The sequence below is a fragment of the Rattus norvegicus genome, chromosome 8 (assembly GCF_021556685.1).
Source record: "Rattus norvegicus strain SHRSP/BbbUtx chromosome 8, alternate assembly SHRSP_T2T, whole genome shotgun sequence".
In the NCBI taxonomy this organism is placed as follows: Eukaryota; Metazoa; Chordata; class Mammalia; order Rodentia; family Muridae; genus Rattus; species Rattus norvegicus.
Genome location: NC_141541.1, coordinates 66055437 through 66339759, shown reverse-complemented (window position 1 = coordinate 66339759; position 284323 = coordinate 66055437). Strand labels below are relative to the sequence as shown.

The following is a 284323-nucleotide window of genomic DNA, read 5'->3' as shown; positions in this document are numbered from 1 at the left end:
TTGTTAATCATTTAGACTGGATAGTCTAGCGATCACTACCTACTATTAGCACTAATAATAACAATACCATTAATAGCCAAAGTCGGTTGACTATTTACCATATTCTCATATTCCAGGACCACATTAGGCTTTACAGTAATCATTTCATTAATCCTTATGTCAATCCTGTGACTGACATTCCAACAGACATGAGAAGAAGCCAGAGAACAGAGAGGGTTAGTAACTTGTTGAAGGTCACACAGCTGGTGATTTTCAGAGTGGAGGTTTGTCTGGTTCTTTGAGTCAGGCTGAACCCCTCCTATTTCCCCATTAATCTGATTTTACAAAGATACAGTATTTTATATGTTTTAAATTTACCAATAATGATAATTATGGAGTTTAAAAAGAGATTTATCTTGCTGTCTTTTATTTCTCAAAAGAACATTCTATCCACGGCAATAAAAGTGATGCCCACTTAAGTCCAAGACAGGAGGGTTATGAATCTGAGACCATCCTGGGGTATGGACAAAATTAAGTTTTGGCCTATTCTGAGTGACATAGCAAGACCTTGTCCAAACAAACAAATAAAAACTTCAAAGTTTAAATTTAAATTTAAAAATTCTTGCTCAGGCTCTTGTCATTGCTCTGGACTCCCGTGTGACCCTGTGACTGAAGACAGGACACACTTTGGTTGTGACACGTAAGGAAATAAAACTGGAATTAACCTGGAAATTCTTTTCCTTCTGACTGCTCTCATACCAACAGGTGATATTCTGACCAATGGGGAGAAAAGCCACCAGTGGGCTTACCCAGTGTTAGACCCTGCATGATACAATACCAACCACAATGTGCCCATGGGTACAACAGGGGCATGACTGTTATGGGGTAGCCAGCTAGTTTCTGGTTGGAGTTGAGTTCTGCTCCACAGAGGGAAATTTGTGCTTAGTACCTCAAACCTGCCCAAAATCTCGTGGCTACAGAAATCGTAGGCCTTGTCATTTTGCTCAATAGACAGGTTGTCAAGCTGTCTCCTAATACTTAGGTTTGATCCCATAGATTAGCGCGGCTCTCACCCTTGGTCAGAGAAACTGAAGTGACCAGTGATCAAGACAGAGTCAAACTATAGAGAAAAATGTGACTATTGGGTGCTTAGCCCCAGTGAGACATCTGTTTCAAACCCCAAGGCTCAGAGAACATTCCAGAAGAGGGGGCAGAGAGGACGTAAGAACCAGAGGATGGGAGGAGTGTTCCAAAATGCTGTCTCGTGGACAGGACGTGGCTGTTGCCCTTAAGAATCTACTACAGCTGTGGTAACCCACACACGCTCTAGTTAACATCAAACCAGTCGATAATTCCAGAATGGCTTGGGAAGGGATTCACGAGGCTCCATCCGTAGCCAAGGAATTATTGGCATTTGATGGCTGCTGAGGGAAGGGGAATTATTTTTATTCAGGAGTGTGGCAACTGGTAAGTTGTCCACATTTATGCATACAGCACTTGCTGGACTCAACGTATGATAAGGATGATGAAGAGGAGGAGGGAGAGGGAGAGGAGGAGGGGGAGGAGGAGGAGGGAGAGGGAGAGGAGGAGGAGGGGGAGGAAGAAGAGGGAGAGGAGGAGGAAGAGGAGGAGGAGGGAGAGGAGGGGGAGAGGAGGAGGGAAAGGAGGGGGAGAGGAGGAGGGAGAAGAGGAGGAGGGAGGGGGAGAGGAGGGAGGAGATGTTGAAGAAAGTTCAGGGAAAAGGAAAGGGGGACTTGGAACAGATAGTACCAATGAATAAATGCAAAATATTCTTTAAAAATTAAACATGAAGTTCCTGCTTAAACTAGTTCCCTTATGTTGTTACTGAAAACTGGAGAGTCACCTCTTAGGAAAATTCTTGGCAATATACAGAAGTCAAAGGAACTTTAGGACTTGCCAGTTTCACTCTTGGATATATACCCAACAGATAGGGCCTCTTAGACCTATCGAGTCTTTTCATAGACATAAGCACACAAATGCTCACAGTATATGTCTTTGAAATAGTTCCAACAGTAAAGCAGAGAAAATAACCTGTAGTCTATAATGGAATACTACTCAGACATGAAAAAGACCAATTGCGACTGTGCACAGTGTCAATGGCAAAGTGCTGAACGAAGGAGCCAGCCACAGAGGAGAAAGCAATGCATGGAGTCACTCACAGCAAACTTCAAGGCGAGTAAGGATGGTGGGAGGACACTGGGGGACACTATGCAGTAGGCGGGGCTCGGAGGACTTCTGAGGCCCAGAAATGTTGCAGATCTCCATCTAAGTGACAGTCACCTACCAAGCTGCACTTAAGGTTTATGTCACCCATTACATTTATTACGCTATAATTTTCAGCTTGTGTATGTGTGTATGCATGTTTGTATGTATGTGTATGGCCCGTGTGCACATGCAGAGGGCCAGAGCTGATGTCCGGTGTCTTCCTCCTTCACTCTGCTTTGTTTGCTGAGGCAGGGTCTTCTGGCTGAGCCCTGAGTTTGCAGATCAGCTAGACTAGCTAGCCAGGTCACTCTAGTTAGCCCCGTCTTTCTGTTAGCTGGGGTTACCGGTGGCCACCACTCCTGCCCAGACATCTATGTGAGTTCTAGATCTTGATCTCCAGTCCTCATGCTTCTGTGTAGCAAATGCTCTATCCACTGAGCCACCTCCCCACACCCTACACCTTTAAATAATGGAAAGATAGCGTTTGGGACTGGATGGAGTTGTTGGCTTTTGATTAATCCCAGCACTCCGGATGCAGAGGCAGGCAGATCTTGGTGGCTGTGAGGCCAGCTTTGGTCTTGACAGCAAGTTCTAGGCTATCCAGGGATACATAGTGAGGCTCATCTCAACACCAATGAAACAAATTAAAACAAAACAAAATCCTTGGGGATGAGCAACATTAATTGTGCTTATTTTTCATCCAGCCTATCCAAGACAGCACCGCCAGCCACTTGTGGCTGTCTTTAGCTTTAGTTCATTAAAATTAAGTACAATCAAAACATCAGTCCCTCAATGTCAGATGCATCTCACCTGAGCAACAGCCACATGCAGCCAATGGCTTCTGTGGTTTGGGCAGAAGGGATAGAGAAAACTCATGAAATAAAAAAAAAAAGAAGTATTAAGAATAAATTATTTATAATTTCTCCAGCCAATAAAAACTGTAGTTAACACTTTACATTTCTTCTAGAACCCTCCTAAGGTATTTTATTATATCACGTGAATGGCATATGGATATATCCATGTAATAAAATAGTTAACGCCACTACCCCAACTCCATTCAGTCTCCCCAAGTGCACCCAAAAGCATCCTCACCCCACCATGTTTCTAGGATTTCTCTCTTCCTCATCTCTAGCTACAGTGGCCCTAGGATACTGTGAGACAAATCAGATGGGGACCAACACAGAACTGACGCCCTTGCTGGGTGTCCCAGAGCAAGGTACCAGCTGTAAATCTAGCAGAATTGTTTTCGTGTTATTTAGATCTCACTAGGTAGTCTAGCCAAGTTCTCTATGCCCTGCTTCCTGAACGCTGACACCTCAGGCGTGCGCAACTGTTGCCCGGCAAACTCTGCTCTGCGAAGAGTCTGTGGAGAGTTACCTTGCAGCTCAAGCTCAGACTGAAGGAGACTCCAAAGAGGTGGAGTGTAGGAGGCTCGACTGGCTCCTGCTGGGTGAGCATAGAGGCCTTTGGCTGCCTCCATGGATGCCTCAGGAGAGTGCTGGAGGTTGCTGGCTCCTTTTGTACCCACGTGGCAGCTCTCTCTGAGGTTGGTACTGCAGAGATATGGGACAAGGACTGCCTGGCCAGTTCATCCTCTTCTCCATGTTTACCTTCTGAGTTAGGTTTTTAATTCATTAATTTTTAAGCTTTCTTCATCGTAATAGACACACATAGAACTATTAATGCCCTCTTAAGCATACTCCTTCAGGCCCCACCCGAAGTTTTGAAAGCTACTGTTTGCACTGTCGTTCAGTCTTAAATATTTCATTCCTGTAAGATTTGTTCTTGGGCCCATGAATAATTTAGACACATGCTTTTACCTTTTCAAATGTACAGTTTTCCTGTCATTTTAAAATCATGTCTTTAATACTAATTTCAATGCATTGCTGTCAGAGGATAGAGGTGGCGTCTCTCATTATTTGATTGGTGATTGCTAGAACCTATTCCAAAGAGTAATATATAGCCGTTCTATAAATGATCATTCGAGTTTGAAAAGGATGTTTGTCTTGCCCCCAAGAAGAGAGCCAAGTCACTAAAATGTTTGGCATGCAAATATGAACACTTGAGTTCAGTTCCAGAGCCCACATACAAAAGCCAGGCATGGTAGTGTGCCTTTCTGATCCTAATGCTGGGAAGGCAGACACCACCCTGTCACTAACCCCTAGCCCTTGGAGAGCTAGCCTATGACTTTGTGTTATTTTGCAATGTATGTTCTCGAGGTCCTATTACAAGGTGCATTGTTCCTTAGACTAGCATAATGTGCAAAACAAACAAACAAAAACAAACAAAACATTGCCACAAATAGAAAAACATGCCAGTCCTGCACCCAGATCAACAGAGATAAATTGACCAGCCCTGGCTGCTGTCTCATCTTTGATCTATTTCCCTCCCCGACTCCCTAATTCTGCCCCCAGGCCCTTTGCCCGTACTGGAACTTTATGTAATGCAATCACACTCCGTCCAGCTTCCTCCACTGCACGGCCCTCAGTCTGTGGGATTCACACAGCTCTTCACTCTAGCTGTGGTGATCTTCTAAGAACACACTGCACCTCACCTCCCCGTCCCATTGTTGATGGGCATTTGGGCTGTTTCCTGTCTGGGTTATTACACATAACACTGCCATTCATGTTCTCTTTGTGTCTTTTGGGAAATCTATGCATTTCTGTAGGTCTAAACTGTCAAAGGTAAAGGATTCGCCTATGCTCAGCTTTGGTAGAAATTCCTAGTTTTTCCAGATTATACCATTTATTTACAGCAGCCTTGAGGGTCCTCACTGCGGCTCCGATCTGCTTGGAGCTTTAGACATTCTGTGGGGTTGGTATCAGTACTATGCTGTAGCTTTACCTGGCATTAACCAATGACTGATGAAGTGTGAGACCTCTGTTTCCTGCCTGTCCTGTTATGCAGTGTCCAGTGTTAGTAACGTCAAGGCCAGCCAGAACACTATTTTGCAAGAATCTGTCTCAAAACAACCAAATATTTTAAAAAGTTTTAAAAGTATCTTTCTTCCTTCGTTACTGGATTGTATCTGTCTTCTCCTTTTCATTTTTTACACTTATTTATCATCTGCATGATGCACATAAGGGTGAGTAACAGAGGACAACTTGTGGGAGGCTCTTCTTCTTCCGTGGGAGTTCTGGAGACCAAACTCGTGTCAGTAGGCATGGCTACAAACTCTTTGTCCGATGAGCCGTCTTTCTAATCCCATCTTTGTTTTTCTTCTTAGACAGGGTTTCATGTATTATAGGCTGGCTTCACGCTCCCTATCAGCCTTGCAGTTCTGATCCACCTGCCTCCAGCTCACTCCACCTCTCAAGTACTAGGATTGCAGGCATGGACCACCACACCATGCTGGGTACTGAAGAGAAAACTGGCTTTCATTCACAGGGCTTTGTACACTCTGGGCAGACACTCTACGGACTTGGCTACATCTCCACCCTGGGTTATCTCTTTCTTACTGTAGGAGTCAGTTACATGCTCTGGCTCTGGTTATAAATCCTTTGAATTTAAAATGCCCCTTTCCTGTCTCTGGTTTCTCTTCCCTTCCCTTCCCTTCCCTTCCCTTCCCTTCCCTTCCCTTCCCTTCCCTTCCCTTCCCTTCCCTTCCCTTCCCTTCCCTTCCCTTCCCTTCTCTTCTCTCCTCGTCTCTCTTTCTCTTTTTCTGTATTTTTAAAATACGATTTATTTATTTTTATTTTAAGGGTGTTTGCCTATATGAATATCTATGTGAAGTATGTCTGGTGAAGGTGTCCCCTGGAACTGGAGTTACAGACAGTTGTGAGCTGCCATGTGGGTACTTGGAATTGAACTCCCGTCCTCTGGAAGACCAGCCAGTGCTCTTAACCACCGGGCCATCTCTCCAGCCCCTCTTTTCACTCTCTTAATGATGACATTTTATGAATTTGGTTTTATATTAATACATTCCAATTTAACAATATTTCTTCCTGTGATTAATGCTTTTTCAGCCTGTATTTAGGAAATCTTTGCCTAAGGTCTTTAAAATATTCTCTTATTTTATCCTAAAAGCATTACTAGACACTCATATTTGCAGCCCACCTGGGAGTTGCTTAGTGTTCCCTGATGAGAATATCAAGGTGACCCAACCATTTTCTAATCACAAAGATGACATTTTCCTCACTCTGAACGCTTTACAAGTTTTGGGGATTCTGCTACACATCTTTGCTTGTTCGCTTGCTGATTTTTGAGAAAGAATCTCCTGTACCACTTTTAAGCTGAGGATGGCTTTGAACTCCTGATTCTCTTGCTTCTACCTCCCGAGTGCTGAGATCAGAGCATGTGCCATCATGCTTGCTGGTTTGTGTTTAATTTTTTTTTTTTGAAACAGGATCTTATTGTGTAGCCTAGGCTGACCTGAAACTCACTGTGTATGTAGCTCAGGCTGGCCGCAGACTTGTGATCTTCCTGAATTCTGATCACACACATGTGAGCCACTACACCTGGTGAGGACATGCATCTCTTTGGAGGGTCATTGTCACACCCACTACAGTGAATGTGGACCAATTTCTCTGCACCATTGCCAGCATTTGAGATCGTCACTTTTTAGTATCAGGCTTTTCAGTAGATGTGTACCAGTACCTTGTGGTTTTAGCTTTCATTGACCAGTGGCTCAAACTGTTAGGTATCTCTTTAGTGTTGTGGTATGTGTTCACAATCCCAGTGCTCAGGAGGATCGTGAGTTCAGGGCCAGCCTAGGCTATGAAACAAACAAGATCCCACCATTTTATTAAAAAGAATCTTGTGTGTGTGATTTGCGTGCATGCATGCATGTGTGTGTGTGTGTGTGATTTGCGTGCATGCATGCGTGTGTGTGTGTGTGTGTGTGTGTGTGTGTGTGTGTGTGAGAGAGAGAGAGAGAGAGAGAGTGCATGCATGTGCTGTGGCATGGACATGTAAGACACAGGAGAACTTTCAGGAACTCACTCTGTCTTTCTGCAGTTGGCTTGTCAGGCTTGCTGCACAGAGCTGTACTCAGAGAGCTACCTCGCTGGCCCCAAAGACAGATCCTAAAATAAACTGATCTTAAACCTGTGGTCATTTTCTAGTGGGATTGTTTGTAATGCATTCATCCCAATACTTGGAGAGCACTTTACAAATGCTAACCGCACACCAAGGTTTGCACACGGCTTCTCCCATTCAGTAGTTTGTCTTTTGATCTCCTTTGCCCAGTCTTACACAGGATAAGCCCTTTATGTCTTATGAGATCAAACTGACCAAGTTTCCTTATTTTTGTGGTTAAATCCGAGAAGTCTTTGCGCAGCTCTAGATAGTAAAGATTTCCTTTCTATGGTGTGTGTGTGTGTGTGTGTGTGTGTGTGTGTGTGTGTGTGTGTGTGTGTTTAGAAAAGCTTTAATGTTATAGATTGTATCTGCCTCCCTGATCTGTTTTGTGTAAGGCTTGCAGTGTGGCAGAGAGCACTGCTGTTGAAAAGCTATCTTTCCACCATAGACTGCTTTGTGGTCTTCGTTAGAAATCAGTTGGGCAGATGTGGGTGGGCCTGCTTCCGGTTCCCCAGTCTGTGCCACCGAGTTCTGTATATAGTCCTCCACACTGTATTGATTGCTGTAGAAAGTAAACCCAAATGTCAGGTGCAGCGATGCCTCCCACTTTATTTTGCCTGCCGCGAGGCTATTTTAGCCATCCTGAAGGCTGCGTCTGCCTTCATACACTGCAGAATAAGCAGTCTGTTTACAGAGGCCTGGCTGAGATCCGCATAGAACCGCACTAGCCCACAGACACCTTCACTAGCGTGAACCTTGGACCCACAAGCATGGCCTTGTCTTTCCATTTATTGAAGTCAGCTTGGATTTTGCAATTTTTCATTACAGACTCTGAATATGGTTTCAGTTGCGTACATTCATAGATACATACATACATAATTTCTTTTGGTAGGTGATTGTAAAATGCATTGTCAGAAATTTTAATCTCTGCATGTTTATAATTAGTATATAAAAGGTACAATTATTTTGCACATCGATCCTATATCCTACAACTTTTGTTGAACTCACTGTTAGTTCCAAAAAATGGTTGCCTTTTCCTTGATTTTCCACAATATTTTAATTCTACCACACTGGTTTTGATTATTATTATTATTACTGTTTTGCTTTTGAGACAGCATCACAATATGTAGCCCAGGCTAGCCTTGAACTCTGTTCCCCAGTGCTGGGGTTAAAGGCATGTGTCCCCATGCTCGGCTTTTGCTTTATTTTTCATTTCCGAGGCAGAACCTCAGCTATACTTCTTTCTAGAGACAGAGTCTCACTCTGTAGCCCAGGTTAGCCTTGGATTCACTCACCATGTGGCCCATACGGATCTCAAACTCATGGAAGTCCACCTGCTTCAGCCCTCCAAGTGCTGTGGTTATAGGGAGGAGACACTGTTCTCAATATTAGTTTTAGAGACAACCCTCATTTAGCTTTTGAGACAAGATCTTAAAATGTAGACAAGTTCAGCACAGTAACCCTTCTGTCTCAGCTTCCTGAGAGATTGAGCTGTCTCGCCATGCCTGGACTAATTCTTGTTTGCTTTATCCGTGGGCTCATGAGCTCATTATCTCTCTAACTGTCATTAATTTGTATTCTCTCTCTCTCTCTCTCTCTCTCTCTCTCTCTCTCTCTCGCTCTCTCTCTCTCTCTCTCTCTCATTTTCATTCTTTAATCAAAAGATTCTCATGTTGAACACTATTTGAAAGACCCAACTTTGTATTTGTCAATCAACCCTTATTCCTTACCTAGATTCTCAGTGTCTGCCTCTTATCTTTGTCCTTAATTTCCTTTATATTTCCTTTGAGTTTATTATTATTTTATTCTCTCTCCTTTAGCGTCTTGGTAACACAATTACTTATGAAAACTTTTATTGCTTTGGAGCAGAATGGTCTATGACCTTTGTGTTTATTTTTAAAAACATATTCTGTCATCTCATTTTTAATTGTGTGTGTGTGTGTGTGTGTGTGTGTGTGTACTTGCACCCACATGTGGGTGTGTGCACATGAGAGCAGGTGCCCAAGGAAGTCAGAGACATTAGATGTCCTGATTTCCGGGGTTACAGACAAGTTCCAGCCCCTGGCATAGGTGCTGGGAAGCAAACTCAGGCCCGTTGGAAGAGCAAGCAAGTGCTTTCAACAGTCTGCATATTGTTTTAGTAACTTGTTCGGGTATGTAATGTTTTCAGTGTTCTTTCAAAAGGTCTGTGTTTAGTATGTGGTGACCAATGAAGATGTTCTGGAGGTAGACGGGATGTGTCTATCAAGTTGGTTACAATTCTACTTGATGGGCATTGCTCAGGGCTAAAATTTCTACGAGAACATTTGAACCAATCTGAAGTTAGTGGCTTGGACTCTGACTCTAAATAAAATACAATACCTGAAAATTACTGCAAAATTTTATAATCTTGGTTTGAATCTCCTCCCGAAGCTGAGATTCTTTTCAGTCTGTATTTTATGTTTAATTTTCTGTTTTTCTGTGTGGATCTGTGCATGCGTGTGGATGCCAGGTTAGAGACTTGGGATCCTCCTGGGGTTGGAGCTCCACGTGGCGATGAGCTGCCTGACTTGTGTGCTGGGGACCCGAGCTCTGGTCCTCTGCAAGAGCGGTGTTTGCCTTTTAGAAAACATCATTTCACGAGCGTAGCTGCATGTATGTCTGCACAGCAGAGGGCTCTGGATCCCCCAGAACTGTAGTTAGACAGTTGTTAGCCACGGAGCGGGTGGTGGGAAGTGAATCCAGGTCCTCGGCAGGAGCATAAGTGTTCTTAACCACTGAGCCACCTTTCCAGCCCCACACCTTGCTGTCCTAACCACTGAATCATCTGTCCAGTTTCTAAGCCAAGAACTCTTACAAACATATTTTTTAGTTTTTCAGGTAGATGACTTTGTGAACTGTTGCTTTTGGTATACCTTTAGCTAATCTCCCTTCTAAAATAAGCAAATCAATTAATTAGTTAATTTGTGTATGTTGGAGAGCCAGTTCTCTCCTCCTACTAAGTGGCCCCCTGGAATTGAACTCAGATCATCAAGTTTGGTGGCAACATTTAACTCAGTGAACCATCTTGCTGGCCCTCTTATGGTTTTTTTTTAAAGAAAGTTGTTTTAATTCCATGTGTGTTTAAAGAGAATAAATACTTTCTAACTATTGGATAAAATATATTATATGATCTTTAAGGCCAAGTTAATTATTACTGAATCACTCATATATTTGCTTATTTTTTTTATCTGATCTGTGGACTTGTGGGAAATTTATTTAAAATCTTCCACTTTAGCCAGCCTGGTAGTGCAGACCCCAAATCTTAGCTACTCAGGAGTCTGAGGAAGGAGAATCACAAATTCAAGCCACCTGAGCTACAGAACAAATTCAAAAGCAACGGTTGCTTGTTTGTTTTTGTTGGTGGTGTTGGTTTGGTTTGGTTTTGTAATATTGAGACTGGGAGACAGCTCAATCGGTAAAGCATTTGCTGTACAAACGTAAAGACCTGAGTTTGACCCACAGAACCCTCCAAAGAGGTGGAGTGTTGTAATGTGTGCCTTTCACTCTAACGCAGCCATGTAGCTCACGTCAAGGAGGGACCCTGCAGAGGCGCCTCGTAGGGTGAGAGCTCTGCTCCAGCACAGGACCAAGGGCCGGACTCCAGCACACAAACAGCCACTTATGACAGTCTGTAACTCCAGTCCAAGGGACTCAACACACTCTTCTGGAAACATTAATACAACAAAACAATAAGATAAAAACATTTTATTTAAAAAAAAGCCTTGAAAAGAAAAGATGGTTAGCTTCTCTGAGGTTGTCCTCTGAGCCCTGCACAGAACACCCAGGATCATGTACACACACACCATACAAACACACACACACCACACACAGAGATGTACACATGCACACACATACATGCACACACACATATATACCACATCCACACACAAAATACAAACACACATATAGCACGCATAAACAGACACACATATAAACAAACATGCACAGCACAAACACACATAAGCACACATAAACATTGCATGGAAAAACACACGTAAACACATATGCATACCTTGCACACATACACACAACACACACATCAACACACACACAATACACACAAACACACATGAGCACACACAACACACATGAACACACATGAACACACTCAGAGAAACACACACACCACGTACAAACGCACACACAGACACACATACAAACTCACATGCACACCACACACAGTGTGGTTGCTAGTGTGCTTTTCTCTCTCCTCTCTGTATGGTGAAGCTGTGTTGTGTGATTGCCTGGGTCTGTGACATCCCAGGGTGCCACAGTGTCTGCTCATGTGTCACCACCCTCGGTGTGCGATTTTAGCATAAATCTATTCTTTTTCCCCCAATGTTAAGATTGCAATTCTCATTTCTTTTGTTTTATAATATATGCCTAATATATCCTCTATTATTAAAATTTATTTTTAATCAAATATTTCTCCAAGTAAAAATCCAGCCCTTGTGCCTTTCTTCTGATTTCAGTTCCCCAGGGCAACCATCACAACTTTTTCCACTTCTACTATTTCCTGTCATATTAAAAATGGTATGCTTTCCTGGTCTCTCTCTCTCTCTCTCTCTCTCTCTCTCTCTCTCTCTCTCTCTTTCTCTCTCCTGTCTCCTTCTATCTCTCCTCTCTCCCCCTCTCTCTCCTCTCTCTCTCTCTCTCTCTCTCTCTCTCTCTCTCTCTCTCTTTTTCTGCTTCCCTCCTTTCTTCTGTTGTAATTAAGTCTCAGTGATTGCTTAAATCAGTGTTCAAAGTTGTCATTACGATAATTATGCAAACACTCCCAGCTGGTCCCTGTGCAGACTTACACTGCAGTTTCTTTTCTTTTCTTGCACAACCTTCTGTTCTTGACGTTGGTAGTTACCTTGTTCCTTTTGTTTGCTTATTTTCTTTATTTCTGTTACTGTAACCGACTTAACTATGGAAGTCAACATTTCATGGGCGCTGGGTGTCTGGTGAACTTCAGTCGTCACACTTGCCAGGCAAGTGCCTTACCCACTGAGCCATTCGTCCCTTCAGTTCCCACCCTGTCTTCTAACAAAGCAGGTAAGAACCCTGGGTTTTTAAGGCTTCAAAAGAATGTATGTAACCATTAAACAATCAATAGTAGAAAATTATGCATCACAAAATATGTCCTTATCGTGGATAAAGAAATCACAGCAGATTCTGAGTTTTGAACATGTTCGCAGATTTAAGAAAAGCAACATTAAACTGTGTGATATACCTTTACAATAATTTTTCTCCCCAAATCTTTGTTATATCTCTAATGGCCTCAGTATCAGTCAAGGTTCAACTGACTAGAAGCAGATCCCACTGGGTGGACATAGTTCTGCCTATCTACCTATCTGTTTATCCATCCACGTATCTGTTTCTAGGCTCTTACCTTTCCAAATCTTGGAAAGGGTCTTGTGCTGGAGCCTCGTGTCTGCAGAGAAGCCTGGGTATAAAAGGAGGTGCACATGTAAACTAAATGGAACAACTATTGGCCGGAACCCAAGAGCACACACTGGGATCCATAGGACCGATGGGAACTCTCTCTGTTTTGGATGATGATACAGGCCTCTTGCTGAAGAAGCAGGTGACTATTTCACATAGCTAAATGCACACCTGGCCCAAGTGTCAGGGAAGCTGAAGAAGGATCATAGGAGAGAGTAGAGCCTTTTCAGACCCACTGCTGCCTGCATTGAGGAGGTGACATGGCAAGGAAGCACCCAGACAGCTGCTACCTTTCTTCCGTGGCCTTCTAAAATGTCACTGTGCCCACTCCAACTAAAATTATTCCAGAGGAAGAGCTCTGAGAAACAGCACAGCCTAGTAAGTTGGCAAATTGCAAAGCTGCTTCTTAATGGTAATGACTCTGTCCTGCTCTTTTGTTTTGTTTTTCCTCAAAGTGCTAGGGATCGAACCTGTGACCTTGAACATACTAGCTCAGTGCGTCATCACTGAGCTGCATCTCCAGACTCCACTCTGTGGCACTTTCCATAGCACAAAATAAAAGACTAAAAGACTTAGGCTTTTCCTTAGCACGTTTGATCAAAATCTGGTATTAGCTGAGATTCACAAAGTCTCTGATGTCATGCATGTCAACTTGAAGGGGGTTTCTGTGTGTTCGGTTGATTTTGTTCTTGTTTCATGTAGTCTAACTTGTATAACTAGCATGTAAACTCCCTGTACAACCAAGGATGACCTAGAACTCCTGATCCTGCTGCCTCTAATCCCTGCACACTGAGAACACACGTGCGTGATATTCCACAAGAGTGTTTGCAGACACGATTTCATTGTGTAACCTTGGTTGGTCTGGAATATACTATGTAGACCAGGCTGGCCTCAACTTTCCAATGATCTTTCTTTATCCGCCTCTCAGGTGCTTGAATCTTAGGTTATAGCATTTGTTTTAAGACACGGTTTCACTATGTAGACCAGGCTGGCCTTAAACTCTCAGAGCTCTGCCTGCTTCTACCTCCCAAGTTCTGGGATTAAAGGTTTGCAGCAAAACCAGCACCTGACAAATTGGTAACACTTGGATGATGAGATGACAAATCTTCTCAATAGGTTTTTATCTTTATGTCTCAGACTACATGCATTGATGCCCAGGGAGTTGATCATGGACAGGGGAACACTCTTAGACATCTTTTGTTTTTCAATAGAACAAGGCACTTATTACATCTAAGGCTCTCCGGTGAGCAGACAGCAACCCTATGGGCCAGCCTGACAAGACCAGCAGAATTTCCTAGATGGCCAAAACATACAATTTCAAAAAGCAATAAACCACTTTCATCTGAAATGCCACATTTTGGGAGTGTTTGTCAGGTAGCAGTAAGTAACAGAATACTCCAGAGCGTGTCTAACTGGACTTGAGAGTCCCAGGTGGAATACCGTTCTCTCCGTGGGTCACAATAGAGTTATAATTTACTATGCTTAAAGACATGTGTGGTTGGATTTGAAACACTTTCTATTTTCTCTCTACCGTGTCGCTCTCACCTTTTGCAAAATTTTATTGTGTTTCCCCTCATGATCTGTGTTGGTACAAATCTTCTTTCTCTTATTTCTTCTGGCCCCCTTTTATTCAAGAGACAAAGGAAGAGGTTGGAGTTGGTTTTTCCATTTTTCTCTGGCTATTGGATGTGCTTCAGATATAATTAGGTTCATTTTTCCCCCCCGCCATAAGGGAACTACTGCTGAATGGCCTAGAAAACTATGAAACACAGAATAAAGCAATCAGAATGTCAGCAGGAAGGGAGCCCCATGGGTCTGTCTGTACGTGGGTGTGTGAGAGGACGCTTCCCGGAATGAGGTTGAGGAACGTAATCTATCAGCAGTCACTTTGTCTAATCAGCCACCAATCCACTGAAAGTATCAGTTCCCAAGACTGTTCACAACCTCCTTCCTCAGCCTCTGCCCTGCCTTGCTCTGACTTTGTGCGGCATCCTCTCACCTAAGCCCCCAGGCCCTGCTTTCTCCTAGCCAGGGCAAGCCTGGAGCACAGCGGAATACAACCCCTCATCAGCCTTCTCCCAGGAACTTGGTGCTCCTCTTGCTTCTTCAGCTTCCCTTCAACAAGTTTGCTCCTCTCCACTCACCCCTCCTTCACCCTACAAAACAAACCCCTTTTCTCATTTGATTTTGGGGGAGTTCTCTGATTTCTAAGATAGGAGTGCCCACCATATTGCTACAATCTCTCTTTCTAATAATGCCATCCTGTTTCCACACAGATTTGTTTTTGAGTTGACAAATGGTGTTGCAGTCACCATTTTCTGGGAATGAAAATGTAGATAACTTCAGAAAACAGCAGTGTTCAAGCCTTATGGTTGAAACTACTGATGGGGCCCCATTCTTTCCTAGAACTTAACCATGCCATAGGCACAGCCAGTGTTTAATATGAAACAACAAGGGGGAAGCAAACAATGAAGAAATAGAGAGAGGCAGGCAGGGAGGGAAGGAAGGAAGGAAGGACTTGCTAGATTTCAGAAGCAGAGACTAAAGTTGGGAAAATTTGTTCCTCGTCCATCCTTCCTTGGCCCAGTTCGTAGCTGTCACCACCAAATATTCTAGAAATATATCCTGCTCTATCAGAAATGAATGTAGTCACTAAGTGAGCAAACTGAAGTTACTTCTGAGAGAGTCATGCCCTTATCTCTCTCTCTCTCTCTCTCTCTCTCTCTCTCTCTCTCTCTCTCTCTCTCTCTCGGACTAGGGACTGGGGTGAGTATGACACTCTCACAAATGCTAGACAAGTGCTCTACCACTGAGCTACATCACAATGAACTTGGCTAACTTCTATTTTAAAACAGTGTCCCCATGTCACCCAGGCTCGTGCCCTTGAACACACACTGTAGCCCAGGCGGGTCCTAGAGCTTTGCACCTCTTGCTCTCCCTCCGAGTAGCTGGTGTTGCAGCCTAGCTAAAGTGAAGCTCTAACACTCCGCTGCGGCAGCAGCTGCTGACTGGTTCACAGTAACTGAGTCCATATGGCCGCTGGTGACAGCATCACATGAAGCTAAAATAACTGCTCAGAAATAAAAAAATATATTGCCAGTGACTCGAGTGACTCAAGGTCCCTGCTTTGCTTTCTCATCATGTTTATTACCTCATCCAGCTTCTTGCCACTGTGCCTGTGTGTGTGTGTGTGTGTGTGTATGTGTGTGTGTGTGTGTGTGTGTGAGAGAGAGAGAGAGACAGACAGACAGACAGACAGACAGACAGACAGAGACACACAGACAGAGACAGAGACAGACAGACACACAGAGACTGAGACAGGCGCGCGCACACACAGAGAGAGAGAGAGAGAGAGAGAGAGAGAGAGGCAGACAGGCAGACAGAGACACACAGACAGAGACAGAGACAGACAGACACACAGAGAGAGACAGGCAGAGACAGACAGACAGACACACACACAGAGAGAGACAGGCAAGCAGAGACACACAGACAGAGACAGAGACAGACAGACACAGAGAGAGACACAGAGACAGACAGACAGACAGACAGACACACACACACACACACAGAGAGAGAGAGAGAGAGAGAGAGAGAGAGAGAGAGAGAGAGAGAGAGATTGATTGAGATCCTCAGCCTTTGGCTTATCCTGGTGACAGGCAGGAAGCTGAGCTATAAGCCTCAGCATTCTTGAAAAAGCTAAGTCAACAAAAATCTGAACCCTGCTACCCCCTCCATCCCCTCTCTCCTCCCAGCCCCAGCTCTCAGGCTGTTCCCAACCCTGGCAGCTTAGCTGTATCTTGTTATCTCTTCCACACTCCTGACCAGCTCTGCACTATTTCTGGATCGGTGTCTGTCCTCCGACAAGGCAGATGCCTCTGCTTCCTTCCTGGTATGCCTAATTCTGCTCTAGAAGCATGGAAAAATGACATCGTTCAACAGAACCAACATCCCACTTAGGGCAAAAAGCAAGCAAGCAAACAAACAAAAAACGATGACAAAAACCAGACTGGGCAAAGCAGACGGGACACACATGAATGTTGCTAATCATTGCATCACCTGACCCAGTCCTGATCCTGCCCCTCCAAGTAACCTAGTCTTTTTTTAGAAAGCTTTTGCAAACATGCATGCATCTTGAGTATTGTTATAGTCTGATCTTCTTAATATTGATGGGTGACTCTCCCTTTTGGTTAAGAAATCATTTAAGTCCATTTTTATCTGATTACCCTTCTCTGTCACACCAACAAGCTAGGAACAATGCAATTATCCAGCAGCGGGAAGGAAGCTCATCCCTTTCAGCAGGATGATCTTTGGGGTTTGGGCTTCAGGCCAAATATTACTAATGTCCAACTGGCCTTGCTGTGGCTAGCCTGTGGCTTGGTGGCCCATCTTTCTTAGGAAAATTTTCCTAAGGCTTGCTCTCCCTGCTTGTTCCCCAGGCTGGTGCGTGGTACAGCACCCTTGCAAGCCTAGCAACCAACCAGAACACAGTTTTCCCTGTGGATAGTTGGCAACAGGAGTCATCAGATCTGTGTGCCCAGCTGGTTCCCTCTGCCATAATGCAGGCTCATCATAGGAGCTGTAGCTGCTCGCCTTCCCCACCCCCACCCACCCCCTGCATGGAGTTTTGTGCTAGGAAACCCTGAGGTCACTAATAGCCTCCTGGACCCTTTCTCTCAGTCACGTGTAAAGCCGGGACTGGTAGGGTGATTACATCACCTCCCACTTTCCCATTTGCACAGCTGAATAGCTGTGCATTGGTCTAGGAAAGTCACCCTGAGAGCCAGCTCCCATCTAGGGAGGTGTCACACTCCTGCTTTCCCCCCCGGAGATGCTTGTCTGCCATCCTTGGGGTGGGAGGAATACAACCTGGGCTTGTGCTGTAGCCTTGCCCCTGGCAGGGAGAGGTCTGTTCTCCAACATGGACGTGGGTTTCCATCATCTAGAATGAGATGGTTACATCGAAATCAACGGGCAGGCATTCTAGAATAAATCAAGGGTGTTTGGTTCTGTCATTCAGAAAGGTACTGATGAAGGTCCTGTTGAAAACATCAGATTTTGTGGAGGCCTGTTCTTTTCTGGGGACTGGTGAGGAGAGGGGAAGAGGAAGTCAAGATGCATTCATTGTATGAGAGAAGAAACATTTATAAAAATTTAAAGGAAGGAAACAAATGGCCCTAGTATCTGACGGCATCGCACCGGGGACCTCTCTTTACCTTATTGCATCTTCTTTTTTCTTTTTTTTCGGAGCTGGGGACCGAACCCAGGGCCTTGTGCTTGCTAGGCAAGCGCTCTACCACTGAGCTAAATCCCCAACCCCACCTTATTACGTCTTCGATGCTCTAGAAAATAGAGTATAAGTAGGATTCACAGGTCATAACTAAAACACTGTGAGGGAACTAAACAGGACATTTGGATAATACCTGGGTCCCTCCTCCCCTGGTTTTGTGAGTTATTTCATCAATCACACATGCTCTAGCATAACCAGCAATGGGTTCGACTGCAGCAACATGTTTTTCATAGCTCCTGGTGTTTTCATTTGAAAACTAGTTTCAAGTTTGTGCTAGATTGTTACTAATCCAATACAAACTGAAGTCACCAGAGAAGAAACAAGGTCAGTTAAGGGATTGCCTTCATCAGATTGGCTGATGGGCCTAGCTATGGGGCGTTTCCTTAATTGTTAATTGATGGGAGAGGGTCCAGTTCACGGTGGGTGATGGAAACCCTACAGAAGTGGGCCTGGGTTGTATAAGAAAGCAGGCTGAGCAAGCCCGAGAGCAGGCCAGTGAGCAGCTCCTCCGTGGTCTGCTTTTAGTTCCTGCCTCCAGGTTCCTTCACTGACTTCCTTCAGTGCCTACTATAAAGGGTTCGGTGAAAACCCTTTCTTGCCTCCTGTGGCTTTTGGTCAGTGTTTTATCTCAGCAGGATCTTGCAGCCACTGTGGCAGTCACCTGTCATTCCAGCCCTTGTGAGGTGGAGGCAGGGTCATCGGGAGTTCAAGGTCATCTTTTGCAAGTTTGAGACCAACCTGTTTCAAAAACAAAAAACAAAAAACAAAAAAGAAAAAAAAACTTGATGGCTTACCCTATTGAAGCTAGGATTTGCTCATCTGTCTGTTTTTTTGGCAAGGATATAAATATAAACTGAAAAACGCCACTTAGTCTATGCTACACAAGAAAAATTTAAAACTCACCTGACTCAGTTACATAATACTGAAAAGACTCGTGACTTTGTTACCTGTGAGATGACACTTTCATAACGTGGTCTGGGCTCACTTTTCAGTTTCCCCAAACCATGCAGAAGTACTGGGTGAGGGCTTTTTTTTTTAAATTATTATTTATGGAAATGGAATGAGATAGTTTTCTCAGACATATGCACACAAGATGTCTTGTAGGAAAGCTGTTAAAACACTGGCCTCCCATAAGTCAGCTTTTCAAAGTGTAGGAAAAGGAAAATGTCTTTCTCTAGTGTGGAAATCCATGGGGGATGAGACCAGAGGGAAAGGTCACTGCCAAAGCACATGGAAGCAATGTGCTCTCTTTCAGACTGCTTCATCTGAGAGGCCAGACAAGGGATGAACCAAGAACACATACAAAAACTCATCTGCTGGGGAAGAGGGAGGGGCAGGGAGAGAGAGAGAGGGAGGAGAGGGGAGAGAGAGCAGGAAAGAGGGAGAGAGGGGGAGGGGAGAGAGAGGAAGAGAGGGGGAAAGAGACGGGGAGAGAGAGCATGAGGGAGAGAGAGACAGAGAAGGAGGGAAGGATAGAGGGAGGGGGGAGAAAGAAAGACTGACTCTTAGAAATGACTCCTTTGGAACAAAATAACAAAATCAGAGGAGAAGAGCAGCTAAGTTAAATAGGGCTTTTTCAACTTCTTTAGAAAATCTGTAACTTAATTTTAAAAAAATCAGGATGTAATGTTAGACACATTGTGGCGTCTTTAACAATGTGTTTTGTGAGTCTCCTCCTGCTCCCACCTCCCCCATGCCCTGTCACCTGTTTCTTCCTCATAGTTGATGCCAGATTCTTTCTCCTTTCATGTCCCATGTGTCCTTTTGCTCTCCGTGCATCTTTTCTCACTATCTAATATGGTCTTTCTTTTCACTTTTCTATATTTTTTTAAAAAAGATTTTACCTATACTCACACCTTGTAAAATATTTACATTAAGATCCCCATAAAAGGGAAAACACATAGTTTTTGTCTTTCTGAGTTTGGACCACCTCATGTAGTACTCCCCCAACCTCCAAAGTGAGATGTGCCCCCTCCAAAAAGTCTAGGACATTTGAATACTTGATCCCCAGGTGTTAGAGCTGTTTGGGGATCATTAGGAGGTGTGATCTTATATATAAAATATATTTGAGAAAATGACATTTTTAAAAGGTCCTGGTTTTGGTTCCCAGCACTTACACAGTGGCTCACAATTACTTGTAACTTCAGTCCAGGGATCCAGTGCTCTCTTCTGGCCTCTGAAGGCACCAGGCATGCATAAGGTATGCACATATATGTTCAGGTAACATTCATACACAAAAAACAAGACGTCTCTTTTAAAAAATGGTATTTTCTCAAATATATTATTCAACTGGCTGCATTAATTCCAGCCGACAATCTCTGTCTGGTCCTATGGTTCAGATTAACTAACAGCATGTATACTATATACCATTAATTTATAATCACGTATACATCCTATGGAATAGTTGCTATCACACATTATTCCAAATCAACATCTGTTTTTATGTCTTTATGGTCTCATCCAAAGCTATAGAAGATTATGGCATGGATTGTTATGGATTTTCTCTCTTTGAAGAGAGTTAAGATTTCTAAAACTACATTTAAAAACTTTACGCATGTGTGTGCACATGCAAGAACTTTTCAGAGTTGGCTCTCCACTCATGGTGAGGGTCCCAGGGATCATACTCAGGTCATCAGGCTTGGCAGCAAGTGCTTTACCGGGTGAGCCGTCTTGCTGGTGGCCCTGTGACTGTTGAGACAGGGTTTCACTCTGCAGCTCCCAAGTGCTGGCATTACAGTCATGCGCCCACACAAGACTGTCTCTGGGTTGTCATTCTCGAGAGCCTGCCCTACGCGCCAGGCTCCTGAGAAGCCCTCAAGCTGCTGTACCAGTTGGCAGCTTCCCCATTTCTCCACCGCATCTTTTATCCATTCTGTAGCTGATGGACATTTGTGGTTTCTAGTGTTTGGTAATTAAGAATATGCTATTATGTGCATATGTATACAGGTTTTTATGTATGCAAACATGCGTTTTTATTTTTCTTAAGTTGTAAGATTAGACTTAGTGGATTGCACGCTTAGCGTATGCTTTGCTTTTTACAAATTTCCCTCATTATCTTCTGAGGTAGCTAGGCCACCAGCAACGTACAAGCAGCCCTGGATTTCGTCCATTTCAGAGTTTCAATTTTCCGCAGTTGTTCTTTGGAGCCTTACGTGGTCTTTTTGATGGGCACTCACAACTGTCTGTCTCCCATGAAACTGAGACAGAAAGAAAACAAGAAGAAAATTCTTCCCATGAAACAGAAGAGTAGGAACAGGTGTGGAAAAGACCCAAGGAATGTGCGTGACATTGGGCAGTCAGCTTTGTCTGTGCAACAGTGTGGGTGGTAGACACAGGCTCCCCACTCTTCCCCCCAGAAGCTCCTGCCAGAGCCCTCCAAGTTCCCTTGTGTTTCAGAAGAAACGAAGAAGGGAGTTGCAGGGGTGAGTTCACTGTGTACGGCCCCTCTTCCACACGGCAGAATAAGAGATTAAGAATCAGAGACTCTGGGTTCTGGTCTTGCTTTCTTTTGTTGGAAAAAATGTTTTTTATTTATTCTTTGAGAATTTCACACAAAGTATTTTGTTCATATTCATCTCTCCTCCTGGTTTAGCTGGTGCCTGAGTTACTATTCTATTGCTGTGAGAAGACACCATAACCAAAGCAAAAAGCATTTAAGTAGGAGCTTGCTTACATGGTTATTGTGGCAGGGAGCATAGCTGCAGTCAAGCCTGATGCTGACGCAGTAGCTGAGAGCTCACACCTGATCCATAAGTTTGAGGGAGGGAGGAAGGGAGAGAGGGAGAGAGAGAGAGACTGGGCCTGGTTGTAGGTTTTTGAAACCTCAAAGGAAGCCACCAGTGAAACACCTTCTCCAACAAGGCCACACCTCCTAATCCTTATCAAACAGTTCCACTAATTGGGCACCACTGCATTTTCAAACAAAAGATCCTACAGGGTTGGGGTGGAGCAGATATTCTCATTCAAGTTTCCACATCAGGTGCTACTTCACTGGGGGTAAAAATGGACTTTCCCTCTTCCGGTGACAATCAAATACTGAGAGCCTCTGAGCTGGGGTGAGAGTTCCCTGGCTTGAGGTTTTCAGGTCTGATGCATGTTGCCACAGTCTCTCTGAGTTTGCATGGGCATTTGTCTCCTTGTGGCTAGAAACCACAGTTTTGAAGTCATATGCTCTGGCTCCTATGATTTTTCCACCTTCTCTTATAGATCCATCCATAAGCCACGAGTAGAGGGAGAGATGTGATGTAGATATTGATGTTTTTTGTTCTCTGCACATTGACCAGTTTAGGTTTCTGTATTAATTACCATCTACCACAAGAAGTGTCCCTGATGAGGACTGAGACATGCATTGATTTGTGGGTGCAGCAATAACTCATTAGTAGTTTTATTGTTATGTCTATCTAGTGGAATAACAGTAATAGGTTATTCCTCCTGCTCACTGATGCCTCTTTTCTTTCAAAACACAATGACAGAAATTTTGGGATTTTAGTAGGAGCTTCAGAGGGATAGGGGTTGGTCTGTATAACCCTGAAACACACACGCGCGTGCGCGCGCGCGCACACACACACACACACACACACACACACAGACATACACATTTGTAACAAAAGTTACAAACATGGATGCAACTAGTAAATTGTTCCCTAATCTTCTTCTGTCAAAATCAAATAAAAACGAACAACAAAAAACAATTCTGCAAAGATTCCTAAGGCTGTTAAAGGCACTGCCTGAGTATCACTTAGCCAACCTAGTGGGTCATGACTCTAAATAGACAGTGGACTACATGTGTAGTAGTTTATAATCCTAGGTCTAGAGAGGCAGAAGCAGAAATTCCAAGTGTCCCAAGATCAAAACGTAGTCTGAAGCTACATAAAGGAGAGAGAGAGAGGAGAGAGGACAGAGGAGAGAGGGAGAGGGAGAAAGGGAGAGGGAGAGGGGGAAAGGGAGAGGGAGAGGAAAAGAGGGAGAGGGAGAAGAAGAGGGAGAGGGAGAGGGAGAGAGGGGAGAGGGAGAGAGGGAGAGGGAGAGAGGGAGAGGGAGAGGGAGAGGAGAGAGGACAGAGGAGAGAGGGAGAGGGAGAGGGGGAAAGGGAGAGGGAGAGGGAGAAGGAGAGGGAGAGGGAGAGGGAGAGGGAGAGAGAGAGGAGAGAGGACAGAGGAGAGAGGGAGAGGGAGAGGGGGAAAGGGAGAGGGAGAGGGAGAGGGAGAGGGGAGGAAATGTACATGTGCAGTGTCAATTCGGCAAGCAACTAGATGATTTTTACCCCAGATGAAGTCAGCACAGGGGCTGTGCACAAAGCCAGGTTTATTTTTAGCATCTGGTGAAGGCCCATTCATTATTCTTTTGACAATAAGAATAAAGAAAGCAATTAGGATTTCAGGTAGCTCAGACGCTCTCCCAGAGAAGCCATAGCCCCCAATATAAGGCAAATGAGGCTCTCATACTTCTCGGCGATTGATGGAGCCGAGAAACAGCAGAAAGTATCTGACCTTGATGGTGTCCTGACGCTGGGTCAGGAGAGAAGGAAATGTAAAGCCTGGATAGTCCTCAGCAGTGGCACAGACAGTACTCACATGAACATGAGAATGGAATCTTAAGTTACTGATTAAAAAAAAAACAACTTTTAGGTTCCGAGAACAAAGTGAAACCACTATGTTGCAGAATAGCTGATCACACTGTGAACCTCAAGATTGCGTTGCTGGCTGGAAAAACCTACTTGTAGTTGCGGTGAGGCTCGGCCTTAGCACACAGCTTTAATCCCTCTGGCTGGAGCACAGACATGCCCTTAGTACACACCTGTGGCCCCAAACAACGAAAGAAAAGTTAGGTCTTAGAAGGAAGCACTCATGTTTGAAAATGAAGTCTAATTGAGTGGCAGACAAAGTGACGTCTCAGAGAAAGATTTGACAGAATAGGATCTGCCCAACTCTCAGGAGAGGAAAGGGAAGCAACACAAGAGGGAACAGTGCAGAGGAAGAGAGGAGGCAGCTTTACTGGGACAGTTACAGAGAGACAGGTTGCAGAGAGAGAAAAGTTAGACATGGGTGAAGACAGAATGAGCCATGGAATGAGAAGGAGCCAGAAGATTAGAATATATTGCCAAAGTTAATACAAGGCCAAGCAAGGCCATTTATGAAAAGCCAAGAGAAGCCAGATTGGATCTGTCAGCTTGGAAAGGAATTTTGACCCAGAACAGCTGAGTTGAATCAGCCAGAAAGAGATCAGACAGAACTAAAAAGGGTGAGATTATTCAGCAGCGAGTCTCAGACGCTGGAAACATTCTAGGCCTAGATAAGATTGTACAGAGGCTGGAAGCTTCTAGGATTAGGCCTAGTTTAGCAGACAGAGGCAGCGAGCCTAGAGCAGGAGAATAAAAGTTACTTTTACACCATTGGACTTAGGATTTTTTGAATCATAAAAATATCATCCTTTATAATGTACAGGTAAAACTATGAGAGACTTAATTAGGGAAAAATAAAAGAGAAGAAAGAAATAAAAGCTTCCCCCAGAGTTTCCCACTTACAGCAGAATGTCCTTAGAGTACGTGACACCTCTGTGGAGTGCGAAGTCCTAGTGCGCACATCTGCGTCGTGTAACCAGCAGAACAATTATTTGTTTGTGTGCATGCTGATCCATGTGTGTGCATGTGGACTTACCACGACTCCAGTGTGGAGGTCAGAGGACATCCTGCTGGAGTTCTCTCTCTCTCAGACTCAGGTCATCAAGTTTTTATCTACTGATCCACCTCATCTGCCCCAAGACTACTTTTTACATGTTTAACATTTTTTCATTTTATTTTATGTATATGGGTTGGTTTTTTTGTTTTTTTTTTTTGTTTTTTTTTTTTGCCTACACAACATATGTGTCTATGCAATAGACACTCACCTGGTATGTTCAGAGACCAGAAAAGGGTGTCTGGCCTTCTTGAACTGGAGTTACAGACACTTGTGAGCCACCAGGTCGGGGTGGGTGCTGGGAATTGAACCTGGGTCACCTGGAGGAACAGCCAGTGCTCTTAACCATTGTACCATCTCTCCAGCACCCTGCCCCAAGGATATTTTAGCTAGCAAAATGAGAATGGCTAGAGAAGGAGGAAAGAGGACTATATAAGGGAAATGAAACCATACTTCTTCAAAGAGTGAAGTGATTAGACCCCCCAAACTAGGTGACAGATGTACCATATCACATCACAGGCCAGAATGTGACAGTTGTGAAGGCTAGAAGTCCTCAGGGCTGGTTCCCTCTATGGACTGTGGAGGACTGGGACCTGCTCTCTGCCTTTCCTTGGGCTCTGCAGGCCGATGGCCATTTTAGGGGGTTCCTCTCTAATAGATGCATCCCTCTACAGCTGCCCAGTCTCCACACTGTCTTCCCTTTCCATTCAGATGTCCCCTTTTGCAAAAGCTAAGTTTGAACCTGCTCTTCTAGGTGGCTATGGAAGTGTATTTGTCAAGGAGGAAGAATTGGTAACTGTTGGGCAGCTTGTGGGGGATGGTACATATATGTATCCACAGGGTGTGAGTCTCTCACTGTGGCCTTGCCAGAGCCCTGCAAATGTTCTGAATAGGGTTGTGGCATGTGACCACAATAGAAATAAATACAGACATCATGGGAAGCTAACCCCCTAGGGAGGTGAATCTCAACCCCTTTTTGTGGTCAAATGAACCTTTCACATGTCGCCGAAGACCATTGGAAAACACAGATGTTTACACTATGATTCATGGTAGCACAATTACAGTTATGAAATAGCAGTGAAGATAATTTTATTGTTGAGGTCACCACAACATGAGGAAGTGTATTAAAGAGTACAGCATTAGGAAGGTTGAGAACCACTGCCCTAGGAAATGGTGAGGGGACAGGAAGACTAAGAAGTAAGTCTTGGAATTCAGTTATAAGAATCTCTTGTTTGGTTTCTCTTTTAGCGTCAGCATGCTCCACTTCCCCAACAAGGCCACACCTACCCCAACAAGGACACACACATACCTCCTAATAGTGCCACTCCTGTAGGCCAAGCATGTTCAAACCATTGTGTTACTCGGTAACTATTTATTGAGCATCTTCTAAAAGGCGGGCCCTTGCCATTCCTTGGGGGACAGCAGTAAGCACAATCATGTCCTTGTCCATTCAGGGCTCACTGTTAGATTGGAGAGATAGACAGGAAATGTATAGAGAATAGGTAAAGAAAGGCTGGGAAGGACAGATAAAACACAACGACAAAAGCCTGCCAGGGCCTTTCTGGGAGCTTGCATTCGAACAGATCTCAAAAGATAAGAAAGAAGTAAGCGTTGTAACAGAAGTGTACAACAACTTGGTGGCCAGGGTGGGTGAGTGCTAGCAGTAGCTAGGAGCTGGCCAACCACAGGCTTATGGTTTCTGAGGTCAGAGACCCCGAAACAGAAACCATGAATGGTGGGGAAAGTGAGAAGCGAGGGGGCAGTGGGTAAGGCGGTCTCAGAGTCAGTCAGGTTTAGCTAGGGCAGAGTCAGCAGGAGACAGTGGGTAAGACAGTCTCAGGAGTCAGGCTTGGCTAGGGCAGAGTCAGCGGGAGTCTCCAGGTAGAGGCAGATGCAGTAGAGAAAATTAGGTGTGCCCTGCTATCCCATCCGTAGTCTTGAGTGTGCACACCGTGGGCTCCTCCTGGCTCTAACATGCACTCACACACATGTACTTAGTGAAACAAATCCCTGTGAGAGTCAGCTTCCTCGCAAGGGCTCCTCCAAGCTGTGTGGAGGACACTTGGTATGAGTCAGAGACCAAGGCTGCCCTTTGCTGGGGCAGTTCAGTGTGTATTGTGACAGCACAATGTTTCTATTTCAGACTCCAGACCTTTCTTCATCTCGTTTCAGGCCTGCCTCCTCTTGCTCCTCTTGGCTTCCTTTCTCCACCTGGGTCACCGCCACCCTCCTCCCCAGACATATACTCTATGTCTCACTCTGCAACTCCGTCCTAGCTCAGTGGCTGTTACTTCCTGGGTTTCTTTTCCTTTCCAGCTTTCTTTCCCCGATGAATCTGACCCCCCACTCCCGCACCCCTACCCCTACATACGTACACACACCTCTATGTTTGGGATTTTTTCCCTGCCTTCCAGGAAAAGCTGATGTGGCCTGGCAGGGTGCAGAGGCCCCTTAGGGGCCTCCCTGGGCTGGGGGGCTTCCTGCTGTGCAGCCGAAGCTGGTGTGGGACTGGCCGCCTTAGTTGAAGGTGGTGGGACAGGAGGAAAGAGAAGTGGGGGGGGGGACGCAGGAGAGAAGACTGAGTCTGCAGAATGAGAAAGGAAAAAGAAGAAAAGGCTGGGGAAGGGAGAGTGAGTGCCAGCCCCTCCTAGGGAGACCAACCATCAACTTCTTCTAGGCCTGGTAGATGTAACAGTGAAGATCTTTGAAAGACCAGCAGGCAGAGCAGGGCAGTTGGTTGGCCACTCTGCAAGCTGGCAAAGAACCCTGGGGGCAGGGATGTGGGCTGGCAGGAGGGGTTGCTTTTCCTCTCTCTTTTCCGCAGTACCCCTCCTTTGAGGACTGTTGCAGACTAAGATCGCTCAGAGGGCTTGAGGATCTGAGAAAGGCTCTCCAATCTCCTGCCTGTGGGTGACAGTCAAGGCCTCGCATACCCTCTCAGGGCCTACTCTGACCTGAGCAAGGATGGCCTCAGTGGTGGGCAGGGAGCTAGCAACAGGCTGGGAGGAGATTCCTACCCCTTCTGGCTTGCTACATTGTATCCTCTGGAGTAGCCTTAGCAGGAAAGAGCTTCATCTGGGGTCACCGATGGGACAGGAAACAGTTGCTTGAAGAGGTTGTATCCTGAACAGCTATGAACTGCTCCTAGTGCTCTGCTGGGGGTGATTTACATGTTCCATTGTGAAAGGGGTCATGAAAAGGTCAGATGGCGCCTGCTCTGATCTAGCCCTTGTTTCATCGCCTCCCGGGTGGCAGAGGCCCTGTACCCTGGCAGCCTTAGTGGCAGACCTGGGCTGACACTACACTCTCCTCTGCTTGGGCCACACCCACTTGTTTCTCCTGCCCTCAGCCTCCAGGTATATTTTGAAATGGAATTCTAGGGACTGGGGTTTGGCTGCCATCAAGATCGTTGCTGGTAGGGAATGAGGAGGCCAGGCCTGCTGTTCATGGGACATCCACAAAAAGTTTGGCTCCTTGACCTTGTACACAGACTTCCCTGAAATGTCCTCATTGTAAGGAACTTTCCTTCGGTACACCCCTCCTCCCATCTGGCCTAGAGTCCTCATTTGTGCCCCCCAGGAAGAGAACAGTGACCCTAAAACACTCCTCTGTGGCATCTGATGACCCAACTCATTCATACACCCAAGCACTTCTGGGTATACCTGGTACTTCATATGTGTACTTCATATGTATACTTCATATGTGTACCAGGTTCAACAGCAACCTGCAAGGCAAGGCATCTGTCTACCCATGGAAGAACAAATGACTGCAGATCAGAGCAAGCGTGGGGAAGGGAAGGCTGGGCAGGCAGTGAGATCCATTAGTGAGGAGGACAACCCCAGACTTAGGGACCTCAGAAGGCTGTGTGATGAGGTAGTTTCTTTTTATTTCTTTTTTTATTCTTTTCTTTATTTCTTCCTTCCCTCTTCTTCCTCTTCCTCCCCTCCCCCTCCTCTTCCTCCTTCTTTTAGGGTTTGTCTGTTTTTTGGAAGGTTTTTGTTTTTCCCTGGCTGTCCCGGAACTCTGTGAAACTCACAAAAATCTACCTGCCTCTGCCTCCCAACTGCTGAGAATAAAGACGTGTACCACTTGGCTTCTATCGTCTACGCCAGAAGGAAGCACACATAGCAGAAGGGATTGAGGGGTAGGGAGCTTGGCTGACCTGTTCTTGGGTGGACTTTAGAGAAGTAGGGTAGAGTGGGGACTTTGAGCTCCGTGGAGGGCCCTGCAGGTGGGGCTGATGGCATGGGCTTTGTGCAGTGAATGTGTGTGGCTGTGTTCTGAGAAACCTAGTGAGGCCCTAGTCACAGGTGATTTGCCCCTGACAAACACTGGGCCCAGATTCCCCCTGCTCTGTTGGATCTGGATGTGAAAGCCTCCAGCCTCTGCTTTTCCAACACAAACTCACCCATACAATAAGGAAGGTGCAAATGAAGGCTTCCTGGGGGCAGGAGAGGAGAGAGGGGCACACCTAAAGGAATCTACAATAACTTCCCTAGCTTCAGACTTGGTGTCTGCAGGCAGTACTGTGGGGGGGGGGCGATCTCCAGCAGCTTCCCGACAGGCAGGGGATGTGGGGAACTGGGGAGGGGCTCCTCATAAAGTTCCAGTCATGACAATACCCTTGTCCCCTTGGCCTCACTGAGAGGGTAAGCAGACTCTCTCAGGCTAACAGACAGGAAGAGAAACCATGGGTGAAGGCAGCTAGTGGGAAGCAGACAGGCATATTCTGTGGAGAGCGGAGGGGTCCACACTCGGAAGTTTTTCTGGCTCCCTTGTCTTTCAGTTCTCCCCAGCTCCTTTGACTTGGAGCTCTTCCTTGCTCCATTCCTACCCATGGTCCTTCATGCTCAGAAAGAAAAGTCTCACATCTGCCCCTCAGGATGCAGCTGCCCCTTTCACTCAGTGTGGGATGGTGGCAAAGCTCACCAGATTGTCTAGCAGGTTACAGGACTTCAGCATCAAGGGGATTGAGCCCCAGGGACCATTCCTGAAGTGAGGCCTCTCAAGGTTGCGCTGAGTGCTGGGGCCTACAAGCCAGGGTGTTCAGAATCCCCAGCCAGTGACGCCTCTGCCAAGGCTGACTCCTGCTCTCTGTCAGGCATGCTGTCATCTCTGTCATCTTGCCTGCACACACAGCCCACTCAGTGTGGGGCTGGGCTGCTGCCTTGGGAGCTCCCTGCCCAACAGCCTCAGCCTTCTGGATATATTTACTTAAAAAAAAAAACTAACACTTTGGCTTCTTGCCCAGGGGCTAGAGCCTGGTGGCTGTTTCCTACACTTTGACCCTCACAGTTTTTCATCAAGAAGCCCCCCAAACACACACACACACACACACACACACACACACACACAAAGACACATAGGAATACACACTCACGAAGAAACTAATTCATGTCCGTATACAAACGCACCATCACACAGACACACACAAGCATCCTCACAGTCTCAAACTCTCACAAACACAGCGTCTCCTACTGCAAGCCTCTAATACACAGACTCATCCACACACAGTAACATCCACTCCCCGCCACCACCAAGCCCACAGCACACACTCAGCTGCGCACACAAACACCAGAACAGCCAGGCAGGAGGAAGGGGCCCCTTCTTTTTTCTTCTTGGAAGAGAGGTTAGAAATTTTCCACTTTCCACAAGATCCAGTTTCTTACCCTCCCCCATTTAAAAAACAAAACCAAAAAAACTTTCTGGCCTCATCTTTTTTGGTTCCTGCCCAGATAGTGCTGTGACTTTAAGGAAGTTGGAACTTCAGAGAAGAGAGAGAGAGAGAAACACACACACACATTAACAACCCTAAATTTGGCCTCTTTCCCCGTCCAGTTTCTAGTGTCATTTATGAAGCAGAGTCCCTGTGGCTGAAACTCACTTTTGTTTTGTTGAAAGGAGTCTAGCAGCACAGAACCTTCCCTGTAGCCCCTGCTCAGTGCTGTCCCAGGCACCCAGTTCAACAGGGTGGGCAAACCCTTCCTCCAGCGTCCTGGTCCTGCCCCAGCAATCCTGGTCCTGTGGACTTGCAAACAATCCAGTCCTTAAGTGCTTTGGTTCCGTCTTAAAAACTGCTCAGCTTGACTTCAGAACAGTTTGGAGGTGAGTCAGGAAAGAAAGGGCCCCTGTGGCTGGGGGTGAGGGAGTTGGGGGTGTGTTCTTAGCACATCCCTTTGGGTCTGAGGGACTTGGAACAGGCTCTTACTCAGAGCCGTTTAGAGAGCATCTGCTTGGACAATCTCAACCCCAGAACTCCCAGCTGCATTTGGGCTGAGCCTCTGGCCCCCCTGCCTTAGCTGAGAGGTCCTAGCTGGTTTATTTAGGCAGCTGCCTGGGGTAGTTTGAACAGAACAGGCCACAGAGTGGGAGGGGTGGAGGGTGTGTGTGTGTGCATTGCACAAGGGGCCTTGTCTGGACCAGGGCAGCAAAACATACCTATGGGGGGCTCTAGTGGGAGGGGCTGTAGCCAGGATGTGGGAGGGCAGAAGGGAGGTTCTGTGAAGTGCTAGGGGAGGGGGGTGGCCGGGAAACAGATTTCAAGTCATAAACTCAGCTAAGAACAGGCTGAGGCAGAAAGAGCTGTGTGCAAAGAAGAAGCTGGGGTCCACGTCCATCCTGTCTTCACCCTGCCTGCCTGCACGACCTTGGCAAGTCCCAGCCCTCCTCTGGGCCTCGGTTTCTTCTCCTGTGGGGGCGAGGGTGGCGGGTTAGGCGGTACCAGATTTTGGCTGGGTTATGTGGAACAGGGCCTTCTAATGGGGAGAGTTTGGGCAGGAATCTGAGGAGGGACAAGTCCTTTCTATGAATCCCTAGGCTCACCCGGGTGGCATGCCCTTCCCCATAGGACGTACCATGCAGGCACTGTGCCTGCTTTGCTGGGTTGTTCTCCTGAACCTGGTTCGAGCTTGTCCAGAGGCCTGTGACTGTGGGGAGAAGTATGGCTTCCAGATTGCAGACTGTGCCTATCGTGACCTAGACGGTGTGCCACCGGGCTTCCCAGCCAATGTGACCACACTGAGCCTGTCGGCCAACAGGCTGCCAGTCTTGCTGGAGGGATCCTTCAGAGAAGTGCCCCTATTGCAGTCGCTGTGGCTGGCACACAATGAGATCCGCTCCGTGGCTGTTGGTGCTCTGGCCCCTCTGGGCCACCTCAAGAGTCTGGACCTCAGCCACAACCTCATCTCTGAGTTTGCCTGGAGCGATCTGCACAACCTCAGTGCTCTGCAGCTGCTCAAGATGGACAGCAATGAGTTAGCATTCATCCCCCGGGATGCCTTCCGCAGCCTCCATGCCCTGCGTTCTCTGCAGCTCAATCACAACCGCCTGCACGCGTTAGCGGAGGGCACCTTCGCGCCGCTCACCTCGCTGTCCCACTTGCAGATCAATCACAACCCTTTCGACTGCACCTGTGGCATCGTGTGGTTCAAGACGTGGGCCTTGGCCACAGCCGTGTCTATTCCAGAACAGGACAACATTGCCTGTACGTCACCCCATGTGCTGAAGGGTACCCCATTAAGCCGCCTGCCGCCCCTGCCCTGCTCAGCACCCTCAGTGCAACTAAGCTATCAACCCAGCCAAGATGGAGCAGAGTTACGGCCTGGCTTCGTGCTGGCACTCCACTGTGACGTGGATGGACAGCCAGTCCCCCAGCTTCACTGGCACATTCACACGCCAGGAGGCACGGTGGAGATCGCCAGTCCTAATGTAGGCACTGATGGACGTCCCCTGCCTGGCGCCCTTGCAGCCAGTGGGCAGCCACGCTTCCAGGCCTTTGCCAATGGCAGCCTGCTTATCCCCGACTTTGGCAAACTGGAGGAGGGCACCTATAGCTGCCTGGCCACCAATGAGCTAGGCAGTGCTGAGAGCTCTGTAAATGTGGCGTTGGCCACTCCAGGTGAGGGGGGAGAGGATGCAGTGGGGCGCAAGTTCCATGGCAAAACAGTGGAGGGCAAGGGCTGTTATACGGTTGACAATGAGGTACAGCCGTCTGGACCGGAAGATAATGTGGTTATCATTTACCTCAGCCGTGCTGGGCCCCCAGAGGCTGCAGTAACAGCCGAAGGAAGGCCTGCGCAGCAGCTCTCAGGCGTACTCCTGCTAGGCCAAAGCCTGCTTGTTCTCTTCCTTTCCTGCTTCTAACTACGCCCTGCCCGCCCCCCACGGCCTTCCTAACCCCTCCATGACCACATTCCTGCCTTCTTAGTACCTCGAGGTCTGGAATCGGTGAGGCCTGAGGTTAAGCCGGGAACTTCACATTTTCCTACCACCTTTTCTAAGCTCTTCCAGGCCCCTCATTACTCCATCTTGCAGATCTGCTCGGAATTAGCAACTAGGATAGAACTATATCCCCAAACTCATTGTCTCTAGTGCTAATTGCTGCTAACAGCACTGCCTGTGTTCCTAGCAGGGGCAGCATGCTAGCAGGGCAACAGGGATGCCCTAACCTGACCCGCTTTGAGAGTTCTAGATCACAGAGATAAGGAGTTTGTAGGTAGGCACTGGGGCTGGGCTAGAAGGGGGTCTGGAGTAGTCAGTATAGGATCTGGAAAGGAGGTACCAGAGGCAAGGGAAGAGAAGGCTAAAGCCCTCCCTGTCCTCATGATGTCCTCTGATGAGATATGGAAATCATCCCTGACTGGGCCTTTCTCTCTTCTCACTCCAAGTCCCCAAGTCCCACAGCTTGTGTCTGCCTCTTGAGACACTTGTTCCTCCCGTCCTTCCGAGGATGCACCAGTAGCCTGCCCCTCCAAAGAGGCTAGCCAGTCTGGGTAGCAGAAAAAATAAACAGTATTTCTGATGCCCTGCTTTCGTCTGCTTGGAATTCTGTTGGGACCAAAGAGTCTTGATCAGAGGATGGGATGGCCATATGCAAGAGTTGTGCCAACACAGGACAAGAACCTGAGGACATATGTGGGGAATTTCAGGTGGCATAGGAGGGGAGCCCAGACTCATTACTAAGCCTTAACAAGAGCCAAGCTGCAGATTTCCTGTCTTCAAACTAGCCCGTGAGACGAGGGAGATGGAAATCTGAGCATTGCTTTCTACATTTTGGAAAGGGTTTGTAAGGTGATGGGAAGGCCTGGGCTGTAGCCCCAAGAAGAGCATCAGGAATAGAGAATATGGCTGGGGACAGATTGGGTAAGAGGAAGGAAGGATGGGGAACTAGGGAACAGAGCACAAGGAAGAAACTGAAGACAGGAGGAAGGAGACAAACAACTGCATTCAGGCTCTCTCTCCAGATGGATGCTCCAACGGAATAGAAACCTCCGACCTGAGGTAGGACTGGGAGTTGGGGGCTAACCACAGTGGCAAGATTGTAGCTAGTTCTGCGGGAGGAGATGCTGCAGAACTCCAGGCCTGTGCTGGCTCAGAGGCGTCTTCCTATTTGCTATCTTTAAAGACTGGATGTGAGCTCACAGGGACGATGACCTTCAGGGGAAGGCCTGGCCTTTTCCCAGAGCCCTAGGACTGCTGAGCTCAGCAGAATGAAGGCAGGAGATTGAGTCTGGAGTAGCAGCTGTGAGTTTGGCAGCTGGCCAGCCCCTCCCCCATACTGGGGTCCACATGTGGGGCCTCATTTCTCCCTCATCCTCCTTCAACTTGCAGCTCATGTCGAGTCCTTGTCAGCATCAACCAGCCAGGGCCAAGAATATCTTCACGACTGAGAGAAAGCAGTAGGATAGAGCCAGATCCCATATGCTGTGCTCCTGGGGTAAGTTACTAACCATCTCTGGTTTTCACGTGTGTCAGAACTCAAAGAACAAAGGGTGGGCCAGAAATGGCAGAGTGCTTGCCTGGCATGCACAAGGCCCTGGAGTAGTGGTGAACGCTTCTAACTTCAATGCTCAGAAGGTGGGCACTCAAGAAACATTCAGGAAGATCAGATTCTTATGCTCCACAGCAAATTTGAGTCCAGCCTGGGCTACGCGAGAGTCTATTTTCCCTCAGAGCACAAAGACAAGGTAGTGTTTAAAGGTCCAGTTGACTGACCATTTAGACTTGACAGTTCTGACTTGGAGCCCTGTGTCCATTCCCACTCCACTCACCGCTGAGCAGGCTGGGCATCTGGAAGATTCATTCAGTTCTAGTACCTGGCATCTACCCCTTGAGGCAGAGTGGCATGGGGACTATTGGGTCCCTAGTGAACTAGCCACTCCTTTGCTTTAGTCTTTTGGGGCTCCCACTGTCCATAGCATGAACTTCATCCAGCTATGGATCTTTTCCTGGCTCCCCCACGTGGTCCACTCCTATCTACGCCTTCTTGCGTTGCCTGTGAAGCTGCATCGTCTTTACATACCCTACGCCTGCCCTTCCCCCACTATAACCTTTTCTTCCCGTAGACTCAGTTTTCTACATCACCTCCTCCAGGAGGTTTTCTTGGATCTTCTCCCACCTCCAGAGTGAACCAGGCCCTTTTTTTTGACCCACACTTTCCTAGGTGCCCTAGATAGATTATGTTCTCTTGTGACTGTCTCCTCGTTAAAAGCAGAGACATAGGATCAGAGTGGTCCCCCTGTGACTGCGTGGATTACCGATATCCCACACAGAAGGCATTTTGCAGTCGGCTAAGGGGGACTTAGAGCATGCTTTCTTTGGCCCCTGGGCAGCCCAGATATGGGTTCGAATGGCTAGGAGGCACGTCTGGTGACCCGTGCATGTGTTTGACCTATGGTTGGGACTGAACAGGCATGATTTTGAGGCTCCCTCATCTAAACAGGGGGAACCACATGAAGAGCATCTCTCTGATTCATACATCTTCCGTCTTGTCCAAGACCCCAGTGTGTCTGTGTCTCTGCTGCCCTGTGCAAGCTCACTCCACTCACATTAGCCTCCTCTGCCCTGAGCCCCCTCCAAGCCTTTCTTTATTCCCTAGAGTCTCTGCCATTCCTGAAGTCGCTTCTCCCCAGATCCTGCCCGTTCTTTAAAACCTGAAAGTCCAACATCTATACTGTCTAGGAATGACATTGTAGGGCCCCTAGTCATATTACGCCAACCCAGGGACTCTCCCTACACTTCCCCAGTGTCCAGCCCAGCACACTGCTGGAACACCCAAAGTGCCCCCAACTGTCCCACATGGAGCTCAGAGTAAATTTACAGACAGTGTAGTGGTTCCCCTGAGAGCCCTCCTCCAGTGAGGAGGAGTGTTCCTCAGAGGCACATTTATTACAGAGAGCACACTAACTTCTTTCATGACAACTAACAGCATTAAAACTACAAAAAAAAATCTGGTTTTTGGAGAGGGCAGTTCCGTGGGGCCTCTTGGAGTCTGACTTGGCTGCACAAGAAGGGGTGGGAGTGGAAGAGAGAGGAAGCAGAGAGCTGGGGCAGAGAGGAAACCCACACAGGCTCCACCTTTATGGTGGGAGGCTGAGGTGGGGCGAGCTGGGATAGGAGATATTCTGGATTTTCATTACCAACAGGGAGTAAGAGGGGCCTCACTGAGGCCCAGCAAGCTGATGGCAGAGCCAGTGTGCGGAGGAGAGGCCTAAATGTGCCCACCCTTTCCCTGACTGTTCCAGGACAAAGAACCCACTAGCTGTTTCCTCTAGAGCCCTAGCTGGTAGCCTTGTGGACAAGCACAGACCAAAGTCCTCTGGAAGCTGGTGGTGTAGACACAGTGACTCCAGTCCCCTGATCCCCTGGTTGGCAGAGTTGCTGCTGGGGGAGGGGCTTGCTGACATGAATGAGAGGGAGGATGTAGACAAGAATGTGCCTTAGCACATAAAAGCAGGGTGGTGTGGTTTTCTTCACCCTCAGGGCTGGGTGCCATTGGCCTTGGCACTAGTAAGGGCTGCCTTCCGAAAGGCCTGCAGACTTGGGTTGTGGAGCAATGTGTAGGCCAGACCCCACCGGGCCCTGCTCCGGCTGCCTTTGGGTCCTGCTCCCTTGGCCATCAGGTCCTTGGTCTGTAGCAATTGCATACCTGAGAGAGAGGGGGTTGCAAGGGAGAGAGAAAGGCCTTCTATGAGCCCCAGCCAAGCTTCCTTGGGCCACAGACCTGAGAGGAATCTAAAAGCCCCAGACAAAGCCAGGGTTCCAGCTACCAGCTGGGGCAGAAATCTGGGCTGCAGAAGCATCCTACCCTGCTAGTAGGAGAGCAGGGAGGGGATGAGGTGAAGGAACGTGAGGCTGTCAGACAGACAGCAGAAGGTGAGGGCTGGCCTAGTATCCCCTACCATAGACCTCCTGGGCAGAAGGAGGTATTACCTCACTCCGGAGGAAGTCAGGGAGGAGGATCAAGACAGCCATTCCATTCTCCGTGCACATATAACACATATGTATGTGCAAGCCCATGTTAAAGACAAAAGTACCCTGAGACCCAAGCAGGAGGGTGACAACAGGAAACTGAAGGACAGACAGAGGACAAGAGACTTCCTGGCTCACTAGTTTGGAAGGGGCTTCCCATGACTCCTTCCTGAGAAACTGGGATTCTATCTATGTCCACAGTCAGGGTAAAGAAGTACCTTCTTCTTCTGCTGCTGGTCTGAGGCTGTCCTGGGGGGCCAGTGGGGGCTGGGGCTGTGGACTTGGCACATGAAGGAGCAGGGCACAGAAGGCTATGACTCCTGGGTGTGACTGGCTGGCCTCAATCCTCAGGAAGTTTCGGTATGTGTGATAGCCTAGGATGGGTTGGAGACAGAAGGCTGAGGCATAAGGGGCCCTTGGCAGACTAGAGGTATTCAGAAACAGAAAGAGGCATTCAGGGAGTATGCATACACTCCAGCATCGAGCAAAGCATGGAGCCCACACACTGTACACAAACACTGGCACCCTTGTTAGAATACACCACAGCCACCTCTGCTTCCTTCACATGCTTGTCCTGCACCAAGACGCTCTGGCACATCTCAGCACACACATGCTGCACACACCTGTGAAGCCCTGGCAGCGTGCACACATTGCACACACATGCCTCGCACCACAGAGCCTTATCAGTGCTCACACACCTGCTGCACGTGGACGCAGAAGCCTGCCCCATCAGATCAGCTCAGAGGTCGGGGTGCAGCAGCTGCTTGGACAGCTCAGTCCCTCGGTCCCCGCCTAGTGACCTTACCTGGATCCAGGGAGGCAGCTCTCTGCGGCAGCAGGCTGAGGTCCATCTGGCCGAGGTGAACAGTGTTGTAGAGAGAAGAGAGGAGCACCCGCCAAATAGCCATTATGGCTCCCACCAGCATGTTGATGGGGAAGAGAAGAAAAGTGGCTACGCAGAGCATGCGCCTGGGGATAGGGAAGAGAAAGGCTGAGGTGGGTCTCCCCTACAGTCTTGTGCCAGGCCGGGGTCTTACCTTTCTGCCCTTAGTCTCTTACTGGGTGTGCTTTTGTGCAGCCCAGGAAGAAAAGAGTTTAGTTTCAGGTGTCTGCCTCTGTCACTTGTTTTTGAGACCGGATCTCTCACTCAACTTGGAGCTCACTGATTTAGCAAAACTAAGTTGGCTAACAAGTCCCAGGGATCTTCCAGACATGTGCCACGATGCCCGACTTTTTATGTGTGGGCTGAGAAGCAACATAGGTTCTCGTGCTTGCATAGCAAGCACCTTACCAACGGAGTCATCTCCTCAACCCTCCCCGATATTCCCATCTTCCTCCTCTGGGTCCCCTGTACACAAAGTCCAAGCTCCTCTTGGGAGCCAAGATCTTCCCACACCCTTGCTCCAAAGTGAAACATCTGAGGGAATAGGATGTTAGTGATCCTCAAAGCAAGAAAGACACTTGGCAGAGCTGGGTTAACAGCTCAGTAGTAGACTGTGTGTCTACCATACACAAAGCCCTGGGCTTGCAAGGCTGTGGGTTCTCAGCAGCCCAAAGATCTCCTGGAAGAAGATTAGCTCTGTGACAGGTAAGAAAGAAGCATTTTTAGAGGACAAAAATCTACAGAGAGAGGAGTCTGGGGTCTGAGGGAACCACAAACTCAGAGCCCACCTTACCGGTTGGTCAGCTCCGGGTATCCGTGGTGAGACTCTAGGAAGACCCAATTGGCTGCTATGTTCTGCAGGATTACAGCCAAGACCAGAGTCAGCCAGAAGGGCCTGTATGTGGATGGGATGTGGAGAGGGCTGCGGTTAGTGGGCCCTTCAGAAAATCCCAAAGCCTCTGTTCTTCGCCTCACTCACCATGTGGATTCCAGGGACCGGAGGAGCAAGAGGTTCCTACCATGGAGTAAAGGCACAAACACTAGGAAGGCCAGGATTGTGGTCCCCAGGAAGAAGATGACCTGCTGCACCAGGAGCCCTGCAGGGGGCAGAAGGGACAAGGGGACAGACAAAAGTTTCTCTAGGAGCAAGTTAACTCAAGGAAGCCCAGGGTTTCTGTGCTACTCCCATTCCAGGTCACTGCCTGAGCCTTGGTTTCTTCGTCTATAAAATAAGGATAGTAGTCCCTATCTTGGAAGGATCTTTTAAGATTCCAAGGGCCTCAGAATCCATGTTATTGTCCCCAGCTTGATCCTGAGTTCTTGGGCATAATTACTGTTTAAATAAGCATGTGTGTGACTGTGAGCTTAGCCCCTGTAGGTGCTGAGTGTAGCTATGGAAACCATCGGGCTATAGTCACCTAGGATAGCGTATACAGAAGGACTTGGAAGGCCTAAGGTTGACCAGGGTGAGGAACAAACCTTTTACTTCTACTCTTTCCTCCATCCCCCATCACACTTTGCCTCCTCCCCTGGGTGAGAATAGGAGATCTGAGGACCAGGTCTGGCCTTTGGACTTCCAGGAGGAACCAGGTACTCAAAGTTCAAGTATGTTGCATACCATGAGTCTGAGAGGAGAACTTGAGACATAGTCTAGAAGAGTCCCTGAGGGTCATCTGAGCAGATTATCTCAGGGCAGCACCCCTATGCAACCCTGACATGTCCATGGATCCTTGCTGGCATCTCCCAGAATGAGGAACCCTTCACCCTGAGGCAACTCGCTATGGCCAGCCTTCTCCTACCAGAAGCATCCACGTGCTACCTTAAATGTGCTACATTCAGACCTATGTCCATCATGTACACAATTACCCAAATGTACCTTCCTATGAAGGGTCCCCCTTTCTGGGGGCTCCTTCACCACCCTCCAGAGCAAGCTTCCTGAGAGCAAGAAGGACAGGTGTGTTCCTCCTACTGCCCTGCCCAGCCCAGGAAAGTCTTTGCCAAGTACCCATACTTCCCACCAGGGCTCAGCTCAGGGAACAAACCAAGTGGGCTCACCAAGGCAGCTGAAGGCCGTCTGGTAGGCACTGAAGCTCATCCAGCAGACTATGGCTTGGCGAGAGGGGTGAGTACTCTGAAGAGGGGGACCCAGATCCAGGGCAGCCCCTCGGTGCAGTGCTTTAAGATTGGCCCTGGGTTGAGAACAAATAGTGACCTTGGGGGACAACAACACAGTACCTCTAAATGGTAACCTAGGGTGAGCATATGGCTGGTATCAGGGAACCTCAGGGATTCAGAATCCTGGTGGTTAACTCAATCTGGGGGTGGTCTTCCTGAGGAGGCAAGGTTGGTAGAGTCCTGGAAGACCTCAGACAGAGGGCAGAACCTGAACCACCACTAGAAACAGAACCGGCACCCAGCTGGGCCACCAGGGAGTAAGGCAAGGCAGAGGGCCTCAAATTCCAGGGCAAGTAGGGCCAGCTCTGTGGTCTAGAGTTCTCCAGTAGGAACACTGAGGCCTGGTGAGTGCCCAGAGAAGGTAGACCAGTTCTCTGCACCAGTCATCTGTCAGAACAGACTCTTGAATGGCCCTCTACTCTCCACAGTGCTTGCTCGCATCCCATCCTCTGTGCGCTTTTCTCCTCTGATACTCTTCATGTAGTCACTCCTGCCTTTGGTACCCTTCATCCCTCAGCCTCTTCAACCATTGGAACTGGATTCTTCTTTACCAGTCCTCCCAGGGCCCCTTCTCACAGGCAAACTCTCCAGCAATGTATTGTCCCCTGTACCACTCACAGAACTTGAAGACAACCAGACATGTCCCCGTGGCCCCATGGCCCTGTTTACCCATCCCCAGGGTAAGTGAGCCCCACCTTCTCCTCCCACCACACACAGCCAACTTGGGGACAGGGCATGCACTCTGTGGCAGCCTGACTTACAGTGGCTTGTCCCTCCCTCCTGGATTGGGGTCCCTCAAGTCCTCAGGGCTTAGTTCCCTGCCCTATCTCTGTACCTGAGTGTCAGGTCCTGTAACTGACCTGTGAGTCCTCAGGGAGCGGATCAGAAGCAGGAAGGTTAATGAGCAGGACAAGACCAGAGCTGAGATATAACATGCTGGATGGGAGAGAGCAGAGGAGAGCAGGGGCTAGAGGCTTGTCCAGATCCTCAGACCCCTGCACTTTATTCTAAGAGGAAACCACTAGGGTCTAGCTCCAGTTCTTGGGTGCAACACTGGCCTGACATCGTCTATGGCTCCATCCTGCCCAGTAACATATGATACCCAAGAAAGAGAAAGGGCAGCTTTGAGTCATAGACAGGGCCTTCACCTTGGTTTTGTTGCTTACATTGCTATAACCCCTGTAATGAGAGATTCCTACCTGGCATCTGCCTGCAGCTCCTCTCTTTCTGCTCATGTAGCTGACTTCAAGGGGGCCTTGTGACAAGCACAGGCTTCAATCTGACGGCCATGTTGCTGTGGCCCACTTCCTAGAATGACTCTGGCAGTAAATCCATCTGCCACAGAGAGTTGTGTCTCACTACCTACCATAATGAAGGAGGTGTCAACTGCTACCTATCTCCTCTGAGTGGGGCCTTTCTTCTCAACTCTCTCCACAACCCAGGCCATTCAGTCATATAAAGTCAGGCCCCATCCCCTGTAGTGGTGAATAGAAAACTCTGAACAAATGTATAACAATACTGTGGGTGCAACTGACATACTCCAAACCCACATGCCAGCCAACCTCACTCTAGACCCTCACAGCAATGCACAGGGTCTCTCACAGGAACTGTTCAGGGAGGGCTTGACAGCTCATGCCTCTGCACCCTCCCTGCTCTGCTTTGCACTGCCAGCATGTCCTGGCCTGTGGAACAAGGATGGTGTCAGGAAAATATTTAAAGCAACCACACCTCCATCTGCAACGTTGGCTGCCTAAGCTCCAACCATTGCATGCGAGTCCCCCCCAAAGCCAGAATGGTAATTTCAGTAAGGGAATCTCAAGTGGGCCAATGGAACATGTCCCCATGAGATATGACTCTCAGACTTTGTGACAAGGTGGAAGGAAGCCCAAACTTGGGCTTCAGGGATCTATATTCCATCTACTGTGCCCCGTTGTACAACCTGAGGCCAGTCCCACTCTGTGTGTCTCCCACAAACTTCTGGGAGAGACTAGGGGTGGATAGGAAGGTCACTATAAGGCGTATCAGACCCTGAAGGGGTGACTGGTGGTGAGCCTTGAGGCTCATTTCATAGGAAGCAGGAAGAAGGAGACGGTTCAGACAGACAAGGATTGGGAAGAGAAAGAAGGTATCCTAGCAGGCTGTACCCTGTGCCAAGAGGGATTTATTACCCATAAGTTCCAGCTCCCATCCCACCTACTAGTCTTCTCCTCCTTCTCTACCCTGAGGTCATATAGCCATGGGCTTCTCTTTCACTACAGCTAGAGAGTTAGTCAAAGATACTGGGACTGGGAGAGAGGGAGATGTCACAGAGGTTAAAAAGGATCATAGACTGCACAGATGTGGAAGCTCCAACTGCTCCCATTTTGAGATGAGGAGTGGAGACCCAGAACAGGACTGTGTTCAGGGCAGACTAAAACCACATCCAGTAGCCTGTCTCCCATCCCCACTATGTTAAGGAATATCAAGCGATCTCACCTTCCACGGCCCATAGGTGATGCTTCACCAGCTCTACCACCTCCTGCCTGTCTTCAGAGAGCACAATCCCAAAGCCCGCCAGCAGGTAGGAGACATCTGTGGTGATCCCTGCCCTCACCTTCTGCACAGTAGGCACCACGCTCACCAGCAACAGCAGGGCCACCTGGAAAAGCCCCACTGTGAGGACGAAGGGGACTAGCTGTGTGTACCACCCTGAAAAAGTATTTCCTAGTCTGCTAGAGGAGACTCTAACCAGCTGCAGCCACATATCCCTAAACTGCCCTGAGAGCAGGTTCTCTCTTCAAACAGAATGTGACATGAATGTATGACTTCAGCCCACCACGTCAAAGATAGGCTACACCTATTTATTTACCTCTACTTGTCTATCTAAGCATTTCCATCTTTGGGCTGGGCTGATGGTTCAGTCAATAGGTGCTTGGTGAACCTGAATTCGATTTCCCAGAGCCCATTTAAAAGAGGAGCACAGTGTCTCTTGCTTATAACCCTAGTACTGGGAAAGCAGAGACAGGCAGATCCCTGGTGCTCACTAACCAGGCCACCTAGCCTGCCCGGCAAGCTCCAGGCCAGGCCAGTGAGAGATTCTATCTTTAATGCAAGGTGTACAGCAATCAAAGAATGATCCTGGGAGTTGTCCTTTGGCATGCACGCACGAACACACACACACACGCGCGCGCGCGCACACACACACACACACACACACACCACTCACATAGGTGTGTGAGAGAGAGTCCAAGTTTTCCATGGTAAAGAAAGCAAATGAATATTAACGCTAGACGTTCTTGGGTTCAAATATTGGCTGCCCTAAAATATTAGCTGTGGGAACTTGGCTGAGTCGGGTTCGCTCTGCCTCGTTTTCCCTGATTGTAAAATGGAGATAAACCAGATCTATATCACCTCAGGAGTTTGGGTGGTGTTGTCGTTCTGTTTCTTATTTGTTTGTCTTTTCCAGACAGGGTCTCCTCCAGCCCAAGCCAGCCTCACACTAACTTTGTCACTAGGGACAGTCTTGGACTTCTGAGCCCCCGCCTCACCTCCTAAGTGCTGAGATTACAGGCTTATGTCTAAGCGATGCTGGGGATGAAACCAGGCTTCTGTGTATGCTAGGCACACACTCTACCAACTAAGCCACAGCCTCGGTCCCTGGGTATTTCATTTGTTTTCCGGAATTGCGCTAAAGGTGGTGGTGATTTATCAAACATGGCGACTCACAAAATCCTCCCCATGTAGAAAAGTGATTTTATTTCTTCTATTTTACAGAAGAGCTAATAGGTTCACGGGGGTGGAGAAACTTGGCCAAGGTCACCCAGGAGGTGCACAATGGAGGTACAATTTAAGTCCATGTTTATATGACGTTGAAACTTACGAATCATTATATAAACCTGCTAAGGGCTAGCATCCCTCCCACTGCATAAGCTGTTGTTTCCAAGAAGCAGAACAGCTGGCTGGATAAGGGGGCACACGGGGAGGGGGATCTGATTTGGGCCTGGGTTGTCCCACGTGTGGAGGGCCGAGGACAGGGTTTCGGGGACAATGGGCACTGCAAACAGCAGGACACACCTGGTAAGTGGCTGTTCCTGTCAGGGTGGCCGAGATCACCAGCTTCAAGGGCAGGCAGAATCCTACAGTCGCCGGAAGAAGGCATGTGGAGAACAATGTGACCCAGCCTCTGGCCCCATCCCTTCCAAGCCAGGCCAGTGTGCTCCTTGTCCAAGACTAGCAGCTGTCCTTCTGAGGGTTCTGAGGAATAAGCCGACCCTTCCCACCAGCTTCTCTGGGCAAAGGCTCCTCTTAACTCTGGGCCTCCACTGCATCACATACCTGGCTCTGGAGTGTAGATGGAATGCTGGGAAAAGGCCCAAGCCCGAGACAGAAGGCTACGCTTGGAGGCGGGATGGGAGCTACAGACAGATCAGGGGAGGCTGAGCCTCAGGAGAGAGGCCTTTGCTCAAGGCCACGTTCAAGTTGGGCCCCAGCACCATGACAATAACAGGAACCCCCTCCACAGCACTCGTTCAGCCCTACCCTCCCACATACTGCTCCCTCAGCCCCACTCGGCCTGCTGAGGCATGCCCAGGCCTTACCAGCTGTCCAGCTTCTTTGGACAGAGGAGGGCTCTCAGATACTTCTCGGAGTAGCTGGTCTGTAGCCCCTGTATGAACAAGTGTTGCAATGTCTGAGATCTGCCACCAGCAGTCCCTGGAGCCCTGGCCCAGGACACTGAATGGATGAATGAACGAAAGAACGGGTGAACAAATGAATGGACACCAAGTGGCTTCTGCAATGCCTCCTGATTAGGACAGTGGTGGTAGAGTGTGGGGAGGCTGATCTATGATCTATGGGGACAAGGGTCACACCCTGGAGAGCTACATCCTTCACAAATAAAGAGTCAAACTCCTATCACGGAACCTGAAATACTGGGACGTTCTTCCCAAGATTCCTTCTTAGTCAGATCTTGGCTTTCTGTCCTCCTATGGCCAGGACCAGGGCCAAGGGAAAGCCTTGGCCCCATGGGCTCACTGCTGCTCAGGGCGAAAGATGGTGCCAGTCTAGGGCATATACCCTAGGCTCCCCTCCTGCCGTGGCTTACTCTAGGAAGATCACAGGGTAAGGGCATTTACCCAAGCCACATTCCAGGCCTTAAGCTGCCTGCACAGTGGCAGAGGCACATGGGAAGGTGGGATGAACTTCTGTTTGGATCAGTGGGAGAATACAGGCCAGGGTCACCTGTTACCAGGGCAACCTGGAGCCCAGGGTAGGAGTGGGTCAGCTCAAAGCTTAACTGAGTCCCTTGTGGCTTAAATCTTTCTGACTAATGTCCAAAAGGATTTAATTCTCTTGGAAGTGTGGAGGAAAGAAGGAGGGGCAGACGAAACCCTATCTCTGGGGACATGGCCTCCTGTGTCCTCTGGGGGACCCTAGGCTTTGCAGAGAGAATGTAAATCTCAGGAGAGCAGGTGGTGAGCACTTAGGATCCTGCTATGTATGAATAGCAAATCTGGAGGCAAATCAAGAGGCAAGGGTCTCCTGGACGGGACAAGCCTCCTGAGTCCACAGGCTTCCCCTCTCCATGCCCTTCATTTCTCCTTAACTCCAGTTGGGTGCCTGCCAAGGCCTCTGCCTATCTGTGACCCGAGCAGCATGAACCCCAAAGAACACCACCTTGGGTGGCCCCGCTTCTCAGCTACCTGCCCTAGGTCAGCTGGGGGAGGGGAGCTGTGTTGTTCAAGCCCATGCTTGTGCTCAGAGACATTCAGCCAGGCTGGGTTTGCGGCTGGCAACTCACTCATCTCTTTGCACTTGCTTTCCCCCTCCAGCCTGCCTTACTCACCCCATCTGGGCCCTCTCCTTGGCCCCCCCCCCCTCCCTAGGAGGCCTCATGACCTCTGCACCCACAATCCTATGGCTACAGACTTGTGTCACTGGGTTTATGGTGGTGCCCATCTCCCAGCCGGTACAAGGCACTACCTGCTGGAGGTCCAAGTCAGTGGGTTCTGAAGTCCCAACATCCAGCCAGAGCCTGACATGTGGGAGAAGCTTAGAAGCCTTTCTTGATAAGTTCTTAGTAATTTTCAAGAATTACTAAGCCCTGCCTCTCTTGTCATGAGGCATCCATTTATAGCATCCATTCCTTCAAACAATTCATGATACTTTCTTTTTTTAAAAAAATCATTATCTTTTATATCTTACACTGGCCTTGAACTTCTGGTTCTCCTGCCTCTGCCTCCCAAGTTCTGAAAGGCACGATGCCCAATTTACTTGGTGCTTAGGACCAAAAACCCAGGGTCTTATGAATGCTAGGCAAGCACTCTTCCAACAGATAAAGCCTCTGCCTGTAGAGTATCTGAGCTTCATTCTGCCCAGGGCACAAGTCTGTGTATAAACAGCACAGCCCCACCCCTATGACCAGCTCGTTCCTTCGTCAGCATCTCTCCCACTCCAGCTGCTCTCTGTCCTTGACACTCACTGAATTCTGACTCCAGGAAGCCCCTTCCACCAGCCCACACTCCCCTGCACCTGACATCATCCAACACTTCAGATCAGTTCAGAATGAGCTTCCTGGACCAGCCTGACATCTGCAGAACTCTGCAGACTCGCAGGAAGGACTCTTGGATAGCTCGTTGCTGCAACCCTCAGGGGTTTCAAAGAACTGAATCCCTGAATATAGTTCTGCTTTGCTGAGTCCCCACTCTGCCTACAGCCTGGGTACCCTGGAGATCTTCAAGAACCTGGCTCAGCCCTCAGCCTGGGGAGGGAGGACAATACAAAGCAGTTACTCTGATTTTTTCCTGAGGCTTTCAGTAAGTAAAAGTGCTTGCTGAACCTGACAACCTGAGTTTGAACCCCAGGACCCAGATGGTGGAAAAAGAAAACTCACAAAAGTTGTCCTCTGACCCAGGGTGTCTCTGCCTTTGTCTCTCTCTGTCTCTCTGTCTCTCTCTTTCTCTTTCTCTTTCTCTTTCTCCCCTCCCCACCTCTCTGTTCCTCTGACACACACACACACACACACACACACACACACACACACACACACACACACAGAGGCACCCCTGCCTGCACCTTTACCTGGGAGCCTGCTCCTGTCCGATGACGGATACTCTGCACCACTTGTACTGGATACCAAAGGCTCAGGAATCCAAGACTCAGAAGCAGAGGCAGGGAGGCCAGCAAGGAGTAGTGCTTGTAGATCTGGACAGACAGACAGTCAATTAGACCTGCCTTCTGCCTTCTTTCCAGGATCCATTTCCACCCCACAAGGAACTGGGAATGGCCCAGGAACTATGGTAAGCCCCTAATTCTAGGGCCTCCAGACTAGGTTACCTCCCCATCTTATGCCCCAATGGCCTAAAGAATGTGTCACAAGCTCGTCCTAGACCCCCATGGACTTCAGTGAGACTTGCAACCTGCCATCCGCTTTCTCCGTTTTTGTGCTCCCAGCATGTTAGGGCACATACTGTTAAAAACTAGACAAAAGGGGGTGGTGAAGAGATGGCTCAGCGGTGAAGACTATTGGCTGCTCTTTAGGGGCTTGGGTTTGATGTCCAGCACCTATGTGGCAACTCACAGCTGTCTGCAACTATAGTTCCTAGGATCTGGTGCCCACTTCTGGCTTCCACGGTGCTACATGCATGTGATGTGTATGCTTGTGTATGTCTATGTATATATGCGTACATACAGACACTCATACACATTTTTTTAAAAAAGTTAAATCTAAAAATAAATTAGACAAAGGCCTAATTGTGTCTAGTACAATTGATCTAGTACATGCTCCAGAATCCATGTGAGACCTCCCTAGGTCGTCTCCTTCCATATTCCTTCATTCAACTTTCAATTCTATATGGGATTTATTTTGAGGGCAGAGGGCTTCTTGTATACCAAATTCTAGGTGCTAAACAGTATCCAAGTTCCTTGGCAAAAAAACCTCTTAGATTTTTGTATTGGGGAATGGGGGCATTGTTTTCTATTTTGAGCCAAGGTCTAGCTAGCTATGTAGTTCAAGTTGGCCTCATATTAGTTATCCTCCTGCCTCAGCTTCCCAAGAACTAGGATTACAGTTGGTATCCATGATACTTGACTTTAAAAACAATTCCTAATCTTCATCTTTCTGGAGAGATTGGTGTTACCAACCCCTTTGACAAGTGGGGAAACTGAGTCCCAGGCAAGTGCCACTTCTCTCAGAGCACTCAGCACTAGGTAGTACCACCTTGCTTGTGTATTGTGTCTCTACTTCTGGAAGGACAGCTCCTAGAAAGCTAGGGACTTGCTTTATTTTGTCCACAGGTATATCTCAAAGCCTGGAAATGTTTGTTGACTGAATGAACAAAGTGGTGAAGCTGTGAAACTGGAATTGTCTGGCTAGGAAACTGAAACGCCATTTCTTTTTGGGTCTGGACTGGGGAACTTCATAGTCCCTCGCCAGTGCCAGTGAAGCTAGTTCTAGGGTTCTAGAATTCTCCTTTAGAACTCTGAGGTTATTTCCCCCCACAACACTTGCCTCTCTCTATTCTTCTTGCCCAAAGAAAGACTCAGAAATCAGGGGAGAGCAGCTGTAGGAGTCCTCCACTCTGCCCTCCTAGGCTGAAAACCGCTGGGAACAGGGCACAGATCCCTGCCCCAGGTCTCAACCCCAGAGCAGCCAAGCTTGGTGCTGACGTGGGTCGATGGGCATGAGATCCCGAGAATGACAGGAGAGCAAGGAAGCCCAGTGTGTGGACAGATGTGAGAGTCAGGCAGGCGCACCTTTCTGCGCTAAGCCACTGGGAGCCAGGGTTACCTTGGGGTCCTGAGGACACTCTGCTCTCTGCCAGACCTGAACACTGACGTGAACCCAAGATAGCACAGTACCCAGTAAGTATGCAGCTCGGTGCCCTGCCGTAGCACAGGCAGCCAGAGGGTAGTAGAGGGCTGGGTAGTAGAGCAGAGCCAGGAGCTTCCAGGGCCCTAGAGAGAGGAAACAAATGAGAGACGCTAAGAGAGAGAAGGACTCGGGGCCTAGAACATACCCACGAGAGATGCTTTTTCTGTCTCCATCTTCCAAGCCCCTCAGCTGTCCCAGTGCGTGAGAGCTCACTTTGCTCGGATCTGAGCAAAGGCTCTGCGATCCTAGCCAAGTTACCTCTTGATGTCTCCGGCTCTCCATCTGTAGAAAGGCAAAGGCAAACGGAGAAGTGCTTAGTGCAGTGCCTGAGTAAGTACTGAATAAACTAAGTACTACTTTTCATTGTTTTCTTCTCTGACCCTTAGTTCTCTCTATTGTAAACTAGAGCTATTAATGTTCCCCACCCTTTGTGGAGACTGTTGGTCTAAAGAGGTCATCCTTCGGCCAGCGGTACCCCCTACTGACAGCTGTTCCTGTTGCTGTCACCTCCCCCAGCCAACCTTAATAAACCAGGACCCCACCCTGGCCTGTCCCCATCAGGCCAGCTCCAGGATCTCTTGCTGGATACCTGGACTGGATGCTGCGGTGCGGTTCAGGAAAGGCAGTGGGTTCTCATCAGGGAGCAACAGGCACAGATTGCTGAAGAGGGCCACAAAGACAGCAGTGGGAACTGTCCAGGATCGGTTCCCAGCCAAGAAATCCACAGGGCTGCCATAGACAGGGACAGGATAACAAGAAGGCAGTCAGTCCCTGAGCCTTCGCCCCTCCACAGTGTGCTCCCTGAACGGTCAAGTCTATTGTCCAGAGGGGCGAAGGATCTCTTCACCATCTGTTCATTCACTGCCAGCACGCTTGCTGAGAGCCTAGAACCCATCCTGAGCTGGGCCCTGGGGCACAAGGCGCTGAGAACAAGCTCCAGATACTCCGCCCACCAGGGGAGCTCCAGGAAACAGCCGCCTCCTCCTGAAGAGATCTGTCAGTCTGGGCTGGCAGATCTTCAGAGAACACAGAGTCATAACATCCTTGTGTAAAGACAGCCTCCCTGGGCTGGGTGTGGACCAGAGCAGAGGGCAGACAGAGGGCACAGCAGTCCCAGGCTCGGGTTCTCTGCTTCTCTACTCTAGCTTGTCCTGGTGCTCTGAGAGCCCCAGCCCGCTTCGTCTGCTGCCCACAGCAAAGGAGAATTCTCCCTGCGCCAAGCAGAATCTCGGGGTGCTTTCACAGCAGCCTCCCATTCCCACGGGGCTTGTGGCTGGCACCTTTTCCAATGTTTGCAGTCTTCCTCTCCAGCCAGCCCAGTCCCATGCCCTCAGGATGACACCTAGCTCACTCTCCAGAGTTGCAAAGGAAAGCCAAAGGAAAAAGGAAAAGAAAGTTGTAGCCATAGAGGCCACAGGGCGATTGCTCACTACTCACAATCCCAAGATGCTCTCAAGAGAAATATCTCTGAGAAGCATCAGGGGGTAATGACCACTCTAAGTCTGAGGGCTACATACCAGGACCTACGTTTCTCTAGAATCCTTTCTTCCATGTCCTAAACACTCAAGCAAGTAGATGGAGTAGCCTCTTCACCTCTTGTTATACCTACCAGCCTAAGCCAAGAAAGGGCTCCAGACCGAGAAAGACAGGGCTGTTCCTGAAGTCAGAGTTGGCTTTAAACATCTAAGAAGTCACCCAACTTCCTAGAGGAGCCTTATCAGCTGGGTCTCAAATGCGGCTTTGCAGAGTCTAGTACAAACCTGGGCAGTCCAGGTCTGCAATGAGCACAGTGTGGCCAAAGCCTGCGACGTCTCACCAGTAAGGCCAGCAGCAGCAGAGCCAGGAGCTGGAGGAAGAGAGAAGCACAGGGCTTGGATGTCAGGCTTCCCAGGGATCTGAGTTCCAAGATTTGTCCCTGTCAGTCTCAAAAAACAAACAAACAAAAAAAAACACTTCTCACCCACCCAATTGCATATTCAGTCATGTGACATCTTAGAGACTGGCTAAAAGACAACAGAGTAGGTCAGCACTTCAGGCTTGGGATCCCTGTAGGGAGAGCTCCCAAATAACCTTCCCTGGGGACACTAGGTCTCTAGCACCATCCCAAATGGGAACATAGATCCTTCTGCCTGGACTGGCGGTGGGTGGCAAGGCAGGCTGGACTTACCGACAGTGAGGCCAAGCAGGCATGGTGCAGGGCAGGCGGTACAGTGGGCTGGCAAAGGGGATTCACCCTGTGGAACAAATGATCCACAGGTTTAGCTGTAGGTAGGCTTTAAGGCATTGCCCACAGAGGAGGCCTCACCAGCATCTCCCTCAGTCCCCACCCAAGTCTGTTCAGTTCTGATTTTCAGGGTGAGTCTGGACTCCCAAACCCTGTGCTATGCCGGCCTTGTGTCATGCTATAGGGCTAGAGGAAGGAGAATCTTGGGAGACACAGAGTAAGCAAGCTTGATCTAAATATCTATTCTTGCTCACCCAGACAATCTCTATCCTCCAAGCATCCTCCTCATCCATCTACCTTTAGGGGACCCCAGCTGCTCCTAGCCTCACAGACCCCTTCACAGAGCAGAGGTTGAGCACACTACCGGAATCAAACAATCTAGCATTTAGTCCTGTCTGACTTGCTTCTGGTGCTTGATTGATCCAGGACTGGAAGGAACCTCTCTCTTTTCCCAGTCCATCTCATTAAAAGTGTTAATGTACAGCGAAACAGTTTGCACAAACTGCCCAAGGATGCTTGGCCAAGGAAATAAAAATGGTCAGAAATCGAGGCCATACAGCCCTCCACGTCCTGTACCTGCTGAGCTGAACACACTAAATGAAGTATTCTTTTTCCTAATCACCACAGAGGCTCCCTGGGGGCTGGCAGATGTCCCGCTCTGAAGGTGACTTAAGCACAGAAGGAAAGAGCTCAGTGAGGACCACAAAAGTAACTTCCATGGCTGGCTCCCATGGCAGAGAAAGCTTGAGGCTACAGATGGGTAAGTGAGGAGGCTGGGTTACAGGACTGATGGTTTTCTAGCCTGCAAGGCTTGGGTCTGAGAGGTAGAGGGAGGTGTCCAAGGTGAGTGAGGCCTGAGAAGATGGGACTGTGGCATGTGGGATGGGGTGGGAGGAGTGAAGAGTTGGGGGGAGGGACTAGGGAAAGGCTGAAGTTGAAAGGAGTTGATGCTGTGGCTTGGTTTGCCTTGTCAGAAGGTTAGGATACCCCAACCTGCTAGATCGCAAAGAGAAGTAAAGACCTGTGCAGAGTCCTGGGACCACCTGCACGGTCAGCCTCCTCCATCCATCTTTCTTGCAGGATTTCCTGAGCTCATCATTGAGGTGGAGAAGGTCAAATGGGTCTTTCCTGCACCACTTCTAGCCCCAGCAAATTTGCTCCCAGTGGGAATGTGCCTGCCATGCAGGAGAGTGGGGGATGGGTATCTTGTCTGAGCTTAGGTCTTGCAGTGTGGGGAATGGGTGGAGCTCTGACCAGCCCTAGGGCCTCAGGAGCATCCCTCTAGTCCCTAAATCCTTCTCCGTGTCTAGTTTCTACTCAGCCCAGCACTTCCAGCCTTGCCAGGACAGGGACGCAGCACTCTGACCTTTAAGTAGCTTGGCCACTTTCTCACAAACCCACATCAAACTAGAAGCCACTCCAAGCCTGGGAACCTTATTTAGGGACTTGTCTTCAGAACCTCTGGTCCTTACTAAATGTAAGGTTTCTAGCTGACACCTAGTTTAATGTGTTCGCTGTCCATGGGTGGGGACTCAGCTTTTGTATGATTGGTCAGAGGATAACATAGATATCACCAGGAGGACCACTGAGAATTCCCTCTCAGGAGAATTGTACCTCAGGAGAGATACAAACAGGTACTAAAGAGTGTAGAGGGGAGAGACAGAAAGTTCTATGTGGCTTCTGAGAAGTAGTTGAGAGGGTCAGCAGTCTTCATTGTCAGCTTGACTGCATTAGCAATGCCTAGAAATCAGTGGGGCAGCTCTTGCTATTGTCTTCGAGGGTGTTCCAGAGAAAAGGAACAGAAAGGAGGAGACCCTTCCTGAACATGGACAGTACCACCGCCTGGGCACAGTACTAGCACTCGTCCTGCTGTTTCCTTACTGCCCAGATGCTCGTAAGCACCTTTTGCTATGCCTGTGCTGCCGTGATGGACTGGGTCCTCAAACCACGAGCCACACAATCCCTTCCCCCCTGAAGTGGCTTTTTGTTGGGCACTGGATCACGGCAATGCAAACGTGACCTTTAAGGTGCTTTTGGGCTTCAGTTGGACAGTTCTGCATCTCCCTAGGAAAAGAAGGAAAGAGGTACCCTGGACTATGGAGAGAGCCTGACAACAGAGAAGGCAGTGTGGCTAGCACTAGACAAGTCTCTCGGTTGGTCCAGAGGAAGGCCAGGGCAAGGTTAAAGCTGGCATGAGAGGCACTAAAATACTGTGGAGCCTGCCCGTGCAAGAAGCCTGTGGCTGAGTCTATCCTGACCCTGGGGCCCCACTGCAGCTCCATCCTACGGTACACGCTAAGGTACAGAAAGTCTGCATCCTGGAACTCTTCAAAGCTTTGATGTAGCACACCCCTGGGGTGTCTGACTCACATAGGGAGAGGTGAACTCAAGTTCATCTCTTAGGGAATCCCCTGTACTCCCTCCTGGCCTCCTTTCTCATCTCTGGGGGAGGAGGGAAAGAAGAGGGGGTGGTGTCTAGACTTGTTTTCCCCCTAAAATGGTAAATTCCAGTAATCCCCTTCATTCTATAGACCCTTTTCTCTGAAGACCCAGTCCCCACCATACACTTACTCTATTCTGAGACTATACACAGATATCCCAGCAAGAGCTCGTTACAGGCACCTGGCTTCCAGCCTGTGCCCAGTTGGTCCCTGATACTCACAAGGACACAGTTTCTGATTGGGTCCTTCCTTACCCCAAGTTAAGAGCTTTAGTTTCCTTGGAGAGGCTAGGCCCCTCCTCTAGTCCACCACTGTGTAGCTGAGCTGGGGAGGCTGAGAGAGGGGGAGTCACAGTCTGGCTGACCACAGGCTTCTTCTGCAGGTGGCCAGAACCCTAAGTCCTCCAAACAACAGCTCTTTCCCTCGAGCCTGGGTGGGGCCTCAATCCCTGCTGGGTGACCCCAACCAAGCCAGGCTGCAGTCCTAGCCTCTGGGGAAACACTTGAGCATTTTTTCCTTCTCCAGTTTCAGATTTTAATGGTGAACAGATGTGCACACATCTGGCTTCCTACCACCCCTCCACCCCATCTCACCCCACCCCCCACCTCTCTGCCTCACCTTTCAGGGGAGAGCCAAACTCAGGGTACCCCAGAGGTAGGCAGTCTTAGGGAGAGCAGTACCATGCCACAGAAAACCCCAGCTCCTCTGCCAAGGTGGCCAAACTAAACACAGATAGGAAGGGTCTAGGCCAGGAGTTCTCAGAACAACCATGGGGTGAGGGGAAGCTGACCTACCTGCAGGCCCTCCTTGGACTAGCCTGTACACTTGCTTCAAGAACAAGGCCTCCTCTCTCTCTCCATTCCTTCCCAAACTCCCTCCACTCAGAGTGGTCCAGAGATAACGGTGTGCCCCAGTGTGGCCCCTGGCTTCCCAGGTTTTTTTCTCCTACAGTTCCTGACTTTCCTATGCCTGTAAAGTCCCAGGGACAAACCCTACACCAATCATCACAGAGGTCTGTGACAGCCCCCCCCCACACACACACACACTGCTCCCCATCCACATGGCCTCAAGCCCTTCTTAATAATAGATCAAGAACTGTTGTCCCCAGGTTTTATAGAAAGTCTGAGACCCAAAAAGGCTGCGAGCTGCTGAGAGGTCACACAGCAGATAAATGGGAAAGCCAATCTTAGACACTTGCCCGGGGTCTCGCTGCCTCCATCTTGGCAACCTCTCTACTAGAGCCGGCTCTGATGGCTGCCTGAGCCAACTGCCACACTTACCCCTCTGGCTGCACCTCCTCAGCTCCTAGAGGTTCCTCGATGTACCAGCTGCTGTAGTCATCTGTCACCCCGGAGGAGGTCTGGCTTCCATTCTCAGAGGCCTGGGATTCCATGCTCCAGCTCTTCTTCCTTGACCCCAGACAAGGGGGAGGGAAGGGGGAGGCATACAAATGTGAAAAGAGGCTTAAAAGAAAAAAAAAGAAAGAAACAAACAAAGGAACATTTCTTTTTAATCCTAAAGGTTACTTTCTTGCTTTTAGCTCTCTGGGAAAAGTCGTCTGGGACTTCAGGTCAGGGGAGAGCTGGAGGAGGGGCAGTGGGGTTGTGTGGGGGCACACAGAGTCTCCTCTTGAACTTTCCTACCCAATCTTGCCTGGTCTGACAGAGTATTCTGCACCCCTGGAGGTTCGGGCTCTTGCTGGGAGCGCCTAGTGGACCAAATGACCTGTTACCAGTTGGTTCACTTTCAAAGATTCCTCTTGTGCAAACTGCCCGCAGAGACCCCTTCCTTCCCCGCCCCAAGCCCACCCAGATGGACCCACAGACAGAGTAGAAAGGGGGACCAAGGAGGAAGGAGCCGCAGAGATGAAAGGGTGGGCGGGCTGTGGCCGGCTCCACTTGGTCTGTCCTGCAGCTGGTCTCTCCACCCCTCCTGCTCTGGGGTCCAGCCCAAGCCCTCCCCTCTTCACCAAGGCTCCCTTGAGACCATCCCCCAGTCTCATTTGCCCCTAGCCAGCCTCTTTACCTTTTCAGCCTCAGTGCTGAGAACACACCATAACTCTTGATGAGACCCCGAAGACGAATGGCTGCTGACCGTGCGCAAGTCTACCTCCAGCACCTGCCCCAAGCTCTCTGCCTAGGCATAGCCCCTCTTCAGAACCCAGCATCGTGGCATCTTAAGGCAACACCCTACTGGGGCTGGCCACGGAGACAGGGAGGGAACCTATCCACATGGTCTCCTGAGTATATATGAGGGAGAACACACGTGTTACTCTAGTAAAACCTTTTTGTTCTTACGACTTGATTTCACAAGAAGATAACTCACCCCCACAGGCGGAAATGAGTCCTTCAAACTCAAACCAGACCTGCAAGAAGATGAACTTCGCCTGCCTGCTGCTGTTCTTGTTCCAGCCCCGGTGAAGGGGTGAGGGTTTTCCTATCCTCCCAGAGGAGCTGGACCCCTGGCTGCCCCCTCCCTTCCCTGGCCCAGCCTGTGGGGAGGAGCAAGAGGCAGACAAAGCAGAGAGCTGTTCTCAGCTCGACCTGACAGTCTGAGGCTTTCAATCCTTCAACACTCCACAGGGGATTTGGGCCATGGCCCCGTCCAGATAAGCTTTAAAAGCATTTTTATAGCATTTATTTATTTTGTGAATGTGTAGTTGGGGGGCAGAAACACATGCCATGGCAGAAGACAACTTTATAGAAATCCATCCCCCCTCTCCATCATGTGGGTCCTGGAGAGGACAGAACACAGGTTGCTGGTCTCTGATGGCAAACACCTTTACCCATGGAGCTATCTGACACCTCCCATCCTTATAAAAAAGACATTCATTCATTTATTTATTCTTTGACCAGAAACTTACTGACCACCTACTATGTGCCAGCACTGCTTTGGATGCTAGGACTAGAAAGTGCACAGTTTGGAGGACTAGCCTACCAACATATATTATATAACCTCCAGAGCCTGGGGGCTGCAGGGGGAAGGTTGTCCTGACCAGTCCCGTGGGAATTGTGTTTGCAAAAGAATTCCTGAAAAAAAAATCACCTTTGGGTGGAGCCCTGAAGGACACCAGCTGGTCCCCAGGCCCAGACAACAGAGAGGCGCTTGTTTGTTCACTGTAGAAGGAAGCTCCAGGGTGAACGTTCAGAGTGGGCAGAGCCCCAGTCTCACAGGGCCCCCTTTGCACTGCCAGCCAGGCCCACCAGACTGGATGGAGCCTGAGGCCTACGAACCTTCGTTGCCTCCTTCCCACACATCTTATCTTCCAGGAAGAAGTCTTCCTCTTCCTCCCCATCCCACAGAGGAATTGTGAAGATGGAGCTTTCTCGGACGCAACTCAGAAGCCTACACTGAACCGTCAGCTATCAGGGGTCGGGTAAATCCTGCCCCTCGGGCTCTCTGGAGACAGGGCCCTGCCTTGCCTTCCTCCGCTCTCTTTCTTTCCTTTAGGACTATGCCTGGCTCCAAGATCACGAAGCCGTTATATCCAGTCTGGCAAAAGCACTTATTTTAATGGTCCTTCTTCACTCATGGTCCTTTGTCGTAAGGCTGCCATGTGCCAAGATTGCTGGAGCCCTCTGCGCCAATGCCAGAGCCTAGCATGGCCTTCACCCCTCAAGGGTCACAGGCACTCAGTGTAGAGAGCGATCAACCCATATCTCAACCCTGCCTCTCATGATACCTTTAACAAAGAGAGCTCACCCCTAGACTATGGCCACTGCTTGAACAAGACAATGGCTGGATATCTCTACCTGTCAACTTTATCCTGCCTTAGAGGGGTTCCCTGCTACCTCCCAAGCCTTTCTCACTCATTCATTCCGATTATCTCTGAGCTCTGTCTCACCTACTGATGTCATAAGTCATTCCATGAACTTTAACATTTAGGGAGGTTAGAAAGAGGCAGTCCACCATGAACCATCAGAGCTGAAGAGAAAATACAGTGGGAGAAGGAAAGGGGAGACGGTCAGTTCAGAGCCAGCTATATGCAGCCTAAACCTGAAGGGAGGGAGGGGCCCTATCAGACCACCCAAAGGAGCCTCTGTCCACTCAAGGGCAAACCATGTAGATAGCCCCTTGCCAAGGCCAGGTCTGATCACTACCCCACCTCCCTGTACCAAATCTGCTCCCCAGAGGGGTTCCTATAAATGCTGCCAAAGATTCTGAAATGCCACCTCCTTTTTCCCTAGGGAGATGCACAGCCACCTTGGTGGCAGCCCTACCTCCCTGGCAGGGATAAGGAAAGTGTAAGCTTTGTCTTTCTCTGTTCCCATGGACCCAGAAGCAGCACTGGGGCCAGCGCCTGGGGCAGAGCAAGGAAAGCAGGGCAGGTTCCCACATGGCAGAGGGTAGGAAAATTTAGGGAGAGGCAGACTACCTGTGGTCGAGTGGTGGTTCTGCCCCTGCAGCCTTGAGTGACTCCTTACTCCGGTTGGGTCTTAGCCCTACCTCTGTGGCAACCAGCCTACAGATTCTTCTATTGTGGCTTCTCCCCCAAGACTGTCTTCAGTGACTTCACAGCCGGAGAATGTGGAGGCACCACACCAGACATTGTTGTAGCAAGCATATCAAAGCATATCAAAGCCACAGAAGCCAGGCTGTGGCTGTTCAGCACCCTGCCCCGCCCCCGTGTCCCCCCCCCCACCCCGTGCCTTCTATCTTCCCTCTGGTTCTTCCATCCACTCTGGTGGGAGCAGGGGGAAGAGCCGTAGGTAATGAGTAACCGTGTGGCCCACTTCTTAACCCCAAGGCTCTTCTTCACCCCGAAATAAGAACAGCATGGTCCTCCCACCTGCAGACCAGGGGATTAGCTTGGAGAATGCTAATAAATTGCATTAGCCACATGGGCAAGCTGGTAAGGACAAAGGTTGGGATCCAGGAATGCTAAGAGATGCTGCTGAAGGATTTCTGCAAAGTCCTGGGCCAGAGGACCCAGCCTGCTCCTGGGAGCTGGCTCCATAGTAGCCCGTGTGAGTTCTGCTCTCAGAATGGCGTGCTACAGAGAAGAGGGACTTGGAAGAAAGAACTATAGAGACCAGAGGAAAGTGGAGGCCAAAGGTGAGAAAACAATCTTGGGGGCTTCCTGGCAGAGGGGATATGGAACAGGGCCCTTCGTTCAGTGAGGTCGAACTAGGCATGGTCACAAGAATGATGTGTCGTAGGAAGCTGAGAGAGGAAGGCAAAAAGTACAGCACAAGGGATGGCAGAGCTGCCCTCCCACTACAGTTTGTGTGAGCTCTGGTGACAGAGTGCCAAGACTTCATCCAGCTAAGGCCCTTGGTCACCTGGCCTTGGTAGAGAGAAACCTTGGAATGGAGCTGGTCCTGAAAAGCTTTGGGAGAAGGCTTCCTTCCTCTTGATGTTTTTGTTCAAGTTGATTAAACCTGAGGAATGTTTGTGTCCAGGAATAGAGGCCCACGTGGGTGCCTGTGGTTATCAAAATCTTCAAAGGGCAAAGTGCTAAGTTCAGAGGGAGCCAACAGCAACCTGCAAGAAATGTGGGGGCAGCAGCACCCCAGAACCGCGAAAGCACCTCCTGGAACTCTAAGGCACTGACAGAATCCAGCAGTATCTCCTTTATGTCAGCAACTCCACGAGAACCCCCGGAACACCAGTGCTTTCCCCTGGTCTCCTCAGAGCTTCACATGCACACAAACTCACTTTCAAAAGCCCAGGGCTTCAGCCTGGGGATATGACGAAGGAAGGTCCAAACCCCAGTGAACAGCAGCCATAGCGCACAGACCCCATCGCCCTCTAGCCTCCTATCCCAGCCTGTTCTCTCAACCCAGCAACATACCCCAAGTCTTACAGCACCCAAAACTCAGCTACCCCCCAATCCCACAGAAAGATACCCAGTGGGTGCTTCAGTCTACCCTGGAGCTGGGTGATGGTCCCCCAGAGAGCATGCAAGTAAGCAGAAAGGCTTTTGTGGCCCCAAGAAGACAGGGAATTATGGGTCTTCCCACCTGTACATCACACACACACACACACACACACACACACACACACACACACACACTCAATCATCAACACTAGCACACCCAGCACACACAGGAGCCAAACTATCTTGGCCCCACACAGTGAGCTTGGAAGCAACCTGTTGGCTGCTAAGCTTGAGAGAAAATGAGTGTGGGTGTTTTCTGTCTCTTTCTTCCTTTGCCAAACAGGAGGGTCAGAACATCATGGGATGCCTCCCTGGAACTCTGTGCTTCCTCGCCTATAGCACCACGTGCTGGGTTGAAGGAAGATGCAGTAAGCCGAGCAGGGTAGCTGGCTGGTCCAGGGGAGGGGCATGCTCTTCCTCTCCCAGAGGAGTGGGTTGGGATAGAGCATGGGAGAGATGATGGAGGGCTCAACCTCTGCTCAGGGCAAAGGCAGCATTCTTACTCTCATGGAGTAATGAGTCTCCCTTCTATCGAGGCACTGTTGGTGGCATCTACATGCTGCACAGGCTTCAGATCTGGAGGGCCATAAACCCCATGAAGGTTGCAGGGCTGTAAGGGTCTAGGGGGGTCTCCTTTCCCTTACGTCTTCCCTGGGTGGTACCGCCAAGGTGAGGCCCTGAGACGCAGTTTTGAGCTTTGTGCTGACTACTCGAAGATCTCCCGCCTACCCCAGGACAGGGCTTTCTATGCATCTCTTGTCATAGAACGTGGGTCCTTCTCTGATGTGACTTTTGTAACCTTCCCGTATGTTTTTTTCAAGCTTCCACTCACTTCCCAGCCCCCTGCCATGCCCACGGTTGCAATCTGGTCCTCCGAATAGCCCCTCCCCCTGCTCCCACCCTTCAGGCCTCCACAGTTTGTGTCTGGGTCACAGTCCTACCTAACTCTTCAGGATGGCTCCAGCCCACTTCGCCTTGAAAGCTTCCTTGACTTTCCCCTTCTGGACCTCTTCCTTCACAGATCTGGGGCGATTCGGCCGAGTGCTCCTGACCTGTCAGAGCTGGGATCCCGGAGACTGGCTGGCTGTGAGGCCACAGTAGTTGTCTTAAGCAGGGTGCCCACACCTGTTTTAAGAACTACTGCATGATCTCCTGGAAAGCAGCCTCCTCCCAGCCCTAGACCTCTGGGATCAGCGGGGCCTACCCCCTTTTGTCTGCTCAGCTCCGTGCTCCTGAGCCGCTGGGGCCCCTACACAACAACCGGGCAGGAGCTCGCTTCTGCCCGTGGAGTCTCTCCCGCCCCTAAACCATTTGCCCGAAACTTGATCACCCCCCCCCCGCCCTCAGAATCACCCCCACTGGAGAAGCTAGGGCTTTGATGGCTGAGTTTCCCCAGCTGTGGCTATGGGCAGCTCAGGAACCCCCCTACCTACCCTCGTTTGTCACTATCCACCACTCCCAGGAGGCCGCGGCCTGATGAATTGTACTGAGCCCAGCCACCAGCTCGGCTTTTAATAACTGATCAGCATCCTGCTGCTGCTCAGCTGTGCTGAGGGCCCTGACCACGGGGTAGGGAGGAGGGGGACCACACTGGATGAAGCTGGAATTTCTGGTATGAGCCATTGTAGGAGGAAGCCAAAGAGCCCCTCAGAGACCCTCCTCTTCCACACCTCACGAAGAGGCCGAAGCTCACACTTACTCTCCATCCTAGCACATTTTTGCACAGTCCCAAGGTAATGGGGACAACACCAGATGCCCAGCACTTGTGCCTTGCTCTCTCTCCTCCCCATTCACTCTCCTTAAAAGGGTGCCCTGCGGGGAAGCAGCCACATGGGGAGGAAACTTAAAAGCACTTAAAAGATGCTAAGCCATTTACTGTGGCATGTTGAGTAAGGAGAGAGTGATGAGGGCTAGGCCAAGAAAGGAGTCCTACCTCTCAGGAGCAAGACCTCGGCAGTCTCTCTTGTATGAAAAAGAAAGTTGCTGCAGTCAACCAGTGTGGGCCTCCTGGATCCATAGGCTCTCAGTGGCCCCAGGAGAAGAGAGCAGGAGTGTGGCTCTACCCAGGAGTGAGGTACTGGGCTGCCCCTCAGGAGAGAGGTGGAGAAGGAACACAAACAGCCCAAGGCTGTCACTGGAAAGCTGGCAGTCAGCTGCACGCTGATGGCCCCTTCTTGGGAAGAACTGTTTTTAGGTAGACCTGATTAAGCCAAATGCCAAAAGTCCCTTTCGTAGATACGCAGACAAGAAGCCCAAAGCTGTTTATAATAAGGAAAAAAAATAAACCAGAAAGCAATAAGTGCTGTGCCCATCCATCAAGATGCTCTGATAGTCTACAGCGATGAACCATTTCACTGCAATAAAGAAGGTACTTCCCAACAAGGCAGATTCCAAGACGCACATCCGTGACACACATCCAGTCAATAACAGAGCCATAGAGAAGCCACCGTCCTGTTGTGTGCTTCAGATAAGAAGAGGTGTGTGTGTTTGGGTGAGAGCATGAGGGGTGAATCTGGCAGGCATACAGCGAACCATTCAGAGCGGTCTCGCTGTTGCCATGGGATGCAGGCAACCTTTTGCAGGTCCTGGGTCTCCTGGATCAAGGAATTTTTAAAAAGACACAGAAGGGAACTTGAGGACTACTTGTTGGATTCAGGTGTGGGAGGGGGCAACAAGGCCTGAAAGCCCAAACTTAGCAGCTGCCAGGGGCTGGGGGATGGAGGGAAGAGAGAGTAGAGAGGTTGAGCTTTGAGTTTAGGGGTCAGCCTTGAGTCTGAAGTTCTGCATAGAGGGGCGGGGCTTTGAGGTGTGGAAGGACAGGTCTCCCCTCCCTAAGGGACAGTTCTGCTCTCATTTCCTTCTCTGTTACCTTTAAGCTTACATACCGTCTCCTTTAGGTTACATCTAGGATTTACTCTTTAACACAGGAGAAGCAAACAGCCCCAACCAGGGAGGCACCGGCTGTCCTCCACTGCGTTTGTAAAGAGAGTTAGCAGCCATCAGACATGCCAGCTCAGGTGCCACAGAATGTCCATGTATTGGTGCTGTGTGTCCTAAATGATGTCTGAGAAGCAGATGACTGAGGGGGGCATAGGAGAGGGGTCTTTCTTGATCCCTTTCTTCCTGCCCGCTTCAATCTCAACACATAGGGTGAGGGGCGAACCCAGCAGAAAGGGTTTTCCATCTCGTAAATAAATGCTTCAAACTTGCATCACATGTATGATCCTTGAATAAGTGACAGAAAAGTGTAAGGACATGCTGAAGCTTGACGTAGAGAAGGAGCTGGAAGGCAGCATGGAGCTGCACTGAGTGGGCTCCACTCTCAGGCAGCATTGCTCATCCCCCAGACTCCCTTGCAGCTAGATGCAACCAGAAGACTAAGTATTAGTCAGTGAAATGGAAAACGTATTGAGCATAACTCTTAGGACCCGCTTTTAAGCAGGGGTGCTTTCTTTACCTCTTCCTGTTTCCAGACAGCTAAAATGGAGTTTTGAAGGCCAGATCTCAAGAGCTCTTCTGGGACTATAGGGCAAATGTGTGAGTTGAGTAGAGCAGAATAGTAAGTTAGCTGCAAAGATGGATCCTGAGCTGAGGATAGACCGCAGGGTGAACAGTCTGTCATATGGTTCCATGGTCTATCACAGTCAATTGCTTGATGTGGCAGGGTCAGTAACTAAGGGAAAAGTTAGGTTGGAGATTCCTATCCAATATCTCTCCATCCCATTCCACTCAAGAAACGCTGTTCTGCCCCCAGAAGCCTCCCCTTCCTATAGTTTGAGCTTGCTCTACTAGTTAGGATAGCCATTCTGGGATAAGGTGAAGACCCTTCAGTTCACTAACTCAAGTGGCAGGCCTGGGCCATAGCACTTAACAGCTTCTCTGCCCACTGACCGTGTGCAGCTGTCTGTCCGTCTCCAACACTAAACGTTTTCCATCTCCTTGTCCTGCCTGGCTGTCCATCCCTGTCCATGGGTCCCTCCATCCTGAACATGAGCTTTTCTCCATCTTTCTGTATCCCTTCCTGTACACCTTTCTTTCCTCTGTAAAAAGTGCCAAATATGAATCTTTTCTATCAAATGCTACAAAATGTGTACTTAGGAAAAACAACTCAAACCCTTTTATCTTCCTCCCCTTATAAGACTTCTGTGAGAATGTTTTAATCCCCCATACACGCTATTCAGTAAAACCTTTGCTTACACAAAGGCCAGCTGCTCTATTCCAAGAATTTGATGGCCTGGAGCAAGTGACTTCTTTCCCCTTCGATCATTTTCAGTGTGCCAATTCTTTTCAGACTAGCCAATTGAATTACGACTGTGAGGTCAGACCCCAGCTGAAGGGGAAAGGCGCAGTCATCGCTGATTAGGATAAAACCCAATGCACTCGCCGGTCTCAGTATCTTTGGTCTTCTGAGCTCACCCTCTTGATCAAAAGTAAAATTTGCTTTGTCCAGACATTTCAGTTGGAGTGGTGGTCTCCTTCTTTGTTCCCAAATTTATTTCTAACCCTCCCTTCCTTGCTTTATTTATAAATCCAGTTGCTCATGCTGGCCTTGAACTTGTAGCAATCCTCCTGACTCTGCCTCCTTAGTGCTAGGATTACATTTATAAGCAATTGTGCCCAGTTTAGAATATATGTGTTTTTCCTTTTTTATATATGCATATGCTTGTGTGTCTCTGTGTGTGTGTGCCTCTGTGTGTGCATGCACATCCCATTTGTATATGTGTGTGCCTCCATGTATGTGCATATATGTGTCTGTGTGCCTCTCTACATGTGTGTAATCTGTGCACAGTGCTGCCTCCCTCTTTTGAGATAGTGTCTATCATTGGTCTGAAGCTCAACAACTAAACTACGTTTGCAGGGTTTCTGCCACTTCTATCTCCCCAGTGCTGAGATTACATGGGGATGCTACCACGCCCACTATTTTTATGTGGATTCTAAGGTTCAAATTCCAGTCCTCTCTCTTGCAAGGCAAGCACTTTACCATGCTCTAACCCATCATGCCTCTCTCTCCTAACAGTTGTTATGCCTCATTCTGTCTCTAACACTCTCTCACTCTCTCTCTCTCTCTCTCTCTCTCTCTCTCTCTCTCTCTCTCACACACACACACACACACACACACACACACACACACACACACACACACCTATGAAATTTGCTTCCTCCCAAAGGTTTCAGACAAGACCTTTCTTAGCCCCGATCTTCCTCCATCAGGCCTCTGACCAGGCCAACTTCCCCTGCTACCCATCCCAGTTCTTGCTCAGTTTTACAACTTACCTACTCTGTCTATGGGGAGTTCCTGGACACCTGGAGTCTACAGGAATGAGCCAGCTAGCCACCCCTGGGTATCATGAGCCTGCTGGGAGATCCAACAGTCAACAGACTCCCAAAGGGCAGTGCTGCTGCTGCTGCTGCTGCTGCCAATGAGCCTGCCCTCCTCCTTCTGCTGCCCCTGGAACTTTAGCCTTCAAAGGCAAAGCTGATGGAGGGGTTTGCAGAGGGTGATCCCCAGGATCCCTGTGAGCCCCAGCTCATTCCCACAGCTTCTACCCTGCTAAAGCCAGGTCAGAGGATTTCAGTTATAGCTCTGTCGCTCTTGGCTTGGTCAATGTTGAGCTTGGGGCTTCTGTCTGAGGGGGACAGGCTCAAAAGTACCACAGAGAAGACAGTGTTTTAGGCAGCCAAACCTTCCATGTCTTTGCCACCTATAAGATGAGTGATTATAAGTCCAAATCCTTGAACCTGGGCCTTAATTTCTCGGACTGATGTGGAGACAGATTGGTCACCCTGCTTTACTTTGTAATCCTATCACCCTGTGAGCTGGTGTCACTCAGACCTGAAGGGAATAGGATCGGCTAGAGGAGGGAGGCTTTGGAAGGAGCTGGGTTGGACAGGAGCAGGATGCAGATCTATGGGGAGATGGGGTGATCTAGGGATCCCACAGCCTGGACATCGGGAGACCTGAGCCCACTCCCTCCACCCACCTGTCTTCTCTGACCTGTTTCCTCTGCCGTGGAAGCAATGAGCTCCCAGCTACAGGTCTCAGGAAGTTGCAGAGGACTCTCAGATGCTCCTGCTTTTTGGTGAGAACTCAGCTCTATGCAGAGGCTGGGAGTGGGTGGGTGGAGAGAGAGAGTAGGAGGTAGGTGCCTGGAGATGGGGGCCTAAGAGCCCTCAGGAGCCTAGGGGTGCTGGCAGGCAGGCTGAAAAGAGCCATTGTGAAAAACAGGAAGAGGCCCTCTGGGGCGGCTAATTACAGACCCAGGCTCTTCCAGACCCCAGCAGCCTCTGAGTGGCCATTCTTCTGCAGAAGAAAGGAGAGTCCAGGGCCCCACTAATGTTTCATGCTAGGACTGCAGAAAGTGTCTTGGAAGCCAGCCCTCTGAGAACACTGGCACTCTAGGCCTTCTTACACTGAAGGGGAGCATAGGTTCTGCAACCCAGGAGAGCCTCACCTGAGGATTGAGCCTTTTGAAAGCTGTTAAGAATGGGAGTCCAGACCTTTTTTTCTGTGCTCAACTGGACTCAGTTTCCCTAAGTGTAAAACATGGATGCTGTCCAGTCCTGACATGCTAAGATGCAGGTAGGTCTCTGCAGAATTGAGACCAAGGCTCTTCTGGGAATTCTAAGTAACAAGGGGTCCTGCCTCTGTCCTGCTTCACAGTCTGTCATGGCTTCCCTCCCTTCTGGACTCACCTCAAGTTGAGTTCAAAAGCCCTAAATGCTCTTAACTTCTCACAGATGGAACCAAGAGGAAAGAGTTGTGAATAGAAGCCGAGTTGTGTTCAACTTCTTACTATTATTCAACGTACTTGGGTGCATAACCTGTGTGTATGTCTGTGCATCGTGTGTATGGAGAGCCCACAAAGGCAAGAGAGGGTGTTGGGCTCCCTGGGGCTGGAGTTAGAGAGGATTGGCAGCCATCATGCTCATGCTGGAAGTCAAACCTGGGTCCTCTGGAGACGGAGCCAGTGCTCTTCACAGCTGAGCCTCCTCCAGCCCTGGCTGAGTTGTCTTCATCAATGAATCATTCATCCACTCCATAATCCTTTAACCACCTCCCAGGTCCCTATTACCCGACCTGATCCGGGCCCACAAACCACCCCTCAGCCCCTAAAGAAACTTCAATAAGGAGTAGGTAGATCATCGGTTGCAACAGGACAGGAAAGGATACAAGGTAGCTGAGGAGGGCATCCCTGGAGGGGCTGCAGGAGGAGCAGTCTTGCTTCAGAAAGCAGTGGGGGCAGAGGCAAAGGCAGGCAGTGTGAAGGTGCAGCACAGACCTTGCCTGGTGTAATTTGAGCCTTCCCCAAGATGCTATCCTGTGCGCAGTGAGCCAGTCTGAAAGGACAGTGCTGAGAGTCTCCATTCATAGGAACACCTGGAGAAGGCTGTCCAAAGGGCACGCAGACACAGACGTAGGAAGCGAAAGGTAAGGTTGCCAGGGAATGAGCGCTGGGGGAAGGGAGTTGTTATTTAATGGGGGAACAGTTTCTGTTTTACAAGACAAAAAGTTCTAGAGCTTGATAAAATAGCAGAGAGAAAATGCTCTTGAACTATACTTTAAAAAACATTATCTGCCTATATCTATATATGTAATTTAACAAATAATTGTTGTTTTGGTGTTACTTGTTTTCTTCTTGTAGCCCAAGCTGGCCTCACACTTGATATGTAGTCAAGGATGACCTTGAACTTCTGATCTCCCTGCCTCTGCCTCCTGCATTATACTCATATTTATGCGGTTCTGAAATCACACCTAAGGCTTGGCGTACACTAGGCAAGAATCCTAGCAACTGAGCTACTGCCCCAGACTCAGGGTTTTTGTTGTTGTCTTTAAAATTTTTACATCTATCTGTCTTCTATCTATCATCTATCTATCTATCTATCTATCTATCTATCTATCTATCTATCTATCTATCTATTGTGTACGTGAGTGAACTTTTGTTCCACAGAATTCATGGGGATCAGAAGACAATTTTTTGGGAGTTGGTTCTCTTCTGCCATGTAGGTCCCAGGAATCAAACTCAGGCTGTTGGGCTTGGTAGCAAGAAGTGCTTTTACCCACTGAGAAATCCCATCAACCTAGTTTTCGGGTTTTGCCTAAGGTTTTTTGTTTGTTTTTTAACTACTACATGCGTGTGTACACACACACACACACACACACACACACAGAGAGAGAGAGAGAGAGAGAGAGAGAGTGTCTATCCTAGAGACAGAGTAGAGAAGGGGTATACTTGGAAAGAATGGATGCTAGATAGTGGAGGTCCTAAATGATGGGGAAGCTAAAAAGCCACCTCAGAGGCTTTGTGACAAGATGGAGAGGTCATCAGGAGAACAGCGGTTCTGAAGAGACTGGAAGAACCATCTGGGAAAAACCTTAGTTCCTCTGCACACAGACCTCACCCTCTGGAGCAGCGGGGGAGCAGTGCAGTGTGTAGAGGTCACTGGGTCTTGGAGCAGGTCAGATGGATTCTCATCTATGGCATCTCTGGAGGTGGCTTCAGACATCCAAAGGAAGAGAGCCGGTAAACCAAGCCATTTTGTTTCAGGACAGACAGGCAGAGACAAATCACAGCCTCCAGTCCATGGCTGGCCACATGCAGGCCACCCATCATCCCCCCAAAACAGGCATTCTGTGGCCTTTTCCCTGTGTGACTTACAGGGTTCTGAACCAGTAGGGCTACAGAATGGCTTCTCCATCCCGTAGTTATGTCTACCTTATAGAACCACAAGAGTGTCTGGTGTCCAGAAACTACTCAGGGTAAAAGTTATCACCAAAAAGTGGCAATGATATTAACACCATTAGACAATGAGGATGGCAGTGGTGACGTAGGGGTGACAATGGTGGTGGTCATGGTGCTAATTGTTCAGATCTAGATGGTTTGACATTCCTTCCTCAAGCACAAACCCTGACCCAGGTGTGGGGCCCCATGACTGTGGAAAACCACAGGCAGGAGATAAAGCCAATGCAAATGTCCCCCAGTGGAAGAAAAATTAGGCCACAAATTCAAGGAAGTACAAAAGAAAGAACTCAGATAAGGGAGGGGGGGTCAAAGAGTCTGTGCTTGGGTCTGGAGAAATGTCTCAGTGGTTAAGAGGGCTGGCTGTTCTGAAGGACCTGGGTTCAATTCCCAGCACCCACATGGCAGCTCACAATTGTCTGTAATTCCAGTTCCAGGGCATCTGACATCCTCACACAAATATACATTCAGGAGAACACCAATGCACATAGAATAGAAATAAATAAATTATATATACTTAAAAAGAGACTGCTCAAGATCTGCTTGCAATGCCATCTCTAGCAGCTAGATAATATATAAACAGCAGTGGGAAAAATAAAATTTGTTCCTTTTTTTAAAAGATTTATTTATTTTAGTTATGAGCACACTGTCACTGTCTTCAGACATACCAGAAGAGGGCATCAGATCCAATTACAGATGAGTTGTGAGCACCACGTAGTTGCTGGGAATTGAACTCAGGACCTCTGGAAGAGCAGTCAGTGCTCTTAACTGCTGAGTCTACTATAATCCTCCTTTCCAGGTTCTTGTACTGAACAAAACTATGCTGGACACAGTAGGTGGTGGTGGTGGTGGTGGTGGTAGTGGTGGTGGTGGTGGTGGTGGTGACAGTAGTCTTAGTCTGTTTTGAAGAGTGTCTAGGATCCTCAGATTTCCACTGAAACTCAGAGGAAGAAGCCCAGACTCTAGACTGACAACCTCTCTTTGAGACACCAAGTCCCCTCTAAGCTGTGTCTTGAATAAGGTAAGCTGGCTGCAGAAGCAGATGTGGGTCATTCATTCTCCTACCCTAGAGACCTCTCCACATCCACACTGAGGACTCCTGGGTAGAGACAAGCTCCCCAGAGATGGAGAGTTCTGAACACCACATACCCATGTGCCCCCATACATAGAATGTATATCGTATCTTAGTACACTTGAGAATTTGGATGTAAGTGCATGTGTGTATGTGTGTGTGCACATGCTATGCATATGGTTTAAGAATGTAAATATATTATGAGTACAAATGTGTGTATAGGATATGTGTACATTTGTGTGTTTGTGTGTGTGTGTTTGTATGTACAGGTACATATGTGTGTATATTTGTGTGTACGGGTACACATGTGTGTTTGTGTGTACAAGTATGTGTGTGTACAAGTATGTGTGTGTTTGTGTGTACAAGTATGTGTGTACAAGTATGTGTGTACAAGTATGTGTGTGTTTGTGTGTACAGGTATGTGTGTGTTTGTGTGTACAGGTATGTGTGTGTTTGTGTGTACAGGTAAGTGTGCGTGTTTGTGTGTACAGGTATGTGTGCATGTTTGTGTGTATAGGTATGTGTGCATGTGTGTGTGTGTGTGCACGCACACGAGTGTGTGTTCAGAGAGGCCAGAGCTTAACCTCAGGCATTATTCCTCAGGATCCTTTCACCTTTTTTTTGAGACAGAACTCACTGACTCTCTTAGTCTGACTTTCCAGTTTCAGGGATCTTCCTGCCTGGGCCTTCCCACCACTAAAATGTCAGGCGTGCACCCCCACTCCCAGCTTCCATGGGTTCTGGAATCAACTGAGATTCTCACTCTTGTACAGCAAGTACATTGCTGACGAGCCCCAGCCCTAATCATTTGCTCTCCGTATTTCTTTATATTTTTGCCTTCTCTGCTGCTACCTTCACTAGAAGACAGGCTTCAGGAGGGCAGGGATGTGTCTGGTTCATTGCTATATTCAAAATGTCCAAGACAGCGCCTCATAAACAGTAGGGTCTCAATAAATATTTACTGAGAGATCAAATACTATGTAGGAGGAATCATCGATGCTTTTGTCCCCCAGTTCAGGCTCAGCTTCCTGGCTTGTTGCCTGGATCCTTCTCAAACAAACAGAGAAGGGTGAGGTGTGGCCCCAAGTGCCCAATCTGTCTGCTTTCAGCCTGGACCCAGGATGGGACTGTGAGCACGAGAGGGTAGGGCTCAGCCTGGAGTTCCGACCCTGGCTGAAGCCATGGCCTTCAGAGGTCCCGATCCCTACCTCCCGGCATCCCTGCTGACCCGGAGACTGAAGGCTGGAGAGAAGACACTGGACCTGGAATTTGAGATCTTGAGTGTGGGGTTTAACGAGGAGGGCCGGTATGCCCTGAGGCTGTCAGCTGAGAACCCACTGCAGGCGGGCTCCAGTGCTGGAGTGCAGTTACAAGTCAACGATGGGGACCCCCTTCCAGCCTGCTCAGCTGTCACTGAGGTCATTGAGCAGCAGGATCCTGGCCAGAGCCTCGCCTTCACCAGGAACAAATTTATCTTTACTTTGCCCAAAGGTACAAACTGAAGTCAAGGGTTGGGGGAAGGAGAATCCTTGGGACTTTTGCCCTAGACCTGATCAGAACCCTGGGGGACTGCAAGGGAACTGGGACAGCCAGAGACAGAGCTCTAGCCTCAATTTGAAGCTCTGCCTGTGTGACTATGTGGCCTTGGGCAAATGCTGGTCCTGTCAAAGCTCCTGCTTCCTTCAGTATGACGTGGACACTGAAACTGCTCTCATAGAGGGCAAAGGTGAAGAGGAACTGGGGGGGGCAGGTATGAATTCAATAGAGGCAAGCCCAAAGCACGTTTAGATCTAGGAGGTGAACGATACATGGATGGAATGATGCTAGAAGCTACTGCTGAGCTACTGCTGATTGTAGGCATGAAGACTGGACAGACACGGATAGAGAGAGGATCCTGGTCTTACTTTCTGGGAGTATCCAGATTGGGTACAAAGAGGCAGGAATTGTAAGTCAAAACCAGCTAAGTGATCTCTCAGATTCAGACTTAGAAGGAGGACTTTCCAGGCAACAGTCCTGGTGTATATCCCAGGCTAAGATTGGCCAAACTCCTCTCTGGCCCAGAGTGGTGTCAGCACCCAGAACAATCCCATGGGCCTCCTCTCTCTGGTGGAGTCACATGAGGCACAGGTAAACAAGGAATCTTGGGTGAGGAGAGCTGAGAGGAGTCACCCATAAGGGAACTCTTAGCCAAGCTCACTTGGGTTCAGTTCAAGTTGCCACAGGTCCCTGGCTATCCTTCTCACCCCTTGGAGGAGGGAGGGATATCCTGGAGACCACATTTAAAGCCATGTTTTCCACCCAGGGTTCTGTAAGAATGATGGGCAGAGCGATGCACACCTGCGTGTGGAGGCTCTGAGGCTGGATGGATCCTCAGGACAGGTGGCTCAGAAGGTAGGTGAGGCCATCTTCCCCATCTACCCACGGCCAGATGAGCCCCGAATGAACCTCACAGCGCAGGATCATGAAGATCTGTACCGCTATTGTGGCAACCTGGCTCTTCTCCGGGCCAGTGAGGACCCCACAGCCCGCCACTGTGGGGGCCTGGCGTACAGTGTGGCCTTCCATGTGCACAGGGCCCCTCGGTCCTCTGCCTCAAACTGCCGTCTGGAGCCTGGCCAACCAGAGCTACAGGTGGGTGCTCTTGGGTCCCAGCTCAGGACACCGCCTCTGATGAACCTGGCTGTCAACAGCCCTACAGTCCCTAATCTCAATCTCCCGTGTTCTCAGCAGACTTCGAGGGAGGTCCTGAGTGACAAGGCAGAAGTCTCTTCTGTGAATCCATCCAGCATGGACAGACACCAGGAGGGGCTCAGCTGGGAAGCAGGACCCTGTCAGCATCAGGCTGAGGTGAGGGGTGCCAGCCCTTCGGTGGGAGGATTCCCTACTATGGCCACTCTCTCATCCAGGCATTGTGTCCAATTGAGAACTCCCAGAACAAGCAGCCCATTTCACAGGTGAAGGAGACACACCTCAGGATTCTGGCTTCCACTAAATCTCAACATTTATTGGAAACCTTAGCACGTAGTAGGGTGTGGAAGCCAATGCTAGGACAGCCTCTAAGCAGGGAGTGTCACTAGAGCCAATACAGTTGGATACAATATGGGTATTACACATGATCCTCAGTGCTGTCAGGAAGGCTCTGAAAGTGGGGAGTGTGAGTCAGGAAAGGCTTTCTCAGGAGATGCGCCATTTTGAAAGGGCTCTTTGCTTCCTTCCCCACTCGTCTATGGACTCCTCCATTCCATATTTGGCTGTGCCAGACACTTACTAGGTGAGTGAAGCTTAGGAGTAGCAGTTTGAAGGAGGTTCCAGGAGTGAGGTCTAGGATAAGGTAGCAAAGAGAAGAGGGTGGTTCAGCAGGCAGCAGAGGGACAAGCTGAGATAGAGCACTCTCTCCTCCTCCCTCTCCCTGTCTCCCCCTCTCTCTCCCTGTCTCCCTCTCTCTCTCCCCGTCTCCCTCTCTCTCACCTGGCACTTAGTAGAGGCAGGGAGGGAAACTGAGTTTGATCATGGAGAGGTTCAATGGGGGAAGAAGTGGGAGGAACTGAAATATCCTGGTGAAGAGCAGGGGGAGGTATTCAATTCTGGAGGCAAAAAGTGAGGTGTGGGAGGGGGACTGTGAGGACAGGATTTCAGGCAAAGTAAGCTACCTGCAGCATATGACAGGGCCCCCCAAGCAACTGCTTTCATCCAGACCTCCTGGCTAACTAACGTGGCCCACTCTGACCTTTGTCCATTCATCTGAATCAATGACCACACCTTTCTGACCCGATCCTGTGCTCATCCCCATTCTGTTCTGGACGCTAAGTTGGATGAGATTGGCAGCCTAGGTGAGGCTGAAAGCTCCCTGTGTTCCCGGCCCTGCCCCTCTGTCTAATAGTGTTATCTAGACACAGGACACTCGGGAGGAGACCAAGGATCAGGAACACACTGTCCCTGCTCTTTGGGTCTCCACTCAGCCTGGGCAGCCTGAGCCATGTGGTGGATGGTGAACTCCTGCTACAGTGTAAAATGTGGGTGAAGGAGGTTGGGACCACTGGGGGGAGGGAGGCTGGCGAGATGGCTGCAGCCGACCTTAGCAGCTCTAATTTCTGTTATTTAAAGCTATCATCTCTGTGCCGTACTCCCTCTTAAAGTGTCAGATGTCTGCTTCTACAGAGACAAGAAAATAGCTTTCAAGGGAGAGGAAAATCGTACCCTTTAGAGGGGATGGGGGGGTCAGCAATCACAGCCCTGATGACAGTGCCAGAGCCCACAGACAATGGAGGGTTCCCTGTGAACAAGGGACACGCTTGTAGCTAGACAGACTCAGCCCAGCAGCTCAGCCTAAGGAAAGCAGGCTCCTGTCCCTATAGTCACCTGGAGGCCGTGGCAGGACACAAAGAGCAGTGGGGCCCTATTGCTCTTTGGACCTGTAGCCTGGAACTATAGGGACCCTCGAAATCCGCAAACAGGAGGAATAAAAGGGACAAGAGAGAACTTCATTTTGGGGGTCCAGAAAAATTCAGTGCAAGGCTAAGAACAGATTTCTGGGCTCCAGAAGCAAAAGCTTCAGTACGAAGGCATTTCCTCCAGCCTTTGCCCAGCACAGGGCTCATTCATTCCAACCTGTTCTCAGCCCTGTTAGCACCAAACGTCTCGACAACTTGTTCAATGTAGGACTTCAGTTTCAAGAGTACTTTTTGCTTTAGATAGTGTGTGCCATTTTCCCAAGCATAACAGATGAAGGTCATGGGGCAGGGCAATAGAACAATGAGATGAAGGGTGGGCAGGCATCTAACTGGGGTGCAGGGAAGAGGGCTCTCAGTATCAATGTGTGCTGGCTGAGTCTGACTCCTTTTGCTTTCTGACTATGGTGCTCTTGGTTCTAAATGGGCACACCAAATGTTGTTGCTCCGAGCTAATATTTTCCAGGGGGTGGGGGCGGTTAGCAGGAACTGTTCCCAAGAATATTTCCAACATGAGCAGCCAGAGACTGAGGGTGGAGGTCCCCCAGGGGCGCCCTGACTCACAAAGGAGGACCCTAAGAGCACACTGGCAGGAGCTACCTCAAGTTCCCTGCAGCCACTGACTGTCATCTTCCCTGGGGCACAGGGGCTTCCTTAGATGCCTGCCCTTACATGGTGCTACCTGAATTCACTTCCTGGAAGCTTTGAGATCACATGACTAATCATGACTTTGCCTAAAAGAAGGTTTGATCAGAAGAAGCGGGTTGAGCTGTACAGTGCTGGGCAGAGGGACCCGGGGGAGAAGGGTAGAAAATGCAGGCAAGTCTGAGCTATAACCAGCTACCCCCCCCCCCCAAACCCACTATGCCTCTTGGTAGGGTTGGGGAGAGAAAAGAAGAATGGTAGCTTTGATCCCTGAGTCATTGTGCCCTCAAAGGTCACTAGTTCAGTGACACCTTCCCACAGGCAAGCTGTTGAAGAGGGAAACTTTGAGCTGGAAATTCCCAGGTATGGGGTTTCTGGAAACATGAGTTGAATCCCTTGCTCATAGCTCCAGGGGCCACCTTGGGGATTCCTGCGATTTTGAACCTTGATTTCCTCCCGCAAGATCCTGTGGTCCAGATTCCTGAGGAAGAGGGAGGAGGGTGTGACGAGATCGTCCCGCCCCGCCGCCGTACCTCTTCCAAACAATCACGGTTTTGTTTCATGGAAATGATTCTGTTTCCCTGGAGTCTTTTAAAAGACGCTTTTAATTTTCTTTTTTATTTCTTCCATTTAAAACACCTTTCCATTTATTTATTTATTTATTCATTTTTGCCCCAGAGGAACAGGAAAAGAAAGAAAGAAGCTAATAAAGCAACCACCAAATGAGAAGCACCTGGCTTGAAGCCTGTGGATTCTAATCGTAGCTCCGGCACTAACAAGCTAGGGGCTTTTATTTAAGAAGTGGAGGAGAACCAAGTGGCTATGGAGGGAGCTGAGTGGCTAGCCTCACCTCTTCCCTCTGTCCCTACACCTCGGTGGTAACCTCATTCCTTTCTCTTTGTTCCCTCCCTCTCCCCACCCCCATCCAGCCTGTTTGTTCCCGGTCCCGATTCTGGCTAGAGCTGCGGGTCTGCACTTTCGCTGCCCCAGGAACCCTCCAGCTTCGGGCCAGAGCGCTGCCAGTCTTCTCTCTCTCCTGGCTGCTTTTAAATTCATTATGCCTTTTATTGCTTGCTATTGCCTGCGCTATTCCCATTGCCCTGGAGACTAGAGTGGTTCAAGCGGGAGAGGCGCAGGATGCGGATTTCATTAACTCCACTCTTTACTGCCCATTCACTCTCAGGGGCCTGGCCTGGAGGGGTAGGGAGGGAGAACTGGGCACCTCTTTGTTGTCCCGGTCCCTCAGTGCGGACCTGCTTCCCTGGTCTTTCAAAGCTTCCACCTGTCTCGGCCCTGGTAGAGAGGAATGCTGTGACCCATTTCACAGGTTGGGAGATAGGTTTGGGACTACAAAAAGGAAGTGGTTGGAGGTGCAGAACGAAAGCGCAGTTTAGAATTGAGCTGCCAGCCCCTTCCCTGGCTGGTAAGGCCGACTCTCCGAGAATCTTCTCTGTACCGGGATCCCAACGCTGTCCCTTCTCTGCCTGTCTGGCCTCCATCAAATCTGCGGACTGCAGCAAAGGCGGCTCTTCCTTGCAAATGAGGCAGTTTTATGAGCTTTAGAAAAACACTCCAATTGTTCCCTCAATTACCCTGGAGCAGATTGAATATATTAATCTCTCTCTTAACTCGAGTTAGAGACTCAGCTGCCACCCCTCCCCCCAGCCACCAGCCCCTTTCTGCAGGCACGCGCCAGGGATTGACTCCCAGCCCCCACCTTTCTGGGCCTGGAGCCCCAAGCTGGTCAGTTTAGTCCCTGGCAAATGCCCCTCCCCCACCCCCTCTCTCCCTACACACAAATACACACACACACACACACACACACACACACACACACACACACACGGGAGGGCGGGGAGAGAAAGAGAGAGCCCTGTTTTACATTTCCCTATCAATTTTCATTGATTTTTTTCTCCTTTGCCATTATTTGAAAGAGCTTTTTTTCCCTGAGTAAACGTGATCATGGGGACATGCACCCTCCCACCCCTCTTACCACATAGGGACTGGGCGGGGTCTCAGGCTCTCCCCTCAAGCTCCAGTGACAAGTGCCTCCAGCTTAAACACACTCTGCCCCAGGCAGCTGAGCCCTGCTAAAAGCTACCTGAGGTTTCCCTTTGTACCTCGATTTTCTTTTATTTCTGAGAAACAAAGGCACTGTCAAGGCGTTCTCAGAGAGTGCTGTCACCCGCACAGGGAGGGGTGTAGCCTGTCTCTATGGTGGTGAGGCTGAGACTGGCAGAGCAGTGGAGTAGCCAGTTCTGGCCCTGGGGAGGATAGGGCAGTGAGTATTTCCAACCCTTCCCCCAGCGCACTGTAATGAAGCACTTCCTATCCAATGAATCCTCAAGGGAGGATCCAGGGGTCCCACCCAGGGTGCCTCTCCTAGGTGAGCATCAGAAGCCGGGGTCCTGTACTTATGTCCCTGCACAAGCCTCTGCCTCTGTCTCCACACTGCCTGATCTTTGAGCTGTCTCTAAAAGCCCTTGGAATCCTGTCATAGAGGCCCCTTCTTTATCAGCTGGCTGGACAGAGCAGGCACATGGATCAGAAGGACTCGATGCAGGTTAAGCTCTGGTTTAGCAGCACCTTGACCTTGTATAAGTTACAGGCCATTCTCAGCCTCTGCTTCCCCACCTGTGAAATGGGTGAGAACAACTCCTGTGTCCACCATTACTGGGAAGATCTGAGTGAAAGAGAAGTGGTTGGTATACAGTCCAGCATGCCCTGCAGCAGGCGTTTAACAGAAGCTTGCTGTTCTAGCAACGAGTGCACAGGAGAATCTGTGTTGAGCAAGGTATAGTTCAGGCCTCTGTTTCTGCACCTAGAAAACAAGATTGCTCCTTCTTGCCTGGCTCCCAAAAGAGGAATGCTGTGGACTTGTGAGTCCCACTATCCCTGGGTCAGATACCACACTGCAGGGTAGAGAGGGCCAGTCTGGGTGCTAGTCTGGGAAGTGGCTCCATTAGCAGATTGTTGTAAGGGAACAGAGCAGATGGCCCTGCTGGCCCGCCTCCTCTCTGCCTCTCCCCTCTCCCACCGGCAAGGACTGGTGCTGACTCACACCTCCTGGGTGCCTGCAAGTGTGAGCGTGTGTGTGTGTGTGTGTGTGTGTGTGTGTGTGTGTGTGTGTGTGTGTGTGAGAGAGAGAGAGAGAGAGAGAGAGACAGAGAGACAGAGAGACAAAGAGAGTCTGCATATGAGTGTGTGTGTGTGAGAGAGAGACAGAGAGACAGACAGACAGAGAGACAGAGAAAGACAGAGAGGGAGCCTACGTGTGTGTGTGTGTGTGTGTGTGTGTGTGTGTGTGTGTGCCTGCATATGTGTGTGTATGTGTGTGTATCAGACAGAGAGACAGAAAGAGTCTGCATATGAGTGTGTGTGTGTGTGTGAGAGAGAGAGAGAGAGGGACAGAGACAGAGACAGAGAGAGTGCCTGCATATGTGTGTGTATGTGTTTGTGTGTGTGTGTGCATGAGACAGAGAGACAAAGAGAGTCTGCATATGAGTGTGTGTGTGTGTGAGAGAGAGAGAGAGACAGAGAGACAGAGAGACAGAGACAGAGAGACAGAGAGACAGAGAGACAGAGAAAGACAGAGAGGGAGCCTACGTGTGTGTGTGTGTGTGTGTGAAAGAGAGAGAGAGAGAGAGAGAGAGAGAGCCTGCATACATATGAGTATGTGTGTGTGAGAGAGAGGATGCCCTGTGCATGAGTGTGTGAGAGAGAACAGAGAAAGACAGAGACAGAGAGACAGAGAGAGATAGAGAGAGACAGAAAATCCAGTTGAGGGAAATGGAGAGGAAGGGGGTGCCTGCTTCTGAAAACCTCAGCCGAACCCCAGCTCCAGGGAAATGTGAACCCATCTGTCATTCCCAGCAATTTCCTTCACAGGTGTTTAGGCTCACAGAAGCACACATGTACATAGTGATCATATGTGTGCAAAAACACACCATGTCCTCTCCCAAAGACAAGTCCATAAGAAACATGCACACATGGGAAGTACACATGCATACCCCCACATGTAGACCCATGCCTCCTGGTTTCGTCTCTACAGACGCCAGAGCACAATATCTACCAAATGAGTAGGGGACATGGCATGTGTGATGTATGAGGTGAGATTAAAGCGCTGTGTGAAACTGATATTTAATTCAACTCTGACAGCAGACGGGGGCAGGCAGCAGGGGAAGCTGACAGCCTGGATGCTTGGTCTCCATGATGGTTGGCCTACGAGCTGTCAGCACAGCCACCCTCAGCCTAGACTGAGTCTGCAAAGTCTCAGGGTCAGCAGATGCCAAGGCCAGCACAAAGTAGTCCCTTTCCTGGGATAAGCCAAGTATTCATATGGGTGTCCTTCCCCTGTCTCACTCCCACAGCCTTCCCGGTGGTACTGTGGTCCAACCTCGCTTGACATAAGGTGGCATCATTCATTCATCCATCCACCCACCCGTGCCTTCATTCTATTCACTTTCCCGAGCAGCAGACTGAGTTTCTGTGTGTCCAGCCCTTGGAGAAATGTCCATATAGCCACAGGGATATATCTTGGAGGAGATAGAAGGCACGAACAGTGACTTTCCAAACCCACAATATCTATAAGTGAGCCCCAAGGCCTCAGATCACTGCAGAGCAGCAGCTCTGGGAGGATTTAGAAGACTGGAGCTTTGAACCTCAGTTCCTAGCTGCATCTGAACAGTTACGACTCAGCTGGAGTCCCCAACCTCCTTGGGCCTCGTAGTCCTCAGCCAAACAATGGGCACAGTGATGTCTAGTGAGGAAGCCATGGGGTTTGGGTGAAGAGAAGGGTGGGAACTTATATGGTGTAAAACCCTCCTCACAGACATCAGGATGATAGCTGAGCCATGCCTCAAGGATAGATGGGGCAGGAGAGGGTTCTAATGGAACTCTCAGAAAGAGCACAGTGCAGAGGCAGGATATGGAGCCAGGAAAGAAATTGGCTGGTAAGGAGAACTCAGGAAGTAAAGAATTGTAGAAATACCAAGGGGATGGAGAGGAGGTGGTGTCTCCACAGGCTTTGGGATTTCTGTCATGGAAGCTGCTCTGAGCCAGACTGACCAAGGCAGAGTCCATACTTCACTGGGCACCCACAAAGCCTCATTAGAGCACCGCATTGGTCTCAGGAGGAAGGCAGGGTAGCCTGACAGTATTCCATTTCTGTGGAGGAAACTAAATCCTAGAGAAGGCAAGGTCCTGCAGAGCCAGCACCAAAGCCAAGATGGAATCCTGCTCTCTACAGCATGTTCCGGACTCTCTGCTCCAGCAGTCAGCATCAGTGTAGGGTGAGGGATGACGAACTGCATTCCTGGCCAGGCAGACTCACAATTTGCAAACTCTTCCTCAATCCCTTAGAAGTGGACCCTACTGCTTCAAGTCTTGACCCCTTGGACAAGAGCAGAAGGAAGTAGCTGGGCTTCCTGGTGGCATCTTATGAATATGATATGATACCAAGATCAGCTAAGACAGGTTACCCAGTGTTCAGCTGACCGTCCCAGCGATGGACTCGTGGACTGGGTGGTTTGGGATCAAGGCTGGAGTGAAGTTGGGGATGTTCAGTGTGAAGAGTTCAGGACAAATTTTGTGGCTCCCTAGAACTGGCTGGTGAGACGTAGAAGAAATACTGCATCAAAATTCCCAGCACATGAGTAAACCCTCCGATACTCTGTCTGAAGAATGAGGGTCTTACACCAGCAAGCACCACAGTCGGCTTTACACTCAAGTGAGCTCCAGGTCACTGCCTCCCACTGCCCCTGGGGGAGTCACATTACTTCTCTGTCCCTGTTTCCTCCCCTATAGAGGGCATGTAATGCCTCCCTCACAAGATGACTGTGAAAGTTAAGAGAAAGGCTGGCTTCCCTGCAGTCCTGAAGGCTTCTTGGATGAGACAGGGTCCCCCAAACTCCCTAAAAACAGATGGCGTGGAAGGCACCCTGGATTCAGCTGTGGGGGCAGGAGGAGCCACCTGTCCTTGCCCGGCACCCTCAGGGAGGCAGTCTTAGTTCCTCCATGCAGTGTCTGTTGGTCCCTGATTCTGAGCCAGGTCTGGCCTCTCAGAACCCCCAGAAAGACAAATACAGCATAGTGAGATTGCAAAGTCATTGAGTAAAGGAGGGGACACAAACTGGTTCACTCTGGGAAGGCTAAAGAAATGGAAGAGAAGATGGTACACTTGTCCTTGGTATCCTGAGAATTGACTCTAAGGACCTCTCAAAGGGCCAGTCTGTAGATGCCCAAGTTCTTTAAGTGAAAATGACATGGTGTTTACATAGAACCTTTGCACATATTTCTGTGTACTTTTATCATTATTATTGCTACAATTGCTAGTAGTAGTAGTAGTAGTAGTAGTAGTAGTAGCAGCAGCAGCAGCAGCAGTAGTAGTAGTAGTAGTAGTAGTAGTAGTAGTAGTAGTAGTAGTAAGAGATATAGGGTCTACTAGACATCCCAGGCTGTCCCCAAGCTTGTGATCCTCCTGTCTCAGCCTCCTAAATGTTTGGCTTACAGGAGTATGCAGCTGCACCTGGCTCTTCCTACACACTTTAATTCATCTCTAGATTCTTCATAATATCTAGTGAAATGCTGGAACATTGTAGATAGTTGTACTGTATTGTCTGGAGACTCATAGCAAGGAAAAGTCTATGCATTCAGTTCAGATGCAATTTTATTTTGTTATTCTTGAGATGCCAGAGATTGAGCCCAGGCTTTAAGCATGCCAAGTATGCCAACCCTAGAAACTATTTGTACATACACACACATACACACACACATACACACATACACACATACACACATACATACATACACACAAACACACACATACACACATATACACATACATACACACACATACACACATATATACATACACACATACACACACATACACACACATACACACATACACATACATACATACATACATACATTCATACATACATACATACTTGGAGGCAGACTGTATTGAGTAAAGAAGGGAGGTAGGTAATGGAAAGTTCTGGTCTGCTGACCTTCAGCTGTGGAACTTTACCTATGCAGCTCAATTCCCCAGGTCATAAGGGAACTGAGGATCAATGAGAATCACAGAAAAGCACTTGGCAAGACCTCAGGAAACTGGGATCCTCAGAGGCTATATTCTAAGCAGAGGACAGCTGGAACAAAGGCCTGGGCCCTGGAACATGTTGGTTTCTTTGGGGAGACTTGGAGATTACTGGGGAGACAGTGATCTGGGGGCCGGTGAGGGCTTGGTCATGGCTTCCCTTCTCCCCTACCCCCAGCAGAAAGCTTGCCCCAAGCCACTGCAGGCTGAATGGTGCTGAGGCCCTTGGGTGAGCATGGTGAGTATAGACATTATTTTAATCTTCCTCTTAGAGCATAATTGCTTTCTGTCTCCTGGTGTTCCTGAAAAGACTTCCCCTCCCGGCGAGATGGCTTTCTAGGTTCCTCTCTCTGCCAGGAGACAAGACAGCTGGGCCAGCTCCATGCTGCATTAACACACTGCAAATGTGATTTCATGGCCTCAAATGAGATTAGGGCCAAAGGCTCTGCTCTCTGGTGGAGGCAGCAGGCGATGTGGGCAGGAGTAGCCAGTGCTGAGCTGGAGGTCTGAGAGAGAGCCATTCCAGGTCCACCAGGCTGCCTGAGTGAGTGAGTGGCTTCCTATAACTGGAGCCCCTCAGACCTTCTGTTTCATGCTGGTTGCAGAACCAGCCTTAAGATTTGTCCTGGGATGGGTGCTCTGGTCTCTACTGTCCCACAATTCCCAGGTTACCTATAGTAAGGGAGAATGCTGGGATGGAAACAAATTCTTCAGTGTGGCTTCAGTATCCTCCTCTTCCTCTTCTTCTTCTCCCTCCTTCTCCTCCTCCTCTTAACATGTAGCCCAGCCTTGGTTTAAGCTGCTATATAGCCAAGGCTGACCTTGAACTTATTATCCTTCTTGGCCTTCTAAGTGCTGGGATTACAGGCCTATGCTGCCATGCCCAGCTTTATGCAATGCTGGGGATAGAGCATTGTATACACTAGGCAAGCATTCTACCATCTGAGCTACATTCCTAGCCCTAGTTTCCTTGCCTTTAAAATGAGAACCACAGGATCCTGTATGGTAGCACACATTTATAACCCCAACACTTGGGAGGCAGAGGAAATAGAAGCACCACACATTCAAGGCCAGCCTGGACTATGTAGGGAGTTCTAGACCAGCCCAGGCTACAGAGCAAAACAACAACAATCATTAATAAATAGGAACTACAGAGAGGATTAACCTATACAAAGTTATACACGCTATTCTGTGACATATTAGGTACCCACTACATGTTACTCACTCGTCTGAGATTTGCAGATGCTGTCCGCCCTTGTGGGGAGAGAGGCACCAAGAGGTATCACACTAGAGAAACATCACCATTCCAGGCTAAAGCAGAAGAGGGGAGGGAGGCATTCCATGAGGATGCTGCTCACTCATCAAGCACCTACCTGGTACAAACTTTGCTGTGCTGCGCTGGCCCCCGAGACATAGCTTCGCCATGCATGGTCCCTGCCCTCAAGGAAGACAGACCCTGTCCTAGAGGAGTAAATGGTATCTCATGAGTTCAGGGAGAAGGGATGCCTATGAACTGTGGGTCCGATGCCTTTATGTCGGGAAAGGAGTGGGCAGGTTTCAGGGAAGATTTGCTGTGGTCAGCTGTCCATGACTTCAGCTGTGGAGGGACCATCAGGCAGATACAGCGGCATATATAAGTCTCCAAGGCTAAAGAGGCCATTGGCTACTCAGAAGGGCCTGGAGCATGGGTATAAAGCAGAGCTGGAGAGACGGAAATTCTTGGGACATGCAGACCTGTTAGAAGGGTTGGGGCTGAGGAGGCACGGGCATACACTGAAGACTGGTTGCTCAACGGCAGCCTCGTGCTTAGTAAATGGACACCGTCCACCTTGGCAGGGTACCTGCCACCTCTGCCCCTTCCTAATGGAAGGGAATAGCAGGCAGCTTCCTCTGTTACCCTTTATTCAATCGCTTGTTAACGAGTTATCGATCCTTTTAGAAGAAAAATGTTCAAAAGCCATGCTGCATCTTTAGTAAAGTGATTTATGAGTTGACAGTGGGGCCTGAGCTGCCTCAGATGAGAGCTCTGGTTACTCAACACTGAGAAGAATCTTCCAACAGGGCAATCAATCAGGGTGCGTGCTAAGCAGATGGGAGCAGAGCTAACCAACATGTCACCCCCATGTCTGCTGGAGACAAAGCCAGGGCCATGGGCACTCTCTATCACATAAACTGCTAGAAAGGTGAGGGAAACCTCCTCTGGGCTATCTAGCTCCTTCTGGCCCCACTCTCTGGCCCTCTGTAGGAGTCAACCAGCACAGCTGCTTAGCCGATGAGGTCACTGAGGTGTCTAAGGTCAAAGGGACTACAGCACACCAAGGCTAAAGATGAGCCCTACGGCTTCCACCACATCATGTACTTGGTAGCTGAACTTACTCCTGCTTACTTGCTACTGCTTGCTGTAACTGTCCTGGGGACTGAGGCTTGCAAGAGCAGGCGGCCATGTGCATAGTTATAGAGGTTGTCATAGCCACATCCAGACAACCCAGTATCTATTTCCTGAGCTTCCCTACGGTTTCCTTTCATACTAAGGGACCAAAGAGAGGCAGAAGTAATCTCCTAGACTACTACTGTTAACTGTGGCCAATGTAGCCAGTAGGTCCTGTCACTGCGGTTTGCGTCCACAGGGCTTGGCCAAAACTGGACCAAGGCCACGTTAATACTACCAGCCACAGCTCAGATGTCCTGACGTTACCATCTGGGGACAGGGGGGAAACGATCCGTTAGAGCTGGGAAGCAGTGGCCTCCTTCAGATGCCAGGCCACTATGTTCAGATGAGACTCCACTCTGCTTTACACTGCTTGCTCATTTCTGATGCCATCGTCTAGCTTTAAGGTCACAGAGCCAGCTGCCTGCTCTCATTCAAAAGGCTAGCTGTGGCTGAGGCGTGGTTTCTCAATAGTAGAGAAACTACTCTCTGGTCAATCCCCAGCACAAAACAGTAACAACAAAAACAACCCACAGTTGTCTGTGTCTGCTCTTAACCCCATCCATGGTTACCCTGGTTTTGAAAGAGAAATAAGAATGTGACTACTAAAAAAAACGGGGAGTCAATAGGCCTTACTGCGCATGCTCAGAGACCTTGCCACGCATGCTCAGAGAGCTTGCCACGCACGCTCACAGAGTCCCAGCCTTCAGGCCTGGATTAAAATCCCAGCTCCGTCTTCAGAGCTGGTGGAGCTGGTGACCTTAAATAGGTCTATTTCCTCAGAGCACCTGTCCCTCATGACAAAGAGAGTGACAAGAGTCGTTTACGAGGGTCATAACACGAGGCTTAACTGAAACAGTGTACTTAGGGCTGCTGGCCAGAGCCTCCACTCATAGTTTATGTTCATTAAGTGCAGGGATGTACCGAGGTGCCGAAGAAGGATGGTGGTGGCGACTGTAGGATTTCAGGCAAGAGTGTAGGCCTACAAGAAGGGCTCACAGAGCAGCTGCCTCCGGTTTAAGAGGAATAAGGTGGGATTGTCATATCAATCATCCTTGTGACCCCGGGCTTGAAAGGCAAGAGTTTAGAACATGAACTCAGCCCGAAGGGCAGCTTTCTGGGACAGCAGCCTGGGAAGCTTTGGTGGAAGGATTCAAACCACAACGGGATGGAGTTTTCCAGATGCTAGCAGGTACCTCAAGGAAGCCCAACCTATGTAGAACCCAATGTGGCCGTAGCTGAGATCACCTACTGGGATACAGAACAGAGTGGAAAAGAGGAAGAAAGGATGTGGGGTTCATATGAGAGGCACTCACATCTTAAGTGACAACAACGGAGACTCAAACTGCCTCGCAAGATGCTCGCCTGCCTTCTTGCCAGAGCTGTTGAGGAGGAAGTGGTCCGTTCTGTCTTTGGGTTCTTTGGTGAGAAGGAACAGGACACCCTACAAAGAGACCCAACAGTATACCCTCCCCCAAAGACAGAGGGTAGGGAGAAGACAAGCCGGAACCACAGACCCACCTAACACGATGTCCCTAGCACAGTGGGACTGCAGAGACTAAAGCATAGACTCAACTGACATTTTAATAGAAAGTATGAACTGGCTTCACGTGACTCTATTGAAACTGTAACTGAAGCAAAGGAAAGACCAAAGATCTCCACAGAAACTCAGAGCCTCAGACTCCTAGGCGATGTGAGGTCAGGGCAGCCCCTGGAGGCTTAGCCGGTTGGCAGTGGAATCAACACTGTGTCAGAGCACGGGATCTTGCACGGTCTTACTTCTTTCAGCCACCAAGGGAGCACCTACTGCATACACCAGCAGGGCTGGGAGGAATTAATGCTATCAGGGTACTGCCCGAGTTGGCAGCTGTCAAAATAAAAACCTAAAGAGGAATAGTGACGTTGCTAAGCCCCCAACCCTCACTCTTTGAGGATTAAACACAGTGTAAGAGCCACCCCAAAACCACACAAACTAAGGCATCTGTCGCCATGCACAAACGAGGCTGCTTTCCTTCTGAACCTCCTGGGAAGAGGGTCCCGAGCAAGCGAGACCCTACAGAGAAGGGGTGTTGCTGTGGCCATGGGAACCAGCCTGGGAACAGAAATGAATAGGCTAGGGTATCTGGAGGAGGGTGTAACGACCAAGCACCGGGTTAGAAGTATATGGCTAGCATCTGCAGACATCTGTTATTTCTCCAGTCCATGTCTGCTAGGCAAAACCAAGCTCCAGAGTGAGCATTTAAGCACTTTCTATTTTGTCTCAGCTCCTAGAGCGGCCCTGATTCCTAATCATATGATGGAGGGAACTAAAGCCCAGAGAGGTTAATACTTTATCTACAGCCACACAGCTATGGGTGAGTTGCTCCAAAACCCACACCACCTGTGTTTCCTACCTTATCCAACCCTGCCGCTCAGCAGGAGGGGAAAGAAATGGAGATGATGGGGAAGCCAGGTTCTAAGGGGAAAAGGGAAGCCTAGCTGGGGTCTCTAAGATGGAGAGGCACTGTCCTGGGACTTGTACAGATGGATTGCCCCTGGAACTGGGAGGAAAAGAGCCTGACTTTGAATCACATGTCTACTTGAGCCCTCATGTTTCCCACTTCATCCAGCTGACCTCTGCCAGCAATGTACACAATGTGGTCACAGCCATGCATGCAGACAATACACAGAAAAATGTTAGCGATTCTTAGTGTGTCACCAACAATGTATGTTTCAGTCCTTTACCCATTCTCTCCCCCATAGTTCTACCGCCCTCCAAGAAGAAACCATTCCTTGAGTTTTTTAATGTTTATTTGGTGTGGTGTATGCCTGTGAGCATGTTCATGGTGGGCGAGGGGGAAGTTGCGTGCATATGGTGGTCGTAGATGTCTACTCTTGTGCACGTGGAAGCCAGAGGTTGATGATGTCAGGTCTCTTTCTCAGTCTCAGGCCAGAGGTGGGTTCTCTCACTTCTCCTGGACCTCACCCACTGGCTAGGCTGGCGGGTGAGTTCAGGATGCACCAACCACCGTTTCCCAGTGCTGACTACAGCCCTGTTTTTTACATGGGTGCTAGGGATCTGAACTCAGGTCCCCATGCTTACAAGGCAGGCACTTTAATGGCTGAGCCCAAGGAGGCTAGGTGACTACCTATAGAACTTCCCTGCATCATCTCTGAGGATAGTGATCGGTCTTCTGTGCTGTGGTAAGAACGAGGGACTGGGCACACAGTGTGGTGATCCAGTCACATTCACTAAGGACAGGATAGCAGGGACTGGTCACCAGTCAGTGCAGGGGAAAGAGAAGAGGGCTTCTGACTCCACCCTGCTGCACTGCATCCGTGTGACCGATTCTGGCCTGTGATGTCATACAGTGTTGCCTAGGTGATCCAGCTAAATGGAAAACTGTACTTTCCCAAGACTGGGCAGAGCAAGGTTCACCCCACGTGACCCTCCTGTGGCTGCCAGGAGTCAGTTCCCTAACCCCCTGCTCAGCTGATCATGGCCTAAATACTCCAAGGCACCTCCACCCACGGGATCTCTCACTTCTGAGAAGGATTCATATTGTATCCGCCCACTCAACTTCCCCTACCCAGTCCAGCCCCCAAAGCAGTGTGTGGCACCCCTGAGACCACACTGATGGGTAAAGACTCAAGGTACCTGGGCATGCTGGCTGTCGAGGCCCATGACTGATCCCCTGCCCGTATCCAGTGCTAATACTAACCCCAAGATTGCTAAGTGAACACTTCTTGCCCCCAAGAGGATGGGACGACAGAAGACAAAGGTGAGGCTAGGGCAGAGTCTGTAACAGCTGCGTAATCTCATCCTTGTCCTCTGACGGTGACAAGCTCGACAAGAGTGTTCCTTCTCTGGGTCTCAATCACCGCTGTGAGCCGAGAGTGGTGGTGATTAGGTGTTCTGTTCTGAGGCTCTCAGGGATGACATGCAATACCCCAAGATGGTGGTTGACTTGGCCTGCCCTGGCCTGAGAGCCCACTGATGTTGCCCATCAGCCACCATGCAATCCTTGGCTGCATGGTTGTTCCCCTGTTTTGATCACTGCTGTATCCCCTACACTTAGAACAGTGCATAGGACAGAGTACATGTTCAATAAGGAATTGTGGAAGAATGGCAAGAACCTGCCAGGAGGGTCCCAGAGCCAGGAATGCCAGCAGTTCAGTGGAAGGGCTCACATACCTCCCCCTTTCATTTGGTGGCAAAACCAAACCTGTGTCTGTGCCATTTCCCTATAAGGACAGACCGCTCCCCTGTAATATCACACATTCATATTTCTTTGATTGTGTGTGTGTGTGTGTGTGTGTGTGTGTGTACGGAGGCCAGAGAGGGACATCAAGTGTCTGTCACTCCCCCTCATTTTTTGAGTCAGGGCCTCTCCCTGAACCTGGAGCTCACTGACTCACTGACTGACTAGGCTGGCTGCCGGTGAGCTCAATAGCTAGGATGCCCTTGTCCATCTTCCACCCCAACTCCCAGCACTGGGAACCAGAGTGAGGCCGCCTTGTGCCCGGCTTTGGTGTGGATGCTGTGAATCTGAACTCCGCCCCCTCCTCACTCCGCACAAGCCCAGTGCTGGTGCCCTGATGTTGGCTCTGAACTTCCAGGGTGTCTTAGGTTATGAGGCTGGAGGCAGGGAAAAGGAAATAAATACTTGTAGCAAAGGTGGGGTGTCAGCAGCATTTAGAGACCTCACTTCAGCTCTGCTTCCTGTCTCTGGCTGGCCCAGTGTCCCTTCCAGTGCCTCAGCTGTTCTCCTTGCTGAAGTAACTTTTCCTTTCCTTTAAGGTGTATTTAATTTTATGTGCCTTGGTGTTTTGCCTGCATGCATGTCTGTGTGATGGTGTCAGGGTCCCTGGAATAGATAGCATTCAGTGTTTTGCTCTTCTTTATTTTATTAGATTATTTTGATTACTACCGTATAATATAAAATTCTGCTGTATAATAAATACAGTGTTTGGCATATAGTAGGTGCTCAATAAAGTTGTGCAGGCAAGAACTTTACCTACTGAGCCATACTGCCATACTTAGCCCCCCCATTTAGTTTCTTTGGCCACTCCTCAGCCTGTAACATTTTTATTCGTGTAACATTTCTAAATTCCAGTGCTCCTAGTGCATTAGAAATATTAATTCTGGGGGCTGGGGATTTAGCTCAGTGGTAGAGCGCTTGCCTAGGAAGCGCAAGGCCCTGGGTTCGGTCCCCAGCTCCGAAAAAAAGAACCAAAAAAAAAAAAAAAAGAAATATTAATTCTGTTTTATTTATCATCTTTTTTCTTTCGGTTTTTTTTCCTTTGCTTTCTGATACAGGGTCTCACTATGTGGCCCTAGCTGGTCTGGAACTCAGTATGTAGACCAGGCAAGCCTCAGAGTTGTGGTGCCTCCAGAGTGACAGGATTCCAGGCATGAGCCACCAGGCCTGGTTAGGTGGACGTTGTAAAGTGTCCCCTCCCTCCTCCCTTCCCCCTCATATTGAAGATTGAATTTAAGGGCTATGCATACCAGGCAGACTTTCTACCTGAAAGCTAGCTCCCCAACCTGGTTTTTTGAAAACTGTAATCAAACCTACCAGTTATTTTCCCTGAGGTTTCTGACATTTTACATGTTTCTGTGGAGCTGAGGAATCAGCCTGGGGCCTCGTGCGTAATAAGTATGTGCTCTCCCACTGAGCTGCAGCTCAGCCCTGTGTCATCATGTGAAAAGCACTCCTGCATCAGGCTCTGGAACTTCTGCCATTATCAGTAAATCCTGAGGCTACGGGCCCTCGGGGTAAGCATAGTAACCCAGGAAATGAACCGGGTAAAGACGCATGAAAAGAGTGGAGAGGTCTCATATCCTGAGCCCTTTCCCTCAGTACGAAGGGGCCTTGCAGGCTATCCTAGTGCCCAGGCAAGGCTGGCCATCAAAGCTAGGGTAGTGAAGTACTGTTTTTGTTGGTGGTGGTGATGGTGGAGGTGGAGTGTGTACATGTGTGAGTGTTGAGGGGAGGTCACAGAGTAACTTTTGGGAACTGGTGTTCTCCTATCTTGTTCTGAAACAAGATCTCTCATTTCTGTCCATCCCTCATGCCAGGGTAGTGACCCGTAAGTTTGGGGGGGGATCTTTAGCTTCCATCTTGCCTCAAGAGTGCTAAGGTTAGAGATGCATGTTCCCTCCCCTGGCTTTCTATGTAGTTTATAGGATCCATCACAAGTTAGCAGGCCTGTGCGGCAAGAACTTTTACCTGGTGAGCCATCACACTGGCCTGAGAGAGCAGTTTTTAAGCCCAGCATCCACCGGAATCTAAAAATTTGCCCAAATGGCACATCGGAGTCACCAGACCCTCTCAGCCCAGCATCCCTCTGGAAGACTCAATGTGGCCTCCTCTAGCTGGTATGTTTTCAGATATGGACCCTTCTAGAGGAGAGATCTGGGCTTCATAGCTTCCTGTTGCTTCCCGGGTTTCTGGGAAGAGGGAATAGAATGGGAGAAGAGTCTGGTTTCATCCTGGTCTCTGCCAGAAGCCCGCTCCCTGTACCTCCTACCCCACCCCCACCTCTGTGAGCCTTGGCTTGTCTGCTGCTCCTCCCTTCCTGCTCTCATGCTCCCTCACACATCCAATGCTGACCCAAGCAAAGAACATTCTGGGATTCCCAAGGACACCATGATGCGATGAGATCAGCAGTTTTCAAGCCTGCCTAGAGCCCAAATCCTAAGGGGTGGCCAAAGGAACTCTGCTTGGAAATGGGCAGGCTTTGAGCTTACCACTAGCCTGCTGTCTACAGTCATTGCATGGGTGAGCAAGAGCAGGGCCTGAGAGCTGTGGTGAGCATAGAGCTCTGCTTTCATGGAAGAAGATTCTGAAGCTTCTCTGCCCAGGGTCAGCACCTTCACTCAGTTTTCTCCTCACCTTGTTTTCTGTTTTGTTGTTGTTGTTGTTGTTGTTGTTGTTGTTGTGTTAAGATTTATTTATTGTATGTATGTGAGTACACTGTAGCTGCCGCTTTCATGCACACCAGAAGAGGGCATCTGATGACCCCATTACAGATGGTTGTGAGCCACCATGTGGTTGCTGGGAATTGAACTCAGGACTTCTGGAAGAGCAGTCAGTGCTCTTAACCACTGAGCCATCTGTCCAGCCCCAGCTCCTCTCCTCACCTTGTAACCTAGTATACGTAGGTATAGGTGTCGGCATCGGTAGATACATATCCTATTCCTTCACAAATTCTTCCATGTGACCAGGGGCAGAGGCAGCAGAACACATTGGTCCTGATGCAGGGACCCACGAGCAAGGACAGAGGCAAAGGTGCCCTGGCTCACTGCCTGTCCCCTCTACAACCCACACCTTGGACCCCCACCCAGTACGTCCATGGGGTACATGCCTACAGGCTTCAAGAGGTACCTGACTAACAGCTGGCCTCAAGCACACAAGTGAAGCACAAGTGTCCCTACCCAACTCTCTCCAAGCTATGTTTCCTGGAAATCTGTCCTGAAAGGGAGGAGACGGGGAAGGAAGAGATCCAATCGGAGGACCTGGCAGAGGCCTGGTGGCCTCCAGAGCTGCCAAGGAGGCAGGGAAGCCCATAGACAACGATCATGCTAAGGGACCTTCACTTCTGTAACCCCCGCCCCCCCTAGAGTGCCACGGTAGGCTTGCGCCCTCGCAGTGGCAAGGGTGTCCATCTGGCAGTACAAGGGACATCAGTTACCTCTCCTAGTCTAACTTCAGAGAACTTTAGTCACACCAAGTCCTGGAAAAGCTGAATCAGAAATCATTCTAGATGCTCCCACCGGAGTGCAGGGAAACGGCTCTGTGCCGGAGCATCTCAGAAGGGACAGAGGAGCCTCCTGGCTTGTCAGCTGCTGTCACTCCTGTACCAGAACAGGAAAACAAACCTACTAGGCGACCTCTGGTTATGTGGGCTAGTACACTAGAAGAAGTCCTCTGATCTAGGAGAGGCATTGGTCTGTGAATGCTCCCCTCCTCCACTAGCAGGGCTCCCCCCTCCCTTCCCCCTACCCTTGCCTTGTGTGTGTGTGGGGGGGGGAGTTAACTCTCATCAACACCTCTGCAGATGGTGACAGGCCCTGCTGGGTCCTGTTGGGGGAGGGAGCAGGTTTAATCCTCAGTCATAGGAAGGGGAGAAGTCTCTACAGAGCTGGCACATCTAGGGCTGGGAAGCCCTGTTCTCACCTCCTAATGAGACAACTTGTTAGGCAGGGACCACAGTCTGCAGCACGTGAGGGATGGGTCAGGGGATGCGGAGTTTGAAATCTTTTGGAAATTTCTGCCCAGGTGATGAAAATACCAGACAAAGGCTGAGGTGGGGAAGGGCTGCTAGGACGATTAAGGGAGCCGTGGCTTCTGCTGCGCTCACCATGCAGTACAATGGTCCTGAGAATCTGAATGAAGTAGCATTCCTAGATGTACCTGGGCTAAGCCATGCTGCCTTCTCTTCCCATGCTAGGAGTCAGGAGGGCGGGGCAGAGTGGTGCATCATGTCAGGTCCCAGTCCCCATATGTGAGATGACAGAGGTGGTCTAAGGTAAAGATATAGGAAAGAAGAAAGGTAGAGGTCACTAGGACCTGAGGAGCATGTGGCACGGAGGAGTTACAGAGGTATAAGCAGGAGCAGAAACCGGAGGACAGACAGATTGCTTACAAACTAAGGTGGGCTGACTTCTGCTGCACACGGGGGCACACCAAAGGCTAAGGAAGAAGCAAGAGGTAGAGAGAAGTACAGAAGTAGAGAGAAAATGGCTTCCTAGGCTACTGTTCTGTAGTTGGGGGAGCAGGTAATGTTACAGAGAGGAAAAGGTACTGGTCAGTCGGGCCTATCCAGCCACTAGCCCTGGGCCACATCCAGACTCCTGCAGGCAAGACTGTCTGTGAACACAGCTAAACACAAAGTCATAGGCTTATCTGAAATGTAAACCTTGTATTTTCCAATCATATCATTTTTATTTTATTTACTATTATTGTATACGTGTGGGTGAGTGCAAGAGCGTGCGTGCCACGGCGTGCGTGTGGAGACCAGAGAAAACATTTTTAGAAGTATTAACTTCCCACCATGGGTTCCCACAATCCAACTCTCGCCATCAGGCTCGCACAGCAAAAGTTGAGCTAACTCACTGACACGTCTGTAGTTTTGTAACAAGGTCTCGTGTAGCCCAGGCTGGCCTCAAACCGGAGGAACCAAAGATGACCCTGAACTTCTGGTCCTTCCAATGCTCCTGCCTCTTGAGGGCTGGTGTGCACCACCACACCAGTTTTTATGAAATTTCTTCATGATTTCTGTTTTGTTTTGTAAATTATACCATGGAAAGTTTTGACCCACCTGGTAGAAGTTACCAGTAACAGTAAAGAGAAATACTCCATCAAAAGAGTCCACTTAGCCCTGGCTTTCCCCACAGGTTCCTGAAGAACCACAGGACCGCCTGGATACCTCTCTGGACCCATATCCTGACACCAACTACCTGGCTCCCTGTAATAAGGAGACTGTCACGGTCACTCTGTATGGAGCTACCAACCTTCCTGCCTGCAAGGATGGCTCTGAACCGTGGCCCTACGTGGTGGTGTAAGTAGCTGGGAAAACTGAGGTAGGACTGGGTCTGGGTCTGCAAGCAGAAACCATCTGATGAATATTTGGAAAGTGAGCTCCTGTGCAAATGAGAGACCTGTCTTGTCCCTGGCTGTGTGGTAACCCATGCCAGGACTGAGCTCCACCTGACCTCACAGGGGCAAGCCCTTGTCTGTAGTGCCTAGGCTGTGTTCAGTGTGGGATGGGGATGGTCTAGGGGAATGTTACCAGCCTGGGCATTTGAAGTCTGTCCCCAGAGGGTGGGGGAGCAACTAGGGACAGATAGTTAGAAAGAGAAACAGCACTCAGAAGAATTGGTGAAGGCTAGAAAAGCAAACAGAAAAACTCGGAGGTGCTAATTACCCTTCTACTGGTCATTTCCATCCCACTGAGTATAGACCACCCCTGGCTTTCCCCCTGGAATGCTCTGAAACGTGAGCCTGGGTAGGGAAGGACTTCTGGTCTTTCTCTGCAAACTGGCCTTCTGCCTACTTTAATCTACGTGCAGCTTTCTCGAGTCCTCACTCTCCTGTTGCAGAAAGACTTGAGGTCTGCCTTACTGGCTTTTGGGACCCTAAGAGGCCTCGCTGCTCGAAGCTACCCTCCTGTGGGTCCTTGCCTCTTCCTAATCATTTCTGTCATGGGGCTTTTAGTCCTTTACCACAACACACGTAAACTCTGCTGCTCTTTGCGCATGCTCATTTACCCGGGTGGAGAGGGCCTGTCATACCATGTCTTCTGCCTATCTCGTGATCCTCAGTTCTCCTCAAAGAGCATATAAGGCAACATAGTAGCCAGCCAGCCCTCCCTCTGTTCTCATTCTCCATGTCGCCAACAATGCACCCCACATACACACAAATGGGCCAAGGGAACAAAAGCCAGGCTAAGATGACAATCAGCCCACTCAGATCTCCACTCCCACAGGGAAAGGGGTCCTGGAGGCTCTGCTGGAGAACAACAGGTGAAGGTCTTGCCTGCTTTCCCTAGGAAAACCTCACCAGCCCAGTCTAGCTTCTTGCCCTCCCCTCCCCCAGCTCTGTTTCTGAACCAGGGAAGGACAGGTGGCAGAAAGCTGGCTTGGTGGGAGGCTGGTGTCTACTGGGGAGCATCCCTCAGGTTCTTAGCTATTTCCATAAACCAATTATCACTGATCATCTCAGGAGATTGAAGCCCTGCTTGTCAGCAACTCAGCCTGGCTGTGGAGGGGAGGAGAGCTGGGTGGCTGTGTTGCTCCTAAGACCCTTGCACCATCACCCTGTTGCTATGGGAACACGCAAGGGAAGGGAGCTTAGGGAACAAGAGCCTGGATAGGCGTGTCAAGAGCCGAGAACACCCTAGTCCCTCTGACCCAATGGCACAGCACGAAGGGTAGAAAGTGGGAGGCGTGCATCCCTGCCCCTCCTACACGATGGGAGCAGGGCCTGTGCCAGGCTCCAGCCTGGTCCCAGAGCTCCAGCAGCTCCAAGTGGTGCTAATGAGATGCAAATGAAAAGGAGAAGGGAGGGCTTCTGGGAAATGAAGGCCCAGCTGCCAGGACCCAGAGCTGGCTTTCAGTGCAGAACCCCAAGCCCCAGGTAGAAATCCCAGAGCAAGAACCAAGAATTCTCAAGACCCTAGAGCTGATCCCTAAGCCCTAGAAAGAACCCGATGCCTTTCCAGGCCTGATTACGACCCAGAACACAGCAAGCAACAAAGAAGTCCGCTAGAGCCTTTCCTCACACGAATCTTTCAATATGTTTCTTTTTAATTATAAACATTCAAATGTAAAGTCTGAAACTGTTAAGACCTAGGAGTAAACAGTTTCCCTAGGATCCTTACATTGGTCTTGGCAGTGATTTTTTTTTTAATTTGACATCAAACGTATAAGCAACAAAAGCAAAATAAACAAGTGGGTGACAAGGAGCAGAAAAGCTCCGTACAGCAGAGAAAAGCTACTGCTGACACGAAGAAGCAGAATGGTCTGAAATGTGTGCAAACCGCACGTCTAATGAGAAGTCAACACCCCAAGCATGTGGAGAGTTTACAAATCCCAGGGGCAGAAAATCAACTCAGTGTTTAAAAGACCCTGCTGTGGTGGCACACAACTGTAATCCCAGCTACAGGGAGGCAGAGGCAAGTGGATCTCAGAGAGTTTGAGCCAGCCTGGTCTGCAAAGCGAGTTCCAGGCAAGCCAGGGATACACAGTAAGACCCTGTCTAAAAAAATAAAACAAAGAAATAAAAATCAAAATGGGTGAAGGGGGCTGGGAGTATAGCTTAGTGGCAGAGGGCTTACCTAACATATACCAAGCCCTGGGTTTGATCCCCAAGCACCACTACTATTACAGCATGCACACACACACACACACACACACACACACACACACACATAAACACACACATGCACACACAGACATACACATAAACACACACACATACAGACATATACATAAACACAGAGACACACATACACACACAGACATATACATAAACACACAGACACACAGAGAGACATACACATAAACACACACATACACACATGCACACACGCAGACATACACAGAAACACACACAGACACACATGTATGGACACACACCCATGTGCTCACTCACACAGGCACTCATGCATTCTGGCACACGTATGAAGAACCTGAATAGATTCTCTCCCAAAGAAGTCACACCAGCAGACCAGGATCGGAGCTCAGCTGTCAGACAGCTTGCCTAGCATGCATGCACAAAGCCCTGGTTTTGATTCCCAGCACCACATACACCCAGCATTGATGGCACACACCTGTGAGGTCAGCGCTTGGCCACTGAGGAAGATCAGAAGTTCAAGGTCCTCCTTGGCCACACAGTGAATTCAAGGTTAGCCCAGGCTTCGTGAAACCATCTCAATAAAATAAAATATAAAATAGCATAGTAAAGTAAAAGACATACAAGTGAAAGACTGGTGTGGGAAAAGGTGCTCAACATTACTAATTACCACAGACTTGCAAATCAGAACTTGAAGGTCATCCGTCCCACACCCGTTGAGAAAGCTATCACCAGGAAGGTAAGAGGCAGCCAGCTCTGGAGCACTTGGGATGGCTCAGAAGGTAAAAGTGCAGGTCATACGCCTGACAATCTGAGTTCAGCCCTGGAACCCACGTGGAGAAGGAGAGAACAGAGTCCCACAAGTTGTCTTCTGACCTCCACACATGCACCCTGGCACATGCACCACTCAACCCCATAAACACACAAGTGATTGATTGGTTGATTGATTGATTCATTGATTGCAAGTGCTGGTGAGGGTGTGAAAGGAAGGTAATCTTTCTACACTGTTGCAAGAGATGCAAATTCATACAGTGGGAAACACTGTGGAGGCTCCTCAAACATTAAAATAGGGTTAGTAAATGATCCACCAATCCTGCACCTGGATACATAGCCAAAGGAAAGGAAGTCAGTATCGTAAAGCAAGATCTGAATCTCTCCACTGTTACAGCATCATTTGCATTGAAGACATGGAACAAACTTAAACATCTACCCATCAATGAATAGGAAAATTATGTGTATACACACACACACACACACACACACACACACACACACACGCCATATGTAACTTCCTCTAACATGAAAGACACTACGCTAAGTGAGATAAGCCAGGAACATAAAGACAAATACATTATCTCATTTAATGAGAAATCTTGTTGAACTCACAAAACAAAGAGTTAAAGGGCAGCACCAGGGTCTGAGGATCGAAAAATTTGGGAGATGTCAGTCAGAGAGGTCAAACATCCAGCTACAACATGAATACACTTGGGGATCTGCTATACAGTATGGGAACTATAGTTAATTTTACACTATATACTTGAAATGTGACCCTTAAGCATCCCCACCACAGACACACAAAAGGATAACCATGAAAGGGTGGACCGTTAACCCCATTACCTGGTCTCATTCGTAGTAGGCATGTCAAATCATGGTATACACTTCAAACATGTATTGTTTTCCAATTACACACAATAAGACCAGAACACACACACACACACACACACACACACACACACACACACACACACACACGTCTATGTAACCCTGCACTGTAAGCACTTTTTTTTTTTTGGTTCTTTTTTTCGGAGCTGGGGACCGAACCCAGGGCCTTGCGCTTCTTAGGCAAGCGCTCTACCACTGAGCTAAATCCCCAACCCCTACTATAAGCACTTTTATCCTGGCTCTGATGTCCTGAGTTTAGTCATCCAGTTTGGCTTACTTTGCTTTGCATGGCCATGTTGGCCCACCTCAGATGGGATCCTTGTTTCAGACTCCTATCCTCTTTGGCTTTGTTGCCTTTTCAGCAGGCAAGCTTATAGCTGGGGTGGTAGGTAGGGCAGGAAGCCCCAAACTACTCTTTCATTTGTCTCATTGGTGGGAGGCACAGAAGATTCAGGTCATTCACCCCTCAGTAGACACTCACCCCGGCACCGCTGTCTACAGAGAGACCAGTGGTTTGTTTTACGGTTCTGCCCGTCTCTGTCCAAGCCACCGTATAATCCCACCCACTACTCTGTGGCAACAATTCTTTCCTGAGTCCCTCATGGGCTACATCCTCTGTGTAAAACAGTCTCCTGGTAGCTCTAATCCCTGGTGACCACTCACTGTCTTAGAGCCCTTTCTTTCCTTGGCTTCTCTTGGCTACTCCCACGTTCTCTCTGGCTTTGCTCCTCATGTCTCCGACACAGCATCAGATGTTGGCCCACCTCAGTTCCTTCCACGGCTACACATTCCTAACACTCTCCATGTCTTCTCATTGCTACCCTGGTATCAGGAATCACACCCTGCCCTAGCCAATCTGTGTCAAAGAGAGCCAAAGCCCTCTTCATCTCTTGAATTTGACCACGGGTCTCCACCGCCCATAGGCCACTGTCTTGCTTGCCCACCTGCTCTTGGTATATCCAGTCTTCCACCTTTGCCAACCTCCTCCTAAGTCAGGTGTCTTTTTGCTACTGTGGCCCCAAAATACCAAAGCAACCCATGTCTCCCTACTGCTCCCAGGATAGGGAGAACTCCAAGTCCAGCATGGTCGAGTCCTTCCAACTTCTCAACAGCATGACCTCCCACCCCTTTTCTATCTTTGCTTCAGCCATAATGGACATCCCCCAGGTCTTTCAGAACCACTGTTCCCTCCTACCCCAAGCAGTTGTGTTTCTCTTCCAACCTCCTCAAAGAAGAGCCCCCTTGATTTCCCAGGCTAAATCTTCCCCTTGCATTTGGACTACAGACTTCCACAGCTCTGTCTCCATGGAATTGTTCATTTGCTGTATATCAGGTCCCAGTGATTCCACAGCAACTGCTAGGTCTCTTGTTCACTGTTCTTTCCCTACTGCACAATTCTATGGAATGTAGGAAGCTGGAGGCTAGTAATGGGTGGATGGATGGGTGGGTGGATGGATGGATGGATGGATGGATGGATGGATGGATGGATGGGTGGGTGGATGGATGGATGGATGGGTGGATAGATGGGTGGATGGATAGATGGATGGACAGGGTGCTGATCTCACTTGCTGTGTGATGTTGGGAAAGTTGCCTGAACACCTCACGTGGGAATATGTGAAGAGCCTTGGGCAATGCTGGCAGTCCTCACCCAGCACTCATACTGGGCACATGAGACCCAGCAGAAAAAAGCCACAGGGCAGGGGAAAGAAGTCAAACTAGGGTCAGGAAGAGGCAGAATCTGGCCCACTGCCCCGACCTTCTGGTGTGATTGCCAAGCAGTCCCTCAGCTTCAAGGTCTCAGTCTTTCCATGGATGTGATGTGAGCTTTGGCCTTCGTGTTGGTACAAGTCTGGTAGTCTGGCTTGCTCTCTAGCCTGGAAGCTCTCTGTTCTTTAGAACCCTAGCTGTATTACACAAGGCAGACTCCACACCCAGGTCTGCTGGGTCAGTGCCCAGGCCCCAGGACTCCCCTAACTTGTCCAGTGTCCAGCGCCTATCTTCCAGCCTGGCACGCAGAGACCTGTCAGTCCCAGCCCAGCAGGGACCAGGAAGGCAGTGGTCCTGACAGGTGGGGATACCCCAGTGGGCCGGATGGGGTAGCACTAGGAGATGGCCTACAGATTCTGACCCCTGGCCAAAGTCTGGGGAAGGACTGCCAGTGTTGGCAGCTGCTACCTTGGCTGCCTACTACCCCGAGCTAATGAGTGGAGACAGAGCCAGCCTGGGTGGTTCCTCTGTCATGTAGCCAGGCCTGCCTTAGCTGAGCCAAGGGTGAGAAGCAGGTCAGGGCCAGACAGTAATAGTCAAGAGTAAGCCCTGACCCTGGCCCCCACTGAGCCTGATCTTGGCTGTGTCCTTGTTACTAATTGGAAAGGACACTAGAAGTAAACGACAAATGTGCCCAGAGAGTGGGTATAGAGTTCAGACCCCATCTTACACATGGGCATCCTGAAGCTCAGAGCATTTCTAGGATCCTTGAAGTCACACAGTGAATAGGTCCCCAAGCGAGGATACAGGATTCCAAAATCCAACATCGGTTCAACCTCCCAGCTGCACCGGCCTTTTATGTAGCACTCGTTCCTCTTAGAAGATGGCCATTGGCATCAAGGCCCTAACTCAGCCTTCCAAAGAGGCCCAGTGGCCAGCCTGGATACCTAGCCTGTGCCCTACCTCCCTGCCCCTCCTTTGGTCAAGGAGTCCCATAAGCAGAGAAGGTAGAGGGAGGCTGACTCACAGGTGACCTGCCTGAGCAACTGTGGAGTGGGGCTTGGCCAAACCAATGATAATAGTGACCATACTTGGGGGACAGTTTCAGGAGGAACGTGGCCCCCACGTGTAACTTTGTCCTGTTTGAAGCACCAGCAGTCCAGATCCCCATACTCATACTCATAGTAGCAGGGCCCCAGGAGGGACGTGACATTATCCCCTTGCAGTAGGTAAGGAGACCGAGGCCCTACAGAGTGAGGACTGGACTGAGGAGATGGGCTGCTGTGGAGTAGAAGGGATAAAGATAACAGTGGGAACCACTGACTCTAGAAGCAATCGAGGCTCCTTGTCTTCCAGGAGGATGTCCCTGGGGAAAGAGACAAGGCTGCAGAGCAGATGCTGGGTGGGCCCTGGGACTCCATCATCCTGTAAGGCCCCAGCCCTGTCGCCTGATTTCCTGCCCACACCTGCTCCATATGGTTTTACTCACGAGGCTCAGGGCCTCCACATTTTTGTTCGGTGAGAACCTCCCTATGTCCCAGAGCTGTAAACACAGCTGGTGGCGGTGCTTGAAGTGGGGCTGTCCTGAGACACTTCTACCCCAGTCAGACTTACAAACATTCTTTCCAGATGTTCCCCACATCAGCTCAGCACATGTCCCTAGAGGGCTCAGTCTGAAGTGAACTTTCAGCCCCCGACAGCATGAGTTCTCTCCAGGGCACCAATCTCCTGAGATACAGCCTGGACGACAACACTGCCCACAGAAGCAAGCATTGCCTGGGAGAGAGCTAGCAGCAGGGGCAGGAAGGGCTCTTTCTCCAGTTCGGGGCACATGGTACACAGGCTGGCCTCACAGCTTTTCACTGAGCGTGCATGGAGCTCTGACTGGCTTCTTGCTTCCCAGACACCATGGGTAGCTGGGAGCTTAGGTTTCCCTCTCCATTTTGTGTGACCCCTCTCTGCCCCTGCTAGGCCCCTGTGGGCTTCAGAAACAAATGTTTCGTGGTGTAGTTCCCAGCAATGACAGCGGAAGGCCACCTGCAGGGACCTCTGGGTCCCAATTCAGCCCCACCTGCTCTTGCCTCCTCCCTGTACCTGTCATCCTCCACCTAGCCACACAGCTTCCAGCAGAAGTAGGGTGGGGGGCTTCACTAGGAATGCCAAAGTCCATACCTTCAGGGCCAGCCCTGTGGCATAATCCTGGGGTCATCAGTGTGCGATGTATAATAGGCTGTAGAGTACTCTGGCAAAGCCAACAGCCCTGGCTCCTTCAGAGCATCCTGCACGCACACAACTGCCTACTGATTTCTGATTTGAGGGAACTGGGGCTTGTATTGTCCATGCTCAGGGTTGAAGTCTAGATTTCTATGTGAAATCCATCAGGCCAGACAGCCCTGGTCAGCTACAATCGGCAGTGGTCCATCATAGCCGTCCACTCCCTGCCCAGCTCAGACTCAATGCTATGCCCAGCCTTGCTGGCTGCTCTTCTTCCAGGAGAGTGACTTCCTGGCACTGTCCCTCTGCCTGTGTGAGCAGGCTCTCCTCCTCTTGGGGCCTCTTTTTTCTCATTTCGGAATAGCCAGGTTCCCTTCCCTGCCTCTAGCCATTCCTCTAGTCTCCACGACTGCAAATATTGCTGCTTTCAACTCCACAGGGGCCTCTTCTATGTGCCCCTTCCCTCCTTGGGGTCTCTTCCACCCTCACTACAGTCTGAAAACCCCAGGAGCCCCAGTTTGTGCCTCCCCTCTGCCCTGTGGGCATGTAGACAGAGCCTTCTTATCCTGTGTGGGGCTTCACTACAGGGCAGCATTAGTGGAGGAAATGTTTGGGAAACAAGTCTGGTTCCCTAGCAGTGAACAAGGAGTCAAGACTCAAATCAACAACTGTGCACCTGAAGTCTAATCCGCCTCCTCTGGCCTTCAGTGGGACCAGCCTGAAGTCCTCAGCAAGCTGTGGGGTCTATCTCTGGCGAGCATAGATGGCAAAAATTGCCTCCCCAGTCTCTACAGAAAGGGCTAAGAGGGTTCGGGAAGGACTGCTAGGTCTTCCCAGCATCTTTAGAGCTGAAGACAGCGTTTTGGGCTTTGTGAAGGTATTGGAGGAATTTGGTCCAAAGATGACCCTCAGAACTGTGGCTGGGGACTCAGAGGATGGCCTGTGTATCTAGTAAAACCAGAGTCAACACCCAGCTATAAGACCCTGTGACAATGAGGAGGCCAAGATCTGAGCTGGATCTGAAGAATTCCAGTCCCCATAGCCAGGTTTTGCTTCCCCAATTTTAAAGACAATTCTACGGGGACAGCCCTTGGAATCTGAGCATGCCCTCTATTTCCAGGGCAGGCCTAGAAGCTGCTGCAGTGCAGGATCCCAGCATCTGAGCCAGTGATGCCCAGCACAGCTTCAGGGTGTTACTTCATGTGCTTTCCAGATATCCGGTGTCCCCATTCACACACACTAATTTGGGACCCTCTGGTCCAGGCTAGGAGACATGAGCACCTGAGGTGGCTAGCCAGGTTCCTGGCTTGAAGTCAGTAGTGTACACAGGAGGAAGAAACTGGTAAGAGGACACTGTCCCCACTCATGAGAACACCTGGGCAGTCCCCAGCACTTGGATAAGGAGATATCCTAGACCTCAGAACTAGGGTATAGGTCAGGGACAATAAATCTGAACATTCAGGAAGAATTCTGAAGCTGGGAAGTTCACCTCAGTGTCTGGCCTGGGCTCCTCCAGGGACTGCTGTAAGAGTGGGTAGTCAGTGCTTGACCTGTTGAGAGAGTCTCAAGTCATGAGACCTTCTAAAGTTGTCTCACCCAGGCCCACAGCTTGTCATGGGGACTGTCACTCACCCATGCAGGATTTTGTTGCCTCCCTGCCCTAAGAAGGTGACTTTGGAGAACCTCACCAACGATGATATAGGACAGATGTCCCTGAGGCTGTGTACAACACACAGCAGTTCTTTCAGCCCCATGCTGTCCCCAGCCTCAGAGACAAAACCATCTTTTGAAAACAGGGAAGTCCCTTTCAGAAAAGAGGATGTGAGAGCATCCAGCATACAGGGTTGACTCTAAATTTACCCCAGGCGCTGTGCTCTGTTGACCACAGTTCCCTCATGGACCATATTTAAAGACCCCTACTTTTCCAGTTCCAAAAAGGGATGATGTCCCCACCCCCATGAAAGGTTCCTCTAAGAATAGCTGAAGTGGGAAGGAATGGGGCGGGGCAAAGTCTTGTTTGTTTGTTTGTTTGAGTTTTTTTAAGATGAGGTCGTACTGTGAAGCCTTGGATGGCCTAGAACTTGCTATTTAGTCCAGGCTGGCCTCGAACTTGTGATCTTCTCCTTTCAAGTGCAAGAATCACAGCGATGCACCATCACACCCAGCCTGACCTTTAAAGCCTGGCCTTTCTTGTTTCCAAAGCTAAGGCAGGGAACTCCTGCCCTCGACTTGTACTTTCCTGGCTCCAGCCAGCTGTTCTGTGAGTGGAGGCTATCCTAGCTGACTTCCACATTGCCATAAACACTATGACCAAAGACAGCTTGGAAAAGAAAGCACTGAGTTCAGCTTACAGGTTACAGTCCCTCAAGAGGGAAGCCAAGGCAGAAACTCAAGGCAGATGCGGAAGCAGAAATCAACGCTTGTTACCAGTTTGCTTTCCCAGGCTTGCTCAGTGACATTTCTTATGCAACCCAGGCCCACCCTGCCTAAAGGATGACACTGCCCACAGTGGAAAGTGCTTAAAGGTTCTCTCTTCTCAGGAACGTCTAAGTGTATGTCAGACTGACAAAACCTAACCAGGACAGACAACCGACCAGGTGTAATTAGAAACCAGCACAGAGGCCTTGCCAGGTGTAGTCAGTAATTAGGGATGGTTCATTAGTCTGCAATTAATCAATACTGCAATTAATCAATAAAACTCAGATAAGAGCCCACCACTTTGCAGAAGATAACAGTTCACTTATGCTCTAAATGACGAACTCTGACATCCAGGAGTCCACAAGGACTTGGACAGCGTAGGAGCCAGAAGAGAGATGAGGAGGCAGGGGTGTGACTGTCAGGCTAAGTCTGAAGTGAGAGACGGATGAGTGGGGGCTTTGGACTGGACTCTGCCTGCCTCAGATCAGCACCCTCTCTTTAAGGATTCCCTGGGGCAGCATTTTGCCCAGCAGTTGCACGGGGCTTAGCCAAGTCCAAAGGAATCAAGGTTTTCCCTTCCTCTCTGCAACCTCAGAGGACCCTGAATCTGGGGTCTAGAATAAAGAGAATTCCAGAAAGGACTCATTCAGGAGGTCTAAGCCTCCCACCCTGTGACTTGCCCTGAGCTGACTCCTGACCTCCAAATCTGCCAGCCTTCCCTGTGGAAAGCATGCTGTTCCTGGGGACATCTCCGTGAGCCCTGCCTCCTCCAGACACCTTCCCTTGCTAGCCATAGTAGGTAAGCTCAGGGTTAAGAATGCAGTCCTTGACCTTGGGGAGAGGTCTTCAGGCTGCTAAGTGCCTTCCAGGAGGCTTGAGGCTTGGGAGCCTGGCTGCCACTTACCTCCTAGAAGATGAGGAAGCTGGTGACCTTGGCTCAGAGGTTGACTTGAAGAAGGCTGTGGGGCAGGGTGGGGGATTGCCTGGGCCTGGAAGCTGACCTCAGAACATCTAGTCTAAGCCTGTCTTCCTAGTTTCTCCAGGTGAGCCATCAATAGAATCGTGGTGGGCCACTTTGAAGGGTAGCAAAACCTTTAGTCTGCCACATGCCCATCTAAAGATCTGTCCTTCCTTTCTCGGAGCCTGTTTGAGTGTTTCCTTCCCCGTGTAGAAACAGAAGGGAACATTACTTTGGCTCTATTCATCCTACTAAAGCTTGAGCAACCAGAACAGACTGAAATGAGGTCCTTCCCTTTGCTTTGCTCTCCTGGTGGTCTGTCCTGGGACTGACTCTCTGGAGAAGCCAGACCTCCTCTGTAGATGGGGGAGATGGGTTCAGATGGGCCTGGAGAAGAGCAGAGGCTAGCAGACTGCCAGGGAAGTGAGGAGCGGGATGGAGATGGCAAGGGGACATAGAGAGATGGCTCAGCCAGTAACATGCAAGTGGAGCAATCACGAGGTCCTGAGTCCAGATCAGTTCCCAATATCCATGTAAAAAGCCATGTTGCCATGACCCCCACTGCCACCCCACCCCAGGTGCTGGGGATGCAGAGACAGGAGGATGCCCACCTCTTATTGGCTAGCTAGTCTAGCCAAATCTTTTCTGAAAGATCCTGTCTCAAAAAAGATGGAGATAGAAGTTACCTACAGTCAACATCTAGCCTCTACATATATGTGCATATTCATACATACATACATGTACACACATGCACATACACACAATGGTCTCAGTGTCAGGTAAGAGAATGGGTATATAGTGGAGCATACAAACTGCAACAATGTGTATGCCAATCCATGCGTGTGTGTGCATGTGTGTGTTTGTGTTGTGCGCGTGCGTGCATGTGCCTCAGCCTCCATCCATGTCTGCTGATTGTCCACATCTCCAACCCTCATCAACAGTGGGAAGCAGATAGTGCATTTTTCCATAAGTCATGACCTTGAAGAAAAATAAAAAGACAAGAAGCTTCTCATTCCCTCCCACTCACAGCTGTGCTTGGACCTGGGCCTCTCACGAGGCTGGGGTGGGAGCCTCAGGTAATACAGGCTCAGAGGCCTGCAATTTATCAGACACACTCTTCTTGCACTCTGGGGGAGGTGTAGGCCTTGCTGGAGATTACATTTTCCTACGGCTTGAGGTCCAAGATAACTGCACCCCTCCTCTGAACCCAACTGCAGTCCCATCCTGCTGAGACTGAACCAGGTCTGAGGCCTGAGAAAACAGGCACCAGTTCCTTTAGCCCCTGACTGAAGCTGCCAGGCTGTTTAGCAAGGGGGAGGCGTTGGAGATACGGAGAGGGGAGCCTAAATCCTTGTAGACAGCTGAAAGAGATGAGGTCTTAGAACTCCTGAGCTCTGAAGCTGTACTGGGAAGCCTGAGCTCCCTCTGAACCTGTGACCTAGAACTCAGCCAGGTGCAAGATCACATGCAGAACTGGGACTGGGAGTCAGGAGACAACTGGTCCCTGACTTCCATTCTGGAAGGAGTCAGAAGGCTCTCCCCACCCCCAGCTCCAGTTCTAGATTCTCAACAAGGCCCAGAGGAGTCAGTCAGCTGTGCCAGGAAAAGCCATTACCCTGAAAGACTCCCCCACTTACTAAAAGCTTCCTCCTGCCCACCCCCTCCCCTGGGCCTCCTCCCACCTCCCTTCAGCCTTCAGCTCACTCACCTATCCTGACCACCTCTTGGCTAGACTGGGGGAGACTTAACTCTTTCTGGTCCTGAGGGAACGCTCCATCTAATTTCGTACATCTTTTAACATCAGTCTTGTTCCCGCAAAACCCCCAGAGCTTGGATAAAGGAGGAGAAAGGACAGAGGTGGGAGGGAGAAGACAGGCTGGCAAGGACAGGTGATGGGTTCCATCTCAGTCTAGTCCTGACTTTCCACATCCTCGGTTTTGTATTTTCTATACACATGGAGTCATTTGAAAAATCCCTAAGAGGCTCCCAAGGATGAGCCTGTGAGGGGGCAGGTTTGTGACATGTGGGAGGGCCTGCATGTCCTTAGTGCTCCCACATTTCCATGGCCACCGCCGGCTGCTGCTGTCTCCTCTACCTCTGTCAGAGGTGCAGAGCACCTGCGTGGGAAGCTGAGGCGTCTCCGAGGGCTTATACCAGCATGGTGAGCTGAGGGCAAAGTCCGGGAGCTCTCTGCTCTACGGCTTTGCAGGGACGGCTATTAAGACAGAATGGAAATATAGAATGGCAGGAGAGGCTCATGTGGCACCCCTCAATCAGCCATGGTCACAGAGATAGGACAAAGGGATGACAGAGGGGGATGCACCCCCCACCCTCGCACTGGGTGTATGGTATGGGCTCCTCTCCTGCAGGCTGGGTCAGGCACTGCTCATCCATGACTGCTATAATCAATGTAGAAGCACCATTTCCAGCCTGAAATAACACAAGGGTCTTAATTCTTCTATCGAGCTGTCTGATGGCCCTGGATCGCAGGGACAGTCGTCCTCTACACCTATTGTCTATACCGAGCTGCAGAAAACCCAGGCTCCTCCCTCACCTGCATAGCCTCCCCCTGAGAGACTAAGTGCTCAAGGGCTGGGAAGCCCTTTCTTCTGTCCTACGCCCAGCTCCCAGTGTCCAGTCCAAGGTTCTGAACACAGTGGGCATCATGGGAGGCGGGGGAATGAGTATATCCCACTGAAAGGATTCAGAACTGCAGCATCTGGGCCAGCCTGGGACTCTGGGCCACACACTTAGAAAATGAAAGCCAGGAGTGAGACGCTAGGTGGGTGGCATATGGCTAACTGTCATCCAGAAGCATTCTCCCACTGAACAGACCCCAGAGAGGAGGGTCCAGATGGGGTTTGTGCATACAGGTGCCTGCCAGGAGCCCTCTTTGGCAAGGGGCAGGAAAACACAGACAGGTATAGCATCTGTCCTGCTTTCATTGTAAGCTTCTGGCTTCTGAAACTAAGCCAAGGCCCCAGCACTGGCCAGGAAGATGGTGTGGCCACCAAACAGGACAGCTGAGGGGAGGAGCTGGGCATTCACTGAGCCCAGGATGACATGAGTGTCTGTGTGAGGAGAGCTGCCCACTTTCTGTCTCCCCTGTCCACATAGCGAAGCCCAAGAAGAAGCCACTCTCTAACTCAACCACCCCTCCTCTCCAGAAAAACCACATCAGAAGAAGCCAACAATCACAGCCCTCAAGCAAGGACCTCTGTGACCTCAGAACCCACCAGAGCCCCCATCTGGGGGGACACAGTGAATGTGGAGATCCAGGCAGAGGACACAGGACGAGAAGGTGAGGTTGGGGGCTGGGCACCAGCGTGTGGGAGATACAGTGGAGAGAGGAAGGCAAAAGCAGGCTCTCTCCACACAGCTGGAGACCAGCTGAACACCTCCCTGGGCTGCGATAAAAGCATTTAAAAAAAAATCATAATCCCATCATGCCTCATCTCCCCAGCCTGCTGGAAAAATGAGTTGTTCCACATAAATGAATTTTCCAGACAATGTGAGTTTATCGTTTTTTATGACCGTTGTGATTATTTTCAAGGTGGTTATTACTGCCGTGTCCCACTGAAATGACACGTTATAGTTTTGTAGCACATCCCCACGTATCCATCATATGAGCTACCACCTCTAAGAGGAGCTGTGCTACTTAGAAGAGATCACTGAGGCTGAGAGAATTTAAAGAGCACGAGACCTGGGTTATGTCACTGGAGCTCCAGGTCCTGGCTGAATTTGGGTTTGTTTAATTAATGCCTCTATGGCTAGAATAGATCTTTAATCCTGGCTAGTCCTCCCTGGGTCTCGGACCAGGTACCAAACTAGACACATGCAAGTGTACCCTGTGTGTTTCTCACTGTGGGAGGTTGCGTTGCACATACTGAAGTATGAACCGCTGGTTACACAAGTGTCAGACCTGCCTGGGAGCAATAGCACCGGGCACTTGCAGCACAGAGCAGAGGGCCCACCCCTGCCATGTCCCTAAACGCAGCCAGTCAGAGCATCATCCTCCCTTCTTGCTGGTGGCTCTAGAAGAGAGGGCAGACTGTTACTTCTCCCCTGGAGGTCTCCCCAAGGGCTTAGGCAGGACTTCTTTTTCACTTCACAGAGCTAAAGGCTGACAGTCCGGAGACTGTGAGAGGGAAGGAGATAACACAGTAGGCTCCAGCACCTCAGGAGTTGTGTGGGCTCGAGGTGGGGGGGGGGGGGGACTAGTCAGGCAAAAGAATAGTTTTCTTCCTGTAAAGGAAGTAGTAGGGATGGTTTGAGAAGGTATGGAAGAGGGGGAAATTACCCTGGGAGTCTACACAGATGTAGATACGTGCTTATACATCCATGCCTTTGTGTGCCTGTATGCTGGCTCATTAATGTGCATGTCGTATGTGCTGTCTGCACACATTCTCTCTTTCCTGTGTGTGTGTGTGTGTGTGTGTGTGTGTGTGTGTGTGTGTGTGTGTGTGTGGTGATGTGAGTGGACCCTCCTGCCATGCACAACTGGGATGAAATGAGGAAGGATGCGATGAGGTCAGTAGTCTTGGGGTCTTTCGTGTAGCAGGAGGCAGGACTAACAGAGACAGGAGAGACAGCAGGGTGAGGAGACACATGAGTCGGTATATCGGCAGGCACCTCTTTGCAGATTGAAGCTGCTTGTTGGAACCGAAGTGGAACTGGTTGCTGTGGTGATATTGCAGTGGGGGTAGGGAATTGGGGGCCAGGCCAAGAGGCAAGGGAAGGGTGGGAGGTAGCTCAAGGACACACTAATAAAAAGCAAATGGGAAATTTAGACCCTGGGTCAAGGCCAAAGTGGGTGGGTAGTCAAAATGGCACGTTGACCACACATAAGGAGGGGCGGAAGGAGGAAGGGTTCAGTGCCTAAACAGGAAGCCGAGGAAGCGTGTTTGGAACATGAAGACAAGACCATAGTAGGACTGGCTGACCATCACCACCACCCCCTGCCCCATTACAGCTCAGGGCTGGTTTCCTACAAAAGCAGGCTGCTCTAAAACAGTCAGATGCAGGGTCTCACAAAATCTCAGTCGGTTTGGGGGGCTCAAAGGGGGTATACATTTACAGCTTCCTTGGTACCGTGGTCTGGTCTTGGCTGGGAATACTGGGATACCCTGGCAGAATCTTCTCAGGTCTGCTCAGAGATGGGTGAGTGTGTGAAGAGCTGCAGATGGTTAACAAGGGGAGACTGGCGAGAGCTGGGGGCGGGGCGGGGGGGATCGCTCATTCAAATGCACACAGTCCTTCCTCTGCAATCTTAGGGATTGAGTAAGAGTCTTTCTGTTTGCGTTGTTTAAAGTATTAAAGTTATACAGAAACTCAAAGTGGCTAAGTGACTTCCTAGAGGAAATAAATTAGCATCTTAATAGGGAAACCCAGACCTACTGACTTCAAATCCTGGAGGTATTATACTTTCTCCTGGTCAACTATGAGACTTTCTGGTGCCACTTTCCTACCGGGTATGGATCCCATGTAGCCTGCTCTTGGCAAGTGCTGTCCCTTCTCTGTGTATTCTGGTTAGCCGTAAAGAAGACTGAGAAAGAAAGAATAGCTTCCTTCCCACCCTCTAGTCACTTGGCACTGTGTGTGGGAGGGATGCACAGGGCTGTGACAGCAGCCATTCCTGGTGCTGAAATGTCTTTAGGGAAGGGTACCCCTCAAGCATATTCTTTGCTCTCCCTGGCCCGCTTTATGATGGATCTCTTTTAGTTTCTCCTTCCGGCTTCACCTTCCCTCCCCCAACCCCTTTATTCTGCCTCTCTCTCCTCATCAATATCTCTTCCTCCTTTTCAAATCACAGATTTCCAAGAATAAGAAAATGCATCAAGAGTGGCCAATCCAGCACCCTCGCCGCCCATTATTTCCTAGCGGTAGGATGTTGCTCCAGTTCTATGGCCCCTCTGAGTGCCATTGATCATATTTTAGAGAGAGGTGATGATGCTTGCCATAACAATTTATAGGAACAATAGCTGGGTACCATGCCCAGAATACAGCAGGTGCCCATCAGTGGGCGCTATGATCATTTCCGAGATGTTGACTTTTCCTTAAAGTTTGTCCTGATTTTATGAGACAGTGTAAAAGTGTTCACTAAACGGTGTGTTGATCTTAATGTCTTTGGAAGAGAGACCAGAGAAATAGCTCAGTGCTATTTCTTTTATTATTGCAGAGGACCTGGATTCAGTTCCGAGTTTACCTGCACGGCAGCTCACATGTGTCTGTAACTCCATTTCTAGGGAACCTGACACCCACTCCTGGCCTCTGCAGGCACAAGTCTCTCACATGGTGACCATGCATACATGAGGCGACACTCACCCACAAAATAAATAAATAAATAAAATCTAACCTCCCCAAAGACCTTAGTGTACTTGGAGTAGGCTTTTTAAAGTTATGTGGTTTTATTTTATGAGTACGGGTGCTTTGTCTGCCTGTACATCTGTACATCCCGTGCATGCAGTGTCCACGGAGACCAGAAGAGGACAGAACTGGAGTTACCAGTGTTGTGAGCTGCCATGTGGTGCTGGGAATTGAACCCAAGTCCTCTGGAGAACAAATAGTACTCCTGACCTCAGCCCCACGGAGGAGACGCTTTATAGGTACTTACCTAGAGAGTGTGCACGAGTAAATTGTTTTCTTTACTGAGGCTGTTTTCCTACCTGAAGCATGAAGGCACCCTCCTTCCCGTCCCACATGAGGAGCTGGTGGGAGTGTTATGACAAGGGAAGATATGAAGCCTCGCCCTGGATAGGAATGCAGACAATGTCTGGGGGGTTGTATGCACATGTGTGTTTCCTACACGTACATGTGTTGTGTGACTTTCCCTGGGGAAACATGTTTACCCCAGGTGGTGTACCATGACAACCTGATAATTCCTCTCAAGTCTATTGAGGGACCAGTAAGTTTATTAAGGTTACTTCAAGGAACACGGGTAAGGACTTACTGTATTAATTTTCTCCCCTGATGCTCTGATAAAACACTGACCAATAACAACTTAGGGAAGAAAGGGTTTATTTGGCTTAGAGGTTACAGTCCATCGTTGGGGAAGCCAAGGCAGGAACTCTTGGCAGGAGCTTAGAGCAAATATCAGTGGAGGAACTCTATTACTAGATTGCTTTTTCTGGTTTGCTCAGCTACTTGTCTCATACAGACCATGCATATAGGCCTAAGGATGACGCCACCCGTAGTGGGCTGCCCCTCCCCCCATCAATTAGCAATTAAAAAATTGCCCTCAGAGGCATGCCTACAGTTCTGTCTGATGGAGTCAGTTCCCTAACTGTTGATGACTGTAGCTTGTGCCAAGTTGACAAAACTGGATAGAGCAGTTACAAGAGCACAGGTGACACAGGCTGCTGTGTCACTGAAATGCTCACCCTCAGCATGAGTGGCAACACACAAATGATGCAGCCTTGTAGAGATTCTGGACCAAGTTTCAGGCAACTCCACCATAGTCTCCTTTTGCCAGGTGTTGACTGCTGTTACAATCTTAGGGAGGGGTTTGTGAGTCTTGTCATTTTCTAAGCCTTTTCATTTAGTGGGCTTCCTGAGTTTTATGAGCCTCCCTCCAAAAAGGAGTGTTGCAATTTTAACAAAATAGCTACCCAAGGAAACATGCAGCCCTCAGCATTTTCCATTCTCTGTCTGGTTTCGGCAAGGTCCCTTTGCCCCTCGCTGTCTCACATCACTGGAAAAGCTTCCTCCCCCCTCTCCAGATGTGACCCTCAAGGTGATGGACAGCAATAAGAAGGAGGAGCTGGTGTCCTATGAAATCCCCATTAAATACCTACGCGCCTTCCACCCATACCACTTTGAGTTAAAAAAGGTAAGCCCAAGCAAGCCCTAGGCCTAACCTCTGACTGAGTAGGCGAGGGTCTGATCCTCCCAATTCTCTGAGGATATATCGCATTGAGGGTGGGTCCAGGTCATGCTCCTCCCAAGCCAGAGATGTAGAATATATACTTGGCAGGCAAACATTCCCTAGAATGAACCGTGCCAGGGGGACAACTGAGCATCAACCTGGACTAGAAAGTTCAACCTCTCAGCCTGGGACTGGACTCCTTAGTGCTGACTGGTGAGGAAGATTCACTCTGATTTTCAAGTACTTATTAAACAGCTACTGTGTGCTGGGCCATAGGGGAGCAGATGCTGTCCCTTCCACATGCATTCCAGAGCCCTCCCTTTCAAAGGCAAGCACACCGTGAGATCAGATTGTCTGTGTTTGTCTCAGCTCTGCCACTTTCTAGCTGTATGCCAACAGGAAGCCACTTTACCCTGGCCTTCCTCTGTTCCACAGCAAAGGTGGGACAAGGCGCCTCTGGACAGGCTCTGTGTGGTGCTGGCTAAAGTGCCTGGCACACGGGAAGCACTCAGCATGTGTGGTTCCCATCCCTACTCCTCCCCCCCAGGCCCTGGCACTAAACTTCTTGTGGAGCAATTCTTCAACTATGGTGCCAGAGATCGTTATCTTCCCTGGGGCTCTAGGACTACAGAAGGGGCACCAGGGCAGGTAGGGAAGCAAAGACCCCAAGGGACCCTGGAGCTAGGCCTGAATCTGGCCACTTGGAGCATGTGCCAGGCCCCTAACCCTGTGTCCACTTATAGCACAGGCCTCATTATCACTTCTTCACCAAGAGAACAGGCCGGCAGTAGTCCCTGCGAGGGCAATGAAATATTCAGATGGAAAACGGGAGATTTATTGGATGATCTTCTTGGAAGGGCTCCCAGGGACCATGAGCTTTAATTACCACTGGAGTCCCAGTGGAGCAATGCTAGGCAAGTGTCCACACAGGGGTGGATTTATGAGCAGGTTCTGCCCCTTAGACACTCTCCTTCCTATGTACCTTCTATCCTATCCTGCCTTTCCCCCATGCAGAATGAGAAAGAAGATGAAGCCACTGCCAAGACCCGCCTGTACGCCACTGTGGTTCGGAAGGGCAGCTTACTACCCCGCTACATTGGCTATGACCACACAGCTCTGGAGGTACCAGCATTGGGGTGCTACAGGGACAGATAGAATCCTTTGCCTCTAAATGACCGAAGCGTGTGGAGAGAGGTGTCTATGAAATAAATCAAGGGGAAAAGCAATGAGACCTTCCCAAATTAGCTGGTGGGCTTGGTGAGAGAGCTCAATGGATAACGCTTTGCTGTGCAGACCTGATAACCTAAATTCAATCCCTGAAATATGCATAGAGTACCGATTCCACAAGGTTGTTCTCTGGCCTACACACACACACACACACACACACACACACACACACACACACACACCATGACACAAGCATACCTCCCACACACAATAAGAATACGTTATTAAAAATGTCAACAAAAAAATAGCCCGAGGGGTTGGGGATTTAGCTCAGTGGTAGAGCGCTTGCCTAGCAAGCGCAAGGCCCTGGGTTCGGTCCCCAGCTCCGGAAAAAAAAAAAGAAAAAGAAAAAGAAAAAGAAAAAGAAAAAAAAAATAGCCCGAGTTTGTGAGGACAATCCCTGATTGGGACAAAAGTGGCCTGGCCTCTCCTTCCCGTATTGCCCTTGAATGAAGGAAGAAGGGCTAAGTGGCACCTGAGTTCCTCACGTCCTTTAGGAAGCAACATAGGTTCCCATGGACTTTGTGCTCCTAGGAGCAAGGAAGAGCCTATCTCCCAGGCCCTGGCCCAGCCCCTAGCTGTGTTCAGTCCTGTTCTTTCCTGTTGATGGAATGACTCATAACCTAGGGCCTAAGACTCACAGACCCTTCCTGAGGTTTGGCTCACCTACTGCTTGAGTATTTGCAACCTCACTCACTCACTCGTTCTTCCAAGAGCTATTATACACCCTCATGTACTGTCAGACCAGGCATTGCCACGTACCATGACCGTTCACCTTTCAGCTCAAGGACTGCGTCAGGAGGAATGATTGATGCTTGAGGTACACATGGCCCAGGGATCCGGGCCCTGAGCCTTTCCCTAGGCAACAGGCTCGTATCCACAAATAACCGTGTGCAATCCACAGGACTGTGACTCAAGCTTTCTCCCTACCTCAGCAGAAGACCTGATTTGATCCCTCACCATGTAGCACCATGATCCTGGCAAGGCAGTACCCATTCTCTAGTCCCACGTCACATCTGGGGACACTGAGACACAAAATGGTCTGATATAAGAGCCCAGAGATCCCTCCTCACATCACCACTTCCCCCACAGCCACCCCTTGGATGCCAGTAGGTGTCTCCTCCCTCTCTTCTATCTGGTTCCCTTCTAGAACTGACAAGTCAGTCCAACATATAGGACAAGGAAGATTAAAAACAAGATGGCCTTACTGTCCCCAAGCTTCATCCAGCAAGGGGCCACATCCACACAGCTGTGAACTTGCCCCACCCCTGCCTCAGTCTCTGGCTTGTCTAATAGAGTCTGAGCTCCCCTGCCCCCAGCAGCCCACCCACCCACCCACTCCCCACTCCAGCACAGACCTTTCTCCCGACCAGGTCTCCATTACAGCCGCAGGAGCTGACTTTCGCTGATGATAGATGAGGGGACACGGTTGGAAAAGAAATTGCTTCAGCTACTCAACAGGCTGTCACTAGCAGGGATGCTGGCACCGCTGTCTCATTCATACCTGACCAGAGTCAGCACACACCATATGTAAATTATCCATCCCCTCAAGACACACCTAGACTGTCACCTTCAGCCCTCATACCTGTTGGCATTCTTGTGAGCAATGGTGCCTGACAGCCCTCCAGTGACATCAGAGGCTTCCTGGGAGGCTCCACTAAGAACCAAAGACACTAAGAATGATTTAAGCACTTACCAGATCACACAGGTGTGGAGGTAGCCACCAGCCAGCCCATCAGAGATGGGTCCAGGAGAAGGGAAGGATAATGAGGTGAGGGGAGGGCTTCCTTCAGAGTAAGCCCCTAGCCTTGGGCTTCTTTGTGCACTGGAGATTAGAGCCAGAAGACCCAAAATGTCAATGTACAGGATGGAAAACTGAAGCCTACAGGGGGTCTTGGTCCGGGTCTGGGTCTGGCCAAGGTTTTCCCAGCTGCAACAGACCCAGAGAGGGAATAAACCCCCGGCTGTGCCTGAGGACCCCTGCCCTTCCTGCCTTTTTCCCCTGGGAAGGTTTGAGGCTAGTTCAACTCCACTGTCCCTAAGACCACTGTGTCTCTCCCAGTCTGTCCCCAGGTCTCTCTCTTTCTCCATCCTTCCCCTTAACACTCAGAAGCCCAGAGACCCCTCTCCCTTTATCAGTCTCTACTTCCTCCTCAATGCCCCAGACCTTGCTAATGTCGGCTCTGTGTCAGGCTCTAAGCTAAGACCTGGGAAGGCAACCGTCCAGGAGACACTTGTGTCCGCCATGCCAATTATATCAAATAGAGAACAAGCAAGGGCTAAGTTGGAAGCTCCAATTCTGACAAATGCTACAGAGGAGGCTTTAGCAACAGTGACAGTGACTAGAAGGAAGCCAGGGGTGCTGTTGTGGAACCTTGAGGAGGACAAGCAGCTATCAGGATAGATTGGCAGAGGGTGGGGGTGGGGACACCCAGGGAAAGAAATTGGTTTATGCAAAAGCAAAAGCAAGAACGCGTTAGCATAGGAGAGAAAGGGAGATGTATAGCAAAAAGAAGGGCCCAGGGAGCTGGCAGGAATTGTGGGCAGGTGCTCATACTGAGGATCGACTTCCCAACCGACCTTTGCTGGGAAAAGCCCTGCAGTGGGCAGACCCCAGAGTTGGTGAACGCCAAATCAGAAAGTTTCCCGTATGACCAACACAGTTGGAGAAACATGTCCTGGACTTAGTGCCCTCAGTTTACAAAGTGTCCTCTTGTCTTACACTCTCATCAGAGAACCCCCTTCTTGAAACCTAGGAGGATCCATGACCAGAGTACATAATTACCTGGACCACCTCCCACTCCTGGACTCAAGCATCTATAACTTGTCCCTCAGGGCAGCTGAATTCCAGTAATGCCCTAGGAAATCAGGGGCACTTGCCCCAGTCAGACCCAGAGGGTGACTCCCTGAAGCAGAGAGGCTTTGAGCAAAGAAAAAGACAAGAGGAGCAGGGGGAAGGGGTTCAGGTCCCAGGGATGGGCAGAGGCATGATGATCACATGATCGTGGCATGTGTAGGGGTGTGGGGGTGGGATTGATGGCAGGGATGGGGGGGGGGGCGCTGGCTGTGCCTCTGGGAGGCCACAGCCGCAAGCCTTCACCTGCTTCTTCTCTTCTCCAGGTCTTTCTTCGAGGAGTCAATGAGCCCTTAGTCAACAATCCCAGCCCCATGGTGGTAATTGCTCGGGTAGTTCCCAGCTATACTGAGTTTAAGTGAGTCGGAGCAGCTTGAGGAGGGGGGGGCTGGGATGGGCAAAGCCTCCCCCTGTCCTAAGTCCCTACGATGCTCTCCACACACCTTGATCTGAGGCCCTAGTGAGCTCCCCACAGCAGACTTCACCTTTCTCTTCCAGCAGACTTGAGCCCCTGGAAAAGGAATGTGGGATCTCTCCTGAGATTTCTGAGCATGTAGGGAAGGCCGGCCTGAAGAGCAAGAAGGAGCCAGTGTTAAGGAAGCCAAGAGAGGTTCTTTTCCTACCCAGGGGTACCTCTGCCCCTCTAAACAAGCATGCCACTCCAAGACCACTACCCCACAATCCCCTCTCCCTGTCAGGTTCAGGGCTTAAGGCTCCTGCAATTGGTGGTCCCCAAAAATGACATGAGGCCTGCTGCAGTAATCATACACCAATGGACCCAAACTTTAAGCACCATATGCACACATGGACGTGCACACACGGACAGTCACACACAGACATATATCTGTACCTTCCCCTCAGGCTCCCTTTACTCCTTAAGCATAAGCCAGGATTCCCACAGGTCAGGAGGAATTCTGCTAACGTCTTTCAAAGATGAGGTGGGAAGGCGAGTTTTAAAAATAGTAAAGCTGGCTTACTCTGATACCGCCACGGTGCACCTCAGGTCCCTGCTAAGGGAGCCTGGGGGCTACATCTATATAGCTGTCATCTCCTGACACCAGCATGTTACAAGGTCCTGGCCTAAGTGAGGTAGGCCACTGCATTCTCTCCTTCTCCTAGGCCTAGAGTCTAAATGTGAGTTCCAGATGTCACGGTGGCCATAGGTCAGAGAGTGCCAACTACTGTCTCCTTGTCTCTCTAGGGCCAGGAAGGCCAGGCAGGACCCTGCCTCTGTGGGGCTGCCCCTCACCCAGGTTTCTTTCCCTATCTCATCGCCAATGACCTTCGACGTGCCTCGGGTCAGCCAGAACGGGTGTCCTCAGGTATGGCTCCTTCCCCACTGTGGCCTCATTAGTTCATCATGTCATCAGCCAGCAGCTCGGCTGACTGCTGAAAGCGTTTGCTATACCTCACTGCTGCCCAGGGTCGCTCCCGTGAGCTGTAAGGGACCTGCTCTCAGGACTCCCAGAGATACTAAGCATCCACCCATATCCTGTCTAATCTAGTAACAAGCCAGCAGGGACCATCAGAGCTGTGACAAGAGGAGATAACAAACAGTAACTTGAGGTGTACCTGTCATGGGGCACCTTAAGTTAACAGTCATAGGGACAAAAATACAGTAGTGTTATCAGAGGCAAGGGACGATAAAAGAATAGGGGGACACAGAACTGTGCGAGTGAAGCCCTTGATGATGATGATGATGATGATGATGATGATGATGATGATGACGACGACGACGACGACGACGACGACGACGGCGACGACGATGTGTGCACATGTGTGCCTGTGGAGAACAGAAGTCAATGCCCAGGGTTTTCCACTTTATTTGTTTTTATGTTTTTAAATTTTTTGGGGGGAGGGGTACTTACATGCCACAGCACAAGTATAAAAGTCAAAGAGGTTAACATATAGGATTCAACTTTCTCTTCCCACCTTATGGCTCCCAAGGATTGAACTCAGGTCATCAGACTTGGCGGCAAGCACCTTTACCCACTGAACCACCTCGCCAGCCCTTCTTCGCCTTCTCTTTTGAGGCAGAGTGTCTCACTGAAGCTGGCGCTCACTGACTGAGCTACACTGTCTGCCAGCAAGCCCCAGAGATCCTCCTGCCTCTGCCTCTGCCTCTGCCTCCCTGTGCCGGGATTCCAGGCGCTCACTTCGCCCAGCTTTTTTATACGTGTGCGGAGGACAGAATCCGGGTCTCTGGCAAGGTCTTTACAGACTTGGCCATTATCCCAGCCTCTGAAACATATGTTTAACCATAGGTAATGAGTGTTGATGTCTGGGTAATTAGGACAGGCAAGTCTTGACGTCGTTTTGGAGACAGGGTCTCCTTCTGTAGCCTTGGCTAGCTTCTTACTCTCCATCTCCCTGTCCTATCCTCCAGCCCTGAGAAGACAGGCATGTGCCACTATGCCAACGTAGTCATTGCTTGATGGTATTTTTTCTTTTAATTCATTATCACTGTGTATATATACAAACTCTAGGCAGGGCATCTATACCATGGTATGGAGGGCAGAGGGCAGCTTTATGGAACTGGCTTTACATAGGTTCTGGAGATCAAACTCAGTTGGCTAGCCTTGACAGCAAGCCTCTGCAGCACTGAGCCATTTTGCTGGCCCATTGGTCTTGATGTTTTGATATGAAAGTGTCAGTCCAGGGCAGTGAAACCATCTATGTAGCATAGTATATAGTATAACCCAAAACGTAGTGTATGTTGGGAATGGACATGGAGGCATACATTTAAATATGCTGGAGAAGAGATACACAGGTCATGGCTGGGCCTGGGAAGTGGTCAGGTTGACTGTCTACGACTGCTCCACTGAGAGCTTTGCTGCACGTGATGGAGGAGGCTTGGAAGACAAGGTGTTCTTGGAAGTCCCTCCTGTCATCTGCCCGCTAAAATTAGAACAAGACACTCTGTTGGAGCCCCAGCTTTCATTTAAAAGACATTTAAAGAAGGCTCAGACACAGGCAGGAGTGATGGTAGGCAGGGAAGGGTGGGATAAAGGGGGATCATAGGAACAGCTTCAAACCCTAACCAATCCTCAGCCTGATTTCCCCAGAGTCATCTCACACATGGCCCTGCATTTGCACAGAAAATTATGAGCCGATCAGCAGCTGTCCCAAGAGGCAGGAGGTACTGCCTGCTTTAATGAGTGAGCCTCTCCAGGCTTGACCACTGGCTACCACTACTGCCTAACTCCACATGAGTGGGGGCGGTAGGCACTCCTCACTACAGACTTCCCCCGTGTTTCTCCCACATGTGGCACTCAAAGCCAGAGCCCGGCAACAACAGGACACTAGGTAACATCATTACCTAGTTCGACGGCAGCTGGGTGGGGTTTAAAGCTGCATATTTCCTGTGCAGAGATGCCCAGGAACCAGCAAGGAGAACAGGAGAGGGGCATGTTGGCATATTGGTATCAAGCCAGATTCCCTGGGCCTAGAGATCACACAGTCCCTTACCCTCTCCCTTCTGAGCTTCATCCCTCATCTTTGCAGTGGATGGGACAGGGACCGAACCAGATAATTCCTAAGGCTGGTCCTCTGACATCTTGGAGCACTGTGTGTTTTCCACAAGCGCTTGGGCAAGGGGCTGCCAGATCCAACAGACCTAGGTTGGAGTCTGGCTATGTGGCTTGCTAACTATGTGACCTTCAACAAATTAACATCAGGGCTGTAGGATTCCTCCAGACCTATTGACTCATGCGTGCCTCAATAGGCAGTTAGAATAAAAAGGCTGGCCCAGGCTAAGAGTCCCTTCTGTCTCCTTCAGAGCTTCACACCTGAAAGCCACTTTACCATTGCACCTGATACTTGAACCCCACAGAAACCCCACTTAGATGTCCTATCTACTGCCCTACATCACAAGAGGCCATAGCATTAGGTGCTGCCATGGTGATTGGCTTTAAAGACATGACTTCTAACATCTAGCAATGACCACTTGGGCATCTAGCTGCTCTTAGCCCAGGTTTCTGGCACAGACATGATTAAGGGATAATAAAGGGCTGAATTATAAGAAACGCATAACTAACCCCTCCCACTAAGCTCCCAACCAATCCTCTCTGGTCTCCTTGGCTAAAATCGGGTCACAAGCACTTGCTGGAGTCAATCACTGAGGGATGTGTGGCTCTGATGTGCTGAGAGTCTAAACCAGTAGCTATGAAGAGAAGAGGCACCTGGAGAAGAAGGCTCTACCTTTTGGTGTAAGGCAAGGATATGCCAGGCCACCCCGTCTGTTCCATTCCTCTCCCAGCCTGGCGAGGATGGCAGAGATCCATTTGGTAGGACATAGGTTTGCCTGCTGGACCCACCTGCCTGCTCCTGCACCTCCTACGGCCTGCAGAGTTAGGGCAGAACCCTCAAGAATGAAACAAAGGAGGAAAACAGCTCCTGTGTCCACCATCTGTTTCCGTCCCAACCCTACAAGCATCTTCCCAAGCTCTCAAGTTTCCCATCACCCTGGACTCACGCCAGTGCTGGCCGCCTTTCTTCTCCTCCCCCCCACTTTTTAAAAAAGATTTATTTATTTATTACATATAAGTACACTGTAGCTGTCTTCAGACACACCAGAAGAGGGCATCGGATCCCATTACAGATGGTTGGGAGCTACCATGTGGTTGCTGGGAAATGAACTCAGGACCTCTGGAAGAGCAGTCAGTGCTCTTAACCACTGAGCCATCTCTCCAGTCCGCGGCTGCCTTTCTTGCCTGGACCATTGCAGCAGCCTCTCTGATCCAGTCTTGCTCAGTTGTTCTCTGAGAAGCAAGTAAGGCACAGCTTTCCCTCAGTTCCATGCTTCCCTCTGACCCCTCATCCTCTCTCACACAGGACCCAGCCCCGTTAGCTGTGCTGTTTACCCAGCCACAGCACTCATTGCTCCAGTTCTCACCCAGCCTCAGGGAAGCCTCACCCACCATTCTCTACATCTGTCCTCTGTCACCTCCAGCCTTGACCTCAGCCCTTGGTGCTTCCTGTGGCTCCCACAATAATGTGCTCAGGCCACTACATGATGACAGAAGTGTGTAGGCACTTATTCACATGCATGCATCTATGCTCTTAGAAGAGAAGCTCAAGGAAGGGGTGGAGTCATGTCTCTCCCATGGTCCCTGCAATACCCTACACGTGTCTGTCCTGGCATCCCAGAAACACTGGCTGAGTTCAGTCTAACTGAACTTTTGCCTTCCCACAAAATACCCGTTGTCTCCTTCAACCTTGCAAACTGCTGGCTTTTCAAAGTGTGAAGTACATGGCATTTGACAGAACAACTAGATCCCAGAGAGGGGAAGGGACCTGCTGTCATCCAAACAATAAGCTTGATGTGGTCCCTGGGCCCGGAGCCAAGGGTCCTAGCTTGCTGGAAGCCCCAGCCAGCACAAGCTGCTAGCAGCTCTTCCTCCCAGCATGACTCCACTGTGCCTGGGCAGAACAGACAGCAGGGGATGCAGGCGAGAGTGAGGGTGGCTTCAGAGGAAATGGGAGGAGGAGTAAGGGACAAGGGGATAGAGAATAAAGGCTCTATCCCCAGGGAAGGCAGGTCTGCCTCAGTGGCAGAGGGTTAATGGCTTTTCTGAAGATCACAGCTGAGGGTTAATCATATTCCTTAATTCCGAAGCCCACCATAGCCTTTCCCATTAGCATCTTCAGGCCATGCCTACCCTATGCTCACCCTTCCCCCTCACCCCTGCACAGCATAAGATCAGCCAATGGCACCTTTACTTTCACAAGGCTCTGATAACAAATTGTTATTTAGCCCTGGGTCCTATATGCACTCTGTGTGTGCGTGTGTGTGTGTGTGTGTGTGTGTGTGTGTGTGTGTGTGTGAGAGAGAGAGAGAGAGAGAGAGAGACAGAGAGACAGAGAGACAGAGACAGAGACAGAGACAGAGACTATGAGTATGATTCACCCTTCTCAATTCTAGGTATGAAGGGCTTTCTCCTGGGAGACTTACCCTGGGAACCCATTCAGGGGAAGGGCTGTCCCTCACTAGGCAGGCAGCCACTTACCACCTCTTGCCGTATAGAATCCATTTAGATCTGTTAATAAGTCCCAAAGCAGACAGCTAGCATCCATTAAATAACCCTTTCCCAGGATAGGGGCAACAAATGAGGCAGCAGAAAACCAAGTCACGGTCCCTCCTCCCTGAGGGCCCCAGGGCCTGGAAACTAGCCTAGGCAATGTGACTACCTTCTTCTGATACCCAGGAGAAGGGAATGACTCTGGGAGGGTCACAGTGTGAGGATCAATCCTGAGAAATCAATACCAAGTCCCACAGAGCTTACAGCTGGCATCTGCAGCATAGGCTGCTGACCAGGCAACTTCCACCGTGACATCTTAGGGATGTGCCTATGACACCAGCCACTATCTAGTATTCAGGGACATCTGTCCCTGTGTTCACCACAAACTATCTCCTTGGGGACAGGGAAAGATTATCAGCTCAGCCTTGGGCAAGACTCCTGAGGACCAGAGCAGGCCTGTGAGTATGACAGGCATGAGGGCTCTGCCCCATCAGAAGTAGGTCTAGAGGGCTGTAGAGATGGCTCAGCGGTTAAGAGCACCCGACTGCTCTTCCAGAGGTCCTGAGTTCAATTTCCAGCAACCACATGGTGGCTCACAACCATCTGTAAAGAGATCCGATGCCCTCTTCTGGTGTGTCTGAAGACAGCTACAGTGTACTTATATATAATAAATGAATAAATCTTAAAAAAAAAAAAAGAAGTAGATCTATACTGATATTCCCCACCACCCCAAGGAAGCAAAAGGTAGGACCACTGCCATCATTGCCAATAGCCCCTGACAGCAACAGCTCTTCCTTCCCAGCATGACCCACTGGGAGCAAGGCAGCCCAGGCTGAGGCCATGCAGGGCTCTATGCTGAGAGGTACAGGCTATACCCCACCTTCCTATTTATGTGGGTTCTGGGCTTTCCCATGAGTCCCAGCCTCCAGGGTCCTTCACACATGCTGAGTTCTGTGCCACCTCTACTTGTTGTCATTCTTCTACCAGAAGCCCCTCCCTCCTCTTTCACTTTGCCTGGCCTTCCAGCCTCCTCTGGCCCTGCTTCTTTTGAGGATTTTAGACCACCCAAAGTCTACCTTATTTAGGGATTAGTCAATGCTGTCATGTTCCTCTTCCAAGCCATCTTCATGCCTGTGCCCCATCTGCTGCCTGACAGTGCCTTCAAGTCACCTGAGTCTCCAGTGGCCTGAAGCCATATAAACCCAGGTTTTAAAATCTGAAGACCCGTGTGACCTTCTGAACGGGGCTAGAGGAACTTGCACGGAACAGAAAAAGGCTGTGTGTGAAAACAGAACACACATCTAGCAAGTACCCTAGGGCATGAAAATTCTTCCCCTGAACAATTACTTCAGGTATCCGTGCTTAGAGAATAGTCTGGGATGCAGAGGTATGTGGCAAAGAGCAACCAGCTCAATATTGTCATAGATAAAAATTTATTTTAAAAAATGGGACAGCAAAATGTCTCCATGGGTTAAGACACCTGCTGCCAACCCTAACAATCTGAGTTTGATTACCCCAAGTCCAACACATGATGGAGAGAGCTGACTCAAGCAAGTTGTTCTTTGACCTCTGTATATGCAATGTGGCGTGGGTGTGCTTGCGTGCACAAAGACATGCATACATGTGCACACTCGTACACACACATATGGTACACACACATATGCACACTCATATGCATGCACACTTACAAACACACACACAAATTAAGAACTTGAAAAGAAAAGGACTTTTCCTTGTCCAGTTGGACAGGACAAAGCATCATCTAAAGAAGGTGGGTTCTGTTTCGAGTTTTAGACAACCCAGGCTGGCCTCAAACTCTCGATGTAGCTGATGTTGTCCTCCAACTCTTTATATGGCCCAAGTTATCCAGGAACTCCCAATCCTCTTGCCTCTACCTCCCAAGTGCTGGAATTATAGGTCAATGCCACCAAACACAGAGTACCTTGAAGTTACTAAAGCTATGAGTAATGAGAGTTTCTTGAGACTCTGGGTATGCTTAGGTTTTGATTGTAAGTAAGAAAGGGCCAAAGATAATCACACATATAAAATATACACAGAAAGAAATGAGAACACGGTATTGAGTGGTTGTCCTAATGTAAGAATTTAGGAGTTTTACTAGTATTTGTTTGTTTGTTTGTTTATTTATTTATTTATTTATTTATTTATTTATTTTTGGCTTTTGATAACTGAGAAAAACAATTGTGGCAAGTAAGGGACACATGTGCAACTGAATCTGAAAGAAGTGTGACCCACATCTGCTCTCCCTCTTCCAGTTGTCCAAACCCGGGGGACCCCCGGAGCAGCCCTTGTGGAACCAGTCCTTCCTCTTCCTAGGCCGAGATGGAGCCACCAGTTTCTCAGAGGACACAGCCCTGGTGCTGGAGTATTACCCCTCTGCCTCAAGTAAGTACCCAGTATCCCATCAGGGCAGAATTCATCAGGACAGTCCTGTGAAGGGATGTTTGGGTCTCCTGCAAGGACTGCCCAAGGGCCTCCAAGAGCCAGGAAGCCCCCACTACAGACAGTCCCTAGGGTAACTGCAGAGCACAGGCCAGGACTTGTAGGCCAATCCCTACCTGGATAGCATAAGTCTCTGTCAGTGAGGGGAGAGTATACTGGGAAAACAGCAGAGGAAACAGCTGATCCCAAGTCCAGCCCCATAGTCTAAATTGAGGAACACACTCACCCAGAGGGCAGAGTCAGGGCAATCCAGATAAATACCAATGGGTTCAGAATCTGTTTAGAGTTCATGCTGAGCTGATAAATCTCTGAAGAACCAAAGATGCAGAGTGTGTGTGCATGCAAGTGCGTGTGCATGCCTGCGGACGTGCGTGCATGTGTGCATGTGTGTGTGAGTGTATGTGTGTGCGTGAGTGCACGTGTAAGGGAAACAGGAGGCAGGGAAGTAGTCATTTGGAGCCCAGAGAGTTTCCTGTCCATAGCCAAGGATGGGGCCTGGGTAATACCTAAAAACCCATCTGCTGGGGCAGTACGAACAGGTAGTCATTGACAGGACCTCATTTGGCCCTTCCTCACACAGTGAAAAGCAGCGAACCATGGACCCTCAACCAGCCCCTGGGTGTCTCCGTGTTACCACTGAAGTCTCATCTATATCGCAAGATGTTGACAGGAAAAGGCTTGAAAGGGCTGCAAGTGGAGCGACTCCCCATCTTTGTAAGTCCCTACTATTAGTTGGTCCCCCACAGGGCCCCATCCCACCCCTACTCCATGGCCACACCTAAAGAACAGAATATAGCTTTTGGGGGGAAAGTTTTGTCTAGACAGGGGTTCTCTGTGCAGCCCTGGCTGTCCTGGAGCTCACTCTGTAGACCAGGCTGGCCTTGAACTCAGCTATCAGTCTGCTTCTGCCCCCCCCCAAGTGCTAGGATCAGAGGCGTGAGGCACCACCATCTAGGTAAATGTGGCTTCTTAACAGCTTCTATCAGAGCACCCCCCAAGGAAGCCTGCACGTGTGAGGAGCACCAAAGGCTGTGCAGCTGGGGTGACAAGCCAGGCTGAGCCCCCAGAAAAGCAAACCTGGGGCCTCGGAGAATAACAGTAAGAGCTCAGGCTTCCCCAGGCAGGGTCCAAGGCTTTCCCTACCCCACCTTCCTGTAGGACCTGGGACAGTTGACAACCTCCCAAGACCTCATTTTTCACCTCTGTCCACACACCCAGGACACAGGAAGCAGAGGTTTATACTCAGGGCCTGGAGACAGAGGGACTGAGCTCCAATTCTGGCTTCACCGTGAGCCTGCTTTCAAGTGATTATACTTCTCCCTGTGGGAAAAATACTTAGTATTGTGCCTCAGTTTTCTTATCTATGAACACATAGTCACATACACACACTCGAGCACACACACACATACACACATACACATGCACACACACATACATACACATACACACACATACACACATACAAATATACACACATGCACACACACACATGCACACACACATACATACACATACATTCACACATATACATACATACATACACACACACACACACACACACACAGAGAAGAGTGCTCACACAATTGCTATGGAATTTGGTCAGGAACTACATAAAGCACTTAGAATAAATTCTCACTAATGTCAGACCTGGTGGCACAGGCCTGTAAATTCTGAAGTGAAATTTAAAAATGGAAACTTTGAGGCTTGTCTGGGCTACAGATGGAGTTTGAGACTATCCTGGGGATCTTAAAGAAGTAAGTAATAAATAAATAAGTAAAAATAAAATAAAATCAGACCGAGGCTTGGGGTGCAGCTTCAGTGGAAGAGTACTTGCCTAGTGTGTAAGCTTGCAAAAGGCCAAAGGTTCAATCCCCACTAGAAAAATATGGGGGAAATCATATCATTATTTTATCACCTTTTACATTTATTTTCCCTTATCTTTTTGAGGCCGGTTCTTAGGTATCCAAGGCTGGCCTCAGACTTGCTACGTAGCCAGTGGTAACTGAGCTCCCGGCCCTCTTGCCTCCACTTACCAAGTGCTGGGATTACAGGCATATGCCACCAGCATCGTTGTCTATTTCTGAGCCACCGTTTCCCTAAATACTTCTGACATAACAGCAAGCAGAAACTTCTGCTCCGCCAAAAGATGAGTGTGGAGGTGCCAGTCAGGTGTGAATGGAGTGAGAGCTCGGCATGGAAGTAGGGCAGGAACAGGCAGAAGGCCAGCTCTGGTATCCCACCCACACTCCTTGGCACCTTCCCTCGTCCTGGAGAAGCCAAAACAAGAGGTGGAGCAGAGGCCTGCCTGAAGCTGGCCTGGCCATGTGGACTTAATGCGCCTTCTCCTCCCCAGGACACCAACCTAAAAACCATCAACGGAGAAGCCCCCTCAGTGAATCTAGCCTTCCAGCTGCTTTCCTCGGAGGTAAGCGTGGTAGCCTGGGAAGGTCAGACATGTGTCAGCTCCCATAATCCCCTAAGTGGGTGACAATGTCCTTCACAGGTGCTGATCCTCAGGGCCTGGGGCTAAGGAGAAGAAGGAGTCAGTTGGTTCAGTTGGAAAGCTCTGAAGGGATTTGAGACCCCCGGGAAGTCAGGCAGAATGCTAAGATTAGGAAGAGGAAAGAACAAAAGGCCACAAAGACCCAAGTTTCTCTCTACCCAAACCTAACCTAACCCATACTTGCTTAACTAGGGGTCAAAGTTCCAGGGGAGATTGGTCCCTTCCAGGGGAGATTGGTCCCTTCCTGTTGGATCATTGTTTAGCGAGACCCCTTTCCTAGCCTCTGGAGTACATATTGCTTAGCATGGCTGTAATCAAAATCTCAGTAAACAGGCTAAATTCTTTTCTAGAATATGAGGACTAGTGTATTCCCAAGTTTCTCTAGGGGTGCAGGCAGGAGCCAGCCCCTTGCAGGGCAGGACTGGTGGCCCATATTTCTTGCTGGCTGCTAGCCAAGGTGCCCTCAGCTCCTGGAGACCGCCCACAGCTCCCGGAGACCGCCCACGTGCCTTCTTACCACAGTCCCTGTACTGTGATGCCAGCAGGCACAGCTAGTCCCCAGCACACTTTGAAATTGACTTTCTCTTCTGTCAGAAGACAGAGAAGACTCTGTGCTTTTAAAAAGAACTGGATCATCGCGTCTCAAGGTCTGCAACAGAACCATCAAAGTGATGACTTTCTATTTGGCAATGCTAAAGATTGAGGTGTCGGGACTTGAGGACCCATTTTAGGATCCCGCTTGCCATAACTTAATCCAAGTAGGAACATTGTCAGGGTCATCCATGCCTGGTGAGTGGCCACTGCTTCTCCAGCCAGCTCTACTTAGGCCAACTCCAGCTTTGATGTCGGTCATGGCTCTGGTGTACCTGACAGCTTCCTACTCCTTCCTCTCTGGTACTGGGATGTGGACAGTTTGACCCCGAGCCCAGGAAATGTTCAAGAGCTGATTATGGGCTAACCTACTCTTTCTAGCTTCTCAGGTCAAACAGCTGTGGAATAGTTCAGGGCTTTAGGTCCTTCCCCACGAAGACCATGAGAATTCCACATTGTTGACCCTGAGGACAGTATCTGAGAAGAGATGACAATGTGAAAGCCTCACCCACCCCCTCCAGGCCCCTCCTCAACTCAGGGTTCACTACCATCCTCTCCAGATCCCTCAGTCCCTGCTCATGGAACCTACACATATACACACCACCCAATCAAAAGCAAGAACAAGAAAACCCAGAGAGTGGAGTCACAGAAAGCAAAAGACCCAGGGCTACAGAGATGACTCAAGCTTGACGACCTGAGGTAGATCCCCAGAGCTCATTTAAAGGTAGAGCATACACACACACACACACACACACACACACACACACACACACACACACTCACACACACACACACACACACACACTCACTCACTCACTCACCATACATGCATAACTAAAATTTTCAATTAAAAATGTTTTTTAAATCCTAAGAAAGGAGAAGCTGGGAAATGTGACATCTCTCCCAGAGTATCTTAGCCTTCTGGGGCCCTCTCAGTGTCTAGGTCTGCCAATTGCTACTGCCAGTCTCTTGCCATCTCCCTCTGCCTTCTGCCTCGCCCCAGGACACATGCACCCTGCAACCACAAGGAGAGAGAGCTATGTGTCCCTGACCAGGAGTCTGGTGGGGCCAGACAGGCAACAGGCAGGTGGGTAGGACATGTCCCCTGTTGCCCAAAGGCTGGGCACAAAGGTCTCCAGTGATGAATTATTCACTGAAACTGTGCTAAGTGCAGAATTAATCCCTTTCCTTCCAGCTGGCCGCCTCACTAAATTATCCCTCCAAGTCATGCGGGAAAACGCTGCCGAATTCATTTAGCTGCTGAGTGTTTTGATCTAGGCCTTGTGATTTTGCTCCCCCTTCCGTATCCCCCTTCCCCTGGAGGTGGGGTGGGGAAGAAAAAAAAACCTTTTAGTAACAGATTTCTGAGAAGAAAGGAAAAGAAAGGGGACCAAGATAAGGTGTGTACCAGAAGAAAAAAAAAGTACTATCAGCAGCTAAGAATTTGTACACAGGTCGACACCTCTGTCTCCTGCGCGGGATACGTGTTGGCCCGGAAATCCCCGTAATAGATCTCCGTAATAAACCTCGCCTTTGCTTATTACATCCAAAAAAAAAAAAGAATTTGTACACAGAGGTTCTACACGTGTCTACATGTTCATGCAGCCACACATGAGTGTTTACACAGGGACAGTCATACAGGCACAGATATGCACGTGCACACACCTCCTCTGTTTTGCATGCACTTAATGCATAATGTACACACACATCCAAACGTGTGAAATGACAGACGTTTTCATACCTGTGTTGGCATACACATGATCTCTCCATAGCTCAGCTGTTCCTTGGTGAGTCCATCTGAGAAGTGACCACTTAAGTGACTCACTTTGATTCTACAACATCGAAGAACAATTTAGGGATGTCACTGCTAAGGCTGCTGCAAACGGACTAATAATTGTCAGATCCTTGCAGTGGTGATGGCCACCTCTTCATCCTGCCTGGTTATACAGATCTAAGGAGCATCCCCTCCATGACAGACACTGGCCAGGTCAAACAGTTCACCACATGACCCTGTGGCTATAATGCACCTCGAGGTACATTAATTCAGTTAATTTTGGACACTGCCCTCACTTCGTGTAGACACAGGCTCTTTTGCTATCTTCCCACTAAGGGTTAAAAGAAGAGTGTTGGGAATGGTGATGGAGTCAGGTGGTGCCTCAGGTAAATCTAAGAGTCTTCTCTCTGTATCCCCATCCCCTTAAGAACATCATTATCCTCACACACCCTTAAATGTGCATCGGCTGTGCTGGGGTTAAGGGATAGTGCATTAAACAAGATGAAGAAATAAGAAACAGTTCTACCCTTCATAGAGATCAGGAGATGGAGAATAGAATGAACACGAAGGTTTATGAGCAGATGCCAGTTCATGATGCTCACACAGCCTCATGACTCCTCAGGTGATAAGATCCAGACTTCCTAGAAAGGCTGTTTGGCATCCCTGAGGAAACAATCCCTGACTGAAGTTGGAGCTTAGCTGCTGTGAGAGGCCTGGATCCCTCCACCATGATGTTTAGAGGAGGCCGCAGCTTTGTGGTCCATGCTGTTTCTCCATGCCCAGCCTATGGGCCAGTGATGGCAGAGTCAGAATAAGGACCTCCCATTAATTTCTCTCAGGACAGCCTACAAGCTCCAGGAGTCACCACTAAGTACCAGGTCATGTGCACACTCCAGCTGCCCGAGAGGACTTGAGGTAATAGGGTGTCTTGGGATACCTGGCCTACACGACTGACAAGTCCATCCTTGGGTAACACATCCTCGAATGTGGCCAAGAGGGGCATAGAGAGGAAGTGCTTCCAGCCTGAGGGTAGAAGTTTCTGACTGGGTGTTTCCATTCCTTAGACACCTGGTAAATGCAGACTGATGTACCCACCATTTCTGTACCACCCAGTCTCAGAGCTCAGGGACAAGAGAGTGGTGGGATATCTAAAAGGAGACAGCAGAGGTCTCTCTCAACAAATCCACCTGGACAGGAACACCCACAGTCACTGCCACCCTATCCTCTCCCCTTGCTTTGTCAGGACAGAGACCTCAATCCCTTTAACAGCAGCCCCTCCCCATGTCACAGCCGCTGACTCTGAGAGATAGAAACACTCCCCTCGCACTGAGATCCCCTGCCTCCCAGGTCTCCCCTTGTGCTCCTGGCTTTGCTCTCTGTGGCTGCAGCGCACCCTGGCAAGGCTGCATGGATGGTGTCATCAGCCAGCAGGCATGTTGACAGATTGATCAGCTAGCACAGCCTGCTCGCTTAGTGATTGGCAAGCATTATCTCTGGTTTGGGATGTTGTGCTTCAGAGGTTGGGGATTGTTAGTGGCGGAGGTGTCAGGGTGTAGTCACCTTGATGTGTTACTTCCCTGTAGACGTTTTCTGCCTCTGGTGATCTGTCTAAAGCTGGAACTGTATGTGCAGGAGAGAGCTGAGCAAATACATGCAGATACATAAACTAGAACACACACACACACTATCAGACACACACATTCACATACACACAATCACACACACAATCTCACACACAATCACACATACACACAATCATACACACAATCACACATACACACAATCACACACACACATGCACCACACACGCACACAATTACGTATACACACAATCACACACACACATGCACCACACACGCACACAATTACGTATACACACAATCACACACACAATCACACATACAATCACACAATCACACATACAATCACACAATCACACATACAATCACACAATCACACACATACATACACACACACATGCACACACACGCACACAATCACATACACACGCAATCACACACACACAATCACACATACAATCACACAATCACACACACACAATCACACATACAATCACACAATCACACACACACAATCACACATACAATCACACAATCACACACATACATACACACACACATGCACACACACGCACACACACACCAGGTCCTCTCCTCCACAAAACCAGTTAAAGGAGACTTTGGAGGACCCATAGGCACTAAGAATCCATGATGAGCCCACGGCCCCTCCACAAACACACAGGAATCAACCTTTGGTGTCCTGCTTCTTCCTTCTGATCTGGTGTTTTCTCTTTGAAGAGTGGGATGTGTTATTCCCCCTCAAGAGGCTTGGCTTCTCCGAGCAAGGCAGCGTGCCTTCTTTTAATAACCCCACCACATCTAGGGTGCCCTCCAGCTTGTAGGCAGCCTCTTTGAAGTGCACCCCAAGATGAGCAACTCTCCCTCAGCTCGTCCTGTGCGCATACTAGGTGTTCATTGGGTTTGTTCTTGCCTCTGCCATGAAGTGCGCCCTGTAAGTGAGGCAGGGCAGGACCACACAAGCACCTGGGTCATGGTGCCATTTCCCCTCTTAGGGTTGGGGTTCAAGGTTTAGTGGCCGACTGGTGTTGGGGGACATCAGGCAAGCAGAGGTTAGGCTTCTCAGGCGTGTAGCCACCCCTCCTCAGCCTGCAACATTAAAGAACATGGAAAAGACTTGGAGCCCACGAGATGCCTAGAATCTGGTACAAGGAGGTGCATTTGAGGTCTTGCTCTCAGAGACAGGTGGAAGACAGTCCAGTTGGTCCTCAAATCCCCCTTCCTTTCCTTGGCAGTAAGTAGAATAATCACTGAGACCACATAAAGGAGTGCCTTGGTGCCTTCATAACCAGAGTGAAAGTCAGTCAGCTGGCTGGAGTGAGAAAACAGAGGACAATATAATCAAACAGGCTTTGAAGGAATCTTTGAAAGCCTCGTATGCTTGCTTTGGATTTGTCCTTAAAGGAATCCTGAGCCAAAATTACCTTCATTTCCCCACCAAACATGTCTGCCTAGACAGTCGGTATCCTGGGTCACAGAGTTCTTGCCTCAGTCAGTCAGTCCTTTGGAAGGCTCTATTCCCACCCTCAGAATCCAGCTCTGAGAACACAATCATCGGAGGATGGGCCCAGAAAAGACATCCTTCCCCTGTCAGCATTCAAGCTTGCCCCCTGGCTGCCTTTCCTGAAGCCCCCCACCATGCTCTCTGCTCTCACTCTTCCTGGTCAGAAGGCAGGAGACAGAAAGCTCTGTACCACCCCTCCTCACAACATTGTTCCCTCAGCTCAGGTGCAGTCTGGAGGGTTTTCCAATCCACAGTATAGAAGCAAGGGACAGGTGTGGGTGGTAAAAGAAAGCCTGTGTTTACACCAGGACCGCTCTGGCCCTTGGGTCACAGATGCAAGGTGTGGAGCAGAACTCATCACCCTGTCTTCCTGGGTTCCCACCTGCTTTCCACCACTCTTGGGTTGGTTGCCTTCACTGGTGCTGCGTGCTCCAAGGACAAAACGGACACCACAGTCTCTTGTCTCCCATGTCACTCTTCCCATACAGCCTACCTCAGAAAGCACACACACACACACACACACACACACACACACACACACACAAACACACACAGGACACGGTCCTATAGACTTGTTAGCTTGCTTCTCATGACAGGAGTTCCCTCACTTCCAGGAACCCCTATCTACCCTCTAAAGAGACTTGTAAACCTTTTCCTTCCTCTGTGTGTTTTCTCCCAGTGGCCTGTCTTCTTCCTGAGCTCATGTCCAGGGAACTCAGCTCCCATGTTGATGTCAGACCCCCTGGCATCTACTGCTTTCCTTTTTTGAAACAGTCTTCGTGTATATCGCCCAGGCTGGCCTCAGACTTATGATCCAACTGCCTCAGCTTTCTGTGGGCTGCAATTCCAAGTATGCATCTCCACAGCACTTCATTCACCCTCCCCTGCCTGCACCAGTCCTCCTCCCTGATGGACTTTTCACAGACTTCACTCGTGTTTACCTTCTCTTGTCCTGTCTTCTCTTAAAAATGTCTCCAAGTCAGTGAAATGCCTTGGCACTGCTGGGTAGCACAAGACCATCGCTCCTTTTTTAAACACATGCTTCCCTTCCACGAAGCCAGAGTTTGCTTGTTTGAATTCTTCTGAGGCAGTGAGAGGCACCGAGGTCTGGGATGCAGTCTGTGACACCTGAGGGGGACAGCCCACCCTCATGTATTTCTGCTCTCTCAAACTTAGCGAAAAATATGCTTGCAGTGCCTCATCGTCATCTCAGCCCATTTTCTAGGCTTAAGGTCACTCCAGATGTTGATTTTATAACACACAGAGAGTTCTACCTATCTGTCACCTCAGGATCCAAGTCATCCATGACTATAGTCCAAATGCTCAGTCTATGATACACACTGTTCATCTTCAGTCCTGGATTTGGATCCTGGGTCTTCTCTGAGCTTCCCTTTCCTCATCTGTAGAGGGAGTTATAATCTTATAAACTCAGGAAGGTAGCAGGTGCTGACGAGGGAGCTGGGGCCTGGACTGGGAGCCCAGAGCAAGGTCGTGCAAGCACCCAGGAATGGAGCTCTCAGCATATTCTCCAGAGCTGCTGACAAGCATACTGAGTTCAGGGATGGGGGCAGGGCCTTGGGACAGGGGAATAGCAGAACCCCTGTAATCTATCACTCAGCACCTGCCCTTCCTGACAGCTGCTCCACCAGCTCTCTGCTCATGCAGACATCAGAAGGCCTTGTCAAGGACTGAAGATAAACATCACCAGCACTGCATTTATTTTCACAGCAATTTCCGCCTTACATTTGTGTGTGTGTGTGTGTGTGTGTGTGTGTGTGTGTGTGTGTGTGTCCCCGTCCGCCCTCCGTGTGGAGGTTGGAGGACAACTTGCAGGAGTCATCATCTCCCTTTCTCTCCATCCATTACGTGAGCCTTAAGGATCAAACTTGGGTTCTCAGTCTTGGTGGCAAGCACCCTTACCTACTGAGCTGTTCTGCTCTTAGCCCTCACAGAAAGTTTCCTGAGAATGAAGAAATGAGAAAGGTGATTATCTATCTCTCCAGAGGTCAAATTTGCTAAATTTCCCCACATACGCTGACTAGAGCTGGGGCTATGGAAAAAGTAGATATTTAAAAACTTGCTTCTGAGTCTTAGACCAAGATCAAGGCTGCTTCCAGGCACAGGTAACTCAGGAAGCCTGATGCGGGCTCATCTCTAATTTATCAGCAGCCTCGGGGCCATTGTTGCCTTGAGAATGTGAGCCTGCGATGCCCTTCAAGAAATAGTGTCCTAAGTCAGATGCCAGGAAGGCTGAGGAACCTGGAGGTTTGAAGCCTCCTCTGTGCTGCTTTCCTTGCAACTGAATGCATAATTTGTTGGTTGAAGACATGAGAAGAAAGAAAAAATAGTGTAGATGCTTGTAGGGGAAAAAACAATTTATAAGCAAGTGCAAGCTGGCCTAGGAATTTTCCCAAATCAAGATCAGGCCACTCCAGCCTAGTCCTCCAGCCAAGCCAGACGGATCCCTAGCCCAGCCAAGATCACACACACACACACACACACACACACACACACACACACACACACACGACTTCATTAGCTACTTACTCGGCCCCTGACCTGTACCTAGCAATAAAGCACTCCAACAACGACTCACCTGTGATATTAAGCATCCAGGGCGAGATGCTACTTTGAGAATACAAAGGGCAGGAGAAGTGTCATCCAGAGGCGTGGTTTGAGTTATGCTTCAGATAGTGGCTTGGAAATTGGGAAAGTGGGGGTGTATCCAGGGCCAGCATGAACCATGACATGGGAGTGTAAGTGCCTAGAGACTGAGGGAGCATATGGATACTGTAGTGAGCGGTGACCCTGGACTTGTTTGTGAGACCCAGATTCTGGAAGAGCCACTCAGATGCTCAAACCTGCCACAGCTGCAAAGGCTCTCAGAATGCCACAAATGAGGCTGGCCGTATGCACGGGGAGGCAAGCCCTCTTGAAGAGGCCTGCTGTCTGAGCCTAGCCTACAGCTGAAGAGATAAGAACCTACGACTGCAGCCACAGGAAATGACAAAGCAGTGGCTGATCAGGGAGCCACTGCACAGGGCTCATTATGGTGCTTGCCAGCAGGCGAGCCACCCTTATCAGGCAGAAAATTGTATCAAGCCTCCTGAATTACTAGCGATTGGAAGCAGATTTCTTAGGACGCACTTTGTTAGATACCTAATGAGCGGGATACAGGAGAGCAGAGCCCTAAGCCTGGCCGGGCGGGGGACAAATGTCTTTGTTAAACAGAATTTGTCAGTTTCCGCTCCAGGCTCCCTGGGGAGGGTTCAGGGCCAGCTAATTGAATTAAGAGCCTGTGTTCCCCACCAAGAAAGCTCAAGGCGGGGAGAGAGGTAGGCTGGCCGGAAAGCGGGCACTTTCAGCACCACGGACAGCAGCTGCAGCCGGGTTGCTTTGTAATTGCCAGTGCAAGCTGGAGCTGTTGCATTTTGCATGTCCAGGGATCTAGGGGTTGGAGTAGGGAGGAGGGCAACAGAGGTGTCGAGAGTAGGGAGGGGAGACAGGTGACCTAAGAGGCTGCCAGCTTGGATTGCCATTGGCCCAGCCTATCTCCACAGACCCCACTCTGATGCTGAGTGTCTGCTGGACATCTTCTCCCACCGTGCTTCTCACGTGGTGTGCAGCAGCTGGCACAGAACAGGGGCTGGGCTGAGTACTGAGTCTGAGCTGGTGCATGGCCGTGCATCTCTTTGAGCTTTCAAAGTCAGTCCCCAATTACAGCCCTAATGAAGCAAGATCTGGTGCCACCACGGAGCTACAGACTGAGGGGCCACTTGTCAGCCCCATGCTGCCCCAGCAGGCCTGCCAAATAGAAAGCAAATAAACAAGCTTGTGGGGTGAGCACACAGAAAAGAACAGGGTGAGCCAAGCCAGACCAGGCCTGAATAGGCAGTTGATCCACAGTTTTGCTCTCTCCTGCCCTCCAGCAGCCTGCCCCCTCCTCCTTCCTCTGCCTTCCCTCCTCAGTACACTCCCCTGCCTACCAGAGACTGGTGGGGTGAATTCACCATTCTGGACTGAGAGTCCCGTTTTTAATTTATCTTTTCATGAAATTAAAGGAATTTATACATAGAATCAGAATCTGTCTAAAAATATCTGCTGGGTCTGTAACCCTGACCCAAAAACATGAATTCCACATCACTGAGTTGGCCTAGCTGCTCCTGAGACCATCCAGGATGGACAGCAAGGAGACAGGCTGTGGGGGAGGTGACTCCCTCAACAATTGCTCTTGCTCTCTGTAATGACTGGGGCACCTCTGGAGACCTCTTTTGATTTCATTAGTCCTACTTCCTCCTCTAACTGGATTAGATGGCAGTCTATGAAATCCAGGGCATTGAGATTGGCTTTCTGCCTGGAAATGAGGAGAAATGTCATTACAGGTCCTGAATCAGCATCTTACCCAAGCTTGGCCTACCTGGTCACTAGGGAGGTGGTCTTTGCCCCGGGTAGTTATTCCTTATTTTTCTACCCCCGACACCCACTACCATTTCATCCAATAAGCCCTTCATAATACCCCCCAGTCTGATGTTCAGCACTTCTAAGATTCATTTTACTTTATGTGTATGAATATTTTGCCTGCCTATATTCTGTGCACTATATGCATGCCTAGTGTCCACAGAAGTTTGAAGAGGGCACCAGATCCCCTGAACTAGAATCACAGATGGCTCTGGGCCTCCATGTAGGCACTGGGAATCCTGACTAGAACCCAGATCCTTTGGAAGAGCAGCTACTGCTCTTCACCTCGGAATCAATTTCCCGTCCCCAAGTGCTCAGGATCTCTGAGTAGGAGACATATGTAGTGCTTTTCCTAATCCAAACACTCACTCAGAAAACCCCAAACTCTGTGACTTGGATGCTGCCCTGGGCACTTTCAGAGCATAGAAAGGTGTGCCATTTGGGACATCTAAGTGAACCCTGCCCCTCTTCAAAAAGGAGCAGTGAGGCAAAAAGCAGAACTAGTGTTCACAGATTTAAAATCACAGAAACTTTGTCTAGGACATGCAACCAATGGCCTGCTAAAGTCAGCCTCGGGTCACTAATTCATCTTCCTCGGTTATCTAGTCCAGATGTGTGAGTTGTCACACCGTGAAGCACACCCACACCCTTCTCACTTTAGTTGTTTAGAGACAGGCGCTGGAGCACCCAGAGCCCTGAGCGTGTCCCTCCTGTTTGGCATTGAGCCCATGGCTCTGTTTGCTTCTAGCAGACACCACTCAGTGGATAATATGTCCGCTGAGCAGGGATTCCAACAGCTAGTGCAGGATGAGACCCGGTCACCTTTGAGGCCTCTGCAACCCCCGAGACTGTGTGATGCTTCAAACAATGGGCAGATGGGAGAAATAACAATGGGTTTCAAACACGTTTTCCTTAATAAAAGAAAATCATTACATTCTTTATCTTGTGTGTGTCTGTGCACACGTCCACCTGTGCCATGGTGCATGTGTAGAAGTCAAAGGACAAGATGACTTTCTCCTTCCAACACACGGGTCCCAGGGATCAAATTCGTGTCTTTAGGCTTGGCAGTAAGCACCTTTATCTGTGGAGACATTTCACCGGCCCCAAACATGTTTGAAAGTGACTACCCCCAAGAAAAGACTACTGATACATGTCCCTAAGTCCAAAGAACATGAAGTTTTATTAGAATAAAAATAGGAAACAAGCCTAGAACCACAGAGCAATGTGGTAAAAATATAGGTAGTAAAAATATAGTCAGACATAGAGCTAGAACAACCCCAAAAACCATTAACCAAGAGAGAGCAGAGGCCCAGGGCTTCCCAAGACAGGAGGAAGAGGGAAGGTGAAGAAGAAGGGCTCACCAGAGTGCACACCGCAGGGGTGATCAAACTGAGCGGTAATAGAGGAGAGATAGAAAGGGAGATAAAAAGAATGGGATGCTTTGGAAGTCATCTCCATGGACGGTACACTTTCTGAGTATCTGTAAACATTTATTGAGTGCCTACAGTGAACAAGGCACTAGGGATAATAATGACGCCCTTGTTTGCATGAAAGTAGAATCTTGTGAATACTGGGGGAAGGCAGAGAGAGTTAATAAGTAAACCCACTGTTTGAATTGCGTTTTCGTAGAATAAGTACTCTGAACGCCACAAAATGGTATGCTTTGAATAGTGGGCTTGCTTTAGAGTCTGGGGTAGCTTCTGTGTCAAAGGGTAGGGCTTCTAAAAGATTGTACATGGGAGAGATGCAAATGATGGTACAGGGACAGTTGTATAAGGATCTCTGGGTAGAGAAAGAAGCAGACGCAAAGGTCCTGAAGCAGGGAATCGGTGGGTTTGTTGGAGGAGCTGCGGGGCACTGCAGCTGGGACAACAGTGAGCAAGAGGCAGGTGGCAGGGAGTGTACGGAGGACAGGCACTCGGGGGTCCCCAGAGCCATGCCAGAATGCTTGAAGTATAGCAGGCACCATGGGAGGGCCGGCTCAAAGTCTCTCTCCATTTGTTTTAGAGGCCAGAAAACTTCTTGACACCAAACAACAGCAAGACTCTGCCCACCCTCAACCCCAAGATCCTAGATGAGAATCTGGGTGCCATCCGTGAGTCCTGGTCCGTGAGCTCCTTAGACTCCTCTCAGGAAGCAGAGGAGCTTCAGCCCCGAGATGTGGTGAGTGCTTCTCCTTAGGTCACAGAAGACTTGTGCTGGAACGGGATAATGGGAAGGAGGGCTCAAAAGCCACCACTGAGACTGGACTCCCCAGGTGGCAAGTGGACTGCTTCTGGGCACACTCTGCATGCACGTTACCCCCAGAGTAGTAGTGGGAAGGTGTAACCCCCTTTGACGTTTCTTCGCCTCTTAGGTAGACTCTCATGGAAATTATGAGAAATTTCTGCAAAGCCTGTTCAGTTATGACCAGTTCAGAGTATGTCCCTTAGGCCATGGGAAGACCCCAAGAGACTCTGTAACTTGTAAAATGAGCAGTTGAGTTGTATATAAAATCAAACAAACAAAAATCCCACTATTTTCAGGCACAGGGTCTGTGTCTTTGGTGTTGGGACCTGGCCTCAGGATGGGTCACTTCCGAGTCTCAGCCTCTTGGTACGGACAGTAGAAGAACATACCCCACCCAAACAACAACCCAGTTAAGGACCCTAGTGGAGGCATCACCACTCCAGTCAATGGCCACAAATTATTCCATATATGGCTTCTACAACCCTCCACAGGAGATCCCATGAGCAAATCCTGCTCCAAAGATCCCAAGGAAAGGCCCCAGGCAAAGCCACCGGTCTAATCCTCAGGTCTCCTGTGAGGACTTGCCCTTCTCCACTGACAGCCTCCTCACCTGCCCTTGACACTTGGCACCTTTCTGAAACAGAACAGCAGAGGATAAGAAAGGCTACTGTCTGCTGGGTGTAGCCAAGATGTCCCTACATGGAGCACCCTCCCCAAGAGCAGAGCCTTCCTGTCCAAGGAACAGTTCTCAGGGACATTTCTGGCACACACACTCCACTTTTACCCAGTGGAGAAGCTGAGTTCTGGAGCCACCTCCAGCCCAGCCACTAAGTCCATTGAAGATAAAAGTACAGAGTTCAGCCTGAGAGATTCGGAATGGCAAGAGTAAACCAATTCTTATCGACCTGCACAGCCTGGCCCCAAAGCAGTATAGGGGAAAAAAAGTTTGTTTTTAAAAGCCAGTGCAGAATGAAAGGAAGGAAGGAAGGAAGGAAGGAAGGAAGGAAGGAAGGAAAGAAAGAAAGAAAGAAAGAAAGAAAGAAAGAAAGAAAGAAAGGAAGAAAGGAAGAAAGAAAGAAAGAGTCATACAAGAAAGGGCAGAGGAAAGGAGAGGGTGACAGTGGTCCTCCCTGGTTACCACCAGAGAGGTACAGTGAGCCCTTAACCTACTACCTGCATATGAGCAAACCAAGCCTCAGTCCTACCCTACCCCAGAAGACAGAGCTCACCCCTGAGTCACACTACCTCTAAGAGCAGAGATTCAGACAATGCTAACTGTCTGGACAAGCCTCCCAAGTCCACCACTAACATCCTAGGCATAGCGTGAGCAAGGAGTGAACAGTGCCAAGCCTCAGGGGTAGGCGTGGTCGAGATCTCTGGTAAGGCCTGAGCTGAGGGTAGCGATTCTGAGGGCCCGGAGCGTGCACAATAGTAAACATGCATAACTGAATGTTGTGTGTTTGTCTGTGGTGGAAGACATAAAAGGGGTGGAATGGCTGGGCTGGAGGCTCATTGGACCTATAAAATTGATTAAGGATGATGATAATGGGAAAGGGAGGGGAAAACAGCTTGGGAGGGAAAGAGCCTTTCAGGGTAAGATGGATCTGATGGGTGGACATTTGAGGCCACAGCTTTAAATATAAGGAAGAATGGTGTAACATAGATAGACAGGCAGTCAGTCTTGACCTTAACTTTAGGATTAAACTGAAGGAGAGGGACCAGACTGCAGCCTGGGAAGCTAAGATCAGTCATTAGGAAAAACTCTGAGCAAGAATAACCACCATGAGGAACCTGCTTTTCATTTTACCAATGGTGGCTATGACCTGGTCCAGAAGTCATGTGATACCAGCCCATGGCTTCCTGATTTATCAGCCCATGTTGTGTAGCATCTGAGGAATGTTGGGTAGCTGTGGAGGCCAGTGCTTAGCTAACCCACCTTCCATACCCTGTGAAAGGTAATGGGTCTATCCTTCTTTCCCTTATTCTGGTCTACTCCAGACCCATTCTAACCTTGAACCCTCCTCCTGACTCTTGGCTTCAGCTTTTATCTTCCCATGCCTGACTGAGCACTTCAACACAGTACCCGGACACTCGCCCCGCCCCTGCTCTCCCCGCAAACCCCCTTGCCACCGCTCTGTCCTGGTTGCTACCCCACACAGCTACAGGCTGAAGACCAGAAAGATGAGGGCAGAACACAGCCATGCACCTCGCCTCCCCATAGCCAGTAGCGCCCAGTTGCAAGTGATAGAATATAGCTGGGTAGCAGCAGTCATAGTTCCACGCCAATCACAGGCAGCTATGCAGCCGTGGGTCACTGCTCCATGGCAACCGAAGAAAATTACATAGCAATGGATGAAATCAGGCAACCGGGAAACAGTGACAAGCAACAGAATACAGCCATGGAGCCCAGGTATGTGGCTGCATAGCAATAGATGCTGGTGTAGGATGATGTCACCCAGCACTCCAGGGCACGGAGGCATAATTGTGGACAGAGCAAAGGCACAGACTTATAGCAGCAGATACCTGCGGACCCTGAGGCACCTGAGTGGCAGTTACACAGTCATGAGGTATGTGACTCGGGACATGTGTCAGGGAGTGTCAGCAGCAGAGCCTGTGGGTGAGGCAGAGTGCCTTGTGACACAGTTGTGCAGTGACCCAAGGATGAATGAGTAGCCCCCTCTGCTCTCTCCTGTGGCTTTGCCTGAGCCTCTCAGCGTCACCTGACTTTAGTGGCGCCTCAGTCTCTGTCTGGTGTCGCCATGTGTTCCCCAGAGCCTCAAATCCATTTTGTCTCTGGCTCCCTCCTGGGAGCCTACTTGGGATCACTGAAAATCGAATATTCAGTAGGAAGGAAGCTCTTTGGGACAGAAGAGCAGGGAGAGGATGTGGTCTTTGGTTTTCTATGCAGTGTTCCCTTCCCCTCACAGCATACAGACCCCGGCTGGAACTCCTACAAAGCCCAGCAATTTCTTACCATCTCTAGACACTTATCTCTGAAGCAGTCGTTTCAAGGATTTTTTTTTAGGGCAGTAAAAAAACTCAGTACTGGGTGGGCTCACTGAGATCAAGGGGAAGATCCCAGGCAGAGCTAAAGGAAGTATTTGTGTACCTTACGAGCAGCCCAGAACATATGTTTTTGGCAGTGTTGGTTGAACTTCTGAGTCATTCTGAAGGTCACAGCTCTCCCAAGACCTACTTTGCCAGCATTTCTTCCTTAGCCCGTGGACACCTGAACTACTTCATGCTAGCTGGCTCGTGTCTCCTGGTGCCAGAGCCACAGCAGGTGACTGAGGGGTTCCACTCAGGAGACAGCTCCAACTAGTCAGAAGCCTAGGGTGACCCAGTCTAAGGAATGCCCAGTAAAGCCATGGGGGCAAGAGAGGTGACAGAGGACTGAGAACTGGAGATCTCCTCAGATGCAAACAGCCACAGATCATCAGCCACACGGAGCAGACAAGCATGAATATTGAGGTACAGACAGCAGGGGACATGATCCAGAGGATCTCCCTGAAGGAGGGAAGAGAGGAAGAAGGAGAGGGGACCAAAGAAGGCTTCCTGAAGGAGGAGGACCAGGCTTTAGATAAGCTATTCAGTGTCTTTTCCATCCAGGGGTTTAAATAAGGGTTGTTCCCCTCCATTGCCTTACATACACACACACACACACACACACACACACTCATATACACATATATACATACATATGCACACACTTGTATATATCCATGCACATATATACACAATCATACACACACAATCATACACACACATACACACATATGCACACACTTGTACATATCCATGAACATATACACATAGTCATATACATACTCACACACACATATACACATACTTGTACATAGCCATGCACACACAATCATATACATACATACACACTGTGCACATACTTGTACATATTCATGCACACACACAATCATACATACACATACAGACATGTGCACACACTTGTATATATACACACACACAGTCATACACACACTCATACACACATGTGCACACACTTGTACATATCCATATGTACTCACACACACACACACATGCCATTGTCTCTGTATATTCCCATTTCTCTCTGATATTATCCCCCACTCCCTCCCTCCCTCTCTTTTTTCTCTCACTTCACTCCCTCCCTCTGCCCTGCTCACAGCAGCTCTGTGGCCTACCAGAGGGCCTACATACTAGAAGATGAATAATTGACAGGGTTGTTAAAAGATTCAGTGGAGTTTTTCCGAGCTCCCCACACTGGAATAACTCATTTCTTTCATTCTCTCTTTGAAAGCCTTTCCCCACCCTCCTCCCACCCCCAAGCCCTTACCCCACCTCCAAGCAAAGCCTTTCTTTTCCTTTCCTGTGAGTCCTACAGGCTTCCAACCTTGACCCCAAGGACTCTTTAAATTGCTAGCTGTCCTTGTCCTGTTTAAACTGCACTTAGGGGTGGCAGGGTGACTCCCCCTGACAGGGCCCCATTTGCCCATGGAGAGAAAGTCCTGTCTTCACCTGAGGCACAGGGCTGAAGAAGTGCAGGCTCAGGAGAAGCTCAGACTCCCCAGGCCAAGGCCACCCTCCCCAGATTGGCACAAGGGCGGGGGGGGGGGGCGGGGGGATCTCTGCTGTGCCTGCCCAGTTCTGTCACTCCGTGTCCCTGTTCCCTGATTGCTTGTAACATGGGAGAGCTGCTCCCTTGGGAAGCAGAGAAGACCAGTGCAGCCTTGAGAAAGGGGCGGGGAGGTGGTCACATAGCGAAGATCCCTGTGACCTGGAGCCTCTGTTCCTTCTTCGCATGGCCAAAAGGCAACTAATTGCCTTATTTGCTCTGGGAAAATCTACTCTGGTCACCTCCAAGGCATGGAAATTTTCTGCTCCAGGCCTGCCTCATTCGACCCCTTCATATTCCCTGCTTCCTTCAACAGCAGGGCCCAGCCTCTCCTGGCCTGGCTCCATACTGGGCCCTGCCCTCACTCTCATTTCTCCTTGAAGTAACCTTGAACTCCACTCCGCTCTGTGGGCCCCAGTTCCTGCCGCTGTCAGCAGAAGACATCGGAGCAGATGTGCCCTAGTTCCTTGAGCCTCTGAAATTCGACTGGAGCCTCCATCCTTCCCCTCAGACCCCACCCAGGGGACAGGAGGCTCAAAGCCAGCCTTGGCTCCGTCAGCGCCACCTGGTGGCAGAGGATTCATCCCATGCAAGGAACCTCTATGGCTACCAGGAGTAGTCACCAGAGGGAAGCCCAATGTTCCCCTAGACTTTATTCACTCAGCCTCAACCCAGGGTACCATGAGCTGGCTGGGCGTGCAGAACAGGACGAGAGGAAGATCCCCTTAGCCCTGAGAGGACATCTTCCATTGTTATAACCATCACCTCTGCAGAACTGTAGAGACAAAAGGCAGAGGAGACAGACAAAAACCCAGGCGACCAAGAGCAGGAGCCACCTGTGCTCACCTCAGTGCCAAAATATTCACCTGCCTGGGTGACCTTCAGGTCACAACACCCAAGCCAGCAGCCATCTTCTCTGCTTAGCTGTTATCCCATCCCTCTTACCCCTCCGGCTCTACTGTCCCCAGTTTCTCTGCCTCAAATAGTCTACCTAGTTCTTGTCACCCACACAGCACCAGTTCTCTGCTTCTGACCTCAAGGCACATGTCCACCTTGCACTTACAAAAGCCTCATAGGCCCTGCTCCTGCAGCCTAGAAGTCATCCCAAGGACCTCTGCTTCTGCACCTCCTAACCAGGGAACTAAGAAGAAGAGGTTCTAAAAATAAATGCAGTGAATGTGTAAAAGTCACAGCCAGCTGAGACCTCAACAGCTCCTTCTCTTTCCTGTGCCTACCTTTGCTTCCTCAGTGTTACTGGACACATGCACACATGCACACACACACACGCACACACACACACACACATCAATACATACATACACACATCACACACATACAGAAAGAAAGAGGAGAGAGAGATGCTGGGAGAAGGAAGGGGAGGGAGACACAGTAGCAGGGAGAGGGTCAAAGAGGAGAAAAAAGAGGAGGGAGAGGGGCACACGGAGAGAGCATGGGGAGAGAAGGGTGAGAAAGGAGAAAGAGAATGAATTACTAAACCTTTGGGAAGTAAAGGGAGACCGTGGAGAGGGGAGAGGCCATCATCCCACACAGGATCCGTAGTCTCTTCTGCAGAAAGCTAGCTTCTGTCTACCACCAGGGCTGTGTGAGATTAGAGAAATCATTCCACCTCTCTGATCCAACCTTCTCATTGTTAAATGAAAGGAATATTGTCTCCTTGCTCCCTCTTGAGGCTGTGGGGAAAGTTAACAAGAGTGTGAGCAGTGGAAATGAAAACACCCCCTCCCCCAAGACCCTCTGAGACTAAAAAGAATAGACACAAATCTCCAGGCCTCCCCCATGGCTCTATCTTCAGAGCCTATCCCCAGACCCCTGCCTGCTGTTCCTCACCCTCCCTTTCCCCGCTGCGTCTCAGACGGGCCATTCTCCTTCTCCATCCATCACCTGAGACTAAAGAGATTAATAAACGAGACTCATAACTCAGCTACTGGGATGCGCCAGATATTTACGGCTGTGTTTCAATTTGCAGAGAGATTAAGTGTTTGTCGATTTATTGTCTCTCGGTGGGTGTGTGCTGGGAGCAAGCAGGCTGGGCAAGGCCCCCTGCTGGCCAGCTCCCCTCCCCCACCCCCACCCCTTCCCAACCCCATCCCTGGAGCTGGTAGAAACCAGTGCTGTCCAGCTTTGAAAACCACTGCCCACTGGAAGGGTTTAATCCAACTGACCAGGGAGACATAGCCCCACCCACACCACTAGACTGTCTCCTAGACAGAGACCCTAGGGCCCAGCATCCCCTGCCCTACAGCATCAAGAGGTGCCTGAAGCCACACATCCTCCAGAAGGCTGATTACCAAATAACTTTAAGGTTCAGGCCTAAGCCCAGGGATGGTGATTTAGGACATGACTGGACCTGCCATCAACACCCCTATTGGACTTAAAGATACTGGGGGTGGCCTGGAGGGATCTCTGCAGTGATTAACCAGAGTGCCTGCAGAGGCCCAGACAAGCAAGTCAGCTTTAGAAAGCAGAAAGAAGGGACCTCAGAGACCAAGGAAGAAAGATGACTTGGGCCAGTTAAGTGGAGGCTCAAGGAGCCAAGAAGGGGTTCGATGCATACTAGGATTGAAAACATCAAGAATTCTTCTTTGTGTGCCCCAGCTGCCTCTTACCTCCCCAAAGCCTATCATGTGAATTCGTTCATTCAGCCCGCTTTTCCAGCATCTTGTGACCTCATTACATGGAGCCCACCACTAATTTGGGAAGTTCTAGCAGATTTCTGCCAAGAGCTATGTGACTTTTGAGAAGTCACTCCACCTCTCTGATATTAAGTACAAGGATCAGTCTTCCCAACTTACCTTTTGAGGTCTCTGAGAGGACGGACAAGTGTGGGCTGCATTGCACTGGGACTCTAATGAGCTGACCACTCTTCAGGAGGCTGGCCAATGAGTGTGCTTGTGGGACCTTTTAGACTGACCAGGGAAAGGGGAGAGAGTACAGCTCACCCAGTCCTTCTCTCCAGAAGCCTGTCGTCAAGTAACAGTCACAGAAAGATCACTCCATCCAAGGATACCTGTGCTCAGAAGCCCTGGGCCAGCAGAGAGACCCACAGGACGTGGGAGAAGGAAACGACCTGGACCAGAACACAGTCATCTCCCAGAATTGAATCCCAAGCTCTTCCCTTCCCTTCTAGACCTCAGCTTCTTTATCTGTGAAATGGGGAGAGGATAGCCCTCTAGAAAGGAGAGAGAAGTCTTCTAAGTGTAGGGTAGAGAACTGAAAGGCTGCTGGGGTGTGTACTGGCCAGCTCAGGACCTGGTCCAAGTACCTGAAGGGTCTGGCTAAGAGATGCTAAGGAGGAGTGAGCACCCAGGGCCAGGGTCCCCAGAGGGAGGAGAAATCACCCTCAGGGAGAGGTTCAGATGAGGAGATCATTGGAAGACCTGTGCCTGGAAGTCCCCCTGCAGGCCTTCCCTTCTCTGGATCAGGCTGGGCTCTGATCTATGGATGGAGCCTGGATTTGATAGCATCCTCTCCATCCTAGTTAATGAGGCTGGAGCGCCTCGAGCTTTGCTCTCAGCAAGATGCCAGCACTGCCTGGTGCTCCAACCCATGGACCATCCTGCCCTTGATTAACTGGTGCTGGGCTGGCAAGGGTGTGGTGTCCATGGTAAATACGGTAGAGAAGATGAGGTCATTAGTTCTTGGGGCTGAGTAATCAATTCTCAAAGAAGGCACAGGCACCAGACCCAGGGAGAGCTGGGGGAGATTTGCTGACCTGGGCACTGGAGCTGGTCCCTTTGTGCAAGCTGCCAGCCCTCTCATCCTACTCATGACACTAGGCATACAATGCCAAGCCTATGTGTTATTACTGAATTTCAGTCCCCAGACTTTTAGTCATAGCTCAGTTTTTCTTCCAACCCGATATTGTGCAGTTAAGGTACCTAACCCTATCTTGTCATCTACTGGAGCCAACAGCAGGAGTGACAAGCTCAGGTCTAAGACTCTAATCCATAGCAGCCTGAGTAAGCCAGGATCCTGACTCAGAACACAGAAGTCTGGATCCTGACACACATACCCCTCCCCCAACCCATCTGGGATAGAAAGCTTCCTCAGTTTCCTAGTAAACATAAAGACAGGACAGAGCATGCAAAAGTAGGAGAGAAACCCCCACACATCAATGTTCAGTTACAAATGGATTAAAGCACCCAATATGGAATATATTATATCCCCTGCCTTAACCAGTACACTGTATATCAGCCCTCAAAAGGATTCTTGGATTCTCCATCACAGGTTGTAGCTGTTAGTGGGGTTGGGAAGAGGACACTGCTCCCAGGCTCCCTTCTACCATGCCTGCCCCCTTTTCTTCTCACCCCATTCAGTTTCAACCCACAGCCTCTTTTGTGTGCGCAAGGGTGCACTGCCACCTTCAGGAGCATGGAGCCAGAAGCAGGAGGGAATTCTCCGGGCTAAAGGGGCACATTTTCCAGCACGCACCTCTGGTGCTCCCACTTACTCCTCACCAGATGGGAAGGGTGGTGCCCAGAGACACAGGACAGGATTGCAAAGGGAGAGCAGCCTCAGAGCTCAGAAGGCCCCATGCAGAAACAAGCCCCTGTTGTCCAAGGACACCGTTTCCTGTCCCTCCCTCCTGCTCTGTGACTCTATTAGAATGTACTCCTGTGTGCCAGATTAAATGCTGCTCAGTACAATCCAATTTTCTCTTGATACAGACCAGAAAAATCATACACACACACACACACACACACACACACACAGCGCTAAATATCCAATCGAGCCTACAGATAATAGAGAACAGCCAGCTCACTCCCAGTTTAATCAGATAAAATGCCCATTTATCGGCTCCTGCCAATGCAGACATCCCGTAGTCAGCCGTCTGTGGGAGTGTGAGCACAGAGTATTTAGTCTGCATCTGTCTTTAAACCTTCAAGGGGGGTATGGGGGACACTACACACAGGGGACTAATTATCCTTCCGCCCTTAGCCAGCTCTTATTCAAACAGACAAAAGGGGGCTGCAGCCTTGGTGGTGCTAAGCCGGCAGCAGAATTATTTTTGCTCTCAGATATGCAAATATGTGGGCTTCGGGGACTGCAGTGAATAGCGGTAGCTCAGGGATTGCAAGTGGCTGTTTTAGGGGTACTGGAGGCATCTCGGCTTCTGCATCAGGCTCTGTGGACACCCCCTCCTGATCCCTACTTTGCTGGTGGTGGGCTGTGAGGGTAGTGATGAAAGCCTCTTGCTTTTGTCTCTCCTCCTCTTTATGGGATGAGAGACACTTAGGAAGCTCTGGGGACTGAGTCTGTTCTCCTCGGACCACCTCCTACTTGAGACACAGCCTGTCCAAAGCCCAGATATCCATATCCGCTTGCTATCTTCCTTGGTTCCCCACCGTCCTCAGCTCTGCCTGATGAGTCCCTAAGACTCTGAAGTCTGGGCCTAAGCCCTCCCGAGAACCCAGAATATTCTTCTCACATCTAACACAGCTCTCGGCACCCGACCAAACATCAAACACCCAGCCAGCAGCTTGCTAACCCAGGGTTCCTGCTGCCTGTTCAGCCATCAGTCAGAGCTCAAAGAAATCTCTATCGTTTACTGTTAAGCAGGGAGAATATGCCATGTCTGTGTCTGTGTAAGGATTGGTTGCCTAGAAAGGGCTTCTCGGGCTATGAAATGCCTCTGGTTCTGGGTGAAGGGGACCATTGAGGAAGGAATCTTGGGAACCAGGTTTCATCTCTCTCACTTTCCAAGATCCTATATGACAGTGGTCGGGGCTGCCTTGGAAAATCTTCACACCCCACTCTGTGACCACTTAGGGAAACCTGCAGCTGGAAAGGAAGAGGATGTCACAGAGGCAGGGCACTGAGCAAGCTTGATAAGACTGTCCTGGGTTTGAGATGGGCAAGAGCCATTCCCTGACACCCAAAGAGAAAAGCAAGGTACCCTATTGTACTGGCTGGCTTTTGGTCGGTTTGATACAAATCTAGACATAAACTGGGAAGAAGTCTCAGTTGAGAACATGCCTCCAGACGGGCCTATAGGCAAGTCTGCTGGGTTTTGTCTTGATTGACGAGTGATGCAGAAAGACTGCTGGGCAGGTGGTCTGAGCTGTATAGGAAATCAGGCTGAGCAAGCCTCCTTCACGAAGCACTCTTTCATGGCCTCTGTATCAATTCTGCCTCCAAGTTCCTGCCTTGAGTTCTGGCCCTGATTTCCCTGGAAGATGTAAGCTGAAATAAACCCTTTCCTCCCCATGCTGCTTTTAGCCATCATGTTTTTATCACAGCAGTAGAGACCTAAGTAAGACACCCATTAAGCCCCGCTCCATCACTGCCAGTTGCTATTGGGTTTTCCCTGCCTGGAAAGAAAACAGGACTTGATGCGTTAGTTACATTTCTCATCATGTGGTGAAGTGCCTGGCAGAAGCAGCTTTAGGAGGACAGGGTTTAACCTGGGTCATGAGCTGAGGGTTCAGTTGATGGCCACAGGAGCAGGACACACCTGTCACATCGCATCCCTGGTGAGGAGGCAGAGATGAGTGCTGTCGCCCACCTTCCTTTTTCTCCCAGATCCTGTCAGACTGACAATCAAAGTAGCCCTCACAGGATTAACACTGGCTCGGGATTCCTGCAGGAAGACAGGGATAGGCAGGGCGAACCATGAGGGGGCTAGGTGACAGGCCAGGTGAGAGGGAGATCTCAAGGGACCTTGGAACCCTGAGCTGGAGCCTCACCAGGCCAAGACAGACACAAGGTTTCTGGAAGCTTGCCCGGCTTGCCAGGCTGTGGATAGCCCAGATGAACTGGAGGCTTTCAGCAGCGCAGGGCTGAGACAACCGAGGCCTGGGCTAAAGGCTGCCAAGGTGAGCTCTGTGAAATCTGATGGGTGCTAGGCTCAGAGTCCAGGTGGAGCCTGGGACATGCCCCATACCCAGACAGAACACCTAGAGCACTTACCCAAGGATCTCTCAGGCCTACCAGCCTCTTTCTGAGAGAGCCCCTGGAGCAAGCGTGTCTGACCCTCTACAAAACTCAGACTCAAAAGTAGAAACAACTTATACATATATATTACATACATATGATATATACAAATTCATATCAAGAAAATCTCATAATGTCTTGAGTAAGTGTATAAGTTGATGTTGAGCCACACTCGTAACTATCCTAGAGGGGTGAGTCCTCTGGCCACAAGGCAGACATGCCTGTTCTGAGTCTGCCCCTCCTGGATCCCAAAAAGAGTGTTCCTCCTGTCAGCTAACCCGAGACTGACTAACAAAAGCCCTAGGGACCAGATCCACTTTTATCTACTGTACCTCCAGCTGCCCATGACACCTAAGCCCCCTGTCACCTCAACTCATCCACCACTACACACACACACACACACACACACACACACACACACACAGCACAAACACATACACCACCACCACCAGGTTCAAGGGGATCTTTGGGTCTCCAAAAGGCCCAAATATGCACCCAGAAATCCTTCCCTCAGAGACCAGGCAGAGACCTCCAGGACCCCTCCCCTCCACAGCCCGGACCCAGGCTTTCTCTTCTAGCCAGATGCCTCCCTGGGGACAATGAATAGGAAGCCACAATCACACAGCTTCACAAGAATAATTCAGAGGAGGGGGTAAAATTGCTTCCAATTAAAGCCTGGACAATATGCTCTCCTAAAGAGAATGTGCAAAGGAGCAAGTGGGTGACTCGCCATCCCCACAGGAGCACAGCTGCTGTCCTCCAGGTCAGCTGACTGGCTGGTGTAGAAAGCTTCCGGGTGCTGAGTGTGGTGAGAAAGACCAGGGCTGTAATTGCAGCTGGTGATGCTGATGAAGGGTCGGACAGCTCCGTGAATATAATTGCTCTTTTGCTAATTCACACCTAGAAGGCAGGAGCCAATGAGTGAAGCCAAACCTGTCACTGGTGAGGCTGCAGTGGTCCTCACATTAGCCAGGAGTGGGAGAGGTTGGGCCATCGTTTTGTGGTTGGGACAATACCTGTTCTCAGATTTGGATGTGCTGTACAACAGAAGAGCCCAAGGGTCCAGCCATGGCCAGACAGCATTATATTCATATTGTATGAGCTGGACATACAACCCTCTCCTCATTGTATAGGAGTAAACTGAGGCACAGAGAGATTAGGTGTTCACTGGAGTTAACAGTAACTGGACAAATTGAATCATGAATGCAGAGCTCTCTGGCTCTGAAATCCCTTTCACATCCTTTCTTTAGCAGAGGAGCCTGAGCCCTGCCTGCTCTCTGGACACATAGCCCCAGCCTGTCCCAGGCATCCCAAACTGGGCAGCTTTCCTGGGAAGGCTCTGCAAGGCTGCTGTGGATCAGCCATTCCTGTCCAAGCTGGTCCCTAAGAGCCTAGAGGTGTGAAGGGTAATGAGGCCCCGTAATTAAGGCTTCTAGAGACATGGCTGGGAGATTTATAGACAGGCTTTGTCAATAACTGTGCTCTGGGCTGTGGATCCAGCGAGACATCGATAAGTGCTCGTTAAGGCTTCTCCCTGCTCCCTGCCCTGTCCCCCGCCAGCCCCTCCCCTCCTGTCAGCCGCCTGTTCACAGCGCCTGTGTACCCAGGCTTTGCTCAATTAATTTGCACTTGTTGGCAGCATCTGTGCTTTTCATGTGTCCTTATCAAGAGCTTCTGGGCCACGCAGCCCCCTCAGGTGGGCGCAGAATAGACACAAGCAGCCTTCTTCCTGCAACCACGACTCTCAGGGAAGGTCAATCTAGGATCACCAAAGACAGAGACATTGTTTCCTTTTCCCCCTCCCCCTCCTCCCTCTCCACCCCAGCTCCTCAACCTGGTGAACTAAGCTTGGCCTGAGGTCCTTGTAACCCTTCACCCCAACCTGACTCCAGCGGGCTGAGTCCTGGTCCTGCAGAGGAACCCCCTTCTCACACCCAGTGATCTCAGAGCACAGGGGTCCTGGGGTTCCAGTTTGGTTTCAGCTCTGACCCCAAAACCTGGATTTGATGGGTCTTGGCTCTAAGAACAGGGACCCTTTGGGGTCACAGGACTGGAAAGGGACAAAGAAGCCATGCCTGTTGAGCAAGGGCAGCCCAGGAGCCTAGGGTGGGACAGCTCCTCTGTGTGGGTAGGGCAGTCAGGACAAGCCATGATCTAGTGGCTCCAGCATGCAGCCCAGAGAACCAAAGGAGCAATGAGGCAGTATTGTTGAGCTGTTCTTTCTGAATAGACTGTCTTCACCATCAGCATGGATTTTAAAAAAGATGTAATCCCATTTTGTTTTTCAGGCTGGCCTGGAACTCTGTGTAGTCCAGGTGGCCTCCATCTTCCACTTTGCCCGCCTACCTCTCAGGTGCTAGGATTACAGGTGTGCACCACTCCATCCCTCCTACAGCACAGCCTTCTGACCTGGGAGTTGTTAGAGCACTGACCTAGCTCTTGGAGGAACCTCTTGATAAACTTGATAAACTACTCACTAGGTCCACAAAAAAAAAAAAAAAAAAAAAAAGCAACAAACCAAAGTCTCCCTATAACTGTCTGGCATCTTATGTGCTACACAGGGCAAGGAACAACCTGTGGGTACTCCTCTACAGATCACCCCAAATCAGCCTAGTCTTCCTGTGGCTGGCCTGGGCTCCCAGGAGCTGGCTCAAGCAGCCAGGGGTGTGGTTGCCTCTCTCACTGCAGCTGTACTTGTTCTGTATCTAGGGTTGGGCCCCCGAGGGTGCTCTCAGGGACAGCCTCCTGTCTCCTGCCAGAGCAGACTGAAGACAGTCACGTCTGGGGCCTGACTGCGCCCTGTGGATGCCTCCACGTGGTACGTTATTGATGGTGCTTCTAATTGTGCGTTTCCCAAAGTCTCCAGGCTTTTGATGAAAAATTCATGGCACGCCCGAGGATAGTAGAGCACTCGATCGATTGGCAGTGCAGCAGACAAGGGGTCCAAGGGGCCCCTCTGGGACAGCGGCTGGAGGCCGGCTGGAGAGGGGCAGCCACCAGTGGCAGAGTGCCCTCCTTCTAGGCTTCTGGTCCTACATTTGTGGGAGAGAGAGGTGCACCACAGGAGGCAGCAGCCGGGGGAGAAGCCAAGAGGAAGGATTGGGGTGGTTTTGAGCCTGTATTTGGTGCTTACTGAGTGACTTACAGTCAGGGGACACACACACACACACACACACACACACACACACACACACACACACACAGACGCACGCACGCGCACACACACACAGAGTCTCATACTCTCTTCCCTGTTGGAGAGTATTGGGCCCTCCAAAGTCCCCCATGAGTGACACAAAGAAGAAATACTATTTCTTTTTTTTTTCTTTTTTCTTTTTTTCGGAGCTGGGGACCGAACCCAGGGCCTTCCGCTTGCTAGGCAAGCGCTCTACCACTGAGCTAAATCCCCAACCCCAGAAATACTATTTCTGAGGCCACTCCTATGAGCCATGGAGTGTACCCAGAGCGTCGGAGCTATGTGTTGTCCCCTGATAGCCCCATTTGATGGAGGACCACCATGCAGAATGGAACCCAGGCCTAGAGGTGTTGAGTGACCTCTCTGAGCTAATTGTGGCAGAGTCTTTCCGCCTCACTAGGCCAGTTGAATAGGAGTTACAGGGTGGGGTGAATTGTTCCACTTCTTTGCCCATCCCTATTGCACTAAGAAAAAAAAGTGAAAAACAAAGCCAGCAAACCAGAATAAGTGAGTCTTCCCCAGTCCAGCCTATGCCAGCAATACTGACAGGGCCAGAGGCCTCTGCGGATAAGGATTCTGAAGGAGAGGTGTCTGACTCAGACTATTCCACACCACCCCAGAGGTTCCAGGGAACCCTTACAGTCATCTATGCCTGTGGCAAACCCGTACTACATCTTTACAACGTCCCTGTTTCTGCCAAGGCATCTTGTTGGTCGCTGGTGGGGTCCTATCATGAAAAGCTGTAAGCCACACATGCCTGGGACAGACAGGCTAAGTAACAGCACCACCCCCACCCCACCCGATGTCCAAGGAGGGGGTTGTGTAGCTCAGGCAGCCGTGGACAGCCCTGCCTCTGTGACCCTGCGTTTCTAGGTAGTGGGTTGGGGTGTTTGGGTTTGTTTTCCTTTGCTTCCTAGAGAGTTCCTTTCAAAAACATCCACCCACGTCTGCACTGAACTAAAAGGAAAGGAATTTGTCCAGACCGTCAGGAAAACAAAGCTGGAGGCCTCTGGGGTGTGGAGCCTTGTGCCTGTTGGGAGGAGGGTGAGCCCAGCTTAGGCTGCTGGGGCCTGGGTGCAGCTAGAAAGGTGCAGGGAGATTCAGGGAGACAAAAGGTGAGACCGGTGAGTGAAAAAGCCTGGAGAAAGAAACAGAAGGGGACAGTCCGACAAGACAGAGCAGGAGGACAGGGTGTAGGGAGGGTTTTCAAGTGGCAGTATCAGAAGCCTAAGGTTCTGAAGGACCCCCACTGCTCTCTCTAGGCCTGTCATTTCCTTGCAATTCCCTGGCCTAGCCCATTCTATCACCCCATCCAAGAGTCCCCCACCCCAGGACAAAAGAAAGAGGCCCCACGATTTGCCTCCTGCTTGCTACAGGGCTAGGCCCAGTCACCAAGCAGACACTTGTTGTAGCAACAGTCCCCGAGGACCCATCCCGAGGAACAGAACTGCTATCAGCACAGATGGGGGAGCCAGGAGACCCAGCCCCTCCAGCCCCCAAGGTTGCCCTGGGCCTAGTTGAAAGCCGCTCTGTAAGTCTGCCCCATACCCACTGATTCCCGAGATGGGTCAGCTCCTTCAAGCTGCAGGTGTGTAGGGGTGTGTTGCCAGGCAACCAGCAGAGGCATTCCCAGAGCCTGTCTGAGTAGGAGGTAAAGTGGGGGAGGGCCAGGCCACTAGATCCCACACTCAGAACCCAGAGGAGGAAGAAGGCAGATGAGGAAAAGAAAACAGAGGTCAGAGGTCGGGGCTTCTGGCAGTCAGAGAACAGCATCAGGGAAATTCATGAGTATAATCATAGGTAGCCTCACTCTGAAAGCAGGGGAAAAAGGAAGTGGCCAACAGGCAAGGATCCTTGTGATTGGGTGATCAGAGCCACTTTGGGGAGAGCTCTGTCCCCTCCACAGCCCCCTGGAACACCAGCCCTAAACTTCTCGGGCCTGAAGCCAGGTCAACTCCAAATTGCAATCAGCAGCAGGAGGGCTCTAAGCCACGTCCCAGAGGAAAGCTGACGCTGCCTTACAGGGCGTAGGGTCTTTCTGGAGAAGGAGGACCCAGGAGGACCTTGAAAGCTAGGAAAAGCTGAGGGAGGCTTGGGGGCAGGGCACAGGCTCAGGAAACTAGATGGTAACTTTCAGAAAGCTCTGCAAATCTGTGCCCATTCCGGTTCCATCCCCATGGTCCTGGCCCGGCCCAATTAGCCAGCCTGGCTCCTGCAGGGGCCAATTAGACAAGGGCTGGGGTCAGATGCAGGCCAAGGCCCTGTAGCCCCTCCGAGCTTCAGGAAGGTAAACACAAAAGCTTTCTCTGCTGTTTGGGAAGGAAAAGAACAGAAGACAGAGAAAATGCAATGTGCTTTTGTTTCTTTGCTGTAACCTTGGACTGAATAAAGGAGCTACTGTGTCCCTCTCCCCGGGAGGGCAACCTTTACCCAGCAGGGGAAACTATTTGCTATAGCACTTTGCATGGATTTGTTGTGGTTCAGAGGCCCAGCTGTCAGTCAAAGGAAATTATTTGATGAACAGAATTTCAGATGAACAAGTCCTCTATTCTAGAACTTGCTATGGCTCCCATCTACTATCTGTGCTGACACAGAGCTCCTAAGCCTGACACAACCCACCCTGGCTAATTAGGCAGGCTGGGCACACTGAGCCTGCTCCAGATCTCTGGTCAGGTCCACCTATGTTCTATGGTGTCCACCTGCAGCTGTAATCTGCACCTGTATGCTATGATTTTCACTTGTGTGCTATGATGTCCACCTGTGGCTATAATGTCCACCTGTGTGCTATGATGTCCACCTGTGTGATATGAAGCCTACCCATATGCTATGATGTCCACCTGTGTGCTATGAAGTCCACCCATGGCTATAATCTGCACCTGTGTGCTATGATGTCCACCTGTGCTATGAAGTCCACCTGTGGCTACAATCTGCACTTGTGTGCTATGATGTCCACCTGTGGCTATAATGTCCACCTGTGTGCTATGATGTCCACCTGCGTGCTATGATGTCCACCTGTGTGCTATGATGTCCACCTGTGTGCTATGAGATCCTGGTCCTTACAGCTGTGCTGGACTGCCACCCGTGATACAGTTCTCACATCTCAAATCTCACATCATCCACTCAAGTTTCACCTCTGCCTTAGAGACCAGGCTCTGACCCTACAATTTCCCTGGCACTTCCTGGGAGAAGGGGACCCAAGGTAGAACCTTAAAGACAGGGCAAAGTTGAGGGAGGCCTCAGAGCAAAAGGCCGGATGTGACGTCTAGGAAGTCCCAGCCCATGCACACACTATCCCTGGCTCCAGCTTCCTTTGCCTGGCCAGAAACACCTCCCTCACCTCTTGCTGCTCATTTGTGCTTCCAGAGGTGAGTGGTGTCCTCTGTATGGCAAGTCCCCACATGCTGCTGGCAGCTCTCTAAGAACAAGGACTTCCCCCACCCCAACAGAACTAAGCTCAGGTTGGGAAGCCAGGGCCGCTCCAGGTAGAAAAGGCTATTCCTCCACCAAGGTTTTCTCACCTCCAGCCAAAACCCTGATGCAGAGCTGGCCTGCCCCAGCCCTCCCCAGCACTGCCCTTTGTGTTATGCATTGCTGGGTTGCAGTCCCCCGGAGGCCACCACCTACAGGCTGGGCTTCAACATCCTGGGCTGTTCAGGGTCCCTTGCCTGCCTTCTGGTGGGGCCACTGGTTCTGTGCCGATCATCCCCTCCATGGTTAATAGGAAGAAAGCTTTTTTTTTTCTTCTTAATTTAGTGGACTAAGGATAGAGGGACCTGGACTCCAGTGGCACTAGATGTTCCTGTGAGTACTGTGGCTGCCTAGCCACACTGAACTTAAACCCCTGCAATGCCACTCCCTTCTTTCAGCAAATCACAGACTGTCTATCTCCCATGCCGGCTCCTTGGAGTGGACTCCCAGTTCCTTGTAACGGAGCAAGGCCAGCACCAATTTACAGAAGCTGAAGGTTTCTGTTTTATTTTTAAAATACGAAAACTACAAGGTTAACAAGAAAGGTCTCTGGCATCCTGAGGGACCCTCAGAAGCTCTTTGCATCTAAAGGTGACAAGGGCAACAGGAGAGGTAGCTAGGGAAGTCTGTCAGGCCCTTGAGTAGTTGTTGGGGTGGGGGCCTGGTTGCTTGTAGACAGCCATGCCACTCTGGTATGGGTCAGGGGTGGCTGCTGGTCAGAACAGGTGAACTTCAACTTGTGTTGTCAGTAGGAATGACTTGGAGGCTGGGTTAGGGCAGCCAGGCTGTTACCATGGCTTCTTCTTCCCCTGGTTAGTTGGGCTTCTCCCTGGGAAAACAGTGGGCTTAGGAGAGAGGAGGAGGAGTTTCGGTCATTTTCCTACTTCCTAAGGGTCTCCAAGGCCAATAGACAGTTTGCTTGGGGTTGGGCAGGGAATGACACAGACACACACTTAGACTCCACCTCTCGATGAGAGGGAAGCTTTTTCAGCTGTCCTGTTGCTCCACCAGGAAGGAAGGCTGAGAGGAAGACCCAGCTACAGGAGAGCAGAGAGCCAGGAGGCAGGACCTGGAGGAGAAGCTGGCTGTGTAGAGAGCAGAGGTAGCTGGGAGCTGGGTAGTTGGAGAGAGCTAGGTCAGGGTAGCACTTCAGACCCCTCCCACACACACACACACACACCTAACCCTGGCTCCTTGGTGAGAGTCAACTTCTTCCTCAGCGAGAGGAAGCTAGACAAGAACCTGGCCATCCTTAGGTGTAGGCTTGGGCTTAGGGATGGGGGGAGCTGGCATCTCCAAAGGCAGCTGGGACCTCTAGGTTCATGGAGTATGCTAGTTGGGTAGAAGATTTTCTCTCCTTCCAAAGATGATGTACAGGTGGGAGAAGAGTAATACTTTCTAAACCACATCTCTTCCTTCCCGCCTGTGCTGTTTGCATGATGGTCAGCTTCAAGTGACTCCGCTGTGGGGGAAGTTAAGATAGCTTCATTACGGGTCTTGTTCCAAGCTCTCCCTCACGCCTCAGGCCCATAATCTGCCCTAGAGCTAGCAAAGGACCCCGATGAGGTTTAAGAATTGCTGTGTGACTTCAGGCAAGTCACTGCCCCTCTCTGGCTTCTGTGGATGATTCTCAGCAGATGGCGCCCAGCATCACCAGCGCGGGTCTGGGAAAGACAGCTGGATCACTTAGAGAATGAATGCGTGTGCTGGGGGCGGGGCGGGGGGACTAGATGGCGAAACACTACTCAGCTCTCTTTACAACACAAGGTGTGGCGGCATCTCCGAAAGCCTTGCCCGCCTCTTGGGACGGACTGAAAGCAGAGTATTGGTGGGAGGCGGCTGCCCTCTGGCGGCAGTAAAAACAAACCACACGCCAGCATCTCGTGCCCACCAGCAAGGACCGTGGGCCTGGGGACAGAGGCTAAGCAAGCCCGGGGACTCCAGATTCCTGCTCCCAGCCCTTTCACCACTTTCCACGGCCTCAGCATTCTTCAGGAGCCCTGTGACCTTGGTTTGGCCACCCGGCTTTTGTCTTCCTCTCTGGCAATTGTCCCTGCTTCTCAGCAACCACCACCAACCCCTTGGTCTTTTCGCTCCCTATTCCCCAAATCTGAACATGTGCTTCCTCTCTGAGACACATATCCTAGAGGAGTGCCTTCCCAGCCTCACTCTGCTGGGTCCACATCTATTATCTTTATTTTGTTTCTGTGCCACTGCCTCCGCTGGGCAAGGGTCCCACTGCCTCTTACCCAGCACGTCTCTTGGTCCCTATACCCATCTATTCCTAAGTATTCTAGCAGCCAGTGAGCTCTTACTACACTCCTCCAGTGTGTTCCCTTCAGTTCCCTGTAGTGGAGACCATGCTCCCAAGCCCATGTCTCTCTGGCTTGCCCTGCTGCTCTCCCCATCTCTCCCCTCCTCACAACTTCTCCTCTGTCTCCTCCCTCCAGGTACAGCCTGTCCATATTCCGAGAGCAGCTTAGGTCCTCACCACCTCCAGGAAGCTCTCCAGGTTTCCTAGGCTGGGGACAGGCCTTCTGAAGGCTCTTTCTGCCACAGACACAGAAAGTGTCTGCCACCCCCTCAGTGTAGAGTAGACCACTGAAGGCAAGGACCGTCTAGCTTCTCTCTGTTCAAAGACCTGCACGGCCCAGAACTATACATCGTGACTCACAGAAAGCCTTGACCACCCAGGGGGATATCATGCTACTTTGAGCAGTCTCTGGGTGTACTACTCCCAGCCTCAGTTTCCCTATCTGCATAATAATGGTACAAGAGCTATCCTGACTACACAATTGGCAGTTTGTTTGGAAGCCCCCCCCACTGGGTAATGTGCTTCATACTTTACCACACCACCGACCAGGGTCTAAGCATCCCCCTTGGGCTCTTGTCAGAGAATCCCCACCCCCTTCCTCACTGGAATGACCTCAGCCCAGTAAACTGTGACTCATCCTATAAGCAGAATTCCTGGGCCCACTGCCCAGGGCCACTTTTGAATAATGTTTTTAAAGAAACTTAAAGGGTTTCTAGGAAGGGAGTTGCTATCTCCAGGCACCCTTAGTGCTAGTCAGGGCTAACCTTCCTACTGTCCTTACATCGTACTAGTCCTTGGGGGCTGATTTCTCGTCCTGAAGGTGAGGACCCTGGAGTTTAAAAACAGCAACTCCACTTTCCAAGCCGCTGTGTGCTGTGGCTGCGGTAGAGCCCACCAGTACTCTGGGGCAGCTGGAGAAACCAGAACCAGGCACTCTGACGTGTCTTGCTCTGACAGGCTCTGAAGGTCCTAGTACTAATGAGAGGTGTCAGTAAGGAAGGCAGAAGGAACCTTGGGGTCAGGTACAGTGTCATTTGAGTCAGGGTCTCATCCTCCAGGAAGCAACTAGAGAGCGAGACCGAAAGGAAAATCTGGAGCACTGTGTTCTCAAGGCTAGGACATGACGCAGAATGTGGCCCTGAGGGTAGCCCGGCTGCAGGCTGTGGCCAGGGGTCAGGGCTGACAGCTTGAACCTTGTGGTCTCCCAACCCAGCTGTGCTGACAAGATCTCCACTTGGCCATGCAAATGGAGGCGTCTGAGGTTCCCACAGAAACAGACACCAGCCAGAGTAGAGAGGGTGGGTGAGGCAGAAACCCACACTGTCTCCAGGTAGAAGTCTCTCTTCCAGGGTGAGCAGGCAGTGATAGGCTGGTGAGGAAGACAGGGGCTCTTCAGGGATGGAGTCCCTAGGACCCACTGATCTTCCTCCAGAAGGACCTGCTGGCTGAGGCAGGGGGCCACCTTACTAGAAGCCAACCTCTCCCTCTGTCCTTTCCTTCTTTGTTATGGTCTCTGTTTTCTTCACCTGTGAGGGGAGGGTATAAATAACAGATCAGTGCTCACTTCCTTCACATCCCGGAAGGCAGAGATGGTGAACTGCAGGGTCTTAACAGGGATAATTCTCTGAATGAGACATGGGCTAACCAGACCCTATGGGATGAGCCAAGGAGCTGCCCACCTCTTGTCCAGATTTCGTTCTATGTGCACGTACACCTCCCATCCCAGTTAAGGTCAGGATTGTGTTAACTTCCCACATGATCTCTTCATTTCACAAGAGTGTGGCCTTCTCTCTGTACCGGGACAATTAATTCTAGGACATTCCTTATAAACAGACCAGACACCAGAGAAGCGGTAGTGTAAGGCTACAGACTGTGTTGCTTGGAGCGATAAGATACCAAAGCAGGCTAGGGAAGGACCAAAGATGAGTCTCCTTTGTTGAGATAATCAGAGACTTCCTTCAGCCAAGCTCAGCCCTAGATCCAGTCAGTCATGGGATGTGCCATAAAGTGAAGGCCACCCAGCAGAGGGGAAGGCAGCAAGCCCAGGGTAGTAAGAAAGAAAGGAAAGAGGAGTTTGTTGAGTGGAACAACTGTTAAAACAGAAATGAATCTGACTCCCTGGCACCTGCACAGCCCAACCTGAGCTCACAGCAACACCTGGGCCTCCAGGAGGTCCCAGGTCCCAAGTTCCACACATATCCCTGACTCCAAAGTGGTGTGTGTGTGTGTGTGTGTGTGTGTGTGTGTGTGTGTGTGTGTGTGTGTGTGTGTGTGTGTGGTCCCAGGTTCAGAGTCCCAGTTAGCACCCTGTCTGAGGATACCAGATGGGCGTAGATCTGGGGAAGCCACAGCAGATGCTAGGGAGATAGAGCCAACACTGACACCAGTCAGAGGGACTATAGCCAGAAGGCTAGACAGCAGTGGCAGATGACAAGTGGTGTCCAATGAGCTCCTGCTGGCTGGGGAGCCCCCCTAGAAATCTGTGCCCCACCATGCAGCAGGTGGGAGACCACAGCTTGGATATATCTGGATTCCACCCCCAGGCAGCTGGAAACCAGGAAGAGTTGTTTTCTGGAACCTGGGAGCCAGGCTGGTCCTGCGAGACCCACCCACAAGAGCAAGGCTTCCCACAGGCAGCTCAGAGGGCTCACATACCTCTCATCTCCTCCCTCCCAAACCCTGCTCTGAAACACACACACACACACACACACACACTTGGAACTTGTAATAATAGTACAGAATCTGACTGGCATACAAACTCAGCGCTCAAGATATGGGTCTGTAAGTAGAGTAGTTGTCTTGCAAGTGTAGGATCTTGAGTTTGATGCCAAGCACCCATGTAAATGCCAGGCATGGTGATGGAGTGTTCCTAATCCTAGCATGAGAAAAGTGAAAACGGGGGAGCCCTAAGGGCTCACTGACCAAGCAATCTAGCCTAACTGATGAGCTCCAGGCCGAGGAGAAACTGCATTATTTCAGAGTTGGATCTCATTCCTGAGGGCTGAACACCCATATATACCCACGCAGGCACACCTGCACAAACATAAAATGTATATACATTCTGTTCAGTTGCCCTGTACATATATAAGCAGACTTAGTTTTGTTTTTCAATAAAAGAAAAAAAGAAAGAAAACAAACAGACACAACACCGGCAGCTTTAATTTCAGACCCTGACTTTACTACCCATCACTTTTGACACTGAATACGCTGCTTGCCCCTCTGGGGCTTGTCCTCAGTTGCTTCTTCTGTAAAGTGGTTGTCCCATAGGCTTAGCAGGAGGCCTGGGATGTGGGGGAAGTCTGGGGATCATTAAGACAATGATCATTGCCCTTCCAGACCTAAGTTAGCTTCCTATCCCCATCCCTGAATCTCCTCCAACTTATGTCTGAATCCTGATCTTGACCTTGAGACCTTACCTGAGTCTTCAGGGTCTTCTTGCTGTCTCTTCTTGGAGGCTGGGCTGTTTGGGAAGTTGATGGTAGTTCAGCCCCCGAGTGGCTTTGGCGGGCAGTCTAAAGTTCCTCCAGGGAAGGAGTTGGGTTAGGAGAGGGAGCAGGAGAAGAGAGAAGGTGAAGAAATAGATATGACTTACTCGGAACCTGGAAACGTGGCTCCATCTTTTTGAGACTGTTGCCTGCAGGTTTCTTTACTGGCTACCTGAACCCTCTGTTCCCCTGGTGTCACATGAATCAGTGTGGTCCCTGAGGAGACACATCCGTGTGGCCATCTTAATGCTGCCAGGAGAGATGAGGACCATGCCCAACCACTCTCTGGGTAATTGCTAGCTAGGGTTTAGGGTACAGCCTAAGGGTAACTCTGCTCACCAACCTTGAGAGTAGCTCGCTGTGCATGCAGATGTAGAGTGGGATCCTGGGGGTTTGGGGATGGGGTAAGGGTTCAGCTGAGGATTCTGGGTTTATAGGAGATGAACAATTACCGGCGGGCCATGCAGAAGATGGCCGAGGACATCCTGGCACTGAGGAAGCAGGCCAACATTCTGGAGGAGGAGAACCGCATGCTAAGGAGCCACCTGACCCAGCAGAGCATAGAAGAAGAGCAAAACAGAGCTGAAGAGGAGAACCTGGGTGAGCCCCTGGATACCTGCTGGGGCCCAGGCTCTGGGCTAAGCACAGCAGAGGGCTCTCACTGCTCACAGCAGGGAGGTAGAGAGCCTTCTCCAGATACTGTGTGTCCCATCTCAGGAGTCTCCTCCCCTCTCCCTCTCCGTTCTCCTCCTCCCCACTGTAGACACACTTGTACAACCTGCCTAGCTATAATGACTTAGGCAAGAAAATCCTGGGCCAAGCCCCAGAGCTAGGGTGCCCTTGCCTTCACTGATTCTCCAGCCAGTGAATCTTCCCACCCCAGCAGTGTCCATGAAGCAGAGGCTTCTGCTGAATGAACTGGATATGAAGAGGCTGCGAGACAGGGTGCAGCACCTGCAGAATGAGCTGATTCGGGTAAGCTAGGGAATGCTGGACAGTGCCTTCCAGCAAAGTCCTGAGAAGTATCAGGAGCAGAGAGTACACAGTGGGGAGGGAAGCTGGCCAGTTCAGGGTTCGGCAGGATCCCACGGGTGCCCTTGTGGCTGGGGTAACTCCCATGTACCCATTCACCTCCATCCTGTAGAAGAATGATAGAGAGAAGGAGCTGCTGCTTCTCTACCAGGCTCAGCAGCCACAGGCTGCCCAGCTGAGGCGGTACCAGGACAAGCTGCAGAAGATGAAGGGCCTAGAGGACACTGTGCGGCACCAGGAGAAGGCAGGTGCTGGGGCCAGCCGTGGAGGAGGGGCAGCAGCATAGGAGTTGTGAAGCTCTCAAGCCAGCCCAGCCTTGGCCTCTGTCACAGGTGATCGAGAAGATGGAGCAGATTTTGGAGGAAAGGCTCCACGAGAGGAAGGAGCCAGCACCATCAAACAGGCCACAGGGGAAGCCTATCATGGATGCATTTGCTCCCCAAGGTAGATCAGAATAGATGACCTTCCAGTTCTGTCTCACCCTGGGGGCCCCCAGTTTTACAAGAACCTTCAGAGGAGGGTCAGTCCTCTGTTATGTCTGTGAGCTGGAAAGAGACACCCTGGGAAGTATTACTCTCTCCTCTCTCAGGTACTCAGAGCTTCCGTGGTGGACAGAGCCTTCCTCTGTCAGGAAGCCCCTTAGAACACAAGGACAGTGTAGAAAGAGGCCAGATCACTAAGGTTGAGGCCCATGAACCACAGGGGCAGACAGAGACTTCCCCGGATGGATGGCCTTCTAGGCAGCGGTCTCCAAGTCCTCAGCTTCCCCATCTCTTTTCTACTCTGCCTTCACAAAGCAAACAGACAAGACCGCTCTGATAGTATCAGTTTATTTTCCCCATTGGTGTAAACCACAGCCATCCACAACTGCCAATCAGAAACAGCCCTGATAAGCAGGAGAGAATAAGACAGCACCCCACCAAGTGGGTCATCTCTCTGGCCACGTGGGGAGACTTTCCAAGTATCTCTGTGTGCCTGGCCCTGGGCCCACTGTCCTCGGATGGTTAGGCATTGAGGGTCTTAAAGTCTTTAGGAACAATGAAAATCTCAGGATCCTTATTCACCTGGAGCCTGGGTGAGTCTACGGAGGACAACCAGGTCAAAGGACCAGAAAGTAACCAGAGAGACAAATGAAAGGAGAGTCGAGCAGGGAGACACAGAGGAAACAATGAGATAGAAATCTAAACAGCCTGGGATGGCAGCCTGAGGGATATGGCTGGACCTGACTCCACTGGCAAAAGGGAGCCATCGATACTGAGGCCAATGGGTACATAGAAGTGAGAAAGCCGGTCACAGGCACCTGTCCCCACGTTCACAGCCTTCCCTGTGTTCACAGCCTCTGGCATTCCCCTGGGCCCTGCAGGAGAGAACCTGGCTATGGATCTTTATTCCATGCTGCTGGCAGAAAACACGAGGCTGAGGACAGAGTTGGAAAAGAACCGTCAGCAGTCAGCCCCCATCATTCTGCAGCAGCAGGCCCTCCCGGTAAGAGCCGTCATACAGGGCCTGGCTTGATCCTGCCGGCACTGGTCGGCAGGTAGCCCACAATAGTCCCCAGCATGAGCCAAGTTGAAGATTCAGCCCAGAATCTGGGTTTTGCAGCACCAACCACCACTGGAAACATTCACACTAGGGCCTTGCTCTTTTGCTCCTAAGATAACTATCTCACTGTCGTCTACTGGGAGAGAGCAAGGCCCTAGCTCACCCTTGACCCCTGAACCCTGACTTCACCTGCCACATGGCTTGCTCCCATCTGGACACCCTCCCACCGTGGGGCCTCTCAGGACCTCCTGGGATTGGTGCAGCCTTGGAGAGCCCTTTTCCCCATCCCAGGTGGATCCCGGGGAGTTGGGAGCAGGTGGAGACTTGGCAGAGAGGCTACAAGACACAAATGGCCCAGGCCACTCCAAGTACACAGAGACCATGCCAGCACAGGTGGGTGTCCCGGGAGGTATACAAACCCAGAGTCAATATTTGAAGTTATGGTGGCATGAGGATGCAGGTGAGTGTGTCTCTCTTCATCCCAGGAAGTGAGTTCTGTTTGCAATGTCCCAATGCATGGGCAGTCAGATAAAGCATGAGAGATGGGCAACCTCCATTTTGGTGAGCCTTTACTCTACAAAAAGACTCCCAATTTAACCACATTCTTGGTGCTAAAGGGATCCCGTTGGTGCATTTTGCATAAGCAGTTGATATGTTAGAGCATTAGGAATGAGTTGGGGGTGTAGCTCAGTTGATAGAGTGCTTGCCTAGCATGCATGAGGCCCTGTGCTCTATCCCCAGCACCGCATAAAACTACACATGCACTGTAATCCCAGAACTCAGAAGAATATGGGCAAGAAGAACAGAGGTAAAGTCATTCTCACAACGTAGTGAGTTCAAGGCCAGCCTGGAATATATGTTATCTCACCTAAAAAAAGGTTTTAATATTAGACTCCCCAATACTGAGTGGGAAGCAACGTGGAGGATTAAGTGTACATGAAGCCCTGTGACAATCTTAAGGAAGAGGCCCTGGCCCAGGAGTGAGGCTCAGTATCTGTAGCTGAATTTGAAACCCATGCCTGGCTGGCTTTCCTTACAGGAACCCTGTGCTCCCACAGCCTCATGGCCTCAACTTCCAGGCAGAGCCTTACAGTAGTGTGTGCTCCCACAGGATTTCCTTGGTGGAACTTCAGACAAGTTTAGCCTCTTGGCCAAGCTAGAACAGGCTCAGAGTCGGATTTTGTCCCTGGAAAACCAGGTAAGTGAGGTGCTGGGGTTGATCAGGCTGGGCCTATCAGCCTATGGCCAGAGTCAGGGCTCAGTGTCTGACTACAGAATCAGGGTTCAGTGTGTGAGGGTCAGCCTTAGCCTGTGACCAGAGCCAAGGCCCAGTGTGGACTCCAGTCAGACTGGACTCCATACAAACTGCAGAGACTGTCTTAGGCTACATGTTTGGCTCCTCACCTCTGCTCCTGCCAGAGGTTGCCTTTTCCCAGAGGATAGTCCCAGATTCTGTGTGTCCTAGCTCGGGGGGAGGGGAGCCATACTAACTATTGGCTTTCCACCGGCCTCCCTCCGTGTCTGAAGCTGGAGGAGTCAGCTCGCCACTGGGCACGAGAGAAGCAAAATCTAGCCATTCGGCTTCAGGAGCAACAACACGGCTTTGGACAGTCACCAAACTCCATCATTGTAGACCAGCCTGTGAGTGGCCCTGTCAGAGATGTTCCAGGGAGCTGGGTGGTGGGCTGGAAGCCATCCCACTTCAAATCTCAGGGCCCTTAGAAAACCATGGGGGATAGATCTCAAGCTAAGTGTCAGAAGACCTGAGCTGAGGTCCTACTGTCAGCACACTGAAATTCAAGTGACCTCCATTCCTCCACTCATCTGAAGGGGCAGGAATGTCTGCCCAGGTGTCCCCTTTCCCATTGGCTGTTGTGAACGTCTAGGAGGAGATCACTGTGGGCGAGAAATGGCCTATACTAGCATTTCTAGAAGGTTCTAGTTCTACTCCAGTATCACACATGAACAGAATACCTTGTAACTCCTCCCTCTTCCCACCCATATCTCTCTCTCTCTCTCTCTCTCTCTCTCTCTCTCTCTCTCTCTCTCTCTCTCTCTCTCTCTCTCTCACCACTTTTCAAGACAGGGTTTCCTTGTGTAACAGCCCTGGATGCCCTAGAACTCACTTTGTAGACCAAGCTGGCTTCGAACTCAGAGATTTTCCTGCCTCTGCCTCCTAAGAGCTGAGATTAAAGGCACCTTCTTAGGTGACATCAATACTGGGAACAGACTCACACTGCCTTCTTCCCAGGAACAAATAGCTACCCACAGATACGTCCCGCTCCCCATGCAAGAGCCAGCCCTGGTACTTCGCATCCTACCTGCTTTTCCCTGACTTTCCTTCCCTCTGCTATCAGCACTTTGCTCGCAGCCAAGGCTCTACCACCCCTAGACAGAACCTGAAGGATGAGGGGTATCCAGGGAACATAGAACGACCTCTGCAAACTCATCTAACACCAGGGACCAGAGATATTAGGCATCACCTTCGGTGATAAAATAGGCTCCAGTGTTATTCAGAAGTCACAGCCTACTGGGTTTTGGAGTCTCAGAAGCCTGACTTGCCAGGTAAGATGCCCTGAGGTAATGTACCCTTGGATCAGGGATGTACTCATCTGTCCTGCTTGTCACAGAATGCTGGAGCAGCCAAGGATCCTCAGCTGCCCTCCAAACCAGAAGCCTCCCTGCCCAGCTCAGATGCAAAGCTCATCAGACCCTCAAACTCCCAGACTGAGGGCTCTCACCCCCAGAAGACCTGAGACTGGAGCAGACCCCCTCCTCCATGTGCTGGGGACTCACCCACCCCCAAAGATGTCTTTAGTAAATGCTGTAAGTCAGTAAGCATGTGTCCTTCTTCTGGAGTAAGCAATCGGCAGTGGGCCGACTACTCTTTTCACATCCAGCTTGGGTCCTGGGTTCTCTGAGGCTGCCTGGTACCTGCCGCCTGACCTGGAAACGAAAGCTGGGCCGATCCCTGTAGAGAGTTCTGAGGAGAGGGATCATGGGGACTAGAAATAAGGTGCCTGAAGCCAAGCTCTGTGCAAGACAAGAGACAGACCATGTTTTCCCCTCAGCCCCCAACACCTTTCATGTTTGAAATCCTTTTACTCTGGCTTAGGTCTTCAGAGTTACCCGAGAACAGAAAGGCTTGAAGCTTTTCTATGACGTCATTCAAATATCCCATCACGGCTGGCAGGACAGGTGATATGTGTATAAATGTAGCCAAGGCAGGAAGTCATGAGGGCTGGGGCCCCAGCTGGCCTGGGTTCTGGGGCATGAACATTCTGGATGACTAACTGGAAACCTCTCTGAACTCCAGATTCTTCATCTACCCCATGCATTGCTGTCTGTCTGAGCAAGGAGGGCCTTTCTAGCACTGATAGTCCTGAGTCATCTTTGAGAGGAAGCACAGCATAAAAGACAGGGGATGGGGGAGACATGGGTCATAGACTAGGGAGGAAAAAAAACCTCAAGAGTAAACCCAGAACCTGCAGCCTAGCCAACAAGGACCATGCTGTTCTGAGCTGGCTTAGTCTCCACACCTATTTATAGGACTTGGAGCTAGGTAGCCAAGAGCCAGCAAGGTTCTGGTACCTGCCCATGGCTAGGCTATAGAACCAGAACCAGAGGGGCATGATAGGCCTGACTGGGACAGATGTCATATAAACCAAATTCTTATCAAGACACTATCCTGCACCCTTAAAATACAGTCCCTGGAGCATGCCCACTGGGAGGGAGGCGGGGCAGCCTCTTGGCTTTCTGTCTTCAGGATCCATTTCCTCACATCGTCCTCTTTGCCGCATGATTCTTCACCACAGGCTTCCGAGGAGCCTTAGGAGGAAGTCCTTACAACTCCACACGGGGCTCCTACTACAGTCAGGCAAGCAGAACCCCATACCAGCCTCACCTCCCGTGCAGTTGCACCCATAAGGACAGAGATTACCCACATTTCTCAGGTCACCCCGTCCTCACAGCAGAGCTCCCTGGGTCTTAGAGTAGATTCTGCTAGTTCCTGAACTGCTGAGGACGGGGGTTCACCATTGGGCTGAATAACTGTTTCTCATCTCCCCACGTGCCCCTCATCCCACTGTTGACCAGGGACCAGGGTGCATCTCCCTGAGGATAATGAATGTCTTAGGAGTCTGACAGATAAAAACACTTCCCAGCATTTATGTGTTTATTAACCTCCTGAGTAAGTAGAAAGGGAGACAGGATGAAAGAGAGGAGGGCCCAGCTAACGTGGACAGGTAATCACAGAGTGCTGTTTCTGGAGATATAGAGACACCACCCTCAAATGCCCCAGTGAGACATCTCCCCGTGTGACTGCAGCCTGCAATTCATACAGTGTCGCCTTTTCTGGGCATAGTTGAGCCCAGGTCCTGCTTGAGAGGCTGGAAGTTGAAGAAGATAGGCTTCTCAGGCATCAGGATGAGGTTGAACTTGGTCCCCACATCACGGATACTTTGAACTTCAATTCTGAAGTTTTCCAGCACCTGAAGAAGAAGGAGGCAAGAAGGAGGATTTGTGTCTCCTGGGGTCACACACACATGACATCTGTAGGCACAGGGTCAATCTTTTGAGTATGATCTAAAGAACATACCACAAACTATCCAACCTCTCACTGTGTCTAAATGGGCCCTCCAGGCTCTGTTTCAGGGTTTAGCTTTGACCTTAACTACTCTGCAGCAACCTCTCTACCTCACCTCCTGAGTAGGGAGGGGCAGATAGATACTCAGGAGATGACAATGGGTAGTTAAGTGGGTTAGCCCAAAGGAAGACACAGCGAAGAATTGTGGGAGACTACTGAGCCCTGGCCCTGCACACTCCCTGGATTCTGACAGAGTGGGGTTAGTGACTTCATTGGTGTCAGTGAAATCCCGGGGACTGACGTGTCCCAGAGCCAGAGCCCTACTCACGTTGATGAGGAAGATGGTCATTTCCAGTTCTGCAATCCGCCGGCCCAGACACTGCCGAACACCCCAGCCAAAGCCCAAGTACCGGAAGTGCGTGGTGTTTTGGCTTTTTTCCAACCAACGAGTTGGGTCAAACTTGTTTGGATTGGGAAAGAAGCTGGATTCTCGACCCATGGCATAGCTAGCCACCTGCACCAAAGTCTAGGACAAAGGGGGACAAGTCTTAAGCAGTTCCAGTCCCCTACACAAGCCTGAGTACAGCCCTAGGCTCAGCTTCCTCAGGTCCCTGATTTCAAACCTGTCTGCCCAGCTGCCCAATACAGGACAGAGCCTGGCCTTCTGCCTGCTGTGTAGCTCGAATAAGGGCTCTGTGAGCCCTGATGAAGGCTGAAGGCACAACATTAGGAATAACACATGGTTTTCTCCACTCTTACCTCACCCTCAACCCAGAAAGACCAATCAAGTTAGCCTCCTACCCCTGGACTCCAGTATCTATTACCCATCATGCCCGCCACCACTACCTTTCACACAAACGGCCATATTCCACCAATGGCCCAGCATCAGGAAGAAAGGTTTAGATAGAAGCTCCCATCACCACCATCTGCCTGGAACTGAAGCCTCCTCCCCCTTCTCCTCCATCTGACTGGCAGAGCTCCTCAGTCCTACCTTGGCTGGAATCTTGTAATTACGAAGCACCAGGTCATTCACAATATACCTCTGCAAGGTCACAGAGATGGGGTGGAGTCTGCAGAAAGAGGACCCTCAGAAACAGATGGCCCCAGATCCTGGAGTCAGGCTCTATCCTCCACCCTGACTCCCACACCAGTCTGGAATTTCATCCCCCCACTATAGCAACTCAGAGGGAGCTAAGGCAGAGTTCTGGTTCCAGATCCATCTTCCCAGCCCTACTTGTCACTTCCAAACTTCTCACTCCATGATTCTAATCTCCATTAGCCCATTCTTGAAGTCCTTCTCCAGGGGTTGGGTATGGGGAGTCATGGGTGTACTGGACTTGCCTCAGTGTCTCCTTGATGCTGGCTTTGAGGAGTGGGACCAACTGGACCATCTTGGCCATGTCTCCCTGGGCCTGGCGCCGGGCAGCTAGAACTTCAGCCCGCAGCATCTCCTGTACCTTCAAGTTGTGTGCCATTTCATAAAGGTTCCATTGCAGAGTCATGGAGGTCTGGCAGGAACACGGATTGTGAAAGCCAAGAAGGCCTGTCACTTCAAGTCACCTCAGTATGACCCACGTTACTCTCAACCCCCATATTCCAAGACTATTTGCAAAACCTTCGAAAGGCCACTGCTCAGAAGGCTTTTCTTGGTGTGCAAGAAGGTAGCTTGTGGTGTGGTCAAGAAGCAAAGTGCTTGCCAAACAAACAAAGGCCCTCAGCTCAATTCCCAACACCATATATGCTGAGCGTGTTGGTGCATTTGGGAGGCAGGAGGATTCAGAAGTTCAAGATCATCCTTCAAGGCTAGCCTGGGGTACCTGATTATACTGCCTCAAAAAACAGCTACTCCTGGGAAGGGATATTCAGAGAAGCATTTATCTCTGCCTTTACCCTGCATCATGTCACCAGCCCTCATTCATCTCCCAACAAAGGAAGCATGCTCTCCAGATCTTCCAGAGGCTGCAGAGTCTTCCAGAAACCACACACACACACACACACACACATCTGTAAGGCTTGAACACCCAAGTCCATGTCACTGGGCATAGTGGCACACGCCTTTAATCCCAGCACTTAGGAGGCAGAGGCTGGTGGATCTCCAAGTTCAAGGCCAGCCTGGTCTACAAAGAGAGTTCCAGGATAGCCTACCTAGCTCACCTCTAGCAGCCTAAACTTCAGCGTTCTCCCCAGCAGCAGACCTGAAAGGAAGATTCAACCATCCTGAAAGCAGACCACGGATCTGTTCTCCATCTTTGCTACAGTTGGTGCAAGAGACGCGCTGGGATTAATGAAGTAGTGTCAACATGAGCCAAAGGTTGCAGCCATCCACCAGAGGCACCAGTGACCCTCCTCAAGCCCCACAGTGACTCAACCAAGGTAGCAGAGGAAGTCTACATAAGGCCCCAGCCTGGAACATCCTTTGTCCCAGGATGGGGAACAGGGATTGCAGACATGTTAATCAAGGATCATATTTCTGTCCAAAAAGCTTAAACACCTCTTTCTTCCCAGCAGAGACAAAAAAAAAGGGGAGTGGGGAGAAAGTGGGGGGAAAAGGCAAATTACTTCTTGGCTTAAAAGTCCTGGCTCCTCGGAGTCTCCGAAAGACATCCAGAGGCCCTTTGGACACCTGCCTACTGCCACCCTAGATGCCCACAGCACCTCTCCCACAACCTCTTCAACACATGCCCAGTGTCCTCGCTAGGCAGAGCTGCAGACCCTGGGGAACCTTCCCCCAAGGAAGTTCCTCCTCCTCCCATTCCTTTACCTACCCAGAAAGCAAATGTGGATCCTTGAAAACACAGATCACATGTGTGCTTGTCTCAGAGCCTCCAAGTATTTACAGAGTTGACTCCTAGAGATAGCTGTTAATCGACATAGCCCATTCTACTCTATTAGCTGTGTGCCTCGGCCAGGTTATTTAACCTCTCTGTTTCCTCTAAAAAGAAAAGATGATACCTCACAGTGTCACAGGGCCTTTGTGTCTGTTTTTGCTAAAAGCACAGACTCTCCTCAATTGCCCAATGGGCAACAAAACATAAGATAAGAGGTCAGCATCTTGTAAGAAAAGCCGGCCAGAGAACCCACCCAGTACCCGGCCTCACTGTCTACATCCACATCGTCGGCTTTTACAACCTTCATCTCTGATTCAGATTCTTGCTCAACTCTGTTCAAAGACATCATCTCATCACTTGAAGGACATCTGTAAGAGCTGCTGCACGAGGTTGATTAGTTTGCCTATGCTATCTCTTTTCTGAGGCTGAAGACACCAAGATAAGAGGAACTTAGATGGTGTTGAGATTTCAAGAGCAGAATCTTGCAAGCAGATCACCTCATGATGGGGTTGCCCCACCCCAATTACCACAACTGGAATCAAAACAAACCGCCTCCCTGAGAGGAATCTCATGACCAACACTGAACAAGCACACCCAGAAGCAGTACTCTGCTTTAGAGACTACTAATGGACAGCTCTGTGAGCCTCTGCCATCTAGCACTGTGGCATGTGATAGACTCGGCAATACCTGCCTCCAGCCACATGTCTTCATCCTAACTCTTCTTTTTGGTTTGGTTTGGTTTAGTTTGGTTTTGGTTTTTAAGATGGGGTTTCTCTGTGCAGCCCTGGCTGTCCTGGAACTTGCTCTGTAAACCAGGCTGATCTCAAATTCACAAAGATCTGCCTAACTCTGCCTCCTGAGTGCTTGGATTAAAAGCATGTGTCCCATGGTCTGGCTATCCCAACTCTTAATATCTCATAATGTGTCTGCATTTGGATTTGACGTTTAGGGAGACTCTGGGGGATAAGGGGGCATTGGTGAGCTCTAGCCCAGTAACCATGCCTGAAGAAGAGAAAGGACAAAGTATAACCCACAGAGGGAAGCCCCCATGTAGACGTAAGATGACCACCTTCCAAGCTCAGAGTGAATCACTCCTGCGCATACCTCAATAATGGGTCTAGCTTCAAACTGTGAAAAAAATAAATGTTGGATCTACTAATCTGATATTGTAGCTTATACTCTCAAGACTACCAGACTCCTGCCTCTGGCCTGAAGACACTATCATTCCAGCACTTGGGAGCGCAAGGCAGGAAGGTTGGTGTGAGTTCAAGACCATCCTGAGCTATAGAGTGAATTCCAGGTCTACTTACACTACAAAGTGAGACCTGGTCCAAACAAACAAAAAATATACAAAGGGTCTGAAAATGTAGCTTAGTTGGTAAAATGTTTACCTAGCATGCATGAAGCCTTGGGTTTCACAGTCCTGGCACTGTGTAAAATCAAGCATGATGGGGGCAGGAGAGATGGTTCAGCAGGTAAGAGGACCTTGTATTCAATCCTTAGCACCAATACAGTGGCTCACAACTGTAAAGCCAGTTCCAAGGGACCTGACACCATATTCTGTTCTCCCGAGGTACCAGGCACTCACATGGTGCTCAAAAATATATGCAGGCAAAACTCTCATACACATGAGAAACAAATGAAAGCATACTTTAAAGAATAAAGCATGGTGGTAACACCTCTGCAAGTCCTAAATTCAGAGAGTGGAGGCAGAAGAATCAGGAGTTCAAGGCATCCCTGACTACATAGTGAGTTCAAAGCCACCCTGGGCTACCTAAGCTCCCCATCTCAAAAACAACCAAATTCTATGCAGGAACTGAACTGAAGTTATTCCCTTCTTTCTCACAGATAAATCAGTCTCAGATCCTGCCCTATGGGTGGTAAATGGTGTTAGGGTCATGGCAAGAGTTTGGCCTCACTCTTCTAGGAGATCACTGTTTAAGGCCCAGCACTAAGGGAGGGAAGTTTATCATAGTCGTGCCCAGCTTCTCACCTGGAACAGCTTCAGACAACACAGCTGGTGGGGAAGGGAGTACGTGGGCATCAAGGAGGCTCACACCAGGCCCACAGAACTCACCGTGTCCACCCCTCCTGCCAGCATCTCTGTGATGTTGGCCTGGATGTTCTTGAAGGGCAGCTTGTTGCCTCCCAGGAGGCTATAAAGGACACCAGGGTACTTGCTGAAGTCTCGCTTCTGCCTTAAGTCCCAGTAGAAGTTCTGGGTGTATTCATCAGCTGTGGAGCAGGAAGAAGAGCAAGGTGAGGCTCCCTGCTAGGCAGCCATTTTGTTAAGCCTCTTTTTGGTATGTCTAAATACCATGTGTGTACAATGTCCATGAAGGCCAGAGGAGGGTATTGATTTACCTGGGACTGGAGTTACAGACAGTTGTGAGCTACCCTGTAGATTAGGAATTGAACCAGGGTCCTCTGGAAGAGCAGCCAGTGCTCTTTTTTTTCTTTTTCTTTTCTTTTCTTTTTTTTTTTTTTTTGTTCTTTTTTTTTTTTTTTTTCCGGAGCTGGGGACCAAACCCAGGGCCTTGTGCTTCCTAGGCAAGCGCTCCACCACTGAGCTAAATCCCCAACCCTGCAGCCAGTGCTCTTAATAACTGACACAGTTCTCCAGCCCTTGTCATTTATTTCTTGATCATCCCCACTGTGTGGGGGAGATGGAGAGTTGCAAGAAACACACGACCTCAGCTGCTGTTCTTCAGGTTCTTGTTTCTTTCATCTTGTTTCAGTTCATCTTGTTTCTTTGAGCTAGGATCTCTCATTGGCCTGGAGCTCACCAAGTAGTTCAGGGTAGCTGGCCAATAAACCACACGTCTCAGCCTTCCCAGCCATGGGATTACAAGCAAGCGCCACTATGAGTTAATCTGAGTGCTGGGAACTGAACTCAGCTATCCACACTTGCAAAGCAAGTGCTTTACCAACTAGTAGAGATGGTTGCCCAAGGTCACATAGGTACAAATGGCTGAGGTGACATTAGATTCCACCACACCCAAGTCAGCTTTCTCCATCAACCTTCCCTCTAGACAACCCCTGACCCTCCCCTCAGACCTCCTGTCATACAGACAACTATGACTCAGATACTAGCCCTCAACTCAATACGTATTGAGCATCTTTTTAAAAAGGATTCATTTTTTTAGTGTATATATGTTGTGTGTGTGTGTGTGTGTGTGTGTGTGTGTGTGTGTGTGTTTCCGTGCATGCACCAATGTGTGTAAGTGTAGGTGCCTGTGGAGACCAAAAGAGTACATCAAACCCCCTGGAGCTGGAGTTACAGGCTGTGGTCATTCTCCTGATGTGAGGCCTAGAATTCAAAGCTGGGTCCTCTGTGAGAGCAGTAAGTGTCCTTAACTGCTGAGTCATCTCTCCGGCCCCTAGTCATTAGTACCATGAACATCCTCACTCCCTTTCTCCAGGAGAAAAAAAAGCAATCAACTCCAATAATCAGCCTCCAGCCCTGACACACATCCTTGCTCACCAGAGATTTTCCTCCATGGTAAACTAGTGGCCATTGGCTAATTGCAGAACAAAGAGGCGGCTGTTAGCCAGGTGGTAGCCCACCTCCTGAGTACAGCCAAAGGAATCCTCACCTTTACTGAAAATCACATCCCAGGCAGCTGCATGGTCCTTCCAGGTCTTAGTTCTAAAGAGTCGAAATAAGTCTGGAGGCATGTTGAGCATGGGAACACTGGTGTGGAACATCTGGTAGACGGCGTCGATGAACCGCTGGGACTCAGGGTCCACGATCTCCTCCAACATCCCCAGGCGCTCCCCAAATACAACACTGGTGATGGCTGCAGTGAGAGACTGAGGCTGAGGGCCCTCTTCCAGCCTAGCTCTCCGAGAGCCTCCCACCCATGTCTACCACACACAGGAGCTCTTGCCAGCAAAGAAACTGAGACCAGAGCCCCAAGAGATGGAAAGACTGCCCTTCTGGCTTCAATTCAGGCCTCTTAAAGGGATGTAGGGGTGGTCCTGAACAGGATCCTTTGATGGGAATCATGGACTCCACCTGAGCCAGAAGGAATTGTCCAGGAATTGTCCCTTTGTTATCGACAGCACTCACTACATCACACAGGGCCTGGGAGATTGTAGCAGTCTCCAAGTCACCTAAGACTCAATCTGGCTGGAACTAAAAGATTACAACCTTCAAGCCTTCTCACCACAGGAAAAAAAAGTTAACACCAATTTCATACCAAGCCCAGGATACTCCAGCTCTTCTGCAGGAATCACATGATTTCTACTAAGCCATAAGCATAACCTACCGTTCCCGGGTCTCTGTCACCTAACTGCCTTACCCAGTCTGGATAATTTCTAGGTGTCCTTCAACAATCAGATCAATCCAGCAGGCCCCCCCCTATTTCTTTTTTTTTTTTTTTGGTTCTTTTTTTCCGGAGCTGGGGACCAAACCTTGGGCCTTGCGCTTCCTAGGTAAGCGCTCTACCACTGAGCTAAGTCCCCAGCCCCTCCCCCCCTATTTCTTGCTCAACTTCAGAGATTTGTTTCTACAAGAGAGAGACTTGCAGCATGAAGGACCAGGCCAAGTTCTGGCTTTTGAGGAACGGCAGCATGGGGAACCTATGTTTTGGGGACTCCCGTAACATGAACACGATTAGAGCTACTTGACTACCCCCTGAGAGGCTCCCCCCACCCCCCACCCCCCATTCCTGTCAGCCACGTGCAAGATCCTTACACTCAAAGGCAAAGCGGAATAGGTCATCGCTGATGTCCCCTGAGAACTTTCCAGAGTTTTGCTGCTTGATGCGTCTGTGTAAGACTTTGATGAAGTCCTGAGCTACACCTTCCAGCAGGGGCACGAAGTTCTTGATGGAGTCAGGGGCCATCACCTCTTGGTTTAGGACAATTCTGTCTTTCCTCCAGGCATCTGAACTCCTAGAGAAACACAGGGCCCACCTCATGGTCACGGATGCCAGTCCTGGCTCAGATGGATTAGGCTCTCAAGCTCCAGAGCCTGAAGCCTCATTGTCTCTCCTCCCCCGAACCTTTGCTCTCCTCTCCTACCCAGTCCCTGCCCTGCCTGGCCTCGGACTCAGAGATCCGCCTGCCCCTGCCTCCCGAGTGCTGGGATTAGAAGGGTGTACCCCCACTGCAACCTGGCCGAGATGCTCTTTTTGTAATTTGGGGAGTTCGTTTAAAGATGTTGTGAGCTGTCAAGGTGGCTCATTGTTCTCATAAAGGAGTCAAATTCAGTTCCCAGCAACCCTATAGGGCGCCTCACAAGCACTTGTGACAACTGCAGAGGAACTGGCCCCTCTTCTAGCCTCCAGAGGCACCTGTATACACATGGCATATACTTATGCAGACACATACACATAAATAAAATGATATGAATAAAAACTTTTTAAAGAAAAGTTGAGAGTATGAAGGCAAAGAAGTTTGTAAACTCATGGTTTCAACCTACCCTGCTCTCCCCCCATACAATCCTCACCACATAGAAGTCCCCCAAGCCTGAGTCCCTTCCCCCTTTTTTGTGTACAGTTTTACTGAATCTCTCCTAAAAGACACTAAAAAGAGCGTGCAATTCTTTCCAGACATTTTAGCTCCCTGTCAGACTTTGAAGTACTTGCCTCCTCCACTCAGTTTACCATTTCAGACTTGTGACGGGCATACGCAACCTCCTCTCGCCCACCATCCTCCTTCGTCTCAACCATCTAGAAGGCTTCCTGAGTTCTTTTACTATAGCCAGGAAAAACGTTCTAGCCTATGACCCTGTTCCCTGAGAGGAAATACCTCGTGGCATGTCACTAAAGTTAGAAACACTTCGTGAATTGGGAGATAACATTCAAGCACTGTTCACACAGAGGCCTCGTTTCTGTCCCTTCCACAGTGGACAAAAGCTCCAGTTGCTCCAGGGTCTTGCCAACCCTTGATTTAGTCACATTTAAATGTTTCAGTGTGGTGGTATATGTCTTTAACCTTTAAAGGAGGCCAAGGCAGGCTGATGTCTGTTTGAGGCTAGCCTGGTCTACATAGCAACTTCTAGAAAATTCTAGACTATGTAGAAAGGCCCCGTCTTGGGCTGGTGAGGTAGCTCAGTGGTTAAGAGCACTGACTGCTCTTCCAGAGGTCCTGAGTTCAATTCCCAGCAACCACATGGTGGTTCACAACCATCTGTAAAGGGATCTGAGGCCCTCTTCTGGTGTGTCGGAAGAAAGTGACAGTGTACTCATAAATAAATAAATCTTAAAAAAAAAAAGACCCTGTCTCAAACATATGTGTGTGTGTGTCTGTATGTGTAAAACATTCTATATTATATATTTATATAAAAAAATTTTATATAATATATATTTATATATAAATTAATCAGTGAGCAATTTGGTAGAAAACAGCATCTACATCTCAATGGCAGACTTTGCTGTTTCTCACAGCTCCTTCAGGCTGTCAGGCCCTTATTTACTACTGTACTGCCAACACCTGGCACTAGGCCTGGTACCTACCTAGCAGGTGCTTGATAAAGTGGCACTTCATGGTTAAAGCAATTAGTGAGAACTTTGCAAAGTCTTCACTATTCATGAGGAACTTCAGCCTGGCATTCCCCTGGAAGTGGGCAGGATAGTTCCCTATCATCGACATTGTCACCATCATTTGCCTTATGGGACAGGAAGATGAGCAGAGCCACTCCCCGCTCCCCACCTCTATACCCCGCCCCTCTCCCTACCACTTCCCTCCAGCACCCTCCACACATGTGGCTCACTCAGAACTCACTTAAACAGTACCCCAATGGGCCTCTGGTAATACTGGTGATAGGCCACCCAGGGGGGCACAAGGTAGCGCTCCGGGTTAGGACCCTCGCAGGAGAAGAGTGTCGCTGCGTCCTTAGGGTCCAGGATGTAAACTGACTCCATGTTGCCCAGCTTCTCCCTGGAAAGACAAGAGCGGTTGATGTCGAACCTGAGGCAGTCACGAACATCCTGGGCAGCCAGACCTCCACACAACCGATACACAGTTTCCGGCTGGGACCTTCACTTTGCCGAGTCTCAGTTTCACCTATGAGATGGGAAATGGTTATGCCATGTGTTTCCTGGAGCTGCTGAAGAGCCAAACCCGACCCATGCACCTGTGACCTTTGCGACTTGTTCTGAGGGACGACAGGGCACTATCCTGAACCAGGAGACACACCCCAGGACCAGCACCACCCCCACCCCAAGCCTTCCATTCATAATCATGTCGAATTTCGTGCTGAATTTTCTTGTTCTGCTAGGCTTGGAGCCGTGGCGCACTCCCTTGTCGTCCTGCAGTGAATGCCCAGTATCTCCCGTATTCCAAGCCAGCCCGGCGCTTGTTGAATTGTAATTCTGAGTCGTCACATGCCCCAAAAGTCAGATGGCACCTTTCACCTCTATTAAAGTAAAACTTCAAGGCTGGGGAGATGGCTCAGTGATTAAGAGCACGCGTACTGTCCGTCCGTGCTCAGTTCCTAGCCATGAAGGGCCTAAAGCTGAGGCTGGTACAGAAGCGGGGTGGGGGGCTTGCTAGTAGTCAAGTGACCAATGCCTCATTTTCTCCCTGTGAAGATGGAGACAGCAAGCTTGACTCTTGGAGTGGCTGAAGGGTAGTAGGTGAACAGGGCATTGCTTGCTCACACCCCTTCATACCAATAGAAGGCTAAAGTCTTGCAGCCAGAAATGAAGGACTATCCCCTCAGCCCCAGCCCCAGCCCTTGCCCCAACCCCTGCCCCAGCCCCAGCTCTGCCCCAGCTCCTGCCCCAGCCCCAGCCCCAGCCCCAGCCCCTGCCCCAGCCCCAGCTCCTGCCCCAGCCCCTGCCCCAGCCCCAGCCCCAGCCCCAGCCCCTGCCCCAGCCCCAGCCCCAGCCCCAGCTCCTGCCCCAGCCCCTGCCCCAGCCCCAGCCCCAGCCCCAGCCCCAGCCCCAGCCTCAACCTTGAAGAAACAAAAGTAGAAGGTCGACAGGAATTGGGAGCCCCGTGCCTTCCCTGCGCCTGCCTCCACCTGCTGCCAGGCTTACCTGTAAATGGGGCCATACTTCTGGAAATTCTGCATGTGATGATAATGGATTCTGTGTGTGCCGTTCTCCCTCAGGAAGTGGTACAGGTTTATCCAACCATTGTCACCAGGGGAAGGGATCTCATTGAAGGATCGAGGACTGTTGGTAGAGGAGATACCAGCTCCATTTCCAGTGGCCAGCCCTGGACCCTGCCACACAGGGCTCAGGAAAGGTTGGCAGCTTTTGACCAGCACTGAGCGCAGGCAAAGACCTTTTGCCAGCATACTGTCCCCACGACTGCCACTTTCCTGCTGCACAAGTGTCTCTGCCCCAAACCTCCAGAGCCACACTTATAACCACTAACTAGCTCAAGGCTAAGAGAGGAGCTGATGGAGTGTTGACCTCCCCCCTCCTCCACCAGAGGGCTGGGCCCACACAGCCCCGCCCAAACGCAGAGAAAGAACTTTCTAGCTTTCTGTCTGAAAGGTCTGTGGTAAAGTTAGGCAAACACCGGCAGGCAACTCCAGGTCTCTGACCTCAATGTCTGCCTTATGGGTCCCTAAGACCACTGCCCTTCAGACAGGTTAAAAGGCAAGTTTTCCTTCTCTACGTTCATGGGAAGAAAATGAGGCTTAGATGTCCTGGCTAATGGCTAGGACCCCCTCCCTGCTTGGGTTCCAACCGGGTCCCCAGCCCTTTATAACTCTGCAGTGGTTGGGTTTGTTTTCATACCCTGCAGGTTTTGCATGAGCAAGGCCTTCTGCTGGCCCCTAGGTGCTGACAAATATCCTCTAAGATGAGAGATAGCCTGAGATCACAGGTCATGAGAAGCTGACTACCTGACCAGTTATAGGACAGCAGACATCTTTCTCATGTTCCTGGGACTTACAAATGGTTGATTATTAACTGATCTCATTCCTTAATTCTTGAAATTCTACTTTTTTCTCCTTGACAAACAAAACATACTCGATGTTCTTTGAAAATGTTCTGAGTAGCAAGTATTGTTTTATCTACCTATCTTTATCTATCTGTCTATTTAATTGCTTTAATGTTTTGCCTACATGTATGCATGAGGGTGTCAAATCTTGGACTTACAGACAGTTGTGAGTTGCCATGTGGGTATTGGGATTTGAACCTGGGTCCTCTGGAAGACCAGTCAGTGCTCTTAACCACTGAACCATCTCTCCAGCCCCAAGTACTACTACTATTATTTTTATTATGCTTTTAAGATCCCCTTGCCTTGGTGTCCTGAGCCCTGGGATTATATGCATTCACCACTGTGCCAGAATATGTTTTTTCTTCTTTTGCTTTCAAAACAGGATTTTACTATGTGGCTTAGCCTAGGCAACCCTCCTTTCTCTTCCTCTCAAACACTGAGATTACAGGTATATATGTTCTACTACATCCAGCTTGGCATGTTCTTTTTCAGTTACTTCTTACATATGTCAAAACTCACTGAGCTACATATACATATAGGATTTAATAGGGTCTCATGGTGTAGCCCTGGTTTGTCAGGAGCCATAACAGGACAAGCTAATAACTAGCAGGTGATCATCCTGAGATGGCCAGCCTCGGATTATTATATAATCTGCGACTGGTCCGCCCTTATTAAGCAAGGCTGTAAGGGATTCATTTTGGGAAAGATTCCTGCTATTAAAATGCTTTTCCTGTTGCTATTATTACACATATATAACAATCATTGAGTAATAGCACACCCCTTTGGAGCAGATATCTGTAGACCTATGAAGTTGTACTGTCTCATAGTGATGCTATACAGACAAATAGATGACTTCTTTAGTCTTAATGATGATCCTATAAGAATTCCTAAAATTATAACGTGATTATTAAGTTCTTTTATAGTGGGACTGCTATTAAGTCTCTTTCTGATAGTTAAAACTGCAGTGAGGGGGTTGGGGATTTAGCTCAGTGGTAGAGCGCTTGCCTAGGAAGCGCAAGGCCCTGGGTTCAGTCCCCAGCTCCGAATAAAAGAAAAAAAAACTGCAGTGAGAACTCTGCCAGTCTCCCAAGTATCACCAGTTAACTGCTCTTATATAGTGACCAGACTTTCTCTGGAGCACATTCCAAGAGGTTGTAAAACAATTAACTGAAAGGTCATAAAAAGAGAACAAAGGATTTGTTACAGGTGCAAGGACAGAGGATAAGATGTTGACTGGGTTTATCTATACAAAACTTCTCTAACAACTATGGTTTTAGACCTTTAGTGAACCTGTAGAGCTGACACTGGTAATGAAAGGTTAGCCAGATAATTACTCCTGATGGATATTCACGGAAACATTCTCAGTTGTAAACTTCTATTTCAATTTATGATTTTTCATATGAACTTGTGGTGAACTTTGTAACATGTGATTATGTATTCTGAAAGATGTTTAAGTGTGGAGGACAAAGAGAATACACACAGAAGGACAGAGAGAGAAGGACTGAGCTAGAGAGGGACTGAACGAAAGAGTCAGGTTTGAGCTAAGGAGAACTGAGCTAAGTAGAACTGAGCTAAAAGATCTGGGCTGAGAAGAAATGCAGAGAGGAGTAACTTAGAGACTATAGGTAACATAAGAGAGCAATGTGCAGAATGCAGAGGAAAAGAGGAAAAAATAAGAAGATGGAGAGAGCAGAAGGAGCAGGCAGGTTTTTCCTTACTATGGGACAGAACAGGTCATTTCTTAATAGCAAGGCAGGCTTAGTCTTATTAAAAGGAACAGGCCTTTTCTCTTACAAACTTAATTCACTTAGCATTAAAAGGATAGAAGTTATTTCTTTCTCTATGTAATAAAGATTGGAGCTCATCTTTCATCCAGAATGAGTGAGTTCTTTCTGCACTGATGCTTGGTCTTTTGCTCCATATGCATATGTAAGTATGGATGTGTGTGTAAGTATGTGATCATGAGAATGTATGCATGTGTGTGTGTAAGAATGTAATTGTGAGAATGCATGTAAGGTTGACCCAACTGATTTTTAGTGGAAATGTATAAATGTGCATTTATGAATCCATGTGTGAAATTATATATGTTTATGCATATTTGGCTGTGTAAAGCTTTTCCTTCTGTAAGCGCTATTCACTTCTCTTGGTTCAATAGAAGTTTATTGCTCCAAACTTCCCCCTGGCCTGACAAGCAAGAGGCATAGGGACAGAAGGGAAAAGGCTCCAGCAAGTAATCCTCTACATTATCTCCTGCTGTTTTAGAATGAGGTGCTAAATGCCAGAGACTGCAGTTTCTGGACTCAGAGGAACACAGAAGGCAGGACAGTTACAGTAGCAGAGCATAGTGACTTAGACATAGATAAGTAAATCAGCTACAGTAACATAGTAACTTAGACTTAGATAAGTAAACATTATTATACAGCAACCCTAAATATCTTATAAGACAAAGTCTTACCCTCCGCCGCCGACGCTCTTCCCCCTCCGCTGCCTCAAGAAGAACCAACAAGAGAAAGCAGACCTCCATCGGGGCTGGCCCCCACAGCACTGGTTAGCCTGGAACTTTCTATGTAGACCAGGCTGGCCTTGAACTCACAGAGATGCACCTTCCTCTACCTCCTGAGTGCTGGAAGTGAAGGTGTGCACCACCATGACTAGCTTTTGTTGGTTGGTTGGTTTTTTTGTGTTATCAAATGTTATTCCATGAGAAGGCTAATAAAAATTTGTAGTTTTTCTAACACATTATTTTTTCTTATGAAAAATGGGTTATCTTTAAAAAGAAAACCCCAGTTCATTGAATTAAACCTAAGCTAAGTTTTAATGCAGCCTTTGCCCTCCTTAGGTACTTCGAGAAGGAAAGTGGATTGTCACTGTGGGAGGAAGGCAGTCACCTTGACCCTGCCCCCAGCCCCAGTGCAGGAGGCATCAGGCATGGAGGTTCACAGATATCCTCAGCCATGAATTTGAAGTCAGCCTGGGCTGTATGAGAGTCTATCTCAAAAGATGGGAGGAATGGGAAAAGAGGGAGGGGGAGAAGAGAGGGAATGTGAATCAGAATGTGGGAGGAAGCTGGACTCCTATGGCCCTATGTTGTCACTAGCATATGCCAGGGAAGGGACAGAAATTTATTACATGGGGTCCTAGCAAGGATAACAGCCCATCATGCCTGAATGGCATTCTTGTTGATTTAGGTTGGCAGCCATTTGACTCAACTTCCTGGGCCAATTAATAGTCTTGGCTTTCATCAAAATAGCTGGGTATCCTGGACTGGGTTGTCTAGGTGTAAATTCCCATGCCTCTTCTCAAGTAGAAGTCACTGCCCTTCTTGTGAGCCAAATAAGAGAAGTCTGGGCTGGCAGAAAAACAGTAGAAGGAAACCAGAAGAAGCCAGATGGGAGGGAGGGGGGAGCAGGTGAGGGAGCTGGAGCTGAGTGAGGGGACAGAGAGCCAAGGCCCATGGAGGCAGGAAGAGACCACCTTCTTTCATATAAAGTTCCTTCCACTGATTCCACAGCAATGGTAAGTTGGGCTCAGGACAAGAGGGAAAGAGAATTCTTTCCTTGGCCACACAAAGGTAGTGACTCACTGGGGAATAATTTGCATCTGGGGCTCTGTCTTAACCTCTCTGGGTCTGGGACTCTAATAAAGAAAGAATAAATCACAATAAGTAGGACATAGGCCTGGACAAGGTTCATAGCGACCTGAACCTTGTCCTGTAGACTTCTTGTACCCTGGCTTCTTGTACCCTGGTCTCCAGACCCTTGGCCTGGATTCCTTTCAAAGCCCCTTAAATATTCTTTCTGTGAGTAGCAGATCAGTCATCTAACAGAAGTCAGGATGCTTGCAACCAGGAGCTCTGTCTTAACCTCTCTGGGTCAACGCCCAAGGGAAGATGACACCGAATGTCAGAAGAAGCACTCAGCTTTCTCGGCCTCACCCATGTCTGTGGAATAAACTGGATGCTCGCCATGTCCGAGGCGCTTTGCGTGGTTCTTCGTCCTCACAACTTCCTTACCGAATAGGTTCAGAAACTTTGCCTGAACTACAGAGGAGACTGAAGCTCAGCCAAGATGTCGGCTTGCCGAGAGTCACATGCCAACCAGCAACACAGAATGGATTCAAGTCCAGGTTGTTCCTGGCTGGGGACTTGGTTCTCAAGCCCCTTTCACTGTGCTGCCAAGAAGCAGACTGGGGATATGAGTAAGGGCAGTTAACATTAGGAGGGCACACCCTGCAAATCAGAAGCTGCTGGCTGAGTTACCTGACGTCACAGGCTCATCTCTATCAGCCCCCACGGTACAGACCAGAAAAATGAGGCAGAGGTAGGAGGGGACAGATACCTATCATGGGTCACTAGAGCACAGCAGGGATCAGGTCTCTGTCTCCCCCACAGAGTCACAAGGTCCAATCAAGAGATGACTCTATCCCCCCCAGGTCCCTGTGTAAGGCTTGCCTTCAGTCACAACTGACTTCTGCTGAAATTTCCAGTTCATATTGGAGGACAAGGCCATCTCCTCTGACCTTGGCAAGATTTGAAGAAGCAAAGGAATTTCACCTTAGAACCGGATTCCTCATTATCCCTCACCCAGTAACTCGAGGTCAGTATGGCTGACTTAGAGGGATTCAGGGTCCACTAAGCTAAGATCCACGGTCAGGCTGTAGATCGGCTCCCAGACCTTGGCAGATGAGTTACTACAAGCTCTGCGGCTCACTTTCTCCTCCTCCTCCTCCTCCTCCTCCTCTTCCTCCCCCTCCTCCTCCTCCTCCTCTTCCTCCTCCTCCTCCTCCTCTTCCTCCTCCTCCTCCTCTTCCTCCTCCTCCTCCTCCTCTTCCTCCCCCTCTTCCTCCTCCTCCTCTTCCTCCTCCTCCTCCTCCCCCTCCTCTTCTTCCTCTTCCTCCTTTTCCTCCTCTTCTTCCTCCCCTTCCTCCTCCTCCTCCTCCTCATGTGAGGCTTTCAACTCCTGCACCCACCAAACCTAACCCAGACTCATCCTCCCGGCCCAACCAGCTCCTCCACACACCCTGTACCCTCTCCCTTCCCAGAATGCATCCCTCGGTCACTGAGAGTTGTTAAACCAACAGATAAGAACTAAGCCCACCTGATAAAAGTGTATTTATCAGAAAACACACCTTCCATGTACAACACTGTCTGACACCAACTATACTAGTCCTGTTTTATATTGAAGAAAATCATTTCCCTTTCTTGTCTGCCAACAAAATGGCCGTTTCACACACATATAGGGGCTGGGAGGATGGCCCAGTTGGTAAGGTGCTTGACACACAATCCTGAAGACCCTGAGTTCTAGTCCTCAGCAACTGTGTAAGAAACTGTTCACAGGCGTCAGTGATCTTAGCACTAGGGAAACAGAAACAGGAGGGCAGCCAGTCTAGCCAAAGTGGCCCAGGTTCAGTAAGCGACTCAGTTTCAAAAACTGCAACTGGAGAGTGATTGAGAAAGGCATCTGATGTAGACTTCTGACCAGCAGAGAGAGAGAGAGACAGAGACAGAGAGAGACAGAGAGAGAGAGACAGAGAGAGACAGAGACAGAGACAGAGACAGAGAGGCAGAGAGATGGAGAGAGACAGAGACAAAGAGACACAGAGACACAGAGACACAGAGACAGAGAAAGACAGAGAGACAGACAGAGAGGCAAAGAGATGGAGAGAGACAGAGACAAAGAGACACAGAGAGAAACACTTGCATGCAAACACACCAACTAAAACACATGTAACAGAGTAGGCTGATGACTGCTTAAGGCTGGGGACTTGGAATACCTTGGACGTCCCACATAGTGGGAGTTTTAGGGTAGTAAAGATAAAAATGGTTTACAACCGCTGATCCTGATAACCATAAAAATGTGCACATAATAAAAGCATTAAAGGGTCTGGAGAGACGTCTCAGCAGTTAAGGGCACTGTCTGCTCTTCCAGAGACCCCTAGTTGGACCACACCCACATGACAGCTCACAACCATCTGTAACTCCAGTCCCAGGGGACACAGCACCCTCTTCTGGCCTCTGAGGGTGCCGTGCACAAACATGGAATACATCCATACATGCAGACACAACATCCACACAGAAAAATAAAAATAACTAAACCTTTTTTAAAAACTAAATCCCCAAGCTGTATACTTTAAACGAGTCCATTGTTCTGGTCATGGAGGTCTGTCTCTGCAGTCCCAGCATTGAAGAAGCTCAGGTCAGAGAATCACAAGTTCAGGGTTAGCCTGGGCTACAGAGTGACTTTGAGGCTATCCTGGACTTTGTAGGGAGACTGTGTTTCGAAAATTATAAAAAGCAATAAACAAACAAACAGGTAAATTGAACAGTATGGAAATTCCATCTCCACAGAGCAATCAGCACAGAGAACTGTATCCTCTTAACCCCTTCTGTGTCTATCAGGTTAGGTAGGGGTCACATGTGATAGTGACAGTTGTCCACACAAAGCTACTTGACCCAAGACCCAAGATCCCAATAACATTTGAATCACTTCCAGCAAATTTAGAGCAGCCATTTTTTTTTTTTTTTTTTTTTTAGCAGAAAATGAGCACTTCTAGTGAGCAGCTGTCACATTCCCTGAGGGAGCGAGCGCTGTCCTGTCAGCCACAGACTTGCTGATAAAGCTGGGCTACAGAGGGCTGGTTTTGCATCACTAATGGCCTTGTGCCTGCAATGACGTCAGCCGGGAATAACTGTGGCATGAGTTTCACAAAGAAAGGCAAGCATCCAGTCCTCTCTGAGATGCTGGGGCGAAGGGACAGACCGCCCAAGTGTGCTTTTAAAACCAACACCTTGGTTTGCTGCTACCCCATACTCCTGCCCAGGGAGGGAGTCTGGATTGCGGGGGCATGGAAGACATTCAGATTCTGTCCTTAGCAGTTGCCCTGACCTAAGCTCAAACCTCAGAGCCCACAGCCAGCCCCTCTGCTGTAGAGCAGCCACTCCCGAAATGGCATAGACTGGAGCTCGCCCCCTCACCCTGTCCACAGGACCATCACAAAGGGAGCCGGGAGCTCACTGTAGGCAGATGAGAGACACAAGGGAGAGTTTTCTGGAGGCTTCTTCACATCTCCCAAAGAACTTCTAGAAACCCAGCATGTCCTTCCCAGACACGACTGGGTTGGTGCCCCATGATGTGTGGCAACTTATCTGAAAGGGTGATGGCTTTAAAACAACAAATGCTGGTTGCCCCCTGTACTTCCTAGCAACAGACAACCAGGAGCAGCCTCGGGCATACAGCTCTAGCTCGTAGCTCCTCCTGAGGGGCCCCAGTCACCGCAGGCTTCGCTGGAGCTTAGGGGCCAGCATCCACACAGGCTGCACTGACCTTCCCCTCCTTCAGGATATTTCAGTGGCTGTTAGCAGCAGCCCCCAGCTTTCCCTAGCTGTGGGTCATGGGCCTCGGTTTCTTACCTCAACTGTGTATCCTTCCCAAGATGGTAGGCATCCTCCCACCATGAGGACAAAAGTCCTGAAAGAGAGCTGAAGGCTGTTCTGAGGTAGCAGGCCGTCACCCCTACTCTGTTGTGCTTGCAGTAGTAGCACACCAAGCCAGGTCTAAGCTAAAACAGAGGGTAACTGGGCTCACCACAAGGTATGGGTTTCACAGCATCAGTTAAAAGATTGATTGAGGCCCTGGAGGGTTAATGCTACAGATTTGGACACTCAAAGTGTCTGGCCATGATTAAACAAATTTTCAGAGAAATGACAGGATCTATCCTGTCCAAAGCCCAGCGCCACCAAAAGTTCGATCTCTATACAGGTTTTGCATTTTTTTTTTTTTTGGAGAAATGACAAGAAACTTAGACACTGCCATTACCATCTCTCGGGGGGCAGGGGGGACCTGTGGCAACTGAAATACGCCAGTGTCACAGGTGAAGTGAGAGATCCACAGCTCACTTATGCTGCTGTTAGGTTGTAGGTTGTTTTGTTTTGCATACTTTGATTGGTTTTTGTTTTGTTTTCAGACAGGATCTCATAGCCCACACTGGCCTAGAACCTCCTATGTCAACCAGACTGGCCTTGAACTCACAATGAGCCACCACGTCAGGAAGGGAGGTTTACCATATGATGAGAAGGCAACTGAAGATGCAGTCCTCTCTTGGTCTCCCAGGAGTAGAATGTCTATGACACAGGCGGAAGTTAATCCCATGCCTTGTTCTGAGTTGGTTCCTGTCTTGCTCAGCAGGGAGCAATCCTTATGAAGCACCAGGTCCCTTGTCCTCATGGTGAATCTGACCGCGTAGGATCAAGCTCCAACTCCCTTTGTACCCACTTCAGGTTAGCAGGTCCTTAAGGACTTTTGAAAGGCGAATTTCTGAAGGACTGTATTTGGGATTCTACTTCAAATCTCCATGAGTTTGAGGCCAGCCCAGGCTACATGGTGAAACCCCGTCTGAAATTAATTAATTAAGTGGTGAATTAGGTCTCTGCATTTGTGAAACTGGTCTCTCAGGCAGACCCAGGAAGCAGAGAATAGAAGCAGCTTCCAGTAGCTACAGACTTTTCTAGCTAAAGCCAACACCAACAATTGTCCGGAGCCTCCATCCACTGTACAGAAGAGCAAAATTCATCAGGTTAGTATTTTAAAGGACGTCATAAAAAGTAGAAATGCAATCAGCCTTGGAGGGGTGATCAAGGGCAGCTGCAGAGCATGCACCCTACCGGATGGCACCAAGACACTACACAAATGTCTGTCATCACCGGCAAAGGGAGTGGAGAAAGACCTACTTCTGTAACGTGGTGTGTCCAGAAGTGGGGTTAGACTGCTCCCAGGGTCAGTGCACACTCCACCAGCCGCACAGAAGGAAGCGGGTGCACTGTTCACTCTTCTCTGCCTTTTGCTTTCATGGCTGGTTTATCTTGCCCATCCCAATACACTTTTAAACGATCCTGTGACTTCTCAGCCCACAAAGCAACAGCACAGAAGTTGCCATCAGGTAAGCAAGAAGTGAAAGACCACCGGGGTGGGGAAGACCCCCACCCAAGTCTAGAGACCCCCACTCAAGTCTAGAGACGACACAACCCCCAAGAACTCACAAGAAACCGATCTTGATGTAATAAACAAGTGTATTTGAGGGACCAGAGCTCACACAGGAGACAGAGGAGTCGACCCCAAGCCCAATTAGGGGAAGAGATTTATAGGGAAAATTACATAGGCAGTTAGCAAAAGTCACACAAAGCAATTTCATTGATTTGTAACTTGGGCTCAGTTCAACTCTAGGCCACCCTCCTTCTGGGGCAAGCTGACCCTAATTCTCGTTTTTCTCAGGATTGTTGAGTCAGGCCTTCTCGAGGCCAGATGGTTTGTGGTGCCTATAGCCAGGCTACATGCCCAAAACATTTTATGCTATTCTTTGCTGTGAGGTGCACTTGTCCTCACAGCAGGGTCAGTGAGGGATAGTTTAAAATCTTTATTCTTTCAGAAGAAGCCTGTGAACTCGCTGTCCCACCCAAGCAACTGCAGGAGGGAAAGGACTGTGGTGATCATGGTCAAGTATATGTAGGCTCTTCTTCCTTTAGCAGAAAGATGCGTTTCCACCAGTCCAAAGCCCTGTGTTGAGTTTTCACTAGGCTGATGCCTGTGTCACAAAATGTTCGTTGTTCTTTAAGAGGTCCATTTAGTGGAGTTAAAAATTCTAGGTGCCAAGATGGGAACAAGGTAACCAGCCAGACACGAAGGCATAACCAAGCAAGAAGCACCTGCCAGCACAGATGGTCGCAGACACTAATGAGGAACAGCAGGGACCACACCCACAATGGCGTGAAAACTAGGTAGGCTCTTCCCAATGCAGGACTGTGTTGGCCCTCAGCATCCCTTCTCCCCATCCTGGCAGCTGCTCTCCCAGACCTGCAGTCTCCACAGCCATCAGGTTCCTGCTGCTGTCACTCCCCAAACCCAGGTGCTGTCTCAGGGAGCTCGAAGTCATCCTTCTCAGACCTTGCAACCTGAGCACTAGCCTCAGAGACTTACTAGCCATCCTGTGACCACGAAGAACCAATTTGTAGGGAGATGTAAAGATGCCAGCCCCAAAATGCCCATGTGAAATAAGCCAGACCGAGGCCAGGCCTTCCTTGGGACTTCACAGTCATGTAGGGTGCAGTGTGACACATCCTCCTTAGGGTCTCAGGATGCTTGATTTCTGTTGCTTGGACTCCATGCGGAGCCTGGTGGGAAGAAAGGTGACCGTCTTATGGGCATAAATCACCCATGATATTTACAAGAGTCATCCCTCCTCTGGGGGGGAAGGGGTAGGAGTTGGGGTGGGGGTGGGGGGCATCCAAGACACTGTCATCAGCTCAGTGGGCACAGAGGGGCAGCAAGCTCTTATCTATATGAGAATCAACCTGGAGTGGCTTCCACCTGGTGAGGACACTCAATTAATAAGAAACTTGCAGACAGCTACATCTGTGGCATGTTTCCAGACAGAAAACTCAAACACCAGGTTTGTGAGATTAAAGCCAGTTCCTCCCTCAGAGGAACCATTATTTAGGCTGAGACCAAGCCTCGTCGGGTCCTTCATCTTGCAGGTCTTCAACCTGTTGAAGACCACTTCAGGGAGACACCAGGGCGCAGTGAGAAAGGGCAAAACGTTCATGAGTCTAACTGATCCATCAGCTGCTAGCTGTGGGGTCGTCAGCAAACGTTTCCATCTATGTTTGTGGAAAAACTAACACACACATCAACGGGACCATTAGGAAAGGAGCCTTATTGGCCTGGATAAGATTTGAATAGATAAAGAGAAAATCCAAGTCACAAGCTTACAGAAGATAGAAGTATAATGTCTCTTGCATAAAAGAAGTCCAAAGGCAGCCCAGAGCTGGTGGTGAGTTCTCCCCAAACCCCAGGTGCCCTCATCCTGCTTCCTATGTGAACACCTGTTTGCTTCCCCAAGGCTATCCCACAATCCACAATGCTTCCTGACCCATCATCTCCATGCCATTGACCAGAAGAGGAAATCGCAAGAAAAGGTCAGTCTGCACTACAAAATGAGACCTGTTGAAAAAAAAGGGGGGGAAGGGGGAGGATAGGAGAGGGACTGGCTCTACCTACTTGCCTGAGGCCACACACAAGGCCAGGCATCTCATTGGCTAGAACACAACCACGTGACATCACCTAGCTACTCGGAGCTAAGAAAGAGTGGGGATTGTTTGGTGCTGGCACGCCAGATAGAGTTCCCTGCTTCTGTAAGTTAGGAAAAGCTGGACGCAAAGAGCATATGCATGACCTCATGCCGTTTCACCAGAATAACGCTGATGATCCGACCCTATCAAGCATCTGGGCTATCATTCTAGCATACCAGAACATACAGGGACAGAAACCTATTGGGAACACTGGGAAACCCCAGCAGGTATCACAACGGCTGGCAAAGAAAACGTAATTAATGTTTTCATTTTTGTGGTAGACATTCTGTTGGTCCTTCTCTCTTGTGAAGCGCCACTTCTATAGCAGGGACTCCAGAACCACAAAAGTGAGGTCCAAGTTACCCTCTTCCCTAGAGGGGACAATTGTAATTGTCATGGTCTAGACATGGCTGGGTCAATCACATGTCTTCCAGAACTTTGGTTTTGGTTTTGTGATAGGGCCTCTAACCCAGACTAGTCTTGAACTTGTGCAGCCGAGGATGACCTTCTCCTGATCCTCTTGCTGCTACCATCCAAGGATCAGGATTAACCGGTTTAGAAACACTGGTTTATTCAATGCTGGCAATGGAACCCAAGGCTGTACGCATGGTAGGCAAGCTCTCTCCCAACTGAACTCTATCCAAAACCTCTTTCAGAAAATTCTTAAGCTCTCACTCTTGGGGAGGACGCTGATGGAAAAAATGAAGCCAGAGATAGAAGCATGGGGAGGAAATCTATACAAAGTCCCACTGGTCACTCTCAGGGCTCTCATTCTTGTCCCATGACTCCCAGAGATCCAGCTGCACCCTGGGCTCAACTCTACCTAGGTTCCTTTCACTATCCCAGACACCTTTCCCTTCCACCAGGGACGAGCTCCTGTGTTTATAACCCTTTTCAATGACAGACTCGTGTCAGAGTTCTTTGTGGAACATGTGGCAGACATCCAGCTGAAACTGGTTAAAACGAAAATCCGCATATAAATAAAATTTCATTGAAAAAATCTTGAAAAGTTCAAGGGCAGAAGCTTGCATGGCACAGGAAGTTTCTGGTTCCTACCCCCCTTTCTTTCTTCTGTGTTGGCCGCCTTCTCCCGCAGTCAACTAGGCACAGCCAAAAAGAAGCCCAGAAAGATCTCCCTGACCCTGAGACCCTGGAAATTTCTGCAGCAAAAGCAGAGAAGGACCACCCTCTCCATGCCATGATCTCACTGAGGAACTGATTGGCCAGTTTTTGTCCAATCACAGTGGACAAAAACTATTCCAGGCAAGCACAGACCCTGCCTGCCTCAGGGCCACACAGCACCCTGGATTGATGGAGCCTCAGAAACACTAGAAAAGAAGAGAGAGGGTCTCTCCTATGCATAAAAGTTCTGAGCAGACCACAGACATAACTGCATAGGGGCGTCGGGACCAGATGGACTTGGGTTCAAGTCTTAGTTCAGACCCTGAGTAATTGTGTGGATGTGAGGAGCTCACTTTGAGCTGCGTGAGAACTAAGGTTTTCATCTCCAAAATGTATGTAATCATGACCTGCCTGTCAGAGTTGTGACGAGAACTTACCAGGACAATAAAGTACTTAGGAAGGTCTCAAATTCTCAAAATAGCTCAAGTAACCTCCCTGAACTAAAGGCCATGCACTGTGGTTTGGCTTAATGTTTGGGCACCACTTTGAAAGCCTGTGTCCTCGGGCTGGAAAGAGGGGCCAGTGGTGAGGAGCGCACACTTCTCTTATAAAGAGGCAAAGTTCTGTTTCCTGCACTTAACCCCAGCAGCTCACAACTGCCTGTAACTCCAGCTCCAGGGATCCAGCGCCCTCCTCTGGCCTTCCTGGGTACCTGCACTCACAAGACACATAACTAAAGATAAATACATCATGGGTCCAGCTCCAGGCATGTTTCACTAAGTCACACATCAGCTCCCCACCCCACCCTGCAACCTCCACCCTACTAGACAGAACAAGTTATTCAAGACTGGGGAAAGGTGTTTGACAAGAAACCAGCCCTGGAGATGCATGGCTCTACTAATCAGTAGCAGTGTGCTACTGTTTAACCCTTTATATCATTATATCATTACTTTCTTTCTCTCCCTCCCCACCTCTGTGTGTGTGTGTGTGTGTGTGTGTGTGTGTGTGTGTGTGTACACATGTATGCAGGTGTGTCTGCCCATGCAGGCACACATGGAGGCCAGAGACTGACATCCAGATGTATTCTTCAAACGCATCTCCAGTTTGGTTTGTTTGTTTTGAGACAGGTTCTCTCAATGAACCTGCAGTTGGCTATTTTGGATTGGCCGTCAAGTCCCCGGGGGCTTCACCTCCCCACACGTGGGTTACAGATGCACACCATCACGCCTGCCTTGTTCCTTTTTTACATGAGTGCTGTGGATCTGAACTCGGATCCCTATGCTTGCACAGCAAGCACCTTACCCGAGGAGCCATCTCCCCAGCCAGTCACACTCAGTCCTTTTGCTTCCCCGTCTGTCTCTCTGTATCTAATCTCTCCATCTAGCTGCTTCCATCTCTCTCCTCTCGTTATTTTCTTCCTCTTGCTTCACCTTGGGAAGGTGTGTCTGTCAGCTTCTGTCAGTTTGGCACACAATGAGTCTCTTGGGAATAGGGAAACTCAATTAAGGAATGTCCTCCATCACATTGACCTGTGAGTATATCTAAGGAGGCATTTTATTTTATTTTATTTTATTTTATTTTTCCTTTTTAGGAGTTGAGGACCGAACCCAGGGCCTTGCGCTTGCTAGGCAAGCACTCTACCACTGAGCTAAATCCCCAACCAGGAGGCATTTTCTTTTTTTTTTTTTTTTTTTTTTTTTTTTTTGGTTCTTTTTTTCGGAGCTGGGGACCGAACCCAGGGCCTTGCACTTCCTAGGTAAGTGCTCTACCACTGAGCTAAATCCCCAGCCCATTTTCTTGATTAATGATTGCTATGTGAGGACCCAGTCCACCATCCACAGTACCACCCCTGGGCAGTGGTCCTAGTTTGCATTAAAAAGCATGCTGAGCAAGTCATAAGGAGCAAGCCCATAAGCAGTCTTCCTCCAAGGCCTCCTCAGCTCCTGCCTCCAGGTTCTTGCCTTGAGGTCCAGCCCTGACTTCCCTCCATGATGGCCTCTAACTGAGTTGCTTTTGATGGTGGCATTCATCGCAGCAATAAGGAGCAAACTAGGGCAGACTGTCCTGTGGCCCCTTGAGGGACGAGAGGCTTTCCTGGGAAGGATGAGGCATTGCCTTCCTGCCCAGGCAATGACTGGTTCCTGTCCTAAAGGAAAAGCCAGGAGCCTCACTCTCTGCTTCTCTGTTTTTTCTGCTTCTTTCTGCTTCTTTTCTGTCGTCTGTGATGAGGTTCATATCACCCAGGCTGGGCTCAAACTCCTAGCTCATGCCATCCTGCCTTAGCCCCACAAGTACCTGGGCCTCCCTGTGAGCACCATATGCCTTTGCCTCTCTTTCTTGCTCCGCTAGGGACCAAACTCGGGGCCCTGCTCACACTAAGCAAGCTTCTACACTGAGCTACACCTCCAGCCTTTGGATCTTGATCTACTCCTCTGTCCAGAAAAAGTGAAATGGAAGGAAACAGAATACAGTTGACAGAAAATTTTGGATAGTTGAGGATTTGGGGTTAATGGGAGAGAGATAGTCTGGAATCTGTTAATTGATTCAAACACAGAGACTGTGAAAGTCAAAGGAGTTTATTTGGGGTCTTAGGAATGGCAGTTCAGGAGGCACAGACTCAAATCTCTAAATCACTGTTCCAAGGAAGGCGGCGGTAAGGCAGGGAGGGGACGGTAGTTCATTACCCAGCAATAGTGAGACTCTGAGGGAGTGACTTCTGTCGGAGCTGAGAGCAGGTGCGGGGCAGAGGCACTGTAGAAGCTAGAAGACAAAGCAGGAATGTAGGCAGTTGGTGAAAAAGTCCACAGAGCAAAAGTTAACAACCCTTTGCTATGTACCAAGTCCCCACAACAGCTGCAGGCAAAGGAGACCAGATCCTCTCCCTCTCCCTCTCCCTCTCCCTGTCCCTCTCCCTGTCCCTCTCCCTCTCCCTCTCCCTCTCCCTGTCCCTCTCCCTGTCCCTCTCCCTGTCCCTCTCCCTCTCCCTGTCCCTCTCCCTGTCCCTCTCCCTCTCCCTCTCCCTCTCCCTCTCCCTGTCCCTCTCCCTCTCCCTCTCCCTCTCCCTGTCCCTCTCCCTCTCCCTCTTCCTCTCCCTTCCTCCCTCTCCCTCTTCCTCTATCTCTCTCTCCCTCTCTCCTCTCCCTCTCTCCTCTCCCTCTCCCTCCCTCCTTTCCCCCTCCTTCTCCCCCCTCTCTCTCACACACACCCCCGTTCGTGGCAGTAGCAGGGATAGTCCTCACTGCCTCACAACACCAGCTGAGTTCTTTATGTGTGATATCCACCCAAAGCACACAGCAGAGCATGTTCCCAGCTAGGAAGCCTACAAGTTGCACTTCTGAAGAGCAGCCCCAGGGCCTCACTCACTGCAGCCTATGAGAACTTCCCCACCTGAATTCCCCTAAGACCTACCTACAACCTAAGCCCTGGTCTTCATTCTGCTGCCCTGTTCAGCACCTCTTGGCTCTCCAGCTGGAACAATGAATGGCTGTCACAGACCACTGCTGTCAGGATGCAGTGAGGACACTCGGCCTGGACCTCAGGGTCCCTGCCAGCCCCACCCTGTCTCCTCACAGTAGCGTACTCTTCCCTTTCCCCCTTAGATACTGGTGACCCAGCACCCCTGTAAACCTGGCCATTGGAACTCCAGACCACTTTCCTCCCCATGAAGGCATGAGCTAAAATACTAAAATTTGCTCCAAAGTTGTTTGTTTTTGTTGTTGTTGTTGTTAAAGGATAGCTGTAATTTTTCTTTTGAAACCGTACAGCTAGAAGTAGCAGTTTTTTAACTGAGACTTCTCAAAGAGAGAGAAACCCAGCCCACACATTCTTTCAAATGCAGTGAAGCTTCTATGGATACTAAACTTACTAAACTTAGAAAGTAACGAGGCTAATAAACTGTTACCGTTGGATGCTTTATTAAGAGTGTACTGGTTTTCACTTGGGCAGGGTTCTCATTTGAAGGCCAAGCATTTTCCCCCAACTATCATGCTCACTGAGAATGCCCAGGAGTGAGCTCCTTGGTGAGCAGACCCCGAGCCCTATGTGCATGCCCCACACACCTTACACACATATGCATGTGCCCAAGCAGGGCTGTGGTAGCAGGGGGCTTGGCAAATCAACTTAGGGACCCAGAAGCAATATCTTGTCACTTCATGTGACAGGAATACTACTTTTAAAAAACTTTGGTGTGTGTGTGTGTGTGTGTGTGTGTGTGTGTGTGTGTGTGTGTGTTTGCCATAAATGGAGGGGTGCCCAAGGAGGCCAGAAGAAGCCACTAGATCCCCTTGAACTGTAATTACAAACAATTATGAGTCACCCGGGTGGGTGCTGGAACCAACATGGGTTCCCTGGAAGATCAACAAGCAGTCTTCACTAATAGGCCATCCCTCTGTCCCCTAACAGAGTCCTTCTTTATTGCAACCAGTGACTTAATCTGCAAAGGGGACAGATCCCGTAACAGGTGATTTTCAACTGGCAAGGCCATTTCTGTCATCCTGAGAAGAGCGGGTAGGGGAGAGTCGTATCCCCTGGTTTCCACAGTGAAGTTGCTGGCACTTTTACTGTGATTTCAGGTTCTACCTTCCAAGTGGGTAGCACAGGTGTGAGCTGACGGGAGAGGCTTCTGCATGGCACAAGGACGGCGCCCTGAAGGGAGGCTTCGAAAGGCAGACACTGGACACAAAGGCCAGCATCCAGCCTCACTTAAGATACAGATGGAAGAATGGAGCTGAGTCAACCTTCGGCCATGTCTGTAGCAAGGACTGAGACTGAAAAAAGGCTCCTGTCTCCTAGATACATAGGCTACCTGCCTCATTCGCCTTACGGAGATCTGTTGAGATTTAATTTCTTACCACTAGGGGGCGCCAATGTCCACCATAACATTGGGCCCGCGGCTCTGAAGCTGGGGCCTGAAAGAGGTCGGTTCGGGAGGCGACGGACTAAGGAACTAAGGAACTAAGGATTAAGGTTTCTTCGGAGATCTTACTGAGGACTAGAAAAGGGCATGGCACAAAAAAACTCTGTCCCCGAGCGCACTTTTAAAAAAGCGGGACTCAATGCTGACCCTAGCAGTCACAAGCTCCCACTTACCAATGTCTTGAGGCCATGAGAGAGGGTCCAGGAACAGGGCTGCTGCGGGTAGTTGCTCCCAGCTCCTCCAAGTCCTGCCGATGGAGAGAGCACGCTTGAAGAAGTGTCACCTCCAGAAAGAGCTATCCTGGAACCGGAAGCCAGACTTCAAAGTATATATTTGCACAAGCTCTCCGGAGACTGTCGCCTTCAGCACCGCCCGAGGCGGGCCAGGTTGGTATTCGGCGGAGCTTAAGGCTTTGCAGAGCAATTGCTGCTGCTCGGTGCGGGATAGACCACAGAGACAGGTGGAAGGGGGCGGAGCTCGGGGCTCAGAGGCTCCCTCATTGGATGTAGGGGTTGCTGGGGCACTGACGAGGGAGGGTTAGCTGAGGATGAGGGGGTGCGGCCTGAATGGACTGAGAGGTGTGGGTTTTGAAAGGACTGCGTGAGGAAGGCGTAGAAACCTGGTGCAGGTGTGGCGGGCTCTTAGCTGGCATCTAGAGTAGCCATTAGCCGTGTTGTCCTCAGGCCCACAAGCACGTGGCCCCAGGTGTTCTAGGAAGAGTCAAGCTTCGTGCACCTTCAGGCAAGGTGTGCATGCTTCTTGTACCTTACCTCTCCCAAAACAGAATTCTAGTTCCCTAGTGTGTTGGGGGGGGGGGGTTGCGGGGAGAGGGTGCACTGAACTCAAGATATTGGCGGGGTCCTCCCCTAGCTCTTGTTGGCTTCCCACCAGAGGAACAAAGGAGATGTCCAGCCCTCTTCCAGTTTAGCCATACCTTCCTCTACCCTCATCTCTCCCTTAAAGCAGCCTCTCTCCAGAGATGGTTTTGCAGCCCGGCAGCCAATTAGAGAGTCGCCCACGCCCCCCATTTTTTGTAGTGGTCCTTTCTTATCTGGCTGTAGTGAATTCATTATTAATTCATAGTTACTCACTGAGCACCTAGCACGTACATGTTCTGAGGCAGGTATCAGAGGAAAAGCTGTGCTATGGTTCATTGTACCCCTAGAGAGCCTTGCCCCTTGACCTGAGGAGATACAGACATTAAGCCAGAACTAGACTGGAAGCTTCCTTCCTTCTGACCAGCCCTCACTGTGCCAAAAGGCTGCTGAAGGAGAATTATCATCACTAGTCTTACTCCTCTGTGGCCCCCAGGTGTGACAGTCTGGATGACTGCAAGATGAGCCCACTGTGTAATAATAACATGTTTGCTATGCCCTGTGCGTCCACATCTGGTACCGTAAGCCAAATCAAAAGCCTGTGGCCGAGGAGGTCACAGGGGAGAAGTCCTAACTGTTGTTTGGCTAAGTGGACACGATGTGTCCGACAAGCTTGCCTTCCGAGCACTACATTTGTACTTACAGAATAACGCTGCCATCAGCTTTGGTCAGAGAAATACACCCAACTGGCCAAGGTACTTGAATGTCCAGCCGTACAAGGAACATCTACATCAGCCCCCGGCTCTGGGAACATTGATGAAGGAGGGGACAGAAAACATAAGATCTGGGAGAAGGGTTTGGAGCAGGAAGACGTGTGAAACGATGACTTCCAGGCATGACGTGGCTGTTGTACACTTGATCTCACATTGCATGTCATCAACTGGGCAAGACTGAGCCCATGACACCCTGTCATGGGGTGGGTGCTTATGGGGTCCCATCTCTCCCAAGTATTTATTCAGCGTTAACAATTGATGGGAAAGGGAGAGATGTTTTCTTTCCTTCTTACTCTAGTCACGGGTAAGGTATTCATGCTCCTATAAACATCCCCAATGAAACTCACTGAAACACACACACACACACACACACACACACACACACACACACACTACTGGGAAGAGAATGAGGATTAGAGGCAGTGGAAGGAAAGAAGACAGTGTGATGAGAATGACTCCAATGGCAATATGTATATACATGAAGTGTCACGAAGAAGCCCATTATTATGTATAATTAACATATGCTAATAACATTTTTTAAAAGATTAGCTATCGCCAAAAAAAAAAAAAATCCTGTGTTGGAAACTTAATCCCTAATGCAACAGTAATGGGAGACGGAGCCTGTAATAGGTAATTAGGGAGCTGAGACCCAGTCTCAAAATAATGACAATAATAACAGTGCTTAGGACGCAAGGGCTGCCCTGGAGAGGGCCGCTTTCCGTATCACAGCACTTAGCTCCTCTTGCTCCTCCATGTCCCCGCTCGCCCGTCGCTTCCCACTAAGGCATCGTGCCTCAAGAAGACCTTCAGCAGATGCCAGCCCTCACCCTCCAGCTCCCCAGCTCTCCAGAGCTGGAAGAAAGAATTCTGTTTTCTACCCTGTGTCAAAGATGCTGCTACAGTGCCAGGGCAGGAGCCAAAACACAAGGTCACAGTCTTAATATTGTAGGACAAAGAGTAAGAACTTGAGAAAACTGACAGGCTGTCCCCAAGTTTGGAGGATCTTAAGTGGTGGGTGAGGATGCTGGCAGGAGTGTGTCAGGTTAGGTTACGGGTCATAACACCCTAAAACTTACCACTAGTCAATTGTCAATGTCAAGAAGAAAAAGATACCTCTTGGTTGCCTTTTTGCTACATTTTAACTACAGCTACAAAAAACCCCACACCAACGAATGGCTACCCACAGGTGAATTCTATTTGGGCACAAGCGGACAGGGTTCTTAGTCTACGCAAAGTCAACCTTTTTTTTAAATGGCCAGTTTCCATTGAAATCTGAAGAATTACGTCTGCAGACAAGTTCACGGTGTCGTCTTAGGGAGATACTTCTGAGTTCCACTAGAGGGCAGCAGAAAATGGGAGAGGAGAAGCCCTCCGTGAGTTCCCATCAACTCAGGTAAGGTGTGAGGGGCTTCCTAGAAACTGCCAGTGGCAGTTCGCTTGTTTCAGAAGGTTACTTTGGGTCAACCAAATCTAGATGATTTGTATGAAATTAACTCACTCGCTTCTCCCAGCTTCCTGTGAGGAAGACGGAATTGCAGATTAGGACAGGGAGAGGAGAACAGGGAGATATAGGGTTCTGGGTCTGAGGAAGAACGCACAGTGCCCACACAGGTCCTACCTGTGTTCCCTCAGAAACCTTAAGTGATAACCAAGTGTAGCAACACATGCCTTTAATCCCAGAATTCAGGAAGCTGAGTCATATGGAGCTCTGTGAGTTCAAGGCCAGCCTGGGCTACATAGGGCGAGTACAGGACAGCCAGATCTACATTAGTGAGAACCGGTCTCAAAACACCCTAAAAATTTTAAAGCCCCGAGTGAAGTCAGGGCAAATGTGGCAATGGTGTCAAGCCTGAGTCCCATTCTCTTTCTGAGTTTAGTTTTTATTTTCCTGGTTTGACGGACATTTACTGAGCCACTACTGTGCACATGCTTCATGCTAGTCTCAAAGTTTCCAGTTGGGGAACAAACTGTTCCCTCTGGCCCCCAGTAAGTCCTGTACTCACCTCGAATTGAAGGGCCCCTGGGAATTTCGTGCCTGGGTACCCAAGTATATCTTCCCACAGTGGAGCTGCTCAGCCTGTCTTATGCATGCAGTCAGCCTTCACCCACTAGATACCTGTTAAAAGCTGGCCCAACTCCAAAGCCTTTCCACCCATTTTCCTGCTGTGGCCTGGGGAAGAGGGGTACCAGAAGGTGGCACCTTGCCAAGACCATTAGGGGCAGGAAGAGGCAGGACCTTTCCTGGGCCCAGCCGCCTGTGAGGCCTGCCAAAACCACCCACACCTACCTGGCTATCTGGTGCCCTGCTGCCCTTGCCTTAGAAAGCAGCTCTCCCGACATCCCAGGACCTACCGATCCATAGACCCCTTCCATGGTACTGTTCCCTTGAGAGCCCCAGGGTAATGCAGGACCCAGAACCAACCCTGAGGGCAGCTGTTGAAAACAGGTAATGAGTCTTCCAGAGGTAATAACCACTTTCTCCCTTCCCTTGCTTCAATCTTTTAAGCCCTCGCTGGACACCAGGCCTGCTAGAGACCAAAAGGTCAAAGGTAAGCCAGTGGAAGCTGGAGACTTCAACAACCTTCTCTGTGAGCTGGGAGCAGGGCGCTAGGGGTACAGGACTGAAGTGTTTTAAATAGTCCTACCTCCTGATTCAAGAACCCCAGTGTAACACCACTAAACACTAAGTGGGTTCACACCACTATCAGTGAGTCTCCACCACCAGATACAGTAGGCACAAAGAACCTATGAGCTCAGATAATTGAAAAGTGTAGCAAGTTAGAAGACGATGTTTCCAGTGTGTATAAATATACCTAATTACAAGTTTATGTAACTTAATTATTAACAGTAGCTATGTTTAACAACCGTCACAAAATTCCTGAAAACAATTCTCGGTTCTCAGGTTCACACAAACTGGCGCTGAGGAAGACCGCCCACTCAAGCTAGGGTGGTCAGTCAGGAGACAGAGAAGGCGTCCCAGAGGAAATGATGCTACTGAGCTGAAGCTAGACTCTAAATACTCCAGAGAGGGGACAAGGAGTATGCCGAGCTTGTGGAGGGAGTTGACAGGAAAGGAGAGAGCATGGCATAGAACAGAAACCAAAGTGTTGTCTCTCTCTTTCTCCCTCTCTCTCTCTCTCCCCCTCCTTCCCTCTCTCCCTCTCCCTCTCCTCCTCCTTCTTTCTCTCTCTCTCTCTCTCTCTCTCTCTCTCTCTCTCTCTCTCTCTCTCTCTCTCTCTCTCTGAGAGGACATCTGGGTTCCACCCTAGTTCTGCTATTAATGCTCTGTCACTTTGGCCAAGTCCCCACTTTTCTCCAGGCGTCTCCCCTCTGTCATATTGGGGCCAGAAGCCAGATGGTCTCCAGGCCTCTGGGGGTGTCTAGAGAGCCCCCCCCAGAGATCTGTGGAGGGGCCTGGTGTCTGGTTCATGATACTCACAGTAGACATCTGGCCCACAGTAAACCCTCGGTAGCCAACTCTCTCCTCTCCCCCAGCCAGTTCCCCCAGGTGATCACCGAAACTCCTGGCTTAGCTGCTGGTTTGTAACTATAATTACAGTCATTTCTAGAGTGCTTTGCTGCCTCCCCTAATTACCAAGCCCATGAGATTCCAATTACACATCTAAAGAAACATGTCGGGAGCCCCTCCCAGGGGCCAATCTGGGAGTGCAGCCCCCCAGGCCAGCTGGGATATCGCAGGAGCCCTCCCTCTGCCACTCCTGTGCCAACCAGGCAGGAAGTCTTCAGCCCACCCAGGGCCAGCCTTGGGTGGGTATGGGATGAAGGAGGCAGATGAAACACCCCAGCAGGAAGGCTTGCATGTAGAAAAGGAAGAAGCCTCTCCCGGCCAAGTGGAAAGTCTCTGCCCACGCAGTAGATGAGTCTCCAAGAGCTGGGGTCACCATCAGGGTGCACCCGGGTGAAGCTTAGGAAGTAGTCGCTGGTCTGAGTATGTTATTACCACCCACTGCAGAGGGCACCTACCCTACAGAGAGGCTGAGCTGCTCACATGTGCTGGGGGAGGAGCTCAGTACCCTCAGTTAGGACTCTGGGAGATGCTGCCCTCACTGCACACGCCTTTAATCCCAGCACTTGGAAGGCAGAAGCAGGCAGATCTCTGTGAGTGTGAGGCCAGCTTTGTCTATATAGCCACTTTCAGGCCAGTCAGGGATGCAAGTTATACCCTGTCTCAAATTTTTAAAAAGAAAGGAATAAAAGGAAATCGAAGGGAAGGGAAGGGAACGGAAAGGAAGGGAAGGGAAGGGAAACATCCCTATATATAGCGTCTACCCACAGGTTCACCTCAATTCTCTGGTACCCACTTCCCTGTGTCTGTGTGTGGTTCTCTCTGTCTGGACCCCCAGCAACACCTACCCACTCTGTACTTCTAATCTTGATCAGTAGCTTCTCCCTTCTTCCGGCTACCCAGCTAATAGCTCCTTAGCCTCTTAAACATAGCCATATACACAGCCCTCTGCCCCTCCTCTCACAACCCATACAGCATGAGCAGCCCCACACTCTTGTCACACAGGGTCAAACCCACCAGCATTCTCTGCCCTGCCCCACTAAACCTCAAACCCAAGCTCAACATTCCTCCCAAGCGCACTCAAGCTCCATCTCTCTACTTCCCCAGACTTCTACACACACACACACACACACACACACACACACACACACACACACACACACTCACAGAGGCCCTGAAAGGTACTATAGTATGGGGATTGGACTGGCTCCAGTAGACTCCACCCCTGTTCTCCACTCACTTGCTGTGTGGCTCTGAGGAAATTTAACCTCTCTGTGATTTTTGTCTTAATTGCAGTATCTATCCCCTTAAGAAGAAATTCAAAGTGGCTGATGGGAACTGGAGGAGGGGATAATAATGAAGTAGAAAAGGAACCAGGAGCCTAAGACTATCAGTACTCGTTTGGGCCTAAGATTGTCACCTAAAACAGGTGGTGAGCCTTTAGGGTAAAGTCTAAAGTCTTTGGTCACCTGTGCCTCTTAGACAGTCCCAGGAGACATTTCCAGAGACAGACCATCCTGCCTTGGAGTGGTGGAGGTCTGGCCTACGTGGACAGTACTGCCATTAGGTAGTAGAGCCATGCCAAGCAGGATCTTCTCTCCTCAGCAGAGCCCAGGCCGGCGTCTGAGGCAGCTTCCAGAACTCCACTCTGCTCTCCTCTGACCTACATCCTCCACCTGCACAGCTCTTTTCAAACTACATCATCAGTCTGTCTAGTCACCAAGCAAGCTCTAGGTGTTGAGTGCTATTATCCCATTTTATGGAGGGCAAGCTAAGCCAGCCATGGTCCTTCCAGTTCCCTTCTGCAGCCTCCACAGGGCCTTCATGGAGCCTGACTGAGTTTCCTCCCTTGTAGGGGCGACCCAGCAGGTTATAACAAAACATCTCAACTGGGATCACCTTAGGTGGCCAGTAGGGGGCACTGCTGTTCCCTAGAAAGGCCACACTCAGGTGCCGGCCATCTGCCTCTGGTCCTAGGACACAAGGCAGGGGTAACAAAAGAGGTTCATCCTTTCTTACCTGAGCACAAAAGAAATAAACAAAACCCTCCCTCTCTTCTTGTGTTGTGTGCCCACTAGCTGAGAGAACATTCTAGAAACGCACTCAACTCTACTCCAACTCTGCTCTCAGGAGATGGCAAAGACTGGGGAAGAGAATGTGTCCAGGCCATAACCGCATAGAAAGTCAACTTGCAATGGAAGCTAGGCCTAAGCAGGAGACTGCATGCTAAAGGTCCTCACGCAATCACATTGGGGTGGAGGCTGATGGTCGAGCTGCTGTGGGGAGAGAGGTATGCCTCAGCCCCCAGGGCAGGAAATGGGACGAAGGGAAGAAGGGCCAGTCAGGAGGGCTCCCGCAGGAGTAGAGATGACCCTCTTGGGCTCTGAGGAGAGACACTTGGGTGGCCTGGCCCCAGAGCAGCAGGTTAAGCAAGATAGAAGGGACGGGAGACTAAAAACTAGAGATCGAAAGGAGCTCAGGCTAGGGCTCTACCTCATCTACTTGGCTGAGGCCTTAGTCCCTCCCTATCTGACAGGATGGACCAGTGGGCCTCTGATGTACCCTTTTGTACCCCAGCTTTATTGTGACCTGGGACATGAGACAGGGGACTAGAACTGGTTGTGGCCACTCCTGAGGCAGAACCTCTAGCTATTAGCCACCTACAGAGGCCCTAGTGTGAGAGGTTCTGTCATACCTGTCAGGTCAGCCCAGGACCAGCTGCTAGGCCCCTTCCTGGGAGAAGGCTACAGAGGAGAATAAGAGGGACTGTGGCTGGCCTAGCTTGCCTGAGGGCCCCTTCACTGTTGCCTCCCTAGTTGCCTGATGCTACCAGAGTCAGGCAATTTTAGTGAAGTCCCATCGAAGCCAGCAGTCTCACCCTACAGTTCTCCACTGCCCAGAGGGGCCAGGACTGGGGAGTCATAGCAGACACTTGGCAGATAGGACCATACTAGGAAAAAGGCAGCGCTTGCTTGACTAGCACTAGGTGGAGGGATGGATGACTCGTACAGGCAATAGATGAACATTTCCTCGGGAGGAACAGAAACCAGACGAGGAGGCCAGCATATCATTTGTGAATCAGTAGCCATCAATTCAACCCTCCTACCCACTCATGCTGATGCCCCAGTGCTCTCAATTTCACAGCTAAGCACCCCGCCCTCCACATCACCTCTCCCCTCACCCTGATTCAACGCTATGCTCCTTTGCTTGAACCACTGGAAGAGCTTCCAATGGGAAGTTGCCTTTGTATTCAGGGAACTACGTGATAGTAAAGTCAGGGATTCCGGCTTCTTCCAGCCCCTCCACTCCCATCACTCACCGTGGGCCTTCACTCCTGCTCAGGATCCCCCATTCTCAGCCCCGCCTTGCCCACTTATTCACTGTTCGTGTTTCGACCTGTGTCACCCCTCTAAGGAGCGGCCTCTGGCCTTCCCTCTCCATCATCCTCACTCCGTGCTTCCTGGCACTCTCTGTAGTCAGACCAAGACTTCAGTTGTGTAAATGGTGCCTGTTCCTTCCCACTGGATCTGAGGGGCCGGGGAAGCAAGAACAGGTCCTGGCTTGGTTTGCCCCATTATCTCCACAGCATGGGACACGGTGCCAGAGGCGTAGTATGTACTCAATAAACGCAGAAAGAATGGGTTCTCCAGTAAACTGGATGCCTCACAGTAACCCTTCCGTCCCTCTCTACCTTGCCTGGCCCCATGCCTCTCTGTAACCATTCTCATCTCCTTCCTGGTGACTGGTCGCTATGGTGGAGACCAAGCAGACAGCCCATGATCAAGACAAGACAGATTTGTATAAATTCAACAGCAGGTTCCCGGACAGCCTTAGTGATGCCAATTGTTCTAGCACATGACTCAGAGGGATCCAGTCCCCGGAAGTCACTCCAGACAAGAGGAAGTCTCTTTCCTCTTCCATCTCAAATCCTGATGCCAGTTCCGTCTCAGGGCCAGTGGCTCGCAGGGATGATCTAACTGTCTAACTGTCCAGAGAGGTCAGGGCCCAGCCAGAGTCACACAGCAGAACTGTCATCGAGCCACACCAAGGATCCAGGGCACCAACTCCTACCCAGGGTTCTCCCTGTGCCATAATAAATGAGGCTATTTTTAGAAAGCTGATTAGCAAGTCAAATATGACTCCTGCTAAAAATAATGCCACCTTTATGCTTTTCAGAGTCTCTGCATCACCTCATTTGCTCTCGAAATGAGAGAGTGGGCGGGGCAGCCAGTCAGGTGGGGATCTCATCAGAAAGGTGCAGTCCCTAGAGAGGAAGTGTCTGGTCCTCAGACAGGGAGCCTAGCCTTCCTGATTTGCCTGCCTAAGCCTCCTCTAGCCTCAAACTGCCTTCCCACAGCTCCTAGACCTGCAGCAGGCTTGAAACCTGGTAGCCACTGGTATTTCTCCTGGGTAAAGCCCTAGCCCTCACCACATGGTGGAGAAAGTCTGGAACAGGGGCATAGACTGCTATGATGTAGCCCAGGGTATGAACTGCTATGATGTAGCCTGGGTCACTCCTTAGTTGGGAGCCCTTGTTCCCCATTAACCCAGGGTCTGGAGTCCCATACAGCTACTGATCCTGCACCCCCACTTCCTTGCTTGCCTCCTTTCTATCACAGAGGCAGCACCAGGCAGGGCTAGAAAGACAGACATGAGGTCAGATCCTCCCTTCCTTCCTGATCCCCCAACTGGGATGCAGCTGGGCTGGTCCTGCAGGAAAACAGCAGAGGGGAGAGGGAGGGGTCGACTGCCTCTGACAGAGGTTGCAGCCGAGCCCCTGTTTCTCCAAAAGAAGCTCACACACAGGCCAGAGTACCATGAGCCGTTCCCCAGCTCCATGCAAGAATGGACTGAGTCCTCACGGGTTGAATAAGATGCAGAGGATACCCGCAGTTTCCAAAGGTCTCAGCTTAGAGCAAGGACTGATTATGACGAGTCCTTCACATGAGACGTAAACTGAGCTCTTTGTAGTCAGAAGGGCTTCTCGGAGAGGGTGTTACCAGAGCACTGAAGAAGAAGCAGCAGGTTCAGTGGGTGGAGGGACTGTGGACCCATGGGTTCCTCTCATAAGTACATCCACCTTGTGCCTCACCTCACCCATGGGGCCAGCTCGTTGGGAAGGGTCTGGGCTCACCATTACCCAACCACGTTACTCATGGTCAATTATGAATTTGATATGATCAGACACACACATGGTGGCTCTCCTTCATCCAAGAGTTCCTGTACTGACAGGTCTAACCAGGACAGGTAGCTTGACAGGAAGGGGACAAGGGCTTGGATACCCTAATGAAGAGAAAGGAGGGAGAGGGACCACCTAAGGCAGGACAAACTTGTTCCAGGAAAGTCACAGGTATATGGGAGATACCTCTCCTGAAGGTTTAGGTGGATGGGTTGCCCTCCCTCTCGACCAGGTCCCCACTCAGCTAGCAACAACCTCCTGCAACAATCCTGTCTGGTGCTAGCCATGTCAGCAGCACCACCATATATCCAAGCCTTGGGGTCGGGTGGGGGGCCATGAAATGCTCATACTAAGCACACGACCATCGGTTTCCAAAGAACGGCTGGGAAGAGGCTTGTCTAGGAGTGGATCCTGAGGTGGCATCCAGCTATGTGAGCTCTCTGTCCCTAGTTCTCAGCTCAGCAGGTTCCTGATTACATATTTGGACTCGGGACGGCTCAAGGCCCTATGTGGCCACAGCTCAGAACCTGCTACACTCTTGAGAATGCCTGTCGCTCTCCCAGGAAGCAAAGCCTTCCTCTGCTAACAGAAGGACCGCACATCCTCAGCACCCCCGGTTCCCCCTTGCCTTCCTGTCATGCCCACAGCACAGGCAGAGGGGACAGTAAGGGGGTAGTCCTGAAAGATTGAGCCAAGAGGTGGCAGCATGCAGGGTAGAATTGCTGGTGCCTGGTGCCCTTGTGGCAGATGTCGTGCCCCCCATGGCAGGAGGTAGCAGCAGCAGGGGAGCAGGTGTGGGAGCCCTGACATTGGCCTGTCACACAGCATCAGAGAAGGAGCTGTCAGTGCTGGGTGAGGCTTGGGAGCCTCAGGGAAGCTGCAGCTTTTCAGCTGAGTGAGCGAGAAACACTGGCTAAAGTGGAGTTGGTGTCCCACTTTCTGGACACAAGTGGGGGAGGGATGCCCTCTGCCTGCAGGGTCCGAGTGAAGCACTTCTGCACTGAGGTATACACACAACCAGATGAGGCCAGGCCAGTTTATGTGCTGGCTGAGATCAGTGTTCCAAACAGGTAGGGGACACGTGGCTATAGCCCCCTCTCCTCTTTCACATGAGGAAAAAGAGGCATGCTGGGTAGAGAAGGAGGGCTTGGAGCTGAGGAGAAGCCCTAATACGGGTTCAGCCAAGTATGAAGGTTCCAATAGTTAGCAGACGCTTCAAATACGGAGTCCAAGCAGAGTAAGGCCGTCCACACCAGAGTGGGAGAGCCTGGAAGGCAGTACAGCCCTTGAATCCAGCAAAACAACAAAACCCCCAGCTCTGGATTCTGGATTCTAGAGAAGTTCACTCTGGCCTCCTCCAGAGTCACCCCTCCAATAGGGCCAAACCTAAGGACATGCCCACCCAAGGCCACTCTCTCTTTCCTCCCAGTGAAGCACCCAGAATTCCAAGTCTAAAAGACCCCCTAAGCTTCACTATGTGGTCTGTATAAGTCTTTTCCCTTGGCTAGGAGGTAGCCAGCAGCCAGGGTTGCTGAGTATGGGGATGTCCTGTGGAAGAATAGCATAGGCCAGTGACATGTGTCAGTCAAGGTTATTCTGGGGGAGGAATGGGCACCTGCCCCATGATGCTGCCTCTTTTCAGGACTGTACTCCAGGAGTCTAAACGAGACCCGCCTCCCGGGTTGATATGAGAGCTTACTAGTCTGTGTGCTTGGCCGTGTAGGCGGAGAGCGCATGCTCTATTTAGCAGTGTGTTGGCTTGATGTACAACTTTTAAGTATCTAGACATATGGCATGTAGAGTTTCCATTTTTGCTCCTACCCTGGGCCCAGAAAAGATTAGAAGTAGGAGTCCAAGAGAACCCAGGGACAAGCCCCAGGAAGGGGCTTAGAAAACCCCTGCTGGCCAGCAGAGTGGACACCCAAAACTGAGCTAGGCAGAACTGACAAACTAGGGGTTTCCAGACTGCTGGTGTTGCCCCTGGTGTTAGTGGGTGCAGGGTCTCAGCAGACTGAGTGCAAAAGGTGAGCAAAGGCAAGCCAGACAGCCAGCGCTGCTGCACTAGGCTTTCCTCTCAAATATGGAAAAGCCACAGAGAGGTTGAATGTGTAGCTCGGAGTTACAAAGCCTGGGGCGGGTATTGGGCAGTCCCCAGTGATGCTATCACAGATCTGTGTGCTCTCCTCTAAGGTTTATCCACCTGCACATCCAGCCAGGGCATTTGGCTACCCATTGTCAGCACCCTCCCCAGCCTCAATCCCTTCCTCCTCTGGGCCCCTCCCAATCCCACATTCCATAGAGCCAGGACACCCACCTTGGATTCAGATTCGGTTCTGGGTTGGAGCCACTCCTCAAACCTCACAGAGCCCTTGTTTCAAATTCCTCACTACCATAGATTCTCTGGGTGATTACACACAAGCCTCCTCTTGTTCCCAGCAGTTTCATTCATGAAGTGAAGATAATAAAATTTCTTGTAAAAGCATTAGGGAGATTAGATAAAGCACACAGACAGGTCAAGCCCAGCCAGGAAGCCAAGGCATTTAAACCTTCTTTTTTTTTTTTTTTTTTTTTGGTTCTTTTTTTCGGAGCTGGGGACCGAACCCAGGGCCTTGCGCTTCCTAGGTAAGCATCTACCACTGAGCTAAATCCCCAGCCCCCAAACCTTCTAACCCAGACATTCCCCACCTCCCAAAAATATCTGTCCCACGGACTCCAACCTCAGGAGCAAACAGGTAGAAAAGGAAGGACAGATGTGACTCTAGGTGGCTGGTCAGAGAGGACATCACTAAAAAGTTAACATTAGAACAAAGCCTTGAACAAGCACAGAGACTTTGCAGGAGCTCCTGGAGGTAAGGAAGTGCTGGGTTAGGAACCTTGTAGACTTGAGATTTACCTGGTCCTGCTCTTACCTCCCACTTGGGCCTCTGAGCTGCTGCAGGAAGGATCATGATAAGGGACCTCATAGGCACCCCAAGATTTAAGCTCACTCAGGTCCTAAAGTGCCTCTTGGCAGGACTGATGAAACCAGGAGAAATTTCTACATCTTTTTTTATTATTATTATTCCAGATCCTTCTTTTTCTCAGGAATGGCCTCCTGGGATGAAAACCACTGCCAACACTTCAGCATAGAACTGGACAGAGAGTAAAGATTAAGGCTTAGTCCTGTCATCAGAGTGCCTATGATTTAGCCTGCTGTGGAATTCATACCTCCTTCACGGTCCTTCAGAGGAAGGAACCCCAAACCTACAAAGCCAGAATGAGGAAGCACACACTTATGGTGTGGGATCCTGCTTGAAGTTTTGTGACCAAAAATGGAAATTGTTATTCCTTTGTAACAGGCATGGGAACCCACTAGAGACAGACGGGGAAAACAGGAATTTACCTGACCACACCAGCCTGTGGACGGGCAGCCCTGTGCAGGGGACAAAAATACCTCTTAGCAAGTCTCACATGGCATGCCACATCGACCACCTCAACAGACCAGCCACCCCATACAGTACAGCGCAGGGTGGGTCCCTGTCCTTCTAACATCAGCTTCTCCTATCAAGAGGAGAGAACAGTGATACAATCTCCCGTAGCTTTACTGAGAGTCCCACCAAGTGTGTAGTGCCCACTCCTGTGTGGACAGTGGCTAGTTCTACCCCAGAAGAAAGATACTTCCGACTTTCAGGAAAGAAGAAGTAGTCAGATCCTTAGGAGATCACAGATCCACCCTACAGGCAAGTGTTTTGCTGTGATGGTTTAGTAGGTAAGACCTTAGGGAGATAGGAACAGCTATGAAGCCAGGTCCTTCCCCTGAGTTCTGACCCCCATCATCTGTTCTCCTCTGGCATCTTTGGGTGTACGCAGGGGAGACTGTGAGCCCAGGAGGTAAATTCAAGGGCAGTAGACATCTCTGGTTAGGATGTGTGGCCAATACTCCAGCCATAACCCCTGTTCCCACCCCCTCCCCCATCATCCTTCCCATCCTGCTGGCACTAGTTTCCCTGCTAGGTGGCTTTACTATGACCATCTTCCCACCCTGGGACCTCACCCTGGAACCTCAGTGTCTACTAGGAGCTCCCTGGAAGGCTCCTCCTGTCCTTTCTGTCATCTCTTCACCAATGTCAGACCACCAGTGATCCAGAACAGCTGGAGGCTTCCACGGCCTTAGTGGGGTGCAGTGGAAAAGGCGGCCCCCATTCCTTTTTGTCCCTCCCTCCAGTTCTGAGACTGTTAGCCTCTCCAACAGACTCAGCTCTCAGAAGCCCTGGTAAACAGCAGGGGTCACTCCAAACTTATGTGAACCAGCAGGACCCTCAGGGAACCCACCAGTGTCCACATACTCAACCTCCCTTCAGCTCCTTCTGCTTCCTCTTGGCTCCAACCCTCTTCCCCTTGAGTCACCCATTCTGCAGAAGCCCATACGACTACTTCCACCTCAAGGTCTCCACTTATCCCCATCATCTGCCTCCCTCTACATCTATCCTTGGGATCCCATACTAATCTCAGCACCCAACCATCTTAGAGGCCAGAATCTTGACTCTCTGGCAACTCCATCTACCTGGTCCTTCTTGGTTCCCCTTTCTCCCTCAGAGGTACCCCACACACGGCTTTGCCCTGGCCTCTCTTCTCTTGCTCCCCGCTAAAGAGGCAAACCACTCCCCCTAGCCAGCCTGCTCTGCTCCTGTGTCCTTGAGGCCTCAGCCCTCTGGCTCCAGACAAGATAAACCCAGTGCCTGCTAGACATCAATTCCAGGCTGTTAATACCCACTATCAGCCCTACCTGCTCTTGTCCCCATGTGGTCTGGGTGCTGAAGGGTCCCCTTTCAAGGCATACAGTATCTTTTCTGAGGTACTATCAAAGTTCACACTTGATCACCTGCCAAAGTTCACACCTGATCACCTGCCAAAGTTCACACCTGATCACCTGCCAAAGTTCACACCTGACCACCTGCCAAAGTTCACACCTGACCACCTGCCAAAGTTCACACCTGACCACCTGCCAAAGTTCACACCTGACCACCTGCCATTTACCTGCTGTCACTGTAGTCTCTCCAGTGCTCCAGCTGCAGTGCCCCAGCCTCTCCCCTGATCCCTAGTTTTCTACCAGCCCAGCGTGGCCATTCTCTCCTTATTTCTCTGATCAAAAACTGTGGGAACACCATGGTCTGCTCCTCCTCTCTAATCCACCAATAAGTGTGCAAGGACACCAGCATCTGGCCACTGCCACCACTTTGAACCAAGTCAAGTGGCATCCTTTCCTATCTGGATCATCTCAGAGACTCTTGACAACATCCTTGTTCTACCTTGGTCACTTCTGTTCTAGCCAGTTTGCTCACTGCCAATAAGATGCCATGGGGTCCCATCTCCATCCTACCTAAACCTTGCCCAAGGCTTCTCATTCCTCTCAAGTTAGAAGTCAATTGTTTGATTGAAATGTCCCTGGGGACATCTATAACTCTCATTTTTGCCCAGCAACACATAAAAGTCTGTCCTCTGTACACAGGAATGCGGGCATAGTTCTGTTTCAGGACTCCATCCACAGAGTCAACGTCATCCTGACTCTGGGTCACATGCAGCATCACCTGCTATCAGACACTGGAGGGATCACTCATCTACTCAAAGATGATTCGGTTTGGAAGGGCTATCCACCTCCTCCTCTCCCATCTTAATGGTTACAGTGATCTCACATTGTGCCTAGCCTCTTCTAGGCCCGGAAGTAAAGAAGTGGACATTGCTGGTCTTAGGGATAGCATCTACCACACTTCTGCTTCTGAAACATGTCAGATCCACTCCCTTCCCCATCTAGACCTCTGCCTCCCCTTGTTATCTACAGTGCTCACTTCCTCTCCAAATCTTTGTTCAAACATCTAAGTGTCCATGACAACCCCACTTAACATTTTAGAGATCTCCTTGGTAGAGTCTGTCAGTCATAATGACCTGTCACTCATACTGACCTGTCAATCATACTCACCCATCAGTCATACTAACCTGTCAATCATACTGACTTGCCAATCATACTGACCTGTCTTTGTCTTCCCATGGTTTTAACAAACTATCATCACATTTTTTTCTTGAAAACAAAACAAAAATTTGTTTATTTTGTGTGCATAGATAGGAAGACTCCACAGTGTATGTGTAGAGATCGGAGGACAACTTTAGGGAGTTGGTTTTCCCCTTCAACCATGTGGATCTCCCAGGGAATCATGCATTTCTTAATCATATTTTCTTTTAAATTTTATACGTATGGGTGTTTTGCTTGCATATATGTCTGTGTATCATATGTGTGCTGTGCCCATGGAGACCAGAAGAGGGTGTCAGGTACTCTGGAACTGGAGTTACAAAAGGTTGTTAGCCACCATGAGGGTGCTGGGGGTTGAGCCCAGGTCCTCTAGAAAGAGCAGCCTGTGCTCTGAACTGCTGAGCCATCTCTCCAGCCCCTCCCTGTTGCTTAATCTCCAGCACCTAGATCCACCAGCGGGGATGAAACTCTGACGTGATAACAGACACAAACTCAGCTTGGAAACAGCACCTGTGGCCCAGCCCAACGTTCAGGAACATGAAGAAGTTAATGAATGGATGCACAGTCCTAGGCTCCGTCTTCCTCAGCACCCTCTCCAGTTCACCACCCAATCTCTTAGTTCCTTTGTAAAGGCTTATCTGTATTCTGTGAAGGTGTGCATGCTTGCCTGTGAATATGTGCATGTGAGTGCAGAACCCAGAGGCATCGGAACCTGGAGCTGGAGTTATGGACAGCTGTGAGCATCTGACAGTGCCAGGGACTGAACTCAGGTCCTCTGGAAGAGCAGCAAACCACTGACTTATCTCTGCAGCTCCAACACATCTCCACATCCGACTTCCTATCTGCTACATGGACACTAAAGCCCTCATGGACAGTTTCCTCCGCGCTGAGAATCAAGCCCAGAGCTCCGTGTGTCAGCTCCCACTGGTGATGTCTCAGCCCTCACTCTCATCTGAATGACCAGCTTGGAACAGCCTCCTGGGTTTTTCATAATGCCTTCCACCACCCCTCCCCTCCAGTCGACCCATTCCATCAGTAACCACTTTAAAAGGCAAAAGAAAAGTGACTGAGTAGTAGTAGCATAAACTGGTGGATCTCAGTAAGCTCTGGGTTAGCCTCGTCTACCTAGTGAGTTCTAAGCTAGCCAGAGCTACTTAATGAAAGCCTGTCTAAAAGATTAAAAAGTGTTTCATTAGATGCTGAGAAAGCATTTGACAAAATTCAACACTGCTTCATGATAAGAGTCCTGGAAAGAACAGGACTTCAAGGCCCATATGCAAACATAGTAAAAGACATGTACAGTTAACCAGTAGCTAACATTAAACTAGATGGAGAGAAACTCGAAGTAATCCCACTAAAATCAGGGACTAGACAAGTGTGCCCACTCTCTCCCTACTTATTTAATATAGTTCTCGAAGTCCTAGCCAGAGCAATCAGACAGATCAAAGGGATACAGATTGGAAAGGAAGAAGTCAAAATATCACTATTTGCAGATGATATGATTTATATTTAAGTGACCCCAAAAGTTCCACCAGAGAACTACTAAACCTGATAAACACCTTCAGCAAAGTGGCTGGGTATAAAATTAACTCAAATAAATCAGTAGCCTTTGTCTACACAAAAGAGAAACAAGCTGAGAAAGAAATTAGGGAAACGATGCCCTTCATAATAGACCCAAATAACATAAAATACCTCAGTGTGACTTTAACCAAGCAAGGGAAAGATCTGTATGATAAGAACTTCAAGCCTCTGAAAAAAGAAATTGAAGAAGATCTCAGAAGACGGAAAGATCACCCATGCTCATGGATTGGCAGGATTAATATAGTAAAAATGACCATTTTACCAAAAGCAATCTACAGATTCAATGCAATCCCCATCAAAATTCCAACCCAATTCTTCATAGAGTTAGATGGAACAATTTGCAAATTCATCTGGAATAACAAAAAACCCAGGATAGCTAAAACAATCCTCAACAATAAAAGGACTTCCGGGGGAATCACTATCCCTGAACTCAAGCAGTATTACAGAGCAATAGTGATAAAAACTGTATGGTATTGGTACAGAGACAGGCAGATAGACCAGTGGAATAGAATCAAAGACCCAGAAATGAACCCACACACCTATGGGCACTTGATTTTTGACAAAGGAGCCAAAACCATCCAATGGAAAGAAGATAGCATTTTCAGCAAATGGTGCTGGTTCAACTGGAGGTCAGCATGTAGGAGAATGCAGATGGATCCATTCTTGTCACCCTGTACAAAGCTTAAGTCCAAGTGGATCAAGGACCTCTACATCAAACCAGATACACTCAAAATAATAGAAGAAAAAGTGGGGAAGAATCTCAAACACATGGGCACTGGAGAAAATTTCCTGAACAAAACACCAATGGCTTATGCTCTAAGATCAAGAATCGATCTTGGGGTTGGGGATTTAGCTCAGTGGTAGAGCGCTTGCCTAGCAACCGCAAGGCCCTGGGTTCGGTCCCCAGCTCCAAAAAAAAGAAAAAAGAAAAAAAAAGAATCAATCTTATGGAATCTCATAAAACTACAAAGCTTCTGTAAGGCAAAGGACACTGTTGTTAGGTTAAAATGGCAACTGACAGATTGGGAAAGATCTTTACCAATCCTACAACAGATAGAGGACTTATAGCCAAAATATACAAAAAACTCACGAAGTTAGATTGCAGGGAGACAAATAAATAACCTTATTAAAAAATGGAGGGGTTGGGGATTTAGCTCAGTGGTAGAGCGCTTGCCTAGCAAGCGCAAGGCCCTGGGTTTGGTCCCCAGCTCCGAAAAAAAGAAAAAAGAAAAAAAAAATGGAGTTCAGAGCTAAACAAAGAATTCACAGCTGAGGAATGCCGAATGTCTGAGAAACACCTAAAGAAATGTTCAACATCTTTAGTCATAAGGGAAATGCAAATCAAAACAACCCTGAGATTCCACCTCACACCAGTCAGAATGGCTAAGATCAAAAACTCCGACAACAGCAGATGCTGGCGAGGATGTGGAGAAAGAGGAACACTCCTCCATTGTTGGTGGGATTGCAGACTGGTACAACCATTCTGGAAATCAGTCTGGAGGTTCCTCAGAAAATTGGACATTGAACTACCTGAGGACCCAGCAGCTATACTTCTCTTGGGCATATACCCAAAAGATGCTCCAACATACAACAAAGACACATGCTCCACTATGTTCATAGCAGCCTTACTTATAATAGCCAGAAGCTGGAAAGAACCCAGATGCCCTTCAACAGAGGAATGGATACAGAAAATATGGTACATCTACACAATGGACTACTACTCAGCTATCAAAACCAATGACTTTATAAAATTCATAGGCAAATATATAGAACTGGAAAATATCATCCTGAGTGAGGTAACCCAATCACAGAAAAACACACATGGTATGCACTCATTGATAAGTGGATATTAGCCCGAATGCTTGAATTACCCAAGATGCACAGAACACATGAAACTCAAGAAGGATGACCAAAATGTGGATGCTTCTCTCCTTCTTTAAAAGAATACCCTTAGGAGAAGATAGGGAGGCAAAGTTTAGAACAGAAACTGAAGGAACGCCCATTCAGAGCCTGCCCCACATGTGGCCCATACGTATACAGCCACCAAACTAGATAAGATGGATGAAGCAAAGAGGTTCAGGCTGACAGGAACCGGATGTAGATCTCTCCTGAGAGACACAGCCAGAGTATGGCAAATACATAGGTGAATGCCAGCAGCAAACCACTGAACTGAGAGCGGGACCCCCATTGAAAGAATCAGAGAAAGGACTGAAAGAGCTGAAGGGGCTTGAGACCCCATATGAACAACAATGCCAACCAACCAGAGCTTCCAGGGACTAAGCCACTACCCAAAGACTATATGGACTGACCCTGGGCTCCAAATTCATAGGTAGCAATGAATAGCCTAGTAGGGATACCAGTGGAAGGGGAAGCCCTTGGCCCTGCCAAGGCTGGACCCTCAGTGAACGGGATTGTTCGGGGGAGGGCATGAATGGGGGGAAGATGGGGAGGGGAACACCCACATTCTTAGAAGGGGATCGAGAAGGGTTATGGGGATGTTGGCCTGGAAACCAGGAAAGGGAACAATATTTGAAATGTAAATAAGAAATACCGAATTTAATAAAGATGGAGAGGAAAAAAAATAAAAAGTGATTGATGTGGTTTTGGCATTGGCTCAGTATCTAGCCTGGTGGAGTCTTTCTCTGGCCCTAATTCTGCTGTGTGGCTCTGAGCATGTTCCCTCATTCTCTGTGCTACATTCCCACATCTGTAAATGGGGTTGAGTGCAGGAGCACAAGGCTTGACTAAGACAGTGGCTGTTAAGCACAAAACTTTCCCATGGTCCCTGGCAATTTTCAGTTTCTTCCCTGAGCGCAGGGCCTCTCCCAAGCTACAGGCACACTGGGCATGCTGATTTCACCTTGGCCTAGTGACCCATTATTGTCTCTGTTCTAAAATGACTTGTACTTGCTTTTTCACTCAACAAAAATCCCAGCGTGGTTTGACACATTCATTCATAGGAAACCTTTGCCTTCCCTTTTGACAGCTGCGTAGTATTCCAGCACAAGGACTTGTCATAGCTGCTACCAATCCCCTCTGGTGGAGTATGAAGGGTGTTTCCAGTCCTTTCCTGTCACAGGAATTACCAGGTATTTGTGCTGTGTGCATGCAGGTCTCTGTAGGATACCCCCTGGCACAGAAGTCACAAAAAAGTTGTGACATGTTGCTCTTCACTGTCAGATCAACTCAGCCCCCCCCCCCAGCAGAGCCCCAAGCCAAAGGGCTCAGAATTCATCTCATTTCAGCTCTCTCCCACCCTGTCTCCTTCAGAAGGGGGATCCACAGCATGAAGGACCTGGGCTAGCTCCACTTCCTGCCTCTGTCAAGGTCACCCTCTCTGAAGGTGTGTTTGAGGTCAGCAGCTCAGCTGGAAAGTTTCAAATATAGCTGAGGAAAGGCAGCGGAGCCAGCCAAACACTGGCAGAGCTCAAGTTTGGGAGAAGGCTCTCTTCTCTCCTGGCTGCAGCCTTTGGTCCATGGCGACAGCTCCTCAGAGGCTGTAAGATGGGTAGAATTCCCCAGATGCCAGCAGAAACATGCTGTAGGACAGCCAGACTCCAACAAGGGATGCTCGGGTGCTGACAGAGGGCAGCTCAGGAGAGGCAGCCCAGGCTCAGGCTCACAGGGAACCCCCCCACACAGGCAAGGGCTGAGTCAGCTACCATCTGCTATAGGGTGGAGGTGTAGGAGTTCCTGGATGCCTCAGAGACCTGTGCCAGTTTTGTGCAAGAAGAGACCCTGCACAGATGTGTAGGTCTTTGGGAGGCTCCCTCACAGCTCCTTTACTGGCTTCAGGGAAGTTCTTGATGTTTGACTGAGCCCTTGGGTCCCCTCAGAAGCTCTCACTGCTCTCTGCCTTCCTGCCTCGCCCACCTGTGCAGACAGACGCAGAGCAAAGGTCCTTTTACTTCCTATTGTTTTGCCCCAGTCAATTTCCTTGATCAGCTCACAGAATAAAGGGTCACTTAGACTAGCTTGGTAACACCTGTGTACCAGCAAAGTACCTCCCCTTTATAAATGGGTCCCCTCTATGTCCAGTCTGCCTGTCAGAGCTCTGAACCCCCAACTCTAACTAATGAGCTTGTCCTGAAGGCACAGAGCTCAGAGCTCATGGGTGCATCCTGGTATCATCCTGAGGTCAATCCTTCAAGCCATGAAAGCCTGTCTGGCAGGGGTGACATAGGCGTTTATGCTTGAGACCATTGAGTTGGGAGGGTTGGGGGGATTTTGGCCATGATCAGCACCTAACAGTGTCAAAACCCCAATTCCTTGGTGTTTAACCCCAAGGCAGGCCCCCAGGAAAAGCCAGACCTCAGAGGCCCCTTGCTAAGGACGCAGAAACTGTCCCTGAAGCCTGATTGGAGTGCATGATGGGGAAGTGAACCATCCTGAGGCTGGGGCTGGGGGGCACTTTAGTGACAGCATCTGGAATTTCCCTACCACTTGCATTTCTGCATGATGGCCCTCTAGAATCTGACTGGAGACAGATCAGCCCTGTGACAAAGGAAAAAGAAGACAGCAGTGAGCACAAGAGTAAGTGTGGACTTGAGAGACGCTGGGCCTCTTCTCAGTACCTGAAGTCACTCCTGAGTGATCAGGGTGGGGGTCAGGGGAAGGAGGTTAAGGGAGCCTCTCTCTAGCCTGGTGGGTCCCTCTTCCAGAGCACAGAGTTCCCAACACATTACCATACCCACTGGGAGATCTGAGCAAGCCAGGCATATAATGTCAGACACCTCTCACAGAGCCACAAGATCCCTGACAAGCCAAGAATTTCCAAGGCCTTAAGGTGGAAGCATCTTTAATGGATGTGGCCTCAGAGCCCACTGGTCACTGTGTAAAGAAATGACCCTCTAGGCTTAGGCAAGGCCTGAGCATCCTGTCAGGCTACCTTTAATACTTTATAGGCACTACCTTTGCCTTTAGTAGTACCAAGCGCATGCTGAGAGAACAGGATGTTACACACACACACACACACACACACACACACACACCTACGTAAGCATATGACTTATGATATGGTCGGTGACTCACTGGGACACTCTGAGTCAAGGCAAATGTGGATTGAGAGTCACTGGCCTCACCTTAGCTCTACAAAGCATGAGTTCACTGAGTAAACCTTCCCAGGCTACCTATAACAGCCCGCAACTCTGTGCCAGGAGTTATGAAAGCAAGGCAGAGCTCTGACATCATGTGTCAGCCAGGCTTGGTCCTGCTCACCCGGGCCTCCTACCTCCAGGTTAGCCCTCCCTCACCCTTGGGAATCAAGATGGGTTGGCTGAGAGTCAGCCCTAGCACCATCGAAAACCCAGAACTCCACCCTCGAGGGGACAAGAAAGGGAGAACAGAGGGAGGCAGAAGAGAAACCAGCTTGTGCAGACCCTGGGGATCTTTGTCACTTAGCCCCACACACACACACACCAAACAAGGGCCTGGGAGACTCTTCAGAGCTTGGCTCTGTCCCAAAGGGGGATATCAACCTCCAGTACAAATATGAATGTGCACACATATGTGCATACAAACATGTATACACATACATTATATACAAATAAACAGATGAGTTAGTGAGGTTCTGTAGTGATTGAAAGCTACTAAGTGGGAATATGAAATAGTATTATTACCCTTGGAAAGCAACTTAGCATCTCCCTGAAAGTCAAACAGGGTTACCATATGATTGTGCAATCCCACTCCAGTTAAATACACAAAGAATTAAAAACATGATCTCACACACACAAACTTTGCCCAGACCTTCACGCAACATTATCCACGACAGCCCTAGGTGGAAGTTGCTCAGGATGTCCGTTGGCTGATGTTTAGATAAACCAAATACGACAGAGTTTATGAATGTGTCGTCAGCACTAAAACATGAGGAGTGTAGATCTGTCCCTCAACATGGACGACACTTAAAGCATTAAGCTAAGTGAAAGAAACCAGACACAAAGGTCTCCTGGCATGTGACCCAGACAAATCCATGGAGACAGGAAGTAGAGTAAGGGGAGGAGGGGAAAGGAAAGTGACTGTTGGTAGGAACAGGGTTTCTTATAAGTGAGGGAGTGTTCTGGAATTGATTAGGGGTAAGTATCACACAGTACTGGGAATATATGAGAGCCGTAGATTGCTCACTTGAAACTGGTGAGTTGTTGGGGCTTTTGTTTTTTGTTTTTTGTTTTTTATGTGGATTTCCTCTCAATGAAGAATGTGTGAAGGCCAGCAGTCTCACCGGGAACAGGCGGGAGTGGACAAAGCTGGCTGGCTGATTTGCCTTTCTATTTGTGTCTGTCTGCAAAGCTGTTACACTAATTAGTCTTTGCCACGAGAAGCCCCGTACCTCATCGATGTCCCTGCAAGAAGGTGGGAGAAGCAAGCCCCAGAGAGGCCTGGGGGCCATCTAGTTGAGTGCTCCCTTTGTCCACAGCTTCAAGCAAATGTCACACAAGAAAAGAGCTTCAAAGCCAGCTTCAGTCCCCTCTGTCCAGGTCCTGTTGTGATTGCAGCCAGCTTCCCATCAGTCCGTACCTCCTAGGGTCTTTCTGAGGCAGGATGTGGCCTGAGGGCTCCAGGATGAGTGTTCCTTCCCAACAGTGTCTATTTGGCACACATTGCTGGCCATGTGTGGACTAGCAGTTAGGTCTGGTCTGACCACAGGATCCCACTGGAGAAAGCCGTGGGCAGAGGTTTCCACTAAGTTCTAATTCAGTCTTATTCAGCCTCAGGCCCCCGTGAGGTGCTCCTAACCCATAAATGTTTATGTGGCAGAAATGGGACAGGATGTGGGTGTCCTCCACCCCTTAGAACAGCTGCTCTGTGAACTACCACCCCACCGCCCACCCTCCTGTGCATCTTCAGTTAAGTACCACTGAGCTACACTTCAGCCCTTCCTGGGATGGTTCTGATGGGAACCAGCAAAGAACAAAGCTGTCATCCCCTTCCTGCCCCATGAGACATCCCAGCTAAGAAGAGGGGCCAGATCCAGATCCCACCCAGTGTCATCTCTGGTCCCAAAGAAATTAAAATGGCTGAGCCCTCACCTCTCTAAGTACTATGTGTCTTGGGGTAGGTGATCCGAACCCCTTCCTCTTACGATCAAACCTTAAGTCCTAACTAATTGTTTCTGGGAACCCCTGACCCTGGAATTGGTTCAGCCTCAGATTCGATCTTGGTGACCTTGCCAGAGAGCGGCTCTTCTCCATCTCTGCTGTACACCCAGTGTTAAGCACGCACTTAAGCCGTGAGAGGTGCTCAGTGGCTGGCTATGCAGTGTGTAAATGAGAGAGATCAACTAAGTCAGTCTAAAACCCCTGGGGACCTCTGAGCCATGAAGCTCTGGTAAACAACTTCCCCTTCTTGGACCTGAGTTCCTTTAACGGAATATGGAGACAGTGGACCTGGCTGCACCCTGTAACTCGAGGGCTGAGACAAAGTGACTGTGAGCCAAGCTCCAGGCCAGGCTATTTGACACCAGCCTAAACAACTTAGCAAGACCCAGTTTCAAAATCTTAAAAGGACAGGAAGAGGACTTGAGGATGTAGCACAGTAGTGGGGTCTATAGCATGTATGAAGTCATAGATTTAGTAACACACACACAAACACGGGAGTGGGGGTGGGGTCAGCACCAATCTCCAAGAGCTTATGAAAAATCTCTAAGTCATATTTCTCTTTTAAAATGATTTTGACATACATTAATTGACTGTGTATACTTGCCTCAGCCTGCCTGTGGATGTCAGAAGAGAACTTTTGGTAGCCAGTTCTTTCCTTTCACCAGGAGGGTTCTGGAGGATCGAACTCAGGTCATGAGGTTGGCAGCAAACACCTTCACCCACTGAGTCATCCTACCTTGATTCCTGACAGTCCTAGGCAGGTAGGTGTGTGTTACTTGATACATGTTCACCTCTATTACATTTAGTAGCAGTTAACCTGAATACTTTGAACCTAGACTGGTTGACTGATTAGTGTCCCTCTTTGGTGGGAGGTAGAGGTAAGTGACATGTTTCAGAATGCTCTCTTTAAGCTCTGCTGGGTCAGCCCAGCCCCTGGAATAGGCCTGGAGGATTTTAATCCTGTCTGGCAGAGAGAAGTGGCCCTTGCCTGGTGCCAGGCTTGGCTCTACCTGATCCTACCATCCTCTTCCAGCACAGTCCATAAAAACCAGGTGCTCTGAGCAGGCAACGGTTGTGTGTTGGGGGGATGGAGGAGACAGGCTTCGTGTGCCTCCTGACTCAGACACAAGGACAGAATGTGTCCTGGTGTCTCTAAGGACTTCCTGTCTGCACTCGCATCCTTAGCCCCTCTAACTCATGCTTCTGTGGAATCCCCTTCGGTCCTAGGACATCAAAAAGGTTGAACATTCCAGGAAAGTCTCAGCCCAGGAAACCTGAACACCTGCTGGGCCCTCATCCGGCCCATTGTCCTGCAGGGACAGAAACAGCCCTAGTCGTCACGATCTGCCCTCCCTAGGGACATATAGTCCCAAGCTTTCCATGGGTGGAGCACATAGTCCGGCTTCCTTCCTGCAGCCATCTCACCCAGAGGCACATTGTAGTCCAGTGATCGCCTGGCCCCAGCCTCAGGCCGGCTACAGTGCATCTAAGTAAATCCCCAGCAAGCCCCTGACTTTCTTTGCTGGCAGATTACCACGGCCCAGTGTTCCCCAACCAGAGCCCTAGGTGTGGGTAGTGTTCTCAGCATGGATCTTCCGGTTCCCAGTTATCAGCACACGAAGAGAGCTTGACACCCACCCCTTCCCCAAGGACTGAAGTGAACATGTGCACAGATGTCTGTGTGTTTACTCAAATGAGCAGCCCAGATGTTCATGCCTGTGCACTTATACGCATGCATATGTTGCCCTCCCCCTCCTGTGTGTGTGTGCACAGAACTCCCATTGCATTTTCTTCTTGCGCTGCCTGTGCTTAGGCCTGTGATAGGGGTAGGAGTCTCCAGGCAAGGTCAAGAATCTGCAGGTGGAGTTCAGGAAGGGCTGTGTTAGGCAACAGACCCCACACCTCCTCACTCCCAGGCCGTCTGAAAACTCTCCTAGAGCTACAGTTTGTCCCAGCTGAGAAATGAGTCTGGGTCCCTGTGGTAATGGGTATTGATGGCCAACCTGACACTCCCTAGAACCCTCTGGGAGATGGCCTGTAGGCATGCCTCTGAAGGATGGAGATGAGATTAACCAATGAGGAAAGACCATGTTAATTAGAGGTGGGTCCATGCCCTCGTCAGGGGATCCTAGGTGATAAGTGGAGAGGGATCTGTGGGACAGTATTTGATCACCCGATCACTGATCACCGCTCTTTGCCTCTTAAAGGTGTTACTCAACATGACCAACTGATCCAGGGTCCCGCTACCTTCTGACTTCTTGGTCATAATGAACGTTAACCCTTAAACTTTGAGTCAGAATAAGCTTTATCTCCCTAAAATTGCTTTTGTCAGAATATTTCTTCACAGCAACAGAAAAAGAAACGAAGACTAGATCAAGACCTAGTCATGCAGGATGCAGAGTGAGTCAGGGCTTCTGCGGTAGCTGGGAGAGGGGAACACTCAGAGCAAGGGGCAAAGGTTTTAAAAACCCACCCTGAGGGGCCAGTGTGCACAGTGGAAAGGTCTCACATCTGCTGAGAAGCAGAGGTGACACGGAGGTGAGAAAACTTCAAGCTTTTGAAATGTTCCCCCACACCTCAATGGAAACCCTTTAGATTCTGCCCACCCCTGCTTTCCGGGGGGGGGGGGGCACGATGACGACGACGACTACGACGAAGACCTGTGTGTAGGTGGGAATAGGTAGTCAGGAGCCCTGGCTTCTAGGCCTGGCTCTAATGGTCAGGTCATTGTGGGCATGAGGCTGGTTCTCCCGGGCATCCTCTCCCGTAGAATTTACACCAAGGGCTACTGGGAAATGACATGGCAAGACGGGGCTTTGTTGATAGAATTCTGGCATCAGCCGTGGGAAGAACCACCCCAAGATCTCAATATCTTCCTCTTGGCTTCCCCTAAAGCTGTAGCCGGGAGAGGAAGGTGATTGTGGCTTCTGCTGGCCCACTTCCTGTAGCAGGGACCCTGCTTAGCTCTGAGCATGGGAACTCACAGTTCTGCCGTGTCACCTGTAGACTTATTTCTGCCACAGAAAAGCTCTTTTTTGACTGAGCCTATTATATATGGCAAACGTGGCATGTCCCTTACAGTGCCCAGCATCCATGACCAGAGCTGGAAGGCTCCAGGTGGCAGTCAGGATATGGAGTCCTGGTCTCACATCTGCAACAAAGGCCTTGCCCTCACTGAGCCTACGGGAACAGGCCTCCCTGTTCCCTGCAGTGCCCAGAAAGTGGAAAGTCCAAGAATTTCAAGGAAGGAAGACATAGGACTTCTTAGAGACAAGTGTGGAAGCCTTTAAATAGGGAGCAACTCCTGAGTGCTGCATGGAATATGCAAGGCTGGACAGAGATACCGTTCTACCAAGGAGATAGTACGTAGGATGAAGCCAACTGCCATCACTGGCCTCATACCCCTCCTCAATCCCGCTTAATCACCCCCACATAACCACAGTGGATCCTACTCTCTGCCACATGCTGCAGGCTCTCTCACGTGCTCTCAGCTTTGCCCCAAAGGTTCCATTGCCTGGGGACCTGGAGTTTGCCTAAGTCCCCACAAGAACCAAGCGTCTAGGTCATCATCATCTGGAAGCCCAGGAACTAGTGGGCTCGGTTTATTTGGGTGAACAGAACAGGAGGCAGACCTCAGCAGGCCTAAGAGAGGAGTGCTGACTCAGGGTCCCCAGGGCCAGGGCACAGAGGAGCCGGCCAGTGGCTTGGGCAGATTGTGCAGACAGTCTGGATTGTGGAGGAGCTAGCGGGCGCAGGGCCCGGCTTGGCGCGGGTGGCTGTGGGGGAGGCTGGAACTGCAGACTATTTTTAGGCTCCTGTTCGATTTGAGAGACAAGGATGCTCCAGGCTACAAGGCTTTGTTCATGGGGGAAAGACTAAGGTGGTCCATTCTCCTGTGAGTCACCATAACCCCACTAGGACCTCAAAGCCTTCAGAGTTTTTCCTCTTTTGTCCCTAGGGACCAGCATGGGGCAGAAAGTGGACTGGAAGCGTCTCCATCAGCCCCATATGCAAACTCTGTGTGGAGAGGTGATTTCCATACTATTTGCAAGCTGCCAGGCTTCCTGAGCAGAAGGAATTGAAAGTCCCCCACTTAGAAAACTCTCAAGGGAGCAGAGCATTCACCCAGGCGTCCTAGTCCCCCTTGAGCTGCCCTGCTGAGTAGCTGAAGAGCTACAAGCTAAAAAGCACAGATGGGGGCGGTAACCCAGTGGTGGAAGAACCGCATAGGCTCCGAACAACAAATATGTTCCACTGGGTGAACGGGTCTCTCCCTGCAGAACATGGCTCCCTCATTCCATCTGTGAATATCTTATTGAACACCTACTATATGTCCCACACTGTTCTAGCTACTGGAGATTCAGCTGTGAACAAGACAAAATTCTCCATTCTCGCTGGCACTGGCCAGGAGAGATGTGTTATTGAGCCACGTAGATAAGTATACATTTTCTAGTAAGTCACATTAAGAAAAAGTTTGTTTGTTTGTTTTTTAATGGGTGAAATTGGCTGGGTGCAGAGACTCAACTGGAATCCCAGTAGCCTACAGTAGCAACAGAAGGAGCCTCTGTGAATTCAAGGTCTACGCAGGGTGTTTCAGACCTATCAGAGTTACAAAGTGTAACTCTGTCTCAAAACTAAAATAAATAGATTGGAAGAGGACTGGAGAGGTGGCTCGGAATTTAACAGCACTCAGTGTTCTTTCACAGGACCTGGGTCCTCTCCCGGGAGGCACGCAGACAGTTTACAACTTACCTGGAACTCCAGTGCCTGGAGATCCAACACCCTCTGGCTTCCAGGGCACCTGCACACACGGTGCACATAAAGCCAAGAAGGTGGCATGTATACATAAACAAAAATAAGAAATGGATTCTTTAAATATCCGGATGTAGTGGCACATGCCTTTAATCTTAGCGCTTGGAGGCAGAGGTAAGCAGTCTCTGTTTGAGGCCAGCCTGGAACACATAGTGAGTTCCAGGCCTGGGCTGCACAGACAGACGCTCCTCAAATAAAGCAAAACAACACCAAGGCAAACCTATCATTGCCACGCGTTGTCCACACAGCAATTTAAGATACATGCCTGTCCCGGATTTAGATTTTTGTGAAGTCTGGTGTGTCTTTTCCCATTGCTAGACATCTTAAATCAGATAAGTCACATTTGGAGGGCATAGTGACCCCAGAAGGGTACAGCTGTGGAGGGAAACACTCACTCGAGTCGGGAGAAAGGAGCGCCACAGTTGAAGAATGACATCTGTAACTGCAGGAGCAACAGCTAGGTCAAGTAACAGGCCCGTGTCTGTCTAAGGTGATGCAGGCCCAACCTGGAAGATGTTCCCTTCTCTCTGTGCCTCTCTAAATCCATTCACTCTGCTTAAGCTGGAGCAACTGCCCATCTAAGTGCAGAACCCTTGTCATGGTCAAGGCCAGCAGTTCTGGCACCGAGCCCCTCCAGGATGTGGTCCTGTGTCATTCCCTTTGTGGGACTGGCTCACTGCCACTGGTGACCCTGACAATGTGTTTGTTTTCTCCCCCAAAGTTTCTTCCTCCCTACCTAACCAATGCCGACATAAAAGAGCTTCCTGAGGCTGATTTAGCTGTTTCAAGTTGCTTTCCACAAGCCCACACCCACAGACCTCCTGTCTGGCACCCTCTCTGGGATCACCCACCCTAGCTGGGATGGCTCCATATTCTTCTTCAGCTAGATAATGACAGACTAAAATTAGGCTTCGGAAGGAGCTCTGAACACCAAAGTATGGAGTGTGGTGGTTTGGTTGAAGCAGGTAAGGAGCAGGTATGGGAAGTAACCAGACCTCAGGTCCCACCCATCTTATCCTCCTCACTACCATCCCCCACCCCTGCGCCCTGCCCTGCAATGACTCCTTGGCACCTGCGGGTTAAAGATCTGGGGCCTTAGCTCACGGGATCTGGCACACGATGACGTTGTCCAGACTCACTTCCTGACAGTCCTTCTTTTCATCTGACTTATTCATCAAAGTGTACGGAGCACCTGGCCCAGTGTTGGGGATATAGCTGTGAGCCGCACTGGTGAGGCTTCTGGCCTTTGTGGAGTTCACTGCACTTCAGCCAGGCCCACAAGACCATATATACCCCTGCCCCTACCTTGGCAGAATGGTTTCTTTCTCCCCCATTGCCATTCTGTCCCACTGCAGGGGAGCTAACTACATACCCTCTAAAGCTTTTTCTGAGCATGCCAGAAAGATTGGGTGACCTCCAGGCTCCCACCTCTGACCTGGCCTCATCTCATCAATGCTCACCATTTATCCCCTAGCTGAGGAGTGATGAGCCCAGAGAGCCTCACTCCGGGTCATCAGGAAATCTCCATCTAGAAGCATATCCTCCTCCTCGTATCCCAGGGAGACAAATCACAGGGATCAAGGCTGGGGGTTCCAGGAACAGTAATGGAAGACTGAAAGGTGGGAGATCATAGGGCATGAGGGCAGTTCAGGGCCCACGGACTGGCAGATAGAGGGAATGGCTAAAGGGATTTTAGAGACCAACAGGCCTCTATTGCCTGCCAGGGTTCCAGGAATGGCAGCAGTCAGGGAAAGCAGAGATCTCCAGCTGAGCTCCCCAGGGGCTAGCCTTTGGTCCTTCACAGACTTTGCCCTTCCTTTGTTTCCAAGATAGAATGCTTAAGACAGAGGTAGAGGGATGAGGCTTACTCCCATCCCCAGCCATCCGTGGCACTGTGGATACCCAGTGGCCATCCTCGCAGATCTGCTTGCCACTGGGCCTAGCTTAGCATCCTATCTACCCACTGCCAGACTGAGGGCCCTGGTGCTGATTACTCCTCAGGGCAAACAGAGAAGAGCTTTGTCCCAAGCTGCCCTCTGTCTGATGGCTTATTTACATGGGATCTATCATGGGCTCATGTCATACCTAGATACACAAGGCTTCTGCCTGGCTGGGCCTTTCCTGGTGCCTTTGTAGAGACAAAGAAGCATGCTTAATCACTCAAGTCCCTTCTACAGTCATCAGGATGCCCTGAGCATTCCCAAAGGGAAGGCAGGGATCACCCTAGAGGTCACACCCAGTGACCCAGGAAGAGTCAGGGTTAGACTCACATTCCTCACTAGTTGCTATGTTCACTTGGGGACTGAAACCCATCCCTTTCCTTCATCTGAGGTCTCCCTAAGGATGCTGTGAAGTCTGCTGTGGCTGCAACTATAAGATGGAGAATAAATAGAAACTAGACGTTGTGAAGCTCTGGAGGGAAGGAGTCTGCCCAGACCACAATAGGCACCAGCAGCTGAGGACTCTGCTCCAGACACAGATCTGGGTTCCTCAGATGCCTCCAGGTCCCACCCATTTTCACCACTTTTCTCACCCTGGGAAGACTAGGAGGGAAAGTGGCATAATCAGGAGCCCGAGCCTGGTCCAAATGAACAGGAAATGCTTGGCTGAGGACCGTACCAGTCTTGGAGGCTCTTCCATAGCTCACTAGAAGTTCGGCTGAGTCACAGAAACTATCCCCAATTGGCCATGCACCCCTCTCAAGCAGTTACTGCTCAACAGAAAAGCTCCTAAGAAACTCCAAAGACCTAGGTCCCTGCAGAGGGCTGGAGAGATGGTGTGGTGGTTAAAAGCCATGGCTGCTCTTCAAGGACCCAGGTTCAATTCCCAGAACCTACATGCTGGCTCATTACCATCTGTAACTCCATTTCCAGAGGATCTAACACCCTTTTCTGGTTTCTGCATGCACTAAGCATGCACATGACACACAGACATCCATGCAGACAAAACACCGTATACATAGATTTTATAAATATAAATTACATTGTATATTTATAAAATTATAATTTATGTATTTTAAAATAATATAAAATAAATTATAAAACACGTAATTTATTTAAATAGAAATAATATTTTATATAAATAATATATTTTAAAAATCATTTATATGAGTACACTGTAGCTGTCTTCAGACACCAGAAGAGGGCATCAGATCTCATTACAGATGGTTGTGAGCCACCATGTGGCTACTGGGATTTGAACTTGGGACCTCCGGAAAAGCAGTCAGTGCTCTTAACCACTGAGACATCTCTCTAGCCCTAAATAATACATTTTTAATGGGGCAGAGAAAACTAGAAGGTCACTGGGGAAACATCCTTTCTCTGAGCTGTCAGGTATCACCCCACAGCCATCCTGTTGCCACTGTCCTTAGTCCTGACCTCCATCCATTGAGCAGCCTTACTCCATCATTTCTCCCCTGCCTCTGTTCCAGCCCTTTCTCCAACAGGGGATGCTCAAGATAGAGACAGAATGGCATGCAGCCTCCTCTGTCCCAGGATCCTCTTCTTCCTTTCCTAGCACCCTGGCCAAGAGCAAGCAACCATTCCCTGGTCGTATCCTAGCAGCACTATTCTCCTGCACACATCCTTCTATCACCAAATCCTATGGTGTTCCTCATTGGTCAGTTTCACGCCTCAGATGGGCCACCCTGGAAGACAGGGAGGCCCGGTAAGTGCCTCCCAAAGGTAAGAGTTTGGAGCTATGGGAGGGGAGGGGCTGCAGGCTCACGTTTGGCCTTGTGGTTGCAAGTTCACAATCCCCACCCCTGCTCCTCTCTAGCCGAGGTCCTCTGAGCCCGCCTGGCAGCAGGATCACCAGGGAAAGCTGGGACAGTGATGTTCACACATGCAGGAGGCACTGAGTGACGAGCGGGAGACCCACTCAGTACCACAGGCATGGAAGACAGGGAACGGGGTTGGGGATTTGGCTCAGTGGTAGAGTGCTTGCCTAGCAAGCGAAAGGCCCTGGGTTCGATCCCCAGCTCCGGAAAAAAAAAAAAAAAAAAAAAAAAAAAGACCCATGGAAGACAGGGAACAGACACAGGTAAATAAATAGCTTGTTTATTAGTAATATGTTACATTATTAAAGTGCATTGAGAAGAGATAAGGGACGGAAGCTGGAAGGCCCCCGGCCCCAGGCCCTGCCCCAGACACGGCTGGAGAAGGGTCAGCTCTCTGCGGAAATCTATGGACTGGGGGCAGGGAGGCCCACTTGGAAAGCTCTGCCCGGGCCATCTCCACGGGGATTTTCACAGTTTAGCCTAAGTTAGGACATGTCCTGAGCTGAAGGTGGGAGGTTAGGAGCATGGAAGCACAGCCCCTGGGGAAGGGGGCTGAAGGGAAGGGAGGAGACACCCCCTGCCCCCCAGCCCACAATGCCAAGGGCAGAGTCCTAGAACCTCCCACTGTGGACCCGGCTCCTCCTTCAAAATGATCACTGCAAATCTACCTAGGGCTCAGTTTTCTTCTTCGCTCTCCCCTGTCTCCCTCACCCACCCCTCCCGTAACCACCCCACGCTGGAGGCTCATGCCCTCAGACTGGGCTCCCAGGGCAGAGCCAGCTCATGCCACTCTCTCTAAACCCATGCCTGTCCCTGGACTCTGATCCTATCCCAGGGAGCCCCAGCCTGGGATCAGCCCCCAACCCCCTTCCCAGACCCTCCCTCTACCCGCCCCACCCCAACCCCAGCATGTAGTTTTGGTATTTTCATACAGATGCAGTCAGAATAGCTATACATGAAATAAACCTAACATAAAAATAGAGCTTTTCCCATCCTTCTGTCCGGAAAGCAAACATCCTCCAATAAACATGCAAGGCGCTGTCCGGTGGGACCCAGGCTGGGAGGGAGGTATGGAGGAGCAGCCTGGGTCTGCAGGGACACTGGCCACCCAGCAGTGGGGCAGGGAAGGAAGTAGCCGGGTACAGAGGATCCCAAAGAACTCAGCCCCAAGGTCCAGAGATGGGGTCCCAGCTCCCCTTCCCAAAGCCCACTGCCAGGCCGATGGGCTAAGTGTATCACTGCATGAAGTCAAGCGTGAGGAGATTTCGAAAAATATTCTCGAGAAGATAAAGTCTTGAGTTGCTGATGGCCCAGCTTCACAGTCGGCGCCTTCGTTTTACAGTCCCTCACTGTCCCTACCCCACCTGGGCCCCAGCAGCCGCCTGCGGCTGGACATCTCCAGGCCCTTTGTCCCCCACTGGATTACTCAGTACCCCTGGAAGATCTGTGGGCAGGGAGCTCCCGGGCCGGCCGGCTGAGTGTGACATTTTTCTAGTACTCCTGGGCTACAGAAGCCTGGGGTACACCCAGCTCCTAGAAGCCCTAGTGAACCAGCAGACCTAGTACGAGTGTGGGCAGGACCCCCAGCCAGAAGGAGGCGGCCAGGGCCCGGGCATGGCCCAAGAGCTGTTCGGCCAGCGCTCTGTCCTCCGGCAGCAGCTCCCAGTGTTGAGCCTCATGGAGGTAGGAACCCTCTTGGGCCTCGCAGCGGTAGTGGCCGTACTGACGGGCAGTGAGGTTCTCTATGAATAGAATGCAGCTGGGGCTTTGGTGGCCTGGCTCACAGCTCTGTTCCACATTCTCCTCGTGGCGCCATAAGTAGGTGGCGTGGCGGGACTCCATGGGGCAGGTCAGGTAGTATCGAGAGTTCCGGGCCAGGGAAACCTTCTGCAATGGAGCCTCATCTGAGAGAGTAGGAGGAAACAGGTATGAGGTGGGGTCAAGGACCTGGAGAGCCTCTGGGTTCTGCAGATGTGGCTTCTAGAGCAAGGCTTAAAGGGACATGGTGGACACAGGGTGCGGATCCTGGCTTTTGTTTTTTCTTGTATTCTCCCATATCCCCAGTCCTCTCTCATGAGCACCCTAGACCGTGGGAGTTCCCTCGGCGGGACATGGTCCAGGGGTCAGGCTCATGCCTTCTGCAGATCAAGGTAACCGAGGCAGAGCTGTTCCTTCATCAGCCTGGGGCCAAGGTGAGGGATAGAGGATGAGATACCTGGGTTGGGGTTGGGACACTCTCTGTGTGGCTCAGCTGGATTGATGGACTGCAGCACTGACCTAGAATCAGGAGGCACAAACATCAGCAGCTGAAAGGATGCAACGAAGCACCCCACCTCTCCTCATATGACCCCAGGATGATCCTCCTGCACCCCATCCTGAGGTCGGCCTTCCCTTGGGCAAAGGGAGTTATCCAATGTACCGTTGGGAGCTGTAGATAGACACACAGCGGTCCTGGTCCTGGTCCCAGCCACAGTAGGGGTCTCGGGACATGAGGCAGCCATGGCAGCCCCCACTGTAGACCCCACACATGTCCAGGGGTACCTGGCTCACTTCCCACGGGGAGGTCACATAGAGCTTCCGCTGGAAAGAGAGCGAGACTGAGTCAGGCCAGAGCCCTCCACTGAATTCTCAACCCTTGAAGAAGGGACTCTGCCACCCTGGAGGTCCTTGAAAGGGCACACAAACTGCAAACGCAGTAGCCCTCTCCTCTGCCAGCTGTTGGGTGGTCCCAAGGTTACAGAGTAGGGTGGGATAGCTCACCCGGTCAGCATCCAACGATATGGCCTGGATGGCAGCTGCACGGTGAAAGGGCTGGATCTCCATGATGTTGAAGACAAAGCTGTGTTCCTGGTCCCCTGATTCCACCACCTTGTGAATGGTGCCCCTGTCTGTGGGTAGTGAGCAGAGGAGAGAGTCAAAAGACAGAAGCCCACCTCAGTCAACAGTGTTCTTCAAGGCTGGGCTGCCAGGAAAAGGTACCAGGCAGGGAGGGTTCGGGAGTCATGGCTCAGGCGAGTGTCACAGGACTGGGGTAGGGTGGGGTGAGGACAGCTGACTGAGAAGGAACAGAGAGCCTGAGGGCAGCCTGGAAGTTTCCAAGGCTGATCTCCAAAAGCCATCCCCTCAATGAGTGCCCCCAATATGCCAAAGGCTTTCTGGAGGCTGCAAAATTAAAAAGCAAGCTAGGATCATCGCCCTGCATGACCTTGGTTGCCCCTTTCCTCCCCTGCCCTCTGAGGTAGGCGTTATCTCCCTTACTGTGCAGATAAGGGAGGTGTGGAAAAGCTATGCAATTTGCTCAAGGTCACACAGACCGTGCAAGACAGGGAACAAATTGGAACCCAGACTGGTCCGAACCCCACCTCTGGCCTTTTCTTACAAGTGTCCTAGGTACCTGGGGGATATATTGTCTTTGTTTATTTTAGGACTAATTTTAGGTTTTCACAAAAGTTGCAGTGACAGTATAGTCCCAGTCTAGCCTGCTCCCAGTTTCCCCAGCTGAAAATTTTACATAACCAGAATAAATCATCACAACTATGCAGTTGACGCCAGTGTATTCCTATTCACTCAGCTACAGACTTCATTTGGGTTTCTTGGGTTTTTCCACTGAGTCCTTCTTTTGTTCCCGGAGTCAATCCAGGATTCCACGTTGCACTTGGTCTTTAGGGATATTTTAATTTCTGCAAAATCTTAGATCTGAAAAGAACCTTGGATTCCATACGAGGGCTCCCAAGGTCACACTAGACTGTCTGCTAGAGCAGCTCTCTCTCCATTGGCACCTGTTGGGGACTAATGGGTATCCTGACCCTGGTTCTCCTAATCCCACCTCAACTGCTGTCCCAGTTTCTAGAATAGCCTTTTCCTTCTCTCCTTCCACCCCCATTTCCCAGGGCATCATCTGCCCCAAAAAAGCAGTCAGATGATGCCTACCTGAGATGGTTCCTCCAGGCTCAGTATTCCAACCTACAGGCTTTGAGATGTGGCCAAAGACTACTTGGACCTGACAAACCCCCAACACAGCCTCTGACCTTATCTAAGACAGACATAGAATAGATACAAACAAGCCAACAGACCCCATTCCCCATCGCAAGAGCCTCCATTCTCTGTTGAGAACCTAGAGAATTCTTTATTTTTATCTGGCCCCATTATTTCTAAATGCTGCAGGCTCTAAACTGGTCTCTCCCTTGGGCCACAGGGAAGATAAGAGACTCCCTCCATAATCCCTGAGTGTGTGTGTGTAGCCCAGACATGTAGGAAGGGAATAGCAGGGCTCTTGGCCAGCCTTCCCTGTCCTGCACTGTGTGACCTCCCTTCCCTCGTCCTCAAAGACCTGTGGGAAAATCCTCTCTTTGAGATTTCCAGGATTCAAACAATGACCCCAGGTCTCTCACTTCAAACCAGGCCAACATGGCCAAGGAAGGCCCAAAGTGGAGCAGCAACAGGAAGCTACTGGAGGGAGTCTGAACAATAGAGGGATGGAGCCTGGGCCCTAATGAATGGTCCTAGTGGTATAGGGTCCTTTCTAGTTTCCCGGAAGGTCTCTGGCCAGGCCCACAATGGCCTCCCAAGTGATTTGGAGGATACCACCCTACTTTGAATGAGGAAGTAAGACACAAACTAAGCTCAGGGTGTACCTAGGCTTTCTAGAGCATCTCCAGGGCATTCACTCAGCCTCCTCCAGGGAAGCCCCTCCCCAGGAGAGGAGAGAGGGTCTCAGGCCTCTGGGAGGCTTTGCCATCTGAAACTCCTTTACAAGGCATCAAATTCTTTGTGTCCTACCAACTTTTCAAATTCTACTTCTCACCTGCATAACCCTAAAGACTAATGGAAGGCCCACGGTTCTTATTCCGAATGGCAGAGGCTCCCAGGAGGCCCAGTGCTCAAGCCACCGTCTTTCCATGTCTTTTTCTGCACCTTTTCCAGTGGGTGAGACAGCTGGACCAAAGTGGCACCTGGCTTTGCTCATCCACTGCACTTCTACCTCAAGTTCTAGTGCACGTTCTTCTGTCAACGCAGTATGATTTCTTTTCTTTCCCCTGCCTCATGTCCTCTAGGAAGCCCTCCTTCTCCGCCTGAGCTTCCTCAGCTGTACACATTAACCCCTGACAGCTCTGTCCACTCAATCTCCATCTACACCTAACAGCCCAAGCAAATGTGACCTACGGGGTCCTTTGTGCCTTTCATGTCTTTTGTTTTGCTTTGTCTCACCATGTAGCCTTGGTTGGTCTAGAACTCACTCTGTAGACCAAGCTGATCGTGAAACTCACAACAGAGATCCACCTGCCTCTGCCTCTTGAGTAGTGAGAGTGTGCCACCACACCCGGTTCAAAACCGGTTTTTACAAAGTAAAAAATAAGTGGGGGAGGGGAGTTCTGGGATAGCCCATCACCTGTGGTTAGGTAAAGTACATGGAAGGTCTCCCCATTGCTGGCTTGCATGCGGTGGACAACCACTTTCTGGTAATGGTACTTAGAGTGGAACAATGGTGTCTTCAGTGGCCCCATGGGTTCCACTCTCTGGGCCACCTCCGGGTGACTGTCGGCTACCTGGAAGGTTTCCGTGGGTATGGGTTGCTTTTTTGGAAGGCACTGGGGAAGAGAATAGAAGTCGGTCAGGTGACTTGGAGGTGAGACCAGGAAGGACTGGGGTCTGGGCCGTGCTTGGTCAACAGCTCACCATGCCAGGTCGAGGGTTGGGAAGGCCCATGTGGTAGCCTTTGAGTGAGGAGGTACGGAAGACTCTGTCAATGTCACCAAGCGAATACACGCAGACAGCTGAGTAGTTCCTGCAGGGATATGCAAACCACCTCAGTAAGGTGCCCAATGCACCCACCTGCATTGACCCAGGTCAGCCCTATGCCAGACAGGGCACAACCCTAGCCCTCTGCCTGCTAGGACTATTACTGGAGCAGACACCAGTGCCTAGCATATCAAACAAGGCTTTAACGGGAGGAACAGAAAAAGGGAGGGAAGGAAGGAGGGGAGCTCAACTACAAAGTTCTCCCCACTGCAATCTAAAACCACAACCTTGGGTTCTGTTACAGCATCACTGAGTTCACAGGCCACCTGTTCTGCCCTACTGAGAAAGAAAAAGGAACTTCATCACAGCCTGAGTCATTCTCTGACCCCTCCAGTCACAGGCTGCAGGCTGCTAAAGCCTCAGGAGCCAGACCTTCCAGTCCTGCCCAGTGTGTGGCTCCATGCACCGAGGAGCCAGAGCAGGGTCTTTCTCCACCCCCAACACTTGTCTGCTTTGTTTTCAATCAATGAAAACGATTAAAGAGTGTGAATTATCAGGCGGTGTTTGAGCAGCTGTGATCACACCCAACACCCCAGCCTTTCCCAGGCCTAGTATCAGCTTTGGGCACACACATGGCAGAACACACCGGCAGGGATGTGCACATGACCCATGGCCACACACCATGTGTACAGAGGCAAAAATAACAGCAGTACACATCATACTGCCGGCCACCACAACCACACACACCAGAAACAACGCAAGCCTTGCACCTAGACGCTACTTCCTCTAACTCCTCCTCACCAGGGGTTGGAGAAAACGCCATAGACCCTGGTATCCCTCCACTGGCCACTGGGGTCAGGGAGTAGGAAGACATCTTGCAGTCGATTGAAGTTCCTGTTGGTGGCTGCGTCGCTGCAAACCAGCATGGCTTTCAGGAAGGTGTTCCACTTGGAGACAGACAATGAACTCTCACCACCCTGGTCCCCCTGGAAGGATGAGGAGACAGAAGAATCCCCTCAGCATCACTTGACACACCAGAGGCGCCTGCTGCTGGGCGTGCCAGCAACCAACGTACCCAGAGCAGGGCGGGTGGAGGCCTAGGCAAGTCTTCAAGTGGGTTTCAGCTTGGTATGCCCAGGGCCCACATTGGGGCCCTGCAGAGGAACATTCTGGGTCCACCATAGCAAACAGGATCAGACGCACACACATCTGCTGCTTTCACCTATGCACACTTGTACACAAACACAAAATACAGCGAATTCACACAAACACAACACAGGTGTTTGTTAAACTTACATACATGTTTGTTCATCCAATATGCATACAAAGCTAAACCACATTTACTCACAGGCATATCATAGCCTGTGCACACACATTCCCACCGTGTCTCTCTCTCTCTCTCTCTCTCTCTCTCTCACACACACACACACACACACACACACACTCCTATTGTATATACACAGACACACTCTCATTGACCCAGCTACCCCTCACAAACTTGGCTCACCCTGCATAACTGGGCCACTCGGGATACATTGAGCGGAGCCTCGGGGTTCTTGTCAGGGTTGTCTTCTCGGAAGAAGTAGTAGATCTTATCATCATAGGCTTGGTCCTGGTGCACAATGGTGGCCTTGATGAACTGTGGATCTGCCAGGGAGGATAAAATATGAGGCTAGAAACCTGTGTGGTGGCCACTCAACCTTGCATACCTCTCCCAAATATATATGAACACGAACTGTCCTGACTTCATGTTCATATATATCTGGGAACAGCACTTGAGGCCCCATGGGGCCCTCGACTCTAAAGTAATCCCCCACACCTATTATGTCCTCCTCTACAAAGATGTCATGGGCCCAGGAGCAATGACTTCATGCCTGGGGACTGTAGGAAAGTCCCTGGGGTGCCTGTGTCACTTCTGCCTAATCAACAGAGCCTTAATGAGGAAGATGGGGCCATTGCCCCACATGGATTCATGAGAAAGATGAACTTTGGCTCTCTGGGTCTCATGCTAGGCCTCAACTTCTTTGTGTTTGCTCCCATAGTTATTCAGACCCATCTGGCCTCCACACCTTTTTCTCCACAATTCTTCCTCTCTCAGAACTGAGAATCCTCGGTGCTGACCATTCAGATTTGGAACACTGCCTCTTAGGAAGCCCTCTGGGACACAACAGGAGACTATCTGCCACCCTGGGCATTCACACCCCTTGGTCCGCCCTCAACCCAATCGGGACCTGACTCACTCTGCATGACAGTATCACTTGTGTACAGTTCACTCTCTCCCCGAATGCGGCGAAAGCGAGGGATCTTGCCATTGTATTCCTGCTTCCGGATTGTAGAGTACACTTCATCCCCTGGGATAGTAGGAGGACATGTGGGTAAGAGCAACATCTATAAGTCCTTCCCCTAGGCTCAGGCCCTGAACAAGGGGCTGACCCTCCTACCCCGAGCCTGGGACAGCAGCACCCTCCCGGGGCCCCTGCCCAATGCTGTTCTACCTTCAAACAGAACCAGGGAGTTCTCATCCGGGCTGAAGGGGGCATAGCCTTTCATCTCACCAAGTGACATCACCACACTGTCATTCACCTGGAGGAGATCAGAGGTGCAGATGGCCACATGACCACTGGCCACTGCACCCTTTGAGGGTCAGTTTCCCAGCCAGGAGACTATTCTCCCAGAGATTCTGCTTAGGGTAGTGCCAGTTTCAGAATCTCTCACCTCTGTCTGGTCATGAGGGGCTGACACCCACCCAGGAAATGGGGACTGCTCAGACACATGGGAAGGGTTCTCACCAAGTTCCAGCAGCTGGGTTTCCGGGCATTGGTGCCACAGACCAGCAGTCCATTACCCCGCCTCTCAAGAAGAGTGATGTAATTCTCGCAGTCCTGTGTAGGGAAGGAGACAATTAGGTGGGTGGGAGTCCCTGGCAGGCCTAGAAGACACTAAGACCCGAGGTCTTAGGAAAGAAGACATCTAAAAGGGCTGAGCATAGATAGCAGACACCCAGGACAGCTGACTTTATCCCTCAGTGAACAAGGCCTATGCCAGGAGCCTATGTCTCCCCCTTTGTCTAGGGCCCAAAGGCTGGCCATAAGTCTAGAGTCCACAGGGCAAAGCAATGCTTCCTCCCTTCCTTGATTCTCAGGATCTTCTCCCTCTTCCCCAAGGGGCCCACTCTTCTCCATGTTCCCTCCCCTGACTCACCTGTTTGTCCTGACAGGACCCTTTTGTGGAGCCAATGTTCACCTGGAGGAGGGGAAGAAGCATTAATCCCCCTTGCAGGGGTGAGATGCCCTGAAAGGCTGCCCACGCAGCCTCAGGGCAAGCTCTGGATGAGACTATTATCTTTTACATCTTCTGTAGATGTAATTGAGACTTGGAGAGGGTAAGCACATTTCCCAAGGTCACATAAGCTTTGTCTGATACCAGGAGCAGAGCCAAGCAATCAGGAAAGGCAGGTTATGGGTTCTGGAATCAACTCCCTAACCTAGCATTCCCCCTTCAGCACTGCCTGGCCATGTGTGTTAGCTCCCAGTTTTTCTCCCCATAGCCTGACTCCCAACTCCCATGGGGACTACCTGTAGAAGCCTCCCCCAGGACCCGTGTGTGAGGTTAGGGAGGTAGAAGGGCATGCGCAGAAAGATGTGCCAGCTCCTTTCTCCAAAAGAGAGAACACTAGGACCAGAGGAAGGAAAGGGGAGGGCAGAGGCCCAAGCTCACCGTGCGCACAGAGGCATTCTTGCCCTCGGGGAAGTTGAAGAGGTAGACCTTGCCTCGTCCACCTACCCAGACAGAGAAGCTGCCCGGCTCATGGAAAAGCACATTGTGTGGCTCAGGCTGGCCAAAGTCCACATGGTCCTGCCCTGTGCAGCATGAAGGAGAAAAACACCCTGAGCAAGAGGACCCTGGAGTTCCCACAGGCTTACTAGACCCTGCTGGCTAATTAATGCTCCAAGCTCAGGGCACTGAAGGTTCGGAGACAAGATCTGGTTTAGGTGAACCTGAGAAGAAATGAATGCCCTGGTGGACTCACAGCAATCACCCGTCCTCACCCAAAGCCACAGTCCCTCCCCCACAATGTGTGTTATCTCAAAGTGAGGGGCACTATAGGGATCTTAGGGAAAACAGTCCCCTTTCCCAAACATACACATCCTCCTGAGGGGCTGTGCAGGTATGGGAAGACCATCAGCTCTGTACTGGGAGGGAATCTCTATTTCCCTCCACCTCAGTCTCTCCAGAAGCAAACAGCATGCCTTCAAAGCTCCCCGGTTAGGGTTCAGATCCCTGGGCTGCCATTTTATTCACAACTGAGAAGTTGTCTCCAACCCCTCCTGGCTTACCCCGTCCCCTAATGAGCACCATTTCAGAACTGGAACAAATCTCAACATCTATTCCTTCCCATGATACAGTTGGGAAAACAGGTCAAGGAACAGACAGCCCCCAAACCCAGGAAAGCAGGCCCTAAATCAGTACCCCTGCTTCTGACCTCAAAGCTAATTTCTAGCCTGATTTCACCTGCCCAGCTCCTCCTGGAACTCAGTTCTCTGTCCCAGCAACTCTGGGACAGGGGACCTTCAAAAAGTACAGCCTTTCATCAGAAGGGCTGACCAGGGCAGTTTTGCCCAAAAAAGAAACTGTCTGCAGCCATCACCTCCAGGGAGAAGCTGTCTCATCTCTAGTGACATTGTTGTGGTTGTCCTGGTTGCAGGACTAAATTACAGGGATGGGATGGCTCATGGCTATGCCCTCAGCAATCAACCACAGCCACTGTTCCCTCACCTCTGATTAGCCTGGGCCTCACCCCGGAACCTGGTCTGACCACTGGTTTTTTGTTTTTTTTTTTTTTTTTTTAGCTGCAGCAAACTTTGGACACCCAAACAGGACATGACCCAGTCCAGGCAAAAACAAACCTGCCGGTTCCTCAAGGTCTGCCCCAAATCCTTCTTCCTGCCACTTAAGCCATTCCTAATGATCGTGCATCCATCAGAGGCAAGGAATGGCAGGAGTACACAGTGTGCGACTCATTCCCTTTCCTGAGTACACGCTTCTGCACAGCCAAGTGATCCCAGACAGACAGTGGGAAGAGTTCAGATTCTGCATCTCTGCTGTGGCCTGGCTCACTGTGCCGAGGAGAAAACCAAGACCCTCTGGGAGACAAGCCTGGCCCAAGGTCACATCAGCAAGCAGGGCAGAATGTTTCATCCGGACAGTATCAGTTCTCAAGAACATTCCTGGAGATGTGAGCCTAGCTGGGTACAGACTGAAGTGCTGAGTCCACTGCCTTCTGACTGACCTGGCTCTCCTGGGGCACACCACAAACAGCCTGATCCAGCATTGAGGGTGGGAACAGAGGGCCAGGAGCCCTACCTCTCACACCCTAGACCCCAAAGCTGCCTCTCATTAGATCAGCCCAAGATGTGCAGGGCAGGGGCTGAGAGCCCAGCCTCTGTTCTGCTTTCTGTAGAGAGGTGCTCAGTGCTGGCAGAGCATGGGCGCTGTCCTCTAGCTCTCTCCCTGCTGGGATAAATCTCTAAAGCTGGGCTCAGCAGGAACAGGCCTCTTGGTCTTCCTGACTCACAGCTTTTCTTTCACCCACAGCCTAAGCAGCAACATGAGCAGTTCATAGCCCAGGTCCCAGGCAGCACGACTTCCCTCACACCTCCATACCATCCAGACTGGGAGACAAGGCAGGAGGAAAGGTCCTTATCTGCGCCTGGGGATGCTGGGCTACCGAGACCTACAGGCACAAAGTCAAGAAAAAGAAGCACTCACAGGCTGTGCTAGACACTTCCACCGGTCTCCTTAGTGCCCAAGCACATGCATCAAAGTCAACACCCTGGACCCCAAGAAGTCTTCCCCACCTGTTTCCCATTCCTGTTCCTCATTCCCACTGCTTTTTTTTTTTTTTTTTTTTTTTGAGCTGGGGACCGAACCCAGGGCTAGGCAAGCGCTCTACCACTGAGCTAAATCCTCAACCCCCCCCCCCCCCCACTGCTTTTTGAAGGAGACATTAAAGCCCCTACCTATACAGGGACTGGGCAAACTGGAGTTGACCTTTAAAAGGCCTAGCCTAAATGTTTACTTCCCAAAACACTTTCTTTTGGCTGTCTTGTGGATTCAGAGATGGGGAGGCAGATAAAAGCTAGATCAGTCAGGAATGGGGAAGGGATGTGCAAGAAGGGACAGGCAAGGCTAATGTACAAGTTAACTCAAGGGCCAAATGGCACCAGAGGGGATCATGGAGGGAGCCTTTGTCTGGAGGTAGCAGGGCTGTCAAAGAGCAGTCCTGAAAGAGCGAAGTCTGAGTGTGGAGGAATCGAGGCCTAAGCCTGAGGAGAATACTTGGCTCTCCTCAAAGTGTTGATAAGAGACACCACACCACAGGAAGTCCGCTAAGCAGATAGTCCTAGGAGGGAGCCAGGGATGCTCCCAGAAGGCCCTTAGAAGCATTGAAGGGCAGGGGAGGGTGGCAGCAGCGGAGTAAGGGTAAGAGATACAGCCAGGGCAGCACTCTGTTGATCTGTGGGTCTGTTCCCCTCAAGCCTAGGCAAGGTCAGAGTGAGGGAAGGCATGGACTGCCGGCCCCATTTTGCAGAACAAACAGAAGCTTAGGACCAACCCTCCCATGACCCTCAGGTTTCTGCCCCTCCCGGATCTGTGCCTGGTGATGTGTTATGAACTAGGGGGAGGGGGAGGAAGGAGATGGCACCGGCTCAGCCCCAGGACAAGACCTTGGCCCACTCTCCACCCGGCCCCAGCCGAGGCTCCCGGCACTGCCTGAGGCCCTCAAAGGGCCTGATTGTGCCCAGGAAGTGTCAGAGCAGCGGCTCTATGAATACATGAAAGAAAGCTTTGTTCAGGTCAGCAGGAGTGGGGTGGAGGGGTGGCGCTGGGGGCTCTGGGCAGGAGGGCTGCCTGGAAGTGAAGGCAGCAGCAAGCCCTTTTGGCCAGGATTACCACAGAGAAAGTTGGGCCAGAGGAAGGGATTGATTCAAGGCCCTGCCTAGACAGTGGCAGAGCAAACTGGAGTCTACCTTTAAAAGGTTCAGACTAAGTGTTTACTCCCCTAAACACTTGCTATTGCTGTCTTGTGAATCCAAAGAGATGAGAAAGCAGATAAAAGCTAGATTAGGCAGAAATGGGGAAGGGATATGCAAGCAGAGGGAACAGCATGAACATAGCTGAGTGTGAGGTAGCAGAGGACTTCTACCTGACAGAGAATTAATGAAAGAAGAATCCAGAAGGTTAGGCCTTAGTGATGGGGCAAGGGAGGCCCTGATAGCCCAAGGACATAATGACTATCAGTCTCTCCTACTGCTTGCTACCAAGGAGCAGGGCCAGGAGTGGGAATGTCTCCCATCCTCTGGCAGTCCCTCACCTCCCGGCTCCTGGCTCCCCCTGCTTCCTTTCCATCCTGTGTGTCTAAAAGGAGCACCGTCTGGCACGGTGTCCCCCCCTCACTCCCCGGCCTGACGCATTAGTGGCTGACTAAGTGGTAGCTAAAAGCTCCCAGAATAACCAGGGGTTCAGGCAGGGGAGGGGTCTAGGGGCACACAAAGAGACATGGCCTCGAGGCAGACTAGGCACAAGAATGGCCACCCCCACTCCATGTGTCAGAGCCAATCATGGCTCCTGAGCAGAGTCCCCAGGCAGTCCCATAGCTAGCTGGTCCATGGTCCCCGAGCCCCCACCTCCTCACAGTACAGGGTTCACAAGGCCTAGACCCAGTTCTAGTAGGATGTAAGTGTTGGGAAGACTATAGGAAGTGACCCCATGGAGACACTGCACTCTGGACAGCGTGCCCAAAGGGCCTTGATTCTATTGCAGAAGGAAAACAAAAAATAGGAGGCTTGATTCCTTTTGGGAGCCGTTCTCCCATCACCATCCCAGCAGTCGAGTGACTGCAGGAAGTAGGGACGCTTTCTTTGGGTTTTCTCAAAGCAGGCCTGCCTAATGAAGGATCTGTCCTCCTCTCATTCACTCTGGATGCTGTGCCATCTGCTCCTGTCATTCCCCATGGCCTGGATGCTTGGAAAAAGAGGAGGGCAGGCTGGGAAGGGTAGAGTTAGGGTTACTGCCTACAATAGGAACAACAAGGGCTGGTCCTTGACCCACTGAACCCACCAGCTTTGAATGCTAACCTCCAAAAGCCCTTGGAAAGTGGGCAGAGTATGGCAAGAATGTGGGCAACCCAGGAGGAAATGCCTGAGTTAAGTCACCAAGGAGCAAGCGCCTGGCCAACCACAGACTGGGGACCCAGCCATATCCAGCAGGGACCTCCTCCCACACTTGTGTCCCATTTTGCATTTACAGGCCCACTCACACCCTCACCCTCAGAGGAAAAAAATGAAGAGCTGCGTGGCACTTGGGAGCTAACCTGCAGTCTCTCCACCCTTTGGAATCTTACATAATACACATCGAGGTATCCAAACAGCCACCAAGCTGGGAGACTCAGGGGCCATCAAGGCTGTGGCATTGGCCCAAAGGCAAACACTTGTTCACCCATCTTGCCACTGCATCCCTCTAAAGCCACCCACACTCAGGACTTCTTTGAGGGACTGTAATGAGAAAGCTGCCCAAACTCCCAGTTCTCCACATTACCCTATCCTTCACCCTCCACCCTTATTCACCGGAATCACCCATTCACCTCCCAGGCAGGGCCCTGATCTCCCAAGAGCCTTTAATAACTAACCAAAAGGCATGAGTAATGGAACACAGGGTGGCAAGGAGAACCCCTCCCAGAGGTGGCAGACACTCAGGGACAGATGTTTCCTAGGCTCTGCCTCTGATATGGCCGTTTCCAGATGGTACTGACCTGGTGCTAAGAGCAGCTTACAGCCACTACAAGGGTACTGGTAACACCTGTGCAGGGCAGGGTCCTAACAGCTGCCAGACAAGTGCTGTGCCAACACGGGTGGCAAGGCCCAAATGTGGTAGTATCCCTCACAGAGTAATGAGACATTTATCCTCATTATCAGCAAGCCTACACTCAATACCAAGGCCAGCCATGGGTGGGAGGAGAAGATATCTCAGGTGTTGGTTCAGCCCTGGCTCTAAGAAACCACCTACTCCCTTTGGCATCCAGGCATCTGGTTGTTGTTTGTGAGCTGGGGCAGGGCCTTCCTGAATTCAGTTTCCCCTTCTGTGGCTGGTGGAGATGCGGGTTACTGGTTTGTTACAGCCTGGGTTTTATTACCCACCATGATTCCAGGAACAAACACAAAGCAGTCAAGGTTAAATTCACAGGAGGTTTGGGGAAAACATGAGTGTGCATACTAAAGACGTTAGCGACAGCTTTCTGAAAGCAGAGAGGGACTGAAAAAGCAACATCTTCATCTGCCTCCACTGGCTAGCCCAACAAAATCCACCACCCTGCAAAGAAGGCAAGACAAATGTCTGCAACCCCATTTTACAGAGTGGAAAACTAAGGCCCTTCCAAAAACACCCTAGGACTGAGACCACTTGCATCACCATGACCAGAGGGTTAGGGCTGCTAGACAAAGAAGCTGGGACAAAGTTCTGATGAGAAAGACATTTTTGGGAGAGCTGAATTGAGCAGGATGCAAGAACTCAGGTGGAAAGGGAAGGCAGTCACTGAACAGAGCCCAGCTGTCCTGGGGAGGAGGTTCTGAGCTCAATTCCAGGGACAGCACGGAGCCCAGAGCCAATGCCCCACTCTAACTCCTAGCTGTTCTTCGGTCAAGCAGGTTCCCAAAGCCCTAGAGGTCAGCTAATGGCCACTTCAAAACAGTAACCGGGCGAAAAGTACAGTCTGCTCTTAGGCTCAGAGCCAGGGCCAGGGTGGCAAGAAGGCTGAGGATGCCTACCTCAGCCCAGTAGGGAGGGAGACAGGTGGAAGACTGGTGAAACAGAAGGTTCCTGGCCTCGGTTTTGGCCTGGACCAGCAGGGGACACAGTGTGAGGGCGGGCAGCCAGCATAGCGTTAAGGCAGGGTCTGGGGTGCCAGAATCTGCAGAACTGCATTCCAGGAGAAACCAGAGCTGCTGCAGGAGGAGGAGGGGAGGGGGAGGAGGGAGGGAAGAGGATGGTAATGATGAGGCTAGCCCTCACAGGGATCTGCCAGGTGCTATCCCAAGTGTTTTTTAGAGCTATTAACTCAGCAAATCACTAAGCTCATATGATGTCTGGTCTCTTATTAGCTGTTTCATGGAGAAGGTGTGCGAGGCACAGAGAAGCTAAGCTATTTATCCAGAATCACACAGCTGGGCTATGAGCAGAGCCTGAACTGACCGACTGACTCTGGAACCTGAATGATCCTATTGAACTCCAGGGATGGACTCTCAGGGACCTCCAGAGCAGCCCATTCTATAGCGCTGAGGAGGCTGAAGCTGAGGGAAGCTAGAGTCTCCAGCAAAGGCTACTCGCCATCAAATGCCTGACCCCTACTTGTGACACAGTGACAAGTGTGTCTGAGTGAGCATGAGTATGCCTGCAGGTGGGGCAGAAATCTGGGGTGCAGTATGTCCCCTTCACCCTAAATGCTAGCCAGTATTACAAATAGGGAAGATAAATCTGGGATTTCTAACCTTAGTAGGAAGCTGTCGGGCTGGGTATGCGCACCAGCCCTTTTCTACTGTATACCACCCAGGCTCCCAACCGTCAGCACTCACTGTGGTGTTCATCTCCACCCTGGCTCTAAGCTCAGGACCCCACCACAGCTCCTGGGCTGTCCATCCCAGCAGGGACTAGTCCCCACCCAAAGCAGGGCAGTCAGGGCTCGCCTGTCTCTGAGCATGCCCAATTCCCGTGTGCACACAGGGCCTGTGCTCACTGCCCCGTCCTTTCTCAGCCTCATGTGAATTTCACTTGTCCTTGAACATCAAGCCCAAACCCCCTGGCTCCAGGAGGTGTTCCAGGCTGCTCTAGCCCTCACTACTCTGCCCTGCACTCTCTGATTGTGTTCCGTCCACTATCTGACACGTTCTCTTCTCTCAGATCACACTGGGTCTGGTGGTGAATGTGAGGTGCTGTGAAGGAGGACCCATCATCCATTGCCAGGGCTGGACAAGATGGGAAGGTCCAGCCATGAGGAGGGGGTAGCCTCCTACCACTCTTCAGAAGAGCAGACATTTTAGAAGAAGTTCCCGGGCCACCTATGGGGCACTGTGCTTCTCATGGTGACCTTACTTGGTATGCTGAGGCACAGTCGCAGCTTTACCTTGTGTCCCCAGCCCTTGTTCTTTCCTTCTCCTTCCCCTGACTGTATCACCCACACTGACCTTCTGTCAGTCTTGGCTGTGCACTCCTTGACTCCCCAGGGGACACTTTTCCATCACTAACAGCTCCCTTGGGGCAAGCACAGGGCTTCTCCTGCTTTCCCTCTCCCAGGAGCTGAATGAAGGTGCAGGCAGGGGTCAAGGGCTAGCTGCCCTCTACAATGGGGTCCCCAGGACGCTGGCCCAAAGCCCGGGTCTTGATTAGAAGCAGGGGTACAGGAGGCCCCGAAGGATCAACCTAATCCCCAGGCTGCTGCTGTGGTTAAACCCAGATTAGCCTGAGCCATGACATAGAGCAACCTGCCTGCCCTGAGACCCAAGCTCTGCTCAGCAAAGGCCAGACATGAGTTATACGGAGCAGGTCCACATCTGAGGGTCTTGGTGGGTGTGGCTAGAACATCTCTGGGCTCAGTTAAACAGACCAAGGAGGTAACAGGTTTTAGAAGCCCTAGACTCATTAAAGCATGACAGTAGACAGGACACTGGAAAGGGGCAGAGAGCTGGGCCACCAGTAAACTCAGGGCAGAAAAACACAGCCCTGACACTAGTTTTTCCTATTTTGCCAGTGACCTTGAGTTTTGCCATCTCTGGGGCTTAGTTTCCCCATTCAGAGCTTGTGTGGTTGGCCCAGCTTCTCTCTGACACTTCTTTTCTCACACCATGAGCTCTATGCCTTCAGGCTGGGTAAGCTGAGGTCATGTCAGAAGGTTCCTCAATGGAACTGAGAAAGAATCAACAGGCAGGAGGAGGGAATTGAGGACGAAGGTAGGTAGGGTGCAAGGAGGATGCCCCGGGGAGCAGCGGGTGCTGGAAAGGACATCCCCATCCAGAGGGTAACCATCAGGCTTCGAGGAAGCAGTGCTCTGTGTGACTGTGTGTTCTAAGTAGAATATTCAACAGAGCGTCCCAGAGGGATGGAGGGATGTTGAGGAGGTCAGAGTGTGATCTTCATATGGGACAGTGAGGCCAGAGTGAAGAAGGCTAGATGTAGGGAAAGGCTTGGAGACCCTTCTCCTGTGGTAGGGCAGTAACTTGGGACCTGGGCTGGCTAAGGAAGGTAAGAAGCCTCTGGACTCTGTAGTCCTTTACTTTCTCCTTTTCCTCTGGTCTGCCTGGTTCACTGACAGTCAGATGCTCACACACCGGGCAGCCAGTCCACATTTCACAGCCAGGGCAGATCAAGAGCCTGTCTCTCCTATCCCTTAAGAAGAGCAGGGCTTCTGGGGTGGCCAAAAAAAGGACCTAAGAAGCAGAAGCCTTTTGGTTCAGAGCTTCTAGTAAGAGGCAGGGAAGTGTGGTGAGTCTCTTAAGACACAATCAGCCTGAACTGGGGTCCAACGAGGGTGTAGAAGAAGGTGGAGGGCAGGCTGCAACTCTAGCAGGCAACTCTAGGGTCACTGTTCTCACGACTGCCCCCTGCAGGCTGAGCCTCACAGACTACCTGGCCTAGTGCTCCTCAAAGTGAACAGTTTACTTCTCTGAAGTGCAGAAAACATCATATTCCACCTAGAAAATTATCTACTCTCAAAGAGGACCTGGAAGGGGAAGTTGGTCAGATGAATAGTACTTGCCCTATCTGCAATACGGGGTTTAGATACAAGGGGGTTTCTTCTGCCTTACGTGCAGAGAAAGGGCATGGCAGGCCTCCTACGTGAAGAATTCTTCCCCTAGTCAGGAATTGATGGGAAGGTCCTAGTGGTCCTGAATCCCACTACAACTTCCCTCAGGGACCTAGGACAGCCTTGCCTGCCACTATCTTTCTCTAGAAGGCTGCCCATGCAGTGACAAGAGGCCCGGCTTGGATATCATCTCCAAGAAACTTGCTGAAGTCGGGTATGGTGATGCACAGGCCTTTAATCCCAGCACTAGGGAGACAGAGACAGGTAGATTTATGTGAGTTCAAGGTCACACTAGACTACATAGCAAGTTCCAGGCCAGCTGGGGCCACACAGTGGGAGAGAAGGGAGCACCTTGCTGGATCCCTGGCCAAAGCTGCCTCAACCCTGTCAGACAGGTGCTTCCTCTGTCCTTCCTCATTGGCCGGCCAGGCAGACTTCCACGGCCAGTCAGCCCCATGACTGCTCTCTGTTGCCGGTCCTGTCAGTGTACCTACAGGTTTATCTGCCCAGGCTTCCTAACTACAAGGACACTAACTCATTTAGTTTCTCTGCTGGACCTTTGAGTCCAATCTAGCACCAGTACAAAGCTGAACTCAGAAAGTGCCTGATAAATGTGTGTCCACCCTTGAGGTTGTACGCCAACAGGCCATTCCCTGCGACCCACCCTTGACTTTCAGCCTATAATAGGAAAGAGAAGAAGGAACAAGACTCAAGGATTTCCCCTGACTGCCTGGGTTTCGGCCACTTAACACCAACATCTAAACTGGCCACCCCAGCCTCAGCTTTGCCCTCCTCATCCTAAGGAAAAAGGAATCTGGAGGAATTGTGACCCAGCAGTGAATGAGTCAGTCAGTCAGTCAGTCAGTCAGTCAGTCAGTCAGTCTGTCTGTCTGTCTGTCTGTCTGTCTCTCTGCCCCCCCCCTCATCTGAGCTGAGGAAACTGAGGCTCAGAAGAAGGCCAAGACTCACCACCCAGAGTCACAGAGTAAATGAAGCCAGAACAAATAGGCCAGAGCCAGGCTCCTGACTGACTCCCCACCTATTCCTACCTGAGGTGCCTGAGTCAACTTGGATCTGTGTGGACTTAGACCTGCAGCTCTACCCCCAGTACCTACTCTCAGAATCTTCGATGTTCAGCACGAAGCCATCACAGAACTTGGCAGGGAGCTTCTGGGGACCTCACCAAGCATCTCTTGTAGCTTAGGAAATCCCCGTTCCTCGTGGGGATTGCCCCCCTCAGTTCTGCGGGGGGGGGGTCACCTTGAAGGTGATGAATTCATCTAAGTCCCCCAAGAGGGCAGGGATTTCCACTGGAAATGCTGATGCTTGGGGAGCCCCAGCTGTGACCTCATCTCCTGGAGGAGGTGACAACAACCCCCCTACCCTTGGGAGTGGCACCTTAATGGCTACCCAGAAGCTCCTAAGTCAACAATAACATCCTGTTGTTTAATTGGGCCAGAGGGGGAAGAACCAGCTGGGCAGTGAGACTGGAGACTGGAGACTGGACTCCCTTCTGTGGATAGGCTGGATCACTGTGACTTGGGGCTCAGGACCTCCATGGGCTTCTCCTATTCCAACTCTTGGGAAGAAGCACAGAGCATAGCAAGTATACCAACTTCTTGCCACACTATGCCTTCACCTACCATCCACTGTTTCCCGCCCTTGCTTGAAGGAAGATCAGAGTCACATTTACATTGTTGACTGACTCACAAGTTAGTGATGCCCCGTGGGGACTACCTCCAAAACTCTTCCTGCTCTGGCAACCTCTGGGAGTCAAAGACGGGTGCAGGACTCAGGGTGATACCCAGCAGTCTATGTTGGAACACCCTTCTCTCTGGTTCAAGTTGTTCTGCACCAGGCTTGCATTCACCTGGTTGCGGATTGCAGTCTGGGACCCTCTCAAAGCCCCTCCCTTAACCTTTCACTAAGACTTGGAGTGAGGATGGGAACCAAGCCAAGAAAATAAAGACATTTCTAAACCTGTCCCGGTCCCTATTTTGTCATGACACAAAACTAAACTCTAAATCTATGTCTTATAGGGAAATGTATGTAGGGTTGCCACCATCCATAGTCTGGTCATCCCTGAAGGTTGCTACGTCCCATCCACAGGTAGACAGGGCCCTAGGCTTATTACGAACCTTGGGAGGGTCTCTCTCTCTCTCTCTCTCCCTCTGTGCCCGGGTTGGCCCTATCCAAACTCCCTACTAGTCGACTGCCATGTGTTACCCCATAGGAGACAGGAGGCAGCTGTCAGCTGGGCACACCATCACCAGCTGGTGGCCCTGGGGGTTTGGGGGCAGGTCAATGGCAGGGCCTGTCTGGCCAGTGGGGCACCTGGCACTTGTGAAGGAGACTGCAGACTGTCCTTGGACAAGATTGGTGAGTGTCTGGTGGATCCCAGCCAGAGGGGTTCAATAGTGCATTACCAGTGTGGTCACACGGTGAAGTGCAGGCAAGGGAAGCAGCGTGTAGGGGTGGGCTGGGAGCTTGAAAAGTGGGTAAGAGGGCTGAAAGCAGCTTTAAATAGACTCAGGGTAAGGAAGGACTAAGTGCCAGGGATGGAGAGGCATGCATTAAGTGCTAACAAGTGGGTGTGCATTAAGCATGTGGCGGGAGGTCACGGAAGGATTTGAGGGGACAAGCACAATCAAATGAAAGGAGTTTGATACAGAGGGAGATTCCTGAACACGCAGACATAACCATTTGTCTCCTCTGGCGTACTCATACTCTGTGCTGTCTAAGACAGGGGGAGGAAGACAAGTTAAAACGCTGGCAGGGACAGAGGAAGAGAGGCTGAAGTGGGTGCGACTTTGGAGCGTGCAGGTGTCCATCGTGAATGGGAGGTCCTGAGGTCCAGATACGATGTACCTATTCCACCAGGTATGGCTCTGGCAGAGTTGGAGACCAGAGTACCTCGTTTATAGCTGAAGAATCATCTAAATCCTTCTCCTCTCCCTAACCCTGGCCCAGGACAGATCTGGGGTCAGATCAGAGCCCTCTCCTGCACAGTGAGTGCCCGCACTGCCCAGTGACCTTGGGCAAGTCACATTCTCTCAGCTGCTGCGGCAGTTCGGGACACTCATTTTATGTGGGTTCCCCCCCTCTGCTAAGAATACCTGCCCCAGATAATGCTCAGACTTCCGCAATCCCTGCAAACTGCCAAGGCATCAAAGGGACAGTAGGGACAGACAGGACCAGTACCCCAGCCCCCGGTGTGAGTCCCCCATCACCACTAGGGGAGGGGCTGCAGAGATGCCAAATTTGGGTACAGAGCTGAGTTTGCCTGGGGGTGGGGAGGCATTTGTGTGCAATGCAGGGAGGGGAGTTCAGTCCCTAGCGGCAGAAAGCCTCCAACCCCAACCTAGCCAGCCTTCTGTCCCACGATCTGTAGGTCTAAACTGAGATGCCCGAGGGAAAGACTACAGTCCCTCAGGTTCTCATATTCACTACAGTCCTAAGGCTGCACACTCCTCCCCAAATACGCCGCTTGGGGGTCCCAATGGCCTCGCCCCACCCAATGGGCACTGTCCCCCCTCCCCATGCTAGTGCCGATTTCTGGTGACAACTGCCACGTGCGGGCAAGGGGGGAGCGGCCGGTCCTAGCATTACGGAGACAGCGCCCAGGTGCTCCGAGCCCCTGCACCGCATCTTGTCCCGGGTCGCCGCAGGATACCCACCCCCTTGCCTGGCCCGCGCTCCGGGCCGGGGCGGGGGCGGGGGCAGGCGGCGGGGTCTTTGTTCCCGCAGCCCGAGCGCAGCGGCGGCGGCAATGGGTCCGCGCCCCCTTCACCAGCCGAGCTTGAGCCCCGCGTGCCAGCAGAGCCCGCAGCTTCCAAGGAGGAGATCGGGGTGAGAAAGCTGGCCAGGGGAATGAAGGGTCCTGTATAGTAGACCCCGTGGCGGAGAGCCAAAGAGCCTCAGCGAGGCAGGGGCCCGCAGCCTCCCCCCGCGCTCGGGCGCTGCGGCTCGGGCTCAGAGCTGCCGTTGGACTTGGAGCGCCACTTAGCTGGGCCCGGGCCCCAGCCACTAGCTCGCACGCTGCAGCGCTCCAGCCCGCTCCGGCGTGACAGTACGTACACTCACATACACTCACCCGGACCCACACGCTCCCTTCGGGGCCAGCCTGAGACCCGCAGAGCTGCGCACACGCACTCTCTCCGGGTGCCGCACACTCTGCACCCGCCCCGCACAGCGTCCGATCCCGCGCCCCGCCGGCCGCCCGGCGCCGCCTACCTTTCCAGACGGCGGAGATACGGGGTCCGCTCCTCGAGTGGCCTTGGGCGGAGGCGGCGGTCACCCAGAACACCAGCAGCAGCCGCAGCCGCAGCGGGAGCCCGAACCGAGCCGGCAGGCTGAGGACGCGGGCGCGCGGTGCGCTGGGGGCGGCACGTCCGGGAGGAGGAGGCGTCATCCCGCAGCCCCGGAGCGACAGCGGCAAGCAGCCGAGACTGAGCCAGCGCCCGGCCGCAGGCAGAACCTAGCGCCAGGAGGCGGAGTCAAGCGCCTGACCCCACCCCGCCCCTCCCCCCGCCCCTCGCAGCCTTTTCTAGCTTTGCCGGTGGGCCCCCTAGCTTGTGCGGCGACCTGCCAGAAGAACCTTCGCTACCCGCACGCAGGCAACTCCACCGGGAGAACCCAGCTGCAAAGAAGACAGACTTGTGATTTGTCATGAGGCACAGATCCCATTCCTCCTCTGGGCTTCAGTTCCACTTCCCTTGCCCCAGTGGAAAGAAAGGCCTAGGAGATCCGTAAGGATCTCTCAGCGCATGGATGAGTCTAACACCGGACAACCCCCTTGCTGCCAGCTAAGTGGTTTGTAGTCAGAGAACCATTCTCAGAGAATGGGCTTGCCGGAGTGGGACTCAACTCTCTGATGATCCTATCAGCCAGAGCAAGGTGTTTTCCTCTGTGGAGGAAAGAGAGAAGAGGTCTATGATGTGTGGGGTGCCCACAACGCCCCACTTATTGCTCTGCCTGAGAGAACACTGGGAATTTTTCATCTTGGCCTGGCTTCCTCCTCTCCCTCTCCTTTCTCCTCCCTTCCCCAGTCAGCAGCCTTCTGGGCTGCCTCCCCCCAGCCAGCTGGTGTATGCTCAGAAAATCCAAACTCATTTCCATGTGCGCTGAGGGGGATATAATTAGGAAGGCCCCTTCCCCAAGAAGAAAGTGAGGGGCACAAGGCTCATAGTCAGAGAGGGAAGGTCAGACCAGTTGAAGGGATCTCTTTCTCTGCCTAAGGCTCAGCTACCTACCAAGGGCAACCTGGTGACTCGTGGTAGTTCCATCAGAGGTTCCAGGCCTCAGCCCCTCTGCAGTCACTTGAACAACCCAGGGAACTCTGTCATTGGCTTATGGTCTCAGAGCCACTCTGTCTGCTCTTTGTAAAAGGGTCTCCCGTGCCCCTTGGCACAGTCTCCCTACCTCTGCTTGCACCCCTGGGAACCATGACTGGGAAATCCATCCAGGTCAGCATGTCCTTACCTAGTGCTTACTGTATATGTAGTCTAAGGTATACTGCACCAAGAAGAGACAGGGGTGAGGAAGATCGAACAGAAGTAAACAAAGACTCGACCTTCAAAACCCACAGAGCTAGACATACTGAGCATGCTGCAGACACAGGCAAAGACACTGGGCAGGATGCCCTGACCTCAGAGCCAGCCCTCTTCCCTGCTCCACGGGCAGGAGAGTTTTGATACTGTGAATCTTAGCTCTGCCAATTGCACATTCTGTTTCTAGCTGTTTTCTCCATGCCTAAAAGCCCCTAAAGTACCCTAGGCACTAAGGTGAATTCCTCCAGATCTCCATGTGGGGAGGGGTCTAGAGACACACAGGGCTAGCTTCTTACCCTATACACGGAGTCACTAGCTTCATGGTGCCTAGGGTCACAACCTCAGAGAAAAGGCCATAGACAGCCCAAGAACTCCTTCCCGGGCCTGCACTGAATCTTGTGGCCCCAAAGCTGGCAAACTGACCAGGCCAACGTAGCTTCTAAGAATACTTGCTTTCTAGCCCAGTGACTCATTTTCTGGGCAGTTATGCACTCCAGTGTCTTCATTTCTATAAACGATTGAAGCAGGTTAAGAAGTCACCTATCCCTGCCTTTAAGAACCAAGAATTCAAGTGCATCTGAAATGAAAACATTACCCATGTGCACAGTAACTCAGAAAATACAGCCCACTTCCGCCTACATCATTCCTGCCAGACCTACATTCTTTCCCTCTGAGTAAGGAAGCATGACTCCATCTTAGGGAAGAAACTGAGGCATCCAGGCCAACAGGGGTCTGTCTGAGATCAATTGGAAATGCATGGAGACAGAAAGCCAAGTTTTCTGACTCTGATAACAATTGCCAATAGTGTGGCTACTATTACACGCTGTGTACATTTCACAGCCTCACTTTAACACACACTTCCACTTCGGGATCCTGGGAGCTAGGTGCTAGAGTTCATCTCTCTTTATGAGCAAGGGAACTGAGGCATAGAAAGGTGATACAATATATCTAAGCTCACTCAGGCGGACAGAGACAGAACTGGGGCTTTAACTCAGGTGGTCTCTCTAGGGCCAACATCTTCGCTTCCGTCAGTGTGAGGTGCTTTTGCACTGCTGCCTCTGGTACTTGGCTGCAGTCTGGTTCCAATCCTCAGAAGGACCCAGACAGGGCTAGGTTACCACATGCTGAGCAGAAGGGCAGGCCAGGGCCAGACTGAGCCTCCTAAGCAGTAGGGAACAGATGGAAAGTAGGGGCAGAAGCCAAAGCAGTGTTTCAAGGCTGCATGCTAGAGTGAGAAGTGGTGCTGAAGGTCTCTTCTCCAAGACAGACCCTGGGACAAAGGGCCAGGACAGATGGCAGCCTGCTCCTCAGTCCTATAGAGGGAAAAGCAACAGAAGGGAACAGGTATCGGCAATGGTTTGGGGGTTCCTGGCTCAAGTAAAACAGGGAAATCAGAATGGTGTAGGTGGGGACGGGCCTGCCTGCCTCACTAGAATCCCAAGCTGGCTCTTGAGCCTGAACCAAGGCATACGACCCCACTCATGACCAGCAGTGGGAAGTGGACCAGAAGAAGAAGCAACAGATGCAGATGATGACAGGTCTGCAGGGGAGACACACCTCTGCTTTCCCTCACATGACTCCAGAATTGGAGGTGTGGGAGACAAGACTACTAGAGAGGATGCAGGCCTACACCCTGTGGGCAGCCGCCAAACCCAAGAAGTGTCCTTGAGAAGTCAAAGGATCTGGACACATACAGATTGGAGCTTCATGACCCAGGACCAGCGGAGGTCCTGGGGTCCATCCCAATATTCCAATAGATTCTCTTACCTCTCAGGGCCAAACTCAGTCTACTTCTCCATTCCCAAGCTTTCCTTACTGGATTCCATGGCATGACCTTGCAGGTATGACCAACCCCGACAAGAGGCCCAAGGATTCAGTGAGGAGATACAACATACACACATGTTGACCATAATACAAATCTTCATAGATACAATAATCTACAACCTAAATCCTCAGGGTTATTAGTAACTCCAGTCCTTGGAGTAGGCCTCCTCATGTAGGATTCCATCCCTGCCATTAAGTCTCCACCCAGGCCTGCCTCTAACAACAGGAATTATTTACGCATCTTTATGACCCCTAATTGGCAGAGGCCCACACACCAGGCAGGTCATGGGTGGACTGGGTCTCTGGAATGCTGTTTACAGGACAGCTGCTACTCAGCTCCAGACAATGGGGCACGTGAAGTTGAAACTTAGGTCTTTGCTGGTTTAAAGAGATCACCAAATAAAAGCGTCACCAAGGGGTTGGGGATTTAGCTCAGTGGTAGAGCACTTGCCTAGCAAGCGCGAGGCCCTGGGTTCGGTCCCCAGCTCCGAAAAAAAGAAAAGGGAAAAAAAAAAAAGCGTCACCAAATGATCCAAAAAAAACAATACAGATGCATGCTGCCAGGTTTTAGGAGCTACAGAGACAGCTCGACGGTTAAGAGACTGGTTGCTCTTCCAGAGGATCCATATTCTGTTCCCAGTACCCACATGGTAGCTCACAACCAGCCATCACTCCAGTTCCAGGGGATCTGAGGGCACTGCGTGCATGTGGTGCACAGACATGTGAGCAGGCAGAACACCCATGTACACATAATATATATATATATATATATATATATATATGTATATGTATATGTATATATATATATATATATATATATATATAAATTTTAAAGTTTTAAGAAACAAAACGGGTTTTAGGCCACGTCTGGACCATTCTGCACACCATGCCTGTCCATCTCACAAGTATGGCACAGTAGCTTTAGTTACCATTGTTTATGGCACATGCCTGGAAGACCGAGAGCCTTGATACCTGGGAAGGAGTGCACAGCTCTTTAGGTCCTACAGATTCCAGTACCATATCTCACCACTACACACATCTCCAAACCCTCACCAGCTTGTTCTCAAGCTCCTGCTTTCTCTCCCTAAGCCAGATCAGAGCCTACCAGCTCCCAACTGTGACTGAAAGGCTTCAAAATCAACACACACTACATTACCCCATGCCAGCCTATACCTGTATCTGTCACCATACATACAATGTTTATTTTCTCTCTACCCTAAATTGTTAAAAACTCAATGAGATCAAAATATGAAAATCCACAGAGGAATATTTAGTAAGGACAGGCAGAGAAGAGCTAGACTATTCCCCCTTCCATTAAGGCAGTCAGCTCAAGTATGCCTGGGTGAGACAGCTCAGCATCGTTAGGTGGCACTGGGCTTGTGGTGGGAGCGCCACCTGGTGTCTACTCGAGAGTAGACAAGCCTTAGGGACAGGACAGAAACTCAAACATTTCCAGAAAAAGCTCCTCCCTCCAGCCTATTCCCAGGCCTCAGACCCATCTCTGAGAGTCCATTCTTGGTCTCCAGGGCCTCCAGGAACAGATACAATCACATGATGTCACATGGGACGCATCAATTCTAACAAAATCTCCTGACTAGATGGATCTGAAAGGTTCATATCTCAGCTTGGCAACTAAGTCTTTTGGCAATGCCCTGTCTCAGGCCAACTCTGATTCAATTCTTTCCTTTCCTCTCTCTCTCTCTCTCTCTCTCTCTCTCTCTCTCTCTCTCTCTCTCTCTCTCTCTCCCTTTCTTTCTTTCTTTCTTCCTTCCTTCCTTCCTTCCTTCTTTTTTCTTCTGCTCCTCCTCCTCCTCCTTTCCTTCTTTTCCTTCTCTTACTCTTCCATTTCCTCCTCCTCCTCTTCCTCTTCTTTTTCTTCTTGACAGGGTCTTTCTTGTAGTCCAAGTTGGTCTCAAACTGTCAAAAATCCTCCCGCTTTAGCCTCTTGAGTATTGGGATCACAGGTGTGAGCCACCATGGTTTCTTTGTTCACAAAATGAAAAAGAAGACTAATGTAGTTGTTTACCTAACCTAGCTCCTGTCTGGACTGGAATAAAGCATTCCCATTCCACCTTCTGCATTTCCTTCTTGCTTGGACATTAGACTACATGTACTTTTACTATGCTTTTCATAGAATTGGGTCCCAGGACCCTCCCAGTTCTGATACGATCCTTGGGCTTGCTAGGACCTTATCAATGAGAAGACCACTTGTAGACTGGTACTCCCCAAAATCATGAACTAAGAACCCAGAAATCACACTTCTTGGGACCAACAGCAGTACTCAAAAGGCATGCATGCCGTCCAACTTGGGAGCCTCTGTGGCCTCAGACAGCCTCTAAGTACATGCCTCTGATGACAATGTCCTCCATCATGGAGGGCCCCTGCCCATCTTCCTAAGCTCTGCACAAAGGTTTCTTCCTCTGGAAGACTGCCAAATAGCGGTCTGAAATTTGCCCTCTAAAGCTACACAGTGCTGTCTATTCACTCTTTCTAGAATACAGCCCCTTCATCACAAATTTAGGTCACATTCTTTGATGTGTGTGTGTGTGTGTGTGTGTGTGTGTGTGTGTGTGTGTGTGTGTGTGTTTGTACAGATGCCCTCAGAGGCTGGAGGTGTCAGATTCCCTGGAGCTATAGTTACAGGCAGTTGTGAACCACTGAACCATTTCTTCAACCCCAAATTTGTGAGATTTTTTTTTGTTTTTTAGATGTTGTCCTCTTTCTTGAAGTCAGGACACATTTTATTTATTTATTGTGAGTACACTGTAGCTGTCTTCAGGCACATCAGAAGAGAGTATCGGATCCCATTACAGGTTGTTGTGAGCCACCTGGGATTTGAACTCGGGTCCCCTGAAGAGCAGTCAGCACTCTGAACCACTAAGCCTTCTCTCCAGTCCCTTAGCAATTACTTTTGGTCCTCAATGAAGGGCTTATTCTAGTCCTCCACCTTCAACTTCCCTTGTGCTACCTTACATAGTAGGATTCCAACTCCTTGAATATTCCCCAACCCAGCTCGGGAGTGCTTTGTGTTTCCGATACAGTCACTATCTACATAGAATAAAATGTCAAAGAAGACACAACCGAGGCTCCCAGAATACAAGCCATGTGTGGAAGTGATCTAACCTTTGGTTAGTCTGACTTAGAAGCTTGTTCCCCTCCCATGCCTAAACTGCCACTCTCAGGGTGAGGGTTCAATACACTTTTCAGCTCAGGTACCTTCCAGACTGTGGGATGGGGACAAGGCCTAGGTGACAGTAAGGATGGGATTATGTTGGATACACTTTCTGGTCTCTCAATGCATAGTCACGTCTCCTAACGGGCAGCACTCATGGGCACAGGATAATAAAAACCTGCTTTTCAAGGCTGTTAATGAGAATGCACTTGGATGGCACTGTGGGCCCCAACTCCATCCCAGCACGGAACGCCCGATAAATGAGCATTGCAGCGCGCACTGCTGGGATCTAGCTTTGCCGAGGCAGAAGCCTGGGTTGTTGTAAAAAGGCATTTCTGGCCTGGGGAAGGCTGAATTCTGTTACCAGCAACTGCAGAATAAATACATGGGACCAAGACATGGCCAAGCCCACAGGAACGAGTGTAACTAAGCTGACATGAATATGGCCCAGAGCCAGAGAAGGCCGAACTGTGGGAGTCGAGGGAGGCAAACAGAGAGAGATGTCAATAAATTCCCCCAACATCCTCATCAAACAGTCACTGCCAAAGGCCTGTGGCAGAGGAAATGAGAAGCCACCTCAGGGTAGGGATCTGAGAGCTTGGTCTGGGGCCCAGGCCAGATGGGGCTGAGGCGAGGAGCAGAACCCAGGCCCATGTGCCCAGCAAGCTGTGCCAGCCCAGTCCATGTCAGCCCAGCCAAATTTGAGTTATATCAGGAGAGAGATCTGTTCAGAAAGCTCACCCATCTCTGCATATTTGCATATTCTATTTTGGGGTCTCTCTTCCTTTTTTTCCCCTTAGCTTCCTAGAAAAGTTCTCGTCATCAATTCCAACTTCACCTCTGTTGAACTGCAAATGCTCGCTTCACCCTTCCTTCTCCCCCCCCCCACTAGAATCCTTGACCTCCTGACCTCCACTGCCCACTACTTATTCAGGGTCAGTTCTTGCAACCCAGCTCAAGCTCCAGTGTAACATGTCCCCAAAGTCACCAAGACATAGATCCCTAAGTCCAAGGTAAGCATTCTGTGACCAGGCTTGCCTGGTGGCTTACCCCACTGACCATGCCCTGTCCACTTCCTTCCACCCCACTTTGGTGACCCCTCTCCTTTCCAGAAGTAATCTCCTTCCCACATTTTCCAGTTACCATTTCCCATAAAGCCTAACTCCTTTGTGGGTATCTATGCTCTCCCACGTTTTCCTGGAGAGATGATTTCCTCGCATGATGCCAACACAACCTTGAACTTTAAACTTCCTGATGACTTATCTCAGCCCAAGGACCCTGCCTGGCTGTCTTGGCGTACCTCAAGCTCACTATGTCCAAACTGGTCTTGCATCCCAAATGTAACCCCAGTTCCTAATTCTTGGCAACATCAACATCTACCTACTCACATCCTGCCTCTCCCCTTCCCCCCTACCCCCAGATCTGGTCTGCCCTTCACACCTCACAACCCTCCCCTCTCTGAGCTTCCCTACTGCAGCTTTGGTTTCAGATCCTAGTGTCCCATCTGGAGATAACGAACCTTCTCACTGGTTATCCATCCTCAGTCTCACTTCCCACAAATCCAGCCTCCACACAGCTGTCGGATTATCTCACATACAAATCTGGTACCCCACCCCCACCCCGCCCCACCGTCCTGCATAGACACTTCACAAGGCAGGACTCCCAGCAGATTACTGAGGCACAAGAGGCTTGGCACCCAGAAGCCTAGAGAGTTCTAAGTCTTTGTTGCCAAGGCAAATACTCAGCATCAACCCAAGACTGGAAATGTGGAAACTTGGAATGTTTTTGCAGAGTAGGTAAAGAACAACAGGCTGCTGGGGCATCTCTTCTGAGTCCCTCAGGAGAAAACCAGAGCTCCTTAGCCTGCTGCTGGCCCTCACCACCTACTCCTCCCATCTCAGAGGTTACAGCTGCAGAAAAGACTACTACACCAGTCAGTTTGTACGTGTCCCCTTCCTAACCATGAAATCATTGACAGGATTCCCCCTCTTGTTTTCTCCATCTGTTTAATGGCAATGCTAGTAGTACACTCCCAAAGGTTGAAGTCTGTTTTGATCATGGCAACTATCCCCCAAGATCTTCTCTACTGCCAGGCCGGACCTCTGCTAATCAAAGTGGCCCACTGCCTCAACCTTTTCACCCTTCTCTCTTGCTATCGCCAATCCACTTACCTACCAGAAGCCAGAATGACCTATCTAGGATGCAAAGCTGCTTCCCTAGTTACAATTCTGACTCCTGTGGTCCCTGACTTCCTTTCTACACCAACAGGTCCACAAGGGCAACCCCTCTCTATGGCTGGCCACACAGCACATACATTTCCTTCCTTAACCTTCCAATCTGACTCCAATACCACTTTCTCCAGGTGGACTCTCCTAACACAGACACTACTAATCTAAGTGAGCTTCCTTCCCCATGAGTTGCCCACTCAACCTGGGCCTTGTGTGGCCCAGCTATCATGAGGGTTTAGTGGGCAAGGTCTACCTGTCTTTCCAATAGCACAGTTCTTGAGGAGCAAGGAGGTCACCATGTTTACATGACATGGAGGCTCACTGTTTGTTGAAAGAGGGAAAAGCACAAGGAAGGAGTCCTCAGCCCATGGAAAGCCCCGGCTCAGTGGGGCACTTATCAGGCCCAACATGGACTGTTTAAAATATGACCACAGGAAGCAAAGCCAAGGTGCCAAGCCCATGGAGGAAAGACCTGACAAACAAGGGAAACTGTGTTCAGTTCAATTCTGGGAAGCTGTGTAACAGGTACCAAGAGTTGTTCCAGAAAGAGCAAAGACACCCAAATGTTCTGCAGCAGAAAGGGATGCACGAGCTCAGAAGCCTCAAGCAGAGTAAGAGAACGGAGGGAGGAGACAAGCAGGGGCCACATGGCCACAACTGGAGATGGTGTGAATGGAATGTTTGCCAAGGCCAAAGCTGGGACAGACTTCTGAGCTCCTGCCTGCCACATCAGCTCCAAATGAGTCCAAGAACTATTGAAGGCATAGACATTTCCCCCTAACAGATCTGGAGCACATGAAACCCATTTGGTCAACTTGGACACGTCTGTGATGCTGCAGGGACTGTCTCAGAACCAGAGTACAGACAGTAAGCAGCTGGGGCTCTCCTCAGTATTAAAGTCCAGCTGTCTGTACTGCTAGTGCAGTATTATTTTTAACTGCTCTTATCATTATGCCTTTAGGACACAGGAAAGGGATGCGTTTCCTGGCCCGGTGTGAGTACTGAATTACAGAACATATATCAAAGGATGTTTGGTGAGACACAGCCAGTGTAGGGACATGGAATCATCTGACAAATATTCTCTTCTGCCACATCAGAATCCACCTGGTCACTCCCCAGACTTTTGTCAGAGGTCACAGTCTCTTCTGGCCTTCTCTGTAATGAGCAACTACCCTGAAGACTGGGCTGTAGCTTGCTTCAGCCTCAGGCTCTAAAGCACCAAGTAGATGGGGGCTATTGCTAGGGACTCGTCTAAGGTGAACATGGGTATTACACAGCACCCCCATGACACTGGCCCCAACTCTCTTACTCAGGATCTAAACCAAGTAAGGATCAATCTGAACCCTGACACCACAGTTCCAAAACCATACATCTTGCTTGCCAAGCTGCTCCCCCCAGTTGAGATCAATAGGAAGGTCAAGCACTGGACACAGCAGGCGAGGGGAGCATCAGATATATTGGGTGGGGTTGGGGTGGGATCTAGAAGCAACTTCACAAGTGCCTCCTGCCAGGAATAGCTTCCGCAATTTGCTAGGTGTTTGGGTACAAGAAGTTCATGGGGCTCCTCCAGCAAAGATGAGTTCCAGAGCTGCTTGGATGTCACCTCCAGTGGCCTGAAGGGCCCGGAGGCTCAGCTCGTCATCCTGGATGCCCATATCACGCAACTGCTGCAGCTGAGGCTGCCACTGGCTCTGTGGAAAGACAGGACAGGCAGAAGTATTAGCAAGGCTCCTGATGACCAGTCACAGACTTAAGAGGTTGTGTTGTCAGAATAGAAAGGAAAAAGAGACCCACAGCAAAGCTACTGATGTTTGGGGCCATAGCATAGGGGCTTGACAAAGACTGAAGATACACTTGAGTGTAAAGAGAACAAAGGAGGCTTTTTGTTGTTTTTATGTACGTGAGTACACTGTAGCTGTTCAGACACACCAGCAGAGGGCATCAGATCCCATTACAGATGGTTGTGAGCCACCATGTGGTTGCTGGGAATTGAACTCACAAACTCTGGAAGAGCAGTCAGTGCTTTTAACCACTGAGCCATCTCTCCAGTCCATGAAGTTTTATAGTAAAGAGAAAGTATAAATTATTCAATGTCTAAAATCCAAAAACTTGTTAAAACACACACAAACATGCAAAAAGAGTAAATTTTGAAATTAGCTTTGAAAACAGGTGTGATGGTTTTTCCCTCAGGAGGTCAATCCAGGGCATTTCCAATTCAAGCCCAGTGAGTCTTTTTAAAAGAGAGACAGTAACTGCAGATGTCAGGAAACTATAAAGAGGCCATTGGGAGGAAGCTGCCTTAAGAGAGGAATAAAGTAGAACGTAGGTACTATGAAAGCAGAAATGTGGGACAGTGGAATGAAAGGGTAAGCAAGAGAATGGTAGGTGTTGAGACAGAAGAAACAAGGAGGGGTAGTACCCTAACATACCCAAAACAAAGGTGGTATGAAAAGTCACATGAAAACCTATTAAGTACACCGTTCATGGTTGGGAAAAGCTGTTCCTAGAAGCTGTGGACTATTAAATAAAACAGCAGTGCCAAGGGTGGGATACTTATTAAGGAGTTACTGGTTAAGGAAGTTCCAGGGCTCCCCAAAACAATACAGGTTCTTTCCATGCCTCTTGTCTGCCCACCAGGACTAGACAATGAGATCTTACTGCTGAAGACATACTTTGGCAGCACAATACAGAGTGACAACACTGGAACTGAGCTGGAAGATTCCCCCTGCTGGACAGTTTTCATAACCCCAAAAGGTTCTAGGCAGGCTACTGAAGGAGAAAGGCCTTATCCATCTGTGAACCCTACAAATTATGAGACCTCTTACAAGGTAAGAAGCCCCACCTGCACAACAGGTCCACTGCTATTATAGCTTTAAATAAGTGTTTAATGGCTGGCTTTGAGGCCTGTTCTATAGAAGGCACTCTATGTCTAGTATGACAAATCTGACCAAAAGCCCTATGGTGAAGGGGACTGAATGATGTTGTCTAGAAAATTTGGCATTGCACCACACTGCCTCTTAAATATTTGTTTATACACACAGACAAATGCTCCTCTCAGCTTCCGTTCAAGAAGCTTCTCTTCCCAGTGAATGGTGATGAATAAAGATTCTTAAACACGGCACCTCGGTGCTCATCCTTAAAACAAGACGCTCACCCTATCCCTTCAAAAGCTGCAAGAACACTTCAGAAGAGGATGTGCAAATGAAAGCTCTGGAAGAAGAGCCAAAAACGCCACTCTCTGGGCAAGACACAACCATTGCAACAATGACTTCACAACAGTTATGGATGCCTGCACTGACTGAGTCTTCCCGGAATGCCTGGGACTGGGATGGTACAGTGGGTAAAAGCACTTGCCTTGTGAACCAGGTGATCTGAGTCTGGAATCCACACATCGGTCCATGATACACACACACACACACACACACACACACACACACACACATAGTGACTTAACTAATGTAAAAATAAAAGCAAAACAATGGGCCTACTGACAGTCAGGCACAGGTGGAGGAAGGGCTGGGGAGCATGCCTCGAACTGCTCAATGGTTTACTACTGTTAGAGTGGAGGAGAGGAAGAGTCCTTGCCTTCAGTTTTGTGCCCACTGGTGAGCCCACCAGGCTCCAGTGGACAGTTCCAATCCAATGCTTATACAGAAGGCCTCGTCAAACTTGTGGGACACAAAACAAACCCGACAGTCATCAGTCTGGGAAAGAGACCAGTAGAGATGCTAGGAAGAATTTGACAGGGATGAGGGGAATATAAGAGGGTGAGAGGTTGGTAATTAGAATCAATTATATACAAAACATGTATGAGATTGTCAAAGAGTAAAACCAACAAAAATAAGTTAAAGTTGTGTTTTAGTTTAGTTTTTTTTTTTTTTTGAATGTTGGCTAAAGGATCTCATGCAGCCTAGGCTGGCCTCAAATTTAATTTACTATTATATAGTTGAGGATGGCCTTGAACTCCCAATTCCACCTTCTGAGTGCCAAGATTACAGATACATGTCATCACACCTAGCTTAAAAGCTTTGTTTACCATGATATGTAGTGAAAAGTGATCTTTCTATGTTAGTACACTGTGTAAGTCAGGGTTTATGCCACTGTGATAAAATACCATGATCAAAAGTAACTTGGGAAGAAAAAGGTTTATTTTACCTTATAGCTTTTAAGTTCTGGTGGGTGCCATGCAGGAAGAGCTACAGTGAGCAAGTGAGCTCCCTGGAGAGATGACAATGTGCACTCTGGAAAGGCGTGGCCCCAGAGACTTCTCTCAGGATCCCTTGCTACTAATGTGCTTTCTCATGTTTGTCTTGCCATACACTGCATTCATCTGGCTTGGTGTGAGTGAACACTGCGAGACCCTCACTACCTACAGCCTGGTGTGACTACTTCCTGGGTGATAGCCCACTGTTGGGCAAGTTTACTGTAGGCCAAAATGAAGATGAAAGCTCTTGAGATAATACTTTTTAGATGAGTTAATGATTTTATGGAATTCCTGATTTAAGTAGATTTAGGAAATTAGCTTGATTTAAATAATTTTGGGATGTTACGATAGTTGATAGAATGTCTAAAATTAGAAATAAGAATAGAATGTGCCCCTTCCTCATAGACTGGCAAGACCTGCATGAGTTAGGGCAAGGAGTACAGTAAGCGCTCATACATTGCAAGCATGTACTTGTAACAGCAAGAAAAACAGGCTTGGGACAAGTTAATGATAAAAGAAAGCATTCACTCTAGGCTGGGCCTGCGTTCCTTGGTCTTGTGATCTAGGGATGTGGTAACAGGTTTCGGGCATGCACCATGACATAGGAAGATTATGAATAAAGACTAAACAATTCTGAGTATAAGGACAGAGAACAGATGATTTGCCAGTCTAGCTGATCAAGATTTCAAAAATAAGATGTTAGGTAGATGTCCTGTTCCTTAGTAACTACAGATTGTTGTCAATCAAGCACAGGGAGAAGCCTGCTACTACAGACTTGGCCTGCTTAAACTTTGTTCATCTATGACAAAAGAATTAATGTTTTGGGGTTACAGTAAACTTGTAGAAAGAAAGAAAGACAAGGGGATTGGAGAGACGGCTCAGTGGCTAAGAGCACCAACTGCTCTTCCAGAGGTCCTGAGTTCAATTCCCAGCAACTACATGGTGGCTCACAACCATTTGTAATGCCCTCTTCTGGTGTGTCTGAAGACAGCTATAGTGTACTCATATTCATAAAGTAAATAAGTCTTTAAAAAAAGAGCGAGAATTATTTAGTTAGATAAAAGTTTCAAAAAAGGAATACATAACCAATAATCCTGTCATAATTTCCTCTTGTGTCATGATTTTAATCTGTTTTTGAAGAATATGTTTTTGTGATGATTGTTTTTAGAGAATGTATAACTTGTGGCTATGAAGTCATTTTCTTAAATAGAAAAACTTTGTCTTAAGGGGTATAAAAAGGGCTAAGAGAAAAAATAAAAATGCTGGAGGCTGCCTTTGCTTCAACTGCTGTGTGTGTGTGTGTGTGTGTGTGTGTGTGTGTGTGTGTGTGTGTGTGTGTGTGTCTGTGTGTTTGACTCCCTTTTCTCTAATCACTGTCAGTCATAGGTAGCAGCCCTGTTAGTTGTATCAGGACTAACCCCCATCAGCCCCTCTTAGTACTGACCCCAATGCCACCATCACACCTTACTTCCTGACTCAGTTTACCCTCTGGTGTTCAAAACTGGCCTTTGACAAAGTTCATCACTGAGGAGAACCAGGGCAGGAACTCAAGCAAGGTAGGAATCTGGAGGCAGGAGCTGGTGCAGAGTCCATGGAGAAGTGCTGCTTCCTGGCTTGTTTCTTATGACTTGCTCAGCCTGCTTTCTTATAGACCCCAGGACCACCAGCCCAGGGGTAGAACAGCCCACATGGGCTAGGTTCTCCAACTTCAATTGCTAATTAAGAAAATGCCATACAGACTTGCCCACAGCCCCACCTTACGGAAAGAATTTCTCAATTTAGACTCCCTCCTCTCGGATGACTCTACCTTGTGTCAGGTTAACATAAACATAAAAATGCATAATAATTTAAAAAGAGTTTTGCTATATAGCACAGGTTAGCCACTAATTCATAATATTCCTACGTCAACCTGGTAAGTATCGAGATCACAGAGTACCACTATGACCTACTACAGAAAACATTTTAGCAAGCATCTAATAAATATTCTAGCCCTTGGTTGACTGTTTACAATCTTCTGCCGTTACAAATAATGCTTCTGTGACTCTTTCGGTGCCATAAAACTTTCATTTTCTAAATACACAAACATTTTTGGGACAATTCTTGAGAAGTGGGGCTCCAAGGAGTCCTGTTCTGAGAACAGTCTCTTCATATCCCTTCCCCACTTTTCTAGGAAGTGGTGAGTCTTACATTTCTCTTTTCAGGAAGATGTGCCATTTGTTTGATAGGGTTACAACTGTTAGTCTTAAGACTTTGCTTAGGTTTTGCTGCTGGGTTGTTTTTTTTTTCCTTCTTGGCTGTTTTCCAGGAATAAATCTTCACTTTGTCAAACTCAAAATTTAGAATGACTGTATACAGTGACTCCTAGACTCTGAATTTCAGCCATGAGAAGCTTTCCCTGCTGTAAAGATTGAAAGAAATTTGCCTGCATTTTCTTCTAGTACTTCAAAATTTCATTACTGTCTGCCTCTTCACAGAAAGGAAATGTACAACTTTTGGAAAACTATATATATGAGGAGAAGGTAGTGGGAAGACAAACAGAGGTAGGCAGAGGTGAGGCTGTGGAAGGCAGAGACATGAACACATCATCTCAAGTGAAAGCTTGGAGCTTTGGAACCTAGTGAATAGGCAGCCGGCTAGAGATGAACACAGGCGTCCATCTCACCAATGAGCACCAACAGTAGTGAAAACCACAAAGGTTTGTGCTTCCCCACCTTTTTTTTTTTTTTTTTTGGTTCTTTTTTTTCGGAGCTGGGGACCGAACCCAGGGCCTTGCGCTTCCTAGGTAAGCGCTCTACCACTGAGCTAAATCCCCAGCCCCTTCCCCACCTTTTTTATGAAGTTTTTTTTTAACTTTTTTATGAAGGTTTTTACTACTTCAAAGCTGTGGGACACACAAGTTCAGAATGGTGCATCCCCTGGAGATTGTGTGAGTAGGAGCAGCAGGCATAAAGGAAACAGCTCATACTTGAAAGTGTGAGATACAGTGCTGAGACTCCGACTCTCCATGTAGCTGAGCTGACCCTTTCCTCCTTAAAGCTTCTCAGGAACTCCTAATAACCACCAGACCAAACCTAACCTCCTTGGGCTGGCATTCAAGGCCCATTCCACCTAGGCTTCTACCCTCTTTCTCTGATCCCATCTCGGGATGCTCTATGCCATAACACTGCATTCTAACTCTATAGTTTTGAGTTTATCACACACACCTACACACACACACACACACACACACACACACACACACACTCTCCATCAGGCAGTTGTCTCTTCTCCATCACCAAACCCTTCCATACCTGGCTTACCCAACTGACCTCTACAAATCAGCTTAAACCTCTCTCACTTCTGCTTGGCTTAGGTTCTTACTCTCAGCAGCTAAGCTTCTAACCAAGATGCGTCCCATATGTGTGCCTACATGATGGGCCTCCAGGGCAGGGATAAAAGACCTGCTCACTTTGAGTTCTAGCAACTCAACCCAGGCCCTATTTGTGTGCTCACTGCTCAGTCAGTGCTCACTGAATGAATGAATGGTTAACTAAAACTTCCTTATGATCACAGGAGTCAGGCTACAGTCACTCAAGCAAGAATGGAAAGCCACAAGAACAATTCGCCCTTTCTGGGAAGGCTACCTATCAGACTGCCACACACTTGCCCCTGGTGTTCCTAGAGGGAAGGCCTCCAGTGTGCAGAAAAAGGCTCAGCATGCCAAATCCAGCATGAAAACCTGCATGGGTGTGGAGAGACTCACCTGAAGGCTGGGCTGCTGCCCAGAGGCCTGCAGGGCATGCTGGAGGGCTTGGCTAAAAAGATCGTTGGTGATGGGTGTCCCTGACTGGACACCAGAGGACATTGGCGAGGTGCCCGAAGAGTGCCCCTAGATTTCAAAGAAATAGTCAGTGTTGCCCCAGAGTCGTCTCAGTTCCACAGCAGATAGTCACATGACCCCGCACCACTCCTGGAGTTCCTAACTGCTATTTTCTGACAGGGACTTGCTACGAGACAACTACTCTGCATTATGGAGTATCTGAATCCAATTTATGGGGCAGAAAAGGTCCCATTCTCTTTCTCTCCAGAGAAAAGGACTCTGAGACCCCAGGCCAATCTAGGACCCCAGTACTTCGAGAAGTGGCTTTGTAGATGGAGCAAATCATCAGCAAGAACCTTACTCTAGTGAAATCTAGTCCCTGTTGGAGGTAAGAGGAAACACTCTGGCCTGTGTTGAAAGTGGACTGCTGAGCCCTAAAGGCAAGTAAGTAAAAAGGGGAGTCACCTGAACCACAGTGAGAAATTCCTACCAGGTCCCAGGGTTCACTGCAAAGAGATCCACCAGGGTGCTAGGTAATCATATCTACTACAGGGGAATTCTGCTCTTGGCAGCCTGGCCTTAATGTTCCCAACCCTTTCTCCATACCTGGGTGCCAGGAGTTGGTGTATGAGAACTGCTCTCTGGAGTACTGGCCAGGGCCAGGGCAGTGGCCAGCTCGCTCTGGGTGATGGGGCGGGGCCCTGCAGCTCCACTGTATCCCAGAGAGGCGGGGCGGGAGCTGGGTGTACTGCTAGAGGGTGTGGACCGAGTGCTCTGGGAAAAAGAGGTATCCAGAATTAGGAGAAAAGAACAACATCCCACACCCCAATTCCTGGGAAGACTTCCTAATGCCCCCCTTTCTAAAGGAATACTACGGCATGGCCTTGGCCCCCAAAGGTCCCCGTGACCACTTCCCAGCCTTGGGAATAGCAGATACTAAGGAGAAGCTGGTTCTCAGGACCAGCTCCCTCAAGGGGCAGGCTGCCATGCCACTCACTGGGTGGAAGTCGTCCTCGTCATCTGAGAGCCCGTCAAACAGGAAACCACCTGGAGGAGAGTGAACAGATTCCAGGAGGAAGAACAGAAAAGCACCGGCGTAGCTCCAGATCTCAGCTCAAGTTATGCTCCAAATTCATATTTCATTTCTCCCCTCGGAAAATTACAGGACAGATGCACTTCCTGACTCATGCCCTATGCCAACACTATACATAGCTGCTGAGTAAAGCCAATCCCCGAGCCGCGACCAGCTCCTGAGGGCCTCACCTGGCATATCTCGGTAGGAGCTGGAGGGCATGCTTCGGGAAGAGGAATCAGCTCCTGGCATTGGGGTGCTGCCTGCTACAGAGTGCAGAACCAGGATGATGGCATTGACTAGGGCTGGGTGAGCAGGCACCAATCTAGAAGAGGGGTAGAAAAGAAAGACTAAGGAAAAGGCGCCCTCATCCATGACAGTGTGGGTGGCCATTAAAGCAGAGGGTCCCAGGCCTGCCCTTACGTCCTCAGTTTTCAGCACAAGGTCGTTTTTTAGTTTGGGTTTTGGCTTTGAGATAGGGCCTTGCTTTATATCTGTGGCTGGCTGCTACCCTAGAGAACTTGCTCTCTAGGCCAAGCTAGCCTCAGATTTACTGTGATTTCCTCAGCCACCTGAGTTCTGGGACTACAGGGTGTGCCCCACAGTTAGCCCACTCTTCAGTGTCTTTTACTAGGACGTTCTATCATCTTAATGATTTGCCCTTAGAAGGTCAGAAAGGCTCAGTTTCTAAGATCCACTGGAAACCATCACACAGACTAAAAAGCAAAACTACAGGCAAGGCATATGGACTATGGGAACATACAGTCCAGTAGGCTCAGGGTTCAGAACTGGGTCCAGACTCCACCTCTTATATAATGGGCAGCCTCTGAAGACTCCTTTCTCTTCCTAGAACAGATTTAACTTCCTCACTTGCTAAATTAGAGGACAGAGCCACTGCTGTCCTTCCAGTTCTAACATTTTATGCCCTACATACCTATGTCTACTTCCCTGTGCTTAAAATCTCTGACATTTACTAAATGAAATCAACCTGGCACACAAACCATGCTCGCTCTCCTTCCCTCCCCCCTCCTCCCCACCAACACACACTGCTTCATCGTGAAACACATCATGTGCTCCCACCCCTGGGCTGTTTTACTTCTTTTTTTTTTTTTTTCTTTTTCTTTTTTTTCAGAGCTGGGGACAGAACCCAGGGCCTTGCGCTTGGTAGGGCAAGCGCTCTACCACTGAGCTAAATCCCCAGCCCCTGTTTTACTTCTTAAGCAGCCCTTGCTGCTTCTTACACCTTGATACATTTAGAAAGCGGGCCCAGCAGTAGACTGAACTGGCCTCCAAAAAAGACCCCAGGACAACAACCATGTTTCTAGCCTGACCACATGAGGACTGGTACTCTATAAAATGGTGGTTATACTTACGTATCTAGCATGTTGGGATCAGCAAAGACAGAGAAGAGGTCCTTATCCTGGAGAACCCCTGGAAGAGACCGAGATTTCTCTTAAGACAGTGGAACTCTGTCAACACCCAGGAAGAAGCAGCAGCACTAACTCTCAAAGCACCCAAAGCAGCCCTCCTGAGCAAAGGAGAAAAGAATCGTGGGTATCTTCTTCCAGTGGGAATGGTCCTTCTCTGGCCCCCACATTTTCCTGCATTTAGGCCACACAGAGCTGCCACAAAGGATGACTGAGAGCCCTTAGTGGGTAGGTTTGTAGAATGATGCTTGATTACAATCCCTCATCCCTTAATACTGTGCCTCTTCAAAGCATTGTTGCAGCCCTTTTTTGCTCCTAGTTTCTCCTTTTCCAAAACCTCACATTTCTTCAACTCTTTTCTTGTACTTACCTAGAGCAATGGGGTCACTGCTGAGGCCTGGGGTTGCCACGATGATCTGATCCAGAGATTCTTTATTGTTGAGCATCTTAAAGACCTGCAGGAGAAACCAGGATGGCTTAACACACCAGCTGGTATTATACAGCACCGTGTGCCCAAACTCTTCTTGACTTCCATTTGACTGCATATACAGAACGCTGTATACAGACCCCCACAATGGAACAGTCTCTGGTTCACGCCCACCATCCCTAGCTGTAATACTCCTAAATGCTCTCTTCACAGCCCAATAACAATTTCTCCAGCTCCCTGAAGCCCCTCTTCCAATCTCCATACAGTCGCTGCTTCACACTTGTAAACATCAGGAAGGAAGTTCACAGTATTAATTCTCTATTTTTCCATTAGGGAAATCCATGCTTAAGAGGTGACAGACAGTTCCCCAAAAGACAAAGATCTACTCCCATTAGGAAAGGTGTATAGATTCTGTAGCTGCAAGCACAGTCAGTACATAAGGCTAGTCTGAGGAGAGGTTGTATAATTATCATCATAGGGAATCTTCAACCAATGCCTGACTGAGACAGGCTCTCTGGGAAAAGATAGGAGTCTACTGAGGCCCACAGACATGGCAAAAACCCCCAGAGGAACTCTCAGTTGCCATGGCAATGTGCTGTCAGTTCCTACGCTAAACAACAACCAGTGTTCACATCACTCCTGCAGTCTTGGCTTGAACTTACTGCCTCTCTGTAGGAAGAGCTGCTGTGCAGGGCAGTGTGCAGGACTCGGAACTCTCTCAGGGCAGCCACTTTGTCCACTGGTTCTGGAGGACAAGACACTTAGTTATCCTACACCCCAGGTAATTTGTCATTAACCACAAATATGGGCAAAATCATTTCAGCATTTGTCCAGGTACAAATTGGTCTACAGAGTCCCTTCCCTCATCACCCTCTAAGAATGTGAGCACGACCTCAAAAAAAAAAAAATTGTGTCACAAATTTGAAATTTATACACTCAATGAATTCTCTTCAGTACATAAAACAAAGTTCCAACAGAGGGGGATCTTGTCACATGAAAGAGACTCTTCTGATCAACAACCCATTGCAGAAATGCTAGACTTCTTATATTTGAAAAGAAAGAACGTATAATCAATTCAGCGGCCTCTTATGTAGAAACTTAAAATAAGAGTATGCCAAACCATCTTAACGATATAACACTATGCTGACACAATATGTTAAGAGAAAGAAATAGAACACAAAGTTGGATGTGCATTCTCTGGTAAAACTATGCAAAATATGTCAGTCTGCATATGGTCCAAGGCTGGAAGGAGCAAGATAAAGAACAACACTTCCTTAGGGACAGGCCCATGGGCAAGTCTTTCTTATTTGTTATTTCCTTTTGAATTTCTATAGCATTTTTAGGTCCCTTTACTTTTTTATCTTTTAATTATTATTTTACATGTATGAGTATTCTGCCTGCATGCCTGTGTGTCCCATGAGTGCCTGACCACCAGATTTCCTAGAACTAAAGTTTCAGTTGATGTGAGTTACACATGGGTGCTAGGGATTGAACCAGGGAGCTCGGGGAGAGCAGAAAGAGATATTAACCTCTGAGCCATCTCGCCAGCTCCTGTAATACTATTTTGATTCATAAAAAGATAGACAAACTGGCCTAGGGGAAACCTGTGCCTAACAACCTGGTAAGCCCTGTGTTTGATCCTAAGCACCACTAATAGACAAACAAAAAACAAACCACAATAAAAAAGAATCCCAATAAGGACTAAGGAAGTGCAAGGCACTTGAAAGATCTGAGTAAACTTTTACCATACGCCAAATAGCACAGACTGAAGATGCTTGGTTAGATAATTTATTGTACATATAGATAATTTATTCTACATACAGGGAAGTCTAGCAGGGGTCAAAACTGCACTGGTTACCTGACCATCACCACCCATTTCATAGGGAAGAAATCTGAGGGATAGGAACAAACAGGGAGTTCATCCTGGGCCGAGCTTCCACTCGATATCCTTAGGATAATCGAAGTTGCATCATTCGACTTTAGAGACACTGCTCTCAAAGCAAAGTGAACTATATGCTTGGAGGTCAGCACAGCAATCATGTCATCACGATCGTGAGGGCTGTCTCCTTTGAAAACAGATACCACAATAAATTATCTAGCCAAGCATTTATCTTCAATCTAGCTTTGGGAAATCATACAAGAAAAGCAAGTTCCTCCCATTAACAACTCATGGGGCAGCAGGAGAAATGAAACTAAATCAAACATAAAAACACACAATTGAAAATACCATATCAAGGCCCTGGGCAGAGAGACAGATGCCAGTAAGAACATCCCAGTAAAGAATCCCAGTAGGAATTAGGGATTATCATGTGCCAAATAGCAACTTCTCTTTTGATTTCTGGACACTGTATTCTACATACAGGAAAGTCTAGCAGTGTTCTAAGCTGAATTTTGTTAACTAACAAGGCATCAATAGGAGTACAGCTAGGACCCAAGTCAGGACTCCTAGGACACCATCCAAGAGGGGAAGTTAAGGTAGAGTAAATGTTTACTGAAGAAGGTCTTCAAAGCCTATGTGAAAATACATAGAAAGGCATGAGAGAATTAAGGAGGAGGTGCTTTGAAGGAACATTAAATTGCTTTCTGTGGCTGGAGACCAGGGTAATATCTTGGCTCAAATTGAAAGCTAAAGTAAGATCTTGGTGAGAGTATGGCTCAGTGGTAGAATGCTTGATCTCCAGCACTGCTAAGAAATAAACACACACATATATAAAGTTAAGGTGAGTATGGTAGCATATACTTCTAATCCTGGTTTCTGGAAGGAAAGGAAAAAGTACGAGTTCTAGGCTATAAAAGCAAGGCCCTGGCTAAACACACACACACACACACACACACCCTGCAGTGCAGACCCCCACAGTGAGCCAGGCAGAAGAAGAGAAGCTAGCAGATCCTCCTCCTACAGAAAAGCACCAGCTCTACAGTGGATGCTACTGTTTGCTTCACCCCTGTCATTTGGGACTGAATCTTACTATTTAAACCAGGCTGGCTTTCAGTGAGCAACCTCCTCCCTTGGCCTGTTATTCTAGGACCACGGAATTATATCATCAAATCCATCTCCTTTTGGAAGAATACTACGGGAGAAAATATCTAAAGTATATCACTTAAAAAACTTTCTTTTCAGAACTAAATTTACATTCCCCTCCCAATAAAAATTCCATTTGTTTCAAAAATAAACCTGCAGATGACACAGGGAGGAAAAGGCTCTAAATGTCCTAAGGCACAAGCTGCTAAGAATATTGGGTGTCTCTGTAACCCTTTTTGGAAAGAAAGGCAGTCAGACCAAAATAAAACACAAACCCAGAATGATCTGGGTTCATATCCTAGTTCTAACACTCATTTTAATTAGGTGACTTTGAACAGATATACTTCCGATCTTGTTTTTATCTATAAAGTACTAAGTGTTATTTATCTACCATGTCCTGATTGTGTAATATACTGGAAAAAAAAAAAAACTAGCTTGCAGAAACCCACAGCTGTTCACTCTCTTCAGTCAATGTCCTCTAGCTGAAGAGCAGAGAGACAGACCTGTCCGGAACAAGCTGGGCTCGATGCTCAGTATGTAGAGGAGAATATATACCATGAGAACTCCAGAGCAGCTCAATCAGAGGATATTAGAAAAGTCAGAGCATCTGGGCGTGGATGTTCTTCTCTGGGGTCAATTTTATTCTTCTGCTTTTAATAGCCGTATTCAAGAAAAAAGGCCAACCTGAGAGAGGTAAAAGCTCAAAGTGGAAGAGGCACAGTCACGCTCATCAGCCAGGGAAGGGGTGTGATCTCTGGGTGTTTGGACAATGAATAGCTTTGTCTCTGTTCAGAAATGCCAAGGATCTTATCTTCCACTTGACTCATGATAGTCTCAGAATCTCCTTGTCTGATCATGGTGACCCCTATAGCAGAGGGCTCCAAAGTCTGGCTGAGAGCATCACACCAATCCTAGGATGCCAGGCTGCTTCTCTCTCTCATTTCCCAATGGATACAAAAGAGGTTTTTGTTCCATTTAGAATTGAAAAGATAACTTTCAAATTAATAACTACTCACAACAGACACAAGCAAAATAAAAAATATGCCAAACTGCTAGTTTAACAAAGCTGACTTCCTTTACATAGCTTAGCTTTATACTCGGAGACACTTTTAGAGCACAAAGACAAGATCTAAATTGTAAATTCCAAGCAGCAATGTGCATTAATAGACTAAAAGGCTTTAGGTTTCTTCAGGAGCTCCCTGAATGCTGGTGGAAATCAGCTATGAGCTCAGGAGGCCTGACTACTCAGCTTACGGAACAAACAACTACCTGGGGGAGTTTGTGGGAAGATCTGCTTAATCAAAAACAAACTGTAGCATTACAAAAACAAAGTAAGTTTTGCTTTTGTCTAATGAGCACAGCAACAATAATAAAAGGATGTAAAGTTTACAGAAAACTCAACTGTTACTCTAAAGAGTTTAAAGAGGTCCACACACACTACACTGTTAGAAAACAATGGTTAATGAACTTATAAGTTAAAAAACAAACAAACAAACAAACCCATCTATCATTAGTGGTGCTGACAGTAACAATGTCACATCTTATCAGTGGGGATCTAATCCGATGAGGAAAAGATCCTGCCTATCTCCATCTTGATAAATCATCCAGGACTGTATCTCAGGAATACACAAGCTCTTCCCTTGGAGGGATTAGGAAGTTCTGCCCAACCCACTGAGGACAAACCCTCCCTTACCAGGTTTCTGATCAGGCTCAGGCCAAGATTTTCGGAGAACATGAACTGTGGATCCAGGCTGAATACCATAGAAGTCAAGAGTCTGGTCATCTTTAAGCTTCCGGCCACAGTAGATCAAATCTACAAAGAAAACAAACAAACGAAACCCTGCCCATTTATATTTTCTTTCTCAAAGCAATTTGGTTTCTATCTCCTGAGAATCTTATTTTAATTAGACAGGTCTCAGGAGAGAGGGAAGCACCTCAGTGGGTAAAGAGCACTTGCTCTGCAAGCATTAGGCCCTAAGTTCAAGTCCCCAGCTCCCACACAAAAAGCCAGGCATGGCTGCACATGCCTGTAATATCAGTGGCTAAAGAAGGAGTGCAAGCTGATCAAGAACTTGCAGGCTATCCAGTCTAACCCAAACTGGAAGAACAGGTTCAGTGCAAGATCTCATCTCAAGGAAATAAAGTAGATGAGAGAGGGGAGCACCTGAGATCCCATTCAGGTCTCTTCATGTGCATGAAGTACGCATGAATGCATACTCTTGCACACTCACATACATGTACGACATACACACAAAAGAAGACACTCTCCCAGGTGCAGTGGCACATATCTATAATCTCAGATATTTGGGAGGCTGAAGTAAATTTGAGGCCAGCCTGAGCAGTTTATTAAAGATCGAAAAGTCAGATAAACAGGCTTTGGGTACAGTCAGAGGCAGACTAGTTATCTAGCATATACGAGGCCCTGGATTCAACAGTCAGTGCCTATGAATGCTGGGGGACATTAAGATAATACATTTTGACTGCTGGCATTCAAGAAGCAGAGATAAATGGTGAGTTTGGGCCAGCCTGGTCTAAATCCTAAGTTCCAAGCCAGATGGGGCTACAAAGTGAGACCCTGTCTCAAGATCATACAAAACCCCAACGTTTAAAACAAACTAATCAAGTACAAATGCTTATTTAAGAAATATATCCACGTACTCCTGTAGAGCTCAATACTGCAGCGAGTGCTTAGTCCAAATAAATGGGAAAAAAATTAACAACAAAATAAGAGGCAGCTACTCCATCTGTGACAGGAAATGTCTGCACCAGGTAGAAGCTTTGGCTCTCATAATTTATTCCCAATCTAATCTGACTGTACTGTACTTATGTCCTCCCTCCCCCCACTAGGAATACCTTGTCAACCTCATTTCCTGTTTTGCTGCCTTCCCTTTAATCAGCCATCAAGGCCAACCAAAAATCCTTCTAATTATCCCTTGAGCCTTACCTGACAGGCTGAGGAGTCTTGTCTCACCAGCAACTCTTTGCTAATTTTGTTCTCTCAGAGAAAGACCTCAGCAATATCACAGCGAAGAGCCTTCAGTAATAACGTAGCTTGGTGTAACATGAGACTCAAGTGGCAAATGATAGTTTTGTGTTTCTACTCATATAAAACTTAACTTTGGAGTGAGGCAACAAACCACAAGCCCTTAATTTACTCTTTTACCTCCTCTCCCAGAGGCAAGAGCAGCAACCCAGCTGTAGCCAACAGAGACTCACCTATCAGCTCCGGGTCTGGAACAGATTCCTGGAGCTTGCCAGCAATAAGCTGCTTTAGAAACGAAATGCTATAGCCCCCGAGGGAATATTCTCCCAGTTCTGTCTCTGGCAACTGAAGAATAGATTTGGGAGCAAGTGGCTGGTCAGCCAGCTTCACTGCCAAGTGCCAGTCTGAGAGAGACATCCTCTCTCTCTCTCGCTCTCTCTTTCTCCCTGTAAAACAGTAAGGCATTAACGGTTAAAAGACAAACCACCATCCTACTCATCTCTCCCTGCGACAAAGAATAAAGGAAAGACAATGTCAGTGCAATACCGCTACAGAAGCACGGGTGTAATGTTAAGAGGCTAGTGGTGGACAGCAAGGAATTTCTCTATGCCTCAGTTTCTTCACCTTTAAAGTGGGCACAAAAGGCCAACCAATTGGATAGGAATGTTGTGAGGGTCAAACAAGATCATCCAACCCTATCCCTTTTACCCACTGATTTCTGGTGTTCTTCACCTTTTGATTTAGCTATTACAATGCTTTAAGGAGCCCTTGCCTCTCTTGCCTCCCGCTATCAGAGATCTATAGCGCCACCCAATGCCATATTGTTAAAACACAGATCTAACTTAGAAGCTTAGACCGCCTTCATTGATTCCAAAACACCTCTATGATCAGGTTAACTCCACAGCCTGGATTACAAAACCATTTATTCTTACTCCTACCAGCTTTCTTCAACAGACCCAGCCCTGCCCCTTTATAACAACACAGGTAAGTATACTTTATAACAAAGTTGTCCCATATATTTCCTCTCTTGGTCACACATTCCCTCTTCCCTCAAGGTAAGAGAGCAACACAAATCAACAGATTTGAGGACAAGTCAGCCAGCTTCATTACCAGATGCCAGCCTTAAAAAGCTATCTTCTCTTCGCTCCTTTTTCCTTATAAACCGTATTTACTTCGCAATTTCTCACTGCTTCCCTCACACCTGTGACCCGCCCCCGCCTCTGCCCCCTTTCTTGAAAGCCTTGAAAGCCAAGACTAGAGCTTTTCTTTTCTTTTTTTTTTTTTTTTTGGTTCTTTTTTTTCGGAGCTGGGGACCGAACCCAGGGCCTTGCGCTTCCTAGGTAAGCGCTCTACCACTGAGCTAAATCCCCAGCCCCGACTAGAGCTTTTCTAATTCACTGTTCCAAGCCTGGCATATATGAATGCCCACAAAAATAAATCTAATAACTCAAAAGAGTGCAAGAGCCTTGCATCACAAAGCAAGTCCTTGTTATAGACACCATTTCTTCCGAAGAGGTCTCTTGCGGTAGAGACAAGACTAAGAAAAAGCTGTGATGCGACCCAGCCAACTTCAAGGTACTATCCATCTACAGGTTTAAAGCGAGGAAAGAGTTGGACTTTTTGTATACCGATCTCGATCCTCGTAACTGTCCCCTGAAACTGGCATCACTATCCTTATTTTACAGATCAGGAATCAAGACTCAGAAAGCTGAAGTCACTTGGCCCAAGGTCACAGATACCTAGTCGTGAGTAGGGACAGTGTTGACAACCCCACCTCTCTCGTGGGACCAGTTAGCTACTCCGGACCCACGAGAGCCCCGCGCGCCCAGGGGGCCCAGCGCCCTCACCCGTCCCGCGGAAGGAACCCGGCCGCAGCAAGCCGCCGGTGTAAACACTCACTCTGGTCCTCTTGCCGGAAACCGGAAGCCCCGCGCTGCATTCTGGGGGCTATAGTTTTCACTGAGGCCCCGCCCCTTATAAATGGCCGTCCAGTGGCTAGTGGTAATGCTTCCGGTTCCTAGGAGGCGTGTGTTCGAGCACTTTGAGATCCTAGGAGCAAGTAGGTTGTAGTTTTCTGTCAGACAAAATGTACCAGCTGAGGTAGGGAAACTCGGTGTGGGGTTTTCGAAAGCAGTCAATAGTCCGATGATTCCCGCGCTCTCTGGGATATTTTTGAAGCTTGTTGGTTGTCCCGCGTTTGGGTGGGCCGTAGGCCAGAGGGCGGACCTTCTCCGAGGGGGACCGGTTCCTAAGTGGACAGGAGCCCCGCGGCCCTTTCGATGTAGACGCACTTCTCCCACGTAGTCAGTCTCCTGTACTTCTTGCTCCCTTCTCCCAGGGAACCTACCTTGTGGCAGCGCACCAGGGCTCCAAAAGTTGAGTCCGTAAGAGGAGTGATTAAGTCGGGTTTCTGGCCCACCGTGAACATGCAACAATGGGGTTTATAACACAGTCATTCATAGAATCTGTTTGGGGAGGAGAATTTCCACTGAACTGAGACACTGCTGGTTTTACATGACTGAACTGAGAAACTTCTGCAAGATCAAATTGTATTGTGTTTACACAAAAGTTAGAATTAGCTAAACTCAAGAGAGTACTGATTGATCTCAGAACATTAATTCCAAAACTAAGGAAAACGATAACCAAAACCAGAAACCTACTTTAAAACTGTGAAGTTGAGGGACTGGTGAGGTGGTAAAGGCAGCAGGTAAAGGCACTTGCATTCACACCTGAGG

At 49.7% G+C, this 284323-nt stretch overlaps 6 protein-coding genes, 2 long non-coding RNA genes and 1 pseudogene across 41 annotated transcripts; 3 read left to right on the top strand and 6 right to left on the bottom strand.

Annotated features, from left to right (window-relative positions):
* The first annotated feature begins 30472 nt into the window (after window positions 1–30472).
* Window positions 30473–33443, top strand: Islr (immunoglobulin superfamily containing leucine-rich repeat). 2 transcript variants are annotated; one of them, XM_087563746.1, is made up of 2 exons: window positions 30473–30741; window positions 31484–33443. In XM_087563746.1, the coding sequence occupies exon 2, from the start codon at window positions 31492–31494 to the stop codon at window positions 32776–32778; it is 1287 nt and encodes a 428-aa protein (XP_087419872.1). In that variant the 5' UTR covers window positions 30473–30741; window positions 31484–31491; the 3' UTR covers window positions 32779–33443.
* Window positions 33444–35742: 2299 nt separating this feature from the next.
* Window positions 35743–55709, bottom strand: Stra6 (signaling receptor and transporter of retinol STRA6). The gene is given in 19 exon segments (NM_001029924.2): window positions 35743–36562; window positions 37104–37259; window positions 37691–37854; window positions 38562–38663; window positions 38748–38865; window positions 39824–39957; window positions 40804–40879; window positions 42419–42581; window positions 43997–44058; window positions 44258–44337; window positions 44521–44588; window positions 47003–47125; window positions 48711–48877; window positions 49053–49076; window positions 49384–49523; window positions 50555–50640; window positions 50962–51028; window positions 54740–54868; window positions 55485–55709. Coding segments are annotated over 18 exon segments (2013 nt in total). The 5' UTR covers window positions 54853–54868; window positions 55485–55709; the 3' UTR covers window positions 35743–36392.
* On the top strand, window positions 48459–54954 carry LOC120094173 (uncharacterized). The gene is made up of 4 exons (XR_015627281.1): window positions 48459–48784; window positions 48976–49124; window positions 51646–51778; window positions 54568–54954. It is a non-coding gene; the product is annotated as an uncharacterized LOC120094173 (long non-coding RNA).
* Window positions 55710–70211: 14502 nt separating the features above from the next.
* On the top strand, window positions 70212–169089 carry Ccdc33 (coiled-coil domain containing 33). 18 transcript variants are annotated; one of them, XM_087562004.1, is made up of 22 exons: window positions 70212–70641; window positions 71453–71781; window positions 71881–71997; window positions 93156–93319; window positions 107740–107873; window positions 112291–112400; window positions 113451–113558; window positions 116784–116875; window positions 117719–117839; window positions 124811–124940; window positions 125578–125711; window positions 127351–127422; window positions 139433–139588; window positions 164115–164277; window positions 164564–164652; window positions 164822–164953; window positions 165042–165153; window positions 166046–166194; window positions 166543–166644; window positions 167363–167449; window positions 167779–167892; window positions 168882–169089. In XM_087562004.1, exons 1-22 carry the CDS (start codon window positions 70332–70334, stop codon window positions 169005–169007), a joined length of 3051 nt encoding a protein of 1016 aa, XP_087418130.1. In that variant the 5' UTR covers window positions 70212–70331; the 3' UTR covers window positions 169008–169089.
* Window positions 169090–170411: 1322 nt separating this feature from the next.
* Window positions 170412–181943, bottom strand: Cyp11a1 (cytochrome P450, family 11, subfamily a, polypeptide 1). Its single transcript, NM_017286.3, has 9 exons — window positions 181656–181943; window positions 180397–180552; window positions 178364–178563; window positions 177261–177464; window positions 175742–175899; window positions 172178–172344; window positions 171828–171906; window positions 171165–171362; window positions 170412–170741 (listed from the first exon to the last, which is right to left on the bottom strand). The coding sequence occupies exons 1-9, from the start codon at window positions 181916–181918 to the stop codon at window positions 170586–170588; spliced, it is 1581 nt and encodes a 526-aa protein (NP_058982.1). The 5' UTR covers window positions 181919–181943; the 3' UTR covers window positions 170412–170585.
* Window positions 181944–191343: 9400 nt separating this feature from the next.
* Window positions 191344–192495, bottom strand: LOC148004159 (ADP-ribosylation factor-like protein 6-interacting protein 1 pseudogene; annotated as a pseudogene).
* Window positions 192496–197370: 4875 nt separating this feature from the next.
* On the bottom strand, window positions 197371–230065 carry LOC103693105 (uncharacterized). Of its 3 annotated transcripts, none has more exons than XR_015627279.1 (3): window positions 229907–230065; window positions 199901–199974; window positions 197371–197572 (listed from the first exon to the last, which is right to left on the bottom strand). It is a non-coding gene; the product is annotated as an uncharacterized LOC103693105 (long non-coding RNA). The 3 variants fall into 3 exon arrangements; XR_015627280.1 differs by lacking the exon at window positions 229907–230065 and adding an exon at window positions 200035–200177; XR_015627278.1 differs by lacking the exon at window positions 229907–230065 and having other exon boundaries at window positions 199901–199990.
* Window positions 230066–233553: 3488 nt separating this feature from the next.
* Window positions 233554–256297, bottom strand: Sema7a (semaphorin 7A (John Milton Hagen blood group)). Of its 2 annotated transcripts, none has more exons than XM_087562001.1 (14): window positions 243936–244152; window positions 242746–242888; window positions 242230–242271; window positions 241818–241910; window positions 241524–241611; window positions 241269–241379; window positions 240536–240675; window positions 239830–240014; window positions 238966–239074; window positions 238679–238877; window positions 236050–236177; window positions 235709–235869; window positions 235505–235566; window positions 233554–235193 (listed from the first exon to the last, which is right to left on the bottom strand). In XM_087562001.1, exons 5-14 carry the CDS (start codon window positions 241591–241593, stop codon window positions 234832–234834), a joined length of 1527 nt encoding a protein of 508 aa, XP_087418127.1. In that variant the 5' UTR covers window positions 241594–241611; window positions 241818–241910; window positions 242230–242271; window positions 242746–242888; window positions 243936–244152; the 3' UTR covers window positions 233554–234831.
* Window positions 256298–264415: 8118 nt separating this feature from the next.
* Ubl7 (ubiquitin-like 7) lies at window positions 264416–283498 on the bottom strand. Of its 13 annotated transcripts, none has more exons than NM_001429278.1 (12): window positions 283436–283481; window positions 281822–282034; window positions 280299–280418; window positions 276246–276328; window positions 275527–275611; window positions 275103–275160; window positions 273921–274054; window positions 273655–273704; window positions 273264–273431; window positions 272601–272726; window positions 268240–268382; window positions 264416–266345 (listed from the first exon to the last, which is right to left on the bottom strand). In NM_001429278.1, the coding sequence occupies exons 2-11, from the start codon at window positions 282003–282005 to the stop codon at window positions 268242–268244; spliced, it is 1149 nt and encodes a 382-aa protein (NP_001416207.1). In that variant the 5' UTR covers window positions 282006–282034; window positions 283436–283481; the 3' UTR covers window positions 264416–266345; window positions 268240–268241. The 13 variants fall into 13 exon arrangements, with proteins under 13 accessions (NP_001416207.1, NP_001416206.1, NP_001400449.1 ...); NM_001429277.1 differs by lacking the exon at window positions 283436–283481 and adding an exon at window positions 283328–283390; NM_001413520.1 differs by lacking the exons at window positions 268240–268382; window positions 283436–283481 and adding an exon at window positions 283488–283498.
* Window positions 283499–284323: the final 825 nt, after the last annotated feature.

What these genes read in the sequence shown, in the direction of transcription:
- Cyp11a1 (NM_017286.3), bottom strand. Translation starts at nt 181,918, where the DNA reads ATGCTGGCAAAAGGTCTTTGCCTGCGCTCAGTGCTGGTCAAAAGCTGC. An exon ending in CCCATTGGGGTACTGTTTAA is followed by an intron (nt 178,564 to 180,396) that starts GTGAGTTCTGAG and finishes GTGTTTCTCTAG; the next exon opens with GAGTTCAGATGCCTGGAGGA. An exon ending in TGACCATCTTCCTCATCAAC is followed by an intron (nt 170,742 to 171,164) that starts GTGAGTAGGGCT and finishes CTTCTTCTTCAG; the next exon opens with GTGCTGGAAAACTTCAGAAT.
- Ubl7 (NM_001429276.1), bottom strand. Translation starts at nt 282,005, where the DNA reads ATGTCTCTCTCAGACTGGCACTTGGCAGTGAAGCTGGCTGACCAGCCA. An exon ending in TGAGCCTGATCAGAAACCTG is followed by an intron (nt 276,329 to 280,298) that starts GTAAGGGAGGGT and finishes CTTGTCCTCCAG; the next exon opens with AACCAGTGGACAAAGTGGCT. An exon ending in CAGTGACCCCATTGCTCTAG is followed by an intron (nt 275,161 to 275,526) that starts GTAAGTACAAGA and finishes GGTCTCTTCCAG; the next exon opens with GGGTTCTCCAGGATAAGGAC.
- Ccdc33 (XM_087562002.1), top strand. Translation starts at nt 70,332, where the DNA reads ATGGCCTTCAGAGGTCCCGATCCCTACCTCCCGGCATCCCTGCTGACC. An exon ending in ACCACTTTGAGTTAAAAAAG is followed by an intron (nt 112,401 to 113,450) that starts GTAAGCCCAAGC and finishes TCCCCCATGCAG; the next exon opens with AATGAGAAAGAAGATGAAGC. An exon ending in GGATGCATTTGCTCCCCAAG is followed by an intron (nt 165,154 to 166,045) that starts GTAGATCAGAAT and finishes CTGTGTTCACAG; the next exon opens with CCTCTGGCATTCCCCTGGGC.
- Sema7a (XM_087562001.1), bottom strand. Translation starts at nt 241,593, where the DNA reads ATGTCACTTGGTGAGATGAAAGGCTATGCCCCCTTCAGCCCGGATGAG. An exon ending in AAGTGATACTGTCATGCAGA is followed by an intron (nt 240,676 to 241,268) that starts GTGAGTCAGGTC and finishes CCTCCCTGGCAG; the next exon opens with ATCCACAGTTCATCAAGGCC. An exon ending in TGTACTTTACCTAACCACAG is followed by an intron (nt 236,178 to 238,678) that starts GTGATGGGCTAT and finishes CACTACCCACAG; the next exon opens with ACAGGGGCACCATTCACAAG.
- Islr (XM_087563746.1), top strand. Translation starts at nt 31,492, where the DNA reads ATGCAGGCACTGTGCCTGCTTTGCTGGGTTGTTCTCCTGAACCTGGTT.